This window comes from Poeciliopsis prolifica, unplaced genomic scaffold (assembly GCF_027474105.1).
Source record: "Poeciliopsis prolifica strain line A6 unplaced genomic scaffold, Auburn_PproV2 SCAFFOLD039, whole genome shotgun sequence".
Lineage (NCBI taxonomy): Eukaryota > Metazoa > Chordata > Actinopteri > Cyprinodontiformes > Poeciliidae > Poeciliopsis > Poeciliopsis prolifica.
This window is the reverse complement of record NW_026562414.1, coordinates 899,937-1,151,170: the sequence shown is the minus strand read 5'-3', so window position 1 is coordinate 1,151,170 and position 251,234 is coordinate 899,937. Positions and strand designations below refer to the sequence as shown.

The window sequence follows — 251,234 nt, the reverse complement described above, 5'->3', positions numbered from 1 at the left end:
GCAACCAGGCATACCAATTAAGTTGTAAACCCACTTTGAAAGCTGACACACAGAAACGAAGAGCATTTCGAACATGGTTTTCTGTTTCGTTATTGATAATCATTACATCTTGGTCATTTTCCAATATGAGTCTCAGCTGTTGATTCCCTGTTGTCCTCCAGGCATCCAGCTGCAGGGTAACCAGTGTTTTCTTTACTGCAAAATCTCCATTATGTCCTTGTGAGTCACAGCTCTTCCTGCAGCTACAGACCCATTAAACAAAATTGTCCAGTGGCAGCTTCTGACCTTGGCTAAGCTAAAGGAGCTAGCCACTTCAAGCTAAAGGAGCTAGCCGCTTTGGACAAGAGACTTCAATGCACTGAACACGAATCCAGTGGATTTGCAGCGCTCTCAATATTTTTGTGAAGTGTAACGCTCTCAATGTTTTGTTTTTTTCTTCGGGACTTCAACTCTTTGTTTTTGTAACAGGCCTGCAACGTTTTTTCACACTCTCCTGGAGGTCGTGAGTAACCCAACTGCCAGGGTTACATTTGTTTAAGACTGTTGTTGTGTTCTGGTTCATTGGAATCAAAAGGTGGACATTAATGTCTTAATATTTTTTGCCTTATGTTTATGTTTTGTAAATATTATTGAATGGTCGTTCAACTTTGAAGTTACAGGGGTGACTAACTAATAGGTTTCCTGTCACTTTAATAAAGTTAGGCTGAACCATTTCGCCTAAAATTCTAAACTTTCTCTGGGTCATATTTGTCATAAATTAGGTAATCGGTGCCGCACAACAATTGGGGTACGGGAGGTAGATGGAACCCAGCACCCTCCATTTTAGTTTCTTTACATAGAATGGAAGAAGGTGCTACACCTGTTTTATCAAAGATACAACAACTTTGGGCTTCTTCACGGTCCAGATTATTAAATTATGATTACAATTATCATCTAATTCCATGTACAGATTTAACTCTAATCTTAATTTAACTGGAACCTAAAAAAGTCTAAACGTGTTAAATCACGTTTTTCATGTTTGGTATGAAAACTAGTGATGGTGAGATGAAGCCTCATGAGGCATTGAACCACTTGATCCAAATGGTTCGAGAAATGGTTCATTTCCTGAAGCTTCATGTGCTCACGAAACCACCTACTGGCCAGGTGTATAATCACAGCCAGCTGTATCTCAACATGTGTGATGCATTGAATATTTGTCTATTATGGCTCTTGGGAATGACGTCACAAAAGGTGTGACGTCACAATCATTTGTCTACATAAATTATGTACATACATATGTGTACAATAAAATATTGTTTGAATGTATTCTCTGTGTAATTTTTCTCCAAATAGTTGTGTCATGTGATATGTCATGTTGTGTAATAATGTTTATCTGGGAAAAATGGCTTAATCAGGCAGAGGACAGTGAAAGTGCTTGTGGAACTAGGGAGGGGGCAGTGAATAGGCTAATGCTTGTGTAACTTGGATGATTTCATGCATTTTTATTAAGAAACAACAATTTCTCCACAGTTTTTGGTTTCAAACGATTCCTCTTTTTTGACACTACTTCTCCAGCCTTTGAAAAGACACGCTCCTAAATCTTCAATCTCTCTTTCTCCTAAACTCTCCAAACACCAAACTAACTGTCTCAAACTAAATAACCACTATCCAAACTCTGCTATCCAAACTATCAAACCTCTATCCACTCTCAACTGACCCCTGGAAAATGGAGGGAAAATGCCAATTAATTTCACAAGTTTAACAATAAAACTGAACATTGTTGGAGTTTATAAACTGTTTTGGGGGCGATTTGCAGCGACCAACTGACCTGACCTGCATGTTTTAGGGGATGTGGGGGGAACCGGAGCGCCCGGGGAAAACCCACGCAAACACGGGGAGACCATGCAAACTCCACACAGATGGTGTCTGTGAAGACGCAGCGCTAACCGCTGCGCCACCGTGCTGCCCACCATTTTTCTGTTGGGTTGGGAGGATCTATTGTCAATCGGGGGCATAACTGTCTTTTTAAAGACAAAGTTCTGTCTTTAAAACTTTGCTTTATAACTTTAAAGTTTTAAAACTTTATTTAAAAACTTTAAAGTTTTAAAATTTTAAAGTTTTAAAACTTTAAAACTTTAAAACTATAAAGTTTTTGATAAATACCAAAATGAATCTTTCTTATTCTTCTAATTCTTTGTTTTTCTTTGATTTAAAACCTAGAAATGTTTTTATTCTTTTCCAAATAGTTTTTTTCCGTTTCTTTTTACCGTCTATATTCTGAAGATCACTTTCTTCTTGAGTCACGATTTCCTCAATGGTGTCAGAGTCCTTAGAACAACCTGGTTCTGGTTCTGGTTCTGGTTCTGGTTCTGGTTCTTGTTCTGGTTTTGGTTCATGTTCTGGTTTTGGTTCTTGTTCTGGTTCTGGTTCTGGTTCTGTTCTGGTTCTGGTTCTGGTTCTGGTTCTGGTTCTGGTTCCGATTCCGGTTCTGGTTCTGGTTCTGGTTCTGGTTCTGGTTCTGGTTCTGGTTCTGGTTCTGGTTCTTGTTCTGGTTCTGGTTCTGGTTCTGGTTCTGGTTCTGGTTCTGGTTCCGGTTCTTGTTCTGGTTCTGGTTCTTGTTCTGGTTCTGGTTCTGGTTCTGGTTCTGGTTCTGGTTCTGGTTCTTGTTCTGGTTCTGGTTCTGGTTCTGGTTCTGGTTCTGGTTCTGGTTCTGGTTCTTGTTCTGGTTCTGGTTCTGGTTCTGGTTGTGGTTCAGGTTCTTGTTCTGGTTCTGGTTCTGGTTCTGGTTGTGGTTCAGGTTGTTCCTCGTCTGAATTCATGTTATCATTTGATTCATTAATCGGGTCAACATGGCCGACTGATGTTTCCTCTTCTTCTTGAGGACTCGCCGTGTTGGTTGACAGTAAATCGTTCGTAGACTCAACAATATTTCCCACAGAAAAACTTTTAAGTTGGTTTCGTTCGGCTGATTTTTTAAGTGAACTGATGTCTCTTTCATATCTGATGGAGAGGTCTTGATACAAAATGTCCACTTTTTTTACTTCTTCCATGACATTGATCAGTTTTTCCTGCAGGCATTTTTCTTGGACAGTTTTCTCCATTTCCAATACGTCGATGAGCTTCTTTTTCTCCTCTGTGTTCTCTAGGTATAATCTCCTGTCTTCTGTTATTTGCTTCTTCAAGATTTCTGCACTTTGTCTCTCGGCTTTAAGTTCGTCGGTCAGCTCCTTAATTTTTAAGAGGTTTTCTAAATTATTTTCTTTTTCTTGCCTTAGCTCCTGTTGGCATTGCTTCAGGTCTTGTTTCAGGATTGCGATGTCTTTCTCATGAGTCAACATCAGATTATTATAAGATTTTTGGGATTCCTCCAATTCTCTCTGTAAAATTTGTTCCGATTCTTGCATCGCCTCAATTTTCCCCGACATTTCTGTCCTCATCATTTCTATCTCGGTTTTTGCATTATCCAATAACTTTGCTTCTTCCCTCCTTTGTGCCATGTCCGCGTTATATTTAGCATTGAGCTCCTGGTACGACGTTTGGAGCTCCTTCAGTTCTTCCTCTAGGGCCTTATTCTTCTTTTTCTCTTCATGTAGTTCATCCATAAAAGCTTCAACTGTGTGAAAGCAGGAGACCCTCACTTCTTCATATTTCTGCTGTATTTCTTTCTTCTCCAAATCTTTCACTTCAATCTGAGCCTGAGAAGCGATCACATCAAATTTCAGGACTTCCACGTCTCTGAACTTCTGCAGGCTTTCCAGTTCGGCCTTCGCTCTGCAGGCCTGATCAAAATAGCCAACTTTCAGTTCCTCCTGCTTCTTGAGTTGGAACTCCATCTCTTGGAGCTCTTCCTCCAGTTTCTCTCTCACTGAAAGCCTTTTGGCCTTTTCCTTGTTTAAAAGGCCGTTCAGTCGGTGGATCTCTCTTTCCATATTATCAGGCTTGGCAGTAGAGCTCCTGCCTTGGGGGTGTTGGTGGTTTCCCCTCCTTGGATTAAATCCCATCATCGTTGATCTTGCACCTTGCTGAGACATTTTCTGAAACACTATCAATAAAATCGTTGATAAAATATCTCAAAGAGTTTGCGAGCGTCTGAACTGGTCAGTAGTATTGCGAGCAATGACAAATATGCAGAATTGTGTTACATACAATTCTGCAGTTGATGACATCACAGACGGCATCGCCATTGACATCACAGAATCTCCCTTTGCTGGCGGTGTGACATCATTCCACCTCCAAATATCTTGTTTACAGTCAAAATAGTCCATGATTCTCTTGTCTTATGTCAGGGACATCAAACTCATTTCCATTTGGGCCCAGATCAAAAATCTGAACGTTGTGCCAGGTTGCATTGATAAAAACCAATTCAATTGTTAAAATATCAATGAATAGGTGTTTCACCATTCAATAAGTGTTTAAAATAAAATAATATTGAACATCTTTTCACACTAATCAGTCCTTCATTACTGTGATTCCGAAAAGGCAAAGCCTCATCTGCAGACAGATTTCATATTGGCAACCCAGGAGTGAACACAAGATTAGAAACTGCTAAAGTATTCATACCTCCCTAACTTTCTCACATTTTGACACCTTGCAGGGTACTTTACCGTGATTTCATGCAAAAATATTAACATTTTGCACCAACAGTGGTGCAGCAACAAGAAGGTTGTGAGTCCAAATCCAAGACTGGTGTCTTACTGCATTGAGTTTGAATGTTGGCCTTCCATCCCCATCCAAACACATGACCATTAGGTAAGTCTATCTCTTTAAATTCTCATTAATTGTGCTGTATAGATATACAGCACAAATAGATTTCTCTACAATGGAATGCAACATTTTGTTGCAAACCAGCAACAAAATACTGCCTTGCAACAAACCGAAAACTAAAAATTAAAAATATATTCATATTTCTGTGAATTAAACTCCAGGGCAGAGATGCAGGTTGTCATTAGTAAAAAAAAACAAGTAACTAAATATTATTACACTGCCTTTGCACTGAATGTGTAAATGGTAATTTAATTGTAAGTTTCACCTTGCCTAAACAGGTCTTTGGGTTGTTGACCTACTCTTTAAAATTTCGATTTATGATGTGCAAAGACACCGAAGTACAAGCAAGACGATGAGAGAGAGCACTTAGCTGGACGTTTATGAGTTGAAACACTAAACGCTCCACCAGGCTGCCATACAAAACTGCAAAAGAGTTTATGTAATGGGGTTTTACCTGTTTGCAAGGCTGGTAAGTTTAGGCACCACTTCCTGTAACAGCTGGTCCAGACTTTTTGATGCATTTCATCAAAAAGTGATGAAATGGTCGTAGTGCATCCACATTCTGTTATATCAGATACTGGTTATCAGACATAGTGCTGTGACATGTCCCTTTTACAGTTTTTTTCTGTATCATTATAGCTACCATAAATGTTGGCATTATGCTAATATGCTCAAATAAAGTTGGTGATAGTGTGATGATACGGCGATGCCTCTTATTTAGCATAGAGAAATCTTGCTATAATGGTTGAATGACTTTTTTCTTTGTGGAAAGAAATCCAAGACACCCTGGAAAACCCACATCTAAATGTCTTTAAAAATTAAGCTTTCGGATTGGTCTAGTTAAAGTCCGGTGAAAATGATGATTCAAAACTGCCTGTACAAATTTGCAAGTATATTTTATCTGAGGTTGCGTTTTAGGTCAGATAATATGTAAGTGTTTTCCACCAAGCTTAAATAAACTTTTCCAGTTCTAATGAGAATTTTACCCAAAGGGGGTTAGTGGTTGAAGAATGCGCTCTGTTTCTCCTCATCCTCAACATTTCTGAGCTCCATCTTAAATCCTGTTTGGGTTAGAAAAAAAACTGCCTTATATTCAAACTTGTGCACCCACTAAAACTCTCTGCAGTTGTATGCTGCATTGTCATTAAACCCCCCAATATATTAACTTAACACTGACATAATGACATCTAATTACTGCTGTCTTGCTCTATGCATGTGCATCTACTGTAAACACACAGATGTAATAAATCTAGCTCAGCAGCTGTAACTGTAGAAGTTGCTTGGAGCACTATGTGTGCATGAGGCTAACATAACTTCACTGGAGAACATGTTACATAACACTGAAGACATCATTAAGGGCAATGCCATGCAGACTGGAGCCATCCTACTCCTGGTTTCCACCCCCGGCCTCCTCCATATTTCCTGAAAGCATCTTGGGAGGGGTGCCCTTCAGCTGCCCACAACTCATTACATGCAGATCAACATGGCCTGTAGCTTCCCACTGACATTCAATTAGACTCTTTTTCCTATCATTTGCTCTGCCACCATTACTCCTGCCATGGCCCCTGCTGTCATTTGCTAATTATTCTAAAACATCCCTCCAATTAGAGCTGAACCTGTTTATTATAGCCACGACGCCCCAGTGAGCGCTCCACACCTGTGCTGCTCTGCCGGATGAAGATTATTGTGGGGGAAATCACATGTTTGCAATATTCAGAAAATAAATAGTTTGACTGGTTAAAAGTTGTGGGTTTAATACCCCCAGCCCTGAGCTGCAGACCTTTGGACATTTTATTCTGGTTAAATTTTCCCACAGAATTTGTATCTGAGTCAAGCATGCTCTCATAGTGTGTGAAGGTTCCGAATATTTTGCATTATTTAAGAGAAAATGTTTTCTTAAGTTACATCTAATTCAACGTTGTTATCCTCCCACCAGTTATATTGTCACCAAACATGACGTATTAAATAAAACTGGCACTTTTTGTGTACAAAAACAGAAAAATATTGGTATATGGAAATACAATCTTGGTTGATTTTCCACATTAGAGAAGAAAAAATAATACATCTTCATGTGTTAGACTAGTTTTATTCCAGAATAGTGCATGAGCCAGGATTGATTTTCAAGTTTTATACTTTAATCTTTGACTTTTTAAATGGGGAGTCGAATAGACAAAACATGACAAAATTCAACTTCACCATTTGTACTGACTACATAATATTTAACACTTGTAGTTTATAAATGTCTCTTTTTCCAAAGAAGTGTTTTTTTGACATACAGTTACACATGCTCTCTCATAATTTCATCCTTTGCACTAACACTATGCACACATTTGATGTAGATTCATAAAGTGCTGGCATCTTGATGATGATTAATTATCACAGACCTCAATTTTTCCCCCATTGTTCTACAATAAACACTGACAACATGTCTCTTTTTAGAACCAAAGTGAAAGAGGTCAGACGCAGGCTCTGACTTACTGATTTAGCTCAGAGTGGATCGATGACGTGAGAAACACCGGGGTTATTTTTATGAATCATGCATAAATCTGAAACCCAGGAGGTCTTCAGGAATGAATGCACTCTTAGAATTTTCTGTAAATTTACAGCAGAATTCTAGCAGTAACATACTGTTACTATAAAATATTTTAAGAAGAAATGACAAGTGATAATTTCTCATTCTAACTTTTCTGATCAATGAGAAACAAAAACATCCAATAACATATTACATTTCAAAACAGCTGTTTCAAAGTGATGATTTTGAGTTTCTTAGCCAACTATCCTTGTCTCATGTCTCTGATTCGTAATATTTAACTCTCACTACAGGATGCCAGCTTATGCATATCTGGTCACTTTAGTTCTCTTCACTGATGGCTATGAAAGTAGCTGAGTAAGACATCAGGAAATGCAAACTCCTCAGTGATTATAAGGAGATAGGTGACAGAACCTCCTTCTATACAACGCTCCTGCTGGTAATAGATTATATGATGGGCATGATAACTCATTCAGCGCAGGCTTAATTCATCCTACTCCACCATCTGGCTCAGCGATATTGTGCACTTTCCTGTAATTCATCAAGACACACCAAAAGAAGACCAGAGAGACTCTTAACTGATGCCAGATTGTCCCCCAGTGATTGCTGTAATCTGACTCCTCTCCTTGCTACTTTATCAAAGTTTTCTAGATACTTTTCCCTTACCTCTGGGTGTCTTTAACTCCCTTCCAAGTCTTTTTTTTTCATACAACCACACATGTTTTAGTACCTCTGGTATACAGTTGCTGTTGTTCTGTTGATATCCATAAAGAAGAAACACCAAAATCATAATATCTAATTTGCTACTTGCAAATCTGTGTGTGCACAACCAAACAGTGGATATAAATGACACAATTTTCTTTCAGTGATAATTATTGTGAGTTTGACATTGCATACCTTCAACATAGGATCAAAAGTTATTAGATTTCAGCAGCTGGTTGATGAAAAAGATGTTTCTCCAAAGTATTGGTGATCCAAAACACACCAGCAACTCCACCTGAAACATAATAAATGAAATATATAATAAATGATGGAGCTTAATCAAGCTCTGGACTTTAAACCAACCTGACTCTTTGTGAAAAGTAGTTGCCCCTTAACCCAACAACAGGTTGCATCAACTTTGAGAGCCCTGGCTTTTAACTGGCAATGAGTCTCGAATTGCGACTCACTGTTCTTTTCAAAATTGTTTTAATTTAGACGTTACAAAGTTTTAGGTTTCCCAGATGTTCTCCAGAAATTTGCAGGTTCATCTGTTATTTGTGGTTTCTTCATGTTTTCTGAGTTGAGCGTAACTAGGCAGTGACGGTTTAACCTGCACTTGACTCATGTGTGCAGTTTTATTGGCATTAAACATGCACCGACAATGAGAGCATACACTATTGTATTTAGTGATACTGAATACAACAAAGATCTAGCGAAAAATTATGTGCTGAAATGCTGAAAAAATACAATTAATCCAATTTTTTAAAATGAACTAGACTCCTGCAGTCACTGTTATGAGTTACTTTTTACACCAGCAGAAAACGTGTCTCAGCTAAATTGGAGGAAATGAGCGGTTAGCATCAGCATGACCAGCAGCTGCCACTGTGACCAGACAAAACTCCTTTGGTACTGGTTCTTTCCCTCAGAGTCTGTCTTTCTTTGTGAATGCTCGTCCTTCGTGAGCACTCGTCCTTCTAATGAATGCCTGTGAATGAGTCACACTTGTTACAGAGTCAACAATTGCCTTGTTTTCACCCGTGCATGAAAATCAAAAATGTATAATAAAACTACTTTGTTTCTTATACAAAACACAATATGTTCTTACAGTTGCTAAGAAAAGGAGCATTTTTAAACTGTAAAAGCAGCATGTGTCATTTTGATAAATTTCAGCATTTCTGCAAAGCTGAGAAAGAATAGCTAAATTAAGATACATACTAAAACCAAAAATACGAAGCAGAACTTAAGGTTGGACTGAACTCAACAGAGTTGTTTTTTGTGGCAGAATTTTATAGTGAACTGAGAAGCTTTGCAGCTGCAAGCACGCTTCCACAACCTCATTTATATGAGGAGAACTGTGGGTGCACTGCTGTCAGATACAATATGTCCCACACTGTCACTTCATACTCTCTAAATTATGATTCCTGCTGCTCCCTTCATGCAGGGGTTGCTGCAGAAACACTTTCAGATTTATGATAAAATGTATCCCAAAATCAACTCAAGGGATGTTGCTGTTTACAAGAATTTGTCTTTTTTCAGAAACATTATTCACAGACACCATTGCTTGTCTGCTTTCACACACACATATGAATTTGAGTGACATGTCATTTATAATTTTTGGTGTTTATGGAAATCTTCAGTCATTTTACCAGTTTATTGAATTGCCAAACAGAAATGTTTCCAGTCCTCTGGAGTCCAGTGACATGACTACATCCAACACTTTCCAGTTCAGTTGTGGATTTACGATTTTGATGCAGTTGCTGAGCCATGGAAACGCACCTCATGAAGCTCTTCATGTATTTTCCTTGACCTAATCTCAAGGTCACATGACATTTGGAGGTCTGTAGCTGATGACTCTAAAGATTTGGTTATCTCTGCTCAACCCATGCCTCAGCATTGGTTGACACCACTCTGTGGTTTTATGTTGCTTATAACTTTGTGATATAGTTCTCATGGACATACACTATGACAACATACACTCTGACATTCATATGTATCCAAACCGAGAGTGTAAACACAAAGTCCCTCTTCAAACTTAAACATACACAGACACTGTTTTTCTTTCTGTCAGACACAAAGATAAATAAAGAGCAGCAGGACTGAACTCTAAGCTTTAAAAGGGTAAAAACAAGACAAAGGTCAGAGGTCAGGGGTACCAGTAACATGTGGCTTCTATTAACACTTCACAGGACACAGATCTCACAGAAGTGAAGTATAGTACAGCTTTTATTGTAAACATTATTGGTATATTACAAATGTTACAACAGCACCATCTTGGGGTCACGACAATAAACTGTTACAGTTCATTATAAAAAATAAACTGTTATTTATGTTAAGTTTATGTCAACATAAACTGTGGGCTTTTCCAACAAGTTTGGAGATGTGAATATTTAATAACAGTTTTAACAGCATTGAGAAATTCCATTAAAAAATTAAGAAAATATATTTTAAATTGTTTGTAAATGTAATAAAAAGGATGATTCTGATTAGAAATAAATAAGGGAAATAAATTTGAAATGTAAAAAATTATTTAAAGTAATACCTTAGTTGGACAACAAAACCAATCAGCTACAGCTTGAAGCACTGAGCACGTGCCTGTAATATCTATGTCAACCACCGGATGGCGACATCTGCAGCATTTGCCTCATTTTCATTCCAAGGGCTCTTATTTGCCATATTCAGGTAATGTTTTTCCTGATCAAAGATTTAATTTTCAAAACACCATTCTGAAACCTATGACAATAATTTACAAAAACAAAAGACTTTTTCTTGGCATAATATCACACGTTGCTGTGACGTTTTAAGTTAATCGTTAATTTTGCAAGTTGCTCAACGTTTTGCTACATCAAACAAGGGAGCAAAAGTAGTGCGGCTCTCTCACGTCAAACACACATCTATGTGACACCCTGCTACATGTGTTCGCCTGCACAAGAATACGTCAAAAAAAAAAAAAAAAGGCGGTCCTTTGTGCATACCGGAGCAGAGGGTTCACCTCCTGCTTTATTATCGTGAAACACTCCTAACTGCATCTCATTCCCTCCTTGAAAAGTGTCAGGCCGTCAGTGTGCTCAGCGGCATGGAGGGGACCAAAGAGGAGCGACAACCGGAGCAGGCAGCGTCTTTATTCGGGACGTCCGAGCTGGAGAGCCAGAGGATCAGCGCAGAGCGGAGGAAGAAGCGGAATCACTGCTGTAAAATCATTATTGGGGTATGTGTTAGAGCTAAAAAAAAACTACAAACTGTAAGCTGGCATCACGTCAATTACTCACAGTTGAAATGAAGAAACTCAATTTCCTGTTTTCAAGAATATGCAATAACTAGATTTTAAAGTTGTAAAGCCCTCTTTGAAACAAATGCAAGCTCAGAGTTCAATTTAGACTTTTTGCTATTGTTTTATTGGTTTGTCAGTATTAAGCTGGTACAACTTTCTTTTGCACTGCAGCGAAAAGCCACAGCTTCATGTCAGCATTTTCACCCTGTTTGCTTTGCCCGTCATCAATCCACAGCTGTCACAGTTGAGACTGTCAGTGGTGCCAGAGACTAATGTGGAAACTAACTGTTTTCACTCCAGTGCAAAGAGTCAGAGGCCAGAAAAGGCCCCACAGGTGTCCAGCAGTTGTTTCTGTGAAAAGCAGAACCAGACCTCACAGCACAGTTTAGGTCACTGAAAGTCATGAACAAAACACTTGAATCACTCTGGGCTTTGACTGAGAAATTAAGTTGCTCCATTTGTAGTTTATTCATGTTTTTTCCGCCAATTTTCCTTGAAAAATGCATTTTTCCCCTTCATTAAATTTTTCAGAGCTAAAATCTACCCTTTTACAGGCTGTCAATGAGCCATTAAACATGTTCTTTGAATCACATTATTAATCAGGCTAATTATAGAGCACACATCTTTTGAATTTTCACTCATAAAAGGGATTGCATGTGATGCATCAAAAAGGTCATCATGAAGTCGCAACACAACAAAACATTTTCAGTATTTTTAGCAGACAATTCTGGGATCAAGTTGTAGAGACGTTTAAAGCAGATTGGGATTAAAAAGCTATATATCAGGATTTGAATATTGCACTGTTCAATTCACAACAAAAAGTTGATCAAGAAATTTGTTGGTCTCACTAAAATCAAACACTTTAACTTACCTGCAGAACATCTCTATTGTGAACACACCTTGCCCACAGTGAAACATGGTGGTTTTTCATATCATGCTGTGGGCATACGTCTCTAAAGCAGGACAAGCTAAGCAAGGGACAATCCTGGAGAACCAAAATGTTGTGATGCGATGGTTTAGATGTAAGTTTACTCCTATGCTGGAATGGCCCAGTCAAAGTCCAAATCTTTATCCAATTGAAAACGTATAAAAAGTCTTGAAAATGAATGCTTACAGATATTGCTCATCCAGTTTGATTTGGCTTGAGATATTTTTGAAAGAAGGAAGGACACATTGTAATCTATAAATGTGGGAAACTGGTAGAGAACACATTAAAACACCTTACTGTAAATACAGATAATGTTGGTATTACAAACAGCTTTCAACTCAGGGAGCTAAGTACAAATGCGCACCACACCTTTCAGATATTTATACGGGAAAATAAACTGAATATTATGTCTCTTTCTCTTCCACCACCTAGATAAGCACTATTTTGTTTTGGTTTATTTAAATCTCCCCTAAGTTAAGTGAGCTGTGTGGCTTTACATGACAACATAGCATGGCTTTCCCAAGGCATTGTGTGGCTTATGTAGAGATGAGCCTAAATACATGATGTCTTAATTCTCTATTGGGTTCAAAACTACATCTGCCAGCAATGTGGTGCACTGTTTTTTCTTTTGTAATGCAGAATCACAAAATCACACTTTAAATAATGTATTAATGTGAAAATTATGCAACTATAACATAAAACATCTTACACTAAAGTTTTAGACCCCAGTGTGGAAAAATGCCATACTGTTATTGAGTCAAACACATACTGCATGCTTTGTGTGTGTGTGAATGTTGACACTATAAATGCTGCTTACAGTGTCAGACCCAAGTATGTGTCACACTTTCTAGGTCATTTTTAACCTGGGTGAGAGTGCCCATGTTATTTTGTATCACTCTGAAAGAGCCTGTGACTCCCACTGTCAAAGGTTTCTCAAAATAGCCTATTTTATTAATAAGCAAACAGACTAACCACGCCCAGTCCAAATGGAGGCAAAAATCTGCAATATGTTTTCTTAAAGCGCAAAACCAAATGACTGAAAACTTTAAGTGAAAAAAAAAATCAGCATGAAGTTGTTTTTAATGTAGTTGAATCATACATCTACAAAAGCAATTTTTATTTTATTCCCAAAATAAATTATCAATGGAACAAATTTGTTTACACATATTCCTAAATTATTTCATTCTAGACTGAGTTATTTTCCTTCTAACTTAAGCTATAAACCACAGAAATTCCAGATGTCTGCTCAGCACTGTCACCAGAGTCTAGACAGTGTAAAGTTCCATGACAATGCATGTATTTGGACCAATAACATTTTTACACTTTGAAAAGGAGCAGCTGGGATTTTCCTTCCAGCCTTTACCCCAATTTGAGGAAAATTAGTTCAACTCTGGCAGACAAGGGATTCCTTAGTCTAGATGTTTCGTTCTGTAACGTTCACTTTCAAAGTGGACTTCAGACGTCACTGTAACCTGGCAATTTAAGGTTTATTTTACAATAACAGTTTAAACTGAAGAATTTTGATGAACTGAAGCAGAAAAGTACCACTTCGAGCCAAACTTGTAGGTGTGAATGAGACAAACTGTACTTTTACTTCCCACAAAGACACTGCTTACATTTTATACTCCCACAAAAGCAAATCAAGGTTCCCTGTCTAATCACCACTCCCTAAAAAAGAAAAGAAAAACGACTAGACAGCAAATACACATAACATATTATCATAACTGTCTAGGAATGCAACATTTGTAAGTGTGAATCACACTAAGAGGATTTCTTGTGGTTGATAATTCCACCAATCCTGCTTTTTGAAAGCTGACAGCCTTGCAGCACACTAACTTTGAAGAAGTTTGAGACTGAAATATGTTTGTTTGTTTTTTGTTATAGTTTTTTTTTTTTTTTTTTTTTTTTTGCTTAAGAGAAAAGAAATAACCACTAACTAGTGTTTTTTTTTTCTGCAGAAGTGATATTTATTTGCCTGGTGGTCATCTTAGTAATCAAAGTAATGGCTATAATAACCTCATGTATTTTATGATAATTCTATCTTTAACTATGTTTACTTTGAAAAACTTAATGAAAACTGCACTGTGTGTTGTGATTTAAAATAATACTTGCAGCAAAGTGATAGCATGATGGTCAAAGTTAAAAAGCAAAATATAACTTCTCACAAACAATATTTAATTCTGGCCACGCTGAAGATGCCAAGCTGTCTCAGGCTGCAGGGTAAGTAAACAACCACAAGAACCACTGAGGGTCTGTTTTAGGCGTTGCTGCCAGTGAGACACGGCAGAACGCCCCCATCTCTCCATAAACAGAGTGTTTTCTTTGAAACGCCCATTTAATTACAAACCCCTCACTCTCCAGAGCTGCTGTCCCTCAGTAGATAAAAACTCAGCTGCACTTAGTTCACTCATTTTAACAGATGAAGATTAAATCTGGGACACAGTTGGCAAACCTCAGAGAATAAAGTTGAACAATGTAACAATTTCAGGACTGAATGTCAACTCGGTTTTGTGGTTTTAGTTATTTATTTATTTTAAACAGTTTTCTTTATTTTTGCTAAATATACTATGACATTTTCTTTTCCAGTTATTTTTAACAAGAAATATCCTTGGAGGAGTTATGGTGAAACGTTCAAAACTGTAGCTGTCAAGTTTACCAAAAATAATCTTCCCTGAAAACTCCGTTATCAGTTCCATAAATATATCGTCTGTTCAGAAACCTTCATTATCAGTTCATTCTTCCCAGTAAATAAGCGAAAGTTTTATTTTCAAAGACATATTCTGGTGACTTAAACAGCAACTTGTTGTCTTTATTCAGGTTGCACTGCTGTGCTTGCTGATCGTGATTGTGACTGTGGCTATTTCACTGAAAAATGGTTCTAAGAACACAGGTAAGTTTTACAAAGACATCCAGTTTTCTGACATTTTACACTGCTGATTATAAAGCTTTATGTTTTTTTGAGGAGGATATATTTTCTAGGGTACATGTGTCAAACTCAAGGTCTGTAGGCTAAAATCTGGCCTGTAATAGCTTTTTATTTGGCCCTCTTCCAGATTAAACAATAAGTGTGTTTAAACATTATGTCTTAAGCCAAATCAATGTAGTTTTTATCACATTTACTGTCATGAAATTAGTAATTGGAAATTACTGAATTTGGAAATTAGTCCAATTAGTACAACAAATTCTTTGATTTTTATTGCAAAAAATAAAAAGAATCACAAAATCCTGGAGGAACTGAACATATGTTCAATAGTATTATTTAATTTTAAGAATTCATAAATATTTTTAACAGTTCCTGGCACAACCGGCCCTTTAAGAGCATTCATTATCTTGATTTGTCTCAAAACAAAAATTTGTTTGACACCCCTGTTCTAGGGAGTTGAAATGCATATGCATGCAAATGGCATTTGTTATTGTTTATAACAATGTTGCAACTGTTAAAGCTTCATTGATAATCAACCTGTTCCAGTTAAACAATCTCTAAACAATTATGTTTGAAGTGGCTCAGAAAAGCCTTAACTTAAATCCATGTCCAGAACAGCAAATCAGAAATGCTAAATGATTTAAAGATGACTGTAGATTGTGGTAGGCTTACTGTTCTCAAGGTGTTGGGTCCCATTGCTACTTTCAGTACCGTTGACCATCAGAACATAATTAGCAAGTTAATAAACCCGTTAAGTTTTCTGGAACAGTGTCAGTACTCTGCAATGCTTCGTACAAATGTGTCACTTGTGAACACTTCGTTATTTCATGCCAAAACCTCGTATTAGGCAATCTTTTGTTTCTATACAGTCATGGCTTTTCATCATGACAGTATAGACTCCCTGTGTGTTTGTAAGTCATATCTAAAAACATAGATATGCACTCTTAATTTTGACAATAAGGAAAAGCAAGAAATATATCTTAATTATAGAACCTAAAGAAAATACCTTTTTAAATTACCTATAATAGGCAATATAAATGCAATTTCTGGTATGACGGAAACATTAGGATACCCAATGTATTTATTCTCACCTAAAACAATTAAAAGTGCACATATCATATCTGAAGCACATGATGGTATTATCATGTGCTTCAGATATGATATGTGATATGGGATAATATCATATTTATTTAATGAGTAATAAATTTATAAAGTGTATTTGTAGTTCCAAATAAGAATTTTTAAACACTTTTAGCTTGCCAAAGTAGATCTTCGTATCATCTGGTGTCCAGATCACTCAGACCAAATATGCAAATTAGGTAATGATGTCATCTAGTGACAGCCAATAGCAATTTTCCTTGCTGAACCGTTGGTAGCAGTGTGTGACGTGTTCAGTAGAAGATATGAAGGACAGAGGTAATAACCCTGGTGCCAAGAAAAATAGTAATATCACATCTTCAAGAAAGTCAAGAGAAAATAGGTAATGAAAAAAACTAAATAAATGGTATCAGTTTATAACTTTCCTACGAGAGAAGTGAGTAGACTGTGGTGTTATTGCTAACTCTAGATATCTTACCTACAGGCTACTGTTAGCCTCCTTTTCACTAACGTTTAATCAGTGAAAAGAAATATTGAACAAGATATTCATACATTTGACTTGTCCCTGTACCTTTTAGCACACTTTACAACAGGTGAATATGAGTCATCAGCTGTTCTTCCTCCCCATACCAGCGTAACTTCTTCTCCTCGCTATGACAGTGAAGAAGGTGAGCTCCACTGTGTTCACTGACATGCCAGTTAGCATCACTGCAGCAAGTCAATGGGGATTTCTCTGTCTCTCTTGTAAACTCATTACTGACAGAGATTCAAACAATCCTTGTAAAATATTATTAGTTTTAAAAAAAATTATGATAGGAAAAAACGGGTGGTGTGTTTAATAAAACAACCGTTCCAGGAAAAAGCATCATGCTAACTGTGAAGAGTTAGCATGTTGCATTGTTGATTAAACCAAAAGAAACTGGGTAGAGAATCCTAACTCTTTTCTCAGGTTAAAAAAAAAGCATTTCTGTTTATCTATTTTAATTACTGTATATATGTAAAATATATTAGATATGAAGGCACGATGCGTAAATAAATATATATTTTAAAATATGTGACTCTTGATAGTTTATTAATACAGTGATCATTAATGATGATAAGCACCATGCATTCATAGCCATACAGTCATATAAAAATAGTAATTTTTACTATCACAACACAAGTTTTTATTCATGTTTAAGGATTAGATAGATGGATTTATTGGGTGACAGGCAGGGTACAAAATGAACACAGTGACAAGAAAGAGAAAGCAAATTCAGTGTTGACAGTTATTTTCCTCTCGTTGCCATGTGGAAGAAGGCCAAAGCGACGGGGCAAAATCCACACATGCATGAGAAAAACATCCAAAATAAACAGACAAGGCTTCTGACTGTGAGGAAAAGAGATACATTAGGGCCACCATGCAGTGTTTTGCTGACATGCTTTATTTTTAAATTCCTTATGACCTGTTGCATTGACAAAACTGTCAAATTTTTTCCATAGTTGTGCAAACTAATTTAAATAAGTGCCTCTTCGTGTTTGTTTTCAAGTCATTACGCTTTCTTTTATCACTAATCCTTTATCTTTGACTTCCTCTCTTGTCCAAGGTGTTTGTGTTTCAGACCGTTTCAACACTTCCACAATCGGGTACAGAAGAAGTTAGCAAAACATTCCAAACATAAAGTGACATTTCCATTTTCTTGAGTTTTGCAGAAATAGATGCATTTGGAAATAATGATTCATATCAGTACTCAGAAATATATATAGTCCAGATATCTGCATTTCAGCAGAATCAGTGAGGAACTTAAACAGAAAAAAATGTTTCGCACTAATTATTGTCAGTTGTCCCGTGTTAGACTTTTCAAAGGCCAAAGTGGCTACTTAATGGAATGGTTTGGTGATTTAAACCAGGAATATTAATATTTTTACTCTTTTTAGTTGATGCCAACAACAACCTTATTTCAATTGAGTACTTCTAACCTAAACTTAATTCCAACATGACTTAATTTCTCAAATTTCTGTCCACCATATGCCATAATGACAGAGGAAATTTCTCAAATAAAGTGATGAATTACTTGCATATAACTTTTCAGATCCTTTGCCCGAACATTTCATATTAAGTTAAGGTGTTTCCTGTTTTCCTCTGATCATCCTTCAAATGTTTCCACAAATTCACTAGATCCACTTGTGGTACACCTGTGGTAGACTCAGTTGATTGACCCTGATTTGGATGCAAACACACTTGTTTATATAAAATCTCACAGGTCAAAGCGCACACTAAGCTACTAACCAAGCAGTTAATCCATTCTATTTTAATGTCAATAGCAACCATTCAGCTGTGCAAAACAGATGGGTTCAGCTTGTCTGAGCTGCAGTTTTGAAGTTTCCAGTTAACTTGGAAACCCTGCAAAGGTTCCTTCAGACTAGCCAGCAGCAATTAGCAAACACCTGTTGGAACTATGCATGTGCGGAGCTCATTATATGATACACTTCTCAGTGCAATGCTGGTAAAAAATGTTGTTAAAGGCTTTTTTAAAGAGACAGATGCCCAATTTCAAAGTGCGAAATTACATTGTCAAATTTCTTTTAAGTCATTTGATATACGTAGCATTTTCTGATTGCATGTTGCTGGAAAACATATACTTCCCCTTTAATAAAACTCTTGCATAAAGATATAGGCAAAACAAATCTTTGTTAATGCTTTCCATCTGCGCTTTAAGCCACTCTGTGCTGAGCCCTTTACACCAGGAAAATTAGCAATATGCCTCACTTATCAAAGATTGGTGGATTAAGAAGAATGTGCACACAAAACAGATTGCTGACCACATAAAGGGTTAATTATGTCAACTTCTTTGTGCTTATATTAATGCCAGGATACTGTGTAGTTTCAGTTTTCTGTATCGGTCTTTGTTCCTCATTTGTTTCTTTTGTTAACATTCCATGTACAAGTAGCTACTAGTTTCTGATTTTCCATTTCTTAAGTCATGGGCCCACATTGGACGCTGGAAAACTCAGAACATGTTAGGGAAAAAGGTGAGGTGGGTCAGGTTACTAAGAAGCTAGACGTGAATGTTATTGCCCTTGGACAGTCTCAAATTAACCCCTGAGCAGCCTTGCTTTTTTGTATCATCTTACACCAAACCTGCTGTGACCACGTTTTTGTGAAAGAGGAATGTCTTGCGGAAGCGTAGTCTCTCTCTGGTTGAATGTGGGCCGTGGCACCAATGTGCTTTTCATTGCACACTGGCACGCCAAAACATCCCTCCTGCTTTTCTGAGGCAGTAGCGGTGAGTGTGGGCTGCAGCCCTCTAGGGTGGGGTGTTCTCTCTGCTGTGATAGATTTTCCCCTTGTTTTTCCTGCCCCACTAACTTGAAAGCCATATGGAAAGAATAGGATCGGATTTTCCACACATGCAGACTCTCGTTTATTTGCCGCCTTCTACATTTCACGTTTACGCATCATTCTGGGTGTTGATTTTGGAAACAGAAGAAAAGACATGAAGAATAGTCAGAGGCTTCTCCACAGAGGGAGTCTGTGTGTTGTGTAAATGCTGAGCAAGGATTTCCTAGTGGATTTAAAGATCACAGTGACTGATTCTGTTGAGACACTGCAACCCTATGTTCGCTCCAAACCACAATGCTGACCTCGAGGCGGTGAGAAGGGGCCTTCTCACCAGCATGATACGACTCTTCTGTTCCATGTCCTGTCAGCAAAGCACTTGACAAATATATTAGTTGTTCGAAAACTGTGAGAGAACACGCTTAGAATTTCCTATGTGGTGTCTCATTGTCTGTGGGAACGACCTTCTTTCTTAGATTTCATGAACAGTGACAAAATTTCATACAGGTTTGATTTTCAGTAGATGAAAACACAGATTAATTACACACATTTTTTCACATTATAATTACAGACCCTTTTCTTTTTATTTACATAAACCAACACAGTTTTACATGGTTTTGAAGTGAAGTAGAATAGTTTTCAAATGATATGCAAAGAAAAGAAAAGCATGGCGTGTACTCGTTTTGCTTTCTTAATAAAAACAAAATATAACAATATACCTTAGAAATCAAGAGTGCCTCCACATCTCAGTATAACAACAGATAATCTGTGAATGACTCAGAGGTTCATCAGAATATATGAGCGAACAAACAGAATTTAGAGTTGATTCAATATGAGAAACAATACAAAATGTATAAATTTTATTAGAATTACAAAGTGACCAAAACTAAAGAAGCTGCATAAAAAACAGCAACTAGAATCTTGCAGGGATTAAAGGAAACCATGTGTTACTTGTATAAACAGGAAGCAATGGGAAGAAAGAAATGTTAACATCTGTAAGCCGAAAGCAGATGTGAACATCAAACAGACGAAGTGAGAGCAGCTTAGAGCCACTACTGAGAAATGCTTAAAATATTGAGAAATGACATCACAAAGAAAAAGAGCGTTTGATAAACTGCGGCATTTTGACCTCAAAAGGATCATTAACGTTGTTTTATCTAAATCACTTTAAGTTTTAATAAAAAGTTATTTTAACCCGAGTGAAAAAGTAGCCACTGCATGATGTTGAGTAACCATGACTAACCTGCAGACATTATCGGAAAAATGGTTCCCCTTGCATACCCACCATAGTTTGGGTTTTATGTCTGTGACTTTATTCTTTTGGCTCTCACTAAAACAGCCAATAAACTCAAAGTGGGATTTAATTGACCGTAGCCATTTGTTGACATCAGTGTTAATCTAATACAAAAGGGAACACTATAAACAGCAATGATTCCTCAGAATATTCCTTCTAAAAAGTTGTTTAACAGAGACAGCCAGACAAAAGCTTGCACACCCTAATCCATTTATTGTGAAGTAGGTTTGTCCAAACCTGTGACCTAAGCTGCATTGTTCAGCTTCCTGTATGTCAGCTATTTTGACAAGCTATAAATTAATGGAAGGTTTCAGAGTAGATTGTGAGTTTTTGTGTAAACTGGAACAGTGTGTCCACGAGTTCAACTATGTCAATGACATTTTCTTCCTGTAAAGTGGGTTAAAAAGTTTGTTTGAGTTATGTAAATTATTAAATGAAAACAAGATGTCTTTTGTGGATCAGGATAAATTATATTTAAAAAGATCTATAAACATCATGTGATAAATAGTGACATTATTTTAGTAGTTAGAGATAAAACATCCATTTACTGGAATTAGTTCTTGAAAAAAAATCAGATGGTTTTTTTTTTTTTTTTTATCAATATTAACTCTAAGCAATTTTGTCCAGTGGAGAATCTGGCCTGATTCTTTTCCTTTCTCTGCTTGTTAAGTCTGTTTTTGCTCAACATTTACTCAGATAAACTAGAAATATTTCCTTAGCTTTACTAAGAACACAGTGTCCTCTGTTTACCAGTCCAGATATTATTTTTATGTGAATAGAGAAGGGCAGTCATATAACTCAGTTATTACTTTGAAACCAATATTAGAAAACACCTGTTTTTGCTAAAGAGGTTTTAGTATTCGGGAGGGCGTTACTGACCAAGGAATCAGCCTCTTGTAAGGTTTTAGGGTTACCCTAACCCTCTCTCTATATTCTCTAATTTCATTAAAAGACCTTCTTAGAACAAGGGACATCAACAATTTTAGTAAAAACTAATATTTCTCGAGTGTTACTATTTACAAGAGTATGACTTGTAATGATCAAGGGAAAATTGTGCTGAAAAGAAAGATATTGCTGATTCTGCACTAGTGTTCATTCTTAATTTTGGATCAGTTGGATGTTGAAAAATGTGCTGAAATTGAAAGTTATATTTCAAAAAATAACTTGACAGTCTCACTGTTATTTTTTATTTAAATCCCATAGTCCTTAAGTGTTTGTGGTCTGGCTTTGAGATTGACAGTGAAAAATATAAATCACAATTAACACAACATTTTTACTGATGCTGTTTTTCTTTCTCTACAGGAGGAAGTGTCTGGAAAAAATTCTCACAGGAGATCGGGGAGGCTAAGTGTCCACCAGGGTAATGAAACTGCAGATGACCCTCTTTTGAGGGATATATTTCTTTATGCACTGAAAAAAAGAGAATAGAGCTCCAACTTAAAATATATATACATATATTAAAATGTTTCATGGAATCAAATTAAGTTTGTCAAACTAACTTTATGTTTAAGTTAACGTGATAACTTAAACTTAATACAGCTACATTGATAAACTTAATTTTAGTACTTGTAAGAAATTAATTAGTTGGATTATCTGATTTGTTTTTTTAGTGTGGTATGTTGCTGAAAAAAAACGTTACTCAGCTGTCTCAATTACTGTTGTAAAAAGCTCTTTGTTGGAGGACGGTAATAAAACGGTGATAAAATTTTAAACGGTGACATTTTCTAACACTTAAGCAGTTTAGTTTGTTCCTTATTGAGTTTTAAGAGAAGCGTAGTCAACCCAAAATCTCAATTAGCTTTTTTTTCCCAATGATGTCGTTATATTGGGAAATAGTGGCTGTCGCTATGGAAACTGGGTTAATTTGACTAATTAGGCATGTGCAAACACACATGCAAACAGTGTGTGTTTGCATGAGTTGAAGCCACACACAAACATAGAGTAAACTAGACAGACTCGTCTTGCAATGGAGAATTAAACCTGTTGCTCAAAAGACCTAAACCTTTGATTTAAAATAGAAATCACATAAATCTGGTCTGTGTTTTATTTTTTTTAGTTGACCCCTGAATATTGAGTGTATTTATATATATGCAAACCACACTTTTATATATTGAAATTGAGTATTTTATACTGTTTTATAAGTCATTTTGTGTACTTGCAGAGACATTTCTTCATGAATGAATTTCTATTAATTTGATCACAGTCTGAGGCTTTCAAGCTGCATTTTCTGTACTCAGGTTGCAAAAGAGCAATGCAAGCTGACTGTGAAGGTTGAATCTGATCTATGGGATCAGGTTCAGCTCCTTCAAATACAAAATATTTTATTAGTAATATCAGTAATACAATGACCCTGTTTTCACACTGTTGGCTTTTTATCTCTGGTCTAGCTGCTTACAGTAAATAGGCGGCCCTGGGGAGTTTCAACACCTATTTCCTCATACTTTTTTATACTAAATGTACATGGAAGCAAGATGAGCAAATTAAATCGGTGAGGTTTTTTCTTTGCCCAGTTTTTCCAAGCCTCCTCTTCTCCTTGTGTCCTTGGACGGTTTCCGAGCAGAGTACCTGAAAGAGCACAAGAATCGGCTGCCCATCATCAACAAGCTGCGTAAGTCAAAAAAGCGGTCGCCACCTCAACTCTCCCAAGATTTTTCTCTTGGTGTTACAAGCAGTTTTTGTTCTGCAGGAAAGGACGGAACAACAACAACTTACATGAGGCCTGTTTATCCCACAAAGACTTTCCCCAACCACTACTCCATCGTTACTGTAAGTCAGTGGTGTCAAACCCTTTTTCATTTTGGGCTGTATAAAAAAAATCTGAATCTTCTTAAAGGGCTGGTTGTACCAGGACGCATTGGTAAAACCTATTGTTAAAATATTAAAATAAATAGTTGGTTGTTTCAGGATTCAATAAGTATTTCTTAAAGTTAAATTATATTGAACATCTTTTCACATTGTTTGGAATTTTGTGATTTTTTTTTTTGCAAACAAATTCAGATTTTGCTAATTTAAAAATATTTGTAAGGGCTTTTTACTATGTTTGTGCAAATTATTTTGTTGAGTGTGACCTTTTATTAACCACTATTGATCATGGATTATAACATCAAGTAAGACTGAGGCAGCAATCACTTAAACTCACTGCTTTTGACCAATTTTGAGAAAAATTGGCAGTAAAATAAGAACAAAATTTGCAGATCTGTCGATTTTGTATGAATTTTGCAGATTTGTGAAAAAATGGAGCGACTTAATGATGTAATTTGGAGTCTAGACGGCCATATAAAAAGTGCCAGTTGGCCAGATTTGGCCCCGACACCTTAAGTTTGACATGTGCTGAAAATGTTTGAGCTTGTCATGAGTTTAATTTAGTCATCAGTACTTTTTGTACTCATTCAAATAATGTAACACCGTGTTAAAACGTTGTTACATTTAAAAAGTTTTTAGACCTTGAAAGCAATATGTCCAGGACATCAATTTTTATTCTGATTAATGTGAAACAAAGGTTTCCTTAAGTGACCTTTAGCTGAAGCCTGAAGTTACAAAGAGGTAACTAAGAATCAAAATAGTCTCTTTGTTCAAAACTATCACTCAGGAGAAGAAAAAATAGCATTTTGCTAACAGTATATGTGCTGCAGCTTTGCTAAACCAAGTTTTAGGAGGGTTGCTCATAAACTCCTACCAAAGAAGACTGGATGCTGTAATTAAATCAAAACGTGCACAGGTTTTTTTATATGTAGCACTTCTACTAAGTTTTCTTTAGGTGAATTATGTGCAAGTAATTTTAAAAGTGGGATAACTTCTGAAAAGATTTATTGTGATTTAATTTTCATTCAGCCTGCCTCATTAATGAGTACATGCCCTCGTGTTCCTATTGATGTCATGTTTTAATCTGAGACACAAGAGTTTCTAACAATGATTAATGAGTTCAGAAAGATAAGAACAGCTGATTTAATCTTTAGAAATCTGTCATTTTTTGTGGCCAAAGTCCAAAAGAGATGGCTCACAACTACGATTTTACCAGAATGTCAAATAAATGCAGTTTAAACCCAATAAGTTACATATTTTTAAGTTTATGTAAGGATAATCGAGTATGAGATGAGTTGGTCCATCTCTAGTTTTGGATCTAAAGGACATAACTCTAAATGTTTTAAATGCTTTTCACCTCTGCTGTTAGTTTCTTTCTTAATGTGTACTTCAAGGTTTTCTCTTCCCACAGCGTTAGAAAGTCATTGCTCTATTGAGGCTTAATAGCTTACATGTGCATGGGAAAAAACAGAGAGCTTTTTAAAATGGATTCTACCTCCAATCAGGCCCCACTGGAAATCAGTGGGGCCTGTTTTTCAAAAACAGGCCCCACTATTAAAATAAACTCTTTAGTATTTCCAGTAATACTTTGTATTTCCAGTAATAATTTGCCCTCCCAGTATGCCAAGATGTGACTCCTAGAAAATACAATGCAGAATACAGGAGGCGCAAATATTAGGATGAAATGCACTTTACGGGGGATTTAAAACACATTTTATGGACCTTTATAGGGCCGCCAAGGCCTTAATTATGTCTGCAGCTTTTTATTTTCAGAGAAACAGGAGTGAAACCCCTGCAGCTATTGTATCAAAACAGCTCAGTGTGACTGTGTGTTTATTTGCTCTCTCACTCCTGCAGGGTCTTTATCCTGAGTCTCATGGGATCGTAGACAACAAGATGTATGATGTGACCCGAAACGCCTTTTTCAGCTTGAAAACAGAGGAGAAAAGCAACTCAAATTGGTACCAGGGAGACCCGGTGAGTATCTGTGTAATAAGGTAGAATTTCAGTCCTGCAGTTCTTTTAGGAATGAAAGTGTGTCTTATCAAGATACAAGATCACAAAGCAGATTTGAGCAATGCATTTGCTGAATTTTACTGTTGTGTCTGAATGTCTCTGAGTTGCTCATAGTTTACTCTCCCTGGTCTTTCTCAAAGTCTGCTATGATTCATAAAAAAGAATAGCCTGCCTTGCGTAAGACTGAGTACTCATCATGCTGTAATTTGCCCTCCCAATTGCAACAATCCTGTTGAAATTTTGGATTCAGCTCATGTTAAGTGTTGGCCTGTGGGAGTTGTGCATACTTAAGCACTTTGTGGTTCTTAAACTTGAGGCCTCGTAATTCTCAATCTTCTTTTGTGTGACGAGCTGCTTCGCCTCACTGTCTTTTGTGCAGCAGCTGGATGACTTTCCAAAAGGGGTATAATGATCGCCCTGCGTAGTGAAGACTACCAAACCAACACTACAAATCCTATATGCCAAAATATGTTTAGAGCATTAATGTGATTTTTCAAATGATGGAGAGATAAAACGTCTTTTAACTGGCTCAAAAAATGATCTCATGTCTCTTGTGTGTGTCCATTTTCTCTGCCGTCGTCAAAAATGCTGCACTATTTTATTTTTTCTTTCTTTTTCTTATTCAGGTGTGGCTCACCGCAATGCGTCAGAAACTAAAAGCAGCCACTTTTTTCTGGCCAGGTTCTGATGTAGCTATTAATGGATCATATCCAAATTTCTACAAGATGTTTGATAAGTAAGGATGAACCTGATGGTATTAAATATGTCCTTAAGTTAACTTTCAGTGGATAAGATGTTTTTGTAATGGCTCCTTTACAAACTTTTTGTGTGCAGGAGCATTAAGTTTGAGAGCAGAGTGAAAACGGTGTTCGAATGGCTGAGTTTACCTGAGCAGGAAAGGTGCTGCCTATTCTATGTTCACCACTAAAACTCTCATGGGAAAGCACAAATTTTGTTTCATTATTATGTTTCTAATTTTAGACCTGACTTTTACACCTTGTACCTGGAGGAACCAGACAGCACAGGACATACTTATGGCCCAAAAAGTTCACAGGTGAATTAAAACTGTTACTGCCTTAGGCTTGTTCTCATAGCCACTGTATTGAACCAAAGCGCTTACAGCTTTCTGTTGTTCCTCCAGGTGACTGCTGCTTTGGAGAAGGTTGATTCGATTCTGGGCAATCTCATGGATGGACTTTATACAAGAAATCTTCACCACTGTGTCAACTTAATGATCGTATCTGATCATGGTGAGGTTGTTGTTCTGCTCAAAAGACATAACTTAAAGAAATATAGTCAGAATATTTTTGTAAACATAGAGGTGGGGTTAAAAATACACACACGAGTCCAATAAAGACAGAAAATACATGAGTTGCATGACTGAGAAGAGATTCCACTGACTACAGGATTAAAAATCAGTTATCCCTGTCACACAAGGAGGATATTTTTGAGAGAAGCCTTTCTGAGTATCTGGAGACCATATGTGTAGCCTTGTAATTACACAGCAGAGATCAATGTTTCTGTGTGCACGTGGCCAGGCCGATGCCCAGCGATTCCCATCAAAGAGTTTTCTTCTAAGAAAGGATACCAATCTTTATGCATAGTAGTAGTTATTAGATTGTAGTTTGTCATGAATCACAGAAAACAAGAGACATGCAGCCGGGTTCTCATGTTCCACCCAAAATACTGTTGACAGATGTTGAGCTGAAAATATAAGCTTACACATCACTTCTGAAAGTCTTAAAGTGATTGTTTTTGTGAGGATCTATAAATTTCTGAGTTTTTGTTATTGAAATGCTTTAACCTGCTGACATAATTTTTAAACAGTTACGTTGTCACTTAGATGAATATAATTAATAGTGTTTTACAGACTTTTTCTTAACTTCCTGCTCATTATTTACATCATGAGCAGAGGTAATTTATCACTCTGTAAAACTGTTACTCTGTTTACAGACCAAAGGATTTAGTAAGCATTTTAAGCAGTTCTAAACTGAGGTTACTTTCGGTAATTGTGAACTTGAGTGTTTTGTCACAACCCATGACAGGTAGAGTTTGAAACTTTAAAAAAATAAAATGCAACAAAGTTGCTGTATTGTGTTCAACCGTCCATTAACTAGTTCAAGGTCAGTTTGTTTCTTTATCAATTTGACAAAACATTCTGTAACAGACAGCTATTTTTTTGTCTTTGTACAAGGAAACATCCTTAATTTCTATTTTCAGGTTTTAAGATAAAGAACAATTTAACACTTTCGCAGTAAAATTAACAGATTTTTTTTCTGTGGAATGTTGATATTTGTGGAAGATGCCATAGAAAATATTTTTTTGTATTTTCTGTAAAGTTTATATAAGTATACTTAATGTTAGAACAATGTAAGCATTATTATTTCTTGGGAGCACAATCTTGATCCATAAAGTTGATTCTGCTTCTAACAAAGTACTTAGTTACCAACCTAATGATAAAAATGTTAATTATTTTATGGATATTTTTTGCAAAAATGAAAAAACAGCTAAAACCTGCAGTTATATACAGGTTCTTTATTACTTCTTGCCAAAGTTATTAAGGCTTTACATCTGCAGATTGAAGGCCTTGTAGTTGCACCACAGCAATACCAGTGGTTAAAGGAACAATAATACACTTGTAATCTCTTATTATTTATTTTTCTGAAAAGTATTTTTATGGCTGATATTCATGCAAATCCTTTACTTCAACAGGAATGGAGGAGGCTTCCTGTCAAAGGGCAGCCTTTGTGTCGACATACCAGCAAGACACATCTAACTTCACGGTCATCCAAGGCCCAGCAGCTCGCATCCGACCAAAGCGCCTCCCACAGGACTACTTCTCCTGTGAGTTCCTCCCTCGCAGATTTAACAGTCTTTTGGTCTTAGTTTGCTTTAAATCAGAGAGCCTGACTTCCCCTTACTGTTTATTTCCGCAGTCGACTATGAGGGCCTGATAAAGAACCTGTCGGTATGCCAAATATTCCAAGCGTGACTTTTTGTGTTGTTAAGAAGAATGAAAAATTATGTGCCTGTGTGGCTTCATGACAAACAGTCCCATCCTCTCTGTGCTGTGTGTTGATCTTCTCCTTCTGTGTGCATTCTGAAGTGCAGGGTGCCTAACCAGCCAATGAGGCCGTACCTCAAAGAAAACCTCCCCAAAAGGATGCACTATGCCTACAACAAGCGCATAGAGAGGGGTCATCTGTACCTGAAGCAAGGCTGGCAGGCAGCGCTGTCAGTAATCAAATCATCATCTCCTTTCGCACAGCAGTTTGCATAAATTGGACTACATTAGTGACTAAAATCTGCTCCAGTCCAACAATTTGGTTTAGTTAAGCAACAATGGCTGTCAAGTTTGGGTGTTTTTTTTTTTTTTTTTATATTATGAGGGGATTTTGATTTTGGGACGATTTAGAAAGGTCTGAAATGATAAATAATAAATAAATAAAAAACTAGACCTTTTTGTGAAGGAAAATTGTATTTACAAAGTCTCAAAAATAATTTTATTTTTTGTTATATTTATTTATTTTAGATATTGAAATGTCTTCCAGATCCAGTGTTAAAAGTTCTTTAGAATTTAAAATGTATTGATCTTTGAGAATGCGTTCATGTATTATTATTTTGCCATTATTGTTATTTTACTTCAACAAGGTCTGAAAACAACAACAAAAAAGAAATTGTTCTTGTGATACTTCAGGGACACTGGTAGTTCAAAAAGCGAATGCTTACTTTGTGTTCAGAAAGTACATTTTTCTGATAGAAAACAGAAAACTTGTATCTATTACTTCTTATAATTTGTGCTTAGAATTTTTTTTTTTTCTGATAGAATATTACAAAAACTTTACATCAGAGCATGATTTTTTTTCTAAATCCCAGCTTTAAAAAAAGTTTATCCATCAGACATGATGGACAAACTGTTGTCATATATCTTTTACAGTAACTAATGACAAGATCCATGTGTAGTGAATGAAGCATGTTGGGAAGGAATAGCACAAATCGTTTGATTTGCACCAACCCTATAACTGTGGTAAATGGCTTCAGGCTGGATAAATAAAGCTACTGACTTGACAGTCAAGAAACTTCTCAATATCCACAGCTGCAGCAGAAGATGTTTAATATGTTCCACTACTTCCTCTAAATGTGCTTTGTCTGTTCAAATGCTTTCTCCTCAGTAACAAAAGCGAAGTCAAGTATTGCACCGGTGGTTTTCATGGCTCAGACAATCTCTTCACCAACATGCAGGTCAGAGGAAGGAAGGATGTGTGTGCTTGCTAGAGACAAGACATTTTGTATCATGTCGTTTTTTTATTTTTAAGAAAACAGGAACTTCTTATATTTAGATGTTGATATAGGAGAGAAATAATTAAAAAGACAAAACAAAGGATTTCTATAATCAGAATATTAAACTCTGGATATTTGAGACTTGAAATATTGAAGGAATAAAACTATAATCTTAAAAAGCTTCTGTGATGAATTAGAGGGACTTTAAAAACAAGTAATTTGTTTATTTAGGAGTTCAACATTCTTGTTCTTAAATAAGTAGTCCCCACAAGCATTTTTGTTTTCATGTTACTGTGTGAAAACAATAAAATGAGATCATGAACCATTTCTGGTTCTTTTGCAGAAACCCACAAACCAATACACAGGAGAGGAAATATTTGGGCAAACCTCTACAGAGCCCTTAAGTAGTGCGGAGAACTGATATTGTCCGAGAATTAAGAAAATTGCAATAATTGCGCAACAGTATCAGAATGACTCCCAACCTACATACAGAAAGACTTAAACTTAATACCACTGTAATTAATCTTAGTCATCACAGTTTCTCTGAATTGTCTAGATGCTAGAGTACTTAGTTGGTTACTTATTTAGTAAAAACCAAAATTATTTCTTCCTCTCCTTTAGTGTAGAATAGACTAAAAACAGCCATCATTGTCCCGCAAAGTGGAAATTCAGTATAGCAAACTGTTTAGTTTTAGGTCAATTCAGAGCTTGACTTCTCTTTAAATATTTACCCATGAACTAAATAAGTGAATCAAAAGTTTGACGTCATGATGTTAACAGAGGCGCTGAATATCGCTTTCCAGTACACAAACTGGTTGTTGCTTAAAAGCTTAGCTTAGTTTACTGGTACTTCATCGTGTATACAGGTTTTAACTTGCATGAAAAGAAATGAATGAAGATGTTTTATGTTTCCTTTTTTTTTAGGCAATCTTCATTGGATATGGTCCTGGATTTAAAACTAAATACGTTGCGCCAACATTTGAAAACATTGAATTATATAATCTCATGTGTGGTAAGTGGCTGTTTGAGTTAATTTTTTTTCTCTTCTTGCTGTAAATCATTTAAGTTTGTTGATGTTTTGGTGAACTATTGCGATAAAAAGAAAAAAAAAATTCTTGCAAGCTCTGTTCAAGAACATTACCAGCAAAAACAGAAAAAACTAACAAAAGCTAATTTAGCTCAAATGAAATTATAAAACGAATAATAGTCATGTAAATTTTACACAAATTTCGGTAGCTTATTCTGAACAATCGCACCAATATTACTAACAGCTGCTAACAATAGCAGCAATTAGCAAACAAGTGGTGGATCTGCATATCTGCTGAATTTATTGTACAGTTGTAAACAACATAATGAGAAGCAAGGTTCTCAGAAAACTTGATAAGCCTGGTGGTTAGGGCGCTCGACAGTCTCTCATCCAGTGGCCCACCGTGTTTTTAGTTAAAAAATGTTTAAAGTTGTAAGGATTTTTGAAAATATCACTTGATAATTATGTGTTACTGGAAGATTGGAAGATTAATATCAGCACACCAATGATAATGTCAAAAAATGCAAACATTTTAGAAAAACTTAAATAAATAAGCAGTGTTATGCCTGGTGGGGGCACAAGTAAAGCCTGGTGACCCGCCAGGCTTATAATAAACAGGGGGAAACCCTGGGAAGCACTGTTGTGATGACATGCTGAAGGTGGAGTGTCAGAAAGAGTAGGCGCTTCTTAGAGAGGTCAGGTTCAAGACTTTGCAATTTAATTGCAAAGTTTATGACAACTTTGCAATTTAAAGTTTATATATTTACTTGGTTACACTATAAAGTTGCACTATGTGCCTGGAAAATACATAATAGCGGTCCTTCAGCAGAAATTTTTTTGCAATTTCAGGACTTTGCTAAGCATGTTCTTGGCTGTTAACAAATAACCTTCTATACTTTGGTGATGTCTTTATTGAGAGAGTTAATGTTCAGTCACGCCTGTTGAATGGACGTTTACAGTTAGTGACTAATATCCCGAACAGAATGCTGCTATGTCAAATTTTAATCTGACTGGCCTTAAAAATGTCTCCCCCGCTCAGCTTTTAATTAGTTTTGCTAAAAAAAAAATTTAGAAGCTTTCATCTCAAAAGCAGAAATAGTCTGTATATTTGCAACATAAAAAAGTTGACTATCTGCTCACATGGTTGTTTGGTTTGTTCTTATTTTCCTCCCACGTTTGGGAGCGCTGCTGTTCGCCTCTGTTGCGACAGCAACGCCATAACTGTCAGTACAGGAAACAGGTGTATTTCTTCAGCTTTCAGTTGCTTCTCTGCTTCCTATTTGATTTTTATGTGGTAGATCAAAACAAACTAGGACAAATGTTTGCCTTCTTTACAGATTATTCCAGTTTTATCTATTTTTTACTTCCACTTGCATGTTTCAGATCATCAAACTCAGACGAAGATAACATGACTAAATGCAAAATGCAGTTTTCAAGTGGTGAATAAGAAACAACTTGGCCAGAGACAGTAATCCCAACTTAATAGTCACGAACTGTGAATAACCGCAAACCATTTCATCAGACTATACGAAGTGGACAACAGATCTCAACATGCAACACGCATTAAATTCAACAATAGATGAGAAACTAAATCATCAACATTCAGTCTGGAAGGGAGTTCAAAGTGATTTCTAAGGCTCCCAGTGAGTCTAAGTGAGCCAACCATTGTCCAGAAATAAGGAAAACATGAAACAGTAGTAAACTTTCCCAAAAGGGGCAAGCCTTCAAAAGAAATCAGAAAACTCAAGCATAGCATGAACACAAAAGAACAATGCAGCAACTAAAGCACTGAAGGCTTTAATCACCTTATGTTCATGATTCAACAATAAGGACAAGATTGGGGAGCCAAGTCCTCCTCCGAATGGCTTAGCAGAAATTCCAAAAAATCAAAACAAAGGTTTTGTATGGACCAGTGCAACTCTAGCACGACTTTGAACTGGTTGGGCATACTTCGAAACCCTCCAATGTGAATTAAATTAGAAACTAGAGCAGAAATGCTTTTGCAGGTTATTTTCCTCTCAGATAAACATTGTTTACATCAATTTGTACAAGTGATATGTCCTGTATAATGTTTTTTTTTTATTTTGTTTCCTTTCCCCTATCAGACCTTCTTGGTATTCGTCCATCCCCAAACAATGGGACCCATGGCAGCCTGAATCATCTCCTGAAGCATCCCCCCTATCGGCCCGTTCACCCAGCGCAGCTCTCCCATGAAACCCCCTGTGAGAATAGCAACCTGGTTCCCACAGACAACCTGCACTGCCTCTGTTCGTCTCAGAGCATTGAGAAGGTATGAAACACTTTTTTTTTTGCCACATTGGATCAAAACATTAGTCCTCTTTTCCGGTCCAGATACATCAGCTGTCTTGAAATTTATTTACAAGCCTAATTTAATCTGAAACAAATTGTGTCTTTCTTTGCAGGAGAAAGAAATGAACAGAATTCTTTTATCAACAAACTCAGGTAATTACTTATTTAAGTCCTATGTATATATATTTATATATGCATACGATCTGCTTCTCAGGGCAATGATGGTAAAAATATTTTTAAAGTAGCGATGTATTAATGACTTCCTGAAGGCGGAGTTTTGGAAAGAGCAGTAGCTTTTAAAGAGACAAAGGCATGAAATTAAGATTTAAATTTGTTTTAAGTTGTATTTGATAGATGTGATACTTTTACAGCTGAAGTTGACATAGTTATTTTATTCCACTATAAAACTGAGCTATGTGCCTGGAAAACCCATAATACTGCCTCTTTTAAAATAGCACTTTGAAATATTTTTGCCTCACATTTTAAATTTCCTCCTTAGAGACCAAAGCTAAATTGCGCCGCCTTCATCATCCTTTTGGCACCCCTAGCGTCATCCAGCCGGAGAACAGCTTTTGTCTGCTGTACCATGCCGACTATCTGAGCGGATACAGCCAGGACCGCCTCATACCGCTCTGGGTGTCGTACACCCTCCAGCCTCTGGTGAGCTCTCTTTCATCTCTAAACTTAGCCCCATCAGTCAGGGCTGCCTCGGCTGTATTTCTTCTGTGGTTCTGGTTTGGCAGCGGATTGGAGGAGGTTTGTACAGTATCTGAATCCCTTCTGTAAACAGCTGCTGCTCATCCTCTGTATCCGTGCTGGCTCAAACAGTTCTTGTCTTTTTTCCTTTTGTGGTTGAGCTTTCTTGTAATTCACAACCTAAGGCGCAGCAGTTCGTTTCCAAGAGACTTTGGATTCCTCTGTCTGAATGATTGAGCAAGTGGATGTGCTTCCCAAATACAGTATGATCAAAATATAGTCTGCTACAGTACATTCTCTGCATTCATTGTTAGTAAAAAAAAAAAAAGGACAATTAAATAGATTTAAATTTTACATAAATAGTCAAGACTACGATTCCAGGGGCAAAATTAATCTTAGCCTAATTTAATTTCTTGGAGAAATAAAGTACTCCACAGAAATAATCAGCGTAACTTGGCAGGGTGGATCAGCCCCCTACTTCTATTTTAATAGGATTTCCAAGAATCCACCAGGTTTAAATTAAAACTGTCAGCCTGAGCCAGCAGGAGCTTCTAACTCCTATCAATCATCGTTTGCTACGGTTCATACTGTGAATGAAAGTTTGAGACTGAGACGATCGCAAGGAGGAGTAAAAGGAGGTGGAGGAGTCCAAATGAATGTTTATGACCTGAAGTTCTCAGGTTTCACTTCAGTCCACTTCCAGACTAGTTAAATTCATTCTTCTTCTTCTTAAACCATTAACTAACCAGGGTAAAAGTCCTTTGGATCAAAGATTTATTTTAGGAAAGTATCTTGACAACAATAAAGTTAAACAGTTACAAGACACAAACTTGTGTTTAGGGATAAAATTCACTTTATATTTTGATATTTTGAAAAAGAATGAATTATATTTTAGTAATCTTATGAGAGAAACTGTTAAAGAAACTTTTTATCTTTTCTTTATTATTGAGACTGATTATAAAATTTACCACACAAATAGTTATTAAAAAGAAAAACTAATGTATTCTTGTGGATTGAAATTAATTTTTCTTAGTATCCTTCATATTTACTGACACCCCTGTTAAAGATGCATTAAAAGCCTTAACATTTTAAAGCCTAATATAAGAAATAAACGCAGGAGAAATAAAATGTACTTGTCATAAAGTCATACAATTACTTTGATAAAGTCAAATGTGAAATTTATTTCAAATATATTTTCTTCCAGTACAGTGCATCTCTGATGTTTATGGAGGTTAGGGATCAAATCGAGATTAGGCATTCAAGTTGTTCTTGGCTATGTAACTAAAAAAAACCTTGTATTTTAAAGATAATATTTTTTGTATCAATATTTTAGCTTTCGTATTGTTGCATTCCAGAACTTGTATTATGGTACTAGAGATCCATAATACAAGTTTGATGCAGCAGGTTCTCAATAGGCTCATATTTTTTTTTTACATTTGGCAAGACAGAGTTAAATTACATGAATTTTTTTCCAATAATTACAAATGGCATTGCACATTATCTGAAGATAACTTCAATTATCTTGTTATTTTGTAATAATGTGTTTATTTTGTAACAATTAAGAAATAATTGTCATTATCTCAGGACTACATATCTGCCTACTATGATAGTTTACCAAGAAATTGTTTTCTAAACATAAGTATGTGAATGTCCTCCTTCGGCCTGTTATCTACCAGCTTAGTTTTTCATTTTGCATCTGGAAGAAAATATATATTTAAGAGAAACATTACTTTCCCTCATCCACAGCACTGATTATGTGCTTGATAAATAAATAATCTGTAGAGTCACTTGACGTGTGGTGCACATTAACGTGGACCTGATAACATTGGTGCAGCGATCCGCTATGTTTTCCCACGTTAGCTTCAATGCTAGTTAATACACACACAGAGTATTACACAACAGTTTTTAACACATATTCCCTCCAGATTTCCTCCAGTTCTTGTTTTTTTCCACACTTAATGCCACTCGACATAAGCTAACCAATCGCTCGTCTTTAGGCCCCGCCGAGGATTTTCTTGTGACAATCGATTGAGAATTGCAACCAAAAAATGTTGAGTTCAAGCAAAAAAAGGGAGCATCAAAAACACTTAGACCCAACCAAAAACCCAGACTGTCAACCAAAAAATTCTGACATGCAATACAACTTAGTGATTTTAACATAAAAAAGCTTTTTAAACAGATTTTTTTTTTCTTTGAAACATTTTTGTCTTGAAAATCCAAAAGTTTTGATCACAATTCTATTTTTTGTTGTTTTTTTTAATACTACTTTTGCTGTTTGATGTGGTTTTTCTTTTGATTGAATAATTGTGACATTTTTCTCCATATACATTAACCATTTTACTTTCTGTATATAATGTATGTTATCAATAACTAAGATTCAAATCAAAGATTTAGACCAAGTGCACATTAAGCATTTTTGTTCTCATTAGACTTTCAAGTTGAAAAGAGAACGAAAGGAGAGATTTTTCCTCATGGATCTGGTCAACTCTAAATTCAGCCACATGATCTTCCATAGGAGACATGTCCTGTTGTCCTGTCCACACCGTCCACCGCTGACTGATCCCCTCTCTCAGTCCACAGTGCGAACCCTGGACCCAGAAGGGTGTATTCGAGCCGACTTTCGAGTCCCATCTTCCTCTGGCCAGCTGTGTATCCTCTACAGAGATGAGGCCGATCTGTCCTATGGCCTGCTGCATCCACCCTGTGAGTGTGTATAAATGTCATTGTATGTCATGTAGGGGGAGACCTGTGCAGAAGCAAATTCACTTTTTAAGCATGTAGGAGAGAAGAAGAGTCTCTCGTCAGTTCAGTGGATGCCATTTTTGCATTCACGCTAACACTGATTTGATTTGTTTTGGTTTCACATTTCTCCCACTTTTCTTAATGTAAAATATTGATATCATATTTAGAATTTTGTTGCTGCAGGAGTAAAAAATGTCCAAAAGTTCAAGGGGTTTAAAAAATATTACAATGCTCTCGATAGGTTTGCTTCCAGGAAGCTTCAGCAGACGAACTGAAAAAGGGAAATTAAGGCACATAACCAGATGTAAAAGATCTGGATGACCATAAATTAAACATTTTAAGTCCTGTCACCATTCTACAAAGTGAGGTCTGAGATTGATTTTTGCAGGGTAAAAGCTGTAGCATTTCACATTATGAGCATTTGTAGATTTTGCAAGTCATCATAAAGTGACATCTTTTGCTTCATAAAGTGACATCTTTTGCTTCAGTTTAAAAATCCTTGACAATAAAATCAACAGTCTGTTGCTTCACCTGTCATTATTTTTTCAGATTTGAATGCCACTGGTTCAGAGTCTGACTCTTTCATCAGCAGTAACATGGCACCAATGTTCCCTGCATTTAAAAGTGAGTATTTATGGAAGTATTTGTCAGATTTGTGTGTTTCCAATTTGTGATTAGAGTTATTACATTATCAGCTCACAAGAGCTGAACGGAGTCAATCATTTCAAAACTAAAAATTGTGATCACTGGGACAAGTAGTTAGACAGGCTGAACAAAGTGCATAAATGTGTGATGCGACTTGCTCATGTTCTTGGTTGTCGGATCCCCGGCAAGTAGAAAACCTGCTTTTTGCAAGCTTGAACAAAACACAGCTGTAAATCTATTCGTCAAGTCCCGAACCTGATGAATATCTTCATAGTAACATAAAATTATGAATCAACATTATTCTTTATTCATTAACATTATTTAGTTTTAACTACAACATGCACCTTATAAACTGCATATATACAATCTGGTTACTGCTGACGTTAGATAAGTTCTGATAAATAAAATCCCTCTGAGTTTAGCCAGAAAATAAACAATAAATGAAAGGAAATTTCAGCGTTTTGAATCCCTGTGAAATACTAGCAGGTGCTGCCTCCTGGTGGCTCACTGTTCCTGACACGTTTACACTGGTAACAAACTCCAATGTTATTTGTTTGTACAAATTACAGGATTACATATGTTAAACTGCGTATTTATGTTTTCCAGAGGTTTGGACCCATTTCCATACTTCTATACTTTTGAAATATTCACAAGAGCTGAACGGAGTCAACATCGTCAGTGGGCCGATATTTGATGTGGACTTTGATGGAAATGTAGATCCAGTCAGGAAAATGACAGAGTAAGTTTCCACAAGATATACCACGACTTTACTGATTGCTGTTGTCTGATATTCTGTTTGACAACTGTTTCTGAAAAAAGTGGATGTTTTCAAAGAAAATGCTATTTTCTATCTGTTAAAAAGATGACAGTTCTGTCTGACAACATGAAGAAAGTTAAAAAGTTTCAAAAAGCAAAGAAAAGACGAGCAGCAAAGATGATGAAATCTGTCTGTCTGGAAATTGTTGTAAAGCAGGATTTTGAACTCCTCCTAGCAATTATTAACAAATAATTGAACAAAAGCCCTCACTTTTCTCAGCTAAGGTCAGTGTTCTTACTTCAACAAAGAAAAAGAGAGACTGATAAAGATGGAAAAAAAGTCTGTCAAAAACTAAACTAAATAACCAGCAACAAAACTGAGACGAACTTTAGCAGAACATTCGTCAAACCATATAACATGACAGGTGACGAGACATGTCTGAAATGTGAAAAAATGTCTCTGATGCTTGTAACTGTAACTAAAAATGTTTAAAGGAAAGCATTTCTGAAGAAAATGAAAGCTAAACCTTAAAATCGAGCAAGAGGAAGTCTTAATTGAAGATGTGCAAACAGAGTTTCTGTATAGTCTCTGTATATTCAACACATTTATTGGTTAAGCTCTGACCAAAGGTTTCACACTTAGCCAAGACTTGTGAGCTATTTAAATGCAATTTCTGAATGAGGAAGCATTTGCACATAAATCAAAGATGTGGTTGTGCATATTTTATGAAATCCCCTGGCAATTACTATGTTGCTAAACAAAGATTGTGGAACATATAAATCAAAACCAGTTGACAGTATGGTGGTTGTTTGGTCACATCTCATCAAACCACATGCACTGAGCTTTGGAGAAGAACACCATACATCATTACTGATTATGTTCTTCTAATCTTTTCTCCCGTTTACTGCGACATTTATTTCTGTTTAATTTATGATTTAACCAGGAAATCCTGACAGCCTTTCCTCATATCCCCTGGCAGTTATCTTGTGGTAGTGCCCCTGGTGTGGAAATGCAGGACTGTTTTTGACAAATAGGGGGGAAAAAAACAGATTTGTGTCATCGCTTCACAGAAGGTGGAAATCAAAATAGTTAAAGAAAATGTTCTTCACAGGAAACTCTTTTTGTTCCAGCTGTTTCTTGTTAAAACCCCACAAACTTTTCTGTCTCTCCAGGAACGAAACTTCAGTGCCAACGCATTTCTTCTTGATCATGACCAGCTGTCGCAACTCAAGCTTCAGTCCTGTTAACTGTGAGGGTCCACTTCAGGCCATATCCTTCATCATGCCCCACAAACCCGACTACTCAGAGTTCTGTGCTGTGAGTAACACCAACCACACCTCTGTGCACTTTACCTTAGATAAAAGCTCCATACAACTACAGCGCCGTGAAAATGCAGAGAAATCGCAGCGACAATCTTTGATGTGAACACAAAGCAGAATAACTGTGGGGTGCTACAATCCATGTCATCTCAATGTAATTATACATCACCTATTTCTAAATAGAGTCAACTTATGTGTACTTTAGCATCACTATGCATTAAAGACAGCAGTTATTACAGCTGGAAACCAGCAATCAGACCTGAACATTCAAAGACACATAAAGACAATTACAAGGCCGGCCTTCTATCACGGAAAGAACAGTTACAAGATTAAAGGACTATTCATTCAGTTTTTACGCTCTTGTAATCTGGAACAAATTTACAGAAAACTGTAAAAATGATGAGATACTGACTTTCTTTGACAAAAGCTTAAAAAACCTTCCCTGTTTAGAGTTGCCTTTGATTTATAATAACTAAAAACATTGACTGATATATTTAGCTTTCTTGAGGATCGTAATGATAGTATTTGAGCCTTTTTGCTGAAATGTGCTATACAAATAAACTTGCCTTGACTTGACATAACCACTAATCCAGAGCAGGTTTAGGGAACAAGTAGCGACTTGAAGACGAAGAAAGAAGCAGAGAGGTCGCCAAATAAAGTCACGAAAACGTTTAACCCTTCCAGACCGAACGTAGCGCAGACAATCCAGCCAAATTTACAGTCCTGTAATTCCAACACACTTTGTGCTATCTGAAAAATTTCAACAGTTTCTGAAAGGGGAGACTTTGTGCTTTCCAGCCAATATCGGGTTATTACGGTAATTTCATCCCCGCCTTCAGATTATGAGTGCCCCCTTAATCTCAGGGACACTCTTTTACTATAATATGCTGTATATTGAAAGTTCCAGTTGTTATGGATAATGGGCAAATATATTTACTCACAGGACAATTAAAGAACTGCTACAATTAAAATAAGCAAAAAAAAAAATCCAGGCAGACATTTGAATCTTAGGTCCTTAAACATCTCGCAAATTACCACAAACAAACTTGGTAGGACATGGCTGTCCTCCGAGACAGACAAGCAGAGCATTACATATAACACAGTGATATATATAAAAAATTGCACTGTATTATATTGATGTTAGCGGTTGTAAAGTGACAGAATTTCTCTTTCTGCCTCTCTTCAGACGCAGTCTGACTTGTCGTGGTGGAGGAGTGGCTGAGGTTCCACATCGCACGAGTCCGAGACATCGAGCTGCTAACGGGACTCAGCTTCTACCATGACAGGATATCGGTGGAAGAAACGATACAGCTCAAAACATTTCTGCACACTGTTTAAACTCAGAGACTATGGCTGAAATAATCAAATACAGCCAGATCGGTGGGCATACAGCAATCTTTTTTTGGATGCACCATAAACAGTGGATAAAAGTTCTTATTTCACACCAAAATATTTCTAACTTGAAGGGACATTCATTTCATTAGTGATAATCATTTTTAAGACCAGTCTTCCTCTAATTTAGGCACAAATCTATGCAGTGAATCTCGATTTAAAGAATAAACATTTTGATCTTCCTCAGACTTTTTGGAAAAAATAAAATCACTTTTTGTCTGTGAAATATCAGAAATAAATTACCATATTGGATAAAATCAAAGAAATCATGCCATACATTAAGAGGTCTATCCATCCAAGTTTTGTTCCTGCCTGTTTTTTTATTTGTATGGTTTTGCACCAGTACTACGTTTAGCATTTCATCATTTTTTTAAAAAGATTTATTCTATTTTTAGTTTGTGTATGTTGGTCATGCAGGTATGGATTGTTTGCCTTTGCACAGGCAGAAGATTTATCCGCAGAAACAAAATTGTTGTGCTTTTATTTTATAAAAGCCCAATGAGTGTGTGAAAGAAAATGGAAGAAGGTACATTGTTGATACACCTTTAAATTAAAAACACTTTCTAGCAGTCAATTAACTGTTGTATTTTTCATAATGAAATAACTAAAAAACTATAATTCGCATTTATCCTTTTATTGCCCCTTCTTCCATTTTCCACACAAAGAGAAAAAGTAATTTATGACTAAGATAATTTTAATTGTATGTATGTATTTGCAATCTCCAGTTTGAGCCGCTAGATGTCACTAAATCCCCAATCAGAAATTGTACAATAAATACTGACGAGTTTAATCATATTTTATGTTCAGTAATTTGCTGATTTAGAATTAAAAATGTGTTTAGCTAATATTTTTCAAAAAATGAATCCCTGAAGTGAAACACATTATATTGATTAATTACACTGAAAATAATGTACACAAGCCTCTATTTCTGTTGATTATGATGATTTTCTGTATACAGCAAATGAAAACACATTTAAATTAAAATGTCAGTTCAGACCAATAAAAAACATTTTCTGTGTAGAAAATAAAATATAATGTTCAATGTCTGTTTAAATGCTACTTTAATCTGCCAGACAAGAGCCTCGTCAGAATGAGTTTGAGTTTAGATATCAGTGATTTTGTTCCCTATCTGTTTTTTAATTTCTTTCGTTCAGGGCATTATGTGTTGCTATTTGAGAGCTTTCAGCCTACTTCATGCTGCCAGACCAGTTTTATTGAAGTGATTTTTTTGATTTTGGCAGTAATGTGTGAGTGCATGGATGTGTAGCTTTTCCCCTGTCCTCTCCAATCAGACTGGATCAAACCACCATCACTCTACCTCCTGTTTCTCTTTCATTTTATGTTGTTATTTCTGTCTGTGCCCAGATGGCTTCTTTATCATTCATGTATGAGTGTTTTGTACAAATGTGTGTACATGTGGATATAAATTTGGAATCACCACACTGTAATTTCCAACGTATTGATTTTGCATCAAGTTCCTCAAAGGGTACATGATGTGTTTCTTTTCAGTATTATCAGAAACATAGATATAAACAAATACTTTGATTTTATATAAAAACATCCTATACCAAACTTACTATTTGGGTTTTTTTTTTTTTTTTTACTATTCAATCAGAATCAGTGCTGATGCAAAAAGTAATTTTACGTGATCTCACGTCAACAGAAGAGGGAAATTTTCAGCCAAAACAAAGAGATAATATAAAACCCAAGCAGCTGCTGCATTGTAAAACTCCCCCAGCTTGCAACACTCTGCATGAACACATAAAGGAAGGAAGCAGAGCTGCACACATTTCCTCTGCTGTGTATAAAAATCTGCTGCTTCCTCAGTGCTGTTCAAACTGAAGGTAAGACTTTGCAGCTCTCATCAGCAGTAACATGGCACCAATGTTCCCTGCATTTAAAAGTGAGTATTTATAGAAGTATTTGTCAGATTTGTGTGTTTCCAATTTGTGATTAGAGTTATTACATTATCAGCTCACAAGAGCTGAACGGAGTCAATCATTTCAAAACTAAAAATTGTGATCACTGGGGACAAGTAGTTAGACAGGCTGAACAAAGTGCATAAATCTGTGATGCGACTTGCTCATGTTCTTGGTTGTCGGATCCCCGGCAAGTAGAAAACCTGCTTTTTGCAAGCTTGAACAAAACACAGCTGTAAATCTATTCGTCAAGTCCCGAACCTGATGAATATCTTCATAGTAACATAAAATTATGAATCAACATTATTCTTTATTCATTAACATTATTTAGTTTTAACTACAACATGCACCTTATAAACTGCATATATACAATCTGGTTACTGCTGACGTTAGATAAGTTCTGATAAATAAAATCCCTCTGAGTTTAGCCAGAAAATAAACAATAAATGAAAGGAAATTTCAGCGTTTTGAATCCCTGTGAAATACTAGCAGGTGCTGCCTCCTGGTGGCTCACTGTTCCTGACACACAGGTTTACACTGGTAACAAACTCCAATGTTTATTTGTTTGTACAAATTACAGGATTACATATGTTAAACTGCGTATTTATGTTTTCCAGAGGTTTGGACCCATTTCCATACTTCTATACTTTTGAAATATTCACAAGAGCTGAACGGAGTCAACATCGTCAGTGGGCCGATATTTGATGTGGACTTTGATGGAAATGTAGATCCAGTCAGAAAATGACAGAGTAAGTTTCCACAAGATATACCACGACTTTACTGATTGCTGTTGTGTGATATTCTGTTTGACAACTGTTTCTGAAAAAAGTGGATGTTTTTCAAAGAAAATGCTATTTTCTATCTGTTAAAAAGATGACAGTTCTGTCTGACAACATGAAGAAAGTTAAAAAGTTTCAAAAAGCAAAAGAAAAGACGAGCAGCAAAGATGATGAAATCTGTCTGTCTGGAAATTGTTGTAAAGCAGGATTTTGAACTCCTCCTAGCAATTATTAACAAATAATTGAACAAAAGCCCTCACTTTTCTCAGCTAAGGTCAGTGTTCTTACTTCAACAAAGAAAAAGAGAGACTGATAAAGATGGAAAAAAGTCAGTCAAAAACTAAACTAAATAACCAGCAACAAAACTGAGACGAACTTTAGCAGAACATTCGTCAAACCATATAACATGACAGGTGACGAGACATGTCTGAAATGTGAAAAAATGTCTCTGATGCTTGAACTGTAACTAAAAATGTTTAAAGGAAAGCATTTCTGAAGAAAATGAACGCTAAACCTTAAAATCGAGCAAGAGGAAGTCTTAATTGAAGATGTGCAAACAGAGTAGTATTTCAACACATTTATTGGTTAAGCTCTGACCAAAGGTTTCACACTTAGCCAAGACTTGTGAGCTATTTAAATGCAATTTCTGAATGAGGAAGCATTTGCACATAAATCAAAGATGTGGTTGTGCATATTTTATGAAATCCCCTGGCAATTACTATGTTGCTAAACAAAGATTGTGGAACATATAAATCAAAACCAGTTGACAGTATGGTGGTTGTTTGGTCACATCTCATCAAACCACATGCACTGAGCTTTGGAGAAGAACACCATACATCATTACTGATTATGTTCTTCTAATCTTTTCTCCCGTTTACTGCGACATTTATTTCTGTTTAATTTATGATTTAACCAGGAAATCCTGACAGCCTTTCCTCATATCCCCTGGCAGTTATCTTGTGGTAGTGCCCCTGGTGTGGAAATGCAGGACTGTTTTTGACAAATAGGGGGGAAAAAAACAGATTTGTGTCATCGCTTCACAGAAGGTGGAAATCAAAATAGTTAAAGAAAATGTTCTTCACAGGAAACTCTTTTTGTTCCAGCTGTTTCTTGTTAAAACCCCACAAACTTTTCTGTCTCTCCAGGAACGAAACTTCAGTGCCAACGCATTTCTTCTTGATCATGACCAGCTGTCGCAACTCAAGCTTCAGTCCTGTTAACTGTGAGGGTCCACTTCAGGCCATATCCTTCATCATGCCCCACAAACCCGACTACTCAGAGTTCTGTGCTGTGAGTAACACCAACCACACCTCTGTGCACTTTACCTTAGATAAAAGCTCCATACAACTACAGCGCCGTGAAAATGCAGAGAAATCGCAGCGACAATCTTTGATGTGAACACAAAGCAGAATAACTGTGGGGTGCTACAATCCATGTCATCTCAATGTAATTATACATCACCTATTTCTAAATAGAGTCAACTTATGTGTACTTTAGCATCACTATGCATTAAAGACAGCAGTTATTACAGCTGGAAACCAGCAATCAGACCTGAACATTCAAAGACACATAAAGACAATTACAAGGCCGGCCTTCTATCACGGAAAGAACAGTTACAAGATTAAAGGACTATTCATTCAGTTTTTACGCTCTTGTAATCTGGAACAAATTTACAGAAAACTGTAAAAATGATGAGATACTGACTTTCTTTGACAAAAGCTTAAAAAACCTTCCCTGTTTAGAGTTGCCTTTGATTTATAATAACTAAAAACATTGACTGATATATTTAGCTTTCTTGAGGATCGTAATGATAGTATTTGAGCCTTTTTGCTGAAATGTGCTATACAAATAAACTTGCCTTGACTTGACATAACCACTAATCCAGAGCAGGTTTAGGGAACAAGTAGCGACTTGAAGACAAAGAAAGAAGCAGAGAGGTCGCCAAATAAAGTCACAAAACGTTTAACCCTTCCAGACCGAACGTAGCGCAGACAATCCAGCCAAATTTACAGTCCTGTAATTCCAACACACTTTGTGCTATCTGAAAAATTTCAACAGTTTCTGAAAGGGGAGACTTTGTGCTTTCCAGCCAATATCGGGTTATTACGGTAATTTCATCCCCGCCTTCAGATTATGAGTGCCCCCTTAATCTCAGGGACACTCTTTTACTATAATATGCTGTATATTGAAAGTTCCAGTTGTTATGGATAAATGGGCAAATATATTTACTCACAGGACAATTAAAGAACTGCTACAATTAAAATAAGCAAAAAAAAAAATCCAGGCAGACATTTGAATCTTAGGTCCTTAAACATCTCGCAAATTACCACACAAACAAACTTGGTAGGACATGGCTGTCCTCCGAGACAGACAAGCAGAGCATTACATATAACACAGTGATATATATAAAAAATTGCACTGTATTATATTGATGTTAGCGGTTGTAAAGTGACAGAATTTCTCTTTCTGCCTCTCTTCAGACGCAGTCTGACTTGTCGTGGGTGGAGGAGTGGCTGAGGTTCCACATCGCACGAGTCCGAGACATCGAGCTGCTAACGGGACTCAGCTTCTACCATGACAGGATATCGGTGGAAGAAACGATACAGCTCAAAACATTTCTGCACACTGTTTAAACTCAGAGACTATGGCTGAAATAATCAAATACAGCCATCGGTGGGGCATACAGCAATCTTTTTTTGGATGCACCATAAACAGTGGATAAAAGTTCTTATTTCACACCAAAATATTTCTAACTTGAAGGGACATTCATTTCATTAGTGATATAATCATTTTTAAGACCAGTCTTCCTCTAATTTAGGCACAAATCTATGCAGTGAATCTCGATTTAAAGAATAAACATTTTTGATCTTCCTCAGACTTTTTGGAAAAAATAAAATCACTTTTTGTCTGTGAAATATCAGAAATAAATTACCATATTGGATAAAATTAAAGAAATTATGCCATACATTAAGAGGTCTATCCATCCAAGTTTTGTTCCTGCCTGTTTTTTTATTTGTATGGTTTTGCACCAGTACTACGTTTAGCATTTCATCATTTTTTTAAAAAGATTTATTCTATTTTTAGTTTGTGTATGTTGGTCATGCAGGTATGGATTGTTTGCCTTTGCACAGGCAGAAGATTTATCCGCAGAAACAAAATTGTTGTGCTTTTATTTTATAAAAGCCCAATGAGTGTGTGAAAGAAAATGGAAGAAGGTACATTGTTGATACACCTTTAAATTAAAAACTTTCTAGCAGTCAATTAACTGTTGTATTTTTCATAATGAAATAACTAAAAAACTATAATTCGCATTTATCCTTTTATTGCCCCTTCTTCCATTTTCCACACAAAGAGAAAAAGTAATTTATGACTAAGATAATTTTAATTGTATGTATGTATTTGCAATCTCCAGTTTGAGCACTAGATGTCACTAAATCCCCAATCAGAAATTGTACAATAAATACTGACGAGTTTAATCATATTTTATGTTCAGTAATTTGCTGATTTAGAATTAAAAATGAATCCCTGAAGTGAAACACATTATATTGATTAATTACACTGAAAATAATGTACACAAGCCTCTATTTCTGTTGATTATGATGATTTTCTGTATACAGCAAATGAAAACACATTTAAATTAAAATGTCAGTTCAGACCAATAAAAAACATTTTCTGTGTAGAAAATAAAATATAATGTTCAATGTCTGTTTAAATGCTACTTTAATCTGCCAGACAAGAGCCTCGTCAGAATGAGTTTGAGTTTAGATATCAGTGATTTTGTTCCCTATCTGTTCTTGAATGTCTTTCGTTCAGGGCATTATGTGTTGCTATTTGAGAGCTTTCAGCCTACTTCATGCTGCCAGACCAGTTTTATTGAAGTGATTTTTTTGATTTTGGCAGTAATGTGTGAGTGCATGGATGTGTAGCTTTTCCCCTGTCCTCTCCAATCAGACTGGATCAAACCACCATCACTCTACCTCCTGTTTCTCTTTCATTTTATGTTGTTATTTCTGTCTGTGCCCAGATGGCTTCTTTATCATTCATGTATGAGTGTTTTGTACAAATGTGTGTACATGTGGATATAAATTTGGAATCACCACACTGTAATTTCCAACGTATTGATTTTGCATCAAGTTCCTCAAAGGGTACATGATGTGTTTCTTTTCAGTATTATCAGAAACATAGATATAAACAAATACTTTGATTTTATATAAAACATCCTATACCAAACTTACTATTTGGGTTTTTTTTTTTTTTATATTCAATCAGAATCAGTGCTGATGCAAAAAGTAATTTTACGTGATCTCACGTCAACAGAAGAGGGAAATTTTCAGCCAAAACAAAGAGATAATATAAAACCCAAGCAGCTGCTGCATTGTAAAACTCCCCCAGCTTGCAACACTCTGCATGAACACATAAAGGAAGGAAGCAGAGCTGCACACATTTCCTCTGCTGTGTATAAAAATCTGCTGCTTCCTCAGGCTGACCGCTCTATCAGTGCTGTTCAAACTGAAGGTAAGACTTTGCAGCTCTCTGCTCAGCACCTCTCAGCTCTGCAGAAACCTAACTCTCAGACCACAAACCGAGCCTCTGTCTTTTCTCCTTATTGGCGTCAGAAAGAGTTCAGTTCTCATGACTTTTGTCTGACATGCTTGGTTAACATGTTGCAGCTCATCACGTTCTGGAGTCAGCTGTTCTTAGAACATTCTGTACAGTTGAAAGATGTATTTTTAGAAATGTTCATGTAAGAAGGAACTATGGAGGCAACATTCCTAAATGCAGTTTATTCTGTAAAACAATTACACTCCTTACTTTAAATGACTTCATTTAAAGGTGTCTTTTTTTCCACAATTTAAAGCTGTGTAACTTTTACAAAAATATGTTTTTATGTATTTGTTGAAACTATAATTATGTTCTGACAGCATAATATGAAGCAGATAATCTGTGTAAAGCTCAATCTCCTCCCAGGGCGACTATTGTCATCTGGAGCATTGCTTCTGATCAAAAACAACCAATCAGAGGATGGAGGAAGCTCTTAGTGCTGTCAATCATACCTGTGTATGCTTTGCCAAATGTGCTAATGGTGGAGAAAAATATTACCATTCCACAAAAACTATTCATGCTAACTAGCCTTTTCGTTAACGGGAGGCTGTGTGGTGATGAACTAGCTGTACTGTAGCAGAGAGAAAGAGGGAGGATATGAGAAGCATGTACACAAGGGTGATTAACAACGCTAAGACGGTATTCTTGGTACTCTGCTGGAGTGATTTATTTCTGCAGATGATAATCAGACTATAGGAAGAAAACAAAGAAAGTTGATTTTTTTATTATCTGTTAACTTAAAAATATTTTTTTTTATAAAAGCTTCACACAGCAGCTTCAAAAACATTGATTGTTTTCTAAACCCGTCTTCTGTGAGCTCAGAGGACCTTTTGGTTTCTCATCTGAATTTGCTTGCAGCTGTGAGTTTGCATGCAGTTCCTCCCTCAGATCTTCCAGGAAACTCTTCTGCGACCGTTGAACACGTCACCTATATTTGGTATGGTTATTCTCACGCTACACTGGAGCCATAATTAGGTGTCTTTACTGTCACTGATGTGGTCTCCTCATACGGTCACACCATCCCCCTCTCAGTTCTCAAATTGGAACTGTGTCTCTGCTAAACCACGTAGAACCTTATTCATCTATCTCCTCTGCATAGGAGGGCTGCGTGAGAAATGAGTTTGTTTTACTGTCAGGCCTGGAATGACTGTTGCCCCAGTGCCTGAGCTGCTGTGACCCTCGCTCATCAATCGTGTCTAATTAAAACCAACACTGATTTTTTTTTTCCCCCTGCAGGCTTCCTGGCAGCTCTGGTTAGTACAAGTGAAGAGTCTTATCTGCTAACACAGGCTGACACTGAGCTATTCAACAGGCCACTTCTGCACCACTCAATAGCTTTGACGCTGCTTCCTTGGAAGTGATGACCTCAAGCACAGATTTTCCATTTTAGGGACTACATTAATTGTGAGTAAGATATCCAATTAATTTAAGTTTATCCTTTATAGTCTTGTAGATATGAGTCTCCGTCAACTATCAGATACAGTTTTCACTGTCTGGCAGTAATTAGACATCTTTTTTCTCTTACCTCAGTCAGATTTGCCACATATCTCTGTTCTCTAATGAAAATATTTTTATTACTTTCTTCAAATTCACATATAATGGTTTCATGCCTTTATAAGACTAAATCAAAACATTTCATTTATAGGAGGTAAATTTGTGGATGTATTTTAAAGAGGACGGATTGCACAAAATTCCCTTTTTGTGTGTTTTTATGCTTCCATTTGGGTCTCCATTTCTTCTAAAAAAACACAATCCAAGTCCTTAAAAAAATCATTCAGATATTTTCTGACACCCAGTTAATGTTTTTGGGTGGTTGAAAAATGAGAAGTTTCAAAAGACCTCCTAATTATTAAGGAGGTTTTTTTGCGGCATTTTGCACTGCACTATTACCTAGCGACCCCAGCTCAGACTCGTTACCTCGCAACCCAAGCTGAACTGCTGGACATTTGGTCTGCTGGGTTTACCACTGTCAAGACAAGTGTTTTGTTGTTTCTTGCCACACAAAAAACCACTTGCTACATTTTTGTTTGTTGCGCAGGAGGCTCCACTTCTGCTTTCCAAAGATGTACGGATGTGTAATTGTGCAGCCATTGCCTTAAGCTTGTGGAAGAACACCAAAATATGGTTTATGTAAACGTATGACTTCAATGAAAGTAAAAAAAAAGCTACTCAGGTGAATCCGAAATGGGCAAACAAAGAAAAAGCTTATTCTCAATTAGTGTCAGAAAGTGAAACAGTTGCATTGTGTAAAGAAATATCTGCTTTCAGTTGCAGGTGAATATAAATATCTTCATGGTTTAAAGGCTTCCTCTCCACAAAGCATATGCGTAGTTCTCTCTGCAATTCTCGATTAATTCAGGTCTGGAGACTTGATAATCCTTCCTGACAACATTGACCATATGAGTCAAATTATTGTCCTGTTAAAAGGTCTACTGCTGCCTAAAGCCAAAAGTTTCCAAAGACAGATTTTTTTTCCTCCAGAGTCAGACTGAGAATGTGTTTCAAACACAAAGCGAGGCAGCGTGAATCTTAGCAGCTTTGGTATCAACTTGCCAGCAGAAATTTCTGTGAATCATGAATGCATTTGGTTTTCTAGATGGTGGAGTGATTGTGTGTTTTCCCTTTTAACTAAGTGAATTAAGGAAAAACAACAAAATAAATAACAGTGTTGCCTCCTTAGCAGTATGAGATTTTAATTCTGAATTGGATTTGTTGGAAAAGTTCAACATTGAAGTATGCAGACAGGAACATAGTCATGTACTAAATGCTTTACTATGAAAGCTTTTCTGCCAGCCTGGAATACAGAAAAGGACACCAATAAATCTGGTTTCAGGAAGCTTGATAAACTCAACGTATCCGTTTTATTTTTAGTAGGTTTGACGTCTGTCAAACAGCTTTGTAATTTCCCCAGGCATGAAAACTTGACTGTCACGGTTTCAGTGTTATGAGGCGTTTCATTTTGTGTCGTCTTCCTGTCCTGATTTAAGTGATTTGGCATCTCACAAGCAAGGACCACGCCTCAAAGATATACTATTGAGGAAGGGATGAGGAATGAGGGATGAAGGGCTAAATGTCTATACGTATATATTTTGTGCGTGTTTTTCTTGCAAGTGCACAACTGGCTAGGATCTTTAAAATATTACAGTTTATTTCTCCTTTTTTAAGAAGTTTGCTTCCTTCTGTCTTCCACAGTTATTTGTGTTTTTCACAGTGAAGCTGAAACTCTTACAGAAAAGCATGATAAATTATCTGAATGGGTTTTCTGTAGCAGAAGAGAAACTAGGCCACTGGAGCACGTCAGTCATAAATAATGCAAGTCCTGGCATTTGGTTTTTGTTTTGCAGCCATCATTGAAGCACCACTGCACTTCCTGCAGCTCAGAGAGAAGAGGTTTAACATCTGAGGGTGAGAGCGATTCTGACACAGGACTTTGTCTGAAGGACAAAATAAAATACAAAAGAGGAAGTTCATTTTCTCTGGAACCTTAAAATAAGTTTTACAGTCTGAAGTTACTGTGAAGAGAAGAACATCACCAATGCATTTCCAGCTTCTTTTTTTTTGGATAGAATTATGTAATTTAGTGTCTGAGGCAGGAATTGAGTCTTGATGACATCACAGTCGGAAGAAAGAAAAGATGGGCTGCAATCACACTGACCTTTTCTATCTCTGTGTTTAATCTGTTTTTTTTTTTTTTTTTTTTTTTTTGCTAAAGAGGCAAAAGAGGAGGTCTGGGGGGAGGATCTACTGAGAGGGGGAGGTTAAAAGAGAAGAGAGAGAGGAGGTGGAGTCTTAACAGAGGAGAGCAGAGCGGTGCGCTGTCAGAGAGGACAGAAGCGGATACATCTGAGCAGAAACTGTCGCCTTATAAAGATGGATTTAAGTTTCCTCCAAGTTTTGGAGAGAGAACGCGTCCTGGAGGTTCTTCACAGAGACAAACATCTGCGGAAGATTGAAGAGGAGAGGATCAGGTGAGTAGTTTCGTGCCAACATGAAGGTTTTTCTGCTTCTCAGTAACGCAGGATGTCAGAACTGACAGCTCGGATGGATGTCTTAAACAGAAACAGTTTCGTGTAAATATGACGTATGTGGTTTGTAAAAAAATGTTAACAAAAAAAACCAACCAGTTGACTGACTCTACAGCTCAGTGAGCTGTAGAGTCAGTCTGCTTTATGTGCAAATACAGATAATTTCTCACAAAGTATTCAAACATTACAGTCACAAACTCACATGTTTTATTGCGTTTCAAAGGAGGTAAAACTCCTTCAACTTTGTTGTTTTTGCACTTTATTATTTATGCAAAATATCACGCTCAGTGTACGAAACACGTGGACATACATTTTCACATTTTGCTGTAAGGTCCGGACTTCGACTGGGCCACTCCGAGACGACTGACTGTATTGTTTGTAGTTCTTCCATCTTCCTTCCCCAATCCTAAGGAAGAACAGCATCTCCACAGATGCTGCTGATATACAAACTGCAGCTAAAAGAGAGAGGCTATGAGGCAAGGCATTAAAGATCCGTGGTTTTGTCCTTTCCTACTTCAGGAAGATGAAGTGCGACCTGCAGGACCTGCGGAGGAAGGGCGCAAAGAGCTACACCCGGCAGTACGGGGAGAGGACCTGCGCCCGGTGCCAGAGGCCCCTGGGGAAGTTCTGGAACACCGGCGCCGTGTGCCGCGGCTGCAGCCACCGCATCTGCAGCAGGTGCCGTGTGGGGGTTGCAGACTGGAAGTGCACCGTGTGCCATGCTTACAGGTGAGTGATGCAGCCGTGCAGATGAACAGCGAGTCACATGAAGGAAGGAATGAGATGTGTGAACCGCCACTTGCACATAAAGCTGGTTGGTTATATAATTGACTTCCACTTTGAATCTGTTAAAACCACTGTGCAGGCTGTAAAGCAGCCATAGGTCTCTATTGTGAGCAAACTGTGATAAAAGTGAAATGTTTCCCATTTTAATAGAAAGATTTGGATTTTGAATAGAAAGTTCTTGCTCCAGAAGCGCTTTCTGAGGGTTTTTTTTCCTTCTTCTTCAATATCATATTTCCAATTTTGTCCTTTTGTACTTCATTGCATAGTTTGGAAAATAAAAAGCAGGCAGTCTCACACATCCTCCACCAAACATAACGGTGGGATGAAGTGCTGTTACAGACACTAAAGTTTCTTTTACACCTAACCCACTTGGAAAGTTTTTACTCTAACATCAGTCTTCTTGGCTCTAACAACTGGCTCGTATTTATAGAGCATGAAGTGTTTGTTGGTGAGCCCACAATGCCACTCTGTACCAAAGTTTTCTTACAATAAGCTAAAACACAAAATCTTATGAAATATTGTTGTTTAACTTCCAGTGCAAATAATCTAAAGTATTTCATGGGAAAAATATCTTGTTATAAGTGAATAATTTACCACCAAACCCAGTTCTACTTATCAATATTAATGTATGATTTTCTTAAAACAAGCTCCTACAGTATGTCTTGGGTAAAAAGTTGCTTGTAAGTTATTTTTCTCCTCTTTCAAGTGTACAAAGATGTTTGCACCAGAAACTGGACCAAAAATACTTGCTAGGATTTTTTATTTAGTTTTGCACTGCATGATTTAGGGTGAAATAATAAGCTTGAGTTCAATCTACTTCGATGGACGTGATTGAAAAGAAAACAAATTGATAACACAATAATTTCCGCACTTTCTTTTAGAGAAAGTTTAAGTCTTATGATTGTCTCCTTTCATCAGGGAAGTGAAGATCAGATCAGGAGAATGGTTTCTGGAAGAAAGGGCAAAGAAATTTTCTGCCACCAAAGGTTTGTTTGAACTCAGACTGCATGAATTTAAACCACTTAAGTTTTTTATTGCATGACTATAAACCTGCACTATTTCACACTTTCACAGAGAAATATGAGACAGTGGGAGAGAAACTACTAAACCTCTACAGTGTGCAGAGGTAGGATTTCCCTCTTTGTTTTTACTCGTTCTCTTATTAGTTCCTTCTGCATTTTCTCTGATTATTTCCTGAATGTTGCAGACACATAGCCGTGGTGCCTCCAACTCCTCCGCCTCACATGGAACAGGATTTTAGAGGCAGATTTAGGGTAAAGCACTGAAATATTCCAACTTTATATAGCAGTGAAAACAGCTGAACTGACTGTTTTTGTGTTTTGATCTGCAGGAACTGAAGAATTCAAAGGCTTTTACACAATCTATGGAGGATATCATGGTTTGCTTCAGGAGTCACATTAGAAGTAAGTTCTTTCTTCTCACGTTGAAAGCTGAACTCATACCCCCTGGAACATTTTATAGATATATAACCGCCACGTTTTAGTGAGATTTCATGTGATAAGCCAACAAGAAAAAAAAATAGCAAGTACGTTTTGAAATAAAAGGAGAACAAAAAAAGCTATTTTCTTCACTTCATTTGTTTTTCAAATAAAAATCGAGAACGTTTCTTTAAGCATTTCTATGCAGTTCCCCTCAATTCATACTTCGTAGGACCAACTCTCTCTGCTATAAAGTCTGTAAGGCCTATACATTTTGTTCATCTAGAGACTTTTGCAAAACATAGTCTGCTTTGCAAAATAGCCCAATCTGCATCAGGTTGGATGAATATTGACTGTGAAAAACCAGTTATAAATCTTCCCACAACCTCAAAACCCACTATTGTAACTCTGGTTGTGTGATTATGGTTGTTGTCTGAGAAGATAGACATCCCTCCAAGCTATAATCTTTTGTAACCTCTAGCTAGTTTTTTTTTTTTCCTAGGATTTCCCTGTGTTTAGCTCCAGTCAGCTTCCTAGTTTATATTTACAAATATATATAATTTGATGAATCCACTTTTATAGGCAGCTTCAAATTTACTCACATACAGTTTAACGCAAAGCAGTCAATTTCTAATGCCAAAAGATTATTCAATCTGAGGAAGCCAAGTCCATTTCTTCAAGTCATGAACTATATGAGGAAATATGTGTCAGTGGATTGCTCAAAGTTTTCCCACCATGTTTTGTGAGAATTGGTTTTAGGGTTTTGTGTAAGATGGTGTTCTGCAAAAAAAAAGCTGAAATCTTGTCATTTTCCTCACACGATATGCAGTAGAACGCGACAAGGACTAATTCTTCGGAGATGTTTTGATCTTGTTTGTTCATTTGTTCATTAGATGAACAGCTGTTTTCATACTGAGATCGTACAATATCAGCATAAATATCGTATTTACTAAGCAAAAATTGAAGTACTAGAGCAAATACATGCCACTAGTTTCAGTTGTCAATGTGTAAATTTGTCCATTATATTCCATTTCACGATTACAAACTTACTTGCCTTGGTTTATCACAAACAAATCCACTTTTAAGTTTGTTGTTTATAACGTAACAAAATGGTATGTTTGCTTTTACAAGCGAGTCCCTCAACTTGGCTCCAGAAACGTGATTTCCTTTAGATGTTATATCAATAAGCCCTCATCTGTCCCCCAGGATGCTCAATATACGCACAGTCATAACCACAGAGGAAATACGCTCGAACTCATACGACTTAGAAAAAAAAAATCCCCTTGATGTTTTATGAGTATTGCATCAGCAGAAACAGAAACACTACAGATATAAAGATATCAATACCCGGAGAGCCTTTTAAGGCTATCCGGGCCAAAGCTTTCAGGTCAGCAGCTACTTGGTTATCTATCTATTTGTAGTGTGCAACTTTACTTTTTCATTGCAGAATTTTCCAATTCTCAACATGATGTAAGAGGAGACTTGCTGACAGTTGACCCAAACCAAAAGGGGACGTGTTTTCGCTACAGCACCCAAAAGAGTCTGTCAGACACGGACATCAGCAAATCTTGCTCCGTAAGTCAATCATAGCTGCTAAACGTTATTTGTTTATCTGTGTGTTAAAAAAAGAAAAAAAACAAACTGTTTTTGTTTCGTTTTGTTTTCCAGCTCTCTAAACGGGAAAGTCTTCCAAACTTGTTCAAGAAAAGCAAAGACAGCGACCACGAAGGTTCATCTACCGGTGCAGAGGAAGAAACCTCGTTTAGCTCAGAGCACTCTTTCAATCACAGAGTGAGTGATCAAAGATAACCAAACATCCTCAAGCAACATCCTCTAGTTAAAGAATCAGAAGACGGATTGTGATCTGTTGCAGCTCTTCACACTTCACCTTTCTTTCCTCTGAGACATAAAATGAAGAGAAATTGTTTTTATTGATCTCTCAGGGCAGCATCAGCAGCATCGGCACCGAGTGTGGCGTCTTTGAGGGCATCCTGGTAACCGGGGAGATGGAGCTCGCTGTGGCCTACAACAGCAGCAGCTCCTGTCTGGAAATCACAGTGGGCGCCTGCAGAAACCTGGCGTACGGAAACAGCAAGAAGAAGAAGAGTCACCCGTAAGAAAAGCCTCATGACCGAATGTTTCCAACGCCTCCGCCGGAGCCTCATCATCCTGTGTTTATTCCCGTCCACAGATACGTGAAGCTCTACCTGCTGCCGGACAAGAGCAGTAAACTGAAGACAGCGGTGAAGAAAAACACAACCAACCCTGTTTATAATGAGGTTTTTAAGGTAATAAGATACAATATTATCATTATGAAGTCATTTTTCAGCAATCGCTATGAGCGAAAAAGCAAAAGCAATTTGCGATCTAATTATGACCCTTCATATATTTATTACTTAGTTAATTGACATTAATAACAGCTAACTGATTGTTATATTTAAGGTTAAAAGTCTTTAAGGGTCATGAATAATCCATAAGGAGCATAAAATACTTGTTGATAGATAGTGCACTTCTTTTCTATTGTGAGTTAAAAATATTTTACCGGTTTTCTTACAGTATAATATAGAGCGCCACCAGCTGTTTGGAAAGAGACTGCAGGCAACTGTTTGGCATTCAGGGCCCCTGAAAAGGAAAGTGTTTCTGGGTGAGGTGCTGCTTCCTCTGGACGGCTGGAGACAGGAGAACAGCACCTTCCAGGGCCTCTACTGGTACCCGCTGTGTCCAAAGGTACGGGGGCGTTTTAGCTTCAAACCGGGACAGGCACTGAAACGTTGTCCAGTATTTATGATTTAATATGTTCTATGGCTGCATAAAGTTTGAACAAAATCTCTTCACGAAATGTTTTAATTAGTTTGAATTTTTTGAGGAATCAAACATATACAGAAACATAAACTAATATTTGGTTAAATGTCCCTCAGCAAATTGCACCTCTGCTACATCTTTTTGTAGTAGCAGCAGTTAATTAAATTCTGTTTTATTAACATTTGTTCTTGTCAGAAATTGTGGCATCAGAGTAACATAACATTGAGTTGCTGTCTTGTTTCAACATTTAGTAGCAACTTGCAGACTGTATGAGGTCTTTGATCAGCATGTTTGCTGGAGCTGTGAAGGATTTTTCTCTTGAAGTTAATCCTGATGTTTTTCTGTTTTTATCAGACTGAGACTGGCTCAGCAGTCTACAATGGTCACTGAACCTCCTACCATCCAGGTGAGTTTATCTGTCTTACTTTTAGTGGAAACCTTATTTCCTTTTTTAAATATGTGTACACTTAACCTGCAAAAAGATTAGATTTTATGATACTTTTCCTGTCTGCACTTCAAATGAAACACCATACTGTAAAGATTAGATGTGGTAGTAATGAGGTTTGGTGTGCTACGTGAGCGGGCCAACGCTTTGCACACATCAATAAAATAATAATAATTCACAATACTCCATACCGTTTAAAAAGTAGAGTAAAAAAAAAAAAAACATCGGGACACCTGATCTCTCAGTTCTCTGTTTTGGCCACTAGATGTCAGTAAACAGCCTCATTTGTGAGAACTGTGTGGTCAGGTTCATGTCCCACCAGGCAACGATCGACTAACAGGCCTTATCAGTGGCGTCAGACTCCCTCCCCATAATGCAAACATTGCTCTGAAGACCCACGTCACAGTGTGTAAATAATCTGTGTGTGTGTGTGTGTGTGTGTGTGTGTGTGTGTGTGTGTGTGTGTGTGTGTGTGTGCTCTTCAAAGTTTGCAGGCTGGTGGGGTGTGTTCTGTGTGTTCTGGTGTGAATTCAAGAGGAGGGATTTAATAATAGGTGGATTCATGTGTTTCTGTTGTTAATCTGTTTAGGGGAAGACAAAGTTCACCTGGAGGAGGACTGGATGCACTCTAAAGACAGCAGAGATCTGTTTTCAAACGTCTGTAGTAACACTTTACGTTAAACAAATCAAAATACTATGTTATGGAAATCTAGTTTTTCCCCTGGAAAAACATTTATAAAAGTCAGTGCATTAAGTCTACTCATAAATTACATACATGATCTTTCTCTGTTAGCTTGTCTAAAGTTTGCAAAGGCTTTAATACCAATTTGGACCAAACCGGTCAATTAATTACAGCTGGAAGTGAGCCTGAAAGGATTTCAGACAAATTCGAATTAATCTTTCGACAATGCATATTTAACAAGAACAAAAGGTTCTTCAGTTAGATAATCTGCAAAATATAAGATAATATTAACTGTATTTTGGAAATTCAGTTGTGTGCATTGTTTTTACAAGATTTAATTTATGATTAAATCTGCTATCTAAAATTAACATTTTAATCTAAAAATGTTTTGCTTGTTAAGATTATGAATGACACCTAGAATATTTCAACCTCTAATCATAAATAACTTGTTTTTAAATGGTAAATTTTGAGTCTCTTTGTTTATGTATGCAAAATTATTCATTATGTTAATATTTTCCTTTTGGTAGCTCTCCAAAAGGAAGGAAAACTCTTTACTATTTGAATTCAGCATCCTTTTTGCAAACATGTTTCTGTTGTTATCTTCAAAATCAACAATCAAATAGAACAAAAACAGAACTGGTACTTTTGCCTAAGGGCAAATTGCATGTTAAAAAAAGTAGTGAATAAGATTTATTCATAAATTACTTTTACAGTAGAACTTTTAAATGATAGTTAATTTGTTTTTAATTCATAAGTCATGCCATAAAAAAAATGGACTCGTTTTGAATCACCAAAAATATTTAGTGCTTATAAACGTAGCAGTTTAAAGTAAAGTGCTGCTGCCTTTCAGATTCAGATCCCTCATTAATCTTTAGTTCTTCTACATGACGATTTTGAACTGCATCTCAAACAAGACAATCTGAAAGCACTGACATGTCTGACCAACGTAACCTGGAGCTCCAGCCGCCGCGTCGCAGGAAGTGGTTTCTTCAGCAGGACGAGTGGGCCCAAAATGTTGGCTCTTCAGCACTTCATCCTGCACAAAGATGCCTTTCTTGTTTCGGAGCATGCGAGAGACTTCCTCTGGTTTCAAGCCTTTGGCATGCTGATGCTCTGGAAGGAGAGCTGCAGTCGATGACACAGTGTTTTTCATGAGTCGCAATGGCAACTGGAAAACTGCCTGACTTCACTCGACTCCTGCAAAGAAACAGAAAACCTGGCGATAATCAACATCACTCAGGCTAAGTTTTATTATTATTGTATTATTGAAACTACTAGGCACTTTATTCTTCATGTTCATTTTGTGACAACTATCTTTTATTCATAAGGCTTTTAATTTATGTTGCTATTTGTTTATTATTATGTATTTATTTCTAACTGTATGACAACCTGTTTACTGATGCACTGCAGTGGTATGACGACAATCATACTGCTACTGGGATAAAAACCAAGTCAGAAAACTTCTCTTCTTGTAAAGAAGTTTTGACCTACATGCCAATAAAAGTGTTAAAATACAAAAATAATCACATAAATCCAACATTTTATTTTTGTTGTCTTTTTTCTTACAATGACTTATAAAAGTGCTGCAGTTAAAGCTTTGTTTTATTTTGGGGGGAATTATGTAATTTATTGCATTATATTGCATTTAATGCCATTTTAATTTCTTCAAGTGTTCTGATTGCTTATGAACTCAAAAAAAAAATTTTTTTTAGGTATTTAGAACATCCAAATGATCACTTTTGAATGCTGATTAAATGAAAAAATTGTTTAATATCAATCACAACCCAACATCCAGTGTAAGAGATATTTGATAAAATCTAAATCAATAAGGTTTATAAATAAAAATTGTTGCAATATGTCTTAACTTTAACACAAAGCTGAAGAAAAAAAAATCTAAATACAAAAATGTTTTTCTTGGTGTTTCAACTTAAATCATTCAATGTCTTCCACTTTGTTTTAATTTTAATCGCTTTGTGTACGGCAACAAATCTTATTTAAAAGAAAGAAAACATTTGAGTAGCAAAAAGCATAAAATACAAATAAAATCCACAAGGCTCCAGTGACGTCCGGGAACACCCTGCTGTGGAAGTGACCTTGCAGATAATGTTTGCTTTTTATTCTCTGTGGAGCAAAATGCAAATTACTGGAGATTCTCTCCAACATTTTCCTCTCTGCCCCACAGGCATGCTCGTTTCAAAAAGACGTGATCCTGCAATAAACACACAGAGCTGACAAATCAAATCTTTATTGGCAATATGTTGAAACCTCATAATAAAATCCTGGTTATATACAAATCGCAGCATAGCCGAGCGTTTCTGCATGAAGGTTTTAGTAAATGCTACTTTAGTCCAAGAGTTTGGTGAGAAATCCAACTTTAAAAACAAACCTCCACATGTCATTGTAACTGTGTGAGTGACCGGACAGACAGGCCACTTTAGAGGGTAAAAACCCTCAACATGTGCTGCTTATATTGTAACAATGTGACATTGAACAAACTGATAGAAATACAAACAAAGCTTTGTAATAGTCAAGACGTTGCTCTGAATGATCTGCACAACTAATAAAAGTAATTGGAAGAAAGTTCATCTAAATTTATTTTGTCTGTATGCAACTGGAGGTCTCCTACAATAAAAATTAATAATTTACAATAAATCTCTTTAGTTAAGTGATCTAAGGGAAAACATATGGAACATAAGACTAGGCTGTTATTTGGGTCAATACATAAAACCTCTGAAAAATTTAAAGTTTTTCATATTAGTAGATAGCAAAAATATACAAACCAAGTCAAAATACCCTTTATGTCCCATATACAGTATAAATATCTAACTATGATTTTGTCTTTAGAGCAAAATAAACATAACTGGAAGTGTTCAAATATAATGGAAAATAAAGATCAATTTTCCTGCGTATACTGTCTCCCCCTTTCTGAGTGGTCGCTATCAAAAACGAGGCCTTTTCTGCCAACGCAACAATTTGATTACTAGGTGCATTATAACAAGATTCCCACTACTTCATTAAACCTCCAGTGAAAAACAATTATTTTGGTCCGACTTCATCAAAAAAGAGACAATATTCAAAACACTATAACAAGAGAAAGGACAAAAGATTTTGGCACTAAGGTTTTGCAGAGCGCAGCGTCCTCCCAGTCTTCTGCTGCTTAAGTTTAGTCAGCTACCAGCGCGTTAAACATGTCTTTGGGTGGGTGAGAAGGGGACATTTGTGTGTGTCTCAGCAGCAAATCAAGAGGAATAGTGACCATTCAGAAAGGGCGTGCACTTGAGCGGCGGCGGCGTCTTATAAGGCCTCAAACTCGTCGATCCTCTGCTTGGTGTTGCCCTGCCGGATCTGTCGCAAGGTCTTGTATTTGTCTCGGCCGGCGCGCACGTTCTCGCTGTGGAGGAGATCGTTCTGGGTGTTCTTGGACTCGTCACGGGCCTGAGCCAGCTCTGATGTCAGGGTCTAACGAGAGGAGGAAGAAATGTGAGAAAAATACGGAGCAAACTGCACTTAATAAACAGTTTTAGCACCACGTTCATTAGAAGAGCAGCAAATGCCAGTCAGACAGCAAGGAAGCGGTGAGTTTATCTACAGTCTGAGCCCGCTGGACAGAGCAAAAAGCACTTGGGGTGACTAAATAGCGTTCAAAGTGTAATTACTGGTCTGATTTCACTTTTTTTAATAACCTGGACCCTGATGAAGTGGTGGGCCGAGGTCAAATGGTCTCACCAACAGAAGGCTGGTTTTGGTTAAATTGGACTGGCAAAAAAATGTGATATAAAGTGTCTTTTTGTTAGACAGTATTAAACAAATAAACCATTTTAAATTGTCTCCTGAATATTGTATATAAAGGTTTAGTTAAAGCTGTGTATTTTATGTTAAAAGTGGCATTACATCAGACTATTAGACTTTTTTCACTCATGAATTAATATAGAGAACCATCATCAATAAGCCAGCTTCATAAATATTTTTTTAAGTCCATGGAAACGAACACTGCCATCGCATAAATCTGCATAAATTTCAATTTGTTGATTTTGTTCCCGTCTGATTTGTTGTGGGTTTTTTTCCTCACCTTGAGCTGCTTCTGGACGCGCTCGTTCTTCTCGACCTCAGTCAGACGCTCCTCCTCCTTGCGGTGGTCGTGGAAGTCGTCCATCGCCAGGTCGGTGCTGTTCGTGCTGTTGTTGTCCTCGCTGTCGCTGTCGCCATCCCGGTGGTTGTATGCGGGAGGAGGCGGTGGAGGCGGGGGCACCGTCAGCACCATGTGCAGCTCCTCCTTGGTCTTAATCAGGTCGTCTTGAGCCTCTACGGCCTGAACAACACAAAAAGGGTCAAATATGTCTTCATCGGTCGTCTTCTTTATTGATTTAAGCTGACTTGCAGTGCTGTGACGTTCTACATTTATCGACTGCGACAGAAAGTAGACAGCTACAGATTTCAGTTCAAACTCTCACCCTGTTCTGCCATGTGCGAGCCTCCTCCTCCTTGCGTCTTCTCGCCTCCTCCAGCAGTGCGATCTTGGCTGAGTGCTCTGCCAGCTCAGAAGCCTGAAAACAAGACAGATTTTATTAAAGACATGCAAATCAAATCCGAACAAGGATGGCGATGATTAGCAGCAGTTCAGAGCAAAATGAATGATTCCTGTCTTTAGATGAGACGGTTTTTTTGTACTATTGATTGAATATAGTCGGTTATTTGTATTTCACTTAAAATCTTAAACAGCTTCAATGCCTGTAAATTTAAATAACAGATTAGTCAGACCCCGTCTCCCTTTAACATTAAATCACCACCACAATTTTTAATGCGGTCGTCAATTTAAAAGCTGAGACAGAAGTGGAAAAGCACGCTGTGCACTGAAGAAGCGCCCTGACCCTGCAAGTGCTGTGACGCATTCCTTCAGACAAGCTGGGCTTGTTTTTTTTTTTTTTATGCAAAGTAAAATCAGCATTAAATAGTTTCTGTCGCTGCTCTTACTTTATCCCACTGTGAAGCAACAAGACGTGAGGTTTGTTACAGGAGAATTCAGTGAAGGTGAATCATCATCTGCTTTCAAAAATTCAAAAAGGTGACGAAACCTCCTAAATACTTCAGGTCCATTCAGTACGAGATCTGGAGCGAGTAGAGGAATGCTCACCTTGTTTTTCTGCTTGACCCTCCAAGCGTGTTTGATCTGGAGGGTCAGTCTTGTTCAAGAGGTTGTCAACAATTTACAGCTGTTCAAAGTTTGCTCCAGCTTCGCAAGTATTTCTTTAGAGAATGGTTTACTTGAACACTATCACAGGTGCACCATTAAACTCGGTCATGTTTCAAGGGTTGCATTCTGGGAAATGTTAGGAAAATGCCCCAAAGCCTAGTGTTGCATTGGGAACTAGACTTTGTTGGAGCTTGGAAGGCAAAGCAAAATTCTCCATTAAAGATTTATAAAACTGATTTTAATACACTGTACAAGCTTCTTTATTCACTTTAGCTACAAAGAAGCAATGTAGCAGGTAAAATGTTCACAAGCAACTGGGAAAAGTTCACTGGTCGGTCAATAGCGGATGCTCGCTTTACGGGCCACAAAATCATTCCTGTAAAATGAGATTTTATTTTGTCTATATCGAGTTGTTTTAGGACATCTAGTCACTTTAAATCCAAATGAGTTGCTACTGGGCTTGACCCCAACTCAACATTTACATTTACAGATGCGCGATTAGATAGTCACACATCTCTAAAAAGTAGAAGTGTTTCCTCCTGCACAAGCAGCAAGAATGCAGCAAGTGGTTTCTAAATGGTAAGTTAATAATAAAACGTTTATCTCTTCCAGCAGCCATTGTACAGTGAATACCGCGTAAAGCCAGATGGCTAAAAGTGCTGGAGCTCAGCTTGGGTTGCCAGGCGAGGGACAGTACCTGCTGATTTGTGATGTTACATTTGGAAGGTTTTCGAAATGGCTCATTTTCCAACGCATTAAAAAGCATTAATTTGTTGACAAAAAAACACCTCTGTGGTTTTCTTTAGAAGCAGTAAAGACTGCAAACTGATGTACAAAGAAGGTGCTAAAATATTGATTTTATCCCCTTTAAATCATAACGTGGCGTCATTGAAGCACTAACCAGCTGCTCCTGCGTCTTCAGCTGACTCTCAGCCTGGCGGGCCAGCTCTTCTTTAGCCAGCAGGGCAGCCTGACGTTCTGCCTCCAGACGCGCAGCCTCCTCCTCCGCTCTCCTCCGCTCCTGCTCCAGCATCATGGCTCTCTGAAGCTGGTCCTGCAAATCTAACAGGCAGAGGAGGGACAGCTTTATGCACTTGATCTCACATGCAGGAAGATTTTGGAGTAACTGGAGATTTCAAAGCAAAGGCTTACTTTCTTCAAGTTTTAATAAGTTACATTTTTAAAACCATTTAAAAGTTTTTTTTCACAATTATGGAAAACTACATTAACATAAGTTGTATTTGGCTTCCTTATTAAATAAATAAGTAGAATTTCTCAACTTAAGTTGGTATATTTCAACTTTGGCCAGTGACCACTACAAATTCTCATGTAACATTGTAAGCTTAACCATAGTCTTTGTATACTATTGAGATCCCTGGTTTTAAGCCACTTCTTATGAAATCTGCATTTTGTTGATTTTTCTTACAATAAATGTGACAGATACTTGACAAAGTAAAAAAAAAAAATATTAAAATTGCATCAACAGAAATTGGATAAGTGTCAGAAAAATAAATATGAACTAAAGATGTAAATTTAGGTGACAACATGTCATTTGAAAACATACTGTAACACTTAATTTAAAAGTTTTCCATTTTACTTATTTCCAGACACTAATCTTTACAAGCTGGAAACCTTAAATATGGCAACGTCAACATTTGTTGGAAACTATTTTCAGGTGCGGATCAATACACTTGAAAATAGGCAGCTTACAAGTTTTGCATAGTTACATAGTTTTCCTTTCTTTTTTGAACATCAGTAAAATATTAAACTGTGTCTTTGTTTTCCTCAACAGTGGAAGATAAAAGTTTATCAGAACATGTCTTAGCTCCTACTGGGACGTTTAATTTCCTCTCATATCAATACAGGTATATCCGTACCTTCATTACAGAATAGTAAACATTTAATCACGTCATGTTTAACAACACTATTTCCATTTCATCAGCATGGCTTCATCTTATGTTTGTTAAGTTTTGTGATTATTGTAAATATGGAAAAAGAAATACATCTTAAAATAGTCTGCATACATCGCAGTCTTAGTTGAATTAAAGTAATTTCATCTGAGGCTCTGGCTCAATATGCACGTTCACCAGTTTAATCCCAGGCTAATTGCAGTTTGTTTGCATAAACAAACCATTTCATACTCACATACAGAAATATTGCACATGGCTCCGTATCTCCTGATAGTTATGGATTTACAAAATAAATAAATAAAAAGTGCTTTGATTCAGGTCTGTCAGACCAGGGAAAAATCTAAAACCTGCAAGACACTGACCCGTCAGGATTGGACCCTGCTCTAGATAAACACTCGTTACAACCAGTGGATTTCCCACAGTAGGAAGTCAAATTATTCCCTGGTCTAGGCAAAAGTTGAAAGTAAATGCCATTAGTTTTTATGAGCTGCTTTATGAGCAGGAAACAAAAACAGGGAGTTTTTGATGAGTCTGTGCCAACAGCAAGAGAAGTGGGACATCTTCTCCCTCTCGTCAAACTGAGATAAAAACCAACGAATATCTTGTTCTTCATTGATTTGTGACAAAATAAACAGTTAAATCTAAAATGATTACATTTTATGAGTTAAACAAAATCAATAGGAACAACGGGTAAATCTGACAGCACTTTCTTCATGCTGTCATTTTACAAGAAGTTACCGACACAAACAGAAGAACCTGTTGGCCTGGTGTTTACAGTACACACATGCATAACTACAAGTGTACCGTCATTTCAACTATTTGCAGCAGACAGACTCTTTATATCCCGTCATAGATCCCATCAACCCTCTTCTATGAGAGGGTTGATGAGCCACAAACCCCTACAACTCACCTTTCTCTGCCTTTTTAGTCTTCTCCTCAAACTGGTAGAGCCTCATCATGAGTTCCTGCTTCTCCCGCTCCATCTGCTCCTTCTCCCTCTCGATGGCTTCCCTTTTCTTCTTCTCATTCTCCAAATGAGCCCTAGAGATAGAACAGAGAAGTCATAAAGCCAACCTGGTGGATGATGTGAATGCTAATAAATTACAACTTTTATTTACTAAAGGATATCAGAGTGACATGAGCCGATTATAAATGCACTTTTCCAAACATATTTTGTAAAATAATGTGAAAAATATATTTTTCATTCCACTTCACAGCTATAAACTGTTCTTTTCTGGTCCATCAAAAAGTAAGCTACACTGTTTGTCTTTAAATAAGCTTTGTGATGGTGACAAAATACATGAGCTAAAAATAGGCAACCATGCCTGCATATTTTGTGGCTACAAAGTCTAAAGAAATCCTCGTGCAAATAATATTTGCTTTGCACAAAGGTTGATGTTAGTTTACAGTCAAACACAGTTCCCATAAATTACAGTACTGTTTATGACAACATGCCAAAGTATGCAGAGAAACTGCTCCTAAAAAGCAGCATGATGTACTCTAATCAGGACTATGAACAGCAGGTTTATTTAGCTAATGTTCCATCTGTTTAATATTCACTTTTGGAATGAGGCATAAATTATAATTATATTATTTTGAAAATTGCTTTGGCTCAAAAGGCTGTGCCATCTGTCAATGGATGGTTCTAGAAAAACAGGTTTATATGCAAACTTTTAAATGTTTTGAGCACAAAAAATGTTGATCTGCTTCATGAACATCCTACATGATTAGTAGAAATTATTAGCTTCACAGTCAAATAATTTTGACAAATATTCAATGTTTCGGTTCCACTTTGTGAAAATATGTTCGGTGTCATTTTTTTTAAGAAAGAAAAATAATTTTTGGAGCAACATCAAGAAAAACCACCTTAAAAAGCTTAAAGCAGCAATGCCCGAAAAAGATCTTTACAATGCCCATTATGTCACAATTTATACACACCATAAATATTTGATATCAACACAAAACTTAATACTTCTGCTTTTCATGTCTGAATTATTTCAGCTCTCCATTTCTTCAGCAACAGCTGATTATCTCCTTGTATATTTTAAAGCAACTCTTCCTGAACTTTCTTCCAACATTTCCTAGAATATTATTGAATATTATTGTCTCATCTGTGTTGTGTTACATCATGATGTTTAAACAGCTGTGTGGACAGACACAGTCTCGGTCAAGCTGACAGCTGTGACTGAGACCAAGGTCATATGTCCTCAGTTCAGAAATCCTACATTTGGAGAGGAATTTAGTTTCCAATTTAGAGGTCAAAATGGTGTCAAGAGTTTTGTTGTGTTAAAGCATTTGACAGAAGCTAATGCTAATGCTACCAACTCTGCCTCTGATTTTGCCAAGTTTAGCCGCAGAATGGATTCAGTCAGAAAGTAGATTCCAAACTGTTCAACTTAAAATTAATACAAGAATCAGTGAAGATAATCCAATTCCATCCTACTAATGAACCTTAATTTACTTAAATACAAAGCTAATATTAAAAACTTTAATTCAACCAGAAATGATTCAGTTTTTAAACAATCCTGAAGTCAGATTGTTTTCAGGATTGAATAAAGTATTAATAAAGTATATTCCTTCATTCATTCATTCAAGCTCATCTGTACCTCTCCTTCTGTTTCATCTGCTTCTCCTCCATGGCCTGAGCCTTCATCTGCTGCACCTCGATTGTGTCGGGCTTACGACGACGCATGTAGAGGTCATGGTTGCCCATGCACAGGTGCAGGATGCTTTTGTTGATCCTCAGTCTCGGGGCATAAAACACAAAGTCCTGAAGGTTTGGGGAGGAAAGAAATTGAGAAAAATGTAATCAATCATATGTCGCTACTTAGATTATAACAAAAGTTCTTTAGATGAGGGAATAGTAAAAAGTGGTGTAAAAAATAGATTCTAATGTTGAAAAATTGAAGTAAAATGATGCCCATAACATTTTACTCACTGGAGATTTTTTGTCTATAGGCTTGATGACGAACTTCTTGTCATTGAAGGAAATGTTTCTGATCTCACTCCAGGGAAAGCCAATCTTTGGCGTCAACCTGAAGAAGAAATCAAATAAAATTATTGCAAATGAATAAATAAACAAAACAAGAACCTTCTGGATGCTTTCAAAAATTATTTTATTTTATTTGTTAACATGTCAGAAAAGTCAGACGATACTATTGTCCCATTTATAACAGTGTCCACCTTCTTGAAGTTTAAGTAGTTATTTTGGCATCTCACCATTACAGAGAAGTCGGTGAAAAATAATATGGTAAAATTTCTGATGGTATCCGTTTACGTTCTGTACAAGATTTGAGATGAGGAAATAGACTAGGAAGGTGTGTACAGTCAGTCAAGCTGGAATGGGCGTTTATTGTCTCATTTATCACTTTAGAAAAAATAAAATGAAATTAAATAACCAGAATTGTTGGAATTTTTCATAAGAGCATCAATAAATTGATGATGTGCCTTAACAGATGAAATTTCTTTGTGTAACCGTGTCCTATAGAAGAATATTTCACAGTTGTGTTTGTTAATGCATGCAGCTTAGTGGCTTAGAAAGAAAGACTGGAAAGAAGTAGAAAGTACTTTATTGCTACTTTTGTAACTATCACAATAAATAGCAATTTATTTTTAAGTTTATATCACCAAATTCCCATGAACCGGAAATTAAATGTTTCTGTCTTGATTATTAAAACTTCAGATGACTTATCTTTTGACAGCTTAAGCAGAAAAATATTTCTGCTAAACCATGATTCACCTCTGGGCCTCTTGGTATAAATTGACCATGATTTAAAAACTCACAGTCTAGATGAATCCAGTTGTTGAACATGGCCATGTTAAGTTGTTGTACCTCAAGAACAATAAATGGGACACACTGCTATCAGAAGGAACCATCAGGTCATCCATATGCAGAGATAAAACTAACAATTCTTTTAGTTACTTCCTGAAAATCAAATCAGTCCACAGCTACAAACCGCTTTGTCAGTCTAATCTCCCGGATCAGGGGATAAATCTGGGGTGTGGTGGCTCACTGTTCTGTTGTCCCAGACAAACTGAGCCGCTGCCCGTCTCGCGCCACACAATGCAGAGCGGCGCTGTCGACAGGGTCGAGGCGATAGCGCAGTGATCTGTTAAAGCAGCAGCTGCGCATGCAGCCAAACCTGCTGCCATGAAACTCCCTGAACTGGAATTTCACTCTATTGCAGACCCTGACTCATGCTTGTGGAATTGAGAAAACAATGTGCTGTTATCTGCTGCATATTTCCCATCGGAGCCGTGTGGTTTATTAGATGTGCTCTATCAATCGGTGTTATAGAGAAAAAAAAGATTTCATTAATCTGTTCTTCTGTACCAAACAGTAACATTCTTTAGATATACGAGTGTTTGAATGCAAATATGACTAATTTTAAGAATAATAAAATGCAGTTCAAGCAGAGGTGCTCGGTTAAAATAAACATGGCAAACTTCAGTATTTATTGACGGAATATAATTTCACACTGTGGAAATAAATGTAGAGTGAACCTTTTACAGGAGCAGGATGCCTTCTGTCACTTTAAGTGCAAAAACAAGGACAAAATCAGATTAAAATGGTAAAAATCTACCTGAGCACACATCTCTGGATGTATCCTGAACTTAAAGGCAGGACTTTTAACAAAACAACCAGTAAGCTTTTTTTACTTGAAGTTTTGTTTCCGTCATCTCCAGTTTGTTCTTCTTTACAGATCAAAGTTTCTGTTGCATTTAATCAATTTCAGTATTTTTGTTTGCAAACATTTGAATCAATCACATTTTATTTGTATAGCACATTTCAGCAGGAAGGCATTTCAAAGTGCTTTACATCATAAACACAAAAACACAAAGTCATGCAACATGTAATAAACAATACATTGTTACATATTACATTTCAAATACAATTCTAAACAGGTGTGTTTTTAGTTGAGATTTGAAGGAAGTCAGGGTTTCTGCTGTTTTACAGTTTTCTGAAAGTTTGTTCCAAATTTTTGGTGCATAGATGCTGAAAGCTGCATTTCCTCTCTTGGTTCTGGTTCTGGGGATGCAGAGCAGACCAGAACCAGAAGACCTGAGAGGTCTGGAAGGTTGATACAACAACAGCAGATCATTGATGTATTGTGGTGCTAAACCGTTCAGTGATTTGTAAACTAACAACTGTATTTTAAAGTCTATTCTTTGAGCTACAGGGAGCCAGTGGAGGGACTTTAAAACTGGTGTTATGTCTCTATCTTCCTGGTTTTAGTGAGAACGCGAGCAGCAGCATTCTGGATCAGCTGCAGCTATTTGATTGATTTATTGGACAGACCTGTGAAGACGCTGTTACAATAATCAATGCGACTAAAGATAAATGCATGGATGAGTTTCCATGCGTTGCCAGCAAGCCAAGCTGAGTACCACTGTGTTACAGATTTTATTTAAAACACAATCTTTAAATTGCAGACTCTTTGTACAGTTGGAAGATTTACAGACTTTGTTCCAAAATGAAAGTAAACAATTATTCAGCTGTTATTAAAATATTGATTAATGTTACTTAATGCCACTTGACAAAATGCAATTTCTGTTACTGGTTTTCAGAATTATTGACAAAATTATGCGTTTATGATGTTTTTTATGATTTAAAGCACTTTGAACTGCCTGGTTGCTGAAATGTGGTGAACAAATAAACTTGATTGATTAATGTTTTTCACTCCTGCTGCTTTTAGTCAGGAACAGCTTTATCTCAGCTAAACAGTCAGGCTTTAGGCAAGATGAGAAAAAGTAGTAATGAAAAGGGACCAAGTACAGGGGAAAAAAACTGCCTATAGAATGACACAGTTGTGCCCCTCCTCCACTTGTTGCTGATAATGCCGCCTTCCAAATAAAATAAAAAAAAATAATTAAAGTTTGTTCCTTAAAGCCGTTTGTTTTATTCTGTATATTTTTTTAAACAAAAATATCTTCAAAGAATGTTTAAGATCTTATCTTGGGATTCCACTAACTTTCCCATCCTTAAAGATGCTAAGATTTACAAATCATGAGAAATGTTTCAGACGCATTCAAAAGAACCACAAGAAATATGATATTAATCTCTGCAAGTTTTGATTTATAAAGCAGTGAATTTTTTTTTATTTACTTCAGGAACATAAGGAGTTAAACCTTTTGCTCCAGGCGGTATCTCAGTGAAGCCTTGGCTGCACTGTTGCATTGTGGGTCTGTTGCCCTCATTGGGAGAGACTGTGCTAGAGTTCAGCCTCACATTCTTAAGTGCCACAAAGCTTGAAAAACCAGTCAGCGTCGGCATAGTTTAGCAGAGGGCAGCGCAGAGGAGAGGCCTTTCTTTGCTGATCAGGACGAGACGTTCAGAAACACACACACGCAGGCGCACACACACACACACACACACACACACACACACACACACACACACACACGGTCCTGTTCCTGAATGCTTTACGGTCACAGTCACACTATGTTACAAACTGGATCTGCCTAAATACTTAGTAATTTAAAAAGACAAACAATTAAGCAACAAAGCCTCAATTAAAGTTTTTAGTTAGGTGGCTTACCCTTAACATTACCAAAATGTGCTGTGCTTGTTTCTTCCACCAGCAGCAGGCTGGCCTGAAAGCCACCAGAGGAGCCACTTTAATACAAGATGGACTCTAATCTAGAGCAGAGCTGCCAGCATTTCCAGCATAAGGTCAGTGACTGAAAGGCAAGTCACCCGGGACAAAGAGCTACTTTAACACAGTGCGCTTCACTCCACTAATCCAATAGAGGTCAGGATCTGTCTGAATTTAATTCACCAAATACACAGGGTGATAATCCCACACTCTGCACTGCTCTGTAAATAAGGTGCACATAAAAAGCAGCAATGTGGGATGTGAGCAGCAACCGACACATGCAGGCCCCAGAAACCCTTCAAAGATGAAAGAGGAATATTTTCATTTCTTGCTCTCGAACAAGAAAAGTAAGTGTTGACTGGTGTGAACCTGGTTCAGCAAGTTTATCTTAGTGTTAAGTGGGAAGAGCTTGGCCTGAGTCAGGCGAAAATCATGACAAACGCCTTTGTCTGAAACATCTGCAGCTTAAATCTGATTGAAACTATGACTGTGTGACTAATAAAGGCTCTAGTCGTCCACGACAATTAAATAATTGCACTAATGATAGCTGTGCTTATGGATTAACACATTCTTCCATACAGAATTAAAATAATAAATGTGAACACACCTAATAAAATCTAATTTAGAAAAGACCTTAGACAGGAAACATGTTTATTCCTCTGAAAATTTAAGATAAAGTAAGACAATTCAACCTGAAACTGAAAGTCTTCGAGGCTGATTATCACCACAAGTAAAATGTCTGTGCAAAGCAGCCAGAAAAGGCCCAAAAATGCAGCGATCGCTTCACACTCAACATTTTTAGTGTTTCTGATTTATTTTTGTATTAAGGAGACTTTACCATTTATGTTTACCTGTTTTTTTAATTCAGTACATGTGTGTTTAAGCAATTAACTCCTCCTCAGAAAAATTTTATTCACCAAATACAAAATCCTAATACAAAAGCACAAAAGGTTTTACAGTTGTTCAAAGCAAGAACAGATATAAAAGATTGCTTAAAAGAAAATTATTAGTGTGCCAAATGGTAATATGAGCTAAAGACAGTTTTGTATGACATTAAATCTGCTCCTCGCTCACAGCAGTATGATAAATGGTAATTTGTGTGTTATATTTTTTGAATTGGCAAAAAATATTTTGTAAAGTTTTGACCTGCTAATAAGAATTGTTGACCAGAAAACAACAATTAAAATTAATTAATTAAAACCAGAACTATATCAAAACTCTATTAAGAATTTGAAGAATAACAGACAAACAACCAGTTGACAATACAGTCCTAATTCAACATGAATAAATGAGATTCCAGTCGACATGCATCTGGCCAATAAGTTTAGCTTTGTACAAAAAAACTGCAGGTCAGAATATAAAGAAATCCCAAAGTATTTTTACTTTTGGAATAAGTGATCTTATAAATAACTAAATGCTTACTTGTCATCCTTCTCATAAATGTTGAGACCCAGTGCGTCCACTCCCAGCCTCAGCTCTGTTCCCTTCTTATTCTTAATGTCAAAGTAGTTCACTCCGTACATTTCCAGGTCCTGAGAAATCTTTAGGTACTCCATCATGGCGTCCTCCCTGCAAGAGAAACGATCGGCCCAATCAGCCACTGCATTTCTCACAGCAGGGTTTAAAATTATCAACACAAACCAAGTTTAATAACTCACCTCAATACCCCGGAGTGCTCCTCGTGCCACACCTGGATTCGTTCCTCCCACTGCTCTTTGGATAAATTGTGCTGCTCCATGACTCTAAACACACATAATTAAAACACTTATTTACATCTCTCAACAGCAATCACTAAGAAAATCCAATGAGTTGCTGTGCTGCATAACCAGAGCTACTGTTACACAACTGGATTGTAAAAAAACATTTTTTGGTAGTTACCCCGTTAATTGTATTTTTTTTTCTTCTTTGTAAAATTACCAGTTAAAGTGGAGGGCAAAAATAATGAGAAGAAAATGCCAAATACTCAAATCTAGAAGAAAAAAAATGTCACTCATAAAAAGTCTTTCTGCTTTCAAGTTTTCAAAGCTTATGCTCACATACCCAGAGTTGGCCAACACAAACGCACCATAGCGTCGCATATCTCACCTCTGAGGCAGCATGCGTTCATTGACCAGATATCCAGGCCGGTGGACTTCTTTGTTGTAGTCACCGAACCTGGCCTGGACTGCATAGGAGGCCAGCAGGACTGCCGTCTCTGGAGGACAGTAGATCTCGTCGCCAAGGATGCCCTCTTTTACTTGCAGGAAGAAGAGCTTCTGGGTGATTTCCTGAATCAGCTCCTCAGAAACGTCCTCAGGGAAGAACTTGGCCCGAAATTTGAATTGTAGTGGGTTGTCCTTCTTCACATCTTGAGATGACACCTGGAGGGGATTGAAAAGCTCAGTTAGCTGTAATAAACTAGAAGTGAGCCTGCTTGCAATCTGTGGAAAGACAGTGACCAAATTCTAACTTTCTGACCCTGTTGTAAACCTTTATGTACATAAACACATCATGATGACACACAGTGGTGGGAATGATTTCAATTAACAATCATAGAAGAATACCTGATGGTCTGCAGTACAGAAACCTAAAATCAACTAGAGCTGTTGCTCCAATGCAAGACATTTCATGACCTGCAGAAGCTGGAAATCAACTGAATCATTGTAGTATTGTGTATTTGATTCATCTAATCAATTAAGGAGTCGAGCTTCCCTTTCATTGGAAGCCTACCTTAACTGCCAGCTACAGTGAACATTTTCACAATGTCCTTCTTCCTCTAAATACAAAACAGGAACCAAGCACTTGATTGATGGCTTAAAACGAGGAATGTTCCAGTTTGAACTTTTTATTGTGACGATTAGCTGCAGCGCCCAGTTAGCACCCTGGGAACAGCTTCCTGCTGCTGACTGATGCAAACAACCCATTCTCCTTTTCTATGCGTCTCTCTGTGACCCTTGTTTTTGATAGTAAAATGCTGAGAGGCGACTTCTAAACTTAGCAAACTGAGGTTAGCATGTGCTGCAGAGAGAACATTAACCTCAAACTGACTAATGCAAATTTATTGACCATCACTTTGCAGTTGTGTGGCACATTACTAAATTACATAACAACCAGGGTCACAATGGAGTTTTTAAGCACACATTAACCATCTGAAAATGGGTTCTTATTTCTAAAAATTAGTGGAATTACCCATTACATGATTTTTGTAAAGTAAACCATTAGTTGAGTTATTTAGCTTCAAAATAGACAAATTATATCCAGAACATCTGGAGTCCTGCTTCTTTGCAGACATTACTTCATCTGCAGCCCAATTTACTTTAGTTAGGTTAGATTATCCATATCTCAGGAAAAAAAAAAAAAAAAAAAAAATGGCTGGTGTAGTCCAGGTAACAAATGTTTACAAAAGAGAAAGACAAAGAAAATGGTGGCTTACATAAAGTTCAAATAATTTACCTCCAGCTGATAACATGCAGTCGGGAAGCCGCTGAAAATAGGCTACCATGCACTACATATGTAAAATGCACACATGGCAGCATGGTAGCTACTGATTTACTAAAACGCAGACATCAGGTCACTGAAATCACTTTTCAGTTCACAGGGCTGCAAAAACTAAAGCAGCTATTTATCTAAAAATGTCACTTTATAGCTGAGATTCTTCCATTTCTATTCTAGTATTCATTAAAATCTGAATATCATGAAAAATACTATTTTTTTGTTTCTTTTTGTTAAGTATGTGCTTACCTTTTTGTCCAGTTTTAGCCAGTTGGGGTAACCTTTGGTGTCCACATACTGCAGTCCGAAATACCACACCTCACGTACACCGATGGTTTTTAACACCTAAATAAAAATAAAACAGCAAAATGTTTCTAAGTTGTGGCTTCCATATAAAATACTACTTTTCATTGCACTTTTTTCTCTTCATATTTTAAAATAAAAAATTAATGATTATTTGACAAAACAATGATATACACAAATATAAATGAAAAATGTTCTTTAAAAAAAAAAGATCTATGGTCATTTAAATATCAGAGGAAATGTTAAGTTATTACTGATCAGGCAGATTTAAAAACAAAGAAAACACTCCTCAAAGCAGACTACTTATTTTTTTAATAAAAACATTTCCTTTTAAATTTGGGAAAATTTGAGAGGGACATCAGTGTATTTTATCATGCAGTGTTGACAGGACTCAATACTAAAAGCACACAACCCACACTTTAGGAAAACAATATGTGGTGACATAACTTTTACAGCAGAAAGCGATTGTACCTACAGATAGTTTTTTTTTCCACGACAAAACACACAAAATATCTTCCTCTAAAGTAATAAGTGAGTAAACCTCACTTTAAATTTTCAGCATATCATCTCAATTCAACTCAAATTTACAAAGGCACTAAGCTAATTTATTGGTTTCATTAAATTACAAGGCCTTAATACCGAGAACTGGGCAAAGAAGTAAACCATTACTTAAAAAAAAAAACAGACCATAAAAGTACTTATTTTTGACAATACAATGTTTGATAAACATTTTAAGTTTTGTGATCTATAAATTGCATTACTGGCAAAGCAGCAGCTCTCTCAATGAAGCGTTTTCTGTTGACATGCTTTTCTGTTATTAAGCCTCAACAAAGCGGTTTTATTGTTCAACCAAAGGGAGGGAGTGATGCTGTAAAACCAGGATGTGTCGCATGACTAGTGTTGTGTACTCCAACTTCAGGAACACAGTGTTAGACATTCAACCATGAAGGGCTGGTATGATAACTATCAATTTAACAATACAACTCAAAACCCAGGAGCAGGAAGAGGAGGAGTTTTACTCTTCTGACCTCCTGCTCAGCAGGAAAAAAAAAAAAAAAAATCAGGGAGGCAGCGCACAACCCGAAACCCCCTTTCTTCACTGGTGAAGGAAGGCTACCCCTCATTCAGGAGCTTTGGATCCAAATCGGAAGACTCTATTGCATTGATAAGTAAAATGCATAAACCTTGATACTGGATTTGATTGGAACTCTGCAGAAGGAACAGTGAAGCTACAAGTTTCCCAAGATTGCTGTCAAAAACCAACGCTGACTGCCACCCCACTGAAGGAGAAGAACGGCTGATGTTCATTCGAGCGCAGAGATTACTGGTTGCTGCCCAAGTTGCTGCCTACGCAAACCAGAGGTAGGAAAATGCCCCCAAACAAACCCCTGAACAAAAGCGGCGGTCCATTCCTGGACCCGAGTCGACCACGTTCTGAGCAGATGCTGCAGCTAACTGATTACCAATTCAGACTTTGTGAATAAAGCATTTAACTGTGCACAATGAAAAATGAATCCACATTTACCCTTTGTTTTTTTAAACATGAATTTATTGTTAATCTACCCTTGTATATTTGAGAGAAGTTATGTGTATTTCATTCCATACATGTGTGCTAAACTAGTGCCTTCATCTGTTTTAAAATCTAGGTCTTATCAAGCAGGTATTTATAAATAATAGACTACACTACTAGGCAATTTTCTCAATTGAGTAATTTTGATAAAAATTACTGGTTTTATTAATTATGAAAAATTATTTATACCCAAATCTTCACCACCTACTAGTGGGACAATAGGCAAGAACACAAACTGGTCTGGTCTGCATGTGGGATGGAAACTTCTCAACAACATTTTTTATTAGTATCCATTCATGCAGATTATTAGGTTAGTCTTAAGTCAAATCGCATTGGAAATACTTACAGATAGGCAGTTTTAATGATTTTTTCCCCCCCTACAATAAGTTTTTTAATTCTGGGAAAAGACAGTTATAGGTTTGGAATAATCACTCCTTATACGGGAGGAGTTACAATTTTCCACTGGCTTCTGAGGGAAACCAGAGTCTGTCTTTATGACTTGCACAGAAGTTTTCCTACACCAGAGAGGGACTTTTTTTTTTTTACATTTTTGCTTCTATGCATTTGTTAAGTCAGTCGGCCTTTTGTCATTCCCTTCTGAACACATCTATTCCAAAACTCTCCACCCAGTCAGCAGGTGAGGTGGTAAGATATTCACTTAAACTTCAGCCAGACATGTTGGCAAGGCTGCATATGCCAAGAATAAGCTCCAAGAACGATGAAAATAAACTCAAAAACTCCCACACAGTTTGTGGTTTGCACAAAATACAGAATCAGACTGGGATGTGGGACTAAATAGACAAATGGCTCAAGTTCAGGCAGCACCTAATGGATTTTACTTAATGCAACATCAAGAAGACACATGAAACATGAGATTATCCCAAAACAAGCAGGCCTTTCATAGTTGTTTTTGCCTCAGGCCTGACTGACTGAGATGGAGATACAGTTTGCCCCCACACAGATGCACACAATCTGGTTTTGATTTACAATAATTTGTTAAGCTCTCTTACAGCTTAAACAAGCTTCACCTAACAAAAAACTAAATCCATTTTAAATCCAAATTGCATTTGTTCTGTAAGAGGAAGGTGTTCTAGCAAGTTCTCATGACTTTTGAGGGTTCAGATGCCCAGTTATGCAATTACTGAGACATTACTGAAAGAAATCTACTTAAAAGCGTAAAGGCTTAAATTAGACAGATTTGAAACTTTAACCTGGTTAAATAAGCAGGGATTGCAGAATTTTATATAAATCTTCATCAGTGAGGCAAGACGCTATTAGTGCACTAGAAGAATAAACATAGATAAGTTTAATATATAAATGGAGATATGAGCCTTAGTTCAAGACATATTTACATAACAAAATGTAAACAGATTTGTAAGTTTAAAAAATCTAAATCTTTCCACCAGCAGGTATTTAATGAAAATAAACTATATGTAGAGATTATTACCATCATCCAAGCTAAAAAGAATTTTGATCTAATACTGTTCTTAGCTACTAGCTAAGAAGCTCTTCTTAGCTAGCTGGCATTCTAGCACCAGATGCTAGCTTTTTAACTTGCTTTCTAGCACTTTGTGCTAGCTTCCTGCTAGCTGACATGTGCACGAGAAAAAATAAATTCATCCTGATTAAGGAATGAGGAATCTCTTTGTGATCAATCATTTGGTCAGTACGAATGACATTAAATACAATGAAAATTAAACAGTTGGTCAGTTTAAAGAAGTGGGACTCAGTCAGTGGGACTCAGTCAGTGGGACTCAGTCAGTGGGACTCAGTCAGTGGGACTCAGTCAGTGGGACTCAGTCAGTGGGACTCAGTCAGTGGACTCAGTCAGTTGGACTCAACTTCTGAGTCACCAGATACCTCAGACTCATTTTAGGCAAAAGACTGAAAGTTGACACACCACAATAGCAGAAAGCTGGCATAGCAAAAGGATATAGACTCATCTACCAGCCATCACATGAGGACTGAGTCCGACTCTTCTTGGCTATGAGATTTAGACCCAGCAGTGAAATAAGGGAATATTACTCTGCATCCTCTGAACTGAATAACCTAAAGTCCACCGACTGAAGGGAAGGGTGGAGTTCACAGAGAGTCAGGCTGTTCAACAGCAACATGAAGCACAAAGATGAAAGAGTGCTCTTTGAGGTGAGGAACAGTCTCTTTTTATTATAGTGAAAATATGAGTTTCACTATAATAAGTAAACTTAAGAACATATAATGACAGCTGTTACAATTCACACTTTTTCCTGCTTTATTTAGAACAACTTTGTAGCAAACTTTGAATGTTAGCTCAGACATAGCAGTTGGGTGTCAAGTTCAATTTGTTTGGTATTTTGCATGAAGCACCTTTAAACCAAACTGGATTTGTTTCATCACTTGAACCTTCTAAAGCTCCTAGGCAGACTTTTAACTTGACATAAATTTTGCTTTGTCACCTATCAAACAACATCTTATGAACAGTTTCTTTTTTTGTTTTGTGACTTCGTTGTACGATGGTATTTAGTCAAGATAAAAATCTACACCACAAAAAAAAAAAACAAGCCTCCAAATGCACATGTTTCTGGTGACATCACAACCAACATCAGTTGATCAGATCTCAATAGTTAATTTATACTCTTGTTTCTCCACTCCTTATTTCCCTGCGTTTTACCAAATTCCTCCTTCAGCTGTGTTTACTTGATTTTGGCATGACTGCATAATAACCTCTAAGCATTATTTAATAACTGTGCAGATTTAAGAAAAATATGGTCACAATTAAGCAGCTTATGAAGAGAATCAGTACAAATTTAAATGAAATGTCAAAATCGAATCAATTCAAAGTGGGCTTTTTTTTTTATATCAGCCAATCAGTCTGATTCTTTTGTGAAGTTGATGTCATAAAACTCATATACAAAGTTGAACTTAGTGTGCTTTTAAAAAGTTTGTATCTTATAAAATCTGACAGTGCTGTGCTGCGTTTGGCATATTTGTTTGCAGTGCAGAAAAAGTACTGTGCAGCGTCTCGAAACATAGCTGACAAACGCATCAGTTAAGCTGAAATTAATGTTGCTCGGCAGATAATAAAAGAAGCATCAGCACAAAGTCAGAGTCATGGAAGTGAAACTGCAGCAGGGTGTGTATGGGAGTGGCACATGTTTCTCATTAAGACCTGAAAGACAAGGACTAAAGCTGTGATCAGTGCTGACCACAGGGGCCACACCAAACTGAGAATGAGCTGACTGCTGTTACTCGGCGTTCCGACAGAACCTGTCCGATGCTGTAGCAACGTGACCCAATGGAGGTACAAATCATTCCAGGCCCGTGTTCAAAGTGGCAAATTGATCTTTGCATCACAATAGACCACTTAACTACCTCTCACTTTGTAACAGGGAACTGTGGAACAGCACAGCAATCTCAAAGTCTAGGTGGAAAAACTCACCAGCAGCTATAATTAGACTAATAGCTTGTTTGTCTTTAAAACAAAAAACAAAAAAAACCTATAACTTTGTTGGTTTTAGAAACAACTGAGATGATGGGAGAATCCCCTGACTGCTAGACATGCTATTGAGAAACGGGTTTTACAGGAAGTGAATAAAACAATGTTTTTCCTGCTGTAATCCTGTCACAGTGGAGCTCATACTAACCATTCGTCATCTACTTTTGGATCCAAACGACGGAGTTTTACAATAAAAACGATCCAAGAAAGGAAAATGCAAACGATTGTCTAGGAAGTTACTATTAATAGTAATAAAGTGACCACAGAACAGTGAAAATCTGGATTTTAAAAGGTGACTGTGGCCTCAGTGAGAAATAACTCCAATTAAAATGATAAGTAAAGTTGTCAGCTAACAGAAAGAAAAAAGTTCCCTTTACCAAATACACCTTTTGTTTTCTAATAACAGGTTTCATTTACAACTTTAAGCTAAACTGAGGAAAAAAAGGCCTTAAACAGGTTGTGTACACAGCTGAAAATTAACAAACATTACCAGAGAAGCTATTTTAAAGTTCATTCACTTTTTTATTATCAGTTTTACCATTTAAATCATCCCCAACTTTGGTCTTTTCGTAAGAGTTTTTCCAGGAACAAAACAGCAGCTAGATGTTATAAGATGGTTCACAGACACTTAAAAAGCTGAAATTTCAATTATATTTTCAATATCCTTATAATAATTCACTTTATTTTCAACAGTAATGAATCGGTACCTGAGCAGAGTCAAATAAATTTCAGATAAACACGCTTGACCAATTCAATGATCAAAAAAAAAAAAAAAAAATTTATGGGATGCCTATGACTGTACAGCTAGCTCACTGTTAATGTCTTTTACTCTGCAGTTGTGGAGTCACAATGTCTGGGATCATTAGTGCCCCCTGCCACAAGGCAAGAGAACTGCATGCATCCCCTCGAATCTGTTCTCTTTATGATCGCTCCTCAGCACACAAAACACGTTACACACACAGTTGATGACAAAAAAATAAATAAAATACAGTACATGACACAAATAAGCTAAATTATCGAAAATCAGTTCATACATTGAATGTTTTTTAGCCATTTTATTGGCAAAGAACAGGCAGGAAGGACATGCTGTCATAGAATGGCAGCCAGTGCAGTTAGGAGAGGTTGATCAATCCCAGGTGAGGCTCAGATCACTGCTGCCTCACTGGCTGCTCTTTAGAGCATCTGAACGGGAACATGCAAAAATCCAGCGATTTTGAAGAAAAAAATCATTAGAATTGGTCAAGCTAAATGAAAAATAGGTACTTTATAGTACAGGGTGAAAATAACAATATAAATGATTTTATTATTGTATATTATTTTTCCATGATGACAGGTGAGGCTGTGCCTCATTTTCCTCCCCTGACCACACGTCACTGGTGTAGATGGTGAGGAAAGCTTAATATAGCTGTGTGTGTAATGTGTTAATAAATACTCAGGAAGCACAATGGACATGCAAAGACTTTCCATGGAGGTTTGCCTGCTGAGCTCATCAGTTGCAGGGTTTTCATTCATGTCACTTAAATAGGTAAAGGATTGAAATTTGACTTTTTTTTTTAGATAAATTCCTGAAAATGCAAGAAATTTAAATCTATATTTAACTGTTTAAAATGACAATAGACTATTTGATGCAACATCCCTGTCCTTTTTACATGATTAGAAGTCACCATAACCCCTAATAACCAGGAAAGATCAATAGATATTTATCTGTATCTTTATATAAAAATAAGTGGATTGAAGTTCAAAATACTGACAACTGTCATTTGATCCGATTCCCACTTCTATTAATAGGCTTCAGTTTGAAAGTCACCACCTCATTTCAAAGTCTATTCTGTTCCAGCAAGGATAAAGGTTAAACTGGAGAAAAAAAAAGAAAAAAAAGGACATTCACTGTACCTGGTCAAACAGCTGTTTGCCCGTAGTGCTGGGCTGGATGGCGAACTCCAGCTCAGCGTCCATGGTGGTGACGCGTACATTGACCTGTACAGGAACAAAAAGGCAGCAGTTTAAAATCTGACACAGAGAAACAGAGCAGTTTTCACAAGATTTAATATGTGGAAACTGCTTTCAGCACTTTCAGTATTTATCTCCTTTAGATTGTGTTTCTTTTTTTTGCTTTTTTGCTACATTTTAGAAAATTTTACAAAAGTGAACATTAGAGAAATATAATACGAGAGCCTGCTTTCAAATGTTGATTTCATTTATTAAGAAAAAAGTTGGCCAAATCAACCTCACCCTGTGTCAAATAGTAATTTCCTCTTAAAATCACCAGAAATGGAATGAATATAAGCGGCCTGTATGCTTGACCTTAAAGCAGCGATGTGTCGTTTTTATAAAAAATATATATGTTTTTACCTATTTGCTAAAGTCATCATTGTGTTGCAACAGCTAATAAAATACAGAATTTGTGGAAAAAAATAGAGCTCATTTGTCTCTACAGTGTACTGTCATCTGAAAAAATAGATTGCTCCATCAAAAAAAAAACAATGAGAGCAAGGAGGAGGGTTTTGGCGCTGTCAATCACCCTACTGTTTGCATCACTCATATCCTTCCCTAAATGTTCAGGCTAGATAGCATTGCCTATGACAGAAGATAAAAAATTATCCTGGAACGGTAATTTGTTTTTCCACCATTAGCATATTTGGTAGCACATACAGAAGCATGATTAATAGCACTAAGACCTTCCTCCTTGCTATGGTTGGTTGTTTTTGACCAGGAGCAGTGCATCTCTTCAGATTGCAATGGCAACACTGGTAGAGGAGATTGATGTTTTAATAGATTATTTGTCTCATACTATCACAGCATGATGACCGTTTCAACAAACCTGTAAAAAACATTTTTGTAAAAGTTACATACTGTGTCTTTAAGGTGAATGGCTGGTTATTCCTTTGGGTAGAATTGTTTTCTCCTTGGAATTGTTTCCTTGGTATAATTTCACTGACTTTAACACAAGAAAGTGAAGTTTTAAGTAACTTAGATGTTGTTCTGGGTCCAGTTTGACTTTCTGGATAAGTCATTGGTGTACTCTTGGAGTAACTTTTTAAAGGTTGGACTCTCGCTGTGATTTGGTTGGGTCCCAAAACCGTATAGTCCTTTGAAATATTTTCTAAATTTAAAAATATCAGTGACTGTTTTTTACTCATCTGTCCTTGAATTTCTTAGTTTAGGGCATGGTGTGTTGCCAACTTTTGCTGCCAGAAAAGTTCTGTTTAAGGGTAATAACCAGTCAAGGGTGTGGTTACAGAAACAAATCAGCTTTCTAGGAAACAATTTATTCATAATTTAACATGGAAATAAGTATTTTCACATAGGTCAAGCTGGTTTGGATAATCTCTGTCCTTCAATAAACTAAATCATTAAAAAATTGCATTTTGTATTTATTCCAGAATTTGTTTGATCAAATTTGAAACATTAAAACATGCTTTAAAGAAAAAAAAACTGAAAATCAGACAAACTCCTAAAAGGGTAAACTCTTTTTCACCATACTGCAAGGTAAAGCAAGCCAAACTACTACAGAAGAGAGCCTGGGTGTATGTGTGTGTATTCACGTATGTTTGGTAAGGGGCTGTATTTGCTTAGTAAACAGCAGGGGCTCTGCTCTTTCAGAAACACACTGTCTGATTGAACCGAACTGTGCAGCAAAATCTGAGGTATTCAAATATCCAGAAAATGAATTCCAAGTAAATAAGACATGTTTTCATTTAAAAAAAAAAAAAAGCCAAATGCTGCAATAAAGCAAACCATGATATTAGAGAGCTGGTTAAACTACAGTCACATTTGCAGAAATAAGGCATGTCTTCCAGATTTCTGGTTAATGACTGATCACAGCAATCTGCACAAACAGGACAGTCATCTACCTGAGCCATGCATCATGCACAGCAAGTCCGTTCTCTTTTCACAACAATCCACCCCGGTGATTAATCCACAGTTTCAAAATATATATGCAAACAGAACGATTGCCGTGACAAATGGAATAATAGAAAATGACGTCAACTGTGTATCATAATGGGGAGAAACAATATTCAGCACTGTAGGTTTAGTCAGTAATCATCAAACGTCATGAAAATTTAGACAAAGGCCATAAAACAACCCACAAATATTTACAATGGCTGCTTTGAGGCAAAGCGCACACTGAATGACTTTTCCTGTGGCTATAAGGTCAAAAGTCCCTGGTATTTGCAGAGGTTATGAAAGAGACAAACACTCCGAGTATCGAGTATGAAAATGACACCAAGAGTTTAGTGGACAGAGCTGAGAGGGAGAAAGCCAGCTAACAGAAGCCTCCCGTGACATCTTTCATCTCCAGTCCATTGTGACCGAGCCTCAACGACGCCCGCGGGAAGAGGGTTGCCCCTGTCTGGTGATTCCCAGGAATCTACAAAGGTTTAGTGATGGTAAATCCTGCAGAAGCAGCAAATCCAGTCACAGTATTGGATAGAAAGCGTCCGTTCCTACGCCTGTCAAGGATATGATAAGGACGAAGCAGTCTAGACAGTGGATATTCAAGAAGCCCTTTATCTCACAACATGTGTCTGTTACTTTTGAAGCCAATAAAAATCAGAAACTTTGAAAAGCAAGACACTTTCTCCTACAGCCTAAATTAAATTACAGCTTACAGCTACAAATGTTTTTGAAGTTTTGTACCCCAACAAAACATGTGTGCACAATTTGAAATCTAAGAGTCAGCAGCCTAATTAAGAGACCAGTTTCAAGTCAACGTTAAAATGTAAGGAAAGGCAGGAGGAGGGACTACATTTTACAACAAAACAAAGCTTTCCTTTCAGCTGTGTTGCCCCAGCAGCCCCAAACCATCTCACTGGAGCCAGATTACCAAATATACCCACCCGAACTGAATCTGCTTTACAAAGTGTTTTCCTTTTATTAAAATGATGATGTAGACATTGAACAGTTTGGGTAAGGTTTCTCACATTTGCAAAAAGTTACAAGCAAGCACCAAGAAAAAACACACAAAGCAGAATAAATGCATGTGTGGCACAGACGAGCCAAAAGAAACCACTGACCGAGTGATACGTGATCTGTACCAGAGTTCTCCAATGGCAACGCACAATAAACTGTGACCGTTCACAGCAGGGGAAAAAAAAATACATGACACATTTCCTAAAAATATACCTGGCAGGGGCCCACAGTTCCACTATCCAGCTTTAGTCAGACGAACGTATGCGGGGTTCCATATTAGTCATCACAGTAATAACTGGCTTCATCTTTTCAGCTAGAAAAGCACTCAAATATAAGCTGCCATGACAACAAAGTGTATTCAAGTTTGGTAACCAGGAAAACAAACATGTCTATTATCAACTTTAACATTAAGAGCAATTTCAAACCAATTATTTTCTAAGAGAGGGGATGTGACAGTGAGATCCATTTATAGATGGAATCAGTCTCCATAGAAAGGTAATCTGAAGTTTGCCAAACTTCAGATTACGGAGGGCAAGAGTGGCTTTTATCCTGACTGTGCCACAACGGACTAGATCTTTACCCTGAGTTTGGTTGTCCAGTCCGCATGTTTTGTGGAACTCTAGGTGGCTTGTACTCATGTCCTCTGAGGCATTTTGAGGCGAGGGCTGCAGAGGTTTGAAGCAATGGGCATCCATTTAAGCACTGCATAACCAAAGACTTTTAGACACAGTCAAGCTTATTCCTTACAAAGGTTGGACTCAGAGTTTCCCCTTGTTTCCCATCATGCAGTAATACTATTTTTATAGCTAGAATCTGAAATGTTTACAATACTGTCATGAAAAACTGAAGGTATAGTAATGGGTGCCTAGTCTCAAAATCTCCACGTGGATTAAATTTCTCAACTTGATTGATTGTGTAATGTTTAAGTTGGAATTACAAAGAGTGAAGGGTTAAAACATTTTGCCAAAGATGAGCTGTGACTGTGATGGTTGGTTAAACTGATTTGTTTTCTGTTAACCGAAGATAAACCAATGAGGAATACTTGGAAATTAATCTAAGCTTCATAGTTATAGTCCAACAAAAATATTTTTATCTTGTAACGATCTAAAGAAATAAAAGACCAATTAAAATGATCAGTTTCTCTGACTTTAGTTATTATTGCTATTTATTTGAAAATTCTTCTTTTATTCTATGAACTACTGACAGCATGTCTCAGAAATTCCAACCAAAAATCTGGTATTTATTTGCAAAAAATGAGAAATGGTCAAAATAACAAAAAAGATGCAGTGATTTTAGACCTCAAGTAATGCAAAGACGACAAGTTCATATTCATTTAGAAACAACAATATTAATGTTTTAACTCGGGAAGAGTTCAGGGATTGATGTTTGGTGGAATAACCGTGAGGTTTTCAATGGGGTTCAGTGCAGTGGGATCTTAATTTTTTCCAGAGCTATGAAATGATGACGTTCTGAGTTTCTGTTTTGTTGCATTCGGCTGGCCATTAAGTTACACAATCTAAATAATGCATACCTTCTCATTTCCTTAAAGTAAGTAATATACCTTCTTCACCAAAAATACATCCAGTGTAGCGTACACTCCTTTCTAGGCTATAAAAGTTTACAAGCATCACAGGTTTCACTTTTAGTTTTGGTTCTGTTAGTTTTGATTTGACAAGCTACAAAAGAAAACTCAAGAAATTTGCAATATTTTGAATTAAATTATATAAGAACTTAGAAAATATATGTTTTAAGACTCTTAAGATTTTAATTTTTCTATTTTGGTATTCAACATTTTAGGTTCAAAAGTGAAGCATTTTTATTTTACTGTAAAAAGCTGGCAGGTTCCATTAATGAACTCTTAGATTTCCCTTTTGTTGTAATTGGTACCAATAGAGCTTTTGATATCCTGGTGATGAAATGCTGAAGACATTTCATGGTGAAAAAGAATGTGATGTTAAAGCAAATGTTGGTTGGCATTAATTCACACCATTGTAACTCAAACTATTATAGACACTGCATCAATCAATCTCTTTTTACCATTTTACTTTTGACTTGAAATTCATTCAGGGTATGTCCGAAGTCTGCTTAGCCAAAAAGTAATTTTATGTTTGCTTGTAAAGAAGGGCACTGCCTTCAGCTGTAACAAAGGTTTTAATATTAATTCAAAGAACCTCCACTTGTGATTTGTCTTTTTTGAAAGTCGAATCAATAGACTGCTGAACTGTTATATCCAGTTCTTGTTTTACTTATTAAACAAAATATATATTTTCAAACTAAAGTAAATGCAAAGGCACATCAAGAATCCCTGATATTTTTCAGGCATTTGCTTTGAAACTTTATGATTCTTTTCCCGCAGGTTAGGTAATAGGCACCGGTCAAGTGAAAAAAATGAGGTGGTCATCACATCAGTGGTTACAAAAAAATAGGCTGAGCTGTATTCCTGTGTCAGGTCTGTTCAATATTTAACACTCTGCATAGCTTACATGCTTAACAAGTATCCAGAATAATCGGAAGCGCCATTGTGATTGAAATAAACCCATCTATAAAAATGTGGACCAGCCCTAGCAGTATTTAAATACAGTCCTCTTGGTTTCTGAAGCATGGATCACACCTACAGGGAGTTCCAAATGACATCAAGTGATAAAATAGTTGAAAATTAGTAAATCCCAATAATAGAACTGGTCATAACCATGGAAACACAGGAGATCATTAATGATCTCCTGTGATAGTAGGCACTCCTTGTTTGGTTCGTGTCCTCAAGGAGACGGGATTCTGCGAGAGCCAAGGAGCGCTATCGTTTACTTCTCACAATGCGTCATTGAAATAAGTGACACATGAGTCACAGAGCCGTCGATATGGGAGCGTTACACACAAACATTGGTCCTTAAATATGGTTCAAGCTCCTATAATAAACCACTTAATGCTTTCCAACCACTTAATGCTGTTTTATTTTTATGCCAAGTTTGCAACTTTTATAAATCACAGCCACTTTGTGTGTTTCGATGCAAATTTAGAAGCAAATTCAAGGCAACTTTGATCTCTTATTCTTTGATCTTAGCAGAGAAAAGCAGCTCAGGTGACACATATTTTACTGGGATCACTCCTAGTTACATTTTCTTCCCTGTAGCTAAATATCAAAAAATATTTTCAAAGTGGTTATTAGGCGTGACCTTTGATTTTGATGATTTCTGTGAGGCTTTGCTGCTATGCTATTAAAGAGAATGACAAATGATCATTTGAGAACACTAACCCTAATCTAATTCTTTTGGCTGTTTTCTGTCTGATCTCTTTGAAAAGGGGCCACTGGTGATACAGAACCTTCAATTTCAACTTTTCAAATGTAAAAAGGTTAAAATACACAAGAAAATTGACTGATGGCCAGCTAAGACCAGACCAATGGCAAGACAATGGGAAACGCAAAAATTCAATTATTCTTCCAATCAATGAACATATTAAGCACTGAAAAAACTGTCTTCAGTACAGAAGTTGTTATTGAATGAAGAAAAATCAAAGTTAGCAATTTTCATAAAATATTAAGATGTTCAATGAAGAAAAAATTTCAGGTGAAAATTTCTAATGGGGATGTAAAGATTTAGCAGAAAACCTGAACCCATTACAGCAACTTTGCTACACTTTAAAAACTGTAGCAAAAACTCTTGATTTTGGGAATCAAGAGTTTTGCTAAGGGTCTTAATTATCTAAGAAATGCAGACAGAAATTCAGCTACAGTTAGAAATCCTGGGCTTTTTTCCCCTCTCTTCATATTTTTGATTAAATGCTGGCTCGACTCACACTTCCCAAGCCTGTTAATCTAATTTCACACTTTTCACAGATGTGAAAACACAGTTCCTTACTTAAATCCCACCTTAAGCTGAAGTGAGGCTCAGCAGTTGCAAGATGAATTTTTAAAGCTGTCTGGAACGATTTCATTTAAAGGCAGACTTTGTGTCCATTTGTCAGTTGTTCTGTTGCAAAGATTGGGTGAATCAGAGGGGAGGGACACATTGTCAGCATCTTCTTCTGAGCTCTCCACGTTGCCATGGAAAGTCAACTGTACAGTCTAATATTATGGTCCAAAAAGGCTGCTTTGTGGCAACAGCTTGTTGATGCTTTCACATGGCAATGATGTAATTTCCTCAGAAATGCTCAAGACAACCCAGAGACCTTTTTAAACAAACCAGCAACGCATTTTATGACTCCAATAGTTGCTTTGGTCATTGTCATCACAACACAGATTGATTGGTTCACTAAAACAAACTGTAGATAATAGTAACACTTTTTTAATCCTTCTAATTCCTCTTTTGCATAAATTACTTATTAAACTCTGCTTTACAACATTAAGTCCAACCAGAGTTATTGCTTCAGTCCTGTTCTTTGCAGACCATCTCCATCACTTTTTCCTGCCTACAAGAAGACACGCATCTGTGCCTCGCCAGAAACGTCCAAGTAGAGAGCTGAAAGAGGGGTGTGTGTGACTGCACGCCATGCAAAGACTGTGGGGTGGGGCAAAGTGAGTCAGGAGAATGTGAAGAGAAAAAACCTGTTCGAATATATAGTTCAGCTTCTTCTTCTTCTCCAACTGGCGGACAACTCCCAAAATCCAGACAAATGAACTTTCAATACACTTTTATTGTTTGAAATACAAGAAATATGATTCAACCGATAATAATCTGACAATTTATTAATCTACACTTTAGCCACATCTCATATATATAAATTTTTTTTTCCTTTACCTTTTTTGTTTCAAACTCCATTTTATATTGTTATGCGACATCTAGATTTTTGATCATCGTTATTTAAATTCCCACACTCTGTAATTACTTAGGTTGTTTAACTATTCTTTTGTGTGAAATATTTTAGTAAACTTAAAGTATGGTTAGTGTAAGCGCTGTCACAGGTTTCCAACAACAGAAGTGGTTCAGAAGAGACCGAGTCAAAACAAATAAAGTAAAGGGTCACCTACCGCTCTGGGCATTTTGCTGTCCTTCTTCCCCGAGCTGCTAGATATGAGAACCAGAAATAATAAATAATAAATAAAATAAAGACGTGTGCTCCGTGCGGCTCCGGGTCTCAGAGCGTCCTCCTGAGAGAGACAGAAGAAGAGAAACGAGTTTCAAGCACTTGTGCGTTAGTTACTCAGCTGCTCAGATCGACACTCCTCATCAGGATGAATCATCAAAGTTCGCAAACGTAGCACGGGGCGCACCGGAAAGACTTCAAAATAAAAGTCGAACCAACCAAGATATGAGTTTCGCTTTCCAGATAGATAGATAGATAGATAGATAGATAGATAGATAGATAGAACCAGCTTTCAGTAGTTAGTTATCACAAATTATAAATGAAATATATTTAGAAATTATAAAACTGGAAATTTTTCAGAAAACATAAAATGGATTAACAGTTTAAAGCCTTCCTACTGCAATAGAGGTTTACCAAGCGTTGAAAACTGGTGCTACCAATAAAAACAGTGTTGGGACACATTCATTATTGAACCGTCTTCTACAGCAGAAAGTGTCAAGAAAAAGGTAATTAACAATGAAAGAGAGGAATGTAGGTCTTTCCTACAGAGAAATTATAAAGAAGGACAACGTGTCAGTCAAGTTCATCATCAAAAGGCTCTCAGAAACTGGGACAAACTCTTACGGGAAGAGATCTGGCTGACCCAAAGTTACAACTGATCCAGTTGACAAGTTTCTGAGAGTTAACAGCTTGCTTGATATGTGGCTCACAGGACAACAGCTGGCCGATGTAAGCAGAACTCAGTTTCAACTGTGAAGGAAGGACAGACAGAGCTGCAGATTTGGGAAGACATGTCCACAATTTAAATACTGAAGACTGGAAGAAGACATTACGGACTGATGAGTCAAAATGTAAAATCTTCAGTTCATCATGCAAGATCTTTGTACACTGTCAAGTAGGCGAAAAGGTGATTCCATCTGTATGGGATAAACTGTCAAACATGGAGGACGAAGTGTGACGATCTGGGTCTGTTTTGCCGGATCCACAGTGAGAGGCACCCTGAACCAAAATGGTGACCACAGCATTTAACAGAGCAATGCATGCCTTCTGGTATGCATATAGTCAGGGTAAGATAATGACCCACAACAGTAGGCCAATTACTCATTTGTATATGCTTTAATGTCAGTGTGTAAAGAGACATTAAACTGCATATTTTAATGCAAACTTCAAAAACTGGGGTGTTCTAAAACTAAACTTGATTTTTTGACATTTGTTTCATTTAATTTAATATTCTGTTAAAAAGTATTCTGTTAAAAATTTGCATCATAAATATATTGGGATCATTTTCAACTAAAATCCTGAAAATTAAAATTGTCAGGATTTTATTTTTGAAATTACAAACCGGAAGTCCTGCACCTGTGCGTTGGCTTGAGTCACAACGGCACATGGACGCTAAATTTTCTATGCAATGTGCCTCACCCACTTTCTATAATAAATGTTTATTCTCTCCACCCTTCTCTATGTTAACCTTCAGCGATGACGGCTGCTGCATTGGCCAACAGGCGCGCATCTCAATTTATGTTCTTACCCAACTATTTGTTTGTGTCGCCAAACAAAGTCGATCGCAAACACGCAAAACTGCGTCTTTGAGCAAAAAGCAAACGAACTGCTCTCAGGCGGCGATCCCTGTTGACAGAGTGTTCAAATGTAACAAAGTGAAGATTTATGGCCCTGCAAATGTTTTTGCTTGGTAATGCGCACACCCACATGCATCGAGAGGGAAACTAAGCTCAGAACTGTTTCATTCTTCTATTTTTTTAACACGTACTTTTACTGATAAAATTGAGCACACGACTGTAAACATTTCAGCATCTTCAATTTGGGTGCTAAGACTGAAATTACGCAGTCACATTCTGATCCCACAGACACCTGTTGGGGGATTTTCCTCCTTTGTGCGGCGCAGCAGGGAAGTGCGCGGCAGGATTAAAAAAATGTGCGGAAAAACCAAGTATTTGCGGATTTTTAAAGGTGCATCCCTAACTCAAACCAGTAGCTGCTGAGGTGGAAGTCTTACCGGAGCTTGGTGTTGGGTTTTGGGAGACGAGTTTGTGTTTTTCCGGAGCGGGCAGCCGCAGATTTTCCTCCAAACTCGAGAGGTCAGACAGACGCAATATGGCGCTGCTCCATCCCAGACGGAGTGGAGAGCGGCTGCAGGCACCGGCAGGATGCGGGACTCCACAGGTTCACATTTTCACCTGGGCTTAAAGCCTTTACTGCTGTCTACAGGTGCATCTTAACCAACTGGAATGTCAGAGAAATATTGATTTATTCCTGTAATTTAATAAATAAGTGAAACTCATGTACAGATTTATTGCACACAAACTGATATGTTTAAAGCGTTTACTTCTTATGACATTATGATTGTACCTTACAGCTAATGAAAAGTCAATCGATGGACTTATGTCACATGGAAAGACCCCAAAAGAACCTGAAGCAAACGCTGCATCAGTGCAGTAACTCATACTAAAGGTGCTCTAACTAGATATCTGATTACATTTTCATGGGCTGACATTTCAGCTGTGAAAATATTTTCATTATTTTTGTTGAAAATATGAGAGTTGGTTGAGCATTTTTTCCTTCCACTCAATTTTCAATGAATGCGGCCGGTGCGTATGTGAATAGCCAGTTGTTTTAGCAACAACCATATCAAGTCACCCTGGATTCTGCGGACAATAACACAACATTTCTGTTTCTATTAATATTCCAATGACCCGAACGACTGACCTTTTAAGCCAAAATGATCAAAATTAACAGATTAAAATGTTTGAAATTTAAACTGATTATAATTATGACATTTACGTTTTAAAATAAACTACTGAAATGAATGTACTTTTTAAATTTATGAAGATATTTGTGCGTAATCACGGGACCCTCATTACATATAAAATGTGTTTAAAACTGAATTTATAAACGTCTGATTTAAATAGTGATTATTTATTGACTGCAAGTTTTTTTTTTTTACAGATTTAATTCTATATTTTATTTACGATTCAGTGACGGTCTGGCTAAAAAAAGAGAAGAAAAGGGAACATTTGCCTTTGAACGAGCTGCGTAAACCCAGTGACAGAGATGCGTCATGTGTGCAGCAGCAACTGTTAATGCGACGGCCTGACTGAAGGAAAACATTAGAAGCGCATCCATCAGCTGATCAGACACTGCGGACGAGCGGTTACCTGCCGCTGGTTACGTCACAGCAGAAACTTTCACAGACAGGAAGTGATCCACCGCGCCCAGCGGGCGGAACTGATCCAAGAAGCTGCGGCGAGCAGAGGTGGGAGGCGTCAGAGGTGAGCCGACCAATGGGCGCCGCGGGGATTAAAATAGAGCCGTATATATCCGAGGTTTCACCTACTTCTCTGCATCACACGAAACCACAGAGGGATGCGGCTGTCCTGCTCACCGCCACTCCTTTCACCCAGTGAAACGCAGTTTCACCTCACCGGCGACAATGTGTTACATTTAACTCCAGGATCTGAAGAACTAAAAATAAAACTAGCCCCAAACATCGAGCTTAACGCGCTAATATGAAAGGAATTCAAAGGTTAAAGGAAATTCCCAGATTGATTATGAATGATAACAAAAAACAAAAACAGAAAGAAAGGATGTGGAGACTTGTTCTTTGTATTCTTTTACTATAAGAGCTTTGTTAAGCTGAACAGTTTGCTTGACAAAAATGCAAAACATTCTTTCATTTGCCTGAATTAACTGACCAGATGCTGATGCAAATGAGTTAATTCAAAGGAAGGAATTTGAATGATCCTTTGACTCTTTTGATTGATTACCTCCAGTGGAGTGTCTCAGCTCATAAAACCTGAGAGAATATGTCATGTTTGTTTGCTTTGCTTTGGCTGAGAGAGAGGCAAGCTGCTCATGGTTCCTGGAACCATTAATGCAGAGCTCAAACCTTCACATTTGTAGTTATGTGTACAGTTTATTTACGAATAGATAAACACAGCCTAAACAGTTTTTAAAAAATCTAGATGATTTTCATAGATTTCTGTTTCTAATACGGATTGATGTAAATATACAGATTTGACCTTTCACACCCTTTTGACACGCTGTCACCACTCTGAAAATATTCTTAACAGACCATTTTATCCTATTTTAGCCAAACACACTTATCCTAAAGTGATGTCATCCATGACTCTTTAAACCAATACATAAATGAACATTGAATGGGTGACAGTTTCACCCAGAGACTATTTTTACCTGAAATGATTGGTTACGTTCAAATAAAGAAATTGAACACCTGAGAGAAACAATCATCACTTTCAAATATTGAGAAAAGGATTTTGACATGGCGTCGCTTGCTAAAATATTTTTATAAAAGTGACCATTAACAAAAAGCAGACTCAGCCTTCTGATTGGATAGTTGGATACATGTATGCAAAGCTTTATAGGTTTATTCATATACACAGAAGTCATTTTCTTAAGAGCCTGGATCAACAAAACCAACTAAATATATTTCTTAGTATGAAAGCTAAGGTAGCTTGTTAAATATAACCCAAAGGGTATCCGTCAGATCACAAAACAGTGTAAAGCACTTTTATTTTTTCAATTAACAAACTGAATCATGAAAGATAAAAATACTTTTTTATGACTTTTATTTCTGATGGAACATTTGCTGATCACCTGATCTTTTCATGAGTCATTGCTGCTCTGATCCGACTTGATATTCTTAAACTCCTGCAGTCTTTTCTGGGTGACTTCATAGATGATGTCTGAAACAGACACACAAGATGAACATCTTTAAAACGTATTTTGCTCTGTGAAGCTCTTGCTACTCTTCCAGGAGCTGTGTAATGTTTAGTAACTACCAGTAGATGGCGCTAGATAAAAGCGTTGTAACTATGCAGTATTTGAAATATTTTGGTAACTCATAGATGGGACTAGTAAAATGATTTTTGTCCATTAGTTCTAAAGGCATGTCCATTAGTCACTTCAGGCATGCAACTGCGCCTGTTTCTGAATAATTACACTTCTTTGCAAAAGTATTCAGACTCTCTTGAACACTGGAGCAGGGGAAGGTACTTGATTGCAAAAGAAAAGAAAAGAAAAACACAAGAACACATGGAAGTTTCTAAATCTTGCCCATGATGTTTCTGAAAACCTCTGAAAACTTCACAAAACATGACAACGGATGCTAAATGATAGAGTGGATTGAACATTTCAAGTGTAAATAATTAACCATGCTTCGTTTTTAGAATGACACATCTGAAGCAATTGATGAAGCTGTGATCAATTAAAATGTTGAAAACAACAAAACAAAACAGAGTGTCTTACTGTCCAGCACTTGTCTTGCTGCGTATCTCTTGTCTAATTGATTGTTGACTTCAGCAAGGAGCCATGGTATGAAATTCACTGAAATATCTGCAAAAATAACACCAGAAATATATATATATTTTTAAAAAACATGCAATGGAAAAGCCTCCATGCAGGCACTCATAGAGCGCCAACACCCTCTTGTGGCAGAACAATGAAAGCTGAAGAGGCTCACCTTTCTCCACAGGATCGTAGAAGTAGCCGTGTTTTCTGAGAGCGGTGAAGACTGCAGGGAGGAGTCCAGACAAGTACTGCTGGCTGAACACCCGGGCGGCGATCTTCTCTGCGGTTTCCTGCTCCTTCTTTAGCACCTCCTTCTGCTGGGCAACTCTGCGCTCCTGGAATCAAAAGGAAAATGTGTTCTTATATTTCTTCGAGTATGATAGTACCAATTGAGGCACTATATTCATCCATCCATTCATCAAACCAAAACCACAGCTCACACCATAAAACATAAAAAATAGCTCTTATCAAGTCACAACCACTGATTGCATAAGAAATCAAAATGAAATCAAAATGAATGTAAGAGTGTTGAATGCTTAATAATCGTAGCTGCTTGCTCTCGTACTTTCTCCTCTCGGTAGCGTCGCTCCTGCTCCTCCAGACGCTGCACCTCTGCCAGCTCGTTGTTTCGGAGCTCCAGGAAGACCCTCTGCTGGGCCCGCAGACAGGCCAGCTCCTCCTCCTCCATCACTTCCAGCAGGGACTGTTCAATCGTCTTTCCAATCAGAACCTCCAACACAGGCTGCACCTCAAGGTCAAAGTCAAACAGCTGCAGGGGATACATATATTTAGATGATGCATTGTTTGCTTTACCCTGTAGTCACTGTCTGTCTGTCCATATATAGACATTATCTTTACTGGATTTCTGCTGAAAATACTCACATCCCCCTCCTCTATCTGCGTTTCAACATCTACCCCAGATTTGGCAGGAATGAAGAGCGGAGTCGATGGTTTATCCAGGAACTCGTCGGTCTGACAATCCATCTCAGTAAGTTGAATGATATTGCTCAGCTCCTCAAGGAAAGAGTCTGGAAATAACAGAGACAGTAGTTTGTTTGCAGGGTTCTAAAGCACATGGGAAAACCATTTTAGATAAAATGTTTCACCTGTTTGCACCTCAACATGTTGTCTGCCCTGAATAGCTTCAGGCGTCTTGGTTTTTAACTGTTCCTTGGCCTGTTTTCGAGCAATAGCTCTCCTTCTGTACGCCTGCTGTCTTTGCTGCATACTGGGGTCTGCTTGATTATTTTGCTGAAATTGGGGGATACAAGATCATTCAAAATTCAAAACTACTTTCTTTATTCCAAAAGGAGATTCACTTAAATAATAATAATAACAATGACAAAAATTTAGAAAAAGAGAACAAAGATGTTTCATCCATACTTTTGAAACAATCTGCTCGCCATTGACATTTCCTCTGACGACCCGACGATCATACATAATGTTTCCATACTGCAGCTGGCTCCTATTTTGGCAACAAAAGAGAAGCAATAAAATCTTCAGCAGTTTAATGTTGTCATGCTGGTCATTTAGAGAGAAAAACTGATCCATGTAATGTTATATTTACATACAGAAGGAGTGTTTAAAATGCTTTTTCAGACATTTTGTTTGTTGACTGTGAAACTCATTACTAAAGTGCAGTGAATCCCAATTTCATTTTTTTGTACCTTTGCTTTCTGTCACATTTAAATGTTGTTTTTCTTTGATGAGTTCAAAGAAAAACTCAGCTTTTTCAAGTGTGATTAAGACCTGATCTGTATAAGCAAGAAGTCTCATTAAACAGGAGGCCCTGAATATTATTCTCCAGCATAAAACCCAGATGAAGAATGTCTTGTCATTGGCTTACCTGGTTTATGTAGCAGGTGTATGATTTAAAGTACACTGCAAGTTTACTTCTGAATAGCTCATAAAACAAAAGAAATGCTTTACATTAAATAATTTTCATTTAGAAATGGGAATTTTATTATCAGACAGTGAACTTACAGTTAAAGTATGCAGGTTAAAGAGGTAATTTCTTATTTAAATGTCAAGTGATACCATAGAAAAAGGAAAATAAACCAAAATTTGACTAATATTTGTACTGACTTGTCTGACTATTGTAAAATCAACGGGTTTTATACTTTTTAGTTGTTGTCCTACAGTGAAAGTGAAGGACTTTTTTACCTGAAAATCCTTTACCTAAAACATAAAAACATTGAGCAATGGCATACATAGAATATAACTCGATAACATAAATTGATTTTACTTTATTTTTCTTAAGCTATTTTGACTCATCTTTAAATTACAGAAACATACAAGCAGTAGTCAAATTTTTTTAAATGTATTTTAAATCCTAAAAATAATTTCAAGGCCCTGTATTGTATAGCCCACAGTGAGGCCCCGACCCCACGCTTGAGAACCACTGTGCAAAACGTACACTGCTAATCTGGACCTGTAAGCTCGTCCAAGCACAGCGTAATAACAGTAACAGACTTGCAGCGTTATCATTTTTAGCTAAACAGTTTGAAGAGAAACGTACGGGTCGGGCAGATCTCTGAATTTGCGGATCTCCACGGGTTTGGGGTGACTTGAGTAGGTGTACATCCCGTTTGGTTCTCTGGGGCAGGCAGGATGGAAAGCAATGGACCGGAAGCCGCTCCGAACTTTATTTACCGAGATTCAGTTCAACTTGGCGCTGACACTTGGCGAGTAAAGTTGTCTGTTTGGAAGCTAACAACTTTAGGAAGCGCAACGGTTGTAGCAACCGTATCCAGGAAGAAAACGACGCGTGCGTGACGTCATTTCCGTTCAAGAGCAACATTTTTTTTATTTTTTTTTTTTCATTGTTTTGCGTCTCTTTTTGCTGAAAACTAGGAATATTATTTATGTGCCGATGAAGTAAATTCGATTGAGACATTAAAAAAAAAAGAATAAAACGTCAAACTTTAAATGATGTGTTATAGTTTTCAAATTTCAGAGGATATGATTGGTAAATACAATAAATATAGATATTTTCAGTTTGTACCCAACTGTCAAAAATTTATTTAAAAAAACAAATATGTATAACTAAGAGAATTGAAACACAGAAACCAATTATTTATGAACACTTATGGCTGGCTGTGGTGTCACTATGCAAACTTAAATGAACATGTTTGCGTTACATTTTTCTTTCTATCATCAGTTCTTGGAATTTCATTGCAGCTTATATGTTTCCTGCTATTTGCAGACTATTTTTGCCGTGTTGCAAAAAATAAATGATCTCAACTTCTTGTGGTTCAGATCAACACCGAGACACTTGTTTGGTTGTTTCTTTAAGAATAAACTTAAACCCGGACAAGAACAAGAAGCTCAGAACAGCTGCTTAAATTAATATTCTCCTCATGTAAAAGTGCCTGATAGCTCTCTTCCCCCTGTCCCAAAGCTAATAAAGACAGAGGTAGTTCAGAAAAAAAGAAGAAGTTCTGAATATAATCTTTTGAAGCAAACACCACATCCTGCATAAAAAGCCAAAAGGTGAAAAGTCATCCTCCTAGTGTTGCACACCTACACTTTCTCTAGAGTGTTACTTTAAAGGTTCTGATCCAGTCTGGACACTCTCACTTTATCCTGATGGTTACATCGTGATAAAACCGAATATCTACATACAGAGGCCTTTGGGAACAGGCAGTATGTGCAACATCGACTGCTCAGCGTGCATGTGGGGTGAACAGGGAAAGCGTGACTGCACACTTGAAAACACATTTGTTTTGCTCCCTGCCAACAACAAGCTGCGGGCAGCATGAGGTGTTTAGTAAAAACCTGAAACACAGCTGAACACGGCGCCTAACCACAGGCAGCATTCTCAGCCCTACGTACTGAAAAGACCGAAAGTGTCAGAGAAAAGTAGGACAGCAATCAACCTTAAACTGTGTGCAGGAGGAGAAAAGGTCAAAGCTTTGTGAGAGTGACGTCAGAGCTGAACCTATCAATCATTCAATCTACATCTGGATTTTTCTCTACAGAACTGTCAAGTATAATTTTTGTAATACTGCTATTATATAATCTAGCCCCCACCACAATATTTATTGACAATGTAGAGCTAAATATAGCTGCAGTAACATATGCTTCTTTGTATAACGAGCATCCACTCATTCGAGGGATTTGTGTGCTATGAGAAACTGGGCTTTGCATCCCTTAGTGCACAATGCATTGTTCATGCGTCAGTGGTCCCAAATCATTACTCTTTATTAAAATGAGCAAAGGGCCAGGCTTTGCCACTGATTTTAGCCTGTTCTCGTTAGCCAGAGCCATAATATTATGTAACCAGCAGGGCAAGCTTTCACACGTTCACCCATTGTTTTGGGGATGTTTGAATCTGAAGTTCTTTTCACTCAACCTAAACGTTTAAACTCTCCGCTCACTCTTCAAACACAGACAGGAAGTTTCCAGGTTGACGTCAATAAGAGAGTTATCACTGCGGCTTCAACATTGTAGAACAATGGGTCTTATCTTGGACAGTGAAGAAGTGAAGTGTTACACATGGCTGTAAAACATATAATCTGTGGGGAAAACAATGGTTGCTGAAACTGCGCAAAAGGTGCATCAACAGCTTTTGTGGAAGCAGGAAAAGAGAGAGGTTCCATTGTTTGAACTTTGCTACTTATTCAATTATTTCTCTGTCTTAGAGTCACCAGTCAGAAATCAAAAATCCTGCAGTGCATTTAAAAATCATTTGTCCCCTTGCAGATTCTTTCTGTTTTGGCTTTCTGCTCACATTTATATAATTTGAGAAATTTTAATAGAAATATAAGCTAAGTCGATACAAAATGTAAAATTATAATGTGATGATTTAAGCAAACAAAACTAAGTAATTGCCTCAAGCATTTGTAATGACTGGCAATGGTAACTTTGTTTTTCTTCCTTCAATCTTCAACCTGTGGGTTTTTATTTTCCTCTGTATGAAACTTACAGACCTTTACATTTTCTTTGAATCTTCATCTTAGCTGATGTCACCAAGAAGGAGCAAGACTACAACCTCTTCGCAAACATGCCACTTTGCAAATATTTTTGATAAAATGTTCACCAAGCAGAAATGATCATTCAATCAAGCAAGGGAGGCGCTGCATGGAGAAAATATAATTATTTTCAAGAGGAAAAAATGCAGATGATGTGCTGCTTTTTTATGATATGGCCTATTTGCTTCACAACATTTCTATTGCAACACAGCATAAGAAATCTGCCAAAGTTCTTGTACCCCTTTTATCTTCATCGACACTGTGTCCCCATTTATTTTGCTGAACCCACACTTCACATGAGCACTGTCGCTCCAATATTTACTGCAGGACATGTTCACACTGCTGATTGTTGAGCAGCTCATCACACTGAGCACTCATGACACAGTGTGCATTTCTCCTGCCTTCATTATCGACGAGCGGTCACAGTAAGCTGAGTCGTGACAAAGCTCGCTGTCAGGAGCTGCTGGACTTGGTCATAATGGCTGCCACATCAAAGGTAGCCTGTTAATAAACACGTGTGCATTGACTCACATTGAAAGGAGCAAAGGATAAAATATTAAAACGGCGAACAAAAATACGGGTTGATGTTCGATTGACAGGACAATCGAACATTGTCATGTCAATTGATTGACAGGACAATCAATCGATTGATTGAAAACACTATTTTTGCTTTTCATAAGCAAAAACAATATTCTTGCTTGTGAAAAACAAAACCTTTTGTTTTTCATAAGCAAAAGATTTAAGAAAAATAACCAAAATGTCCAAAAATATGATAAAACAGCAATTTAAAAACACAAGAGATGAAGACACTTGCTGTCCATTTTATTAGGCATATCTGTTCAATTGCTTTTAAATCAGCCAATCACCTGGCTCAATAAATAATCCCCTCAATGGGTATTTAGGCATTTGGGGTCTTTCTTTGTGAAGCTTGCCTATTCTCACCATGCATGTGTGGTTCTGTCTGGGTACTGACTTCCTCCCACAGCCCAAAGACATGATGGTTGGGTTAAGTGAACACTCAAAGTTGCCCTTCGGTATGAGTACACTGAAAACAACGATGGCATTTCCCACTTTAAAAAAAATGTCTTAATTGGTCACACAAGTAATCAAGTAAAATTATTCGAGGTTAATTTATTAAGTTTATTTAGTTGTCAATGTCAGCAAACATAAAGTGAATTTGTGTTCATTGTGACCGATTTCTGTAATTTGGAGCTCCATTCTCTTTTTTCAGTGTGCTTTGCATGCTTCATTGCCCTGTGTTGTCCTGTTGGACTGGCGACCTGTTCAACCCGCCCCTCGCCCCGCTGAGCCTCCTCAGCGGGAACAACAGCTAATGTTTTTTATTACATTATATCAGTTTAATAAAAAGCAATGATATCTGACAGTCTTTCAGACAAGCAGTTAGTGATCATAACCTCAAACCAAGATCCCAAAGGTGTCAGTACACCATAAGAGCTTAGATTGATCAGATCTAAAGTCATGTAATAAGCATTATGCAAAGGGTCTCCAAGACGTGTTTCACTGCAATGTCATGCTAAGTTGCCAGGGTAACTACTACTAGCAATACAAGCCGATGAGAATATATTTCTCTCCATGCTAATGTTTAGAAGTCCAGATAGTTACTTATAGGCAGAACAGCCATATTTAATCTGAAGAGATATTTATTCTGATGTTGACAGTGAGCTGACCTCATTCTTGAACACATACTGTTGCTGAACCGAGACCTGACCATCTGCAACAACCCCAGATCATCCCTCACTCGGCATGATGGGTAATTACTTTCACCCACCTCTCTTCTTACCCTACAGATATTTTCTCATGTGAAATCTTTCATGAGTTTGTTTGTCTATCTGAATCTCTAGCATCATGTGAACAATTATTGTTGGTGTTTAGAGTTTGGAAACCGTCCATTATCTAACCACAAGTTATTTGTGGCAAAGATCTTGTGCAAGATTCATTACAGTTGCACAAACACGTTGACTTAGGATTTTTCATGTTTGCTTTTTAATAATTTAGGTGTGCATGTTTAAATAGAAACGTATGATTCATATTGTGACCTTTCTGAGGATTATTTCAAATTTGTAATGACTTCTGTTGCCAATTCTGCAACTCATAATGCTTTTTCCAGTAGCATTTATCATTTCGTAAAACAAGATCTCTAGTTTCTGTCTCCATTGATTTTCTCAAATTCAAAGTGTGATCAAACATGTTAAATGGAGGTCTAAGATGACAATTGTGCGAATTTACTTTGCAATGTTTGACTTTTACAATGCGTAATATGTTGAAAGATCTCCCCCTTTCAATATTATTGAATATTTTATGTACTAGTTTGCAAAGGCCTGCTCTTTCTCAACCAAATGCAACATTGCAATGAATTCAATCAACTTCTTAAGGAAGGAAACGGTAAAATATGTTTTAGAAAGGAAGGAAGAAGCGGTGGCATCAGCCCATCTCACCGTCACAGAGAAGAGGAACAGCAATTCGCAGAAAAACCAAATCCGTCCATGTGACACTGTCTGGTTTCTATCAGTCTTAGCATGCAGCGTGTGCCAGAACATGCTGTTCTCAATAAGGTTGGCTGCTGTTATTATGCAACACATTAAGTAAAAGGAAGTGGAGGCCAGCAAGTTATGTGCTCTGTTTTCTCATTAATTATATTGCTAATGAGTTTAGGATGCAACAACCGAGGACTCCGTTTATTTAAATCAAAGACTTCCAATATGAGCTCTTAAAAAGACAGCCAAGACTTACTTTATTTTTCATATTTTATTTTTATTTCATTTTCTCACAGAGTCATGTAGAACCATTTATATTATTTGGGCTTGACAAGTATCAAACACTTGTGTCTGCTGGTGTATAAACCTATTTACAATTTAGCATACAAATAGGGAAAGAATAACTAGTCATTATTAAAAGTGCTTTAGTGTAGTGGAAGAGGAAGACTGAAAAGTGAAGTGCATTCACAAAAAGCAAAACAAGAAAGAAAAATGAACTGTGCTTGATGTCACGTGTTGCACATTAACACACGAAACATAGAAACTCATAGCATATTCCATCCACAGCACACTGTGTTCATAGCTTCATGGCGATAGACTAAATATCTATCATGGTAACTACATATAATGTAATATTTGTACTTTAATAGTACTACTGGGGATGTGCAACTTCACAGGAGGCACATCACTGATATTCATTCAAACAAAAAGGTGAAAATAAACTTTTCTGTACAAAAACAGAGCTGCAAGCATATTTACAATGTTCCAAACTTGCTGCCATCATTGGAGGTCCAGCTATACAAAAACTGTGACTAAATCTGGGACAGAAAGAAATTAACTCTTTGCTTTAGCTTCATTCAATTTCAACTAAATTATTTCTACTTTCGAGGAACTGTTTTTAGTATTTTCAAACATAAGATTCCTTTGCATATGAAAATTCCTCAAACACTGGCTGGCTGCATCTCCGGGACACCGCCTCATGCTGGCCTTTGGATACAGACTCGGACATCGCCCTCTGGCGAAACAGCTGCCGCCGCTCCACAACCGTGTCCTGTATCGTTTGAGAGAAGCAGTCCTGGTTGTATGAGTACTCTCTGACTGGAAGGTCATAGTTCATAGAAGAAGGGCGGGACCTCCTGATCTGCGTTACGGCATCCTGTACGGTCATGGAGCCGTAAAGCGGCGGGGGCGCCATGTTCTGCACAGCCTGCTCATACGATGGAGGCTTGGAGGGCAGCCTGCTGTCCACCTGCTTGAACACTTCAATGGCAGACAGAGGGCGTGGTTTGTTCACAATATCGGTGGAGGGATCTGCTTCACTCTGCGAATCCTCCTGAAGAGTTTCTGGGAAGGAGTTTTCCTTCTGAGCGTCTTTCTTTAGGCTGTTTCTGCTGAAGGCACCCAAGCTCCTGGTTCTCATCAGGACCTTAGAGGCCACCCTCAAAGACTGCGATCGCCTCTTCTCCTCTGAAATCGGCCTGGGAATGTCCAGCTTGCCGTTCGTCATCACCAAAGGTTGACTGTTGTCTTTCTTGGAACACCTTGGCGAGTCCATGGGGGAACCAGTGAAGACGGAGCTTTCCGATTGGTTTGAGGCGGTGCTTTCCAGGGAAGAACAGGAGCAGTCCTTGCCCATGTAGGGCAGCAGATCCATGTTGGAGCTGCAGCTCAGCTTGGGGAAAGACAAAACCAAATTGGCTCCGCCACGGCTTTTCAGCAAGAAGGAGTCGTCTGAGATCTGCTTTTTCAGAGGCTGGCTGTCAAAGTCGTCCCGCTGCATAGAGCAGTCGTCGTGGCTCCTAGCATGGCTGCGCAGGTTCTCCAGATTCTCTGGGAGAAGGAGGATGGGCTCGGAGCAGCGGCGGTTGAAGGGAGCCTTGTTGTCAAAGGCGGCGTCGGACTGCCAGGACGAGGTGGTTATGCTGGGACTGAGGGATGAATAGGACGAAAATGAGCCACGGTCTCCATCTGTGGAGCTACTCTTCTCTCCCGCCTCTCCATCGCCATCCGGGTCAGTGCTGTCGTACGCAGAGTCATGGTGGACAGAGGACAGGGTGTCTACATGGTAGGAAAGAGACACAGTTAATATATATAAAGTGTATGTGTTGGTTCAGTCTCTGGAGAAAATGTGTCCAAACTTCTTGCCCCTGGGGCCAAAACAGGCAAATTTGAACTACTGGTGGCCTACAAAGTTCATTAAATTTAAAATGCAAAAGTTTGTTTACTTGATTTTTTTTTCCTATTTCCCCAATTGGTTATAGAATATGAATACAATTAAAGATCCAAAACATGAAAATGGCTTCACTGTTAAAGAAAAAACTGAATTTCCCAATTTTCTGAGTCATCAATTGTTTTATATTTTGAGGCCCCAAAAAAATCATTTCAAAGGCTTTGGACTCTGATTATGAGTTAGTCTTTAATTACCTTCATCTGTATCCAGCAAGCATGGGATATTTTCTCCAAGAATCATGCAGTTCTCAATCAGGAATTGAGTTAGTTCTGTGGCCTGCAGAAAAAAAAGAGAAAAAGATTGTAAAACAAACCAGATATAACGTAATTTCATTACTACATCATATTGTAGAGGTAAGAGTCCCTGCAAGTGTGATCTGGCTTGTGAAAACTCGTGAGGTTTTCTGCACAGCTAACCACAAAGCTTCAAAGCAGAAAAAGAGAGAGCACATTCATCTCAAGAGTTTCTACCTTCTGCATCTTTTCCCTCTGCCTGTCCAGCGGCGTGCCATCCAGCTGCAGCAAGGTGGGCCCGATGCACACTGCCAGATTGGAGGCGTCCATTTTGTTGATGTCTGAGCGCTCCAGGATGCAGTGGAAGAGGCAGACCAAGTACTGCAGGAGGAGTTTGTTGGGCCCCGGAAGATCATCAAGTACCCTGGCAGTGGAGGAAGGAAGAGAAAAAGAACAGGAAGGAGGTAAGTTTAGCGGTCTTCAACTTGCTCAGTTTGTTCCCTTTTTTAAACTGATCAGACTCAGAAAGAAGAAGTGGCTTTTGTACAGCCTACAGATGGAGGACAGTGGGGACACTCTACGGAAAAAATCTCCACTCAGAAAAACCCTTGTCTGCTGTTAACCGCATAAGCATTGATAAAAAAAACCCCCAAAAGATGTCCTTCCACATATAAATACCACACCTTCCATTGAAAAGAGGATGCAGGTGATACAAATGTCTCTGGGAAGACCAGTTAGGAGTGGGTGTAGATTTACTCACTTTCTGATTTCCAGAGTTCGCTGCTCAGTGTCTTCATGGTCCAGAGCTGCTGTCCACCTGGGGTAAAGGTCAGACCTGAGCAGGCTGAGGGGAAGTTCCTTCAGAAAACACTGCAAAAAAATCAAATAAAAATAGTGATGAGCTGCAGGAAAACAGAAAAAACATTTCTATGATGATTTAAGATTCTTCATAGTACAGAAGGTTTCTTTAGTGTCTAAGGCAGCTTTGGTGGAAAACAGGTAGCAGCCAGTGCAGTAAATTGTTGTAACAATGTGAGTTTTTTGCAAACTAATTATATTTTTAGTTGTAAAAAAAAAAAGGCGATTTAATCTTAAGAATGTCAGTGTTCTGTGTTGCTCACTTTGAGCAGTCCGACCAGCAGATGGACCTGCTGACCCTCCAGGTCCACGTCTGAGCCGTTATCCAGCTGCTCCCTGAGGTCCTTCATGAGCCGGGTGTTGCACGGCTTCCGAAACACTCCCTCCACAGTCGGGCCCCTCTTCTTCAGCAGCAGCAGCAGGTCCTGATGGGAGCAAGATGCAGTGAATAAACATGCAGCTAAGTAGATGTTTGGTGTTCAGAAACATGGGGTAAATATTTTGATATTTCCTTTTAGGTTCAACATTGCAAAAATAAACTTACTGTGATGGGTTTGGGAAGCGAGTCGTCATCTTGACAGATGTTGCTAAGTGGCTGCCCAAACAGCTGGTTCTTGGTGCCTTTATTTGCATGGCTTGCCTTGCTGGAAGTCCTCCTGAGCTTTATCTTGTTCCTCACCAGGTTCCATTTGGTTTCTGAAGACGACAAATGCATTGTTAGCATAATCTGGTAGCACATCACATGACTGAGTCAAATGGTGCAAATGAAAGTTCGTTTTGTTCACTTGTTCTTGCAATAGATTTTCTTTTTTTTTCTTGACTCTGTGGTTAATTTTTCAAATCTAATGGGCCCTCCCCCTCTGCACGGTGGCAAAGACCTGCACCAAAGCCACTCGAGAGAGAGAGAGAAACACAGGAAGACGTGCAAAAACTGTTCAAACTCACCAGAGGACTGTGACATTCGCTCCTCTTGATTGTTCAATTGCTTTGACAAAGCGCAGCTCTTCGCATCGCCCTGGTAACATAATAAAGGAAAAGAGATGTGGTGATGAACATGGAAGAGGAACATGAGCATGCAAGAGCAAAAGCAGAAGAATATGGGTCTCTTCTTCAGTCTTAAACCACATAGCACTTAGCAACATGTCTAAACTGAATGATCATAGGTTATGTAACCATAGGCATAAGCAGTCACCTCCCATCTCATTATCAGATTTTTGCAACAATATCAAGTTGTACTGTACATGCTGCACATATCTACATTTGCATAATATGCATATAGATATATTTACCCTCCCACCCCCCAAAAAACACATTATTGATCACAATAAGTTTATCTTTTGACCTACCTCCGGTGTAAGCACAATTATTTGCTCCATTCCACCTCCTGTTAGAGTTTTAGTCTGTAAGCAAAATACAGATGTTATGAGAAGTGGAATTGTGTCACAGTTATCTTGAAATTTTGTTCAATGTTATTCCAGTTTAACGTGGCAGTGTGGACTTACAGCGATGCTGCCACTCAACACCTTCATGAGGACGTCCGGGGGTGAGAAAGAAGCACAACCAGTCCTCGCTTTTGCGTCTCTGATTTTTCTGCAATGGTGATAAAAATAAAACTTGTTCAAAATGCTGCATGTTTCCATCAAGATCTACTCTAAACTCTCTTTTATATATATTTATTCTTTAAAATTGAAAATTAAAGCTTGGTGTTAGAGTTTAATCAGTGAATCCTTATGAGTTTTTATGTTTATATTAACTGAAACCTTCATTCAGAAATTTGATGACTTAATTTTTAGCTTCAACTCAACAGTCCATCTGATCTTAACATTTAGCTGCACCTGTTGTCAGAAAATATGCAAAATATATAAATTTGGTACAAAGGATCAAATATTGACCTCACCTGTGAAGAGTATCTGACCAGCGTTCTTTCACCTCAGGCGAGCTGTGGGCGAGAAAACAGCATGGTATGAGTTACTAAATCCACAGAGCGACTCCAACACGCTTCTCTGCTGACAGTGGGAGGAATGAGACGAGCCGCGCACCCACTGCGTCTTTTAACAACTCTGGTGGAAAGTGTATCTCAGTCATGGGGAGAGGAAGCAGCGTCACGGCATGCCCCATTCAGACTCCTTCCACTTCCTCATAGACATACAGCGCTGCGGTGGCTTTGAGTCCACCAGTGGAAACAGGACGGCGACCCAAATACGCGCCTCCACTTGCTCACCTGTGAGGCTTTGGCATTAAAACATCAGACATGCCGGCCTGCACTCACGTTTGTCTGTTAAAAAGCAAACACGCTGTTTATGTAAGCCTCCAACTCGAAGTGAATGTGAAACGTTCACACAGTGAATCATAACTCAAGTCCAGTCAGACGAAAAGAGAAGGGTTCTCATCTTCAAACACAACAACTCAAAACCCACTTGGGTATTAATCAGTTTCTTGGAATACAAAAATGGGTGAAAAACACAGTCCCAGTGTTCGATTGTGCTGACTTTGCGAGAAACGTGGGAGTCACTGAGCACCACAAATGAGCAATTTGTCATCTGGTGCTGCTTTAGTGATCAGAAATTCACAGCAGGGAAAAATACACTTTCATACCTATTTAGCCAATCACAAAGTCTTGACTACGAAGGATGAGTAAGGTTTCTCCTGCACTTCATCCTTACAGTAAAGGCCTGCATTTCTTGCCATCCTCTGCAGTTAATTCCCTCACACGGAGACGTGTTTTGCGGCGATGTCCAAACTTCCTATTTTTGTTGTGGAGTTTTTGTCTTGTGATGCTCCAGGGCCAACTTTCTTTTTGATACTTCCTCATTTTCCGAAAGGCCACACATCATATGACCATTCTACTACAGAATATGTGGACATATTCTCGGTTAATGACTTGCCATTTTGAGGAAAAAAAACGTTTACACCAAAGGCTTTCATTCCCATTTCACATTTTCATATTTTGTCACATGCACACCTGCACTCCCAACATGAAATACAAAGTGGTTCCTGTAAGGTAAGTCAACAACAAAACACTTGTAATTTTTAGCAGATATTGTACAGGGCATACAGCGGTTAATGTAGCTAACTCAATGTGCAGGAGCTCCACCTGGGTTGCTAGATGCCGGGGAGTGCTGCTGATTTGTGAATTTATATTCAGAAGATTTTTGACAGGGGTCATTTCCCAGACACCAAAAAAAAACAACTTTTTGTTGCCAAAATCATCTCAGTGAGTTTCTTAAGCGCTTTGGCTATTTTTTGGAACCAGTTGAGACCCAAACAAAAGTATAAAATCATGTTGTAAATAATAGATTCCTTTTGAACATACAGATAGAGCTATCAAAGCACACGCCTCGTCAAATAAATCCAGAACTGCATTTAAGTCTAGTCAAAGTCCAGAATTAAATTCAATTGAGAATGTGTGGCATCCATTCATTCTGTCTTAACTTGAGTTATTCTGCTAAGACTAATGATTAAAATGTCAATCTAGATGTTCAAAGCTGGTGTAGAATAGACATACCCTACTGGTGCGTTCACACCAAAACCGTTTCACGCGACTGGCATCTCTGGTCTACATTCAAAGTCTATATGGAGGCGCGATGATGGCCCATGGAGGCGCGTTTTGCACAACCAGTGTGGCATGATTTGAAGCCGTGGGAACATTTTGAGCATCTGACAAACTGGCCGGCAACAAAAAACAACAACCAGAGCAATTTTGACGCATCTTGCGTGTCTTAGACACCATTGAAGCGCCTTCAAATAGACTTTGAATGTAAACCGCACATGCCTGACGCATAAAATGCGTTTGGTGTGAACGCACCACAACAGATGTCACACTTTTCAGTGAAAGTTTTAAAAACCTAATATCCTTTCACTTTGAAAGAAAGAATAATTAGGGGTTCATTGTTCTTGCTTGCTTAAAAAGTGGTGAAACTGCATGGATGAAGTAATGATCACATGAAGATACTCATTGCTACACAAATGCATGATCCTGCTTGAGACACTTGTGAATCAACCAGCTTACATGCAACTGTTTGTGTGTGAGTCAAGTGTTGGGTTTGACCTCTCACCGAAAACACACGAGACAAAAAGTGAGAGCCCAAGCCAGGACAAGAGTCAGCCTGGGATCAACGTCCCCCGCTGTCCCACTGTCGTCCTCCTCTTCTTCCTCTTCCTCCTCAAAGTCACAAAGCCAAACGTCCTCCAGGTTCACTCTTTGCTTTAGGCGGTAGCTGGACGTTGACCTGTTTCAGCAAAACCAAAAAGAGAAGCAATAGGAGCGCTAAATCGTTTTTCTGATTTCTACTTATGCCTGTGTTTGGCATCTATGTGGTGCAAGTCTCAGTTTCATACATTTCTATCTTATCTATTGACTTTTCTTTTAGACTTTGTAAACAAAATGATCAGAAAATAGTTTTGTTTTGAAGAGTTTTGTAGTTAAAGAGCATTTTAAAGAGGTTTACATTCACTGTTTATCATTCAGAAATTATGATTGAGATTTATTTATACTTTTATACTTTCATACTTAGTGTTCATTGACATGTCAATAAATTTCCCTGTAAGTACAGTTCACTACCTGTACTCTAAAAGACTGATATTTGAGTGAAATGCTCAACAAAACAGCATCCAACAAAATGCTTGTTTTGGTTAGATTTAACTAGAATGTCCTGCACTGTAGTTCACTTCCTGCTTTTGGAGCGGTCTCCAGTCTGCTTTGCATTCACATACCGACTGAACCGAGACCGTTTGTAGGAGGACCACAAATCAGAGATCGATTACACATTCACATCTCCCCAAACAAACTGGACTTTCTAGGCAAACAAGCCAGAGTTTGACTAAAGTGAATTAAACAGGATTGGTGTGCATGATGCAGCTTTACGTGGCACATATATAGATGGGTGCCTTTTTTTATTCTGTCTTGACCAGCATCAAACCTATATAAGCAATTAACAATTCTGCAACTTTTTAAAAAATCCCATTTGAAACCAAATTTTCTACATCCATACAGCTCTGGAAAAAAATAAGAGACCACTTGATATTGTCAGTTTCTCTGATTTTACTATTAATGTGTAGTCGTTTGAGTAAAATGAACATTGTTGTTTTATTCTATGAACTACTGACAACATGTCTCTGAAAATCCAAGCAAAAAATTTGTATTTATTTGCAGAAAATGAGAAATGGTAAAAATAATGAAAACGATGCAGTGCTTTCAGACCACAAATAATGCAAAGAAAACAAGTTCATATTCATTTAGAAACAACAATATTAATGTTTTAACTCAGTAAGAGTTCAGACATCAATATTTGGAGGAACAACCAGAAGGTTTTCAATGGGCTTCACTGCAGTGGTCTCTTCATTTTTCCCCTTTGCCGTTTGTGATTGTGTGTGTAGGTAGAAATTCTCAGTGGTACATAAACAAAAAGCTGACCAAAGCTATTACAATGTGAAAGACTATTTTGTAAAGACTTTGTAGTTTTCCAATTGGTTTTGCCTTCTTCAACTATAACAGTCAATGATCCAGAGCTGTTTTCCAAACATCTGATCCCCAAACTAAAGTAATCATGAAAAAATTCGAAAGTGTCTAAACCCAGACACAGTAAACAATTGTTTTCACGTGACCAAACAACTGGCAGCCTCTCCAAAAGAAATATGAAAATGAGTAATGATGTGGAAGTAATTGGTGCTCATGAACAGGGTTACTGTAGCGTGTTGTTGTCCCAGCTGAGCATACCTACAGGAACAGTGGGTAGGTTGTGGTACAGAGATGACTGTGAAAATCCTCCCACTCATAAGCTATAAAACTTCCACCGACTTTTACAAACAGATCAGATCTGAGCCGTGAGACAAAGTACAGTGAAAGTTGTTGAGATTTGTTTTAAAGTAATTCTGTGGGTTAGAAAAGCAAGATGAGACTTTTTAGTTTTTTTATTTGGTATCTGTATTGGCACTTTGACTTAAATTCAAAGCAGATAAAAATTACTTATGGTTTGAAATGGGTATCTGAGAAAAACAATTTTTTTTAAAGGAATACCTTTTATTTCCCCATCTAATAACTTTTCTTACAGGGAAGCACCCTGCTTTCTTTTTCTATTATTGTAAACTCAGAATGACTACGTATGGCTGGGCTGCGTTGCTGGGAGATTCCCCAACACTCCAAGCGTGCAGTTCAAAAATACACAGTTTGTTTCTACTTCCCCATTTTACTCTGTGACAAACACGTGGCATTTTCAACAGAAAGCCCTCCAAAAAGAAGAAGAAAGAACAGTTGATTTATAAGCCTATGAATCAAATCCACTCAACTTGATTTTCCAGATTAATCCAAATGCTATCTCCATAGAAATGTAGAAAAAACTTACTTTAGTTTTGCAAAGATGAGGACATCAGTGAAAAGAAACAGGTGTCGCTCCTTAGTCTTCGTCCCCTCAGTGACTTGGGCGCATTCGTCCAACAGCAGTTCACCATTCTCGCTGGTCAAACCGAGGACAAATGGACTCTGTTCAACAGACACCCAGCAGGGAGCCTCTTCCCTGAGCCAGAGGACACACACTAAAGCATGAGTGATTCTCAGCCTCACCAGGCCAAACAGACTCCAGAAGAATGAAGGATGTTTCCTAGATCCTGCCTTTAATGGAAAGAGAAGTTCAAATCCTTAAACTGCTGGGAAATCACCGTATTCAAATGAACACATTTGCAAAGGTCATCAATAGAAAAACACAGCAGATGGTCTGAGTTAGTATCAGTTTGAAACAACAAGGGTAAAAAGGGTAAATCCAGGCAAGTTGTGGACACTTCCTGCTTTCTATATTTTATTATTGTTGGTTTGTTTTTGATTTATGTTTCGTTCTCATTGACCTTGAGTAGTGAAAACCTCAAACAGTCATATACTGTCGGTAGAATTGAACATCATTAGCATTAAAACTCTTCACAATTTAATTGTAAAAGATTTATGTATTCAATCACAGGATAATTGTATTTGGTTCTTTTTGATTTGAAGTACAAAACTCTGAACTTCTAGTGCCAGCAGGTGAAAACCAAAACTCTTTATAACAGCACAACAATGTAAAAAGACCTACATTCACACTAATGACATATAACTAACATTTAAAGCGACTCAGTTATACTCTATTTATGTAAAAGCATTCATATTAACTACCAGAGGCCATGTAAATTATTACATTATTACATGTTTTGCTCTCTGAGCAAAACATCATAAGAAAAGTGACTGATAGCATGATAAGCAGACATGCAAACATTTTTGGCTTTATTCTTTACATCTTATTTTAAAATGTCACACAGATCAGAATTGTAGCTTTTCTGTACAACACAAATTGGTATTTTGTGCAACATTTGCAACAGTTTCAAATTGTTTGTCCTCATAAAGATGGAAACAGTTAGCCTAGCTAACTATAATGCTAACACTGCACGTAAATAGCTTCTTTGTGAAAAAAGTCCTTTGCATTTGGGGTTGAACAAAAAAAAACTGTAAAGTGTCAAATACTTTTCACATCAACTGTCTTTAAATACTGTAGAACGGTAGTGATAGGCAGCTCACTTAGTTTATATGGTTGCAAAATGCTGAATCAATTATTGCTGGGACTTATCGGGTAAAATCACCAGCTTAATTTTAGGTTCTGCCATGCACATTCAAATGTTGAATGTGATAGTCGTTCATTTTCATCATTTTAAAAAATTTACTTGTGGTTCCGCTTTACACAAAGTTATAAGGTTTCAAAAAAGTTTTGCTGTTTTGAAACTGGGTTTTAAAGCAAAAGCGTGAAATGAACTGTTAATACAGCTATGTTCTTTTTTATACAAGCTTTGATATTAAACGTTTTATAGTGCCAGACATGTACAGCACTCATGTTTCAAAGGCACTTCAAAATATTTCAACTTCCTCTAACCGGCTGTCTGAGCAGAAACAGATGAGGGCAAACTTTAATTTGCTGTGGGGAGTTACAGACTCATCCAAATAAAAGACAGTTCACTCAACGATTTAGGAGATCATTAAAAAGTTTAGTAATTCAACTCATTTACTTACTCTATTTTTGAAATTCGACTTCAGAAGATAACTTTCTGTTACATCCAGTGTGTTGACTGTAAGTGTTTATTGCTGTGTACCCAAGAATATCATGGGAAAATTAAGTGGGAGAAAAAAATGCCTATCAACACGTAAAGTGGCATCCTTTGAGTCCTGCAGCAATGCTGATTCAAGAGTTCGGGAGAGATTCATATAGACGAGACTGAATGAGAGACAACATTAGAAGCGACTGACATGAACTGAGGAGAAAAAGTGCAATTGCTCTGTGGTCCGAAGTCCTCGTTTCAGGTAAATTTTGGATTTTCTTTTTGGAAATCAGCAGTTTTTCAGCAGGTCTTGGCATCTTCCCACAAAACAGTAACAATACTCACGTTAAAGGCCATGGTGTCACTATGCTTTGTTAGCAACTTGACTCATCTGACCTAAATCCCACAGAAAATATACACAAGACACACATCGCACCAAAGCAGTAATTAATGGAAAAGGAACCAAAAATTGCAAGCACATATGTTTCGGTAGGTTGCCATTTTTATGGCCTAATCTAGTTTTCCATAAAACTGAACTGGTATTTATTAAAGGTTGTAATTCATAAAGATCAAAATGACCAGAAATACTTGATATATGTCACTCTGTGTAGAGTTACTCTATGGGATGCAGTTCATTTTTTGAATCGAGTTACTGAAATAAACTTTTTAATGACATTCTAGATTCACATAGATCAAGTTGTGTGTGTACATTAAGACTAAACTGCCCACTCAGGGAAGAAAGGCTCTGCAAGTATCAGGAAGCACCACGCAAAGGTGCAGCTAAACTTCAAAGGGGATCATTTTCCCTCTGTGTGGCAAAACTAGCAACCATTTTCCAATAAACATGTGAATAAGGTTGTCAAGTATGATAAACAAATTGATCATATTTATTACTGAAACGCTGTCTTAAGTGATTAAAGAAATCCAGGAAAGTCACTTTTGTTGATGTTTGTGTCTAAGCCAGTCGAAGCAGAGATCGAACTGGTTTGCGTTGAGCGAGTGTGAAACCAGCTTTGGTGTTCGCTCATCCCACTGCCTCTTGGTTAGGAGCAGATATTCAAATCGCTTCCCCGGAGGTGGTTTCCCTCCGGTTTTTCTGTGGCCTACAATCGGTGACTCATAACATGCAGACAAATAAAACAGTGTGAGAGCTTTTGGTACTCTAAAACAAACAACATTAAAAAAAAGTGAACTTGGAGCATGATCTAATATCTGTGGTGTTGTCAATACGACGCTTGCTTCGCTGTAGCTAGGTTCGCTTTGTGAGGTTGAATTGGAAAAAAAAAATTTTCAAATGATGTCATAATTTTTCACCCCAAAACATCAAAAATTCAACAGCATTTTTGTCTGATGGATAAAGCCTTTTAATTATTATTTAGATATAAAATTGTAATTTCTAACTTCACTGTATGTCAAAGACAATGCTTTTCACTTGTAACATTGTAGCGTAATAAATAAAGGAAGAATAAAAACCTTGTTAAACCTCAGCATGTGTACGTCAGTGGATACCCACCATAGTGAAACTAACACCCACAGCCCGGCCCCCTCCATGATGTTGAATGTCTGAGCACTGATTGGCTGGTCTTGTGAGGGTGGGTTGTGTATAACATTTGTCTCCTTTGCTCTGACGAAGCCGCCCACCACTACGGGGGTCTCCACGCAGCCCCCGATGATGACGGCTTGGAAAGGTTAAACGTCTGATAAACAAGATGGGTCGATACAGAGCCCACATGTCTGACTTCATAAAATTTAAAGTAGGTAGAAGGTGTGATGGTGGATTTTTTATTTTTTTTTGGCTTTTACCCTTCTATCAAAAGGTCAAAAGCAAGATAGAGTAGTTAAATATATTTCCTAAAATAAAATAAAATAAAATTTCATTTTATTTTAGAGGATCTGTTTTTGTGGCCCTCTACATTTGAAAAGGCTACATCCTTAGAAACTTCCAAATAACATTTGTGTCTTAAATATTGTTTTATCAATCAAATCAAAAAAGTTTTAGATGTATAATGCCAAATTACATATGTAAAAATATTATTTAACTTTAAGAGGAGCTCATCGAATGCAGAGATAGTTATTCATTAATAGTCCAAAAGTTTGTTTATTTTGTAGTTTTATCAATATTTTCTACTAAAACTGGTCTTTGAGGAGATTTGTGATCTTTAAATTGCCCAAAATGAAAATCTGGAAACTTTATATTAAGTCACATTTTTTTTTCTAAGAATTACTGTATTTGTTTGCCACATTCCACGGGTTTGACTCGTAGAAATCCAAGCACGGACTGAAACCGCAACAAACAAATGTTGTTAAATCATAAAAATGACAGAGAGGAAAGTTTAAGAGTATTTTAAGGGTATTGTTTCAAAACGTTTGTGGGTAAAACCCCTGGAGAGACATCTGTGTTTGAGGCCAGCCTGGCCGTACTGAGTAGTAAACATGGTGGCAAGTGGCAGGTGTCACACATGGTGGGTTCAGGGGGACAGGAAGTCTGCTTCTGTCTCTGTTCGTTCTGCGTGAGGTGTGACTTTCAGATTGAGTGCTGCCACCTGTTTGTGTGGGGATCTGAGGTGTAACATTTTTATGTTTTTGTCGTATTCTAACACTATTAAAAGTAAAATGTGTCTTACTGAAAGTACAAATTAGGCTTTCAAATCAATTGTGTGTGTTTGATTTTGAGAAACATGCAGATATTTGGAAGCTTCATTACTTATATTTAGTAGTGAATAATAAACAATCCTACATTGTGTAACACTGTGTATTAAATTACTGTGTCAAATTTCTTATAATGTAAGCAAATGCTTATTTTTGAGACACTAAAAATGCAATGAAGTACAAAACCAACCATAAATCAACACAAAAACAGAGAGATAACAAACAAATGCAAACAGGAAGCAAACACAGATGAGTCAAACAGAAACCTGCTTGTGAAGAAGTAGAGTACCTTCATAAAGTACTCATAACCTTTAAATTTTCTCAAATTTTTTTTAGATAGCAACCAGGAACTTTGATTAAATGTGTTTTTATGTGATAAATCAAGAAAACGTAGCATGCAATTGTGATATGGACAGAATCTGATGTTTGGTTTTTGCTTCTTTTAGTAACGAAAAAATAAATAAATAAAACGTATTCAGTCACTAATCTCTCATTTTTAGATCACCACACTTCAGAGATAATTCTGTATATTATCAACACAGAATGCATCATTTCGATTAATAAGAAAAAAAAAACTGTTAATCGTCTCTGACTCTCGTTGATCTCAAAGTTTTAAGCCAGTTCTGCTTTCTGAAGTCTGACACCTAAACTAGAGAACGGTTCTTGTTACTGGGCTAAAGAGTCACAATAAACTCTTCAAACATAAAAATTTAATGATTATTGTCCAGATTATTGTGTTGTTCTTGTATCAAAGTTAATATTTTGGGCATATGGCCAATTCATCTTGGAGAAATATTAACAGAAACATTTTTATAATCTTTTTTTCTTGTCTAACATCATAAACTAAGTTCTGTGTTTTGAAAGGACATGACTCCACAGAAAACATAGAAAGGCAGCTTAATGTTTGCAAACATTAACTTCGAAAGACATGTCTTGTGGTCTGAAACCACAATTGAATTGTTTTTGGCTATAAAAACTGTTGTAACATTTGAAGGAAAACAGAAAAAGAGTCGCTAACTTTGAAGTACAGTGGTGGCAGCATCATTCCCTGGGATTATTTTAGGAAATTCTGACCAAGAATCTTCACAAAACAGATAGCAGTTTGAGAAAATATTTGTATATATTTCAGTCTAATATATAATTTGACTGACTTTCCCCACCATTTATATCAAACTTTAAAAGTATTAGTTTGAGCCAATAATTGCAGCTGTTTTGTGACTTTGATCTGCATGGGAACTTCAGAAGAAAACTACAGAAAAGATGTTTTTGTAAAATACATCGGAAATAAATGCCGTTCATCAACTGCTCCATTCAAGCTGTTTCATTTTATGAATCAGTATTAGATGGAAGATTAAGGTTCGTTGGTAAAAACATCTGCAGACTAAGCAAATGTGGTCACATAGGTTGGCATTTGAAACTTTCCTAATAATAGAATTAGTAAGAATAGCAGGTGGTTTAACCTTTTGTTTAGCTTTTGAATACATTGATTTTTTTTTTAGAAACCTAGCTTCTCTTATTTATCTTTATTATCATTGTAGTTCAGCTTTCAATTCAGCGCTTCTACCGTTATAACAAGTAAGATACCCGTGAGAACAGCACAAATTGAGGGAAACTCTATAGTTTTCTGAAGTTTAGAAGCTCAGTTCATGTGTGTGAATGCACCTTCATGTGTTTACGTGTGTGTTTACGTGTAGCAATGGCTTCAGATAAATGATTCGCACCTGATAAGAGGCCAAGGCATCCCAAGGGCCTTCCCAAAGACCAGGGACGGAGCAGAGCGCCGCCTCTGAGCCAAATGTCTGAAGTGCTGAAGAAGAAGCAGAGGTTAAAGGTTCATTTAGGCATTGCAGCTTTATAATGGAAAAGACTTTGGTGACTTCCTAATAAAGATTCTGGATGAAAATGTTTCTCTGACTAAGACGAGAGATGGATTAAATTAAATTAAACATGATTTGATCAGACCATGAAAATATACATGAAAGCATTCTAAATGAAATAAAATAAGATGTTTTTTCTCTTTTAATTGAAACAAATCTACATGATAAACTAGAGTTGGAATCTGCAAGCTGAGACTCCAGCTTTAAAATGGCTTTTGATTAAAAATGAGAACATAATATATATAATATTATATAATAACAAAGATGAGATTAATTTCTATTTTCTCATGGAATAACTGCATTGAATTTCCACAACAGAGGATGCTTTTTAGATCATTTTTTATATTAGTATCATTTTCCACAAATCTCAACATTCCATGGCAGAAAATACATCTATGGTATTTTTAATAAGTTACAGGGTTTTTTTTTTATTTTTTTTCAATACCTAAAAACAGAAACAATGAGTTTTAAAATGACAACAAAACTCCTATGGTTGGTATTTATCTTTGTTCCAAATCATATTTAGAATAAGCGTCACCAACCTAAAACAGTACATATAAGTTGAAAAAAAGTCCACTTTTATGCAAGCCATGTTTAAATTAAGAGTAATGACACAGTCAGTAGGAAAAGGCTTTAATCATGCTTTAGTTTTTCCTAATGGACTCAAACACAAGTTTGAGCTTTTGTTTGTGTGTGTTTAATACAAAACAAGAAGCGTTTTCATCCTGGCGGCTTTTGTGCTCTAATTGCTGGACTGAGTAATTAGGTGAAGCATAATAGACAGTGAAGGAAAACACAGCAAAACACAAACAAACAGGAACTGGGTCTCCGTCTGCAACCCAGGCCCCGCTGCCACATGAGGGGCAAAGTGAAGGACATGAGGGGGCCGAGGTGACCGGGCCGACACCTGCTGCAGCGTCTCTGGCTGTGAATGAACATCACTGTAAGCTTTGAAGCTTTCGGCATACTTGTGTAAAACTAAAGGGAGAAATAAAACATTTTCCTTTCTTCTTTAAATACTTTTAATTAATAATACTTTTTGTATTGCTAATATTTTTCACTCATCTTCAAGAATCACCTCTCCCAAGAAAACAGGGGAAAAAAATAGTCAAGTGCCTCACTACGCCCCCTAGAGGTAGAATGAGGTGCAAACTGTAGTTTAATTTTGATTTATGGAAATATTACCTAATTTTTAACAAATAAAAATGACGAAGTTGGGAATCCACTGAAAGCTAGGTAAAAGATTTTTCTTATTCATTCCGTTGGTTATTAAAAAAATAAAAATTAAAAAAAAGAAATGCCTTTCCACATGTTTTCCATCAGACCCGACGGCAGGAGTATTTCCAGAACCTCAGTCCCATCTGGGCGAAGCACACAGGTTCAGAAAAAGCCTCAGTAGAGTCGTTGAAATTTGCAATAGAAAAAAGAAAGGATTTTTCTTGTCTCACTTGAATGTCCTGTTTGAAGGGTTTAAATTTAATAGATCAAATTCATGCTTCGTGTCTGTTAATGTTAAATGGGAAACATGTAAATAGTTTTGGCTATCCAACAACAGAAACCACCAGTACAGACCATTGTTTGTGATTTCAGAACAAACAGAAGTTGGCTCTAGACTTTGGATCAATACTCACAGGGTGCAATGAAGCAGCTGCATCATCATAACTCCCCCTCCTCATGGTTGCAGCTCCATAATCTGTAAGGTCCATGCTGTCCTGAGCTGTTTGAGGTCCGATGTCACTTTGCAAAGTAATGGAGGATCAGCTCTGCAAGAAGCCAGGAGAGCTGCTGCAAACCGACGCCTCCCGTTCTGCAAAACTTTCTCTATTGAGTGCTGCTAATGAGGGTTTAAACAAAGGAGGCCTGCCTGGCAAACAAAAGCAGGAGAGGGGGGGTGGGTTCTGTGGCGGACCTCATGGTGCTGCAGTCCCAGTCTCAACACTCCAACATCTCCCCTCCTGCACCAACACCCACCCTCCCAGCCTGGGATGTTACGCTCCAGTGAGGCAGCTTCGCCCCATAATGAGATCGTCATGCATCCCAACAGGGCCTTCCCACTTGTCCCCATTTCCAGGCTAATGAGGGTGACATGTTTGAACAATCAGGGTCACATAGATTGGTTCAAAACATGTGAAGTAGATGCTCGCAGAATATGGACTGCAGGAGCTCAGCGTTTTAACATTTAAGTGGCTCCTCTTTTACTTAGTGCCAGATGATTAGTGTGTTCAAATGGATACCACAACCATCCATTCCCACAACCACTGGGAAATTAACTCGTTATCTGGAGCAAAACCCATCGGGAAAAAGTATACGCAGAAAACGTCCCCTCTTGGCTTCTGTACTCTTGTGCAAGCTTTGGATATACAAAATATTATAAATTTCAGATTTAAAAAAATGTTTTAAAAGTCTATATTTTTATTGTAGTATTTCTTTGTAATCTCACTGACTTTCTGAGGCCCCACTTTGAGAAACACTGTGCTAATTTACAATAAAGCTCTCGTTATGCAAATCATCCAAACTGAAACAACTCCTCAATACGTCCATTCAACGAAGAAGCTAAATGTTAGATTTGAAGCTGATAATCTGGGACCAGAAAACCGTGTTGGCAACAAAACATAGAGCTGCGTAAAACATTTACGTATCTTTGACCAAGAGCCAAAATGAATGCACATTAACAAAGGTTCAAGCATAAATTGACGCTTTACTCCTTTAATCCAGTCTCCATTGAATGAAATAATATTTTATTCCACCAGCTGTTTTCTTGAAGTGGTTGAATGCAATCTTTATTTCAAAACTTGAAATTTTCAACCTGCACTTTTATTTTTACTAGAATATTTTTTCATGCAAATACCTATGAAGAGAATGTACTTTGACACATCCTGTATTTCTTTTGATATGAAAATCTGTCAATATGTGATATGTAAACAAACAAGTTTTTAAAATGTTTTGTTGAACTACATTTAAAAACTGATGTATCAAATTTAGTGGTAAATGTCAGTTTCAATTTTGTCCTTGCGTGTAGATAAAAGTCTAATTTTTCGTTTTGTTATTTTGATTCACTTTAAGGTTTCAAGTTCAATCTAATCTTCCAGTGACCTTTGCTTCGGTTTCTGCTTTTGTGTATAAGCTGAAACCAGAACCCTGTTTATGCAGCAAGCTTGCTCTTTGCAGTTGTTTGCAATTTTGTTCTTTATTCTAAAGATCGGAGTCGCAAAGACATCCAGACGGCACCACACAAAACCAGCCTACTAACCCTAGAATAACCCCACCGGGGCGATGGAGTTGTTGAAGCCAAGGCGGACGAGCCCTCCAAATGAGCGAAGGACAGAGCCAAGAGCTGAGGAAACCCGAAAGATTGGTTCTGAGAAAACAGTGCCTGACCCAAATGTGTGAAACTCTTGATGGTGATTTAACTCTAAAATATCTGTGAAAGCATTCAGTGTATTTCATAGAGACAGAGAGAGCGACATCTGAATAAATGAAAGCAATTAAATATATTATTGTGATCTACAATTAGATAATCATTGATCATTTTAACTGATGCTTTTTTACATCAGTCTATTAGGATTTCAACTATATATTTATCTAATAATGATAACTGTTATAGAGAGACTGTTCTAAAATGTGTCAAAGAGTTGAACATGTTATAGTGTGTCTGAAACATGCAGTGCCTTGCAAAAGAGTGAATATATTTCACCTTGTCACAGACAACCCATAAATTATGCATAGCAGCCAATGTAAGAAAACAAAATCGTTCTATAAGGAAACCCAGCCGGATGCTTACAGACACTAACTTGACAGCAATTCCTCATACTGAGCAAAGAAAAGGAGAACTCTCTTTTAACAATAAGAAACTTGAAGCAGAAACTGTCTCATGTTATGCTTATAGGGGGAACAGTTTTGACAAATAGGTAAGAAAAAACAAACATATTTTAACTCAAGAATCTTAAAGCATCCTTGGGTTGCAAGTTTGTGTAACATGGTTTTAAGAAATACAACATTTAGAGGTTTACCAACTTTTTAAGTTCACTTTGAGGCAAAACCAAGATATTTTTCTTGAATTATAATATTTTTTAACTTTTCACAAATTAAAAGTGTGCTCAAACATTGAAAATATTTACAAATTATTTGAATAATAAAACCAAGTTTTATTGTTAACTCTGGCTCGGAGGCCTTCAAACAAACAAACACAACCTTTTGGCCTTTTGTTGTTGGCTCCGCTCCTGCAGGATTTGTTTTCTTTTTATTTGGAGGAGTTAATGGTTTCTAGGTGCTCATGAAAAGCTCAGCATGAAGCCAATTCACACAAGGCCTGTATTGTCATGACTGGCTTGATTGCAGCAGTTACTGCTAACAAATTACCAAAACTTCCACCCGGCACAGTCTAACTTAACTGGTGACTTTTAATATCTTGAGAGGAACTTACCAGCAGATTTGCTCTCTCGTTTATTTCTCAAATATTTTCTTCACAATGCAGATTTGCACAGCAACACATTTTTTCAAAGGCATAAACGAAAACACTTTCAAGTTTCAACATAGACATTAACGGCCACCCAGCCAGAGGTTGGTAGGCTGCCTAAAAGTATGTTAAAGTTTTTCTCAAGTAGAAGTAAAAAGTCGTTTTCCAAGAAATGACTCAAGCAAAGGCAAAAAAGTATTTGGTAAAAAGGTTGTTGAAGTAAAGAGTAACTGAACAAAATATCAATCATTTAATATTTGAAAATTACAATATCAGACAAAATATATAATAGTTGTGATACTTCCTTAAAAAAAATTACTCACATAAATGTAAAAAGAACAGAATAGTAAAAATACTCCTAAAAATATGTTTTCCAAAGATTTACTCAAGTAAAGTTACTAAGTAAATGTAACTATTTTCTGTCTACCTCTGCACCAAGGCAGCATTTCACAGTAACCGTCTATATGCATGGTAGCACAAAAACAATACATCATAGCAAAAGAGTACATGAAAATACAATGTATTGAGATAAAATATACAGATTTTTAGAGTGCACTCAACTGAAAAGTCATTCTCTGTCCCACTTGCAGCATTGAGGTTTAAACTTGACTGTTTTTTCTTTTTTTTTTTACGTTCCTTCAGCTGAAACTCCTAACAAAGCATTGTGAAATGCAATTAGGCTTACGCTGGACTCAGTGCGGAAAACATTGCCATGCTTTGTTGCCGTCTCCCATCAATGCAGTCCATTGTGCCGTGGTTACATCACCGGCAACTCATTCTTCCAAACCCGATTAAACTTCTCGGTGCTCATCTTCCGACGGAAACATTCAAACACAGCCTGCGCTGTTCAAACAGGAATTTAGAAAGGGAAGCGTTGGTCCAATGAAACTGGGATTTTTTTTTTGTCTCTTTCAATCACGTTCAGCTTCTTGACTCAATTGCATTGTTTTGTTTACTATCGGCGAGTTTGCATGTGACTTCCTCACTTGTAGGAGTTTTGGAGGTGTTAGTTCTGGGAAAGACTCTTGAGGTGAAATGAAGCCACTGGCCAGTCGAGGAGAATAGTCTGTGCAACACCTTGTGTTATTGCACACAACTCAAAGAATATTCATTCATCCACGGTTAAGATGTGAAAACCTCTAAAACACATCTTTCATTATGTTGGAACATTTTTAAGAATCTATCCTTTGATTTGAGCTTTTTTTTTTTAAAGAGGAACATACATGCAGTCAAAATTTAAGTTAAGTACAAATTTCTGGTTTCACATAAAAAAGAGACCAAGATTAATAATGTCTGAACTTTTTCTGCTCCACAAACACCGAGAACAATTCAACATAAAAACGGGTAAATGTAAAAACAATCAAAAATCTGCAAAAAGTGCAGATGCTAAAGTTTTCACATCCTTAAAGTGACACTTTGTTGGAGCTTTTGGTTTTATTTCAGCTTTCATTTCTATTGGGTCCAGTCACTTGGGATCAACAAAGTGAAATAAAAATCAGCTGTCGAATTGAATCTTCCTGGCATTTGCTTGCTGAAGAACAAAACTTGTATTATTTCACACAACGTGAAGAATATTCATTCTCACCCATGGTTAAGATGTGAAAACCAGGATAAAAAAAAAAAACAGCATAACAAGCCCAGACTGATGCAGAACTTCTGCAAATTAGAGGAAAACCTGACAAAAACGACTGAATCATCACTTATGAGGCATACTGCAGGGTTGCTAGCAAACAACTCAATCATCTCAATGTGCAGTCGAAATGTCTATATTTAGAAAACCTGTTACTGAGGATGACTCTTTATATTCATGTGATAAACTTGGCATGACTATTTTAAATCTTATATCCTTAGCAGCAAGAAATTGGGATGATTTACAGCTGCCTGAGCAGCAAAGTCTGCTTCAGCTCTTTGTTTTGTGACTAAATCTTTTGAAATGTTTTCATATGCCCAATTTAAGTCAAAGTTTAATGCATAAAAAAAAAAAAAAAAACTCTTGAGAAAATTTTTCCTTTTGGGATAAAGAACAGTCAATGTTTCAAGTCCAGTCGTAATTTAAGGAAAAACTGAATATTTCAGTTTTAAACTTCTCATTTTTTATTACAACCACACTGTGGGATGTACCACTGCCCCTGCCTTAGAAACAGACCCACAGCATGATGCTGCCTCCACCATGGTTGGCATGAGATACTTTTAGGTTTCAAAGTCTCATTTTGACACCTAGAAATGACTACGCTTTGACTTAGAGAAAATAGTTTGGATTAATTAACTTGTGGAGGTGACAACCACAAAAACAGAGTAGATTTTTGAAATATAAATCCATAAAACCACACATTATAAATACCTTAAATGTCCAGAACTTTCTTTTAAAGTGGTCTTAATAGTTCTTTATGTTTTATGACATCGCCTGCTTTTTCCTGATTTTTAGTCCTTTGTACCCAACTTTGACGGCATGCTGCTATGCATGCTTTGAAAAAAAAAATACAAAAAAATACAAATGAACAGTCACAAGAATTATGAAAGCAATTCAGAAAAGACAAGACAGAGGAAGAATCTTTGCTGGTAAGTTTTAAAAAATCCTTATTTAAAGTTATCTTTATGTCACATTACCACCAAAAACATGAACAAAATTCACTGGAATTTATTTATTTAGTTTGAGTATGAATCCTTTTTCAAGGAATTATTTAAAATAAGTAGAAACTTTGCACCCCCTGCTGATCTTTACAGAAAACTGCAATTTTTCACCGGAAAAAAACAAAACCCATTATGCTTTGAATAGAAAGATAAAGTAGACTTTATTTGATGGTGAAACCTAAACAGTGTCTGCGATTACAAAACAGATTCCCTGTTTTAAAGTTCACAGAGGCTGGAATGCTGTACTGACAGAAAGGCATCAGAGAAGACCGACAGATTAACTGAACAGAGCAGAAACAAGGACAGACATCGGGTTGAAAGGGAACACCATTCAGCGCTGGTTCTCAAAGTCTTTCCTATAAACTGTGGAGATCAGGGGTCGCGCTTTTCACATCATGTTTGAGCTCCCAAGATCAGACGCATCAGGTAAAAAGTCACTGGTGGTCTGGACTTCTCATCTTTCATGGGTTTTCTGGTGCAATTTTCTTGGTAAGAGAGTCACAGTACGTCTAGTTCAGCACCAGGAAGGAGCTGAGACGATTTTAACTGTTGCTCAACCACAGCAACGTCGAAGCCGAGTGGCATTTCCCTGTAAGTAGCCTCCAAACTCAATAAATACAATCCAAAAAATACACAGAAGCTTATTATGCATCCCGTTCCTGGATGACCCAAAAATATTCATCTTTGTCAATGGTCAGGCTTTTTTTTGTTGGTCTTTTTAGATTAACGGTTTTAAAGGAATAATTTGTTATTGTGGTAAATGTTTACCATCTGTATTGCGTTATTTAATACTTTTAACTTTATGTAATGCATCTTCTCAATAAAGCATGTAGGTGTTAATTAGTGTGCTATTCAAGTTTAATTTGGTAGATTTTTTATTCTCAGGACAGAGCCATCATTTACAGGCGCAGAGTTGAAATGCTGAGCTACTCCTTTAAATGAAAATAACAAAAATTATTATTTTTTGAATATCGAAAGCCCTTTTCTCAATACTTTAGTGTGACTACTTTTATAAACAGTGACAAATGTATTAGCTTCATGTTTTCACCAAGATGAAAAAGTATTTACCAACACCTGAAACCACAAAAATAGGCTAAAAAAATATTACATTTACCTTAAGTATTAATCACTTTTAAATTTGTAGTCTAAAGCAGAGCGATTTCAGGAATTACATCTGTTTATCATAAATCATTTATGGCCATGATTCTTCATCTCCTCACACCAATTTTAAAATGCTTTTTTTTTTTTTCTTTTTTCTTGCATATAAACAGGTCTCTGTATAAATATATATACGGGTGTTTGAATTCATCTGGGTCTGGTCCCATGTGCGAAGAACAAAGAAAAATGCTCCAAACATTCGAGTTCCTTTCTCATTTCAGGTTTGCACCTACAGGTGTGGGCAGCGACGAGGAAAAACACATTAAAAATAGACATCTTTAAATAGCTGTTCGGCTTGTTTTCTTCTAAGTGCAGCACGGTTGGAAACGGCAAATTCAAGTCATCGTTTCCTTTCCTTCCCATGCATCATACACCAAGCACGAGAAAAAAAAAAAATCATTACCGATTAGGAAACTAGACGTGGAAGGATACAGCTCTGATCAGACATATAAACAACATACGGCAGCCACACTGTAACATCCAAAAAAATAGTCTCAAGAGGAAATATATATATTTATATATACAAAGAACTGCTGGTGTTCTTTGTAGATCTAAGATTTATTATACTGCTGAGGTGTAATTTGTGTTACATCCTTGTTAATCTTCCTCCAACGGTCCTGAAAGTTGAAGCGCTTCAGAATAAAAAGCCGCCATCCGCTGTCATTTGGCACATGGGACGCTCTCGCAGGCTATGTCGGTAGCGTCTTGATGGAGGTCTTCCATGATGACGGCAGTAGCTTCAACATCGCCGCTGCTCTCCTGGGGTTCATTGTTGTTGTTGTTGTTGTTGCTGTTACTGTTGTTAAGGGCTGCTGATGACCCATGGCTGTTGTTCTGGACCTCGGAGGCGCGGCTGATCTGCAGCTCCTCCAGCTTCTTCCACAGCTTGTCCCGTTCCTGCTCCTTCATCATCTCTCTGGAAAAACAAACGAATGTATATTCAGACAACAAACTCAATACAAAATGCTGAAATATTGATGCTCATTTGTTTCTTTTTTTAATTTGCCTCTGAAATGGGTTCATTTAATTAAGCTTGTAATTTTTGCACAAACTATTAAAAACATAAATTCTGAGGAGAAAGTTTGGACCAGCTAATCGTTAACTGCATCCTTGTCTGAATTAAATATAGTAAAGGTATTTTCCCACTCCTCACTTTCAGCCAGGCCAAATGACAGCTTTCATATTTGTCGATAGTTTTTTTTCTTAGATAGTATTGATTTTTCATCTGCGGGTATCGAAAGAGTAAATCCTACTTTGAGCTCATGTCAAATCCACATGAATTAAATGTCAGCTATCACACATGACATTTTTTACCCATTTAAAAATGACACACAATGAAAAATTCAGTTACAAATAATTAAATAATAAAATGAAACGTTTCTCCGCCTCATAAAAATTATGAAAACCGTTACTAATATTTGATATAAGGGATAAATGGAGGTTTACTTACCGCTGCTTTTGTGCTTTATAGGAAGCCGTCAGCTCGTCAAACAGAGGGCAGTTCATCTCCATCAGTGTCTTCAGGACGTTGTAGATCAAAGCCACGATGGTCCTGAAACAAACAAACAAACAAAAACAACAACCAATGCTTCAGGAAAACGGTTAACAAACTTCACACGATGGTGGATTTTACAACTGCAACTTTTTATCTTCTTGCATATTTTTATTTAAAGCAAAGTAAACATTGCAAATTTTTGAACTGGATTTAACTTTTAAAATAGACTTTATTATTATGTCAACCTTTGCTGCCTATATTCACTCAAGCAGTTTTTAGGTTAATCTAGTTAATATGAATGATGAAAAAAATTAAACTAAAACAATTAAATTGATACAATTGAATCTTAAAATTATTTTTTTAGTCTTGGAATACCTACGCCACAAAAGCAATTGACTAAAGAGACAATATTTTCTTAAGAACATAATATAAATAAGTGTATGTATACAAATCAAAACATGCCTCTATTATTTTCTGAAAGGCAGAAAGTGTATGAAGAAAACAGAAACTTGTGCTAAATTATCTGTGACGAACACAATGGTGCCATCTGTCTGTGTGAACTGTGTGCATATAAACAGATTTAAAAAAAACAATGTTTATGTGCATGAAAGCTCATCTTCACGGTTGCTCAAAATTAAGTTTAAATAAAAATGTCCTTTTTCTTTTCTTTTATTTACATAAGGTAGTTATTTAATCAGTCCCTGCCCTTCTTAAGTTTATTTTTACACCTCCTACAGCAACAGTACATACTGGTTCCAGTGCTCTTTAGAGATTTTGTACAAGCTGCTGAACATGATGGGAAGGATCTTATCGATGTTCTCCTCGATGAGGCTGAGGATGTACTCGTTGTTCCAGAAGTACAGCGCCCGCTCTGCTACCTGTCAGGACACACAGAGGGAGCTTCAGGAAAAACAAAACTGCCATTTTTTTTTAATCTAAAATGAGTTTCAAATATCAACAAATCAAAGCTCACATTAAAAACTGCTCAAACAAAGTTTTTGAGTCCATTAGTCTCGTCTCTATCAAAGGTCTGAGTTTAATTAGAAAACAGAAACATTTTTATGCCTAATGAACATTTGACACCTAATGAAGCATCTCATGCTGAAAGCCTGTTTTTTGTCAGGAAAGGTCAAACAATAAGAGGTTGGACCTCTGAGAAGCTAAAATCATCCACAAACCTTTTATTTACAACAATTAGTAATAATGGCACCCACAGCTCCACCTTCTTAAAGTAAGCTTAACCTGCTTATGTAAAACAGGTCAATATTCCCAAACATTTTCCTAAAAACTAACATTTTAAAAAGTTTAATAAATACACATTTATGCAGTAAATGTGTCATACTGCATAAATATGCATTTATGCAGAAAATACTGCATAAATACATTGACATGTGACATTTACAACAAATGTCGTGACCTAAAAAAAGTAATAAAAAGAAATAGTAAAACATTGTCACATGTTGTCCAGTAACCCGGTTACTGACCGCAGCTTTAAGAGTTTTATCACATAAACCTTTGCTACGCTCCTCACTGACATTTACGGTCTTATTTACTTGAGGGTAATTTCTCTACTTTGTGCTCAGTAATTAAAAGTTTCTGTTTTTCTGCTCATCCTTACAGGTAAAAAGTTCTTCTTCAAAAACAGGTGAGACTACATCTGGAAATAAACACAAGGCTGTTTGGCACTGATTGTGACAGGTTTTCTGGATCCATACCATTTATAAAAAAACAAGCATCTTTAAAACAAAGAAAATACATTTAATAAGCAAATTATCTCTTGTTTCTGGCTGTGTTTGCCTATGGTTTAGCCAGTGTTGCAAAAAAAAAGACTTAAGCAACTAATATGTAGAAATGAAAATATTTACTTCAAGTCTAAAAGGTCTGGAAATAAACTTTTTTTTTTTGCCCACTCTTATTTAGAACTGAAATAAATCAAACTTCAAGCAATCAGAAAAAAGGAACTATAATAAACTGATGCAAATCTGCAAAGAATTACATCTCTTCAGTTAATTTGGTGATATGCTCAAAGGTCTGAGGAAAGTATAATTGGCTGAAGATATGAACAAGCATTGCTGATAACTTACAATCCCATCTGACTAAAAACAAGTTGATTTGAATGAACAGTAAACTCGATATTAACAAAAAGTTTCAGTGTTTAGTCTTTCTGTGCTAAATGGCATGTTCTTTTGTTATGTTATGATGTTTTACTGTTAACTAAAAAATGTTAGGGCATACAAAGATCCTTCCTTACATCTGTATATTTTGAGCTTACCTGAAAATGTGGGTTGGACACACATTTAGCAATCTGCTTGAATAATGGCTCTTGGATCTTTTTAAACTGCGACGGTTCAATGACATCCAGGATCTCCTCTATTTCGCCCAGGAACATCACCTGAGTGGGAAGGTGAAAATTACACACACACACACAAAAAAACACTAGCACCACATAAGACAGAAATAGCTGAAAACTGCATAGAGACAAAAAATACCTCTTTTTGGCTGCAGGTTTTCGGCCAGAACTTCAACAGGCCACGGATCACCTTTAAAGACATCAGAAATTCTGTTTTATGCTCATTCGTGTGGGTGGCTTCTAGTAACCACTATAAAATAATTTGCTGCAGCAGACTAATCTAGTGCAGGAAGCTTTGAGTGGGAGGAAGGATAAAAACAGTACCGGCTCAGTAAGCGTGGGATCTTTCTCCAGGAACTGAACCACACAGTAAGCCAGCTGAAGCACAGAGAGAGAAGAAAAAAAAGCACTTTCATTTCCAAGCCACAAGAAGGTGCTGCAACACAGAGATCAAAATTTCTTTTCTACCTGTGCATGGAAAAGGGACAATCCTTTAGCTGTGTGCAAGGGGATGAGCACCTTCATCAGGAACTGCTTGTGCTCTGCTTTCAGAGGCAACGCGAAACCATTGATGATACTGTAAACAAAACACACACCTCGCTAGATTACAGAAAACACAGAGAAATCCCATCAGCAGAACGGCTGTTTTCCAAACAGCATGCTCTGAAATACTGATCTCATTCTGCTCATTCCTACAAACCAGATCAGGACACAATCAAATGTACCACGATGTACAGACAGTTTAAATCAGCATAATCAGTTTTATTTTTGACAAAGAAAAACCCAAAAACCTTTCATTTTAATCTTCCCTTACCTTCCGAGGATCTCCAGAAGTTCAGCCACACCATTAAAGTGTTCAGTTTCATAAATGAACCTTGAAAAAAAAAGCAAAGATATAACATTATTAAAACATGAAACTTTAAAATTGGAGCAGATTAATCAGATTACTTGAATCTGAGTGAATTTAACAGTACTGTTGAAGTGACTAACATACAGAATAAATAAGTGAAAACTTTATGAACTCCGGGCTTTCTGAAAGCAATATATAGTTTATGAAACAAACACGAACGTATGCTTAAGAAAAACAAATATTTGAGCCTTTAAGGCAGCAAAAAGAGAGGTGTTCTTTAAGTTAAAAGAAACCAAACTTAACTTCCCTCCAAAAACAAAACCAAGAGAAAAAATACAACGGAAACAAAGAATCTATAGATTTAATTACACATGAGCAGGTTCAGGAACAAAAAAAACATGGGTAAAAAAGACTGCAACTCCAGCAAGGGCCTCTATTTTGACTTATTTTCTGAACAAACTCTATAGTGGGAGCATCATCATACCAGCTAGTTTTATTTCAAAGGAAAATAAGAGATGCATCCTACTGTAGGACAACTTGCAAAAATGCTGTTTTATGACTATAACTTATCTTTGATAATTTATTAATATAACAAAAACTGTGCACAAAGATCCAATTTAAAACACTTTTTTGATCAAATACCTTTAAATAATTCTTACGTTAGATTGAAAATGAAATAATGGGAATGAAATATCACCTGTAATAAATAACAGAATTGAAAACTACTTTAAAAAATTATAGAAATATCAGTCTCTTTGGAAGGGCCAGCTCAAAACTTTTGCACAGTAAAATCCATATGAAAAATCAAATCCAAATTAGGTGTCACCACAGAAAGCATTATGATAAAGCATTTCCATCTGAATGCTATGTACAGAGCATGACAACTGTGGCCCTATTTTTATCCTCCGGGGCAGATGGCCAACGTCGGGGCCACCCGTTTTGCCATCTCGCCTGTTGGAGACAACATCAAGCGTTCCCTACCTCAATCATCCAAAGCTCATTGTCACACAGCAACAGCAGCAATAAAGCTGCAGAGGACTGCTGGTAAGAATAAGTGATGCTTCTCACTCACAGTTTCAAGTCTCCTTAGTAATGAGGAGGGAATCTGAGCTGTTAAATGAAAATTAATGATTTATGCCCATTGCTGCAAACTACACCTGGATTAAGACACAAATGGCTTTCTGGGTAAAGTCAGAGATTTAGCAGACATTTTAACCAACTTCTCCCTTCTGTATTTATCCTTTGATAATTGATGCAACTTTCATTTTCTGGGATGTATTCCACACAAATTAACCTATCCATATTTATATACAGCATTTATCAGTGAAAGACATGCTTCCCTGCTAAGTTTTAACTCACTTCAGAAAGATGTTGTTGATCTGCTTCCTGATGAAGGCTCTCAAGCCCAGAAATTTTCCATAAATCCGATGGAGAATAGTCTTCAGGAAATCCCGCTCCCTCGGGTCCTCGCTGTCAAACAGCTCCAGCAGCTGGAGAAAGAAGAATAATCATATCAAAAACTTATCGACTCACTAGCAAACATCAGGAAAAATGGTAATCTATTTGAGCTTTAAGAAAATTCTTCATTTTGTTTTCGAAGCCAACAGAAATATCCTTGATCATCTGGTGAGCTAAAAACAGACATTTTATGCAATGGTCATTGCTGTCCTTTATGACTCACATACACTCCCTTTACTACATCCCAATACACGTGTAGCTCATATAATAACTCCTCTTAGACCACGTCATGTTGCTTAAGTCCTAAATATCCTAAAAATGTCTAACTGTGGTGCAGCTAAGTGGAGATTGTTTCCAGAAAAAGTATGAATAATCAAGCTTTGTTTTACCAGAAACTTGCACTTTACTTCCCATGCACACATTACATGTGCCTGAGCGCTCAATAATGTAAACAGCCTTCAAGCCCCCAGAATTAAGCAGCTATTTACAGACGTGATGAGTCATCATTACAATTCAGTTTGAGGAAAGCAAAGCCAAAGCCATCGAAATAATTACATAGTTTTTGTGAGTTTTGTGCACATCTTCTGCTCACATTTTACAACCACCTTGGTGAGAGGGCAGACAGCTTGTTTCTATCCCAGTTTACTGCCAAGGAAAAGACTTCATCATGTTTGTGCATGCTTTTTTTTTTTTCTTGCCGATTTAAATGCATTCAGCTGTTCTGCGTCATTCAATGGTGCAAGCAATTTTACTGTTGCAACCGAGTATTGCAACTTCAGATTTGCACAAGGATGCAACTGTTTTCATGTTATGACTTCTTGCTCCACAGGAAATTTTAGGCATCATTTTATCACCTTGCATAAAATCATTTAAAACCTGGTGAAGTTTGCTGACGATGTTGGACGAGTTTTTAGAAACGATGCATTCAGAACTGAAGCTAAAAGAACAAACAGAAACTTCTTCATAATATATGTGCTGTCAAAATTTAACACCACTTTACGCATTGCTACATCATGATGCTGACAACATGTTTCATAGAGGACCTAGTGAGACCTTTGGTACTTTATTGATCCAGTACGTTTGGGGCGATTTGCATATGGTTGTCCAATCATCAAATCTCAGCTCCTCCAGTTTTACCACAAGCCTCTTCACTGCTTCTGAGGTTCATTTTCTGATTGCCTGTCAGATCAGGTGGAGAATGTGTCTTGGTAGGCTTAGTTACATAAAACACTTTCTCCTGCTTTGAACTTCTCCTTATACCTGACCTGACAAATATTTTGTCATACTTCATTTTTTCTCCATTTTCAGACCCAGAAATAAATGATATTAAATGTCAAACTTTTTCAAACCATATGATCTCTGATCTTCAAAGAATAGATTACACTGAAGTTGAACTACATAAAAGTAAAAAGTGTGTGATGTAATGCATTTCACATTATTGACAATCTTTCTAAAAATACAAAACTGCAAGCCTACAAGTTGCAAAACTTGTAGTTAAATGTGTGATTCTTGCAATACTCAACCTCGAGTCTGTTCAGAATAAATAATTAAAAACTATATATCTGAAAACATTTGGATCTTCATTGCATCCAGCAGCTCTAGTTATTTACTTGCAGAAGGCTTTCAAGAGTTACATAAGCACTCAATCAACACTGAAGTTGATCAATAATATTTAAATGGGATGTGCCATTGGCTCTGTGTTTATTATGAAATGAACACAGCCACAGTGTAATATAGGGGTGCTGGTTTCGCCTGAGGGGGAAACATCAATATTCAATCACAAAAGGTCACGCTAGGACGTTAGCTCTCAGCAAAGTCATTATCCAACAAATACAAAAAACTGCTTATGAAAAATATATGAGATCTAAGATGCTTTCATTACTGCACAATGTCAGTGTTAATTATGACTGTTAAATTGTCACTCAAATGACTTTCTAATATGAGAGCAGCTTTCTATTTCTGTCTAAAACCTCAGGCTCTCGCTGACACCGGGTGGACAAAGTCAAATTAAAGGCTGCACTCTTCATTTTCTCACCCTTTTTCATTCTTTCCAGTCAGATAAAAAAAACATTTAATTAAAAAAAAAATAATAATTTCTTAAAACAGAAAATATTTTAAACATCATTCTGGTACAACTTGACAAAGTGACTGAAGTTAAAGAGTAAGCTCATCCGACTTGTTTGCAAAGGCTCAACAGGGTGACATCAAATAAACCACGACTGTTGTGTCTTCCACTAAGTGGCTTTCCAGAATAGGATCCAGAGGAGGAAGAGAGGCAGGGTAGAAGAGAGATAAGATGGCAGAAAAGCTTATGTTACTGTACTGCTGAGCGAGTTATGAATAAAAGCTGTTGAGAGTTATTTGTCTACTGAGCTTCTACCTCGTCCTACCTACCAAACATAACGGCCTTGTTAACAGCCTGCTTTTAATTAGCTCTTTTTAACACCGGTCGTATAAGTTTTGAAATTTATTGTGTTTCAATAAACGGTCTAAAACAATATCCTTTTTTGGGATGCAAAAACAGAACATCCTAATCTGCAGCAGACTCCAAGAAGACAAGCCACTTGTTGAACAATTAGTGGAGGGTCAGCCAGATCGTTAAATGATTAAACATTGGAGCATCGTATGCTCATCATTTCAGAATGATGAAGTAGGATATTATGAGCTGGGAAATACTTAAATACGGCAAAAAGAGGATAGTTAATGCACTGAATTTAGGGAAAGTTATGTCCCTAGATATTGATCTGTGGTTATAAATAAATTCATTGGGACTGTGGATGCATGCAGGCAGAGTTCAATAAAAAACATGTCTGTTCATCATCTCACTACAGACGCCTGTTATCAAACTTTTATCAGTCCATATTCATTACATCACTCAACAAAAAGACAGAATGCACCGTTTTACAGAAACGAGGGTATTTTAATCATTAAAAGTGAGCTAGCCTCAATATAAATATCAACAAAAAAAGCTGCCTTTAAAACAGGGTTACTACGCACTTTTTATACAAACATTCCAGACTTTTCCAGACTAAGTTTTCCAGAGCTCGCAGTCATAAAGCTCACCATAAATTTACAGTAAATATTCCTGCAGCTGGCAGGCTCTAAATATGGAATATGTAAAACAAAAAAAAAACTGGAAGAAGGGATATGAGAAAGGAAGACAGGAATATGGGCAACTTTTAGACAATGCAATGGAGAACATCCAATTGTCTATTTTTATGGAATTACAAATATTTTTCTATTTTCTTATTTTCAATTTCCATTATTGTTCAACATTACCTTAAATGTGCTTTCTATGTAGTCTGGAAATTTTATTTGGCAGCAGAAAATTATGGATTACTTTTAAACACACACATATATAAATATCTTTAAGAAGTTGTATATCTGCAATATTGTATAGAACAGCCAAAGTGGTCATTTCTTTATGTTGGTCCATCCTTTGTCTCTACACCAGCTTCGACTATTGTGGAAATGCTTTTGGAGACCGTTTAAGGAAATTGCTATACATTTTTCCAGAAGTGCATTTGTGAGGTCAGACATTAATGTTGGGCAAGAAGGTCCAATTCTTAGTTTCCCCTCCAGTTAATGTCAAAGGTATTTTATGATGCTGAGGTCAGGACTCTATGTTGACCAATCATGTCCTTCCACACTAAACTCTCACTTGTGCGTTCATAGACTTTGCTTCGGGCACTAGAGTGTAGTCATGTTGGAACAGGAGTGGGCCATTCCTAAACTATTCAAACAAAGTTGAGCGAACAAAATTGTGCAACACACTTAAGTACCTTTCCACCGAGCTAAGGGGATGAGCCTAACTCCTGAAAAGCAGTCCCACAATAAAACCCTCTGCAACAAACTTTATACTTTAAAAGCAGTCAGGTAAATACTCTGGTTTTCCAGACAAAAAGGCATGATTTTCACTTTGAAGACCACCTCTCCACTACTCCAGAGTCTTCACCACTACATCCAATGTTTTGCATTGCACCTAGTGATGTATGCGTGGATAGTCTCTCGGCTGCATCTTGAACCTCTTCTATGAAAAATCTCCATGCACTTTTTCTGAGCTTATTTGAAAGCCAAATAAATTCTGGAGGTCTACATCTATTGACTCTGTAGATGTTTTGCAACCACATTTCAGATTTTACATGAGAAAAGCACTTAGCAGCAAAGTTGCTGTCACTCCCAATTGTTTGCTATTATCCCACCAAGAGTTGACTATATAATATTTAGCAAGGGAAATATGCCAACTAGATTTTTTTCACAGGTGGCATCAACTGAGCTCCTAAAAGTGCATCATTCTTTCATGGATGTATTGTACATGGCATAGATAAGCATTTTGGTGATGTTAATCATTCAAAACTTAAAAAGGTGCATAAAGGCAAACATATGAAATGATTTGCCCCTAAAGCACAATCCAATGGAGTTTAATGCATGTTCTGATCCAATACAAAGTTCTTCAGTTACTGATAAAATATTCTAACCACAATTACTTTGGTGAATACTATTCAAGTTAAACAAAAAAAAGAGTTCTAGTGAAGTTTGAGAATGTGCCTAAATTGTTCTATTGACATTTACCACAATCATTTGGAGCCCAAACTGAAATTTACTAATTGTACACCTGATTTGAAACAAAATGGGTTAAAGAGAAAAATTGACTATCACAAACCAAATGAAATTGTAATTTACGAAACAATTACTGTAGAAATCTGAAAAGCAGCAGATATGCTTTATAGTCCTTCATTGACTCAAACATGAGTCAAGAATAAATTTTTCTACATTTCTGAAACTGTAAATTAAGTTTCACAACAGGAGAAAGATCCCAAAATATATTGCTGCAAGTCCCTGGATTATCACATATCAGAAACTCTTCACTTCTTTAATATTCATGGAACAAATTTTACCCAATCTATAAAAATACTATCAAATAAAGAGAGATGTCATAAGCCCAAACTAACTGGGCACTAGAAGAATCTACTAATTTACATGATGAAATTTATGAACAATGAGAGGTTTTTGTCAGAGCTTAACTGGTAAAATGGTGAAGTAACAATACACTGTGCACTAGATGTGGGTTTTACTTTAAATGAATATAAGCATCTTGGGAGGGGAGAAAAAAAACCCCAAAACACCCTCATTATAGTAAGCCACAAATTGAGGTTCCTCATGGCAACACAGAAAGGCACAGCTACACTCTATACAAAAATAAAATACACCTCAACATTCACATATGGTTATTTTTCTAAATGTCTGCTCTTTTTACCAAAAGAGTAAAACAAACCAATGAAGAGATGGAGCAGAAAAACAGACATAATAAGCCACAAAGAAAGCCACCAACTCTTCACTGTTTCTCTTTTTTTTTTTTTTTGTCTCCTTATGAATCTCTGGCTCTCATGGCTGCAGCACATCTGACTGGGAAATATGTGTTTTATGATAATTGAAGTTAATCAGGCCTTTTCTGAGTAGCTTTTATTGCCAGACAGAGCTGGACCACACTCTTCTTCTCTCCTCCTGAAGAGTAAACAACAGGCAGTTATTTAAAGCTCACAAACGACTCACTCGCATCATGGAAAGTCGGACCAGGCACCTTGGATGTGGCTCGGCCAACATTCCAAACCTTATAATGCCTGTTAGCAACTGCTACAAGAGGTGAAGCATTCCTGAAATAGGTGGGTGCTGAGCATGGACATATGTAGACGAGTTGCAGCAGATTGTCTGATTCAGCCACAAAAAGTGAAGTGTAGGCTGGTGACATGTAGCGATAGTGTCTGCTCTACTTAACACGTTTGAAATCTCCAACTTTTTTCATTTATATTTATACACTGTGAGATACATTCGCAAAATCTATATAATGCAACAAATTGGTAATGCAAAACATTTTGGAAAAATCCACCTACCTGCAGCACAAATTTCTGATCAATATGTCGCTTTGCAATGCTGGGCTGAAAGTCTGGATTCTCCAAGAAGCGCAACAGAAACTCGTAGACCAGCTGGAAAGAAAAACAGAAATCTTTTATATCTAAAAAAATAAAAACACTCTGCAATCACTCTGAAACAAAAGGATAAAATCTCAATTGTAAGTATAAAAGCTTAGAAAACATACTTGGATGTGAGGCCATGCTGCTTCTAAGGTGGGTTCATCCTCCTCTGGGTCGAAATCGGGATTGTCACTTGGTGGAAGAGCCCGGAAAATATTGGTGCTGATCTGCAGGAATGTGGGGAAACAACGTAATTAAAATAAAACAATCGAAAATTTTTAATGAAGTAGAAGAATGCTGAAAAATATATTTTCTGTGTTAATATATGATCCTATGTAAATATTTTTGGCCTGGTTGTTTTCTGTGTGTTTCACTGCCTCTGTGATTAATGTCAAGCTCTTCACACAAGCATCTACTGGAGATGTTCCAGTGATATTCAAACTTTCACCCAACATTACAGATGCTTACCAACACTGCTACACCAGTCCTTCCTTCCTGTTAATAAACCACATACTGTATTGTAGCGCGGTGTGGCTCTAAATGAATTTGCTTACAGCCCGTTTACATGCGTCACATCTCACATGCTGATGATTCTTCTGATAACATTTTGAAAATACACTGCCTTGTCTCTTATTAAGGTTCTTATGCGATAACACAAAATGTATAACTGATGTTCAAAGAAAGCAAAACACAACTTACATTTTTTCTTTCAAAAAATATTTGAGAAGAGTGTCACATATCTGTATCAAGTCCCTAGAAAACTGACACTCTCAAATAAAATCCAGTTCAACCGATTTGCAAATATACAGGACAATTATTTCTACTGATTTTCTTGAATATGATGTAAATGGAAGGTCTTATGAGGTTCTGTGTATGGGTTTCTTAAAATAATTTGGGAGAGAAAGCAATCATGTAGAAGTTCTGGTCAAATAAGACAACAGTTACACTATTTGGCCTACTTACAAATCATGTGTACCAACGTTTCTAGGAGAAAGTTCACACTCCACATCACTGTCAATGCAAAATATGGTCAGTCATAATGGTGGCATTTTGGTGTGGGGATGCTTTTGTGTCAATGGAAAAATTAATGGATCTTTATACAGGAAAATCCAGCGGGAAAATCTGTTAGCGGATGCAGAAAGCAACACTGATCGAACTACGAGTCAATAACTCAATGTTTTATAAAGGCCCAGTCAGAGCAAATATGTAAATCAAGTCGAGAATTACGTGACAATAATGCTAAAAATAATGCTATTCACAAATGCTGTCCATCTTATCTGACAGAACAGAAGTTAATTTGCAAAGAAGAAAAGGTTCAAATGTTTGTGTTTAGATGTACACAGCTCTGCAGAGCTAGTTTGTACTGAGATGCTCAAAAGCAGCTGGAACAGCAGGAAAAGTGCAACAAAGTACTGAGTCAGAGGGCCTACAAAGACATCACACCTTTTTGGCCTTTGGTAATTTGGTTAAAAAGAAAAACATTTATATTTCCCCTTCCACTCTGAAAATATACACAACTATGTGTTGCTCTGTCACACACAACCCCCCAGTGAAACATATAGAATAATATTGGTGAAAAGTCACTAAGAAGCCTGAGCCACCTTCTATTATAGCAAAAACAATTAATAATGTTACTGAAACAGAAAGGCAACTGATAGACCACTACCAATTCTGCATCTGCCAGAACCTCTTAATAAAATTCTGCAACAAAGGCAATCACTGTAGACAGGTCACTGCCACCTCTATCCCCCGTATTGTTATTTTTAGCTAGGGTAAATATGAGAGTGATAAATACACACACAAGCAGCGGGGAGCTAGAAAAGCCAGTGTTATGTGATTGGATGGACAAACTCGCACTGAAGTGATAGAGGCAACATCAAATTAAGTATTGGCAGCTGGAAAATCCAGCTGACACTAATGGGAGAGGAAGGCAGCAAAGGAGTTTTAAATCTCAACAAACTGAAAAACAAATGGAAAATCCAAGAAAAACCGTTTCATTCAAGCAATTTCTGAAGCAGCTGGCAGCAACATCACAGAGGAAAGTTAAAAACATTTACTCATGGCCTAATAACAGCCAACTAATAAAATCCACACAGCTGTTAGCCTGATTGAAATTTATCATCAGACACGAATGACTTATGATAAATTGGGAATACCAAAATATCCTAATACATGACCCAAGTGCTTAATGCACATGCTTCTCTTTGCAAAGTGCTGGGTTTTATTCAACAGTTCATCTGCCATATCAGCACAAAACCTTCACCAATATTAAGACAAGTGTGTCTCGCAAAAAAAAAAAAAAACTTCTTTGCTACAAGCTAATGTATTTTACTGGAAAGGTTGATGAAAATTCTGACAAAGAGAGGGAAGTGAAACCTCAATGCATCCCCACAGCATATTGCTGCCACCACCACCTCTATGAAAGCCATGTTTTATTGTGGCAATAATGTCTTCAGTGTGAAGCGTCACATTACGTTTTTGCTACAAGGTGTTTAGCAGGTAACCCAAAAGTTAAATTCTTCCTTCGTCTGACCAGAGCAGATGCCCTTCACGGCTCATGGCAAACATCAAAGAGGTCTTAATGTGTAAAAGTTCAAATGGTGTGAATATTTTTATATGCAACACTTTCATCAGGTGAGTGTCTGTATCAACCTACAATTATAACTGATGCAGCATTTCTGCTTAAGTTATCCCCTTCGATGACTATTCAGAACACAAACCCACGACTGCGACCTTTTAGTTCTGGCTTGAAGGAACGGTGTGAGTAGAAGAGGGACGGTCTGTCATGTCCAACATCTGTTCGTGAGCACAGCTGCTTTGGTTTCTTAGCAACATCACAATGAACACAAACCGATTTCAATGTCACACTCCCAACATTCAAGAAGCTGAAATAAAAAGACTGGATGGAGCTTGAAAAACTGCAGGATTATCTTTATTTTGTTGTTCACTTGCTGCAGCTTTAACTGAACTTGGGGGGCAATGTGACATTACAAACTCCTCTGCTGGAAGAATCTAAACTCAGGAAGAATGCCTAAATTACTTTGACATACAGATAATCCAGGTTTGATTATCTCAAAGGAATAGAGGGAGGTTTAATTTCATTCAGCTGTAGTCCATCCTTCTCAAGGACATATTAGACTCTTGGCTCTCTCATGGCAGATACACCATGAGAGATGTCGGTACATTACTTCCTGGCTTCCTTTTACTTTGGAAAAGTCTGAGCAGAGCAGCTGTTTCTGGGTTAATGAAAACCCCATCTGGTAACATCAAGGATCTTATTCATTCTTAAAGTACTCAACATAAAATCACTTTAACTGCTCCTTTGTGGAGCACAGAAAATGTTCAGATTTGATGTCACCGACAGGTTTCAACAAACATCTTCTGGGAGTCATTAAAGTTTACTTTTGTCTGTGCACCACACTGTTAAATGTGCCAATTAAAAATCCAATATAATGAACAAGAATGGTCATTATGATTATTAATTAATCAGCTAGTTGGAAATACAAAGATGAAAACGTCACTTTTTAAATTTGTGTTTTTAAATTGAAATTTCCCTTTTGCTCTACGTTATAATTAAATGCTATTTTGTGTTAATCCATTATAGAAAATGTACCTTGTAATGTGAAAAACAGTGAGAAGTATGAATACTTTAAAAAGCACTGCTTCATTTATTAGTCCCCACCCTGCCTCTCTACAAAATTGAAAAATACCTACAATTGGACAAAACAAGAGAAAACAGTGTGGGAGAACGCCAAACATGGGAGGCGTGCGAGATATTTTCAAGAGGGTAAAAAGGAAACGGTTATTTATGCGTGAAAGTTATGTAGGAGGATTCAGAACAGGCTGTTCTTAAGTGTCAGAGATGCGCATAAAACTCGAGTAGGTTCACCAAGGATGGGGCGATGAAGCTTTGTCTGCGTATGGGTGATAACAACCAACACCTAGCAACTGGCCGTGCAAGAAACCAGGAGAGGAAGGTACAACAGAGAGCAAGTATCGAGCTCGCCCGCAGCAGAAAGGAAGAAAATATGACAAAAGGATTCCGTCTCATGTCTGATTATACAGTTGAACTGGCAAATAAGTAAAGCCTCCTTCGACATGAATGAGAAACCTTGCTGTTTGCACACCTGACAACCTCAGTATTCTCTCTGCAGCAGAATATTGGGCAGCACTTAAAGCAATTATCTCTTCATTGTCATGTGAGGCCAAGCATGGAGCATCAATGAGAGCCATCAACAAGCCAGCTTCCAGACAGGGCGGCTGCCATTAGTCTCAGCTCATTCAGAGGCAGAGTGCATCACAGGTTCGTGATTCTGAGTCAGGCTTTTGTTTCACGGTTTTCTTTCATCCGCAGCACAAAGGAATTCTACCACCAACAAAGACTGTAAGCATGTCGAGTGATGCATTTACACTACGACTGCAAGACAAAAAAATCAATACCCGTCTGTACTGACTATTTGGATTAAATATGGATTTTACTTAATCAGCTTTATTTATTAATTGTATTTTTTTAATACACCTTTTAGGTGTAAAAAAAACACCATGCACACCGAGGGAGAACTTGGAAAGACCAATTAACCTAACAGTCATGTTTTTGGACTGTGGGAGAAAGTCGGAGTACCCGGAGAGAACCCACACATGCACAGGGAGGACATGCAAACTTCATGCAGAAAGACCCCGGGCCAGGAATCGAACCCAGGACCTTCTTGCTGCAAGGCAACAGTGCTACCAACTGCGCCACTGTGCAAACAAACCATAAAATCTAATAATTTTATTCAGTCATTTCAATAAGTGTTAAATCTTTACACATTTTGTTCCAATATTTGAAAATTCAGAATTTGTAGAATCCCCTTTCACTATCCGGTCCTTCTAAATGCTTCATGTTCAGAGTCTCAAATGTTTCCCTATTCTTCCACGCTTCGTCTCCTCTACATGGATTTTAACAGGGGTGCCCAAAGTCGGTTCTCGAGGACCGACTTTGGGCATTCTGCATGTTTTAGTTCTCTCTCTGGTTTAACACACCTGGATCAAATGATGGCTCGTTAGAAGGCCTAAGAACATTGACATGCTGAAAAGGTTGTTGGTACTACCGGAGAGAGAACTAAAACATCAAACATGCCGGCCCACAAGGACCGACTTTGGGTCCCCTGTCCTAAATGGTGCCTCTTTCTTAAGGCTTTCTTCCAACTACAGTGGGTGTCCTTGACATTAAAGTCAAAGAGGAAAGCCACATTTACAGAGTATGTGTTTAACAGTAACCCTGACAACATATTATTTCACCTGTGTTGTGCATCTCTGCATCTCCTCCAGAATTACCAAAGCATGTTCTCTGCTTATCTGATTAATGTCTGGTACTTTAAGTTTAGTGTGGGTGGACTTTTATTATTTTGGTAGGTTTGTTTTGTGCATTGGTTTTGATCATTTCCAAAGCTTCATCCCAACATCCCATTGAGTTTGGTGCAGTGGGGATAACACTGCCTTATCCTTCTACTCCCCCGTCTACTGTCTTCGTGATGCTGTTTTTTCACCACTCGGTCTCCAACAAACCACTGAGACTTTCACAGAACTGGTGAATTTGTACCTAGATCAAATTACACACTGGTAGACTCCACTTACTAGTTAAATAGAGTCCATCCATGGTAACCTCTCAAGTCACAAGGTTGCCACGTATTTTATCTCAAGGGACAGGATGTTATGTTTTTTTTTTTCGGGCTCTTTGTGCACAATAAAACAACTGTTCCTTTATTATAAAAATGTTGTATATTTCAAACATAACAAAAGAAATTTGACGTTGTGATTTTACTCCTTGGAATTGGGCTACAGTCTCTTTAAGAACCTCCAACTCTTTTTTCTACACGCCTCCTTCAGCATCACAACAATGCTCCTCCATCCAGCCATTTAAAGCTGTTTTTAGGAATGGTTGAAAGAGAGGTAGTTGGTCTATCACATAACATCCTAATAAAGCATTTTGGCAGAAGTGAAACAAAATGTGATAAGTTCAAGAGGTATGAACGCTTTCATCAGCAGCAGCGACCTCCCACAATTATCTCTGATCTAGTTTTTGGGTTCAAAAAAAGTCTTAGGAGTTTGTTTTAAAAGGGTGGTGAAAAACAGACATACAACATACAGGTGAGATACAACACTTGTGTGTGGTATCTCATCTAAAAGATATACAACACACAGGTTTATCTTGTGTTAACTCAATTCTGCAACAAGATTTGTATTAACTGGCATTTTTGGTCATCAAATTAATACTATTCTTATTTATGGAATAAAAGATTTTAGAATAATGAACTTGGAAAAAAAACCCATCTAAACAAGAGGTCAATATTAGTTTGGTGCAATATGTTTTTTGTTTGCTGTTAGTACGCCATCATGTTCTCCAAAGGGTTTCCACCTGAAACTTTTAAAAGTGCATAATGACAGAATCCCAAATCAATAGCATGACATGAATTACTGGCTACAATCCTTCAGTAATCTAAAGACTCCTCAACTCAGCTGAGGCTACGCTCAGCTGCATCCATCATTATAATCTCCGATGTGGGGTGAATCACTGCAGCACTGGCTGTTGTCTCCTAAATGTTGCACACATGAGTCATTATTGCACCGTGGGAGGAACATCAGGCAATGCACAGGGCACCAGTTACCAACACGTACCTACACTGCATCGGTCAAAGATACTTTAAAAGGTTCTGGAAGAGTTGTCGAACATTGCATTGTGTAACACAACTCCTTCACAATCAATATGCTAATCACTAGACCCAAACGTTTAAAGCATTGTGCTGCATTCAGCAGATTTTGATGGTGCATATGACTGTAGATTTGCAGGGAAAACAAAATAAAAAAAACACTTCTAATTTGGAAATGTCCCATTTTTAATAACTTTAGTTGATACTGGATGAAAAACTAATAGCAATCTATTAGTAAATGTAAATATCTAACTTATTTTAAGAAACTTTTCATGTATGATTCATGGTAGTACATGAGAGATGTAAAAAGGAGATGTGAGACGATAAGAGATTCAAACTAATCCACAAAGGACAAAGTGGCCTTTGTTCTGGGAATGGAAGCAGTGTGGTTCAGGGTTTTAGCCTGAGGCTGCTAACATGTCCCTGCTGTAAAGCTGAGACCACATACTCTGTCTAGACACAAGATCAGCCTCTGCTTCTATAATCCTTCTCAAGCACAGAGGGAGTTACCGACACCCACAGAACAGCATTCAAGCCTGTTAAATAATCAACACTGGTAATAGTAGCTAACTTATCAAGTTGTCCATTTAATTCCAAAATTTAAAAACACAACTTTAACACAGATGTCAATCCTCACCATGTTTGTGATCTCTGGGTATGCATTCTCAACCAGCACACCTCTGTTGGTGGAAAGATAATCCACCAATTCGTTCAGCGTGGCCCTCTTCACCTCTTTGCTCTTCAGGTCCACCACAGAGTCTAGGAAGTCAAAAAGCGTGCAACACTGCTGGAGTTTCTGACAGAACAGTTCCTGCTGATCTGTGGAGGAGGCATCTGGAACAAAATGATAAAATATAATCATTTATTACGAAAAAATAGTCAAGTACATTATAAATAAAAATAAAAACAAAAGCAGTTGTGACAACAACAAGATATGATATTGATTGTTAAACATGAAAAATTTTAAATGAAACACTTGTACAACCCGTCAGCCTTTATTTATCTGCTTTATTGCATCATAACAGTCGTCTCATAAGACGACATGATCAAGAGAGATAACAGAAGAAGTGCATGCCACATGACGACCATCCAGTCATTCTCGGTTGTGACTGCGGAGCCATTTAAGGATCAAGTGGTGAGAGCATCCACAGTTATTAAGCCTCTCTCTGCCAACTTTAACCTGAGTTAATCTTTAAACTGTGTGCATCTGCATTGTGATGCTTCAGATTGTTGTGGAGAAGCCAGTCGGTTTGATTTACAACAACCAGACACCCTGAAGGTTCTGAGGTTATAATAAAATATGCATCCATCCACCACAGCAAATGACAGAGGAGCAAAAGTCTTCATTAAAATTAATAATGAAATCTCACTCCTGCGTGTTCACGTGTTGAATTACAGCAAGTTGCCACTCTGTGACTTTCACTGAAAAACCTATGGAGACTGCTGTACTGATTGCAATTTTCTGCGCTGCTTCTCATGTCTGAAAAAGTCTGATCGGCTGACTTTTGAATGACACAGAAATTTCTATTTGACAAGTCACGGTAACCAGACAAGCAACAACTGGTGCATCCACTTTGAACCCCATCTCGAGGTGAAGCTAGTCAAACGCATCTACCTATGGTACAGAGTGCTGCAGCTTTATTATGACAGTATGACATTATAACATACAATCATAATGTCTTGACAGTGTGACGGATAATCTGTGAAAGCAAAAAAATAAAAAAATCCTTTGCTAGAAATAACCAGTCAAAGGCAGAAGGAGAGTCATTGTATAAACAGTTTTCCTAGAGGGGTACGTTATTTCTCTGAAATTAGCACATTTAGGGCGAGTAATTGAGAGAGCAAAGACGCTCTTCCTGACTTTGATTGGTCGTTTCAGACCAGGAACTGTTCATTTCTGCAGATGGCTGTAGAATCACAAGGAGAAGGGAGAGCAGCTCAATTTGTTCACAGATTGTCTGTCTTCTGTTGTATTGTCACCCAGAATTGGTGACAATTTTAACAAATATGTATATGAGTATCACAGAAAGACTTCTCCAGATCCAAATCGAAGATTTTCTTTTTTGATGGTTTACAAATCTTAAATCTGGAGTCGATTTAGGGTTAAGCTTTTTTTCTTTTTAGACCCATTTTTAGTTCAATCTCTATTTTAGGTTTCCTCAACACTAAAAGGTAGAGAAACTGAGTGGATCCTTGAAAACGGATCCATTCAGTTTTAAAGTCGAAAACTAAAGAACTGATTGAGGTATAATGTTCCAAATTAATGACAGACACCATGTCAACTGATTGTAAACAGTGGTGAAAACTGCAAAGTTCGAAAGTCACTGCACTGAGCTTTTTATTGAGCAATAATATGCAACTGAAGAGGCATCGCCCAATAAAACGAAGAACAGGAAGATCTCAGTCAGACATAGCCAACAAACCCAGAATAATTTCACACATAGCAAGAATGTTCCAGTGGTGTTGACAGCTGACAAAGTGCTTACGCAACTGAACCCTCGAGGTCAGACAGTGGCTGTTGCTGAGTGTAACCTCAATGTGTGAGTGTAACTGTACCAAACTGACTTGTTAGCGTGCAGTGCTCTGCTTTAATGCCAATTTTCCAAAGTATCACATCTCAATGGATCCCTGAGTGAAAGGGCAGACTGAATACCACACTGGAATAGGAAGGATGAAAGAGCCATAACACCCCCACAGCCATGCTAACATGACACAATGATGGCTCATATTTCTACAGCAGACATGTGCCAGCTCTTTGGGAAAGAGTTCAATCTTGAGGTTTTCTTGACTGTTTACAAGAGTTAGAGGATCACAACAGTGTGGGAGCACCAAACAAACAGTTCAACCATTCAAAGGAAGAACTGTTGTGAGTTTCACTGACTGTTGTATGACAGCAGAACAGGTAGGCACAGATAAAACACACACAAAAAAAAAAGATAATTAGCATATATTGAAATAATAGAATAAAAAGATCATATAGCCTCTTCACAGCTTTTATCAAAGCTTGTTTTGTTTTTAATAACATGGACAGAGACAGTGGTCTCTGCAGGTTATTGGATAAATAAACAGAAAACTTCAGAACAATGTTTTTACAGTTTTGCAAATTTTGCATCTAATTTAAAAATATTTTTACCATCTATTTTGGCCATGAAAGTAGTAACAAATATTCTAAAAATGTTTCTTCTAGTATATTGAGAGACAAATGTTGTGCTTCTTTGCAGGGAATTGTCTTTATGCCCTAGAGGGGAAGAAAAGAGGCAGGCCTTTTAGATACTCTCTGACATGTAGATGCTTTCCCCAAAGAGAAGCTATTTTTGTCTTTCGCATAGAGATGCATTAGTACACAAATTCCTCAGGGTGCTTAAGCAAAAAGGAAAATATTTCCACTAGACTCAAGAAGCTAAAAACAAGAACAAAGAAAATGAAAACATTTAAGAGATCAGACAAATTTACCAACTTAAGAACAGCTCCAGAAACTGATGTGAATACAAGCTTTGGAGAGGAGGATAAATAAGTCTTCTCAGAGAAACTGTGCAGAGCTTCAGGGAACACCGATCAGTCTCATCTAGATGCTGGAACATGCTGCGTCATAACTACACTAGAATATAAAAGTGGAAGTGGCTCGAGGTTGAAAAAAAAAAGAAAAAAAAAAAGATAAACAAAGCCAAGTCTAATCGCTATGTAATTGCTAGTTAACCTTAGATTTGTTGCTCATTAAAAACTGATCTTCGGTCTCTTGATGACAAATGCATCTACTGGGAGGAAATTACAAATGACCCCAAAGCAAAAAGCTTGGCTTTACAGATTTTCGTTTTTTTACCCTACAATTTAAACATGTAACTTGAATAGGATGCCCCCAAACTTCAGACACACAAAAAATTACATCCAATGCAACCAAGAACAGTTACAATTACCAATACAATTTAATAAAAAAAATTTAAATTCACATTTGCATGATGCTTCGTCTTAGGGTAAACAAATCCAACAATTTAAATAATAAAAAAGTACACTACCAATGTTTTGAAATATATTCAAAAATGCCAATGTTTGAGATAATTTATGTCCAAAAATTCAAACATGTGATGTCAACAGGTTGCTATGTACAGTAAACCTAAGAACTGAAGTATTTAAGAAAAAAAAATAACTGAGAAATTGTTTAGAGCTGTATATTCTCAATTTTGAGGTTGCTTAAAAATAACAAAACAATAAAAAAAATAAAATAAAAACAACTAAAAAAGTAAGACAGTGAAATGGTGGTTTTGATTAATGTTGACAATTCGATCTAAAATCTTACATTCATCTCTCTTCTGGCATTTGCGTCGGGTCACTTTTTTTTTTTTTTACCATTATTTGCTGCATTTTTCCATTCTTCTGTCACTACCTCAAAAAGAGGTCATTACTATTGAATGTCTACCTTCTCAGACTTTTTCAGCAGATCCTGGATCAGATTTTATTGTTTATTGCATTTTCATCTCCTTTAAAGGAAGCTAAATCTGATGAAAGCTCAACTTGCAAATTTTTTTCTGGGGTCCATTTTACACCGGTCAAATGTGTAGTTTGATGATGACAATTTAATATCAAATTGATTTGTCTTATTAAAACAGATTTTTTAAGGAAAGTTAATTACCATTATTACTGTGCAAGAAGTCACATTTTGATGGCTACACTACATATGCTACTACCTTATAATGTGGCTGCCTAGTTAGAAGTAATAATAATCAACAAACCTGAATTATCTCACAATGAAATAGCAGCTACAGCAGTGGAAAAAATGTATATCCTGGAACTAAAAACCACAAGATGACTTACTCAGAAACATACACTTTGCAACAAAGAAAGATTCAGTGACTAAACAGGAAATGTGAGCTCACACATATAACCACAGCACTGCATAGAATGCAGAATAGAGGAAAATGTTACATTTAATGTTCCAAGTAATGAGAATCAGCTTAGTTCTACAAGTTTGGAGAAATGTTAAACTTCCTGTGATAAAATGGCAGCAGTTGTAAAAGAAATTGTATCAAAGAAAATGCAAAGATGGATGCTCTTAAATGATGGGTTTAGAAAGTGCAATAACTATCAGGAGAAGACGTCTTCCCTTCCAGTAACTTATCTGCATGCATACAGAAGATCGCCTTTTCATATTGTAATAGACAGGTGGAGCTTGCTGTAAAGTGAGCCACAGTACCATACAAAAGAGAAACTGGGGAGTGGGCCGGGTTATTTAATCTTCCAGAAAATGAATGAGAAGGAAACTGTTGATTAAAAGATCAAGTCTGAGAGGATAACAGGAAGCAGAGTGGTCAAATCTAAAATTAAACAGCTTTTAGTCTCATCATAATTGTTTTTTTTTCCCTTCATGCAGGTTTGTAAAAGAAAAACAACAAAAGATCACAGTGGCTACTCAATCACTTTCCATTTTGGCATCTCCCGCCTCATTGTTCCAACATTTGCTATGCCTTCAACAAATAGAGCTCTTCCACCTTAAACTATAGTAAAGGGCAAAATACTTTGCTATAAATCCAATTATCTGTTTATTCATGGAGATTTTAAAACAAATTGCAAGACAAACAGTGGAAAAAGTAAGTATTCAGGTTAAAAATAATACTTATGTTTTCAATGGATGCTTTTTGTACAACTGAAAATATAGTTTTCTTTAATATTCGATTGTAAAGTCAAGTTTATGACCTTTATCTGCTTTTGGATTCATGCAGATCCAGAACACTTACTATGTACCATAAAATCTGAAAAGTGTTTTACATTTTTACCTTCCTGCTTGTGATATAGGAGTGTTTCCCAAGAATTTTACAACAGTAGTACAAGGAGTGACCTTTTACATTTTTTGTGCAATGTCATAAAACTACTGAGAAAATAGACTAAGTTGGAATAATCTACATTACTATAAATCCAGTATGACCTTCTTGCATAGAAAATTGGTGAAATGAATAAAGTTCATTTGCAAATCTTATATTTTACACAATCACACAGCACTATCCAACATCCTTAAGAAAGGTGTTTATGAGCTGACCATAAAAACTTTGGAGGTTGTAGCTCTGTAGGTTTTCTTTAATAAGGACAGTAATTACTTCAGCTGTTTTGATTGCATCCCTGCCTCTCATTCAGAACATTGAAAGCTCAGAACAATTAAATAATGCTATTGTTAAGTCTTTTACAATGGATGCACTGTGACAGATGGGGGAAAAAAAAGGTCATCCTGCAGTTGTTGGACTGGTTAGGTAGGATTCTGCAGCCACTTGTTTGATTTAGCGTCTCCATATTTGTTTAGCCTGTGCACTGAAAATATGCTGGCAAAATATTGTGATGAAAAGGCAGCATCAAGAGTAACTGGAGCGGTATAACAGAAAAGTACATAGTGAAAACGTCGAAAGGCAATATTAACGAAGAGCTAAATCAAACTAATCATCTGTGTTCTTAGAAAGCTACCAACAAATTACTTGTTTTAAAATAATTTCTCCTCCAGTGGTCTGAAATTTTAGATATAGAAATGTTTAAATTTGGCATTTACACTTTTACAAATTTTTATTTTTTAATTTTAAGCAAAGTCCAATTTTATGAGACATTTAGATGCCATTAAAAAAAGCACAGCATGACTGCTCCTGACATTCTTCTAACCTGTCATTTAACTTTACTCACACATAGTTGGCTGTTCTTATTACATTGGATAGAAAGGGTGTGTCTGAGTGAATGAGTGTGACCGTGTGGGTGTGCACAAGAATGCATGCATTCACGCATGACCTAAAAATATTTGCAGTCAGGATAGTCAACAATAAAATGACTCAAGATTATGCATGGCTTCAAAGTACAGGTAAGAGAAAGCGTCCAGAGCTTTTTCAAAATTGACAAATTTCCTGTCGCAGATTTTTACTTAAAAGTTGTAAAATGCATTTGTCCCCCAGAAGTCGCTGAACATTCGCGGCTCTAAAAGAGTAATTTAGCTTAATGGAGGGCAGGAAATGTCTCTTTCGATTGAAAAGTTTGCAGATAGACACATCCTTAAATCAGATATGATTTATCACAGCTGTTGGGCGGAAATGAAAAATTTTAAATATAATTAAAACAGAGGCCATAGCGTAGGTGGTAAAACTTTATATTAAAAGTTAGCAAAATAAATTTCAATTCAGCAACAAAAATCAAAGTACAACTTCTTATTCAGAGAACACCAAAAATCAGCTAATTATAGATCAGAAACACACAAAATATGTTAGACTAAGAATACTAAGGATATACGAAGAACGGAACTGAATAGTAAAAATTAAACTTGTGGTGGAAAATCTACCATAATCATAACTGATCAATTAATCATTGTTTGACATTTTGATGACTCGTCCTGGTAGCCCTATTCAAGTGCTCAACTGCTCGGCATGCAGTGTGTAATCTCTTTAAGGCAGATGATGAGGACAAGGAACTGAATGTTATTGTGAGAAAATCAGCTGCCAACAGAACGCTAATAGCTATCAGCTTTGGCTAATTGGTTTGTTTACAAAACTTCAGAAAAGAAGCCACCATTCAAGATATGCTTCTAAATCTGTTCTATGCCAACAATGATATTTAGTTTCACAATAACTTGACTTTCATTATATAAAATTAAAATTAAGAATGTGTTATTGACTATTTCAAATCAGAGAAACAAAGTGTCAATTTAGCAGGTTGTTGGTGCAACAGTCTTCTCATTAAATTTAAAATCCAAAACAACTTCCAAGGGGAAAAAAAAATATTTTAGTGAATGACTTGAATAGAAACAAAGCTGTCTGAACAGTATGCAGTAATCTTGCTGGCTGGACAGAAAGTACAAGTGCTGTTTTATTAGTTCTTCATCTCTCAAAGTGACTCTGAAGCTTGAGCATGTTCTGTGGTGAAAAGTGAGGTCACAATCTGATCAAGAGATGTTTGGAGTGGAAAACTATGCCTACAACATTCCTCTGTCTTACTTCAACAATAGATTTGAATACATCACTGTCTGCCTTCACATGAGTCTCTAAAAATCCTACAACAGCAGATTCACATGTACTTTAATTTACAACCACAGCAGCTACTGTTACATTTGAGTCAACACAGGACAGCAAGAAAGTGAATAGATGGCACCTGTTCAGGAGGAAAAGGTTTTAAGTTGACAACAAAATAAATGATAAAGATGACATACAAAATTAAGAGACGTATTATTCCACTTTTACCAAACCTTTTGGGGTTTTAAAAGTAACCGTCTGTCGTGGGATGTTTTGCATGAACCATGTGACAATCCATAACTTCCTTGGGAATGTTTTGTATTCAATTTAATAACTGATGGACTTAAAATAATTTTGTATACCGTAATTTTCGAACTATAAGCCGCTACTTTTTTCATAGGTTTCGAACCATGCGGCTAATAAAAAGGAGCCCCCCTAGCACCGCTAGGGGGGCTCTAACCAGAACTAGAATCAAAACTAAGATAAAATAAATGCAAAGAAGAATACGCTACTTCCTCTTTAGCAGATATAACTGGTAGAAGCAGATAGAAGGACGACAAATTTCCAATCCTATTATCTTCATCTTCTTCACCCCTTCATCATGGAACCCACACGAAAAAATTCATATGATGCCAGTTTTAAGTTGAAGGCCATCGATGTCGCTATACAGAAAGGAAACCGCGCTGCTGCTCGGAAGCTAAGCGTCAATGAGTCTATGGTGAGACGCTGGAGGAGGCAGCGGGAAGAGCTTATGAAATGCCCGAAGTCGAGGAAAGCTTTCAGACAAAGGTTAGGAAAGGATCTATTTAGGTACATACATGTTCATTTACAATTTAAGATCGTTTTGTACTTGTAGTAAATATCTAATCTAAAAACATAAATATCTGTGGCTCGCAAAACTTTTTTTAATGAAGTGGATGCGGCTTGTATGTCTTTGTTTATTTTTATTTTTTTTAAATAGAGCGGATGCGGCTTATATGCAGGTGCGCTTTATAGTCCAGAAAATACGGTAGTTCTCCCAAAGTCTACTGTAAGCCTATGTGGTTCTGCAACTCCAATAATATTTAATAGATTTTGTATTGCACACAATAGTTAAGTTACATGTTTTACTGTAAATCATGAGCTTACTTAAGAGGAGTGATTCGTCATTGATAATATTCAATGATTTCGTCGAGGACAAAACAATTTGTACCACATTAACAGTAGATAGCAAAAGAACAATCTATAAAGCAAAAAGCAGCCCACATATGCATACCTGTCAACATGACAATCTTCATGAAAGTTGTACAAAAACACTAAAATCACACTAAAGGTTAGAACCAGTGAATACGTGATGACACCCACACATTTCTGAAGAGCACTCCCCACATGCAAGAAAACGGCACATCACAACCACCATGCTTCATTTAAACTCAACCCCAATTGAACTCTGTCAACTGCTCGAGATGTCTAAAATGATGACCCTCTGTGTCAGGTGACCAATGCCCTGGCAACTTCCTCATAATACTACCACTTATGCCCTGTGGCACCAGTTCCATATGCAGTCTTATTGTACTTCAAGTTATTTACATACCCAAAGCTGGTCTCTGCATGTGGCCCAAAGTATATTCAAATCAGACCAACCCTTCTTGGTGCCTAACTTAGGGCTAAATTGTTTTTTGTTTGTGAAAGTAAATAATAATAATAATAATAAAAACATTAATGCAAATATTGTTTCACCAGATCTTTTAAACATTGTGCATTTGATACACTTAAATATGCACCAAGTATGAAATTATTAAAACATTAATGACATAATATCTTGAAGTAATAAAGGGTATTTAACTTATTGGTGAGAGATGATTGCAAAAACTTCTCCATACCATGTACACTTTGTACCAGATTTTACTACCTTACAATTCTTTCATATATGAAGAACAGACCTCTAGTCATTGCTGTTTGTAATAAGAAAATAAAAAAAACAAACTAACAACACTTTCTACCATCAGACTCCTCACATTTATGTGACAAATTGAGGAAGTATTTATTAAACAACAGAATCTGCCAGGAGCATAAATATGACACACCCTTAGCTAACAAAGATCTGTTCCATTGTTTCCCAGAAAGGGCCTGATTGGTATCTGCTCACATGCTGGGAACAGCATGTTAGGGACACACAGGAATCAATGTACCAACAGGGAGGACATGTTTTTTTTTCCAGTAACGGATGCAGATGAGCAATTTCTACATTTTACTCCTTTGCAATGATCAGGCTGAAACTAAAAACTTCATTTTTTACGTTATGTAAAAAATGTACTTGCATCAATTTAAAAATGAATTAAAATGTTTCAAATTGGCACAAAAGAAAGAGTTAGAAATTTTCCAATTGTACTGTGACATGTTGAATTTAGAATGTTTGCATTGTGTCAATTTTATCAACAGATGCTATAATAATTGCTTTTTGTTGCTTATCACATACAGTAATATCTGAAGTAGTGGACAGGCAGATTTCCTCTGCTTGGAAAATCAAAGATTAGTGGTAGGAAAGCCAAATTGATGTTTTAGATGATCCAATGAGAAAAGATGGTTTTATGATTAAATGTTGCAATAGATTTTTTGGTCTACTGCAGGACTAAGAACATCACCCCCTGACTTTCATTACCGTTAATGAAGGTGCCTTCCAGTTTTGACAACGGAAGAGACTGCGGTCAAATATTAGGATCAGTGTCTAGAGGTGGACCCAATAACACAAGGGCAGCTAATCTAGTTACAGCAAGGATGGTGATTAAGCGATTAGCTCCGACAACTGTAAGTAAGTTAAAGTTAGTTAAGCAGAAGTTGGAAGAACCACTGAGCTCTGTTCCCTCTACAATCCCTCTCATTTTCTCTAATATAATTTCTGTGGTGCCATCAAAACACATTTCATTGGCTCTTCATGGTCTGAAAATAAGCAGTGAAGGAAAAGCTTTTAAAAAGCAAAGAAAGGCAAATAAAGCAGCAGCATATCCATAAAGCAGGAATTCATAAAAATCTAAAATCTTTACAGAGAAAAAAAACACTGTAGTATTCTTTAAACAGAAGCCTCAGCTTTGCTGGTCTAAGAACTGTGGCTCAGCTGAAAATTTTTACTCCAGTGACAGATAAATCAACCTTAAATGACACGGTCTGTATTTGGAAAGTCAAACATGTCCCTGGCTTCCTCACAAGGCTTGAGGCTGCTATGGCAACAATGTTGGTCCCTAAATGACTCATCTTTTCACGGTCTATCTGGCAATAGGAGCTATATGCCTTTCAGCCTCTCCACTGCAGGAGGGGATGAGCATCTTTGCAAGCTACTATCTTTCATCACCTAAAAACGATGACTCAAGAAATGTCTCATCTTCGTCTCGTTACTCTGGAAACCACAAAACTCAATCATATTAAGCCTTTTGTGTCATCTGAAGTAGTTGTAAAATTAAATTGACAATTGGGTAATGCGAAGGAAAACTGCTCATGTTGCATGTTTAAGACAGTCTTATTTGACATCAAGCTCATAAAGCTTGTACTGCATTACTGAAACTTTTGTTAAGAACTGCTCTTCTGTGCAGAAAAAAAATTAACAAATCGTAGAGATGCTACATCCCGCTCTTCAAGCAATGGGACCTCACTTTAAGGATTGACTGATAGATTGCTGGACAAATGGCCATATTGACAGATGATTGATGAGTGAATGGACTGATTGACAAATCCAATGGTAGATTAGTGTCTGAATGATTGGATGGATGGTTGGATTAACAGATAACAGAGGGAGATATGAATGGACACAGATGAACTTATGGATGGACAGAAAAAAAGACAAATAAACTGGTAAATTGAGCTAGGAATGGTTGGTTAAATTGATCATGTACAGCTGGACTAATGAAATGCTTACTGATGAATGGGCAGATGAATGGGGCGATATGACAAACAGATGGTCGCATGAAGTGGTGAAAGACTAGTAGGATGGACAGATGGAAGGACAAATTTGTCTGAAAGCTGATGGATAGATGGATGAATGTACAGTTAGAGACTTGAAATAGCTGATGGACTGACAGACAGATGGATGCAGTTTATCACATTTGACATTTATGGAACAGGTTGTTTCTTTTTTTTTTAATCCAGTAAGAATTGAATGCTATTTGTTTCCAGACTTTTAAAACCGTGTTGGTAAATATAACTTACAGATGTTATATGTCAACAAATGAAGAACCAAATGAGTTTGAACAAAAAAATTAGGCGTATTTTCTTGAGAAAACCAAATTATTACATGTTGGATCACTTCTGCAGACACATTCACTTTAATACATCAAGAAGCAGGTTTACCATTTACAAATGCAGAATATTTCAACTCATTTTTGCTTGCCATTGAAGGAACAAACTCATAATTGCCAAGCATTTTCACATGCAACATATTTGTGTGTGTGTGATTAATACAATGTTATGTTCAGGTTCTATTCATCTGCAATCAGCAGAATTAAAATCAAACAGAAATAACCTTTGAGTTTTAAAATGGAAAAATAGATAGATGATTTGCCAGTTTTATAACAGTGGCATGGATGCAGTCATGTCAGTGTTCTTTAATGAGTTGAAAAAACACAAGGACTGAAATTCCTGCAAAATATCTGTCATCGCTTTTATAACATTTTTAGCATACTAAATTAGTTCATTGTTTATGATAGTCAATGGTGACATCAGCTCATTGGTGACATGTTTTTAGCTTTTGAAAAGTTGCATCAAATCTGTTCAAGTACGCAAACAGGCAAGTCCTTTTTAGTTGACTTGCTCTTCTTCATAGCACCACCCCATCCATCAAGCTGCTGCAGCTTGCCTCAGCAGAAACCAAGAGAAATTTACAGAATCACAGTCCCGCCTGATGCAAGACCATCTTTAATGTGCTATATCACTTCCTTGACAGACAATGGAATTTGAGGGGAGCTTTTCAGAAGAATCGTTAAGGAAGATTATACGCACACTGTTCATTGGAACTGAAATTATTATCAGGCTCAGCAGGATTGGTTTTGGCTCCAGGCTACAAGAGGCTAACTGGCAGATTCCTCATCAGGCATCTGTTGGGGTTGGCAAACATGCTTTGGTATGTCTTCAACCCTGACAAGAAACCATCTTGTCTAATATACCGTAAAAATGATGACTCAAACCTGTGGAGATTGTTTCGATACTAAAATGTGCATTACCTGATGGTCCAGCCAGATAGTGAGTCATCATGCTTATTTTTACCAACAGCACATAGCTGTATATTAAACTAAAAGAAATCTACAAAGAGCCACATTCCACAAAACTGTCCCGAGGCTTTCTTTAACAGCTGCTCTTGGGTTTAACAGAGAAAAATTTCTAAAGGAGAAACAATCAGGTGGAAAAAGAAGCCGTACAACATGCAAAAGGTGACTCATTTACCCTTGTCCTTTCAGTCATGTGAATCATTAAATATGATTAAACACTTACGTTTATCAGCCTGATATGGCAAAGGATGAAGGTAAGCAAAGCCACTTTTTCTGCAGTTATGACCCAGACCCCCTGCTCTCCAAGTTGTCTTCACTATAAACTGTTTCTACCACCATTGAGATAAAACACTGACAATAAAAGCTCCTCATTCAAGACAGCAACAGAGCTTGTGGTTTATCTTGTTATGATTTGTCTACTAGTCCATGCAGGTAAGAATAGACTGGACATGGGTTTGAAAAAGTGATTGGCCAATACAAATTTGTGCAAAATTGACATGTTTTTTTTATTTTTACTTTTAAGAGATAAAATTCCAACAATGTGGTGTGTATTTTTATTTAGAAATTCTAAGACAATATTTTGTTGATTTCTCTTTTGCTGTATTTACATCAACACGACTTCCGGGCTATCTTTACCCACATGTGTTTGGGGTCATACGGAGGGCTAGTGTTTCTGCACATAGTTGTTTTAAGTGTACCCCAAAATGTCTGACCACTACCCTCTTCCAAAGGCCTGTTGTTTATCCTACATGCAAAACTTGACTTCTCATAGCATCCTTTTATAACAATGCTTTTTATCTCGAGTTACAATTTTCTCTTGCCAGCTTCTTTGTATGAAATAATCTTTGCCAAATTAGTCTATTTACCTGGACGACCAGCTTTTGGTGTGTTGTTAGGTGAGCTGTAATCTTTCCATTTTTGGACTGTGCATCGCCTGACATTGCCAAGAGATGTCAAACAGTTAGCATACTGTTTAAACTTCTCCACAAGTTTCTACCCAAAATGTCGGTCTAGCTTTGCGCCTTATGATGCAGTTTCTTCACTAATGTTCTGAGATGAAACTACTTATTAATTTGAGGTTAAGGGGAACTATAAAAACAATTACTTCTACTGGATTTTCATAATGGTGTAGGATATGAAATCCAAATAAAATACATTGTACTTCGTAATACAAAATATGTAGGAAATAAATACTTTTGAAAGGCACAATATTTGATGCGAGTTCCTGGTGCTAAGAGAAACCATGAATGTGGTGCATTTTTGGAAAAAGTTCTGAATTATTCTCAAGCACCCAGTGGTCAAGTTTTACCATCTGCAGAAGACATGACAAATAAAAGGGGACGAGTCGATTTATGCCTAGAAAAAGGCCTCCTGGAGCAACTTATATTTACCTACCAGTTTTCCTTTAAATGTTGTGTTTGTCTGCTGCAGATCCAACAGTGCACACAGAACAATGGCCAGGACATAGTATTTAAAGCAACAGACACCCTCCATTATCCTCTTACCTTTGAGCTGCGGCAGTGGGGACAGCTCGACCGGAGCGCTCTGAGTGCGAAACTGAGAGGAGCCCTGGGATTTTCTCTGCTTCTGCGCCTTCCTCATAGACTTCCTCGTAAATCCGTCCACTTTCTCGGATGCAGAGACGGCGGACATTTTGATGCACAAACTCACGAAGGTTTCAGGCGAGCTACTGTAAATCAGATGATTGAGGTTCTGCGCTTCCCTCTTTCTCACATCAGCGTCAAATTCTGGAGCCAACTGTCCGAGCTGGGGGCTCGTATTATTCCGTGTGATCCAACATGGTCATGCCTATATGCCGGTTAGAAGGAGTCATTATAGTGCATCTTTGAAGAGCTTCAACTGTGAGATGCGGAACAGCGTTTTACACCCCCAGAAAATCCAAACTAAGACGAAAACGCCGCGCGCCCCAAAGTTAACCACTTAAAAAAGACAGATTGACGCCTAAATATCCAACCGTTTATGCTCGTCTGTCGTGCCTGCAAACGGTCTACCTGTTGCATAACGTAGGTAAGGCATTATCATTAAAAGTTGCCTGGATAACAATCCTGACTGCAGCCGAGCAGCACAGCTATGCTCGCAGCTAACGCATCCAGCTAGCTTGCCAAATTGAACTGATGATAATGCGGTGCTACAACAATACGCTCCGATGTTGACGAGGAAAAAGTTACAAAAAATCCTCGTCCCTTCGAATTCACTTGGTTCTCCGTTCAACGGCAACTCCGCGACTTCTTCAAGCACCGGTTGTAGCTGTAGTTCCGTTGAGTATCTCTGGAAAACAACTATCCACGGGCGACGAAGTTGAAATGTGCTTCCTTGGCAGCTGGAGGTTAGCTGTGACTGCGCAAGAGTGACTTTGTCGGAGGCTACTTCCACGCAATATGTAATGCCACAGTCTCGTTTCCACGGCCTCTAAAAAGACCGAGAAGAAATTACTGGATGCCGAGCGTAGAAGGCAGCCATAAACGCTCCCAGGCGTTCCGTCGCTCTTCGTCTCTGCGTTCTACTCGAGAAGCGTTGACGGGTGAAACGTCATCGATTGACGTTACTTCCAGCCAATCGTGGGCGCGTATTTTAAAAACTTGAAACTTTTTAAACCAATCACATCGCACTGAAAGCGGGTCAATTACATGTGAAATGTAAAAACAAAAAAAGGCTGACGTTGTTCAGTTGAATGTGATCTGACAGGCAGCTGTAGTAGTCGGGTAAAATTACACAACATAAAAGTATTCTGCCCAGCCCAAAAAATATGTACAACAACCTTCACACAAGAGTGGAGTATTTTAAGACAAATTATGAAGTGAACTAAAAGTTCTTACCCTTTCTAATCTTTCAGAATCCCCATTTTGCATTTTCTGAACACAAAACTGCTCTCCTTTGTAAAAAAAAAAAAAAAAATGCTTCTTTTAAAGACAGCCATAGAAATAATACGTATTAGTAGTTTTTTTTTTTTTACAATGCTGATAAAATTCTATCTTCACCACGCAAAATATCAAAATTTTTACTTTTACAATCACATGAATCAGTTTTATATTATAATACTTTTTTCAGAAGGCATTTTTGTCTGTATTTACACCTGCAAGTTCAAATGGTATGGATATTAAGGATTATGTAAAACTGGCTTTTTGATTATTTCACCATTGTTCCGTCATATTCCAGTTTGAGCCTCTGTGATCCCAGGTTGTTCTTTAACATCCTAACAAAATAGTTTTACCATGAATTGTGCCTAAAAATCCAGTGAATGGTAGGAAACCAACCAATTCCAGGGAGAAAAGACATTGATGTTGTACCATCATGTTTCCTAAAAATGACATGACAAAAATGACACTCAAACTCATAATTTCAACCTCAAACTGGAACAACAAGCAACATACCACACAGATTAAAAACCATTTTAAATTTAATAAAACTTGAATACTGAAATGTGCATCAGTGAAATATAAACCAACCAAAAAACAGTTTTTTGATTATTTTGTACATATAAACATCTGTTCATAAATGGAACAAAAAACATGCTGAATAAAGTCTTACACTCTATACAGTCAGGCATGAATAACCTCAAAGATTGATAGGAGCTGATTGAAAAGATTTCGGATCATGAGGTCCATATGACAACAAACTTATATGCCAATCAACATTCAACTTTTCATCCAAAAAAGAAACACATCTAGTAAAAATCTTTAGTAAACTTAATAAGAAATCCATTGAAAAAGTTCATTAGCACTTTAAGTAGCTAGTTTATTTCTCAAATGATGGGATATTTTCAGGCAGCAGATTTCTGTCAGTGGTACCAGTGTGTCAGCAAATCGCAAAATTACTGCCAGAAACAAGTAATCAATTATAAAAAAAAAAAAAAAATGTTTGGTTGACATCTGTGCAGCCAGACAAAAATAAAAAACTAAATAAAAAATTGTGGCACATTTGTGTCTCAAACAGATTATTCCTGAGGCCTTTTTGGAAAATATGTGGAGATTTTCTTGATTTTTGGTGAGTGAAGAATCTGGAAAACAAAATTAAACAGGATAAATGGAACACATAGTAAACACATAAAACATAAAAAAATATCTGTCTGACATATTGTAAAAGATATAAAAAAATTTAAACAAAGATAGAAAACAAAGTGCAAATTAAATCACTCCTTGAAGTTGTGCATATATAGCACGCTAGATTTTTGTAGATTCACCAATCCGTTTTTTTCCAACTGATATGGTTTTAGTAATCATAAAAAAGTTGGTGAAGAACCAACTTTTTTTTTCTCAAAGACTCTAACACAAAAAAGAGATTTAAAAATACACACAATACCAGTTTGTGATCTAAATAAAGAAATTTTGAAACAAAAGCTTCGAAATTACAAGAATTTTTAAGAATTTTCATTCTTTGGCTTACGAGAATGAAAACCCAAACTCAAACGCCCTAAAGAATTTGTATACTACATAACAAATAAAAACAGGATATTTTAAAAAGAAATGTTAGACTTCTGATCAGTATATGCATTTTTATGCACTTAATACTTGATTGGGTATACTTTTGCATGGATCGCTGCATGAATGCGATTAGCTTGCAACCCCAGGAATTTGCCATTTTTATCCTTTTCACAATATTCTCATTTTCTGTGACATATTTGTAAGCCATAGTTATCAATATTACAAGAAATAATAGCTTGAACTATTTCACTTCAAGTGTAATGAATTAATATAATATACGAGTTTCACTTCCCAAAATGAGTTACAAAAAATACAAATCTTTTGAGATATACTTGTACCTTTTTAACCTTGTTAACAGAACAATGTATTAAATAGTTAAAGGAAATCCTAAAGGAAGAACAGCTACATTGTTACTATCTCTTGGTGCATCTCTCATTTTTACAGCTGAACAAGACTTCCTGTCATGGTTTACTTCAACAAAGCCACCAAACTTCAACAAACCATGACAGGAAGCTAAGAAAAAGGAAAAAAGCTGAAGGCAGAGCAAGAGTGTTAGTTTACGTCCAGACTTGGGATTTCTTTACTTACTGTTGAGGTTGGTGTCTTCCCCTCTTGTTTCTTATGTGCACTAGGACCACCTTGACTTTTTTTCATCTTTTGACCCATTTCTGACAACCAGTTTCCTGCTCTAGGAGACCAGTTCTCCTTCCCAGCCTGCCTGGAGGTAACAGGTTCACTGTCCTCTGCGTGACAGTCTGTCTGTACTGCGCTCTCCTGAGCGAGGCAGAGTACATCAGACAGAACGTGGCTCCTTTTAGATGCAGGGTTGAGTTCTGAAACACATTCGCATTGTGCCGCGTCCACACAGCTGCAAGGTGAACTTTCACCCGTTTCCAATCTGCGTTTGGCCCGTTGCTGTGTGGGAGAAGCGCCACTTGCTGGGCTCAGAGGACATGACCTCAGCACTTGGTGTGGTGGAGTAGTGGCATTGACCTGACTCTGAGATCCATGGATCGGGGATAACCACCGCTGAATAGAAGATGTTCTCTGCTGAGCGGAAAGTGGGTCGGAGCTGTTCGGTGACGTGGTGCTGGAAGGTAGCGGCAGGGCGGCTCTGTTAGGGGCACAGGCAGCGAGCTGCGGCGAGGCGAGGCCGCCGAGACTTGCCGTCTTCTGGATATTCACAGGGGACGTTGCAGCTCTTGCTAAAGGCACTGAACAAGGGAAAAATCAGTCAGTAGGGTCAGCAACAGTTATTTACGATGGAGAGTTTATATAAACACTACAAAAATACAAAACCTTACCAAGTACTTCGTCTAGTTTCTAGGGTAAACTTCTTAGTACACTTTGAAAGAAAACTAACTTACAAGTAACTCTTCAGCAAGATATAAGAGGTTCTTTTAAGCCAATGATACCTCAATATTGATGAAAAAGTACTAGTTCTAGTGGCAGATTAGTTCACTTATAGGGCTGCAACTAATGATTATTTTAGTAGTCGATTATTCTATCAATTATTTTGAATAATCATATTTTTAAAATGACACATCCTTCCAATTTTTTTATATAACCACTTAAGCATTTTTTATGCAATATTAGAGAGATGATAAAAGACGCAAATAAATGATTTAATTCCTTTTTCAAAGAAGAAAATAAACATTGTATTGCCTAAAATACAAAAACAGAGAACACTTCATTGTAACCAAGGATATAGTTTTGTATACTTTTGGCTTAATTACTGCACTACGTATGTATTCAGCAAATGGTCTGTTTTAAAGTTTACGATTAATCGATTACTAAATTAGTTGATTATTTAAGGAGTGTATCTATCATGATTAAATTCTGTTCATCATTTAATTCCAGTGGATTTGTTTTTTCTAACATCAATATTAAGGACTTATTGACTTAATAGAAGCTCCTCTATCTTGCTGAAACGTTACTTGGAAATTAGTTTTGTTTAATTTCAAGTCATCAAATATATTTGCACAAGAAAGTGGACAAAAAAATACTTGGTATGAATTTGTGATTTTGCATTGAAGGCTTAGGTAGCGTTTCTACATTGTGATTCTGCCTCCACCATGTTTAACTACGAAACTGCAGTAAAAGATCTCATAAAGGCAATTCCTTTCACTGCATTTTATTTATAGTTAACATGCATGGATACTTGATTTGTCAAGACGCATGGAAACCATCTACTTCATAAATATACTCTAAATCTAATTTTATTACATAAAATCCCAATAAAACACATAAACATTTGCAGTTTAATGAGTGTAAAACTCTTTTCCAAAGGAGATGTAAGCGGCTGCTTATCTCGTTTTCTCCTTAGTTGTTGCTCTGTTAGACTGATCAATAATAACAAAATTAAAAAGAACTAGAGAAGAATACTAACTTGTGGGAGACTTGGGACGTGCCCAGCCTATGAGGTTGGCTTCACCCACTTGTGACTGTGCTCCATCCGTTTCCCGATGAAGCCTCCAGATCCGTATGGTGTGGTCGTCGGAGCAGGAAGCAATCTGCCAAAAGAGCAGCGGGGTGTAAAAATAGGATCGGAAAGAAGCAAGCAAAAAACACGAAAAGGAAGACGGTTCAAATTCGCTGACTTACTTTAGTAAAATCTGTCGGACACCACACGACAGAGGTCACTTCCTCACTATGTCCATGGAGCATCATGGGAGGATGTTGAGGATCAGAGATCTGCAGTATTAAAAGAAGTGGAAAAAAACTCATTGTTGCTGGAAGATATTAGGCTGGATATTAAAATATAACTATACCTAGGTAACATATAATTAAAGACTGTACCTTCCAAATATAAGTGTGATTATCACTGGATCCACTGGCCAAGAACTGGTCATCAGGACTGATCGTGGACTTGACATAGAACGAGGAGTTCTGGTGTCCACTGAAAACGGCCACTGTGGGACAAGACAGATGTAATTTAAAAGATCACCACACAGCTCTTTAATGTAATAAATTATAGGGTTGAAACAATTAATTAGATTAATCGATTATTTAAATAATTGTCAATGAATTTAGTAATTGATTAATTAGCTGGAAAATTCTGGCTAAATAAAGTCATCTAATGAAAGATCAATATTGTCAGCGCCATAATAATTAAGCCATAACTATAAAAACATTCATGCATTTTGCCTTTAATATAAAAAATATTTCAGTGACTATGTTCTACCCAGAATTCCTCGAGTTTTAGCTTCACCTGATTCAAAAACTGTAAAAAACTAAACCTCCTATAAAGCAACTTCTGCTCTTGAATTATGAATCTGTTAATGCAGAAATGAGCCAATTAATCTACCAATAATCAAACGCACACTCAAGAAATACAATGTTATTTTAGTTTTCTTATTTAAAAAAAGGAATCAAATATTTTTTCATTTGAATCTTTTTTTGTATAAAACAAGTATGGTAGTTAAATAAAAATATCAGAAGGAAATGTAATCCTCCGCAAACATTCCGTGATTAAAAGTGTGAAGGTCACATGGGACTTCATGTCTACTTTGAAAAAAAAAATGGTGGAGACATTATTATGCTGTGTGGCTGATTCTCTTCAGCAAGTGGACAAGTGGAGGGACGCTGGTCAAAGTTGATGAAGACATAGATGAAGCTAAATACCAGCAATTTCTGGAAGAAAACAAGTAAAAGGTGACAAAAAGCTCGAGAATGGCCTGAGAGTTAACCTTATGCAACAAAGCGATCCCACAGTTGAAGGGTCATAACATAAGGATGAATCCAAATGCATGCCACACTTCTCAGATCCTTAATAAAACCATTACAAAATGATGTATCCCATTTCTTTCCAGTTTAGTTATTTGACTCTCTTTGTTGCCCTGCATAACACACATATGTTTCTGGGAAACCACGAGGGGTGTGACTACTTTCATCAGTCACTGTAATTACAACTAAAGACTTTCATCTTTCACATGAAGCTATTTATTCCCCATCCGAGGTCAGCTGCAGAGCTCTAGCTCCATCTGGTGATGCATTGGGTGCATCTGGAAAACATCTTGATTTACCTGGATTGGTATTTATTCCACAGACACTGAACATGTAAATGTTGTCATCTGTGCAGTTACACATGATGTTGGACCTGGTAGAGTCCAGAACAAGACCGGAGTAGCCTGGAATGCATCAAACAAATAATTCAGATCATTTAGTGACGTGTGGCTCCTTTCAGGTGTGCATATGTCACAGTACTGACCCAGTCTCGTCCGAGTGGAAGAACCAGCATATGGATAGCTCTGCAGAGGCACAGGGTCACGAAGGTAAGCTGTGTAGTTCTTCCTCAAGTCCCACATCTTTATAACACTATAAAATAAAAAATAAAATGTGACCCTCCAGGATTGGCAGTGTGCTTTTACACAGTTTACACATTTTATGAAAAGTGCTTTTTTTTTGTTTACCCGTCAACAGCACCCGAAGAGATGAGTGTGTGCTGATCACGAAATAACACCACTGTAACACTTTGCTTGGTATCCTGCACAACAAGAAAAAAAGATAATATCAGCCACCTAGTCAAGACCACAGTTCAAAAATGATACAAATTGACCCGTTAGCACAAGTAGTTAGTACAGATGAACACTTAATGTTTTTTTTTACCAACAAATTACAATTTTTGTAGAAAGGGAAAGTGGGTGGATACTTTCCATCAGTGGATACAACACTGAATATTTTCTTTAATTATTCACTATTTAGGAAACTGTATGCCTCTCTCTTGCAAGAGGTATTTGTACAAGACTTCTCTTTTTCTGATGTATCCACAAGATTTAAAGATCCCATCTCTTCAACAATCAGAGCACTTTGTTAGTTTAATACAAATATTCCATCTTTAGTTCATTTCAAATAAAACAAAATAAACAAAAAAGTACAATAAATTTACTTTGCATTTTTATTAAGAGAAAATATCACAGTTTTGTGCTTCTTACTTTTTTGTTTTTGGGCCCCAATAATAACTCTGATCAAAAATAACCAATTTTCCATTCTCTTGGAGAAGGACATAAACTCACCACGCTTGGAGCCATTCCACGCATGCTGCTCCTTCTTTTCTTCACTTTAGACAAGGGATTTGTTTCAGATTTGTTATGAGCACCAGTGATCTGTTTCACCTGCTTGTAAAAACCATCTGTAGGGCAGAACATCAAATGTGAAAATGGAGTGTTGGTACAATTTTTCTTTATGCCTTTGCTTAAGAGACCAATGAAGCAGCAAAATTGCAGTAAACCCTACAAAGTTACTGATAACTCACCTTTTTGGCTGCACCTGATATCCCAGACCATAATATTTCCATCTCTGCCCCCAGTGCAGAAAACAGCTGTTTGAAAAAAACATCAGTAACATGAATGAACTAGATGTCTGATGACGACGAGAGCCAAGCCACGTCTTGACTGCTTTTCCTTGTTATTAACACATTTAACCCATAAAACAGTTAATCCATAAAAGGAGAAAAAAAACAAAAATTAATCTTGTAGTTAGAAATCTAAGAGGATATTGAAATTTTAATGAGAAGTTCAATAAAAATTCAGCATACCACTCTCTCCTGGTGCAAATGCAACCGTCTTGAGGCTGCACAGGTGGCCTTTAAAGCCTCCCAGCAGTTCCCCAGACTTCACATCCCACAGTCTGGCCATCTGGTCCCCTGCAGCAGTCACCTAAAGACGCCAGAAGTGATCAAAGTATATTCAGCAAATAACTTGTGGAAATCTTGTTAAGAAATTAGGGAGGAGCTTCTACCTACCAATTGAGGTTCCCTCGGCACCCACGCGATGTCAAAGACAGCGTTCTCGTGAGCCAGCCATTCTGTAAAAGTTCACACCAAGTCAATTAATGAGATCTCCCAACTCAGGGGTGCCCAAAGTACAATTAAAAAAAAAAAGACATAAGTTTGGTCTGCCATCACAAGTGATTGATGCATCTGGAGACTTTTTTATTTTAATCAGTGCAAAATTATTAGAAACAAATTAAAATCTTGTTACAACAGAAAACATTCATCTCTTATTAATCACCCTTTTTGAATTCTCTTGAATTTAATAGAAAACAGGAATGTGTCTATTCAGAAACTTTGCTCAAAAGCAAACTTTGATGCATACAAATCTCCCAAATCTGCTTTTAATTAACTGATTAAACATGACTAAATACATAAAGTATGACTCAAATTCTTTTCTGATGGCTGAAACTTTTACTTTTTTTTCTTACCAAACAAGGCCCGCAAAAATGTGCGAATTGGATTTTTAATGAGACAAACATGCAAAATCCTTTCATTTTTGAGATGATTTACTCAACTCATTCTTATAGAACTATTTAATCTGTTTTTGTGTGCTTAGTTTATTATTGAGCAGGTAAAAAATATAATTTTCTTAAAAATTATACTTTGTTTGGTTCTTTAGATAACTTTGATCCATGTGACAAAGAATTTGGACACCAATGTCTTAATTATTCCTAGCAGAGCTCTTAGAAGTACCTTTAAGAAGAGGGTTTTCACGACTTTCTGTGTCATAGATCCTAACAATGCCTTCTTCGTTAGCTGCTGCAAGGACGTTGGGCATGGTTCCGGCTACAAAACAGCAAGAATCACAGGTTACATGGATGGCTCTCTTCCTGAACCTTTGTCTATTTAATTTTCAGTGCATATTGCATTCAAAGAAGATTACCAGTGGAAAAAGCCAGCCCAAATGGCGGCACTGTGTCTCCTGTGTTGCCGTAGGAGATGTGCTCGTCATGCCGGATGCACTGGTAGCCTCCCAGCAGGGAGCCCAAAGGGATCCTGGAACACGGTTCTGCAGGGAAGGCTGCAGGGATTCATGCAAGGTCAGAAGAAGGAAGAGGAAGTTGTTATTTTGTCACAGGAAACATAAACCTTTCATACCCTTAGAAGTTTTCCAAGTTTCACATTACCACATTTTGTTTTGCTTTTGAATGTGAATAGAGAGTGAATTGTGAAACAAACCATTGATCACATTGTTTGTTATTAATAAAATATATCATAAATTCATAGTGGTGGCACTGTCATGGTGTGGGGACAAAATAAACATCCATCATGAGTTACAGTGGACTGGCATACATCAAATCTTATGAGAGTTAGAAAGGCTCAGTCAAAGTCCAACTGAGACTCTGTGACAAGACATAAAATGTTAATGTCAAAGGCTAACAGTTACATTTTCATTCCACTTTGAGGCCTATCATATAAAAAAGTGTTAAAATGCAGCATGTTATATTTTTGCAAAGCATTTTTAGTACATACTTATGCCTTTTCCATACATGGAGTGCATGCAATTTATGGGTGGACGACAAACAAATGTGTAAGAAGTTAAGGCTGGAAAACTTTCTAGTGTGCAGTAAAACGTTTTATGTGTACTAGCACAGACTAGTACACATAAAACGAAACAACTATGGACATATTACAACAGATAAAAAAAAAGACATTATAGAGACGCAAAATAAAATACAAAAATATCAGTCCAACGGTTATTTTAAATCTCCCTGTTCTTATTGTGATGCAGATCATAGCTTCATTGGCGATTAGATAGCCTGCAGTATGGGTAAAACCCATGCTAACATAGCATATTGATACACCTCCCCTCAGACAGAACATATTGTGTCTCACCGTTCTGCCTCCGTCTGCCCACTCCTCTGTCAACAATAGAGCGGAAAAACATCCCCATGCTCCAGCGGCAGGCCAACTGTTACACACGCCAACAGTTTTGTCCGATCGTTAGCTGGTGGTCTCTTCCCCACTTCTTGTTGCTACCTGGTGTGACTATTTTTTTCCCGCGAACAGAAAGTTCGATTAAAAGAACCGAATTCCGCGCGAAACACCGCGTTGTGCGCTGCTATTGGTGCGTCAGACGGCGATTCCGCTTCCGTTTAGTGCTACCAACAACTGCTGCCCCTTCAACATAAGTGGACACAGGCTGCGAACGGCCGAGATGCAACCAGGTCCTGCTCTAAATTTGGAGATGGACTCTTTTTGAAAGATTCGCACGTTACGTGCCCGCAAATAAAGTTAAAGTAGCATGATGGATGTCTCATACCTTCAGCCTTTGTTATGGAGCCGATGACAACGAGAAGTAATTAGTGAGAAAAATTGTCAGTTTAATAGAATTTCCTTATTCTCTTGGAATATGCTACTTTAATATATTTTGTTATGGAGGATTGATTGTGCCAAAATTGGCAATTAAAATGGCAATAAGTTAAATGGCTTGATAAGGTAATTAATGTAGCAAACTTTGCATTCTAAAAGTGAGACCTTATTTGATTACATAAATGAATATTTATTCATCTTTCTCTGCGGTATTAATTTAATGTCATCACAAATATTTACTGTGCCATTGCATTTACAATACTGTTGGAAGTATTGGTTTGTCTGAACCCAAAGGCTACTAAATAACATTTTGATTTTTATGTATCACATTAAAGTCTAATAAATGATAAAGTGGAAAGTACAATATATTTTTCTGAAATGAAAGTAAAACGTGTTTTCAAAAATAATGAAGTGTAGATGACCAGAAACATGGATCTTTAGAAAGCAATGCATGAGCTTAGTTTCGACATTTTATTTCGAAAAGGCAAATTTCAATCCGGATGTGATGTCATAGGCGCCGTTGCTATTCTGAACAGAAAGATGCTAACGATACCTTTTTATCATAGCCTCATTTATTTAAAAGTGTAATTTAAAAAGCAGAAATGTCGCTTTCAATGGCTCGGTCATTCCTGTCTGAAGCTTGTTATGGGGAGCAGGAGCTGGACGCGAACTCCGCTCTCATGGAGCTGGACAAAGGTGCGTCAGCTAGCTCTGCTAACAATGTAGCATAGCGTCTCATTGATTGTGTTCTGGTTCTGTTTTGCGTTTGATTCGAGTGTCATTCAGATTATACAAGCTCCGGGAGGGATCACTGCTTTGCCTTAACCGGAAAACGTGTGTTTAATTTCAGGGCTGCGGTCGGGGAAGCTCGGAGAGCAGTGTGAAGCTGTGGTGTTGTTCCCCAAACTCTTCCAAAAGTACCCCTTCCCCATCCTCATCAACTCCGCCTTCCTGAAACTAGCAGACATCTTTAGGCTTGGGTATGACTGCTTAGATATTGAAAATTAATATCAATTACTTACTATTTAATTGCTATTACATTTTGTAAATTAAATAATAATTAATAAGAGGACGAAAGGTTTTTCAAAATAAATGTTCGACCTGATTTTTACCTGCTAATAAAAATCATTTTTCCTACAAATTGGTTGGTGCATCAGAGCATGTTGTTTATGTTTGTCGGATGTATGAAAAGACATTAAAGTTTATATGTTGGAATGTTACATTGTATGGAAAAAAATAGGTGATAATAATTTTACTGTCAACAAGTTAATTCATACAAGCTGCTGTCTCTCTTTCCAGCAACAACTTTCTGCGTTTGTGTGTGCTGAAAGTGACACAGCAGAGTGAAAAGCATTTAGAGAAGATTCTCAATGTGGATGAATTTGTTAAGAGGGTGTTTTCAGTCATACATAGCAACGACCCCGTGGCCAGAGCCATCACTCTGAGGTAAGCTGGATGCCACTGAATAAATCGTTTTTAACTACAGCTTGGTTTGAAAGAGTCCATTCATTGTTTGATTTCTGCAGGATGCTTGGCAGTTTGGCCTCCATCATCCCAGAGAGAAAAAACGCCCACCACAGTATTCGGCAAAGCTTGGACTCTCACGACAACGTGGAAGTGGAGGCTGCTATCTTTGCTGCTGCAAGTTTCTCTGCACAGTCGAAGTAAAAAAAATTCTTGTTAGAATTTTGCTGTGTTGTCTAAATATATATATATATATCTACTTGCTTTCTGGTTTAAATTGTGAACTTTACTGTTTAATTTTTAGAGACTTTGCTGCTGGGATCTGTAACAAAGTGAGCGAAATGATTCAAGGTAGAAGATAATTCTTATTCTGACCCTACTAATTTTTTACTTTTAAACATTGATGTTTACTTTTGTCTTTTATTTGTCTCTTCTGAGGAAAAAGTAAATACCTTGAATAATTGATAAAATTATTTTTTTGTCATTTTTGTAAAATCAGGGTTGTTTTTTCACTAATATTTTGCCTATATTCTTGTAATTAAGCAAACAGTATCTCATAGCCTGACCGTCATATTCTGTCATTCACAGAAGGGATGATTGAGGGGGAAAAAACACTTTTGTAAATATTTTCCGTCATTTGTCATTTCAGAAAAAAAAATTCTTAAAATCCTATCTGGTAGAAGAAAATCAGAGAATTTATTTTTAACACATATCGCCCAGGCCTAATTTTGACCACCACCATAGCACATAAGTGAAATCAATATACAGGCTTTGATGAGGCAAAAACTTCCCTTTTTACATTTAATTTTTTTTTTGTAAATTGTCACATGTCTGTATAAGACATAAACTATCACAGGGTGTTCTAATGTTTTTCCCACCAGTGTATTATTTGGTGTTCAGAGTGGATTTTTAGTGTCTAACTGACTTTTTTTCCCATTTTGAACCTGACTACGGCGGCAGGTTTGGACACGCCTGTGGATCTGAAGTTGAAGCTGATCCCAATGCTGCAGCACATGCATCATGACGCCAGCTTGGCGTCCAGCAGCAGAGAGCTCCTTCAGCACCTGGTGAACTCCTACCCTTCCACCCCTATGGTCATCGTCTCGCTGCACACCTTCACGCAGCTGGCTGCCTTCTCGCTCATTGATATTCCCAAGCAGGTATATCCACAGAGAAAGCACAGGTTTAAAGTGATACATTGATAGAAGTTCTGTGAAATAATACAGTTTGCTGTGCTTTTTATCTCTTCAGTTGCAGCTTCTCCTTCAGTACCTGAGAGATGATCCGAGGAAAGCTGTAAAGAGACTTGCGATAAACGACTTAAAGCTTCTGGCAAAAAAAGCTCCTCACCTTTGGATCAGAGAAAACACTCAAGTAAGAACACTGCCAGTCACTCTGCATACTTTCTATTTTTTTCAACTTTAAAATGAAACCATTTTAATCCTTTCAGACGCTGTGTGAATGTGCCTTGACCATCCCTTACAACAGTTTGAAGCTGGGAATGTTGGCTGTCCTCTCAACCCTCTCTGGAACAATAGCCATCAAGCAGTACTTCAGCACTGCAGCAGGTAAGTAAATAAACTGTTATTAAACTTAGACATATTTATAAAAAAGTGAAAAACAGGAACCTCTTAGGTTGCTAAATAGAAAAATAAAAGAACAGAGATGTTCAAACAGAAGTATCAACTGTGGTTGCTCTTAAAAGAATGTTCAGTGAAGAATGTTCGTGAAGTCCTTTAACTCAAGAAGTTAAAGCTCAGTGACTGGTTCCAATCTCTGGACTGTTTCTAATTCTTGTTCTGGAATCTCTCTGCCACCTTTATTCCTGTACTAACTGGTTCCACTTAATAACCAGCGGCACCCTCTAATGACCAAACAACAACACTAAAATTTTAATCAATTAAATCATTAAACGAGAAGTAATTGTAAGTCGATTAACACCTTTCAATATATGTGTGTAGTTGTAAAAATGTAAAGGTGTAGCACTTTTTCCTCAGCCGGCTCATCCATCCCTCCTCGACTCACTGACCTGGTTAAACTGGCGCAAGAATGTTGTTACCACAGCAACCTGTCAGTGGCGGCTCATGGGGTTGTGGTGCTTTCCAGCATTGCCATTTCCTGTCCGGAAAAAGGTTGGTTTCTCTGGACAATGGCCTATTTGAGGTTCTTCCTCCAGCACAGATTCTCCTCAGTGGTTTTATGAGAGAGTTTCTTTTATTGTGTGTTTTTCTCCCTCAGATATAGTACAGCTGGAGCAGGACACGGTGTTGGGAGTGGAGTCTCTTCTGATGTTGTGCAGTCAGGACAGTAGCCCCAGTGGACAGGCCACTCTCAAAGTAAGACAGTAATGGAAACACAACAAAAAATAAAAGAGGTTATATATGCTGTAGCACTCAATTTATTCATAAGGTTAAAAAAATGTCAGGGAATGAAGTAAACAGTTTTAACTCATTTAAATGTTTTTTTTTTTTACAGTTTTATATTTAAAATTTGAAAAGAAATTATGTGATTATAGGAAACAGACTTCAACAAATGATGCCAGTCAATGAAATGAGTTTTTTAGTTTCTGGAAACTGAGTCATTTAAAAAACCTTCTGAATGTAATGTCACAAATCAGCAAGCTCTGCCCTTCAGTTAACGACCTCTGCGAAGCCCACTTTGTTACCTAGCATCCAAAGCTGAGCTCCAGCACGTTTGGTCAGCTGGTTTTACTGCTGTACAATAACTACTGGAAAAGACAAATGTTTTGGTGTTGGCTTAATCCACTTGCTGCATTCTTGTTGTTTGTGCAACTTCTGCTTTTCAAACATGTTCCATTGTATAATTGCTACTTTGTTTGCATCCATTTTGACGAGAGTTGGGGAAACGTGGCCAGCAGTAATTTATTTGGATTTTACCTCTTCAAGGAAATATAATAGATCCCCTTTAAGTCTACTTCGTGTTGTCAGACAGGTTCTATTTAAGTATTTTCTAGACTCTGAGCCTTCCAGAGATTTTTGCTCTCTTAAACAGCTGTTATGTTTGCACCACAGACGGCGCTCACCTCGCTCGTTAAGCTGCTGAAAAATCGGCCTCACCTGAGCCAACCGGCTGTGGAATTCTTGCTCGGCCAGCTCCACTTATCCTGCGACTCATCTCGCGTCCTCATGTGCCACGCCCTGGCGGCCATCGCCACCCACCTGCCCGTGCTGGGAGACGGCATGCTGGGAGATCTGGTTGATCTCTACCAGGTGGCCGGTCACTCCTCCACCGGGGAGCAGCAGGAGCTTCTGGTGAGAAACGCCGCACACATCAGCGTCCTCTCCTGCTGCTTAGAGTTGCATTTAATGGACTTTGATCGCTGTAGGTTTCCTTGGCGACTGTAATTTTTGTCGCCAGCCAATCGTCTCTGTCATCTGAAGTGAAGACGGTCATCAAGCAGCAGCTGGAGAATGTGGCAAATGGCTGGACGGTGTATCGCATTGCACGGCAAGCCTCTCGCATGGTAAGTGACTTTAATTATGAACATGACATCACATCGAAATAAGAGAATAAACGGCTTGCTGTTGATCTGCAGGGCTGTCATGAGTTCTCTAGCGAGCTTTACCAGTGTCTCCGGACTCGTGTGGCGTCGGAGCATTTCTACTTCTGGCTGAACAGCCTGAAAGAGTTCTCCCAGGCAGAGCAGTGCTTGAGTCATGTGGAGGAGGGTGACTACAGTGGCGCCATGAGCGCCATCGCAGAGGCCCTGCGCTCCTACCAAAAGGGCATCGCCTCCCTCACGGTGAGCAGGGGGAAAGAAAAAGCCACTGAAACTTAATTTAGACTGGAACGAGACCTCCGCACGTATCACCGTTTTCATAAGATGGGATTAATCGCTCTGCCTGCAGGCCGCCAGCACTCCGTTGAGCCCTCTCACGTTCCAGTGTGAGTTCATTAAGCTGCGCATCGACACTCTGCAGGCCCTGTCACAGCTCATTTGCACCTGCAACAGCCTGAAAACCAGCCCTCCGCCTGCCATCGCCACGACGATCGCTCTCACGTCAGGAAATGACGTCCAGCGCTGTGGCCGCATCTCAATGCAGGTGAACACTTAGCAGCTTAGGTTTTAGAGCAATTTGAAAGATTTAATAAGACACATGGTACCTTGAAGTTTGTGGTTGTTAAGTGATGAAATGTGGAACAAGGTCAGGGAGTTTGAATACTTTTTTGCAAGGCTCAGTATAAATATTTATAAATCCGTGTGTCCGCTTGTTGGACCAAACTACAGTAGCAGAAACCCAATCATTATAGTCCAGTCATACTTAATATCATCTCTTTTCTGTTCTGTTACATCAACATCAGTTATGATTCATGTGTCTATCTGTTATACCACACCTGTCACTGATATGAAGGATTTGTGCGTCAGAGTGGAATAAATCTGATGTGTTTAATCATGCTGTTAAATTTTCTTCCAGATGAAGTTCTGCATGGATGAGTTCAGAGGTCTTGCTGCCCGCTATGCTGATCTGCACCAGTCGTTATTTGATGCAGATTATGCTACCCTTCGCAACGTGGAGCTGTATCCTTAAACATCCATCAGTCCTGTCAGTCTGCGATTGCCCTAACTCCCCTGCTGTCATGTATTGGCCCTTAACTGTTTGTTCAGACAACAGCAGAGCTGCTTGCTGGTCTCGCATGTAATCGAAGCTTTGATACTGGACCCACAGACAGCCAGGTGTGAGTCGCTGACGTAGCTGTTATTCTTCCATAAAACCTGTGAAAAATGATACAATTTATGTTCTCAAATCATTTTGGTCTGGAGCATCAAAAGCAGTCATCATGTGAATCATTTTCATATCAGTTTTGCTCTATTAATGTTAAAATATGTTATTTTAGTGTGAAATGATGAAATGATTAAAAAATATTCTGCAGACTTTTTACTTAACCACTTAATCCTAACCAAATGTGTACATACATGTGCATCATTCAAACTTTGTTAAATATACTTGAGAAACTTGCAGTGAAACTACATGCTCATCCACATAATTCATATTAATTTGAACATAATCTTGACTGAAGTCCTTACTGATAAATAACTCTTAGTCATAAATTTTCAGATTGGTCGACATAGAGACGTTTTCTGGATGTAAATTACCAAATCATTGTCGGGATCAGTTTCCTGTTGGAACACCCAGTCCTGCCATGTATTATTTGTATATCTGCAGATTTGAGCAGAAGTTGAAGGATTTGCTGGTAGTCATTTGCCTCCATTATTCTTCCACTTTGTGTAATGGCACTTGTACTACTGGCAGCACAAAGCCTTACACCATGATGCTCAGGAGACTGATGCTGTTGGCTTTCATAGCCCTTTATTGACTCTGCCAAACATTTTATTTGGTTTCAAAAAGCTACCTCTTTTGCTCAAGTTTTGTTCGCGCTTCAAAGAGTTTGTTTTGGTATAGAAAGTTCTTATGGAGTAGAGAAGGCCAACAAACAAAATATATGTATGTTTTTAATCCATTGTTGAAGATGTAGTAAAAGAACAAATTGTAAAACTGTACATGCAAGCAACAGCAGCGTTTAGCAGCTGACCGTATAAAAACCAATATGTGGCTCACATTCTTAAAATTCCCATGTTGTCGGTGTGATTTAGTTTTCAGGAGCACGGCAAATCGGGGTCTGTTCAGACCGAGAGCGAATATGAGCGACGGATGATGTCGGTGTTTAACCATGTGCTCGTTGAGGTAGAGGGACTCTCCAAGAAACACCCTCCTGTTTCACACCTGGTGAGACTACATTTATGATCACAGATTTTCAAAGAAATTTGCAGTTTTACTGCAAGATTCAAGACATTTACCCGACTTAAACGTGCCTGTGATTTCCTGTAGTGCAATTGGGAGTTTATGAAAAGAAAAATCTTCCAAAAATTCTTTGGAAAGTGGATTACTATATAGTCTTGTAAAAATAGCTTAAAGGACTAAAAACTCTGAACGTTTGAGTGAATTGTGTTTGTTTTTCAGCATACCAACTGCCTCTGTGATGCTGTCATAGCCTTGCTGAAGGTGCCGCTGTCTTTCCAAAGATATTTCTTCCAAAAGCTCCAGTCAACCAGCATCAAGGTAATTGCTTTACAGTTACAAGTACTGAAACCAAGCCAGCAACACAATGACTTGGTGTTTGTTTTCAAGTAAACATTCCACATGATTCAAATGTTTGCTAATGAAAAAGAACTTGCTTTGAATAATAAATGAGGATTGATGATACTTATGCATATAAAGAAATGGCACTAATCCACATCGAATTTCATTGGAATTAGCTTCTTTTTATAATGAAGATGGATGTATTTCACTTGATTCTGTCTAGATTTGAGTGAAATAAATCCAGTGAAATTTTTAACTTGGTTTTAGCTAAAGATTGTAGTTTTGCTGTTTTGTAAGAGCAATAATTTCCAAGAAACAGCAACTTACACTGTGAAACTTAAACTTCTCTATGTGTGTCAGAAAACAATGTAAAAAAAAACAGTTTTTCTTGTCTTTATAGTTAAGAATAGGCTATTTATTATGTTTTGCATTTTCCAGCTTGCTCTCTCTCCGTCACCACGAACTCCAAGTGAGCCAATCCCAGTTCAGAACAGTCAGCAACTGACTCTGAAAGTGGAGGGAGTAGTACAACATGGTTCCACACCAGGACTCTTCAGGAAGATCCAGTCTGTTTGCCTCAATGTCACATCAGTTCTACAGAGCAAGACCGGGCCTGACTACAAAGTATGATGTTTTTTTCCCCCCGTCTAACCATTCTACTTTCTACAATTAATTATGCTATCATTTAACAAGTTTAACTGTTTTTACTAATTCTTTGATCATCACCCTGATTCTTTTTATTTCAGATACCACTTGACAGTAAAACGAATGAGATCGAGCAGCGAGTAGAACCTCACAACGACTACTTCAGCACCCAGTTCCTGCTAAACTTCTCCATCCTGGGCACCCACGTGGTCACCGTGGAGGCATCTGTGGTGGACGAGAGCGGCATCGAGTGGAAGACGGGGCCGAAGACGATGGTGTCCGTCAAGTCCCTGGAGGATCCCTACTCCCAGCAGCTCCGCCACCAGCTGCAGCAGAGTGGAACGCAGCCTGCCCCACAGAGGAGCTCATACATTCGCTTTTAGTCAATTGCTTTGTTTTTCTGCTGTTTTTTTGTTTGTTTGTTTGCTTTTACAATTTGAGCTTGTTCACTTTCATTGTCTTGAAGAAAATAAATGTTTTTTTTTTGTTTTTTAACTCCAGTGATTAAAAGACTTTTATTTAAATTATTTAAGCATTCATTAAGTAGCAGTTTTTGGACTCAAAAGATGCTAAAGACTTGATGTTAAATTGAATAGTATTACTTGTGTCAAAGAGAACGTGTTAAATGTCCTTGGTTTAATCTTTTCCACATTATGTAATACTGGGCAAAACCACCAGGTGGCACAATATGAACATTGCAAAATATTTCCAGTTGATGAGGGCACGTGAAATACATTTTAGAGAGTGACGTTTATGCCATATATATAGATATATACTGCATTAACGTAATATGTTTAAGTTATATTAATACTTTGAGTCGGAGTTATTTAGGAATTGACAAATTTCTGTTCAAAATCGGAAGATCCAATTAATCTTTATTTTCTCATTTATTTATGTGTAGATATACACACGAAGTCAAGCCATCAATTTTTGACAGCAGGGAGTCTGCGCAGTCCAAGACTAGCGTCAAACAGACATCAACATGAAGTCACCCTGAATAAAAATTTCACTTCCGGTCATATTTTTCACAATTAAAGTACAATTTTAGTTGAACAGGGAAAAGTCGTTTTACCAAAACGTATTTGCAACCTCTGATAGTTGTTGAAATAATTAACAAGCATGCTTATAATTCCAGGATGTGTTACTGTAATATTTTTGAAAACATTTTCTCCTCAGTAATGTAATGCTCTTAGTACATAATTTTTTTTATGATAAATTTATTTATTCCAAGATTCTTTTAGAATGCATAAAAATACTATTTCTTACTTTAGGGAAGGGTGTTTTATTTGGAAGTTATTTTATGATCATTTGAAGCTGTTATTAAAATTTTACTTTGATTTACAATAAATTTCAAAAATATATATACATTTTTTTATTATTATTATGTAAGGGGAATAATGCTGTCGACTGTCGCCATATTCTTCCTTAGAATCAAAAGAAGCCTGGGCTTATTTCCTGTTTAATGTTGTACAGAATCTTAGTGTGCTGAATTTAACTGTGGTGATATAAATATGATTAAATGATTAAGTTGGGTTGCACAGTGAACTTTTTTCACATTATTACCATAAACATTAATGTCTTTACTTGAAATGTTACTTGACCAACAGAGAGCAGCAGTAAATAAACTTGAGTAGCTGATTGATTGCATCTGTAGTTGTATCTCTGTTTCTCGTCTGACACCACTATTTTTTACTGTAGATATTGTGTTTTGCTGCTTTTTTACACACAGTTGTTTTCTTGAAGGCCAAAAAGTATCAATTTGATTCCACTTGAATCTTTTCCTCATGCTACATATCTACAGAATCACCAACGCGCTCCTCGGTCCTCTTATTTTGAAGGTGGACTTCAGCCATTTCCGGTTGTGTACCGTTCTTCCTTTGTGTACATTGCCGCGGTGTGATTCGGGATCCGGAGAAAGATAACGGGTCCCCTCCAGCCTCAAAAAGGAAAAAAAAAAATTGCTGCTCCCCCTGTTAGATGCGCACATGTACAGCTTGCGTTGCGGTTATCTAAGGAGCAGCGTTGAGCCCAGGCCCGCCTCAGCAGCCTCTCCCTTCGGACTGTTTGCTGGGCGCTCAGGAGCTAGCTGAGTTGATGGTGATGGTGATGATGATGCATCTGAGGATTTATCCCGGTATCTCTCCCTGAGATGGAGCCAGCGACGTTCAACTGGAGCTGCTAACAGCGCCCGAGAAGACCCTGGATGGCTAAATGGGGGGAGGAGTAGCTCTACCGCACAGGGGTTTCTTAGACATTTTCACCTTTTTAAACCTCAATCCAGATCAAATTTAACAGACGTAACATGCCGACTAGCAGAGATAGCCATTTTTTAGCTTAGCTTCACAGTTAATCTCGCTTTGGCCGTCCTTGGATGCTTCAGTGACATCAATTGGGTGAGTAACATGAGCTAGCAGACTTTTACTACTAAACTAGAGGGTGGGACTACACTCTGGATGCGCTTTCAATCAGCGTCAAACTTAACGTTTGCTTTCACCTCCTAAAACAGCTCACCAATAAAGGCCTCGGAGCTCAATGTGTCATTTATTCCACATTAACGCTGAAGCTCACAGGTGGTCGTTTCCGACGCGTTTAACCGCATCTTTTCCCTTTATGCTAACTCATACCGTTGCTAGCTAGCATGTTATGAAGTAATGGACTTCGTCCCCCTTCCCCGCTGCTTGGTCCTTTTAAGGTCCTGGCTTCGCCTGTTACACCGTTTTGGGTCGGGAGCTCGGTGGTATCGAGGCGCGAATGACAACCAACCATCTTTATTAATAAATCCCTTTTGAATAATCAGAGCATAGCGTCCTCTACGCGTGTGTTGCATATAAATGCCTCGGAAAAGCCTGGTCCTCAACCGGTAAGCGGAGTTAAAAAAAAAAAAAAAAAAACACATTTCTGCCAGAGATTCTCAACTGTGAAACGTTCCAGGTAAATGTTTGTGCTTATTATTATAGCCTGATCGTTCAGTACTGGTCAGAGTGTTGTGTTCAGATAACGCAAAAAATGTTACGAGTTTCAATGAATGTTATTGTAGCTACTATTGATGACACATTGTGGAGGGAAAAAGACATCCTAACTCCTACATCACACTGCGAGGAATTTTATCGCACTTTTTGCATGAATGGCCTGTTTAAGTTCATTCTAACCCTCATTTTATGACTGGACTTTGACTAGGCCAAAACCCAGAACCTTAATTTTGTGCGGGGTTTTGGACCCAGACTCAGAGTGGAGTGAATTTTAGATCATATCTATAGGTCATTACTTTTCGGAAATGCTTCTTTAGTTTTAGGGAATGCGCTCCTTCCAGAAAGCCAATTTTTGTCTAGTTAGTGCTCAGAATGTTTTCACCAATTTTTTAGTGATCAAGAAGTGCTAGGGCCTTCATGTTCTTTTTTATAAGTTGTGTTTTTTGCCCCAGATCTGTTCCATATATCTAATTTTTTGCTCAGTCTGTTTCTCTTTGTTGAATTCTGCGCGTCTGGCCTTCAGTGCTTTAGATGTTCTCCTTTTTGTGATCTCCTGAAAGAGTTGTTGATATGCTCTTGGGTGTAATTTTGGTTGGTTTGCCACTCCATGTTCTCGCTATTTGTGGATAATGCTCTCTGTGTTTCACTGGAGTCCCTTCACCTTAGAAACCACTTTGTAATCCTTTTCAGGCTGAAACACGTCAGTCATTTCTTTCTCATCTGTTCTTAGATTTCCAGAATCTAAGAACAGAGTGTGTCCTTAAATCTAAGAACACACTCTTCTGAAATAATACATTCTCTGCAAGAATGTCATGTTGAACTGTGTTGTAGGACTGAATATTATAAAACATAAACCCGCTTTAAAAAGTCTGAAAACATCAGTGAGAAAATCACACGTGTTGTTTTATTTACAGTTTGATGTTCAAGAATTGGCAGAAAAATCTTAAGAGGTTCTGAAACAAAGTAAAAAATAAGCAAAAACTAAATTCCGATGCAAAAATCATTTTATGTTTATAACTGTTATAAGAAAGCATAAGAGTGTGGCTTTTCCACCTCTCCATATAAGTAAATTTACTGAAAGGCTGGGTTTTTCAGTTAATGCTTACAAAAATTGTTTATTTTAAGGCTGTTTGCTTATCTGTATCAGGGAGGAAATGGTTGCGAAGAGAGCTGTATTTCTATTTTAAAAAATAGGTACATAACAGCTATGCGATTATCTTTGAGATAAATGGAGACTGATTATTCTGAAGCATATAACAGAGAAATAAAAAAAATAGTGAAAAGAAGAAAGTGATTCAAAATGGGCTTTAATAGCAGAGTTTCTTGGAAATAGTATCCATTCTGTGTAGAAAACCGAGCTTAGATTCTCACTTAGGCCTGTCGGGATAAAAAATAAATCAATTAATTTATCATTTCTTCCAGCCTTTTTCTCTTTCTGTTGATGACACTGAATGAAAAAAGGCTCTCCCTCACTCATTTCCTTAGTGTAATGCCCAGCGCACATTACACATTCTTAGAGTTGTTGGCCAATTGTCGGCCCATTTTCAAAACCTGAGACCACACATTAGCCGACAGAAATCGTAGGTATAAAGGTTCAATCTGTTCAGTCATGCTATGTGGTATCCAACAATGGACACAAAATAATGGCTACAAGTCAATTAACTAATTTTAAAACCAGGCATTAATAAATGCTCTACTACAATCTACCTGCAATGCATGTGGCTAGTGTCAATGAAAATTATTATAACTTATTTATGTCATGTCAACGAAGAACAACTGAAAAGTTACTGGGTTTATCAACTACGGTAGCAATTTCGCTTCAACTCTTCTCCTTGTCGTTTCTATATTCTTTGCACGAAATGTTGAATGAATATTAACGTTGTTCGACAAATCATCTCCAATGTCCCTGGACTTCGGGTTGTGCTGTGTCAGGTGTTTGGGATTCCCTCCGTAATTTCCCCTCAGAAAGCAGGGAGAGGAATCCGCGCTTTCTGATTGGCTACCTGTCACATTCAACAGGCTGCGTTAACGCTCCCAGTTGGGGAAAACGTAATTTAGATTGGAGCGGCCATGGCGAACTATCGTAACACACCACACGCTAAACGATGATCGGTTACCAAACCACAGGCGACAATCTTAAAACATTCTAAGATTGTGTAAACTGGTCTTCAAACAATATTATCGTTCATTGCAATATTTTTTGAGACAATTAATTGCTCAGCAAAATGTGTTATCTTGACAGGCCTATTCTCACTTCTTGGTCTTAGAGTGACTGTAATTGGTTGATACAGAAACAAAATAAGACAAACAATAATAAATGCTTTGCAATAATAAATAATAAACTTCTAACAATTTGCTCCCAGTAGACTGTTAGAAGTTCACTGATAATTGAATCGAGACTGGATGATGATGAAACTAAGCAACATTAAATTAACTGTCACACAGCATTAAAATGTCTGATCGCACTTTATTCACATCTTCATCCTGTGATTTGTCACGGCTTCTCGCCATGCTGGTCATTTTACTGCGTCATCTCCACTGTCTGTCGGCTATTCACTGTGATTACCTGCTGCTTCTATACACTTGTTTAATTTGGGAAGTAAAGGAACAGGAGCTGTTGGCAAAGCTTTCTCTATTTTCCAGAGAATCTCTCTCCTTTCTGGCGGTCTTTTTCACCAGGAGTGTCTCGTGCAACCTTTTCACTTTTGATACAGTATTGATATTGCAGCTTTGAGTGTTGCCTGACACTGTTATTTACCTGATATCAGCACAAACCATGCATACTTTTATTACTTCTATTTGTAGTTTGTAATGCTTGGACTTGATCAAATGATATTACTCAAATAGAGAACAAAAATCAGTAACAAAAGATTGTATCAGAGATTTTAGAGGCTGGCTGATATAATCAGATTTTTTTTTTGGCTGATATTGGATCGATTTCTGATATTGATCCAATATCTCACTAAAACTCCTCCTAACGCTATCTTAACATTTTGTTACTTCAGGATTTCTCCTAAAGGTCTAAGATGCTTTGTGAATATTAATATTTTAAGAAAGGCAATTCTATAACCATAATCCATTTTTATTTATGATTTCGGTTTTGTGTGGTTTTAAGTTCATTTTAATTTTTGGGGTTTTTTTGTTATATCTTATTCTGGACATGTAAAATGTTTTCAAAGTATATCAGTATTTGAGAAGGTGAACTTGCATTATTATGCCACTTCATTTCATGTTAGTCTTTGAGATATTATTGATTATCACAATAATTGTTTAGACAAGTTATCATCCAGATGTGAAAGTTATGCTGACTGTTATATTTTTTTATTTCTACTCATTGTTTTTGTGCACATCTTCTGTCTATAAGCAGAACATTTTTTATTGTTGGTCAAACAACATGAGTCTCCAACGGCGGCTTTGTTTGTTTGCAGACGGTGCGTTTCAGAATGGCACAGCTGATGGACGGTGCCGGCAAACTGAGCTGGGTTCTCCTCAAGTCTGTGATACGTTTCACCTTCATGTTCTTCAACAACTGTGTGGCCATCCCGTCCTACTGCTTGTACCTGCTGCTCCTCCAGCCGCTGAGAATATGGGACAGCTCCGCTTTCTGGCACATCGAAGGAGTCATGTTCAAATGGCTGCTGGCCATGGTGTCTTCGTGGGGCTGGATCGCGGGCTACACAGGTGAGGTGCTTCAACGGTACCGAGGCGGATTTGCATGCCGTTCTCTCTGGTCTCAGTTTGTGTTTGGTCTGCTCGTGTTCCAGGTTTGTTTTTGCTGACAAATACAAGCATATAGATCGAAGTCACTAGCAAGAGACGGACAGATGGCTGAATACAAATGAGATCGATGACAAATGCTGGTTCTACGTTTTTTTTTTTTTTGTCAGGTTCCTAACTATCTAAGTAATAAATTTCATTTCACAGCAAATAGTTTCATGATCAGGTAAATAGTTTCATGAATGTAAAGTTTTTGTTTTCTGTTGGGTGAATATCTTGAAGTGACCAGAACGACTGTGGTGTTTGGTTGCACACAGCGGAGAGCAGAATGCTTACAAATTGCTAAGAGGGAAACATGGAGAGCAACAAAGCTCTTTGATGAATAATTGAATGGTTTCAGCATATAGAAAGCAGTAACATGGAGATATGTTCATAATTGTGTTAAAGATCTTGAGACTGGCTGTATCATGTGAACTGTAACTTTTATTCTAGATGATCAAAGCTCTTTTTTTGGGATGTACAAACTGTTTTGTTTTGCTCATTTAAGCTATGTGGTCTAGTCACATTTCTTTTTTCTTTTTTGTGAAATGTCAACAAAAAATTCTATCCTGAGCCAAAGGTGCTTCTTATGCAGACAGACTTTAGCTTCAGGCAAATGTCACATTATTCCAAAGGACTAAGTATTATTGCTTATGAAAAAATTCACCAATTTTAAAGAAGCAGCAAGTCTTAAAGACAATCCTGAAAAGTGTTTCCAGTCGCTCTTAAATACAAATTCTGCTCTCTAGCACATTTTGATGATGCAAGCAGGTGCCTCCCTTTCATAGCTCAAAAGCAGAATAAAGGATTTGGAGTGGCCTAGTCAAAGTCGAAACATAAAATCTGAATGAGTTGTTGTAGTGTGACTTTACACAGGCCTTTCATAATCAAAAATCGTCAAGTGTGACTGAATTAAAGCACTTCTGCAAAGTACCTTCATAGTGATTTTCTTAAAACAAAGATTCTAAATGCTTGATGGCAGTTGTTGCAACAAGCATGCTTTAGATTTAGGAGGTATTACTTTTTGACATAACATCTGGATCGCTGAAATGTCTTTTTATTTACTCCAGATATCTTTCAATGATTTTAAAATTTGCATAAGAAACATTTAAATGCACCAAGACGGAAAAATAAAAGGGACCAAAAGCACTTTTTAAATGAACTTTAGTTGCTTGATGTGCATGGTAATTGTGTTGCTTCATGACCCACCTTTTAAAAGCTGAGTGGTGGAACTTTGTCACACACTGCCGTTCTGTTCATGTTTAGATTTAGAGCAACGCTGGATTGGTGGAGCACCAATGATTCAGTTTGAATGCATGTATCGTTACTTCCTTACTGCCAAGGAAAGGAAATGATGTTGCATTGATGACACAAAAGGGATCTGCAATTCCTAACGGTTACTGGAGTCTTAATGTGCGGCTGGAAAAAATGGTTTTTGAACCACCCTTTCTTCTTTTGTGTCTTTCAAACAAAGTCTATTCCGGTTATAAAGAGCGATTGCAAAATCTTCAGTAATATTTGATGAGCAGATATGATGCATTTCTGAACAGAAGAGGTGAAATACAACTATGATGACGATTGTATTCTTACAAGATACGGTCACAAGATGTTGAATGTTAGACACGGCTTAGCTGCTCTGACAGATACCTTGTTTACGATGCTATTAGATATAACGAAGTGAACTCTAGTCAGGTGGGATAGAAAAGCAAATATTGAAGATTTAAGTTGTTCTGAATAACTTTGTTTGAAGTAAAGCTTTCTCTTTACCCTGACCTTATTGACCTAACAATGTGTGAACATCAGACACAATCAACTAACGTTTGCTTTAATTTCTTAATCAAATCATCAATGCACGTCAACATCTAACTTCTCTTCCTTCTTTGACATATTGATATGCAATCAGAGTGAAGCCATAGCAGTGATGTTGTGCAACTCCATGGATTGTTAAATTATGTTATCATGTTATCTGGAGTAGCAGAATAGTGGTGCTTTGTAAATATCAGATAACTCAGTCAGTGCTAAATGGTTTCTGTCAACTGTGTGCACTATGCTCTGAATGTTTAATGTCAATGATTAAGCAAGGAGGTGAATGTACTTAAAGTCCTCAGTGTTTATCACTGGATGGTTCTTCAACTTTAACTTGAAACACAACCAAGAGTTGCATCCTGTTTTCCTAATTAGACGCAAAGTGGTGGGAGAATGAGCCTACGCAGGCTTCTCGTGCTTCTTCTCCTGTGGGCATGCTATTGATACCAGTTTAGGGCGAAGCTCAGCTTTCAGAGAGTTGGATGGAAAATGTAAGTCATTCATTCATGTGTAATACTACTGAGCCTAATCGCTGTTAAGACGCTTGCTTGACAGGAGGAGGACCCCACCCAGGCCTGGGAAACATTGCGTCACATCAGAAACCCTTTCCTGAGCTCGCACATTTTTTATTTTAGCATGAAAGCTAATGGCTTTGTAATGTCACCTGGCAGAACAGGCACTCCAGTCACTCTAAACAGGACTGGAATGAATCAAACTCTAGTTTTTGTTTAGAAAGTCAGTTTTCTCTCTCTTTTTTTTTTTTTTTTTTTGGTGGCGTCAATGTGCAATCAAACTCTGATGTGGACCAAAAAAGAGATGTTACAACTGCTCAAATCTGATGCTACCATGTTTACATTGTTCAAAAAATGAAGTCGCTCTCATGAGATATTCCTGTTGTTTCATTCAGTGGTTCTTGGTGTAGAACTACTGAATGGGGTAAACCAGATCAGGGGGTAAACAAGTTTTTCTCCTGGTTTGGTTCATTTGACATGCAGCATAAAAGTGACCCGCACCGGCTTAAGATGTAAGAAATGGTGCAAACAAATGGGTCGCCAATAGAACCGAGTCTACTGGATTATCAGGTGTGAAAACACCCTAAAAATACATAACCAAACAAATTATAAACTTTCTGAAGAGACATGCCTTGTCGTTGTGCCAAGTATAATCCAGGTAAAGCTAGTTTCTGTAAGAAACTCTGTTGGACTATGAGTTGTTTTTTGACTCATTTTGACCCCGTTCTCAATGAAGTTGGAATCCCCCCCTCCGTCCCTATAGTTCAAACGCTCCACATTGCAGTGGAGCACATGGTGTGAAGCTAGCAGAAAGATTTCAGTGTATTTTGCAGGAGTGGGTGGTCTGTCAGACCTGTGAACGAAGATCAAAGCAATCACTGAGCACGCAGGCATCGCACACTTGTTTTCCAGTTTGGTGTTGCATCTCCCAGTCTTTGATCATACTGGTAATGGTGTTTGCATTGGAAGCAGTATAACATGGATCTTAATCTGCTTGCATACATACATTTAATCAGACCTTGTGATGTGTCTGCAGCCACTCAGGCTCGTCTTTGGCCTCTCTATCACCTGTGGGCTTTTGGCAGAATTCAGACTAAGTTTTTCTTATGTATTCATTTAAACAGATCAGTGATTCATTCTTTTTGTTGATTCACAAAACCGTTTGCTGTTTTATTTACCATGTTTGTTGAAATTACTTCTTTTATTAATTTACAGGACAGTACATAAATAGTTTATAGATTTCAAACAAGTAATCATAGGAGATAAAACAAATCTTTACCTCAATTTGACATAAAACATTATTTGCCACACTTTAAAATTGATTTGAGTGACTTTCCAGGTTTGGAGAAGTGCAGCAAAAATAAGACAAAGCAGTACTGGGTAATCTCTGGCCTGTGGGTTAGGGGTTAGTGACCAAAACTGCCTTGAGTCCCTGAAATGTAGGAATACTTGGGACCCTCTCAAAAACACTGACCCTAAACCCTAACCCTTAACATGCATTAAAATGCACAGTGAAAACTATCTTACCAATGCTGCTGAAGTTGACTTTCATTGTCTTCCTTATTTCTGTTCTTGGCCAATCAAAGCCAAGGAAAATGAATGGTGATGGTGTCCACTCTACAACCCTCTCTACAACCTTCTGAACTCTTTTATTTGACTTCGAGCATAAATGAAATGAGTAAAAGGAAAGGTTTTCGACAACCTGTGGTATTACTATGATAAGATACGCTTGCTCTGGCCAGTGGATACAAGATGAGTGGTCAAGCTAAAATGATGGGTGTTGATCATTCACAATAATTGTGTGTTTCTTACATAAATTGAAAGCTGATACAAAACCAGGCAGATCTTGAACGGGCAGCTTTCTGAGTGTGCAGTCTGGCGTGGAGAGAGAGTTGGTAAACTAAAAAAAAACTGAAAATGTGCTGGAACATCGCTAGATGATTGTGTAAAGAGGGATGCCTTATCTAAAAATGGGCAACCCTGATCAACCTCTTCTTAAGACTCTGACACAATTGGGCTTTTTCAGTCAGAAGCTTCTTTAGAGCTGATGCAACCACCTGCTACAGGAAATCCTTCATGCCCACAGCTGAACCCATTTTAAAGAACTCTTTGATTAAACTTTAATAATGTATCTTAAAGATTGATGAAGTAGCTTGAATTGAGTCCAGGAAATCAGTTTTGGTGGTTGAAAACCTGACTGGCATTTTAAACCCAATTATTATCTCGAATTAATTGCTCTTTTGACCTTTATGGACCAAGGATGGTCAGACTTAATATTTCCTGGGAGTAGAAATTAAAGCACAGAGTGACTCCTCCTTGTTTTGAAGCAGCAACAGACTGTGAATTTTATTTGTTAAAGCCTCCATACACCCACAAAGCGCTACCAGTCACTTGGCTGATCAGACCTTATCACTGGACTGTGTAGGTGGGGACAAATCATATCTGACAGACATTTTCCTGTCGGTCCTGAATTATGTTGATCACCGCCACCCTAAAGTTTGTATATTACTCTAAAGATCTTTGCTAACCAAATGTCCTCTTTGTAGATTCTTCTGAAATGTTTTAATTTTGTGTAGCAGCTTTGTATTCTTGCTCTAAAAGCTTCTACGTATGAAAAGTAGGCTTTAGTTGCTTGGTCAACACACTTTCATAAATGTTTTATGGGGCTTGTACATGAAAGCATAGTGTAGGCTGATTGTAAGTCATGTCATCTTGTACAAGTGAAGGAGTGAACCACTTTAGAATAATGGCCCCGCAGCTCATGCTTAGTTGAGAGGACGATCGCATGAATGGGAATTAACATCTCTTTTGTTCTGAGGTCCTGGTGAAGGATGCGGCTTAGGGATGTTGCCCTGATGTTCAGAAAGCATGTGGGGCATTTATGAGAATGAGTAGTAAATCTATATCTCACTGGCGGGGCGTAATTGATACAACGCACAGAGCAAATGGACGGCACCGAATTGTCTATATGCTAAACAATGACGGAAAGAAACCGAGGGCCATGTTTGATGCCTTGACTTCAAGTTATTAGTTTTTTTTTCCTGAAGCCATTCAGAAGTGGATTTCTTAACCCAAGTTTGCTTAAAGTTAAGTTGGTAAACTGATGGTTTGACATTCTCCTTTAGAATTTACAGGTGAAGAGCAACATTTATGCCATTAATGACTCTTCTGTGATCTCCTGGATGCGTTAGTTGCCCATTTCTGAGGTTATAAGCTTGCAAAACTCATACAAATAGCAGTTAAGATCTCGTGCTTGTTCATTAAGGCTGCACTGTTGAATCTTCCATCAGCTTCCAGATTTTGTTTGGAAGATACAAAGACACAGTAGTGGTTAAAATACCATGTTTCCAACTGCACTTTAAGGGTGCATTTACACCAGCCCTGTATGGTCCGCTTTAATCAAATTCTAGTTTGTTTGCCTAGAAAGTCTGGTTTGTTTGGGGACATGTGAATGCACAATCAAACTCTGATGTGGACCAAAAAATCAAACTCTGGTCCTCATACAAACCTAGGTGAACTCTGGGATTGTTCTAATGTTTATGTGAATGCTAAGCAGACCAGAAACTACTCAAAAAGCAGGAAGCAAACTATAGTGCAGGGCATTCTGGGTAAATAGAACTTAAACAAACATGCATGTCTAGCGATAGCGGGAGAAATGGCTTGTGCTCTTTTGCCAAAGACAAAATCAAATTCTTACAACCGATAAAATGTGACGACACTACATTTTTGTTTATATTTTGTGGATCAGGTTTTTAATCTAGTAGTAGTCAGGCCTGGTTTGGACAGTGAAAGTGAAACACAAAAATGTGGTTAACCTCAGTTAATTAAAGATTCAACAAGGGCAGCCAGGATCAGGCTGGTTTCACCTGCTTTTCCCCTCAAGGAACAAAATCATCATTTGGAAACCACTGTTTGTATTTACTCAACATATCTTTTTCCTGATATAATTCTTGTTTAATTATCAAAAACATTTAGATGTGATACATAACAGAAAACAAATAAAATCTGTAATGAGGCCAGTACTTGTACACATTACTGAATGTCCAGATCAAAAGTAATCTGCTCAGAAAACAAAGCTAGCTGTCTTAGAACAACAGATTTATGTTGTTAAATTATTTTCACTCTTCCTTTGAAGCACTATTTAAAGATTGCTTGCTTTACTATTAGCGAAAACAGAATTTTTTGTAGAACTTCACCCATATTGAAGGTGTTGATAGAAGTAAGGCAGTTTTATCTTCTGCTTTGGATTAAAATTTTCCGTGTGGAGTCTTTTTTTTTTTTTTTTTAACGCTGAATGATTTTTTTAGAAAACAGATTTTAATATTTCTTTACCAGGCCTTCGGTGTAGATGATCTTAATCCTGTCAGACATGCAGTAGATTTTCCTCTTGCAATAAAAATAGTTGCCTTCGGTGACCTTCTTTCTGTCACGAATGAATCCAGACTCATTCTTGGCTTTGTATGTTATTTGCTACGTTTGTCAGAAAATACTTAGAAATAATAGCAACATTCCAATAACTCGTATTTCCTGTTTCTATCTTTTGTTCTGAAGTACCAGCAGTTTAAATTTCTTATTCAAAATATTATTTACAGCTGCCCTTTGATTTGGCTCTAGAAAAAACATTTTTCTGAGGTTTCAGCATAGTATTTTCGTTCAATACTTCTTGGTTGATGAATTGTTGGCAGGGTTCCTACTCAGTCTGGAAATGCTTGCTTAAATTTTGTCTTTTTAAGGAGTAAAAATCTATTTCTTAAGAATCAACTGATTCTTAGGGTCATTTTCTTACAAATGTACTGCCTTTGGTTTTACAGGGCATGTATGTAATCAACTCGATCTTTTTTTAAGACACTGTTCACCTCTAAATTGATATTTTTTGCTATTTACTGTAGTTGTTTTTTGTTATTATTTAATTTAATGCTTCAGAAAGTACTTGAGAAATAGATTGTCAGAAGAATGAAATAGATTTTAAAAGACTCCGCTGTTAGTAACTAATTACTAAAAACAAATTTTTTGCCCTTCAAATTTATTTTATTTTGTTTTATTTTCTTACTGAACCCATGTGTGGGTTTAAAACTGGTATAGGGGATAAATAAGATGTTGAAACTCAGTGTACTTAACTTGCCAAAGAAAAATGATAATAGACATGTTTGCTTCAGAAGCTGGTATAAGAATGAACTTTAATTGTCTAAGTAAGTTAAGTGAGGTTTCTCATACTCACAGAATACAGATACAAAATACAAATATAGAAGTGTATAAATATACAAATATAATGCAGAAATACAGTAGTGTTTATCTTTATTTGAATTACTTGAAAATTGGAGCTAAAGTGAAAGTGGTGCCAGGAGAGTTGTTACCAGAATATTATAAAGTGAGGGAAATAATACAGTACTAGTTCAGTTCAGTACAGTTCATATACCCGTATGTGAACTAGGCGCTCAAGTCCACATTAAGCGAACTCGGCATTTCCACACCTGAAGAGCTTGGACTTGATAAAATATGATGTACAAAAAGATTGAGCCTCTTGCATTTAAATGTTGGCCTCATCAAAACACATCTGAATTAATTTAGCCTTTACTGGTTTCTTTTGCTTGTGAAATATGAATAAATATACTATCTTTGTGTGTCATAAACATGTTGAAATTTTAACTACACTTTCAATTATTTAAATTGAAAGTGACAAAAAGTAATCAATATTTGCAAGAAAGCTGTAAAAACGTTTGTATCCAGTTTGCCATAAGTCATGTAGGTCAACACAACAAACGGATAGAAGAAGGTGAACACAACTATGTCCTAAATTAAACGTTGCATCCAGCAATATTAAAGTTTTTTTTATGACTGTGATCACATTCTTTGCTGCTCTTTGCAAAACATTCTGTTGTGCTGACCTGTTGCCAAAGTCTCAGAGTTTTTCTGTCAGAATGACCTAACAAAAGCATCAACAAATAGAAAGTTGGATCGTTTAAAGATTGTGAAAGATGCTTTTGAAAAATGCGGCCTTAAGCTGCTGCAGGGTAAGGACAAATGGGCTACTGTTTTACAGTCGTCCCCAGAACAGAACCATCCTTCTTCGTCAGGTTGTTGGTGCAGATTATGTGCATGCTGCCTTTCATTCAAAAAGGTGTTCTTGCAGAGCAGGTTCGCCAGTACCACATTTATATAATCCCTCTATGAGAGTTCTTTAAAGATAATTACATTTTAGGCAATAAAATTAGTATTTGCTTATTTTAAAAAATTATTGAATCACTTATTTGCATATTTTAATGTATTTCTGACGTATAAAAAGGCTTAGGTGGTCAACAAGAAAATTAGCAAAAATCAGAATTTTTTTTAACTTTGCAGATTAATAGATTGATAGAATAATTGATTAGTAAAATTATCAATAGTTACAGCTCTAATTTTTGTCATTTTCTGCTTCAGTGTGGATTTAATGTTTCATTATATGCAATGTGTTGATGTTTTATTCATTATGATGTGACATCAACCTTCTCACATCTGGTTTGCTCTCTTAGAAAAATATTTTTTTCTAAGAGAGCATGCAGACACACTAATACTATATATAATAAAAGCAGAGAAAATCATTATTTTTAGCTAGTGCATATCCAGGAATCCTCATTTGAAAATAAAGCTTTATAGTTCAGTGGGGTTAATGATTCAATGCAGTCTGTTGTCTGCTGCTGCCAAATGCTCATCAAGAGGAAGGATTGCTGTAAGCATGAGCTGGGGGAAAAAAAACACATTTTTAATACCGATATGGATCAGTTTAATAATGCAAAATATCTCATTTGACTTTTGTTTTAGATATGCTATCTGAAATCCAGCTCTTAATTTTTCTTCCTGCAGAAACAATTGACACTTAGCTTCTTAGTAGCTGCTGCTGCATTAAAAGGAAGAACAATAAGAGCTTTGAATTCTGTTTTTCTCTGAGCACAAATCATTGGTTTTCATTAAGTTGACTCAGTTACCAAAAACCATTGACATTGTCGGGGGGAAATAATCTCTTTCTGTGATGGTTTCTCTTTATATGGAAGATGAGGAAATGTCACAACGTGCTGTCGGTTTACAAGAGGAGATGGGTGTCAAGGTCAGTGACACAACGTTTAGCTGACCGCAGATACCGGATTAGACACCGTGCCTGCAGTGTTGCTGTCATCCCGTCGTGATAACTGTGTCATTTCTCAAAGACAATTTCCCTAATGTATTCTATCTGACAGATGAAAACACTGCTTCACTCTTGCAGCAGTGGCATGTCGGAAGGTATGTTCTGTATGAAGTTATATTTTCTTAAAGGAACACACACTTCATGGACTTCGTTTGTGTTTATATATGCTCTTGATGTCTGTTTTCGTGAGTGTTTGTATGATTCACCTGGAGACAGAGATGAAACAAAGGCTGAATGTCAATCATGTGTCTCCAAATGAAGAGAAAATGTTTTTCTGAAGACATAAAAAGTACACTTGATGGAAAAACTACAACAAAGTGGGGTGGAAATGATTAATTGGGATGAATCAATTATTCAGATAATTTTCAACTAATTTAAATTAGCTGGAGTTTACAGACTCTAAAAAGATGATTTGCTAACGAACAGCACAGTCAGAGCAGTAATTAAGCCAAAATCTACATATTTTTTTATTTAAGATAAAAAAAAAAGAAATATTTTGTACCCAAACTTCTCAAGTGACATTGCTTTAGCATAACCCAGTACAAATTATGTAAAAAGACAAACCTTTTGCTGTCCAATTATCAGTTAATTCAACAATCCAAGCAGAATTGGCCAAGGGAATATGTTACTGCATTTTAATTAATAAAATATTTATTTTATTTGAAAAGGGAGTTGAAATGTTTATTCATATCTGATAAAGCATTTCTAATCCTGTATAAAAATAACAAATATGAGGTGGGCTTAAAGTTTCTCCTGAGTCTTTATCTCACTACGGGCCTCCCAGACAGGAACTTCAGTCCTCCTCTGCAAATTAAGGTCTCATATTTAGATCATTTGCATTACACAGCGCTAGAACTGGTCAGACCTGCCCTAATTCTTCGGATATCACCTGTACCAGCTGGAGCCTGACTGAATCTTCTCACCTCCCTCTTTATATGCAAAGCTGTTGAAGTGTTTAATTTGCAATAGCAGCTTCTGAAGTTCCCCAGTGGCTTTGGTGCGGTCATCAGCTCAGCTCTTATGAGCTGCGTTTCAGTTGTTACAGCTGCCATATGTAGCCCATCAATAGGAGCGAGAGGGTGTTGAACTTGGTTGTGTGCTCTGAGCAGACACCTGATAGCTTACATCAGGAGAACTGTAGACCCAGTTCTGAGTGCAGATTGACACGGGGCATTGGGTATGTGTGATGTGACTGAAAAGACTATGCTACATAATATAAAATAAAATACATAATAATGTAGGATACATTTTTAGATAGATTAAGGGTGTTTTCACACCTGATAGTTAGGTAGACTCTGTTCGATTGGGGAATAAATTTGCAACAATTGTTATAAATTGTTGTGGTGCCGCCGCACCAAGAAGCACTGCAGGAAATGGCATAAAAACTTCTGAAGAAGCTATTGTGTACAACTACCTTGTTCAAAAAATGTAAAGACGAATGTGGTTGGATTTTAAAAGTTAAAGGATTTATTTTTTATTTGTTAAAGCTATTTGCCATTTGTCCCGCTAGTTATAGTCGCTTGTTTATTTTTAGTTGTATTTACCCACAATGCCTTACGCTGTTGTCCACTTTTTGCTTCTGGAGTGGTCTCTGGTCCACTTTGAGTTCACATATTTTCATTCAAACTGCACCAGAATTCACTTTAACCTAACCGAGACCTAGGATTTCAGGCAGACCGCAGTTTGCTCTTCTTTTTTCTTTTTTTTTATTGATTGCGCATTCACACCTGCCCAAACGAATCGGACTTTCTACTGGAGTTCAATTGAAGCCGACTTAACAGGACTGGTGTGAATGCACCCTAATAGAAAACTGGATTAACATTTGTCACAGCAGTTGACGCTGTGATTTATGTCTGAAGCCTCCACACAGACATAGAGTCAGTGTGTGCATTTAAAAAGGCTTTAAAAGAATTTGACGTGGAAAATAGCCAACAAGTGGAGGATGTTCAAAGTTGCTGTCATGATACCTACGATGCATTCAACCAAGGTAACCCTGAAAGCAGACCACAAGATGCTAAAGTTATTAGTTACTATTGATGTGAAAAAGCCTGTTTGTTCAATAAGATCAAGACTGCTCAATGTTAAATTTTATGGTTCTTTATGGTTGTGTTATATCTTCAATGTTTCTGTTTTGTATTTACTAACGATTACATGACAGTTCATAATCTTAACAGCATCAGTCAGTGACGCAGTTGCATTTTCCACTGAAGCAGGTGGCGCTGTGTTTAATGTCATTACCAAGCCATTACTGTTTGCTGTTGTCTGCTGGATGGCTGCTGTAAATGAAAGTAATACACATTTTGTTGCATAAGCGAGAACAACTCTCCCTCTTTCTACACAGAACTTCCCAGCCGATGGTGGGAAACCCATCAGTATAAATCTGTGTGGGAGCAGCTTGTACAAACAGGCAGTGCTGTTTCTCTGTCATTTTGTTTGAACCTTTTGGAAAACAGAGACTGATGATCATAAAATGTGCACACAGATCATAAAGTGGCCAGCTGGACCTGAGTGTGTGGGCGGCCATGGGACATTCAGGTCCACTTACGGGAATTCCTTTGTTTTAGTAGACGATGTTGTTTTTTTTTTTGTTGTTTTTTTTTTTAGTGTTTTGTTGCTGCATGTCTGGATCAGTGTTTCTTATGTCCTTATCGTTATGTCACCTAATCCACGCTTACAATCTCTTGCATTTGAATGACGTTAGTTGTAAAATAAAAGCAAAATGAGTGGTTTCTGCATAACCTTTTTGTCGGCTCGTGATCAGTATTACTTTGTGGGAAGGTAAGGCCTCCATGTACCTGTGTGCTGCGTGCCTTACTTGATCTGCCTTTTCTTGGCCTAGAGAGCTTCAGTTTGCGGCTATATTTTTTGCTCCCTGCTATTTTTATTTCTTTGACAGTGAACAAAGCTGCAGTTCTGCTCTCTGGTGTACATGGATGCCTTGTGTTGATTCACAGAGGAGGGAAGTATTATTCATGCACATGCAAATAAGCCTCATGTCATGTCGCTGCCACATTCTGAGCTAATGTGCAGCTTTTCCATTAGATATTCAGGGATTTCCCATTCAAACACTGCTGCTGATCAGGTTTAGACTTGCAGCTTAATCACTGAATGTATTAGAAGTTATTCATATTTTTCCCAACAACAGACTAGAATGGTAAAGTCATCCCTTGTTTCACTCAGTGGTCACAGATAAAAAAGTGAGTATGCTACCATTTTCTGAAACCTCACTTCTCCTTCCTCATTTCTAACCACAGTCCAACATGTTGTCATTCAGCAGGAGTCAACAGCTTCATTAATGATTCAGAAAAGCAAAGAGCAAAAAGTTGCCACGCACATCCATAATGTTACTGGAGCAGTTTGTTTGAACACATTTGTCATCAAATTAGATTATGTAGAATAGTCAGGGTGGGGCCTGTGAACCCAGCAAAGTCTTCTCTAGAAAGAAAATAATACTTGCAGCGCTCTTGTACATATTACTTGAAATGCACTCGTAGAAACTTAAATGCAGCTTTTATAAAGACAAAAAGACACGCAACCGGTTTACATGAACTACTTTAAAACTGTTTCTACTTGCGTCATAAAAACTTTTCAAAAAATCCAATAGATTATTTTTTGGGAAAAGCTAAATTAATATAACTTTTTGGGGTTCAACAATGTCTGGAAAAGCCTGTATGGTTTTAGAAAAACAGAGTACATCCAGTTCTTGCTTGTTCTGTTGAAAACATTTTTGGTGATAAGGTCCAGATTAGTAAAACTTGGTATTGTAGGAATGTACTGTGCTCATCAGACATGCAGGGAGGATATGTATCAGCAGACTAACATGTTGTCAGAATGACAGAACGAGGGCAGGTGTTGTTGGTTTAAAGCCCTATGCATGTTGACAGAAACAAGAGTGGTTTTTACTGTGTATGTACTTAGGAAAACGCACCTTTCATCGATCTTGATGAAAGGAAACACACCCAATGTTTGAACTAAACTTGTAGTGTTTGATAAACAATTTCAAACACTAAGACTGCCCTATAGTCTCATGAAACTCTGTGTTTGAACATGGCTGGATTATGGAGCATTTTGTACCTGTAAAAAAGGTTTCTGCACCTTCACCATTAGTTTCACCCTTTATAAAGAGAAGGATACATTACAGGTGAGAAATGGAGTACAGATGCAGCTGTCTTTAATAACATAAAAGTTCTTGAAACCCAAAATTGTTTTTTGATTTATCCTGAAACTATTTAATATTTTACATTATAAACCAGCTGTGACACTGCTTGTGCGTTTTCCACTCCTCTTTGCGAAAACAATACCAGGGCTTCTCCATAGGACACAATTTGAATTTGAGCAGCAGCTTGTTTGTGCAATTTGGAGGTGTGTGTACTTCTTCCCACCTGGGATCACCATTTGACAAGGAGCAGAACTCATACCGATCCCTAAGTGTGTGTTTAAAAAAACAAACAAAAAAAGCAGATGCAGTTCCTCACAATATAAAGTTGGTTTGAATCTCCAATTCAAGCATTTTGGTTAATTTCACAAACATTTCTGCCCTGCTTTTGTATCTACATTGTAGATAGAATGGGTATAATGTTGTCGGAGGTTATTGACTGACACAGAAATATAAACAATGGCACACCTGATGAAAATTCTGGTGCTAGAAAACATGCATGGATGCAGTCATGACCCGAATATATTTAGAAATGAATGACGTTCAGAAATACAGTTTCAAACCACAACATAGGCTTCTTGTTAAATTTAGTAATAGACAGTGGAATGAAACTTGTGTTTTTGTGTTGTCTTTCAGTCACAGAGTGGGGTGATGATGTGCGGGACATCTCTGAAGAAGAAGCCATGGTTATTGTCAATCATCAGTCCACTGGGGATGTTTGCACTCTCATGATGTGCCTGCAAGACAAGGGCACGGTAAGACATTCAGTTACAGAACCGTGTCAAAGCTGCAGAGGTGTGATGTCAATTTACGTAAAAAGCAGAGCAGCTGCTGTAATGGTGCTCGCAGCAGTTCTTTTCGCCATCATTCCTGTTGCTTCATTTTGCATTAGACTCTGAGCCACACCAGCTTTAACCTCAAAGGATGTTGTTTTTGCAAGTGGAATGAGGGTAAATTCCCAAGTACAAATGTTTCTTGGATGAATGACTTTTACTGTTTTTTAAAGGCTCACATAAAGTAAACGGATGACTTTCTAGGTAATTCAAAGGGCATATTTCTGTCATAACATTTCTGCTATTGAAGATGATTTGTTCAATAGAGCTGTATGCCAGTGTTTTGGAAGTTTATTATGATGTAAAATAGTTGAGTACAATTCTAATATTTGTCAGAAATAAGCTGGTGTTTCAGCAATTCAGTCAAATCTACCGAGCCTGAAGAAGACTAGTCTTTGGATCATAGTATAATTCATCTATTTTTTTTTCTTTTACTTCTTTTTATATTTTAGCTCCCTATAAGTGAGAAAGTAGTATATTGATTTACTTTTCTTATGTTATTAAGAAAGCATGTAAATGATGGTATGTGTAGCTGTTACATTGAATTAAATACTCAAATTAAGTTTTTCTTAAAAAAAAATTTGACTGTCACTGACACTCTTTACATATTGGCTTCTAATAGTGTTCTGTATTTGCGACTAGAAAGTTGAGTGGAAGAAAGAAGTGTCATCCGACGTAGCAGTTTAAGCAAAATGAGTCATGACCATATATTGCGTTCATACACATTAAAGTACATTGACAAATTTTTAAGTAGACCTACATTTCTGCTCTAAAATCCTTATTTACTGGGATTATTTAATATTATAATATATGAGGCCCTAAAGTTGGGTTTTTATTATCTGTAAGCTATTGAAATTAATAGAAATAAACACTTCTGACTTCTTGTTTTTTTTTTTTTTACTGAATCACTAAAATAAAAGTAAACCTGAAACAATTAGTTGTGATGAATAAATTATTGAAATAATCATAAACTAATTTAGTAATTGATTAACTGGATTATACAAACTAAAAGGAAAGTCATGATGGAAGGAAAAAAAACTGAGGGCAGTAATTAAGCCAAAGTTGTTCAAAATATATATACATTTTGCGTTTAAGGCAAAAAAAACTAAGTCAGTTTTAGCCTTACCTGTTTCAAATTCAGTAAAGGAATGCTATGTTTTTGCATTTTAGACAATAAAATGATGACTTTCTTAGTTAAAAAGAAATTTATTTTTGCTATTATCTTATTTTTAAAGTATTTCTAACATGGCTTATAAAGCGTTCAGTAATTAAATGAAAAATCTGTAGAATGTGCCTATTTTTTAATCTGATTAATATTATAATCAATTACTAAAATAATCGGTAGCTGCTGCCCTAAATAAATTGACAATGTAACTTGTTGACCATGTGTACTTCAGTTTAATAATGGTGTTTCCATTGGTTACTTTTGTATTGTTTTTGTTTTGGCTGGTTTGGCACTGGAAGTGCCGAGTCACACTGCACAGACATGATCATGATCCATCTTCACCGCTGCATGGCTGGCCCAGTTTATCCTCTTAGTGAGGGAAGGCCAGTAAGCTGGAGCTGCATTTGTGCAGGTCATGAGGGTGGAAATGCTCAGGAGGGGACGATGTCGATTTGCTCTACTTCTGAGCGAAAGAAAAAATGTGGTTGTAACAGATATTTATTGTTTTTTTTTTTCAGGTGGTGCGGAAAATGATGTGGTTGATGGACCATGTGTTCAAATACACCAATTTTGGTCTAGTGTCCCTGATTCATGGGGACTTCTTCATCAGACAGGTAGGAGAGCCAAAGTGTTAAATATTCTTCGACATTAATTCACTCCCTCTCTTCCGTCCTTGAGCTGACCAGCCTATTTTTCTGGTTGGTGTCTCGCCCCCTAAAGGCAGCAGAAGCGCTTGTCGCTGGAGAATAAAATCCTATTTTTGTCCCAGGAACTTGTCAACACCTTGTTTTTCTGATGGTCGAAGGATTAAAAGCACAAGCCTCTGGGCCACAACACACCACTTGTAACCCCAACTGCTAGAGGCTAGTTGTTACTGCCTGTCTCAATTGTGGATTAGAAACCCATCCGGTTATCGCTGCTGGTCAGGAGATGGGTGTATTCCTGCAGCTCTGGTGTCCTGAGAAAGAAAATTGCAGTCGACAGTAATGTGTGAGGATGATGGGGGGCCCGCTTGGCCCATCTGGCTCCATCTCGACAGCTGACTACACATATGGAAACACTACGGCTCCTGCTAGTCAGGGAATTCATAGAATGTCATGGATGTCTTTGTCTTCAAGGCAAACTCAAGTATACCAAGCATTGGTGTGTTTTAACATACATTTTTCATTTTTATTTTAAATCTTATCTATTAAAATTTTCTCTGGTAGAAGATTTTTGCATGATGCTAGTCAACAAATAAGGGTGCATTCACACCAGTCCTGTTTTAATCAGTCCGCTTTAATCAAACACTTGTTCATTTGTCTAGAAAGTCTGGCTCTTTTACTCCTAAAACAGCAAGTGGAATATAGTGCAAAGCATTGTGGGTAAATGTAACCAAAACAAATGTGTGCGTCTTGCACTAGCGGCAGAAATCGGTCGTGATCTGTTATCAGTTGTAGAATTTCTCTTATCAAGGACAAGAGGAATCCTACAACTGCTAAAATTTGACGCCACTTCAGTTCTGTTTACATTTCGTAAAGCAGGAAGTTGGTGTTCGGCACAGCACCACTGGCAGGTGAGTGGGAGAACTGGTCTTCCAAAGTGTTTGCTTCATTCCACAAAGTGCATTGTCAGAGAGAATGTAGAAATACAATAATATGAAAGATATCCATCTTTTATACCAACCAATTTGTTATTTCATTTTTTTCAGAGAAGTTAAAGCCTTAATTAGAGAGGTCAAAATCATCTAATCATCTAACTCTATTATTCACCCCATGGTAAAAATATTTACTACAGTAGACAGATTTGCTTTATGTAAGCAGGACATACTGGTGTCAGCACCATGTGGACATGTTTGCAATTATTTTTAAAAATTTCTGTGCTACCAGACCCTCTCAATATTCTATCTACAAAATGCTTAAATTTTATTAAATCTGAATCAGAATGTCTTCACCTTGCTAAAAAACCCCAAAAAACAAATAAAAACCTGTCATCTCTCACAGTTTGAGCATGGCAGAACAGCATGAGAGGAGGGAATTAATTTTTTTCTTTTTAGGTCATGGCAGCGCTTTGCTGTGGGATTTCACATCAGGCACTGTGCCGAGGGTGAAGCCAGACGGGCTGTAGAGGAAAGTCTGAGCGATGGCAGCCATTTCTGTCCTTCTCCTCCGCCTCCTTTTTGTCATCGCCCCCTTTGGCATCCTCGTGTGTAAATTCCTGACATCTTTCCCCAGAAAGCTTCACACATCCACTCAGCAAGCAGCTGCCCGGGTTACCCAGAGCATCTGCTGTCCTCTCATGACTGGCACGAACGTCTCAAACATTGTTACACACAGCACAGCGGCACATGACCAGAGCACAGCAAAACTCCATCAATTATTATTATTATTATTGATATATAAAAGAGAGCAATAAATCCCCCTGACTAAAAAAAAATATCTGAATCTGAATTTTGCAGCATTCTAGTTATTTTTAAATGTTCAGTTCATCTGGAAAGTTTTATTATATGTACACTAGACTTTGGTTGCATTTACTTTTTCACTGAGGGTCATGTTGGTTGATGTAGCTTTTTCTCCCTTTTCATATTTGCACAAATTTCTTGATCCAAAAACATTTAAGTGTGGCAAAAAAGCAAAGACAGAAATTATCTGCAAGGAAGCAGCTACTGTTCCATATGACTGTACTTTGAGTTTAATAAAATTGTAGGTAAACCTTAATGGACATACTCTAAAACAAAGCTATCAAAGAAACGACAGCTCATTTTGCTACGGTCATTGTGTTGAGAAAAACAAAAAAGTATAACAATCTAAATGGGAACCACTAAGTCAGAACAGAAATGGCCGCATCTCCAAGTATAACAGTATTTGCTGGTCAATTTTCTGGTTTATTACCAGCTACCTTTCACACAGGTTTCTTACTGCAAATCAAAACTGAGTTATAGCAATAAAAGTGGTGGATGCTGGTTCTTTTTGTTTGTTTTTGCCACCTGGGAGTATTTCTGGGTTATAGCAAACAGACTGTCTTGTGTTGGTTTAGCACAGCTCAATGTTGGTTAAGTAAACTGATTAAAGCATGTAGCAGCTCAGCCAAAAACGCTGAACTGTTTGCATACTTCACAGACAGTTGGCCTAAAATCATAGCAGACCGGCTGATAAATTAGTCCCATCACAACCTTTGCATTTGCTGAAGAGGAAGCAGGTTTTGTCTCCAGAGTAAACTGCAACGTATCTTTAACGAAGTGTTAAACTTCCTCATACTGGTCTGTTACAATATGTTCACAAGTTTTCCATTTGTATAAATTAATTGTCATTTTACTCCCTAACTCTGGTAGTGCAGTAATTGTATTACATTATAGCTGCACTGGCAAACAAATGTGCACACTTAAAACACGCAGAGCTGCCCGGCTGAGCTAATACATTTAAAATGGTGTTTGACCATGGCTAACGAAAAATCAAACCTGCTGCTCCTCATCCTGTCCTTGCTAATGCACTTATCGTTGTCATGGTCATCATAATTTGCATCCATTTTGGATGCGGCATAACAGTTTGAGTTAGCAATGTTTGTGTTTCTTTTGTTGATTCCGTTTTGACCGGAATACAATCTACGTAGATTATAAGATTTTGACCCAAACAGACTGTAATAACAGTGTTGAAACCATGAAACCTTGAAACCATCCATCTGTTTGTAAGTTCATCCTTTAGCCCTCCTGATTAAATCCGTGCCTCCTGCAGAAATATGTTGCTGTGAAAATATATATTTAAACATGTAATTGTAAAACTTATGTTGAATATTGCTTTGACAATACTGGTTCATTTTCAGGACTCTTTTCTTTCTTTTCACTGTCCTCAAAAAGTGAATATCAAATACATAATTGACAATCAGATTTAGTTTGCATGGCTCTTGAAATCATTATACAACCGAAGGTGGCATCCGAACAATGCTTTGTGATTGTGATATTGCACACATAGGCATTGCAGTGACACTTGAGATTCAGTATAGTCAGTGGTGAGGTCCTTGTTGCAAATCTGACAAAAGCAGAGCTTTTTTTTTTTTTTTTGTTTAGCACTTTTGCTAATTTTGAAAAGGTTTAGTATAATTGGCTTCCCGTAACTCAGTGGTTCCCATAGAATTTCTTCTGGGTTCCCCTATGGATTACGATAAAATCCCCCCCCGAAAAAGAAAAAAAAATCAACTGTGCACACACATCCTTCAACCAGACATAAACTTATACACATGCGTTTTCAAACTCCACTGAAGTTTATTTCACACTTCAGGTTGCAACAAAACACACTTCAAACCATCCTCACAATGAAACACTTTTGTGTAACTGTTTTTTTTTTTTAATCCATACTGCTTAGCCCCCCCTGCAATGGCACTGCGCCCCCACTAAGGGGCGTGCCCCACACTTTGGGAACCACTGCCCTAAATTAACTTTTCCGAATAAATTCTAAAGCTTTAATTTACTTGGCTGTTTTATAAATGTTCAACATCTGTGTTGAACTTTTATCGACTTCTAAGAATTCTTCAGACATTTATAATCATGCTCCTATTTTGAAATTTTTGTATGCAGCAAATTCCGTTTCCTTTCCTCTCATTCTCTTCTTTTCTCCCAATAACTTTTTTTTTTAGCGCTCACGCTAAAGCTGTGGAGCTTTAGCGGAACATGCCACCGTGAGATTGAACTTTTAACACTCTACATTTACATTTTTGATTTTTGTTTTTTCATCAGGGTAAAGCTCACAGAGACAAGCAGCTGGTCTACTTGAAGGAGCATCTAGAAAAATACTACCACAGCCGTGACAGGAAGTGGATAGTGCTCTTCCCTGAGGGCGGCTTCCTCAGGAAGAGGCGAGAAACCAGCCAGTTGTTTGCAAAGAAAAACTCTCTCCCTCACCTGACCCATGTCACGCTGCCTCGCCTGGGGGCCACCCAAGTTATCCTGAAAACCCTGGCGGCTCAGCAGGAGAACGGAAGTGTGGGCAGCGACTCCCGGACCCGCAACCAAACAGGTAATGGGAATATACAAATATTTTTTCCCCAACTCTTAATTTCCTCTTTGGATATGTTTTTTCAAGCAGTTCTGATAAATATAGTGGTTCAGTTCTCTTCCTGGGGATTTTTTTTTTTTGGGGGGGGGATTTTTTTTATCCTACAAGTGTGTGTGAACTTCTCCCTGCACACAGGGCTCTGTCGTTTTCGATAAAATGTTGTTTAACTTTTGCTGCAGGGCCACAGGAAGATGCATGCGGGATTACGCCCCCCTCCTTCATTGTTTCGCAGTTTTCCAGGAGTTTTGCTTTCAAATGAGAGGTGACTAGTTGCAAAGATTGACAAGAGACGAGAGAGGTGGTATGGACTGAGCTGCCAGAAATTGCATCAATGTTCCTGAAAAACCCCAGCGGTGATTTGCAAGAGAGTGCCTTTTTTTTGTGCCAAGAGACCAGCCCTAAATACAACCAGAGAGCAGGAAGATAACATGGCAATTAACAAGAAATGGTTTAATGATAGTTGTTTGACTTTCCTTGGTACAGTTTGGATCAACAGGTTCTGTTTTTGCCTTTTTGAAGTTGTTCTGTTTAGTAAAAGTTTTAAAAATACTATTTTGAGTTGTTTCTAGTTGTGATTTGGAGAATCCTTGGATTATCATCATTGAGAACGTGGCTCAGATTTCTTTGGGTTTGCTAATGCAGCTTTGTGTCCTATAGCCTGATCTCTCATGGCTACAAGCCGTCTGTTTGTCCCTCTGCAGGACAGACTGCCTGTCCTGGATAAAGAAGTGATTTCTTGCCATTCAGACTAAAATAGAAACCTCACAGAAACTTTTTATTTTATTTTTTTACAATCAAAAACCTTGCATTTTTCCGAAAAAAAAAAAAAAACTATTTTGAGATTTTATGTTAAAGACCAATAGTAGCTGTTATTTGTCATGAGACTCTCAGATCTCTAAATAAAATACTTTGGAGTGCAAGTCTCTGAAGTAGTGAATGGAGTCCACTTTTGTGTAATTCTAAATGAAAGCAGTACGTCATTAAAGGTTTTGGAGGTTTGTTGGAGAACATTTGTGGACAAAGGATTATCAAGAGTGAGACAATTGTGGGGAAGTTTAAAGAACTTTTAAAACTTTTAAATACGCGTTTGGAGAGTTTGAGGTTTTGTTGAAGTCAGTTTACGTACATGTTTAATTTTAACTGCAATATACTCATCAATATCTGCGTTTCCACGACAAATCTGCCTGAAACTTTCTCAGTGTTCCACTTATGTTGAAAATACACAATGTTGCAATTGCTATGTTTCCATTAAATTAGAAACTCACCTAAAATTACATTCGATTTATGCAATAATTCATTAAAAAATATGTCGCGGCATCATCCTTCTGCCACTTCATGTCGTTTGTCGTCTTTTTAATCTTTTCCGCCAGTAGTAACATCAGGTTATTTATCTAAATGGGCATGTTTTTTATTAAGTAACTTTAATTTTGTAATTCCAATTTACTCAACTAATTGGTCAATATACTGTGAATAAATAGTTGAGCCTTATTACACATGCTGCTTTTAAATATTTTGCCTCCAGATCTCATCCCAGTTCATCCTTCATGCATCCGTCTCTGGTACAGCAGCTCAGGAGAAGAAGAAGTGGCTACGTGTGGGCTTGTCCTTCCGCTTGGATTTAGCTATGTTAGAACTGAGGGCAAGAAAACACTCATTCCCAGAAGTGCGCTGAGCCCCTCGCTGCTCTGTCCTCACCATGTGAGAGTGTGTCTGATCAAAGTCGTTGCTGTGCTTCACTCTGACCCTCCCTGATGCTCTGCAGAGGTGCCCTGAGCTTGCTGATTCACTCAGAGACAAATGGGGCCACTTGGAGAAAATAGGATTTGCTGTAAATGTGCGTGCCGCTCCGTTTCAGCCACGCAATGTCATCCAAGCTAAATGCTCTACCCGGTGCGGATATGATGCACAGGGGTCATTTTTTTCAGAGAGGCCCTGTCTGCCTCACAGACCGTTAAGGTCGACGTGTTATTATAAAATTATGTTTACAGTCGCAGATAAGCAAAGGTTGAAGATGGGAATCATTCAGGTGGGAGTGGAGCTCCGTGAAAGTCCAACGTTAAAATGTCTCTGTATCCAGTTAAGTTGAGCTTAAAGTGTTGTAATTGGTCGGTTGAATGGCCTGATAGAACCACATATGTGTCAGCAGAGTTCCTTCCTCTTTTTACAGGAGGGCAGGGCCAGTCTTATGTCATTTCAAAGAGCGTGGCTGTTGCTTTCATGGTATTGTTTGTTATTTTTTGGAAGCCACCAGGAAACCTTGGCTCAGGGCTCCGTTCTTCAGCTTTTGGAAAGAGATCTGCTGGTGTCTCAATACCAGCAATGCCATTCAAGTCACTTAGCTGCACATCTGTTCAGAGTGCTTGTTACTCCCCTACCTCCTACGTTTTGAATAAACAAAGGTGTGCATTTGTCAAAGGTCGGGCTTCGCTCCAGAGAACGCATCTGAAAACGAAGGTTAAAGGGAAAGTAAGCCTTTGAGGTCCTAATTAGAAGCAGCAGACAACTCTGAAACCTGGTTAGACTGAATCCATGGACACTAATTAACTAGAGGGCTGCATTCACAAGCATATAAACAAACTGTCAAAACGCTAACATCTTTCCTCATGTCAGAATGAAATTACACAGACGTTACACAGCATTCATACTCGTGAACTTTCCACATTTTGATCTTTTTTCTTTTGCAAAACATCTCAACTTCAGAAGTGGATAGAGTGACATATTTTTATTCAAGCAAAACAAATTAAGAGTTAAAAATGATTTGGCAAAAAGACTATTCATGTACTGAGTAATTGATCAAAACATCAGTCATTTTATATCTAAAAAGTACATCATCAGGTGGACCAAAATATAAAATGATGTGGAAATGTTGGTATTTTAAAAACTAAAAATGAATGCAAATATATCATAGCAATACTTTGGTTAAAAAAAGACAAAATCAGGTTGAATAAATATTTTTCCAAATTAATTTCTTTCAGTTTAAAACTTATGAAACTTAAATAAAAACTGCAGGTTTATGTTTGTGTCTGGTGAACTTTTGGTTAAAACATGTTTGTTCGTCATTCAGTGCCGCATAGTAAAAATGCTCCTAGAAGTACATTCTACGAGGAGTTACTCAAGTAAATGTAACTATTTACTACCCAACTCTGCTCAAGTCAAATGGATTTGCAGGTTAAATGTTTAATGTGGGGATTTTATTTTAAACTAATAAAATCAAAGATCTTGAGTGGTCAGTTAGCCGAGAAAATTACCTACTTAATGTTTCCCCTTGTGTTTTGACTACAGGAAGCTCCAGCTCTGTTTATAGTATTCAGAACAGTGACCTGGATGGTGAACGGTTGGACAGTTGTAAATGATAAGGTGTCTTTCCTTGAACATGATGCACTGAGCTGCGGCTCTTTGTTGTAACGTTCCTGTCGTGGTTTTCAACCTCTCCTGCTCAGGTTGTGCTCATAGTGTTGAAATTGTTACTTTTTGGTAATATTTCTCCTTTTACATCTTCTTACGGAGTCTGATGTAATACATCCAGTCGGTTGTGAAATTGAGCTCCTCTTTTGTCACACATTTTCCGTGCACAAAGAAGCCAGTGTGCTTTGATTGGGAAGTGCTTGCTACACATTAACAGCAGAAGCTCTTTTACTCCAACCAGGGCAGTCAAATAAGCAGCGCCGCTTCACGTCAGGCTCGTTTCAGATGCGTCTGTGCTGACGAAGGCTGCTGCTGCTGTTGGTTGTTTCTACATTTGACAATCAAATGCAGACTTGTCAGCTTGAGAGGAAAATAGCGTTTAGTTCATGGCTGCAGGCGGATCAGTTTGGAAGTTAGGATTTGTTTAGGTGTTGGCCCTTTAAACAAAATATATATATATATTTTTCTTTTATGTGATAATTCACTTCATAATATTTGAAACAATCTCAATGATCTAGAGCCCTGAAATTTTTTGCATGCCCATGCTGTGTGTTTGAGGGTTTATGTGTCTTTCTATTCTTTTCGGCAAGACTTTTATTACCAAGAAAAATTTTGAGTCTGTTGCACACATGGATATAAAAAAAGTTAGACGTAATGCATCATGAGTGACCTGAAAAAAAATCTTGTGCTGTTCAGACCATCATAAATCTAATATAAGCCAGATTTCAGCAAAAAAAAGCTGAATTTGGGACACTTTTGCCTGCAGGGTGAGAATAGCCTTTGTGTCACCTTTGTTGCAAAGCAGTATAGCTGACTAATGCTTGTCCATCCATCCATTTCTACAGGTTCCATTATAAAACCTTATTCCAGTCAAAATGTCTGCCTTAAATTCATACAAGATTTGTTCTTTGTAAATTGTATTTATGCCTTATGAACTGGCTAAATTAGAAGTAAGAGTAAATCCAATTCTGTCTTGATTCAGTTTCAGTCTGTCCAGTTAATTTCAGTATAAATCCATCATATGGCTAGATTTTGATCCAATTTCAAACCGCTAGTTCAATCCTAAATATAATACATTCCAGTCAAATTCAGTTGTTTCTTGCAAGTTGATAAAAATGTGTCTTTTTAAGGAAGTATTGACTTTACTGTTTTTGTGCAAATCAATCTAACAAAATGAAACGTCATTGTGTCAGATATTGTTGCACAGTAACATTCTCTCCTACCATGCGTTCTTTTGCTGCTGGAAATTTATCTGAATAAACTAAAATTACAAAATTAAGCTCCTTTTGTTAAATTATTTGAACCAAAAAACACCTGGAATATTATGAAGATATGCCTCCTGTTTTACCAGTAGCCAAGAGCAGCTAGCTTCATTACTAATGAACATATGTGACAAAATATGAAAATATGACATAACTGAAAGGTGTAATAAGTTAAATAGTACATTAAACTTACTGAACATGCATTTAGAAATTGGAATTATCAAATTTTTCAAGATTTATTACAGTAGAACATATTTGCTTATTTATAAGCATATTTTTTTTTTCCTTCTCAGTTACCCACTTGTACATAGAGACAAGAGATCTGTCACTCACACATTTATATTTAAATATTGACGTATCAAAATTATAATAAAAATATTCAGACATATGGTAATTTAAAAATTTTACAATACTACACCTATGTGTTATCTTGATGATTGTGGACAAAACCCACTTTTCCCAAAGTGTTTTATTATCAAAAATATTTTTAGCTTGAATATTTTTTGACACAAAAAAGAACCTTATTTTTACAAATTTCCATCTTTCCCTTTGACTAACCTCTTTACAGCTGCAGCGATTATGTCTCTTAACCTGAACAAAAATGTCCCGCCCACAAAATCTGCCTCTGTCGGTACGAAAGGTGCCCTAACAAGCCCCCGTTTTATGCAACAAAACACCAGCGCACTTAATTGCATCCACTCAGACTCACTAATACATACTCTAAAGAACAGTGAGGCAGGGAAAACCACCTAATGTGACATAATCTATTGCATTATGAAAGAAAAGTTGCCGGACACACTGCTAACATATTCCACATTTATCACCGACATGAACAGAAACTTCAGAAGGTCATTTAGCTTGTTTTTTCTTTGAGGTTGTTGCAAAGTCTGACTGTGTGCCCAGGAAATAGGTTGTTCTTCAACATGTTGAGACTGGAATGAAGTCTTGCTCTTGGTTGGAGATTTCCCCATCGTTGTTCTCCAGACTTGACTCATGTTGTTGCTCTTCTGAACTTACTGTTCTGTCAGGATTTCAAGATATTTCATAACAAGTTAATTGAGTCGTTTTGCTCAAAGCAAAATGTATAATAAAGATGAAATGAGCCAAACATCTAATTTACCTAAATGAGTTGCTACAGAACTGACCCAGCCAAGTATCCCTGCAGCAGATTCCCACATTTAAACACAACATGCTCTCCCTATCCCATCAGCCATCACCAACTTTTCAGCCTCATTGCATTTTTATATTTTAATGACACATTTTGATGACGCATCTGAAATTCCATTAAAGTATTATTCAGATTTGAATGACTGAAATAGGGAAAAAGGTGTGTGTAAAAATACAGCTGAAAGCAGAAGTTGGCATTCTTACTCACTGTCTGAAGTCAAATAAGATCAAACTTCTCTTGTTTTAGGTCAGTTTGAATTACTAAATTTATTTTTATTTGCTTAATATCAAAATAATGAATGATACATGTCAGAAATTTATTTAATAATGTCTTTAAAACCAGAAGTATTCTCAGTATTTGGTAGCGTTGCCTTTGAACTGTATGACTTGGCTCATACATTTTGGATATTTTTTTCACAAACGTCTCTCAATAGTTTGCTGGAGTTCGTGTTCAGAACTGGTATAACTCAGGCACCATCTTACCCGCTTCTTCAACTTTTATTCTGGAGTTGATTTGCACATTTTGGACCAAAACACTTTCATTTCTGGGACACAGAAGCCACATCCTTCCCGAGCAGTATGATGGTTGTGCATCCCCATCATGTCTAAACTTGTTTTAACTTGGTTGAACAATTGAACGCGTCACCTTCAAGCTCATGGAAATTGTTCTTTTGTCAACAAGAAAGCGGTGTCTTCCAAGACTGGCCTGAAAATACATGTACAGATGAATGAAGTCAAATGAGTCAGTTAAAGTGACATCATCTGGGCTTCTCCTCATTGTTTGTAGAGAGAGTAATCATTCTGTATATAAACCTCTGACTTTGATGATGACTCTCATTATTGTAGCAGTTAGCAAATAGAAATAATTTAGATAATTCTAACTAACCAAAAACAAGAGTTTGGTCTGATTTAAATTTAGACAGCAAGAAAAGCTGTAGGCAAATTTCTTTGGTGTAAGTAAATGTCTGCTGTCAGCTGTATTTGTATTTTCCGGATTTTATTCTCTATCCTACTTGTATTTTATTAATCTGTTCATCTTTCTGCCACTTGTCAATCCAACTATCCTTCTAGTTCATCAGTTAGCTTTCCATTTTAAGCAAATATTCTTTTGTTCATTCATTATTAGATGAATTGGAGGCTCTTAGGACGGATATTGGTAAATCCAATATTTATCCAATTGTCCCTAGATCTACAGTCATCTCCATCTGTCTTTAGGCCTAATGTACCTCTACCAATTGGCCCGTCCACCCATGCTTGTGCCGGTTCTTCCTCAGGCCAACCAATTATTCTTCCTCCATTGTTACGTTGTGTGTATGTCCCTTTTTCCCTTGTCTTTTCAATACAGGCTCCATACAAATCCACTGAATTGTCTCTCCAAAATTTATAATGAAATGTTGTGTTTAGATTTTAAATGTGGTCATATAAAAACAGACTGAGAGACGCAAGTCTGGAACTAAAATTAAAACAATATGTGAATTTTGAATAAGCTTTTTATGTTCACAAATCCTATTTTTTTTTCTTCTTTCATGACAGTTAATAAAAGTAAAGGCCTGCAGTGGGTTATAGATGTGACCATAGCGTACCCCAAAGCAAGACCGATGGACATCCAGACGTGGATCTTTGGCTACAGGCCTCCCACAGTCACACATGTACATTACAGGTAAGAATCTGATTATATTCTCTCTTTTCTCTTTGGTTCTCATCCAACAATTTATCACTTTGTCGCTCTGTGAGAAAAGACCATAACTTTGCTCGGATATGCAAATGAACTGCTGCAAATATGCAAAAATCTGTCATAACATATATGGTGAAGTGATGAGGCTTTCATTTGCTTATGGTGCAGTTTATCTTGCTAAAAAAAACATGTCTCGTGACAGAATGTAAAATATGCAACATCCTCGCATACAGTCGCCACCTTTTAACCAGCGGCTAAAAATATCTTTGCTCTTGTGCGAAGTGATGCAGTTTTTCCTCCGTGCTGTCCCGTTCTCCTTGCCCCACAGATTCTCCTCTGTTATCCACCTGAGACCTCGGTGATGGTTGGCCCTGATTAAATTTTTCATTTTTTGGTCACGGTTCGAGGGGAAAGTCGACCTTCGTGTGTTTTCTTTGCCGGCTGGATCAGAAAAGATCAAAGATCATCAGGTTGAAGTCGTCATGACCTTCCCTTATACGTGAGGGTGTGTGTTTTTGTGCGTCTCTGTCTGGGCGGCGATAGGAGCACAAAAAGAAAGTGATTTATGAAGCCAGGCTCGCATTTCTCTAGAGGATTTTCTGTCCATTCGAGCAACAAACCAAAGGACTCGTTAAATCTGTAATGAGAGCATCTTTAGCTCCTCCCATTTTTACAGGACACTCTAATCAGCCATCGATACGATCAGCTGAGTCAGCAGGTTTTTACTCTGGGATGGACGGGGAGCGCTCCAGGCGTGTAGACGGTGCTGATTCCTGAGAAGTTAGGCCCACGCTGGTTCAGGTGCAGCGTCAACAAGAGGATTAATGTGGCTGCTGATCAAGGAAGCACAGTGGGGGGAGCAATGTGATTCACTGTGGTGGTGATGATAGCAGAGGCAGTTAGACCTCTGTGCTGCCCCACGGCTTTGCTTCTGCTGTGTCATTTAAGGACAGATTTTACTACAAGAGCTGCTTGTCTTCGATTTGTTTTTCTTTATAATCCTTTTGGCAATCAGAGCAAGAACATCACATCACTACATTTTTTATCCATGTAAAAGCAAAAGAAATTAACATGAAAAACATAGATTTTTTTTGTTGTTCAGCTATCGAGGGTAGAGTTTTAAAAGCTGCCAAGATGCACCGATTTTGTCTGATTTTCAAGTCAGGATTTTACCCACATTACAATTTTTCTTTAAAGTGGGCATATTATGTAAAATTCATATTTTGGAAATGTCTTTGCTTCCGTTTGGGTTTCAGTTCCTTCTTAAAACAAGTCCAAGTGGTTAAAAGAAACCACCACGCCATTTTATGGCAACAAGCTAATTTTTTTTGGTTTCTGGAAAATGAACCATTCCAAAAACATCACAAATGAGCAAACACTGATCCTTGACTAGCAACCCCATCAAAGCATAGGCTGTTACCTACCAACCCCAGCAAATCCCAGCCTGTTACCTGTTACCTGAGCTGGTCAGCTGGTTTCATCACCGTATGCTCCATACAATGACTGCTGAAAAAGATGTCGTTGAAACCACTTGCTGGATTCTTGTTGGTTGTGCAGGAGGCTCGACGTCTGCTTTTCAAAGATGTAAAGTTGTATTTTGCTGCAAAATTATTGATGAAATAGCCACACAGCTCAACAACTACCATGTCTTTTTTATTCTATTGTTTAGGTTATTCAACCATCAGATTGGAAAAAAGTTCTTTTAGATATACTTGTAATCCTTGATCATGTAACTTATTTGAAAAAATGCTAAATTAAAAATATGGGCTCTTGACATCAATGTTGGGAACATCTGTGCTGCTGCAACATGTTCTGCATTAAGATGCTATTTTAGTCTTGAATAGTGACTATTCACTATTCTCCTTTTGGCACAACTTGAATACAGTAACATTTTTTTCCAGCTTCATCCAGATGTTCATCGGATTGACCAGAAACGCAATAAAAAAAATAAATAAATTACACATTAATATCTAGTTAATTAATTGAAATTAACACATTTAGTCCCAATGAATTAATACAGGTTTGCTTTTGAAGTAGGTCTGTATTTTTAATGCTCTAAAAAGACACATAACTTGTATATAGTTAATTTATTGCTGTGCTATTTAGTGGGATAGATTTATTTGCTTCTTCATTTGATTCCTATAATAACTCTCAGCCTGTATTTACACCATAAACAAGGTGTAGTTAACGACAGCATATTAGTGGATGCCCACATTTCTGACTGGTTTCTCACCATTTTAGTCATTCATTGACAGATTCTCATATTTGTTGCGTGTTTTTCTGTCATCTTTACCCATTTCTGTTTTTTTACATGTCCCCACTGTTCATCTTCTCGTTCTCTTCAGTACCGACGCACATCAGTGAGTTCAGGCACCGCTAAAAAACAGGACAAGCCATTTTAATGCATGTGTGTCTGAAATCCAACATGATCACCCTGCTTGTTTCAGTGTCAGCCAGCCTTAATAGAGGCCGTCCGTCCTCCACTGTGTTATCATCTGTAGGGGCTCTATAGGCTGCATCTGTCCATGAGTATTGAGTAATATTCTGGATGAATCCACATCAAGGGCTCTTCACTTTTTCAAATCCGCCTTCCTCCTCTTCCTTCCCTCCCATCAGTCCCACCCTCCCATCGTGTCCCCCCTGTCCTCTCTCTTTCCGTATAATCTCAGCCTCCCAGATTGCAGCATCATAAGCCCTCTGTGAATGGCAGATGGGAAAGCTAGGTGGGAGTACAGAGGCCGAACGAGGGCAGAAGTGGGTGTTAAATACACTAAAATCCGTTTTCCTTTAAATGCACCATCTCTTCTTCTTTCTTTTTTTTTTTTTTTTTTTTTTTTTTTTTGCTGGTGTTTGGTTTTCTTAAAGCTGCTGTTTGGAAATATCTGAAGTTTGTTTTATGGAATCTGACTGCCTGGTCATCACATGCTGGCTGTTGAACATAAAGCTTGATAGGTTTGCAGCAATAAGTACTGATTTGTTGTGCACCAAAAGAAAGACATTTCTCCAAGTACTTATTACAAAATACTTTGACTTTCTTCACCTTTTTTCTTCAACAGCCAATCTAATTAATAACCCTGACAAGCTCAGGATTAAATCCTTCTTATTGTGCACATTATTGTGTAGTGAGTATAAGACACTTTTTCCTAAGGATCAAAAATTTATTGGAGTTAACTCACCATAGAAAAATGTGCTAAAACTAAAGCTCATTCACAGAATTAATGAAAAAGTAGCATTAATAAAGCTAAAGTATTCATTTTAAATGCACATTTTCCAGATTTAATACACTTTTAACATTTATTGGTATGCTGGGGTAGAGAGTAAAAAGCATTAGAATAAATTGATCTTGTAGTAGGATAATTCATAATGAAAATTTTGGGAAAATCCAACCTTTATTATATTTAATCAGTAGAGAGAAAAGCTCACATTAAAGGCTTTGGCATATTTCCCAGTAAGACTCAACTCAGTTGTTACCATTTCTTCCAGTTCAGTCTCTGGGACTGAAAAGGCTGCTTTACTGTCTGACGAGACGTTTCCTGGTTGTTTTGGTCGCATGTTTAAGTTCATTAACATTTATTGAACTTAAATAAATATTAATGAAGATCTTGTGATGACCCAACTATAGTCTATAGACAGAAATCACCTGATTTTATCTAAAGCCTGCTAATAAGGCCAAAATGGCTTAAAATGGAAGAGAAACGGACCGAAAATATCACTCGCTCCGTTTCAATTACAAATGTGGGCAAAACTTTGTAGATATTCTGCTATTGTCAAAAAACCAAATTTCCCAATCGCAGTGTTTCCATTAAACCTTATCGGGCTTAATGGAAATGTTTAGTCACAGTAAAAATATTTACTCACAGCACATTTAAATAACTTTGTACAATTAAAAAAAGCAAAAACTATCCTGGCAGAGATTTGAAACTTGCGCCTTAAAGGGTTAAGTAAGAAATACAATTAAAAGTGCAGAATATTTAATGCTACTTATGTGTTTTAGATCTTCATTCTGATTCAGAATATATCAGTCTGTAAATATTCTCTTGATGAGGAGCCATATCAACTTCCTCTTTCACCGACCTTGACCATGAACACTCATACGTTGAGCTCTTTCCTTACATCTACGTGATTATCCAGTCAGACCCGCCCATATAGTCCAGAGCCACCGATAACGAGGCTTTTATTGCCCTGCTCTGATAACGGAGGTATATGGCACCATGACGGGGGGTGGGGGAGGAATTTGGCTCAAGCCACGTAGACATGAAAAATGCATTTGCTGCTCCACATCACGTTTCAGGCCGCTTAATTTTATGCTGACTGAAGATAAGATAATTCAGCATTACCACCATATCCATGATCTTCTGTTCGCTTTTAAGCATAACTGAGAGATGTAATCTTAGTAGGAACGTGAGAGTTTTTGTAACATCGTGCTGACTCATGGTAGACCGGTGAAAGGAAATTAAATTCTGGTCACTGTCATCGTTCTCCTTTTTACAGATGTTCATCCAAAGAGTGTAACTTTAAATCTAGGATTAAAGAGAGATGGGAACCAGAGGAAAAAGATTATTAAAGTAGAACCAATACGTATTATTATTATTATTATAGCAAATAAAATGAGCTAATAATCAAATTTTCTCCCACTCCTGATTTTAACCTTCTAAAAGCAAATACAAATAAATATTAAGGCTGAAACAATTACTTTGATTAATCATGAGGAGTTGATTATTGAAATAATTGCTGCATTTTGCTATCCAATTACACTATTTTGATAAGGCGTGCAAAAAGGACTGAAATCAAGAATTCATAGCAAACATGTTAAATATCTTTGAGTTTATTTCTGCTTTGTGATGAAACTTTGCTCCGTTGACTTGAGGAGTTTTCCAGACTTGACATTGAGGAAACGCTCTGAGCGACCGAATGAAGCTCTTACTGATCGAGCGTCAGCTGCTCCCAGGTCTGTGTCTGATTGCTGGGAAGGGTTCTTGGTCTCCACATCAGGTCAGTAGGGATCTCTGTTAAGAAAACTTCATGACTGTTTCTGAATGATGCATAAAAGCTGTTTGAAAGTGGCGCCCTTGTTTGTTTTTTGAAGGTTTTTTTCCCACCAGAGATTTGGGCCTAATAGAGTCACCAAAACAATGACTGGCATCACTCCAAACAGCCTTGTGTAGAAAGCAGACTTTTACAGCCAAAGTCAAGTTTAATTAGCTTTCTTGGCAAGTTCAGAGTGGAAACAAAATCTCAAGAGCTGCACAGATAAATGGTCTGTGCAAAGCCGAGTCGGTATGGTCAACTTTCCAACTAGCCTGCTAAATGACAAACTAGCATCTTATTACTTTAGTAATTGATATTCTGATGATTAACCAGATGCTTTTTTTTTTTAACAATTAATCGCTTACTATATTTGTATTTCAATAACTGATTTTTTTTACGATTAATCCAATTAATTGCTTCAGCCATTAGTTAAATTTTACAACATGTTGTGCAATTTAATCTTTTCTATTCAGGTGTTAACTGAATAGAAAACGCCTGCAGTAATTATACACGCTGAGGCTTCACATGTAAGGGTGTAATTAATCGTTTGCATGTAGCGCAGGTCGTCACGTGGTGAAAGCCTGACGCTGAAGTTTCCTGACAGCAGAAACTCCAGCTCCCCTCAGCTGTCTGTCTTTGGGCGTCAGGTTACCAAGCAGGCCAGTGCCAAGTGGGTTAGAGTGGAGCTGAGAGCGCAGCCGTGGCCGAACGCCAACACACCTCCACCGCCGTCATCACTACTGCAAACACAAACGCCAGCATCTTCAGATTCCTTACAGCGGCGTTTCTGTTTCTCTGAGGGGATCATTGTTTGGGACTGGCTGACGAATCCTCAGTCGGCTTAACTTGGCATTTTGCAACAATCATGATGAATTGATCAGTGCGATTTGCAAATTTTTCTCTATATATGTGACACTCAAATCAATCATGCATATTCAGTTTTTTTACTTAATTTTCTCTTACAAGACACAATCATCTTAACTTTACACTTAAATCTACAAATATAGAACTATACAAAACCCTTAGGATTAAGACAGAGAAAATAATACAGTAGATAATTACAGCTCCGGGAAAAAAATTAGACCATTGCAGTGAGTTAAAACATTAGTGTTGTTGTTTCTAAATGAATATGACATTGTTTTCTTTGTGTTATTTGAAACGCAAAGAAAACTGTTTTCTTTGTGGGGGGGAATTTCCGAGACATGTTGTCAGTAGTTCATAGAATAAAAGAACAATGTTCATTTTACTCAAAAATATACCTATAAAAAGTAAAATCAGAGAAATTAGTTTTTTCCACAGCTGTAGAAGCTGCAAAGTCAAGACAGGGATCCCTGCATTAATAAGCCCCGACTTCAGTTCCTATGATATTTAAAGCTCCCAGAGATTCTCAAAGCTGCTTTTCAGCTTTGTTGAAGTATGTTAGTTTTTCCAGTCCCAGCGAGTTTCCTCTATTCAGAAAAATTTTAAATAACTGCTCACGAAGACAATTGGTTGCACAGTATTTTAGGGCTAAGAAATCCAGAGTTTCTTAATTTTGGACACGTCTGCAAACACTGTCTCATTTTACTCTGCTATGAGAGAGAGAGCTAAACGACAGACCAGCAGGTCAAGTCTGCATGTGAACGTTTAAAAATAGACACCCCACTGTTGCCAACATAGTGACTTTGTTGCTATATTTAGCAACGTTTCAGAGCAAAAAAATCTCAATTGACCAAAACCGTAATTGGTAGGTCAGGTTTTTTAGAAACTTGAATTTTTTTCATGTCAAAAATGCTTATTTTTGACATGAAATCTGTTATTAAGGTAATTCAGCCACCAGATTGGTGCAAACCGCTGTTATACCCGGTCAGTTTTCAAATGTTTCAGGAGCTGCTGGTCATTCTTGTTCTTGGAACTTACTTTAGTTCTTATAGGCCAACTCCTTTTAACACAACTTGTACACAACAATAGTCTTTTCAAGCGACCTATCAGGTCGATTTTTTTGAAACAAAAATGAAACAAATAAAGCGATTTTTTTTTTTTTTTTTTTGCATTTTTTCATCTGTCGTTTTAGTTTTGGATGCTGCTTGTTCTTAAGATTTGCGAGTGTCAGAAACGTGACAAAGTTTCCGGCTCAGGATGTACTTTAAATGCACTTTTGTGTGCATTTTAAAAAAATTTATTGCGTGAACAATTTTAACGCCTCACCTATGTAATTAATTTTTCAAAATCAATGTTGATCAAAATGAACTCGATAAAGTCTCACTCCTTGCATACGTGTGCATGCCACACTTTTCAGAACTTTATAAATCTTTGGGAAGCTGCACCTCATTTTTCTTCCGTTACATGATTGTTTGCACCACTTTGTATTGATCTACATAAGAATCCCATTAAGTTGCATTGAAATTTATTGTTGTAATACAAACGATGTGGAAAGATTAAAGTGTATGACTCCTTTTGTAAGGTAACAAAGGAGCTTTTAATTTTACTGGTGGTTTTTTAATTACAAGATTGACCAAAGAAACAGCTTAGAAAATAAGCGAATGCCTAAACAAATGACTAGTGGAGGATATATTTAGAGATCTTCAACTTTCCCCTCATCTGCTAATTTCCATCATAAGTGGTCATCCGCTGGCGTTTCTGCAGATGTGGTCACAGTGGCTCTTCTCAAAACAAAGCCGACTGATGATCCAGTAAAAGCGGCAGATTAGCGCTCGCCCTCTCTCTATCAAAGTGCGTTGCTGTTTCTTTTGGAGCCGAATCGGTGGGGCCCTCCTTCAAACCTCAGCTGCTAAAACAGCTTGTACAGCTGCTCTGAGCGGCAGACGAATCTGATTTCTGCATAAATATTTCAGCTGCAGGAAAGCGCCGTGGCAGCCACCTGCTACCCAAGCCCATAAATGCTCCAACACGGCTAATAAGTGACCAAGGCCGGTTCCTCTTTCTCTCCTTGCTATCGGCTTACGTTTCCGAGCCTCTAGGAAGGTGTGAGGCTCTTTCTAGGTTTACCCGTTTTGCATTGGATAATTAATCATATTCACTCGTTCATTTTACTACGTTGACGTAATGAAAGAACTTGGTTAACCCCTCCGGGTTTGGCTTTACAAGAAGTAATATGGATTTATGCGTCAATTTAATTTATGATCAAGAAAGTAAAAGGTGTTTGTGCTTCATCGATCAAAGTGTATTGAGTGAACGCATTTTTCCTCTTTTCCAAGGATTTTGACAAGCAATCTGTGTGACGGATTCCTCTGGAACATGATAGACCTTTGAGAGCTTTGAGAAACGGCTTTCCTTTACCTGTAATTAGACTATCAAGTTTGACAACACAAAGTTTTGTTCCTGTTGTTCTGAAACCATTTCGTCTAAAAAAAAAAAAAAAAGTTGTTCACAGAATTGGGTAAGATCTCTTTCTGAATTTTCTCTGGCATTTCACATATTCTGGGAATTTGCTCTACACTGTTGGGATCTTGTTCACACTTGTCACCTTATAGGTTGCTGCTGCGTAGTAAGTGCTTTTGTCTGTTAAAAAACTAATTACTGTACAGGGATCCCCCAGATACCCTGCTTAGTCAATGCTACATAAAAGCAACAAATGCTTAATACATTGGTGTGACTTAAATATGTAAGAAACAATTATTACAAGAGTAATTTATTTTGTAGGTTCGTTAATTAATCAGCTCTCTACTGATTGGAGAAGATATTTGCTTTGTATGCTTTTACTGTCTAAGAAAGGGAAAACAAAACTGAGTTTGTTTAGGTGAAGAACATGCACTGCTAATCCTAACACGATAGGTTTTGCTGGATGATAAATATGCATTTTGAGAATATTTTTAAGTAATAAAATTATAACGAAATAATAACGCAAGAGCACATTCTAAAAGATCTGTCGATTTAAATTCTACTGAACATTTAATATTTTTAAATATCCCAAATAAATAAACCAAACAACACATAAAATGAATCTTAAAGTCTTTGTTAACAAAATTGTCCTTCAAAAAAAGGGCAAATTGAGACCAAAGCACCAAACTGAAGATCATCCAGTTTTTGGTAGAAGGAAAGAAAAGAGGTAAATGATAAATCACGCCAATGGAAATAATTGAGTTTTTTTTCATTGATCATGCGATTAATTGACTTATTGATTATGGCCTATGAACTACTGGCTTAAAGTTACAGCATTAATAAAGAATTAGACATTAACACTTTTGAACAATTATTAGTCAGTGTTTCATGTTCAAGTCACTGTTTGTGACAGCAGACCATGAAACTCATGTCTGTCATGTTTAAAACAAACCTCATTCCAAATCCCATGATCATGCAAAAGTCCAAACTGGTTCCCTTTCCCCTTCATGGTGGGCATTATGTGGACAGGAAATGTTGAGTGCAGAGGAAGAAGTGCTTATCTGAGGGAGGAGATTGTAACCTCTGTTTGAAGGTGACCAGGAGCTGCCTGGTGTGCAAACGCAGCCCAGTAGAGACCCCTACTGGCAGGAGATGAGATTTCACAGGCAGCAGCTCCATGACTGCACCTGAAAGTGACCTTTTCCATTTAGCATCTCTTGATCTGGGATCAATCATAATGTTATTTCATATTATTATTATTATTGGGGGTTTTTTTTGTTTGTTTGTTTTGTTTTGTTTTTTTGTTTTTCGGAAAACATTCTGTGGAAGGAAAAACTATAGTTGAATGTTTGTTTTTCTCAATGAAAAAAATAAGTTGCAGTAATTTTGTATTAATCGTTGAAAACCAAACAGTTTTCAACTGTTAAACAATTTTAACAGTTTTAACAATTTCCAACAATTAAAACTTACAAAACGTATTATTGTAAGTTGTACAACTTAAAAAAATAAGTTGTTGTAATTTTGTACAGTTTTCAATTATTAAAACTTACAAAACAAAAGTTCAGATTACATAATTTACACATTAAGCAGTACACAGTAAGCCCAACAGAATAAACCTTCATAGAGGCAAATAAGGTGATGAACAAAGACATACAAAATTATTGTAATTTTGTATTAATAATTGAAAACCAAACAGTATTTTCAATATATAGTTCAATGTTTTTTGTTTGTTTTAAACATGACAGACATTATTGCGAATGGAGATTTCTAAATTTACTTTCTTTTTATCACTTAGCGACTGAGGAATAATTGCGCAGTTTTTCAAGTTTAATCAGCTTAATAAAGCTGATTGAATCATAAATGAGTGAAGAAAATTATATTAAAAAGCAGAAATAAACACATTCACTGCTTTTTTTTTCTTGTATATTTGCAAACATTATTATTTTATTTTTCATTCTGGATTTTCTTTTTTTTTTCAGAGTGTAATTAATCCATTTAGTTAGTAAGAGCTTCTAAAAAAATTCTGCTTTATTTATAAAACATCCCTAAATTTCTCACCTGTAAAGAGGCTCAACATCCAGTAGTTTTTAACCATTTTTTCCCCTGGATGAAAAATAAACAGACAGTTTAGATATGAGCTGTTAAAATATTTTTTATTTTTCGTCGACCAAATGTTTACCGCAGAGTGTAACTGCTGATAATGATGTATGTGTTCGTACCTCTACTTGTCCCCGCTCTTAACTCCTCTTCACCGTTCCCGTCTGCATTTGGGAAATGCTGAGAACTTCCCAGCCTCCACATATGAAGCCGAATCACTGAGGCTTTTTAAGTGCAGCTTCTCGCTGAATTGCGACTGACTTCTCACTTTCTTGATGGCTGAACTGACTGAACTTTAGCAGTTAGATGTTTTTTTTTTTTTCTGACTCGGTCCTCCCACTCCCTTGTGAGTCATTTAGCAGAGCTCCATGAGTCTGTCTGCTGTCGGGAGCTCCCCTCAGCACTTCTGCCTCTCTGTGGTACTCCGCTGAGGATGCCAGCTAATGAATCCACAAAAAGGGAAAAAAGAAAATCAGCCAACACAGATAGCTGTAACGGACACCAGCAGGAGGTGAAATACTCTGTTAGGGAGCGGTTTTAGCAGCATTGTTTGAGTTTTAGGCTTTAATAGTTTCTGAATGTTTTTTTTATACAGAACTGGTGAGTTTTTTGTTGCTAAATGCACCAGAGTTTATGTTCCTGCTTGTTTTATGGCTCTGAGTGCAGCCGAGTTTGGGTTAAAAACACCAGATTATAGTGGGTAATTTAAGGTACAACCTACTGAACTCTGTTTTCTAATGGTGTAAAATTACCTGAAAGTGAGGACTGGGTAAATGTGACATTTCTATTTAAATAAAGGTTATTTTTCAAAGTATTTTTTATAAAAATCAGGCTGAGTCAGAATCAAATTTATAAATGTTTGCCTCCGAACTTTAGTTGCTGTAAAAAGTTCCGGGTTTTTTTCTAGGCGATAAATCAACTTTTATCAGTTCAATTATTTAATTCAATTTATTTATTTTTTCAGCTTTAATTTTATGGATTTATTTATTTTTTTTCCACCGACAATGCATTTCTTGGTTTTCCATGGTTCAGAGTGATGAGTGAATGAGGAATATGGAGCATTTTGTGAAGTTATACTTTGGTATAAGTTTTGCAGATAACATTTAATCAAAATACTTAATCTTTTAACATTCAGCATAAAATTATCATTAATAGCAGGACTTTGAAACAGTTGCACAAAATCAAAGAAGTTTCTTACATTGTATCATAATGCTAATGATGCTTTTTTTAAACTATATATGTAAAAAAAACAACAAAATAATAAATTTTAAGAAACTAAATGGTAGTTTAGTTTCTAAAGTACCATTTAGTTTAAGAAACGACATGTATTGCTACATGTAGTACATGTATTGTTATTCTACTAACAATATGAACATATTCTTGTAAATAAACAAAAATTCTCATAGCATAATAATTTGTAATTTCCTTTTTAGAAAAGAAAGCGAGGGAAAATAAATTGTATCTCATATGAAAAATATCTGAGATTTTAAATTTCAGTCCAAGCTGCTGTTATATGAAAAATGCCTTCATCTTTTCCTCTGCATGTCTGGGACTCCAACTTACACAGAAATACTTTTTTTTTTTAATGATGTCTTTTCCATCTCCCTGTTCTGTTTCAGGATGTACCCAATAAAGGAGATTCCTATGGAGACAGAGGCCCTGACTGACTGGCTGTATCAGAGGTTTGTGGAGAAAGAAGAGTTGTTGGCTCACTTCTACAACACAGGTATGCTTGTTCATCTAAAAATTATCTTTATTCAAATGCAAAGTTAGCTATCCAGTGACTGCTGGTCAAGCTTTACCAAAAAACTAACACTGCAAAAACACACAATCTTTTGCAGCTACACTTTGTGTTCTTGGCATTGACTGGAAGTTAAATATTTCTCTATTTCTGTCTGAGTTTCTCCTGTCACTTTTTTGTTTGTTTTCAGCAACGTATGTTTTTTTTAACTTGTGCATGGAAATGTTCAAAATTACCCTCAAAAAACATAAATGTGCAAATATTTGTTTAGCAAAAAATCTGAGATTGTTTTGAGTCAATCATTTCTTAATATTGAATATTTAATACTCGTTAAAAGTGAAATAATCTGCCAGTGGAGCAAGAGATTTCACCCAATTTATAATCTGTTATATTAATAATAAGCTTTATTTTTCTTATAATGTGGGAAAATGTCAAACTTATTATTATACTTATAGCAAGAATTTTTCCTTAAGTTTTAAGGAATTATTGGCTTAAAACAAGCTTCTGTTTCTTCCTGAAAAGTTATTCGTAAGTCAGTTTTGTTTTATTTCAAGATATTTCCACTAGAAATTTTCACATACTTGGTTAGACTTTGCTTTTGTAGCGTATCACCTCGATGAGATTAGTATAAAAAATAAAAATTTGATTTCAGAGTAAAATGATTTCTCCCTCTCCCTCCAGGATCATTCCCTCCTCCAGATGGCCAGAAGGAGGTGGTTTCCCGGCAGATGACCCTCGACCCCGTGTGGCTGTGCATGGTCCAGTCGTTTGCTTTCGCCTCCGGCTACATGTGGTACAACGTCCTCCAGTACCTCTACTGCTGTTTATTTTGAGCGCGCGGACGAGCCGGGAGTCTTTATCGGACCACTGGAAAAGCCTCAGGATCAGTCGCCATGTGTGTGTGTGACCCAACGTCACACTTTGACCCCTTCCCCTCCCCTTCGCCTCCCTTCTTCTACGATGGATGAATGTACATCTGCAGCATTGGAGAGACCTGACAGGAATCAAGGAAAAACTAAATCATGAACACAGATTTCAAAAGTCCATAAAATACGACAACGGTCACACGGATAGGTAACTCGCACACAGACCCAACGATACACACTCGCTTCCCTCACCATTCACATTTTAATGTTTACACATTCTCATACATGTAGACACTGACATGACTTTTAGTGGAAGGCGATGAAACGAGGCTCAGGACCGGACTCGCTGCCCCCTCTCCAAGGCTTCAGCCGTTGTAGTTTTTCAGAGTATGCAGTACGTCTGGACATGTCCGTTCGACTAGAAGCTAAACGCCCTCACTCTTCTTCCTCGCGAGAGTCGTCGAAGCCCCCCCCCCTGGACCTCTTTTTGAGCCCGCCGATGATTCAGCTGGCTACACAATGCAGGGCGGGTGGCTGTTTAAATGTTGAGGCGACGCAGCCTTCATTGCACTAAGGATCCATACTGCCCTAACTGCTCCCCGCCCCAGGAAAGACTTCGAAATGGTAGCTGTCAATCGTTTAATTTATTTTTAATTTCTTCCTTTTAACCCGCATATCTTCACAGTGACCGCCATTGTATTTGTTGTCTTTATTTGGGGGGGAAGGGATGTTGTTTTTAAATCATTGGACTGTTTCTGTCCATGTGTCTAATAATGTGGCAGAGCTTGCTGAAAAAGTGGGATTATGTTTCTACTTCTGCTCAAAATCTAAAGGGATTGTAGCTGTGATGCATCGCTAGATGAAAGAAGATGGGACTTACCAAACATTTATTTAAAAAAAACAACAAAAAAACAAACAAACCTGAAAATTTAACAATGGAAAAAGTAGGAAAAGATGAGCAGACTGGTCATCTAAAATGTACAGTGCTGTGAAAAGTATTTTACCCCTTTGAGGCGGTTTTTTTTTTCTTTTCAGATTTTTATTTGTATTTTTGTTGCTCATGTTTTAGATCATCAAACAACTTGATATCAGACATAGATAACCCCAGTACAAACAAAAAATAATAATAATTTCAACTTATTAATTTATTAATGTGAAGCTCAATATCAGCCATCAAATGTTTTGGTCCACTTTAATTTGGAGATTTTTTTATTTTTCATCTCAGCCACGTCGGATAGTTTTCCAGCATGTGTTGCATATTTGAGACCGTAGCACAGCGTCATGTTTTAGTCCAGGCCTTGACTGGGTCGCACTTTTTTTGGAGCCACTTGGAGGAGAGTTTATCTCAAGTGTGCTTGAGATGAGGCGATGAGTGAACAGCTGAAAATCGTCTTTTAGGACTTTCTGCTGCAGACCAAAATTTGCTGTTCAAATCATATTTGACAGCTTGTTTCCCAAAATGCTACCAGGTTTGAATCATGTGTAAGAAGACGCACACCTTCCCAAAAGTAGATTTCTTTTGTCTCAAGTTCACAGAATAAGTTTCCCAAAATTCTTGGGGAAGTTCAAGATTTCTTTGGGCAGTTTGTAACAGAGCTTTGTGGTCTTTGTGGTACGAAGGTTGACACATTTTACCCGGGTTCTTTATTATTGTTCAGTACTGACTATGAACCTTTAATAAGGTAAAGGAGGCATCAACGACTCCTGGACGAGTCGTTGATGCTTTTTCAGAGTAATTTTAAAATATCTGGGAAGGTTCTGCATTTGTGAATCTTAACTTTCACTGTAGTTTGGAGTACCAGAAATAAAACAAACGCTAAATCTTTTTGGGTTGATAGAAATCTGTGACTTTCTTTGAAATTATCCAACTGAATTCATGTTTCACCTCCAGTGGCCAAATGTTTATTCTTCAAGCAAAGCAATGCGATCAATCACTGTTTATTAATTCTTAAAAGGGAATCAGTTACTTCCCAAAAACGCAAAATCTTACCAACTATTTTTTGCCCATTTCTACTGCAAATAGACAACTTGAAATAAAACAAAACTAACTTACAAGTGATGTTTCGGTCAATAATTCCTCAATATTAATAAAATTCTAGTTTCACATCTAAATAAAAAAAAATTGTACCTTTTTAAATAAATATGAAGGAATTACTGACTTAAAACGAGCTCCTGTATCTTGCTGTTAGTTTTGTCCTACTTAAAGTATGCCAACGCATTTGCACTAGAAACTAGATGAAAAATACTTGGTAAGATTTAGTGTTTTTGCAGTGTTCTTTTTTTTAACCGAGGTTCATGTTCGTTTGGATCACTCCTTCTCTCAAATAAAATCATTGTTTGAAATCTGTTTTTATATTTATTCAGGTTATCTGTCTGATATTAATTGTTGATTTGAAGCATTTAGTTGTGATTTAAAAAACTAAATAAAATGAATCTGAAACGGGTAAAAGAAAATCGACATCACTGGACCTTGTGGGTTCCTCAGTTAAACCCGTCTACGCTGCAAGTCACACACAAAAATACTTTCATGTTGCTGGAGGATATTAAACAATAATTTCAGCAAAGCTGAATAGAGAAAACAGATATTTAAGCCATATAAAACTTATTGTTGGCGGTGAGAAAGTGCATTTTGTTTCTTGATTTTATAGAAAGCTACCCTAATGTTTAGCATTCTACAATAGAGATTTTGGCATACAGAGTTATAGGTGTCATAACTGTAAATTTACAGCATAACCTGCCTAAATGAGTGTGTGTGGTCGTCTTTACCCCTCATTTTTATATATAAGACTCATGTCGTGTTGCTCTGTGACGTCACATTTCGAGAACCGTTTCACCTCCAGTGGTAAAATTTTTATTTCACATGTTTTTATTTTATTATTATTATTATTTTTTAGATTATGTGAACAGTTTTCTTTTCTCCATGTCATGCTATGTTTAAATCTTGTACATAAAGTTGAGAAAATGTTAGAAATGACTGCAGTGTCTCTCATTGGTGGTCCATGATCATTTAAAAAAATATTATTTTGAAATATGAATGTTTAGGGAAAAAAAGAAAGGATTTTACGTTAACTTTACAGTATTACCCTGTGTTTTTTTTTTTATTATTATTATTATTATTTTGTATTTTTAGAAATGTGCTTATAAGGTGATAGCTGCTGTACCTCCATGTGTGCAGTGACACACAGAGGTCCAGTTGCAAACTGTTGAATATTTAGAAGAAGAGCTCTCAAGCCTTACCGGACGTGCCGGTTGAATACAATCTCAAATAATGCTGTTTCCTCTCGACACCTTTTGGGTTTGGTGTACGTTTCTGAAAATGGTTATGAGGTGACGAAGTAAAACCGAGTGAAGAAGGAGCAACCGTCACGAACGACTGAAGCTCTCTCGAATGTTCCCGTGTCGTGGTTTTAAAGGGTATTTGTAACTTTTGTGGAGGAGCAGAGGTCATCAATGTCAAACTAATGCAAAAAAATAAAAATAACGGTGCATTTTAGTTGCTGCCCTCCTGCTGTGCCACTGTTGGTAAAAACTGTGTGAAAAACAAAAAAGGGCTACCTGATTAGGTAGGTGAAAACATTTTGAATCAGACTGTAAATGTGTTTCATCCACTGTCCCCCTCAGATTCCCCTCCATTGTGAGAGTGACTTGAAATAAAGCATAATCTTACTACTTTTATTTTTTATTTTAATTTCAATGTTTTCACTATGTTTCCAAAGAAGGCAGGGGAAATGTTTTCCAAGATGTGGTTTTAGGAAATGAACACAATAGGGATTAAAACGTATAATGCTAGAATTGTCTCTGATTTTCCATTTTGTACTTCTCCTTTTAATTCCTAGCTGCACAGCCATTTTACAACACAAACAACTTGTGCTGGAATAAAACATCATAAAGATCCTAACAGTGTGCATCTCTTTTATTATTCTAGTCAATAATATTCTTATTTTAGTGGTGCACAAAGCTTTTTCCTTTTCCTTGATGACCATGTATGCCTTAATGTATGTTTAAGAAGAAATTTTAAGAATTTTTACTTTGCTCTTGTGCTTTTCAATATCTAAAGTTGTTCTTTCCACAAATAAGTATGTACTGTACCATTTATTCCAGTTAAAAGCTAATGGTATTCAGTTTTTGTGCTTTTTATAATCCATTATTTCAAGTATCTACAAAATACTCTGTACAAAAAATATAATTTCATGAAAGCTAGCCTCCAAAGGTAATGGGTAAACAGTACTACCTTAAAAATACATGTTCGAATGAAACATTACCTGTTTACTAAGGGTGCTTTTTATCCATTTATTTTTTTGTTATAAAGAAGCAACAAAGTAAATGATTCTTTATATGCACTACTGCTACAAAAGCGTAGCATTAGTGTCCACATGTGAATAAAAATGGTCAGTTTAAAGAGTAAGTCAGTCATGTTCTGATTAAAGGTAACCTGCTAATCAAACAGATGTTTCTATATTGTAATTAATTTGACTAAATTCATAAATATGATGCCTCCACAAATCCCAATTACAAAAGCCAATCACCAAGCTTAGCATTAGCATCCATTGTCAACAAAAAGAGTAAAACCTTCTGATGAAAGTTAATCTTTTAATCAAACAGATGTTTTTGTCATTTGTTCTACATAATATTTGTTAATTTCCACAAAATATAGCTGGGAAAGCTAATGGGTAAAATTAGCATCATCATCCATTTGCAGATCTAAACCACCACTCTGGAACCTTTTCACCATTTGCCTCTTGTGTGTTAGACCTATCAAATATTTATTTTGCTTATCATTGTGCACAATGATCCTTAGAATGAGATATTCTTGCAATCCATGAATGTAATCAAGAGTTAATGTCTGGTTTGAAAATGTCAATTATATTTTATATTTACTTTTCACAAGCCCTTCATAGAATATATTTTTTTCCCAACGATGCTTGAGCTTCACCAAAGTGCAGAAAATTCATTTATTTGTACAAACGGTGAGGCCCCAAAGTACTGGGTGTAAAGCCGTGAAAGGATCCAGGACTTTAATTTGTCGACTCCTATGGTGTCCTTTCTTGTATTGTGAGGCATGAAGTTTTCAGAGAACTGGTTTTGACTGATCTCAGCATAAGCAGAGCTTGTTCTTGCTCAGTCGAGTTCCTGTGATCTAACCATCCTGTCAGTTTAAGCTGTTTAAAGTGTCTGGGTTTTGTTACATAGCTCCTATTTCAGGCGTTACCTCATGCAGGGACTTGGCCGGATGTCTGCTTGCACTCAGTGCATTAGTAAAACTGTTAATTACTCTTACTACTCTTAAAAGGTGTTTTCATTTTGTATCATATTAACTCATTTCTTCTGTGTCTGACTTCTTAAAACCCTTAGTTGGAGGCTTGAGAAGAAGATCATTTGAACCTTGAATCAATTTGAGTGACAGTAGAAGGTCAGGCCTGCAGAAAAGCCAAACTCTTTGGGCAGCCAATGAGAACTGATGCTGAACAGCAGGAAGTGAGCTGGAAAATAGGATTAAATATGCACCAAGGTTTACCAAAACGGTCAGGAGGCAAGGCAGGATGTCTGCTCTTCCACATGGTCAGCTTATGGAGGAGGAAGAAAAGGAAGAGGAGGAGCTCTCCACCCATGTGGGTGACAAAGGTCACCCACATGGAACAGACATATACATTTCAAGACTAGCTTTAATGTCTCCTGCAGACACACCTGCTTTGATGCCCGGACACCTGCGCTTAACTATTTCATGGGAGCTGCTCCCTGAGGTCCTCAATGTCACGCTTTAATGCCTCGGCCATCATGAACGCTTCAGTGAGGACAACGCTCCCTGAGTCAGCGAGCAGTAAAACATCCAGCTGTGGAAAAAAAAAAATCAGGGCCAGCCTGAATGTCACTGCAGCAGCCGCAGGCATTAAGGACTTACCCTCTCATGAACGTGTCTCACATGCACATATTTCTGGTTTGCAATCAAAAGTATCATTTTTACAGCATTGACCAATTTAATGTGACTTTCACTCATGTTACAGGATGTAATAATCCTGGGCATGTGAGAAGTACTCACAGCTTCACTTTTCACACATTTTGTCATTCTGCAGCCCAATTCCAACACTGGCAGAGTCAATTCTTTAACTTTATACATTTACAAGTACAACATTTTTTTTTCTTTTGCTAATTAAGAGAAAAAACTCTGTTCTACAAGTTTTTACAGACTTTGCTCACTACTTTCTTGAAGCAATCAGAGGCCTCTGGGCCCCTCTAGTACATTTACAGACCTATTGCAGTCGCTTATTTGTCATCTTGACTGCATACATTAAAGGTGACGTACATTTTTTCTTGAACAGGTTAGGGTAGATTTATGCAAAATGTGCTCATTAGAGATTTTTGGACAAAATCATTCTTATAAAATGACATTTTAGCCTGTGTATTTTGAGCTTTTTTCAGAATGAAAATTTGGTATATTGCAAACATTTTATCTGCACAAACCAACACAAATACAGTTCATTTATATCAATTTTACTTGATTTTGTTTTCAGGGGGTGAGAAGTTGATTGCTGATGACTTCTGGAAATTATAATTCTTTCATCTAAAAAAAACAGCGACACAAAACATCAGAAAGGTAGCACAGTTGATTGACACCACATTTTGTTTGAGTTTGTAAATGTGGGGTGGCTGATTGACCTTTGGTGACCTCTGGAAATATTTATTAATATTTTTAAAATTCTAAAACAAAATGAGAAATGAAAATTTCTACTACACAAACATTAGACACCGAGTTTGTTTAACTGCACTCGGGTCACAAATTATGAAACAAAGCAAAATAACACCACTTCATATATAATTAGTACAGTCAAACTTTATTAATTGTCAACAGAAACAGTATGGATTTGATGAAAAATGTTGTCTCTAATCCAGGAGGATTATTCATCACCTGCTTATTCCAGTTTCAGGATCTTCAAAAGCATCTTAGTTACAGATTAATGTGTTTCAAACCATTTACACCACAATTAAATTTGCTATCTTGTCTTGAAAAATGTCTTTGATTTCCGGAAACAGGGAATCAAGAATCACACGGGAAGTGAAATCCCCACATAACCCTGACTACAACCTTGCTGTCACCTCAAGAGAGGTGAGGAGGTCACTGTAGGTCGGAGCTGTCCGTCCTCCCTGCTTCCCTGCTTCCACTTGTGCCCTTTCACCAGGGCAGCTGACGTCAGAGCCGCCAGGGGCCCTGAACTGTCTCTGTTGCTTTGTAGCTGTCAGTTTTCCACTCTCTCCCCCTCTTACAACTGTTCCTGGCCGATGTCCAAGCTCTTCCAGCTCTTTGGAGTTCTGACCTTTGCAGAGGCAGACAAACAGACCGGCTCGGGAGCTCGATCAGTGTGTGGTGGCTAGCAAGGCAGAGAGGACTGAGAGGATAATCTGAGCTCCTACCGAGGCCGCCCCACTGAGAGGACTGTCAGCAAGCAGAAATCCCAGAGACTCCATTTATCCCAGGGAGGAGTCGCACATTTATAGAAATCATCTCTACTGGAGGATTTAACCTGATAAATTAATAATGCTTTGCCCTTCTTTTGTGTCTGATAGTCACAAATAGGAGCAGAGTGTGTTTAGAGCTACAGGTGTAAAGTGCAATTTATCTGTGAATGAAAATAAGAGACAATGTTTAGAGGAGAGCTTGTCACTTTAAAACCTGAGGGAAGGATGCATAAAAAAATGAAAAGTGATCACGGACAAACATGCATTTCTGGTGTTCTTGAGTTTAGGTTCATGTCTTCAATTGCCTGTTTTACATTCTGAGAAATGCAAAAGCACTCATTTTTAGAAGAAACAGACCAACAAATGTTTTACAGTCCAGCTTTTAGCACATTTCCATTTCCAGAAGATAAGAAAACCTCCATGCAGAGTAGTAAAGTGTGGAATCAGATCCTCCCAGTGTGACCTTGAGAAAAACTACCATGATTTCACTTTATTTACCCAGAAATATCCACTCTATTTACTCTGTTATTCATTATATACCTGTTAGACTTCTTAATCTGGGAGCTGAGTTCAAATTTTGTACCACAAGCAAGCAATTCTGAAATGGTATGACAATAAAAATCCTTGAATCTTTGAAACCTTGAAAACTACAGCTGTAATGTACAATCTAATGTAACTGTTTTTCCTCAGAATAAACGAGAAGTAATCATTACTACTGCTGCTAAGAAATGCATATTTATAATCCATTTTAGTAATCATGAAATATTAAAGTAATTTAACCAAAAAGAAGAATGGAAGACGAAATAGAACACCTCCACATTTATCTTGACTTTAAATGTTCAAAATTATTCATTGGCATTTCACATCAGCTAAGCCTCAACATTTTGTAGGACTTTTGTCTCGTTTTAAACCTCTGTTTCATGTTGTTCCTGACTATTAAAGTGAGAATGAACAACATGGAAAAATCAAAATGGCTGGCCAGAGCAAAGACAAATACCAGGACTTATGAAATGATGATCTTTGGTCAGATGGGTTTTATAGTTGCATTGTTGGCGATTAAATAACATTTATTCAGCCAATATTTCAGCGTCTGTATTGAGTTACTGTGAAAAGAAGAGAAGCACAGCAGTTAGCAGTATCAGTAACACACTGTGGGTGCAGAGTGAGAGGTCACTGAATTTTATTTTTCCCAGGTGGTAATTCTTTGGGTGAAACCCATAAAACTGACATAGATAAATATATTATTGAAATAAATTAGTGAAAAGTACATTACCCAGTCTAAAAGTAGTATTATTATTTAAATCTACAGAAGCACAATAACAACTTAAATTCCAATGAGAAATATACTATATCTAAATTATATGTACATGTATTTTTTCACTTTATTTGAAAACAGACAATTTATTCTTCTTAATAATGAGAAGTCAACTTTACTACAACCACTACTAATAATAACAGTAATAAAATTGGAACTTAATATACAATTTTGTATAATATTATTTATTTCGGTAATTGCTAAACATCAAAGCACAGAAGCTTAGACGGACTTTTTCCGTGTGTTTTGGCGCCACCGTGTGGACAATAGATGGAATTAACATCTACCCGCGTTACTCTCGCGGTTCTTAGACGCTTAGCAACCACATGATTGTTGCTTCACATCGACCAATCAGAGCCGACTAAGAGTAGCGATTTAGCCAATAAGAAGCTAGCATTTCGGCACCGATTTAAACTTATTGAGCTTGTTTCCTGTTTTGAGACCTGCACCATTAACGCATAGAAACGGCTGATAGAGCCACTAAAAAGGGAAGCGTAAGATTTTCTCTTATTTAAAGACAACAAACAAAGGCATTTTGTTTTGTTGATTTCTGTTAGCATTTTATTTGGTTGTTGTTGATTGACATAGACGTTACACCACGGCAGAATCCATTCCAGCGTTGACGCTAACGTTAAATCAGGTAATTTATAACGTTAGTTTCGGCAAACGCAACCAAAATGCCGTCCCGCGTGGAGGACTACGAAGTGTTGTACACGATAGGCTCCGGTTCTTATGGACGATGCCAGAAAATAAGGAGAAATAGTGACGGGAAGGTCAGTATGTGTCAGAACTACAAAACCCACAACCAAAACACTGTAGCTGTGAGTTTACATTGAGGGCGTTTTCAGACCTCCAGGATACAAAATTGGGCCTTTCATAGAAACAAAACGTGTTTAAAGGGATTTAATTTGCCTAATGGATTCTTGTTCAGAGCTGAAATCTGCCAATATGAGAAATTAATGAGCTAAAGCAGTGATAAAGAAATACAAAACTTCTTCATGATTCGTTAAATGGGGTTAAAAATACATTTACGAGCTTAAAATGAAACTAGAGAATCACAACGCTTCAAAGACAATAGGTCATATTTAATTATTGATAAAGCGGAAAAAAACTCCACTTGATAGAAGGTGATTATGAGTAATTTATAAAATATCTCAAATTTTGTTTAGATGTTGTGTATTGATATTTCTTATAAGTGGTTTAAAATGTCTGGTTACCCACAAACAACCATTTAAAAAATACAAAGTGGAGAAAAGGAAATGTCACATGATATAATAGTTAGTAAAATACCACAGTGTCACAGTATTTACACAAACATTTCAATGTGTAACACGGGATTGGTCAAGTCCAGTCCTCCAGAGGTACCATCCTGCAGCTTTCAGATGCTTCCCTGCTCCAACACATCTGAATGAAATGAATGGCTTGTTAGCAGGTCTGTTCAGAGCTGATCCTGGTCTGTTGGAGTACGGATGCATCTAAAAGTTACAGGACTGTAACTCTTGAGGACTGGACTTGATCACCCGTGGTGTAACGGGATCCAGTAGTTTTATTGAAAACAGTCAATTATTATTCCTACTGCTGTTAAAATAATTTGAAATATTGAGTTCTATCAGCTCTTGTGATGTGTATAATATTTACTTAAATTATGCTGTTTTAACTTATTTGTAGCTATTCTTGTTGAGGTTTGAAAGTGGGATTTGTTTTGTGTCTTTTATTTTGTTTAAGGTCTGTGTGATTTCTATCTTAAAAGGTGCTAAATAAATAGTTTTACTTTTCAGCATTGTCTGTCTTTTTTTCTCGAGTCTCTTCAGAGGCTGATCTCCCACTTTTCTTCTTCAGCTTTTTTTCCTGGCTGTTTTATTTATTAATTTTTCTATTTTTGTCTCAATCCGCCTGGGTAATTAATGTTCTTGTGTTGTGCAGATTCTGGTGTGGAAGGAGCTGGATTATGGCACCATGGCAGAGAGTGAGAAGCAGATGCTGGTGTCAGAGGTCAATCTCCTCAGGGAGCTCAAGCACCCCAACATCGTGCGGTACTACGACCGCATCATCGACCGCACCAACACCACGTTGTACATTGTCATGGAGTACTGCGAAGGCGGAGATCTGGCCAGTCTCATCAGTCGGTGCATCAAAGAAAGGTCCTTTCTGTGGTGATGTTTGCTTTTCTTCTCTTCAATTACACATTTACAAAGTTACAAATTTGTTTGCATTCCAGGCGATATTTGGAGGAGCAGTTCATCTTGCGGGTCATGGCGCAGCTCACCTTAGCCCTGAAGGAGTGCCACAGCCGGAGCGACGGCAGGGCCACGGTTCTTCATCGGGACCTGAAACCAGCCAACATCTTCCTCGACATCAAGCAGAACGTCAAGCTCGGGGACTTCGGTCTGGCGAGGATTCTGAACCACGACACGAGCTTCGCAAAGACTTTTGTTGGGACGCCATACTACATGTCTCCAGTGAGTTGCATCTTGGATGTGATTATCTTTCTGGAGATGGATTATTTAGATTCAGATGGAGTTTCTTAAGTCTTAGTACCTAAAATTTATTATTACTTTTACGGTACCTTTTAAGGCTTCATTTAAAAAAAATGTTTTTACATAAATGTATCTATTTTTCAAATTAATGTGCAGATCCAAGTGAATACAGTAAAATGCGTCAGTTTTTGGTTGCAAAGTAAAATCTGAAAGTGTTCCTCTTTTTATATTATGTTTTTTTTTAAAATCAGCTTCATCTTTAAAGCCAAAACTGGTCATGTTGTAATTCAGTCACTGTTTCTTTCAGGAGCAAATAAATAGGATGTCCTACAATGAGAAGTCTGATATCTGGTCTCTGGGATGTTTGCTGTATGAACTTTGTGCTTTGTCGTAAGTTGTTCTACACACAGTTTGGCGGAACAGATTTCTCAAGCAGTTTTACAGCACATCAAGCTGATTGTTTTCCTGTTCAGGCCTCCGTTCACAGCGTATAACCAGAAGGAGTTAGCAGAGAAGATCAGAGAGGGGAAGTTCAGGAGAATCCCCTTCCGGTACTCCGAAGAGCTCAACACCCTGCTCAGCAGAATGCTCAACTTAAAGGTTTGCAATATTAACTTGGTTTTCCCTGAACTGAACCTGCATCTGCACCTGTAAGGATGCCGGATGTCGTCCTCTTCGTCGGCAGGACTACCTGAGGCCATCCGTGGAGTCCATCCTCCAGAGCAGTTTGTTGAGCGACAGCGTTGCTGAGGAGCAGAGAAAGGTGCAGGCGCGGGCCCACAGGAAGTCTGTAGGATCAGACTGCGCCCCTCAGAAGCCGACTGAAACAAAAGCCGTCTCTGTGGCGGAGCTAAAACTCCGAGAACAGGCGCTGCGGGACCGAGAGCAGGCGCTGAAGGACCGGGAGGAGAGGTTGGAGAGTAAGTGGGGAGGCACAAACAGAATATTCCATAACTGATTGAGTGCTGTGCAGATATATCCAGAAACCTTTGGAGTTGTGATATAAAGCAGCTTAAAATCTGAAAATCTCAGTTTTGCCCATGACAAACTAAACTGAACGATGTTCTTGCAGTCTGCAGAAACTTTTTTTTTCTTGTGGTTTTCAGATCTTGAGTATTGAAAAAAGAAATGGAGTCTGAAAAGATTTTGGTTTACAGACTGTTTTGTTTTCTAAAGCATTCAAATCTCAATGGGCATCTTTTATATTTGATTTACCACATAATGCCCTAAGGGAAACACTTTAACCAATATAATGTTGTTTTTAAGTCACTGTGAAGCCACAGATTACATTTAATTATACTATGGCAGATTCATAGCCCTTGTGGCAGTAGTACAATTTTAAATCAGTTTCAAAGTAGACCCTGAAATCCACAACTGCCCTTGGTGAAGATCCCAAACAAAACATTAAACTAACATTAAACAAAACTAAACACCAGATTAGTTTAAGAAAATGCATAGTTTAAGATTTAGTCCTGATTTGACAGGAAGTGTTAACATACTACTGGCTAGTTCATTCGACACTATAAATGATTATTTTGAATCTTGTATCAAAAACCAACTTTAATTGTACACTATGATGATTTCTGACATAATTAAATAAATGTAGAGAACTGTTCTAACATTTTCCAGCTTTTTATATAATTGAATGTGCAGAGATTTACACAAACTTTCTGCTGAGATTTTGTGGAATTCAGAAAGAAAATGTGTCATAATCCTGTGGAAAAAGCAAACTGAAAAAAATGAATTACATCCAGAAATCTGGACATGGAAAATAATTTGTTTTGGAAGTGAAACAGCAGCTCAAATCACACAACTTGAAGAGTGAAAACTGAACTCATTTCCAGGAGAAACCGCTAAATAGTTTGAACATGAAAGAGATTAATGTTGAACTTTTAGCAACATATAAAATAATAAAGCTAATCATAGCAAATAAAATTCTACAGCAAAAATCTGAGAGCATTTCAGTTTGATCACCAATCAGTCCTGAGTTCCTGAACAATTAACTGTTGTAACTGCAAGAACTTGCAGAAAATGCTACGGCATGTTAGCATTCAGTGACGGCATTCTGGAGAACATCGTACTTTGTTTCTAAGTTATTGACTATTTCTGTTTCAGGAAGTTTTAGAGTCTCAGCATGAAACTATGTGATTGAGGTTTACTTTGGCTACACTGTAAAACACAGCTGGCACTTTGTATTGATGACTACAGGTTTGTTCATGCTGCCTTTTGTAAAAGTGTTGCAATTAAACTTTGACCTACTTTTACTTCCACAGTTCCTGGCTGACATCATCGAGTCTAGAAGAAACATGTGCAAGAAAAAAATATTTTTGGGAAACTAAAATGGTCTTGTTTTTGATGGCAGAAAGGGAGCAGGAACTGTGCGTACGTGAGCGACTAACTACTGAGAAGCTTGCACGGTAACACTTGGAATAATCTAAATTTAAACTCATTGTACCTGTACTGTGGGTACACTTGGAGTCTTTTCAGCTAACTGAAACGTTGCCTTCTGGTCTCGCCTGTGATTCAGAGCAGAGAGTTTACTGAAGAATTACAGTCGGCTGCAACAGAAGGACCAGACCCTGGCTTATGGCGAAGACTTAGGTATGGGAATCCAACGAAGATGTTACCACTTACAAAACCAAGCCTGAACTCAACTGAAAACAGCTCTGGTTTATTAATTTTAAATTTTAATCACTGGATGAACATATTTATATCATGTAAATAAAGTTTTTATACAAAAATGGTGGCTTAATTACCTCGCATCAGAATTTTAGCTCATTAGTTACAACCTCAAATGACCTGGTTATTAAAAATTTAATCTGATTTTTTTCTGTGTTGGTCACTTGCCTCTTTGCTGTTTTGCTCTAGATCCGGAGGATCTGTCCCCCGGCAAGAAGAAAGTCCACTTTGCAGGTGAAAGCAAAGAGAACCATATGCCTGGCGGTCCATACCAGGATTTAATGCTGCGGCGGCTGCAAACCGCTAATCTGCGCGCTCAAAAACTGAGTGAAGTGGAGAAAATCTGTCAGTTCAAAAGCAGGCAGATCCTCGGCATCCGTTGACCAAAAGAAAAGATGCGGTCTAATTCAAGGCTGAATGTGAAATTCTCAACACTGGATTTTAATTTAATTCATATATATGCATAGTATTTAAAGTTTTATTTTACACTCTGTGTGAGTGGTTTTAAAATGATAGGCAGCTATTGCAATTTTTAATGTGCGCTGTATAATTCTGCTTTATTTGTGAGCCTTACAGATAATATTGTAAATATTAAAAACTGATTCCTGTGGGAATAAAACGTGTCATTGTTCATTGCAAACAGGCAAATGTATTTAACAGCTTTCTAGTAAGTAGCCATTAGCATTACATTTAAAAAGACACTCTTTAATGATGACCCCCACAAGGGGTCATCAGTTTTCTGTGAAAAATGTAATCACAAGCAATGGAGCAGAAACAGTTTGCATCCAACAATCAATACTTAATTGTTTGATGTGATTAAAAAGGAAATGGCTATTGAAACAATCATGAGCAGAATGACAGAATTAGATTACTTATTTTCCCTAATTGTTTGACAAATGAAGCATTTAGAATTGTGACAATGTCAAAATAAATTCCTAAGTTTTTAGGACTAATTGGGAACCTTAATGTATGGTAACAGTATATATTTTTGTTTGGTAACAAAACTAAAGAGTGTCTTTTTCCTTACTGATGGAGACAAGTTTTTATTCAAAATGCATTTGTGTCCAAAGGCGTCTCACTGCTGAATTTCTTAATGTAACATTAATAATGCTTAAAGCCTTGCCTTTTATTTGTTACAAAATGAAATTACCATCACAGTCAAATGGATGCATAAACTTAACTAGCATATAAATATAGTTAATTTTGGGCATTAAACTTCAATGATGATAGAAAACAATTATTAGACTTATAAAATACTTTTTAAGCACTTAAGAAAAGTGTAACTTTGGCCTTTGAATACATCGGACACTCGTATATTTATAACAAGCGTAATAATAATCTCGCTACTTTTGCGATAGAGAATTTAAGGTAATTGTGGCCAAAAGCATCACATTAAAAAATTTAGATTTGTCATAATATTTAACAATTTATAGTGAAAAGTATTTAATTTGATTAGCAGTACACAACAATAACTTTCAAGATGTCATTCAAAAGTTTTTTTGTTTTTAAAATGTGTGTAACGTTTCATCTTCGCTGAGTAGAAAGCCCTCGTGACGTATCGATACTACTCATTTCGGAAATTATTCAAGACTGGCATCGCGAGATTACAGGAAAGATGAAGCGTTCCTAGCAACCTCCGTTGTTCGACTTATTTGTACTTCCTACTAAACTCAGTTTCAAAACCTGACCAATCGTGTTCCTTCTTTTGACCAATCGTCCAATAGGAGCCCTTATAGGCGGGTCCTCGCGGTGCCGTGGTTCGTGTGGAAAGTTTACCGACTCGGGTGCAAAGTTTCAACCGTCTGCAAAGCAGAGCTCGTCGGCAGAGGAGTCAGGGATATGCTGGTGACGTCCTCCGGGTTTTCACACGGTTCCTAGAAGCCTGTAACTCCCATGATTTCCGCTCTTTGGATGTAGCTGCACCCGGAGGACACCGTGAAGCCTTATCTCTCTGTGAACTTGAATCGACGAGGCTCACCAGGAAGCGAAAATGGCCTGCGGACCCAACCGTGTCCGGTTGCTATGTATGCTCGCACTGACTTTCGGCTTCTTCGTCGTCGAGGTGGTGGTCAGCCGCATCACCTCGTCCCTCTCGATGCTCTCGGACTCCTTCCACATGCTGTCGGACGTTCTGGCGCTGGTCGTGGCTCTGGTCGCGGTGCGGTTTGCCGAAAGAACCCACTCGACCAAGAAAAACACATTCGGATGGATCCGAGCGGAGGTGATGGGGGCTCTGGTCAACGCTATCTTTCTCACGGCGCTGTGCTTCACCATCGTCCTGGAAGCCATCGAGCGCTTCACCGAACCCCAAGAGATTGATACTCCTATGGTGGTGGTCTGGGTCGGCGCCGCGGGGCTCCTTGTCAACGTGCTGGGGCTCTTGCTGTTCCACGGACACGCCGGGGGAGGACACTCCCACGGGGGAGGACACTCTCATGGGGACAAGGGGAAAAAGGGGAAAACGGGGAAACCCAAAAAGCTCCAGAACAGTGGGGATGGGTCAGCGGCGGAGGAGACCAACAACCTGGTGGCGAGTCACAGCAGTCCGGGTGATGGCAGGTCAAAAACCGGTGGGTATATAAAGTTTGGGTCAAACCTCTTGAAATGTGATGAATCTTGCAGCACCACACATTAGAAGTCAACTGGTCAAACTTTTTAAAAATTAGAAATCACAGCTTTCCTGATCTGGAGATTCAACCCCTTCTGTTTTTTTAGTTTTCCAACTGTTTATATTAAAAAGATGTTTCGCCTCACATACAGACCTCTGGTCAATAACTACTAGCTTTGGGAACATTCTGTGCCCATTTTGATGAGATTTGAGCATTTCTGTAACGATTTATTTCCACAATTCATCACAAATACTCAGCCTGCAAGAACAGTAACCATTAGATGGTTGAGTACACAATGAATTTCTTTGAATTGTGGGTACAAATTGACCAAGAGCCTAAAACTTACAAAGAGGTTATCTTTAGTAACCACAGAGATATAAACTGGCAGATAAAACAACAAACTTATCAGTTTTCATCCTAAGTTTGATATTATTCTTTGAAAAGTTAAAATATTCACTTCAACTTTCTTTTGAATCTGCTGGTTTTGTATTGGGAAGATTATTCCTGAACATTAGGGCATTCAAACCTAGAAAAACGGAGAAGCAAAAATGTGTATACACTATGGGATGGTGTACGCCCAGGTGGCATTGATGCAGAAATCTTTCATGATTGGTTATAAGGTATATTGTGACTCTATTGAGCTTAAAATCAACTTCTAGCACCCCAGGTTACTTAAAATCACATCCTTGCTTTGTCTTGACAATTGCAGCAGTGACTAATCTACTGTTTCCTTGACAGCCATTGTGCTGATGCATGTTTGCCTGTTGTCTCACATTTATTGAGTCATGGCTGTGGCCACAATCACTGATATAAGCAAGTAAAGCCACAGATTTCACGCTCTTCAACTGTTACAAAGCCTGAAATAAACGACATGACTCATTCAGGAGATATCTTTGAAATGGATTAAATTGAGCAAAATTGAGCAAATTGAGCAAAGTCATGTTGGCACAGCTTCCCATAAAGTGAGTTCTTTTATGTGATGCTGAGAGTCGTGTAGCGGTGTTGTTACTACAAACTGGCACAAAAGGCTCTTCACTTCTGTAAGTGGATGATGTTGGGAGTAAAACGGCAGATCTGCGGTTGGTCCCTACGTCCTTCAGGCTTCTTCATTTATTCGCTCACTGAGGGGTTAATCTCATGTACAGAAGACCATTTTCCCCTCCATACCGTTCGGCCGTGCCAGTTTCAATAAATGGCCGCTGTATCCCCTTCTCTGTGCACTGATTGCTGTTACTGGGTCATACATCAGTGTAGCTGTGGAGTCGACAGCCCCAGACACACCATTAGCTGTTGATGAATGACCAGACGGTGCCCAAGGATGTAGGGAGGGGGAGTGCCGCCGTCCCTCAGGTGCTGCTCCCTCCCGTTTGTGCTCCTCGCTGCCTGCAGGTACTAATTAAAATATGCTTAATGTGAATTGTGTGTGGAGTGTTGTATTTAGGGTACAACATGCTGGGAGTTCATTCTTGCGCTTAATCCATCAAGGTTGTTTGGTATGCTTTTGTCCTCTGTTTTCACCACTAATAATGGGCTGCTGGGTGCTGTATCTGGACCCCACGCTCCACAAAAACCCACCAGTGTTTAGAATTAGAAAATGCAAAAATGTGCAAAAGTTAAAACACTTGTACGTCTTAATTATTAATCTTGCTTTAAAAGTTGGTTAACTTTCAAAGTTACTTTCTGCGAAGGCTTGGGCTACATGAGGTTATAAAACACAATATACACAATATTTTTTAGTATTGCTGTATAAATTATTGAAATGTACAACAAAAGGTATGTTATAATTTAATTTAAAATGGCATTTATGCATAATTTTGTCATATAAAATATCTATTATTACAGCTATAATGATGTTTTTTTTTTCTCAAACTGTGCAGAATGTTACTCCATTTTGCTCGTTAGCATCGGTCAGCCGTTCTGCTGCTTACCTGTAGCTCAAACAACTTTACTTTAATAAAGGTGAAGGGTGTTTCCTACTTGTTAAATACAGCATGCACTTTGACTCTGTTTTTTTTTTTAGTTTAACAAAAATCAGAGGAAGATTTTGAATTTTCTTTTGGATTGAAAATGACTACTTCTACAAGCAGCCAACCCTGAGTGCTGAGGCTTTTCTTCAAACTTTAATGATGGAAATGATTGACATTTTTTCCAACCGTTAATATTGCAGACCTTTATTAGGATAAGCAGCCAGTTTCTCGTTCTGTGTGTCTATTTAAATGTTGTACATCTGTGTCAAAGTCCATTTGAGTGCTCGGCTGTCATGCAGCAGTGATATGAACTCACCTCCCGGATCTTTTATCTCCAGATGTCAGCAGTAAAGACAACCTGGAGGTGCAGATGAACGGCAACGCCCAGTTCGACGACGACCAGGACTCGTCGGCGCAGCTCAACATGCGTGGCGTCTTCCTGCACGTCCTGGGCGACGCGTTGGGTTCCGTCATTGTAGTGGTCAACTCCCTCATTTTCACGTTCGTGTGGAAGCCGTGCACCGACAAGAACTGCGTGAACCCCTGCGTCAGAAACCGCGATGGAGACCTCCAGGCCGTTAATCAGACGGGTACAGCGGAGATAGCGGGCCCCTGCTGGGTGCTGTACCTGGACCCCACGCTGTGCATCATCATGGTGTGCATCCTGCTCTACACCACCTACCCGCTGCTCAAAGAGTCGGCTCTCATCCTGCTCCAAACCGTGCCCAAGCAAGTCAACATCAGACGGCTCAACGAGCGGCTGCTGAGCCTGGACGGCGTGCTGGCTATCCACGACCTGCACATCTGGCAGCTGGCTGGCAGCCGGATCATCGCCACCGCACACATCAAGTGCCGCGACCCCACGTCCTACATGGAGGTGGCCAAACGCATTAAGGACTTCTTTCACGACGAGGGCATCCACGCCACCACCATCCAGCCGGAGTTCGTCACCTTCAGCTCCCAGTCGCGGGACTCCCTGTGCGAGCTGTCCTGTCGGACTCAGTGCGCCCTCAAGTTGTGCTGCGAGTCTGCAGACAAACAGAAGGGTGGCGTTGACCCAAAGCAGCAGCAGCAACAGCGTCCTCAGCTGTGGACGTCGTTATTGAGACCCCGGAGCAGACCACTGTCATCCAGGTGTCTCAGACTGATGCGAAGGCAGCCGTCCGCAAAGAGGTGGAGTCGTCGCTGTGAAACGAAATGCACAGGCGAAGCAGGTGAACCACCGTCACTTCCTGGAGGCTGTAATCTCTTGGACCCGTTCCGGACCCGATTAAAAAGTAATTATTTTTTTCCGATCACTTCTCCAACATTTTGGTGAATTTGATCCCTCTGGCTTTATCATCTCTTGCTCTGGCAGCACGGTTCTGACGCTCGTCGTCTTTTTCACGGACCTCATCTCCAGGACTGGAGCGACGCCTGCGCGACTGTCCGTCGTTTTTAGCATCTCGTCGTGATGTGTAACCTCATCCTAATGGTGTCGGGGGGTTTTTCTGTGCCAAAGCTTCTCGCTGCAGAACCGAGGGGACAAACGGACGAGTTGTGAAGACGAGCCTACGGACCTTCTGGTAAAATGAGTCCTCGTTGTTTTGCGTGGGCTTTGATCAAATCTATTTTCTTATCCTTTTGGCTGCAAGTGGAATAGTATTGTATTTCATAATAATTTAAGTATTTAAGTTATTAGAAATGATTTATCTTTCTGTAGATGCTGTTTTATGAGATTTAGTTTAAATGATACAGAAGGATTTTTTTTTTGTCCAGGAGTTTATTTGAATAAAAAAAACAAAAAACAGAAATGTTTTAGTGATCTATTTTCAGATTTGATGTTTTTCTAAAGATCTTGTCGTTGGACTTTCCTCTGGCCTTGACGCAGACACCTCTCACCTCGCCTTTTAAAGACTCTGCTGTGGTTTATGACAATGTTTTGTAGTCGGTTTGAGGATTTCTTGCAGTGGTAGGTTTGGACATTTTTAAGCCTCACTGGCTTGAAGTGAGTCTGTTGTGAAGAGGCATGTGCCGGTAAGACAGCAAAAACTTTTGCAGTTTCACAGTCTCACAATAAAACGGCAAAGCTCAGTCTTTTTAACTTTATTTAAAACAAAAACAACAATTATTTCCACTATGATTGTGGCAATATTACAGCATTTCTGTCTGATTAGTAAATCTTGTTAATTATGATTTAAATTAGGCTTCTTTCAGCCAGCTGACAACAAGTGGGGGAGGGGCTCCATCACTTTCTGTTGAAAATGTTGAAACTGAAACCGGCCCATGCCTCACCGTGAAGAAACGAGCACTGTATGCCCAGCGACGACACACTCTGAACTGGAAAACCTTCTTGTGCTGGTTGATCTTTCCTCTTTTCTTGTGCTGTTTTCAGCACCTTGTCACACTGCAAACTCAAAGTTTTACCAAGTATTTTTGGTTTAGTGTCTTGTGTAAATATCTCATTACGCTTGAAATAAGACAAAACTAACTCGCAAGTAAATCTTCAGCAAAATATAGGAGCTCGTTTTAAGTCAGTAATTCCTTAATTTTGATTTTTTTGAAAAGTTCTTGTTCCACTAGTAGATTTTTTTTTTGTCACTTCAAACATGGAGGAAAATGTCTTATATCTTGGTGAAAACTTACTTCTAAGTCAGCTTTGTCTGATTTGTAAGCGTTTGCACCAGAAACGAGACCAAAATGTAGTGTTGTAGTAGCGTGTTTGCATGACCAAACCGAGATCTGATGTTCGACTTTTACCAGCTCTACTCTGAGCTCTCACTGCTGCTCCCCAGCGCCTGCTGGAGTCCGCCGATATAACTCACGACTGTGTTGGAAGTGACTCATCATAAAGCTCGCCGTTTGGTGAATTTAAAGTTCATATGGTGGCCTTGAAACTCGTATGACTTTTTCCTGTCAGTCACCACAGATATCTTCTGAAGTTGGTACATTTCAGATTTCTACTCCCTATTAAATGTGTATGCAATATGGAAAACGTGCTGGGAAATGTATTTTTGTTCATTTGTAGCGTTTTGTCACTTTTGCTGTGTCTTTTATGACTTGAGCTCTATGTGAAAAGGAAAGTGTTTTTATTTCAAGCACATGTCTGCTGATGTGTTTTTAATATATATGCACATATATCTATATATATTCACAGTAAGTGTCCGATGTGTCATTGTGAAATAAAACAGCTGTTTGGTCCAGCTGAGAAACAAAACGCATCTGTCTGTCTTACTTTTCAACAATTTTACAGCTAAAACTGTGTATTTTTTCTTAAATCCAGGATGTCCAAATATTTATTATATGGGCTAAAATTATCATCTCAAAAGTACTAGCAGGTGAAAAAATATATAATTTTTAAAATCAAAATTTTTGGAAATTTCAAGTTTATTGTTGCAGTTCCTACAATAAACTAAGTAGGAACTACTTTAATGAAACAGTCGGGGAACGTCGAGTGGTTTTCACGTGTATTTCTTAAATAAAAGTTATTATTCTGGGCTAGAAAAATATTTAGCGTGTTTTGCGGGAAAAAGCAGAACCTCGGTCAGTCTTCATTTGAAAACACTTGCTGTATTCAGCCAAGTTTTTAATCCCACACTAAAAGAAAATGTGGGTGTATGTTAGAATATGTATTTCTGTTTACCATGATAATAGCAGAAAACTTTGTTACCTGTAACATTTTTGTAAGCAGATTTTCATTTTAAAGTTTTCTCTTAATTTTTTCTTGAATTGTGATTCGGAGGACGGGAAAAATCAGGGCAGGGGCACAAATGGAACCCGAACCCCATTTTGAACACCTTTGTTTTAAACATTAAGCTGAAACAAAGGAATTATATCAAAGGAAACACATGATGTTCATCAATCAACCATAAAGTGAAGTAAAACGGCAAAGCTACAGACTTTTAAAAGACAGACCGCTGATATCTGCATAAACAGTTCACAAACAACACCCACATACATGGATAAAGTCGCCAGATGACTTTGAAATTATTTTAAAATATCAATGAAGCAGCGCTGGCACCATATGTTTTCATAAAACATCTACATACAGTCAATGTTTGTAATCATGTCAAGGTTGGTTCTCTGTTGCTTGCACCAAATTTTGTCCTTCCACTCAACTTTGTATAATTTACTTTCTCCATGATTGTGTTTTTATGTAATAGTGTAATTCTTTGAGGACCTGAATCTTGTGTTTTCATCTTCTGTAAGCCATTGTGATTTGAATTGCTGAAGTAAATGTAACTTTTGGTTAATATTCAGTTTTTCAAAAATGTACATCTAATTGTTTACAGCTGAGCAAGTTTGGTATTTACTGCTGCTAAATCTGGACACAGTTTCTAAGTCCAATAGGAAATGTGTGGCTTATGTCTTCCACTTAGCAACAAATCCCCAAACAGTCCAAGCAGT

The 251,234-nt window shown here is 37.4% G+C and overlaps 12 protein-coding genes across 14 annotated transcripts; 7 read left to right on the top strand and 5 right to left on the bottom strand.

Moving 5' to 3' along the window:
- Positions 1 to 10,976: 10,976 nt before the first annotated feature.
- Positions 10,977 to 42,368, top strand: enpp1 (ectonucleotide pyrophosphatase/phosphodiesterase 1). Its single transcript, XM_055054292.1, is given in 25 exon segments — positions 10,977 to 11,180; positions 14,989 to 15,061; positions 16,771 to 16,860; positions 22,108 to 22,165; positions 23,316 to 23,413; positions 23,492 to 23,571; positions 25,465 to 25,584; positions 26,250 to 26,359; positions 26,458 to 26,523; positions 26,605 to 26,677; positions 26,765 to 26,873; positions 28,336 to 28,467; positions 28,560 to 28,591; positions 28,730 to 28,857; positions 29,796 to 29,865; positions 30,829 to 30,916; positions 33,037 to 33,221; positions 33,355 to 33,394; positions 33,741 to 33,901; positions 36,511 to 36,640; positions 37,229 to 37,303; positions 37,931 to 38,063; positions 39,254 to 39,398; positions 40,587 to 40,605; positions 40,608 to 42,368. Coding segments are annotated over 25 exon segments (2,478 nt in total). The 5' UTR covers positions 10,977 to 11,048; the 3' UTR covers positions 40,739 to 42,368.
- Positions 42,369 to 42,613: 245 nt separating this feature from the next.
- On the top strand, positions 42,614 to 47,597 carry LOC129375302 (venom phosphodiesterase 2-like). Its single transcript, XM_055054293.1, has 4 exons — positions 42,614 to 42,695; positions 43,329 to 43,460; positions 44,636 to 44,780; positions 45,971 to 47,597. The coding sequence occupies exons 2-4, from the start codon at positions 43,453 to 43,455 to the stop codon at positions 46,121 to 46,123; spliced, it is 306 nt and encodes a 101-aa protein (XP_054910268.1). The 5' UTR covers positions 42,614 to 42,695; positions 43,329 to 43,452; the 3' UTR covers positions 46,124 to 47,597.
- A 239-nt stretch (positions 47,598 to 47,836) lies between these two features.
- On the top strand, positions 47,837 to 59,794 carry sytl3 (synaptotagmin-like 3). The gene is made up of 16 exons (XM_055054296.1): positions 47,837 to 48,005; positions 49,329 to 49,496; positions 51,437 to 51,497; positions 51,805 to 52,060; positions 52,637 to 52,846; positions 53,822 to 53,889; positions 53,978 to 54,029; positions 54,111 to 54,177; positions 54,255 to 54,327; positions 55,790 to 55,917; positions 56,011 to 56,133; positions 56,286 to 56,455; positions 56,534 to 56,630; positions 56,899 to 57,069; positions 57,499 to 57,550; positions 58,179 to 59,794. Exons 4-15 carry the CDS (start codon positions 51,963 to 51,965, stop codon positions 57,532 to 57,534), a joined length of 1,293 nt encoding a protein of 430 aa, XP_054910271.1. The 5' UTR covers positions 47,837 to 48,005; positions 49,329 to 49,496; positions 51,437 to 51,497; positions 51,805 to 51,962; the 3' UTR covers positions 57,535 to 57,550; positions 58,179 to 59,794.
- Positions 59,795 to 60,500: 706 nt separating this feature from the next.
- On the bottom strand, positions 60,501 to 92,837 carry ezrb (ezrin b). The gene is made up of 14 exons (XM_055054295.1): positions 92,735 to 92,837; positions 90,665 to 90,784; positions 82,681 to 82,764; positions 75,689 to 75,784; positions 74,054 to 74,328; positions 73,627 to 73,710; positions 73,391 to 73,537; positions 68,311 to 68,407; positions 67,979 to 68,142; positions 66,283 to 66,413; positions 64,364 to 64,524; positions 62,723 to 62,815; positions 62,341 to 62,580; positions 60,501 to 61,730 (listed from the first exon to the last, which is right to left on the bottom strand). The coding sequence occupies exons 2-14, from the start codon at positions 90,674 to 90,676 to the stop codon at positions 61,566 to 61,568; spliced, it is 1,749 nt and encodes a 582-aa protein (XP_054910270.1). The 5' UTR covers positions 90,677 to 90,784; positions 92,735 to 92,837; the 3' UTR covers positions 60,501 to 61,565.
- A 2,470-nt stretch (positions 92,838 to 95,307) lies between these two features.
- rsph3 (radial spoke head 3) lies at positions 95,308 to 98,793 on the bottom strand. The gene is made up of 8 exons (XM_055054377.1): positions 98,564 to 98,793; positions 97,429 to 97,510; positions 97,152 to 97,296; positions 96,928 to 97,073; positions 96,611 to 96,814; positions 96,218 to 96,380; positions 96,004 to 96,090; positions 95,308 to 95,441 (listed from the first exon to the last, which is right to left on the bottom strand). Exons 1-8 carry the CDS (start codon positions 98,626 to 98,628, stop codon positions 95,362 to 95,364), a joined length of 972 nt encoding a protein of 323 aa, XP_054910352.1. The 5' UTR covers positions 98,629 to 98,793; the 3' UTR covers positions 95,308 to 95,361.
- Positions 98,794 to 103,769: 4,976 nt separating this feature from the next.
- tagapb (T cell activation RhoGTPase activating protein b) lies at positions 103,770 to 121,200 on the bottom strand. The gene is made up of 14 exons (XM_055054410.1): positions 121,041 to 121,200; positions 119,254 to 119,339; positions 113,176 to 113,346; positions 110,890 to 111,063; positions 108,732 to 108,773; positions 108,337 to 108,424; positions 108,181 to 108,234; positions 107,780 to 107,849; positions 107,379 to 107,530; positions 107,098 to 107,259; positions 106,737 to 106,846; positions 106,214 to 106,400; positions 105,938 to 106,019; positions 103,770 to 105,571 (listed from the first exon to the last, which is right to left on the bottom strand). The coding sequence occupies exons 1-14, from the start codon at positions 121,113 to 121,115 to the stop codon at positions 104,421 to 104,423; spliced, it is 2,604 nt and encodes an 867-aa protein (XP_054910385.1). The 5' UTR covers positions 121,116 to 121,200; the 3' UTR covers positions 103,770 to 104,420.
- Positions 121,201 to 126,638: 5,438 nt separating this feature from the next.
- Positions 126,639 to 162,195, bottom strand: ppp2r5a (protein phosphatase 2, regulatory subunit B', alpha isoform). Its single transcript, XM_055054294.1, has 13 exons — positions 161,172 to 162,195; positions 147,106 to 147,302; positions 139,905 to 140,006; positions 139,699 to 139,791; positions 133,709 to 133,839; positions 132,314 to 132,373; positions 131,968 to 132,076; positions 131,824 to 131,877; positions 131,639 to 131,689; positions 131,422 to 131,541; positions 129,900 to 130,027; positions 129,105 to 129,206; positions 126,639 to 128,570 (listed from the first exon to the last, which is right to left on the bottom strand). The coding sequence occupies exons 1-13, from the start codon at positions 161,317 to 161,319 to the stop codon at positions 128,315 to 128,317; spliced, it is 1,551 nt and encodes a 516-aa protein (XP_054910269.1). The 5' UTR covers positions 161,320 to 162,195; the 3' UTR covers positions 126,639 to 128,314.
- Positions 162,196 to 163,088: 893 nt separating this feature from the next.
- On the bottom strand, positions 163,089 to 172,013 carry dtl (denticleless E3 ubiquitin protein ligase homolog (Drosophila)). The gene is made up of 15 exons (XM_055054364.1): positions 171,718 to 172,013; positions 170,765 to 170,902; positions 170,575 to 170,667; positions 169,852 to 169,913; positions 169,645 to 169,765; positions 169,363 to 169,428; positions 169,124 to 169,239; positions 168,521 to 168,594; positions 168,319 to 168,425; positions 168,134 to 168,238; positions 166,908 to 167,020; positions 166,713 to 166,802; positions 166,498 to 166,621; positions 164,697 to 165,322; positions 163,089 to 163,684 (listed from the first exon to the last, which is right to left on the bottom strand). The coding sequence occupies exons 1-15, from the start codon at positions 171,773 to 171,775 to the stop codon at positions 163,622 to 163,624; spliced, it is 1,956 nt and encodes a 651-aa protein (XP_054910339.1). The 5' UTR covers positions 171,776 to 172,013; the 3' UTR covers positions 163,089 to 163,621.
- Positions 172,014 to 172,711: 698 nt separating this feature from the next.
- On the top strand, positions 172,712 to 182,012 carry ints7 (integrator complex subunit 7). Its single transcript, XM_055054289.1, has 20 exons — positions 172,712 to 172,890; positions 173,045 to 173,174; positions 173,494 to 173,640; positions 173,721 to 173,858; positions 173,963 to 174,009; positions 174,619 to 174,818; positions 174,910 to 175,032; positions 175,109 to 175,226; positions 175,656 to 175,790; positions 175,897 to 175,994; positions 176,691 to 176,930; positions 177,005 to 177,142; positions 177,215 to 177,421; positions 177,528 to 177,722; positions 178,095 to 178,198; positions 178,286 to 178,354; positions 179,273 to 179,405; positions 179,640 to 179,738; positions 180,198 to 180,383; positions 180,506 to 182,012. Exons 1-20 carry the CDS (start codon positions 172,797 to 172,799, stop codon positions 180,785 to 180,787), a joined length of 2,883 nt encoding a protein of 960 aa, XP_054910264.1. The 5' UTR covers positions 172,712 to 172,796; the 3' UTR covers positions 180,788 to 182,012.
- A 288-nt stretch (positions 182,013 to 182,300) lies between these two features.
- On the top strand, positions 182,301 to 232,247 carry lpgat1 (lysophosphatidylglycerol acyltransferase 1). Of its 3 annotated transcripts, none has more exons than XM_055054286.1 (8): positions 182,301 to 182,797; positions 186,802 to 187,054; positions 201,399 to 201,517; positions 203,279 to 203,374; positions 207,469 to 207,748; positions 215,155 to 215,281; positions 227,362 to 227,468; positions 228,165 to 232,247. In XM_055054286.1, the coding sequence occupies exons 2-8, from the start codon at positions 186,817 to 186,819 to the stop codon at positions 228,314 to 228,316; spliced, it is 1,119 nt and encodes a 372-aa protein (XP_054910261.1). In that variant the 5' UTR covers positions 182,301 to 182,797; positions 186,802 to 186,816; the 3' UTR covers positions 228,317 to 232,247. The 3 variants fall into 3 exon arrangements, with proteins under 3 accessions (XP_054910261.1, XP_054910263.1, XP_054910262.1); XM_055054288.1 differs by lacking the exon at positions 182,301 to 182,797 and adding an exon at positions 182,807 to 183,264; XM_055054287.1 differs by lacking the exon at positions 182,301 to 182,797 and adding an exon at positions 183,283 to 183,335.
- Positions 232,248 to 237,513: 5,266 nt separating this feature from the next.
- nek2 (NIMA-related kinase 2) lies at positions 237,514 to 242,882 on the top strand. The gene is made up of 9 exons (XM_055054139.1): positions 237,514 to 237,889; positions 239,040 to 239,257; positions 239,335 to 239,575; positions 239,901 to 239,983; positions 240,067 to 240,193; positions 240,279 to 240,513; positions 241,956 to 242,010; positions 242,121 to 242,194; positions 242,462 to 242,882. The coding sequence occupies exons 1-9, from the start codon at positions 237,794 to 237,796 to the stop codon at positions 242,653 to 242,655; spliced, it is 1,323 nt and encodes a 440-aa protein (XP_054910114.1). The 5' UTR covers positions 237,514 to 237,793; the 3' UTR covers positions 242,656 to 242,882.
- Positions 242,883 to 244,009: 1,127 nt separating this feature from the next.
- On the top strand, positions 244,010 to 248,955 carry slc30a1a (solute carrier family 30 member 1a). Its single transcript, XM_055054414.1, is given in 4 exon segments — positions 244,010 to 244,842; positions 247,187 to 247,909; positions 247,912 to 248,062; positions 248,206 to 248,955. Coding segments are annotated over 3 exon segments (1,431 nt in total). The 5' UTR covers positions 244,010 to 244,262; the 3' UTR covers positions 248,040 to 248,062; positions 248,206 to 248,955.
- Positions 248,956 to 251,234: the final 2,279 nt, after the last annotated feature.

Bases quoted from the DNA above. Each gene is read 5' to 3' on its own strand.
- LOC129375302 (XM_055054293.1), top strand. The intron at 44,781-45,970 runs GTGAGTAACACC...GCCTCTCTTCAG, and splicing joins ACTACTCAGAGTTCTGTGCT to ACGCAGTCTGACTTGTCGTG.
- sytl3 (XM_055054296.1), top strand. From the start codon at position 51,963: ATGGATTTAAGTTTCCTCCAAGTTTTGGAGAGAGAACGCGTCCTGGAG. The intron at 52,847-53,821 runs GTGAGTGATGCA...TCCTTTCATCAG, and splicing joins ACCGTGTGCCATGCTTACAG to GGAAGTGAAGATCAGATCAG. The intron at 53,890-53,977 runs GTTTGTTTGAAC...ACACTTTCACAG, and splicing joins GAAATTTTCTGCCACCAAAG to AGAAATATGAGACAGTGGGA.
- ezrb (XM_055054295.1), bottom strand. The intron at 73,538-73,626 runs GTGAGTTATTAA...TTTCTCTTGCAG, and splicing joins GAGCACTCCGGGGTATTGAG to GGAGGACGCCATGATGGAGT. The intron at 68,143-68,310 runs GTGAGTAAAATG...CCAAACCTTCAG, and splicing joins CTATAGACAAAAAATCTCCA to GACTTTGTGTTTTATGCCCC.
- rsph3 (XM_055054377.1), bottom strand. From the start codon at position 98,628: ATGTACACCTACTCAAGTCACCCCAAACCCGTGGAGATCCGCAAATTC. The intron at 97,074-97,151 runs GTGAAACATTTT...TGTTATTTCCAG, and splicing joins ACATGTTGAGGTGCAAACAG to ACTCTTTCCTTGAGGAGCTG. The intron at 96,815-96,927 runs GTGAGTATTTTC...TATCCCCTGCAG, and splicing joins CGCAGATAGAGGAGGGGGAT to CTGTTTGACTTTGACCTTGA.
- tagapb (XM_055054410.1), bottom strand. From the start codon at position 121,115: ATGGACCTTACAGATTATGGAGCTGCAACCATGAGGAGGGGGAGTTAT. The intron at 107,850-108,180 runs GTAGGTCAAAAG...TTATGTTACCAG, and splicing joins TAATTGTGCTTACACCGGAG to GGCGATGCGAAGAGCTGCGC. The intron at 107,531-107,779 runs GTGAGTTTGAAC...TGTCGTCTTCAG, and splicing joins GCGAATGTCACAGTCCTCTG to AAACCAAATGGAACCTGGTG.
- ppp2r5a (XM_055054294.1), bottom strand. From the start codon at position 161,319: ATGTCCGCCGTCTCTGCATCCGAGAAAGTGGACGGATTTACGAGGAAG. The intron at 133,840-139,698 runs GTAGGTGGATTT...TTCTTTCTCCAG, and splicing joins ATCAGAAATTTGTGCTGCAG to CTGCTGGAGCTGTTTGACAG. The intron at 131,542-131,638 runs GTATTTTTTGTC...CTTCCCACTCAG, and splicing joins AAACCTGCAGCCAAAAAGAG to GTGATGTTCCTGGGCGAAAT.
- dtl (XM_055054364.1), bottom strand. From the start codon at position 171,775: ATGGGGATGTTTTTCCGCTCTATTGTTGACAGAGGAGTGGGCAGACGG. The intron at 167,021-168,133 runs GTAAATCAAGAT...CTTGTCCCACAG, and splicing joins TGGAATAAATACCAATCCAG to TGGCCGTTTTCAGTGGACAC. The intron at 163,685-164,696 runs GTAAGTAAAGAA...TTTGTTTTCCAG, and splicing joins GGAAGACACCAACCTCAACA to ATTCTTCACTCACCAAAAAT.
- ints7 (XM_055054289.1), top strand. From the start codon at position 172,797: ATGTCGCTTTCAATGGCTCGGTCATTCCTGTCTGAAGCTTGTTATGGG. The intron at 176,931-177,004 runs GTGAGAAACGCC...TGATCGCTGTAG, and splicing joins GGGAGCAGCAGGAGCTTCTG to GTTTCCTTGGCGACTGTAAT. The intron at 178,199-178,285 runs GTATCCTTAAAC...CTGTTTGTTCAG, and splicing joins ACCCTTCGCAACGTGGAGCT to ACAACAGCAGAGCTGCTTGC.
- lpgat1 (XM_055054286.1), top strand. From the start codon at position 186,817: ATGGCACAGCTGATGGACGGTGCCGGCAAACTGAGCTGGGTTCTCCTC. The intron at 207,749-215,154 runs GTAATGGGAATA...CTTTCATGACAG, and splicing joins CCGGACCCGCAACCAAACAG to TTAATAAAAGTAAAGGCCTG. The intron at 227,469-228,164 runs GTATGCTTGTTC...CTCTCCCTCCAG, and splicing joins GGCTCACTTCTACAACACAG to GATCATTCCCTCCTCCAGAT.
- nek2 (XM_055054139.1), top strand. From the start codon at position 237,794: ATGCCGTCCCGCGTGGAGGACTACGAAGTGTTGTACACGATAGGCTCC. The intron at 239,984-240,066 runs GTAAGTTGTTCT...TTTCCTGTTCAG, and splicing joins TATGAACTTTGTGCTTTGTC to GCCTCCGTTCACAGCGTATA. The intron at 242,195-242,461 runs GTATGGGAATCC...GTTTTGCTCTAG, and splicing joins GGCTTATGGCGAAGACTTAG to ATCCGGAGGATCTGTCCCCC.